The 229,758-nt window shown below is 45.9% G+C and overlaps 3 protein-coding genes and 1 long non-coding RNA gene across 5 annotated transcripts; 2 read left to right on the top strand and 2 right to left on the bottom strand.

Moving 5' to 3' along the window:
- Nucleotides 1-16,378: 16,378 nt before the first annotated feature.
- On the bottom strand, nucleotides 16,379-22,716 carry PDE12 (phosphodiesterase 12). Its single transcript, XM_090022246.1, has 3 exons — nucleotides 21,395-22,716; nucleotides 18,745-18,823; nucleotides 16,379-18,041 (listed from the first exon to the last, which is right to left on the bottom strand). The coding sequence occupies exons 1-3, from the start codon at nucleotides 22,604-22,606 to the stop codon at nucleotides 17,599-17,601; spliced, it is 1,734 nt and encodes a 577-aa protein (XP_089878372.1). The 5' UTR covers nucleotides 22,607-22,716; the 3' UTR covers nucleotides 16,379-17,598.
- A 462-nt stretch (nucleotides 22,717-23,178) lies between these two features.
- Nucleotides 23,179-186,006, top strand: DNAH12 (dynein axonemal heavy chain 12). Its single transcript, XM_090022245.1, has 74 exons — nucleotides 23,179-23,307; nucleotides 30,236-30,405; nucleotides 40,420-40,510; nucleotides 42,757-42,783; nucleotides 43,781-43,970; nucleotides 49,008-49,083; nucleotides 51,815-51,973; nucleotides 53,890-54,085; nucleotides 56,106-56,294; nucleotides 57,859-58,015; nucleotides 58,133-58,224; nucleotides 58,499-58,677; nucleotides 60,697-60,832; nucleotides 62,496-62,621; nucleotides 65,843-65,977; nucleotides 67,920-68,113; nucleotides 69,690-69,933; nucleotides 72,159-72,344; nucleotides 72,748-72,948; nucleotides 74,764-74,958; nucleotides 75,182-75,303; nucleotides 75,423-75,705; nucleotides 76,386-76,505; nucleotides 78,126-78,282; nucleotides 78,523-78,695; nucleotides 80,135-80,287; nucleotides 81,536-81,775; nucleotides 84,404-84,649; nucleotides 85,930-86,049; nucleotides 86,816-86,925; nucleotides 88,373-88,556; nucleotides 91,815-91,955; nucleotides 95,093-95,176; nucleotides 95,321-95,509; nucleotides 96,293-96,412; nucleotides 98,845-99,033; nucleotides 101,190-101,344; nucleotides 102,808-102,946; nucleotides 104,599-104,765; nucleotides 105,161-105,416; nucleotides 105,893-106,192; nucleotides 107,516-107,694; nucleotides 112,124-112,316; nucleotides 112,414-112,575; nucleotides 115,623-115,817; nucleotides 117,099-117,232; nucleotides 117,809-117,971; nucleotides 119,018-119,098; nucleotides 127,843-128,019; nucleotides 128,484-128,615; nucleotides 130,073-130,162; nucleotides 132,837-132,977; nucleotides 134,658-134,899; nucleotides 135,223-135,370; nucleotides 143,048-143,193; nucleotides 145,937-146,151; nucleotides 153,060-153,252; nucleotides 154,580-154,772; nucleotides 156,386-156,558; nucleotides 157,216-157,356; nucleotides 160,262-160,420; nucleotides 162,732-162,876; nucleotides 164,294-164,444; nucleotides 164,781-165,034; nucleotides 166,194-166,334; nucleotides 168,611-168,748; nucleotides 169,807-170,040; nucleotides 172,869-173,057; nucleotides 175,008-175,111; nucleotides 179,177-179,381; nucleotides 179,598-179,735; nucleotides 180,523-180,614; nucleotides 183,928-183,995; nucleotides 185,093-186,006. Exons 2-74 carry the CDS (start codon nucleotides 30,236-30,238, stop codon nucleotides 185,281-185,283), a joined length of 11,898 nt encoding a protein of 3,965 aa, XP_089878371.1. The 5' UTR covers nucleotides 23,179-23,307; the 3' UTR covers nucleotides 185,284-186,006.
- Nucleotides 91,958-120,700, bottom strand: LOC149855799 (uncharacterized). The gene is made up of 3 exons (XR_016438503.1): nucleotides 120,454-120,700; nucleotides 117,858-117,906; nucleotides 91,958-92,095 (listed from the first exon to the last, which is right to left on the bottom strand). It is a non-coding gene; the product is annotated as an uncharacterized LOC149855799 (long non-coding RNA).
- Nucleotides 186,007-188,913: 2,907 nt separating the features above from the next.
- On the top strand, nucleotides 188,914-200,880 carry ASB14 (ankyrin repeat and SOCS box containing 14). Of its 2 annotated transcripts, XM_090021733.1 has the most exons (11): nucleotides 188,914-190,398; nucleotides 190,552-190,611; nucleotides 191,503-191,759; nucleotides 192,425-192,478; nucleotides 193,178-193,311; nucleotides 193,397-193,555; nucleotides 194,756-195,001; nucleotides 196,885-197,056; nucleotides 197,623-198,166; nucleotides 198,983-199,136; nucleotides 200,665-200,880. In XM_090021733.1, exons 3-11 carry the CDS (start codon nucleotides 191,632-191,634, stop codon nucleotides 200,841-200,843), a joined length of 1,770 nt encoding a protein of 589 aa, XP_089877859.1. In that variant the 5' UTR covers nucleotides 188,914-190,398; nucleotides 190,552-190,611; nucleotides 191,503-191,631; the 3' UTR covers nucleotides 200,844-200,880. The 2 variants fall into 2 exon arrangements, with proteins under 2 accessions (XP_089877859.1, XP_089877858.1); XM_090021732.1 differs by lacking the exons at nucleotides 188,914-190,398; nucleotides 190,552-190,611; nucleotides 191,503-191,759 and having other exon boundaries at nucleotides 192,434-192,479; nucleotides 193,180-193,311.
- The last annotated feature ends 28,878 nt before the right edge of the window (nucleotides 200,881-229,758 follow it).

Below are 229,758 nucleotides of genomic sequence, written 5' to 3'. Positions count from 1 at the left end.
ACTTGGTTCATGGTTTTTACCTGCCTCTTGGCTTTTGGACTACAGCCCCAAAGTGGGCCAGACCACCTGTGCCTGAGTCTCCTTACAGAACCATGGTGAAATACTGCATCTGCATCCACAGTTGCTAGACATGATGCCTTACATTATAGCTGCCAGTTAAATGTTTTAAATGTTGCTTTACTCTGCTGCAGGCAGTCTTTCTGATAGATATTGCCGAAGTTCAGAGTCAATGGCTCTTAACTCCCATACATAGATTGCTATATGTATCCATCCTTAGGATGTATTAATGTTGCAATCACATGTTAGTCTATGCCAAAGTTCAGCCTTAAGACTGACTCAAGTGAAAATTTGAGACCATTAATTGGCCTGTTTTCAACTTCTCTGCCTTTTGGGAAGAGAAGTATGTACTTCAGAAGTACTATGTTATAAGATTGATAGGTCAATGAATGGCCTATTGATAGGCCATTACGGTTTTTTACTATTGTGTTTTGGCAGTAATGGGAGGTTCTGTGTTGCTGTAATTGGAGTTTAATACATAGGATGAGATGCAGCTCAGATGTCTCAGGACTTTTTACAGCCATTAATGTATTGTGTACAGCACTGTGTAAACCAGAGTGGCAATAGTGAAGTTAGTTTTGTACATTTAATGTCTCTGGCCCTTCTCCCTTTCTGGATTGTAAAAACTCTTTGGCATGACACTAAAGTCAGTATCGTTTTTCCCACTAGTTAAACTGGAAGAGTGCTACAGGAGCGCTGAAAATCTGTGTGACTATCCTCCTCTGAAAGTACTTGGGAATCATAGCAGCGGGTACCATGCAAGTATTTAAGTAAATAGGAAGGAACTGTTCCTTCTTGCCTTTTAAGTATGGAGTAAAATAGTTTGCTGCCTAAGGCTAAAACCACTCACAGTAGTAGTTCTTATCTGATGCATCCTCTCTGAGTCCTAACCATGCACTCCTGGCTTAAATAAAACTCTAACAAATCAAATGTAAAATTTGCATCAAAGGAGGAACAGATAGAAAAAGAATTATTGGATTACTCTTACTCAAGTCAGTTACCCAAACTGGGACATAGTTCAAAAACTGTTATGGCCTGTTCTCACTTAAATCTGCTGAAAATTTCTGTTCCTCATTTTCCTCGAATAAGAGGAAATCCTGAGTTCCTGCAACTGAAGTGACTCTCATGGTTGGACTTGGGACTCTGTGCTATACACTGAACAAATCTACTACAGAATGGGATTGACCTAATAAACAACCCATAATCTAAATGTATTCACAACTTGTTTGGTCAGCATCCATGAAAAGGTTCATGACAAGTCTGCAAACAGAAAATGTATTAAGATAATTTATTAACAGCAAATGCATTGAGCAGCTTTATTCCATATAGGCATATGCCTCTTATGCTTTAAGCCAGTCCTGTTCTTGCAAGTAGTTTTATTAACTAAATTGCAATTGCGTGTATGACTAAAAGATAATAGGATCAGATGCATAATATCTACAGATGCTAGAGCATCTGAGATGCTACCAGACTAGACTGCATTAAAATATTTATTGCCCAACTAACTCCATTTCTTCTTATTCCCTATTCTCTGGGACTGCCAAATTCTCCCCTTCACTCCTTGGTTTTGGACAGACCATTTACGCATTAATTTTATACTCTTACAAAAATAACTAGGTATATTCTCTAGAGAGCTTTAGAAAAGCTCCATGAAAGGACTTGATTCAAGTACTACTAAGATGGTTAAATGAGTCAGTTTCTCCCTTGTGAGCTGTGAGCTTGACTGATACTGTGCTTAGAAATATATCTGCACACATCTTAAGTTACTGCAGTGTAAAAGAAACCTGCTCACCAAGCTGAATTTCCACTAGTGAGTCCTGGTGTCGCCATCCTTTTATGTTAGAATAGTGCCTCCCAAACTTTGCCTTGGCATGACCCCATTTATGGCCCCATTTCCTCAGCATGACCCCTCACTCCCAGCCCACAGCTCCCCACCCCTGTGACCCCATCTGCTGATGTTGGACCCCATTTGTGGTTACAACCCACAGTTTGGGAGCTGCTGTGCTAGAGTGAAAATTCCACTTGCTTTATAGAATAAACACTAGCCTCAGACCAGAAAATCCCTCCACTAAGACTTTGCTTTTTTTTCTCTTGTAGATGTATTTAATTTTGACTCTGAATTTTAACCCATGCAGGGTTAAAATTGAAATAAACTTTCAGTGTGTCAAAAAAGCATTAAAGTGAGAAAGGGAGAGAAAAACAGGGCCTTGCCTCCTGGTAAGTATACATCAATTAGTCTCTGGGTTCAAGCAATTTATAACATGTTTTCAATTCAGTATAAACTAGGAACAGGCAATTATTTTGGGTAGAGTGCCACTTACTGAGTTTTGGCAAGCCTTTGAGGGCCGCATGACAGGCAGCCCAGGGCAGATAAATATTAATTTCTAAATGTTTTTAGAGGTCCTGCGGGCCGGATAGAATGGCTGCATCCAGCCCCCAGGCCGCATTTTGCCCACCCCGGTATAAGTCCATGGCACCTTTAATTTTTTGAATTACAGAATCAACTTAGCTGAGAATAACTTGGAGAGAGAGAGGCAGGGTTTAGCAGCAAATCTTCAAAATTTTCAGCATGGCACAAAGGCTTCTGCCTTATGTAAATTCACCCTGCTCCTTCCTGCACTCTGCATTTTCAGGCTCCCATTCAGAAATCAGTGTAGCAGATACTCTGTTTGGACACAGGTCTTCTTCCAACAGCCTGCTTTCACAGATCTGAAATAGAAATGCATCTTCCTTCCTACTAGCACGCCATCACCAACGAATATTTTAGACCTGGATCCTCTATTTGTAAAGAAAAAGAATGCTGGAATTGGAAGGCTCCATAGCAGTTAGGACTGGGCACTGGTGGTTGGCACCGCGCAGTTGGGAGGGGATCAGGGAATTGGTGGATGGGAATAGCAGTTGAAGATGTGAGAAAAGTGTGCTGACAATATTGGGGCCCCCTGTGAAGAGAACAGAGACAGGAAAAGTTACCAGGTAACAGGATATAGTGCATGAGAAGATCAAAGAAAACACTATGAAGAAAGGAACAGGGACTAGCAAAGGAGGCAAGCAAGAAAACAAAAAGCCAGTGAGAGCAGAGGAAGAAAAACAGCCTGGAGAATCAACCTCAAGGGTAAGTTTATCAGTAAGTAACAGATGAAGATTTTGAATTGTGGTGTGACTCTTGTCCGCCATTTAATTTTTTTTTTTTTTTAAACTTGGGGAATTCCTAGTTGTTGCTTTTACTGAGGAACACAGATGCCTTCATAAGATGTTCAGGAGTCATTGTGTATGGCAGGACATGGAAAGGGGTGTGGCTGTTGTACATTTCTAAATAAAAATAAAGGGCTGAGGTGATGTCCACCTCTAATGCACTAGCAGCAATGAGGCAGGAAGTATAGAAATATGGAAGCAAATGCTCAGTGGTCTGTACAGTGATTATCTAGCCCAAAATAAAATGAGCGAATCATTCAGTGAAGATGAAGTAATTCCTGGGGAGATCCAGGGAAAGCCACAGCATACAGTTTTCTGAACATTAGTTACTCGAGCAATAATTTGCTAGCCAAAAGATATTTTTTCAACTTCCGAGACTACATTCTCCTTTTTTGCCCTCAGGAAAGGTATTTTCTGCAGCTACAAACAAAAGCTAACTGGCACACAGCTCCAAAGGAAATTGTGCTTCCATGGGGGAAGTGGGGGCAGGAAGCACTTGTGAAAGATAGGTTACTGGTCCCAGGATCTTGGCAGCATCCTGTGCTCTGTCCATAGCCAGAAAAACCCTTCTCCTAGGGATAAGTATGCAAAAGACACTCGGAGGTAATACTGGAGTTTCCTGGGGCACCTTTCCTTGTGTGTTTCTATATAGCTCTGTACTTAGAGAATGGTGGATAGTTGAGTTGACCAAGGATTCTCCTCTTGCTTTCTCTTTTACAAAGATAACGGGATGAAAGAAGAAATTAAAACAATCAGAATTGGTAGTGGAATGATTAAGATTACAAGTCCAATTGTTCAGAAAATACAAAGGGGATCAAAACATATGGGTGACCTTAGTTTCTTAGCCTGGGAATTTCCCCCAGTTACTCCTTTCCATTCAATTCGTGGAATATGTTTGAGTGACCCCAGCTGACGTCCTGCCCTTTGGGCAGGGGGCTGTATCTGATGATCTTGCAAGGTCCCTTCCAGCTATAATGTCTAAGAAATCTATGAAGTGTAATTGGATAGAGGTCAATGGGTGCAGCATTTGGTTCTTTTTGTACGTGGCTTTGTGATTCAGTGTAAAAAAAAAAAAAAAAGCCTATTAATGCTAACAAGCAGAACAGGGTCTACATATCAAATGTGCATTTTGCAGTTACTCGTCATAGTAGGGAGAAGTCACATTTCATATACATAAGGTGTAAGGGTTTTTAATTGTGGCAGGCCAGTGCATGTCCGTGAAGAAAACAATATTTGGAAGGTCTAGCAAGATGTTTATATAGCTTACTGGGTCAGATTGAACTGTGCGTATTTAAAGGTTGATGAGCTTTAATCAAAATTAAAGGTCCTTCTAAGGAAGAAGAGAGGCGTACAAACAATGGAAGCTTGGAACAGGCCCCAAGGAGGACTATACAACAATGGCCTGCATTTATAGAGAAATTAGAAAGACTAAGGCAGCGACTGAACTTAAATTAACTATAGGAATCAAGGAAAACAAGAAGTCCTTCTTTAGGTATGTAGGGAACAGGAGGAAAACAAATGGGAGTGTGGGGCCATTGCTCAACAACTCAGGGCAGCTGGCTACCAGCACTCAGCAGAAAACTGAACTGAATGACTACTTTGCTTTGATGTTTCATTGGACCAAGGGGAAAATCATGCCAGATAGAATACAAAATGAGCAGGGCAGCAATGACTGCCTTCCTACTGTTGCTGTAGAACTGGTGTGTGATCAATTAAATTAGACATATAAGTCAGGAGGACCAAATTAACTCCATCCAAGAGTGCTGAAGGAGCGGGGCAAAGTCATCGCAGAACCCCTGGCAAAGCTCTTCCAAAACTCGTGGCACTCTGGAAGGGGGCCAATGTTGTGCTCATCTTCAAGAAGGGGAAGAGGGAAAACCTGGGTAACTATAGGCTAATTAGCCTAACTTCTATCTCGGGGAAAATCCTGAAAAAATTCATTAAGGAGTCTGCAACAGGCTTGCAGAAGGTGCTTAGAAGGATTCTGAATGACAGCCAGCATGGCTTCATTGCAGGCAGGTCTTGTCTTACCAACCTCATCATTTATTATCGGGTAACTTGCCACCCAGATAAGAGAGAAGAGGTCAACATTGTATACCTTGACTTCCAAAAAGCCTTTGATCTGGTATCTCACAATGTTCTTGTGATAAAAGTGGAGGATTGTGGGCTTAACTGCAAGACACGTGGGTAGGGAAGTTGACTGCAAGGTAGAACCCAGAGAGTCGCAATGAATCTCTGTCATCCTGGTGAAGTGGCCAGTGGTGTCCCTTGGGTCGGTGCTTGGTCCAGTACTTTTCAACATCTTTATCAGTGATTGGATGTAGGGATAAAGAGCTCACTGGCCAAGTATGCGGCTGACACCAAGTTATGGGGAAGCGTGGTCATGCTTAAAGATAGGCTACAGATACAGGCGGATTTAGGCAGGCTGGCAAGTTGGAACCAGATGAGGTTCAAAATTGAGAAATGTAAAGTGTTCCATTGGGGGACAAACAACCCCCTATGCACCTACAGGCTTCACGGTGATAAACTGACCAGCACTCTGAACGAAAGGAACCTGGGGGCAATAATAGACCTTGGTATGAATATGAGCAGCAGTGTGACGGTGTAGCCAGCAGGGCAAACAGTGCTCTGGCATGCATCAATGGATGCATCTCCAGCAAAACCAAGGAAATGATTCTCCTGCTGTACCCGGCATTGGTAAGCTGGAGTACTGCGTCCAGTTCTGGGCACCGCACTTTAACAAGGACATGGTAGAGCTTGAGAGAGTCCAGAGAAGGGCCACGTGTATGATCAGAGACATGAAAAAGACTCCAGGCTCCTGAGGCTGGGGGGGCACAATGACCGCCCACAGGAGGCAGTGGTGGCGTGGGAGCAGTGAGCAGGGACTGCCTGTAGGTGGCCGTGGTGGCAAGGGTAGACCAAGCTGTGGCCAATCTCGGTGGAGTGCCCCTGCGTTGCCTTTGATAAGAGAGTTGCACGGTAAGCCATATGAGGAAAGGTGGAGGGACCTGGGACTCTTCAGCCTGAAAAAGAGAAGGCTGAGAGAAGACTTGGTAGCAGCGTACCGCTACACTAGGGGAGTATATCAAAGGCTCAGCAAACAACTGTTCACCTTGGGGACCTCTTCCATGTTTCGGAGGTGTACTTGGTAGTACAGGGACTTTTTACCATCTTGTACCATCTACACTTTTCCCAGAGCCTGATGAAGGGACTTTGAACCCAAAAGCTTGCAGGAAAGGACAATTTTCTTTCCATTTTCTAGTTGGTTCCAAAATGATCCCTCTTAGACCAGCTGGAAAATGGCAAGAAAATTGTCCTTTTCTGCAAGCTTTTGGGATTAAAGTCCCTTCTTGAGGCTCTGGGAAAAATGTAGATGGTACAAGATGGTAAAAAGCACCCATAGGTAGGAAATAAACTTCATTTTTACACAGAGGAAGCTGAAGATGGAAGGCTGTCTCTCTGGGTCCATGAAAGGGACTTTGTGAGCCATGTTGAGTAGCTCTCTGATGTGTTGATCAGGTAGGATTCCTTCCCTGGAGGTGTCAGATGGCAGCCAGGGAGGTTTAAAAAAACAAAACAAAACTTCCTTGTTCTGCAATGAAGTTTAAAATCCAAAATCAGCTAAAATTTGGCATCTTCTATGTTTCAGGGGTGCACTTGGTAGCCATGTTGGTCTGAGACAAAAAGGCATACAAAAAAACTGAAACTTTTGGTCTAATAAAAGGGATCATTTTGGAACCAAGAGTTCTAGCTTTTTGTATATCTTTTTGTCTTGGACCAGCACAGATACCAAGTAAACCCAAGGAACATGAAAGAAGTTGTCATGTTCTCTTCAAATCCTTTCAGTCAAGGGAAAGGGCCTGGACAGGAACAGGTGCATCCTGCAGATCAACACCTGGCTGTGCAGATGGTGTTGCCGGCAGGGATTTGGCTTCTTGGACATGGAATGTTGTTTCAAGAAGGATTGCTGGGGAGAGATGGGATCCACCTGAGAGAGAAGAAAGAGCATTTTCACAGACAGGCTCATTAACTTAGTGAGGAGTTAATGAGCTTTAAACTAGGCTTGCCAGGGGATGGAGACCAAAGCCCTGAGGTAAGTGAGAAAGCAGGAGACGTGAAGGAAGAGCAAGCAGGACTGAACAACAGGGGAGGTATTCTTGTTTTTTCTGACAAATCAGGGCAACTGACTAGTTATCTCAGGTGCCTGTACATGAATGCACAGAGCCTGGGAAAGAAGCAGGAAGAATTGGAAGTCCTTGCATAGTCACAGAGCTATGACATGACTGGAATAACAGAGACTTGGTGGGATAGCTTGTATGCGTGGAGCACTGTCATGGATGGGTACAAGCAGGGGAGAAGAGGAGGAGTTCTTTCATTTTATGTAAAAGAGGTGTATGATTGCTCAGAGCTCCACTATGAAACTGGAGATTAGCCTGTTGAAAGACTCTCTGGATTAGGGTTAGAAGGGAGAGCAACAAGAGTGGTGTTGTAGTGGGAAGGTCTGGTATAGACCACCAGCCCAGGAAGACGTGGATGGGGTCAGTGGGAGATGAGTCGAAAGACAGACCACAAAGTCTTCTAAAAAGGCATGGTCATCTCATGGTCTGTGAACTTGCTGTTGGAGTAGGACCCTTAGTGCTATGTTTCACCTTGGCCTGTGGCACTGAATTGCCAGGCAAAGCTGGGTTTGCAGTTTTGAAGAGCAGGTTTCTGCAGCTGACTTTTTGCCCTGAGCATTTGAAGGACTCTCTGTCCCATGGGTGGAGATTAGGAGAAATAATATGTATGCAGGAAGAAAGAGAAGGAAAAGAAAATGAGAGAGCCCCTTGCTGGATATGGAGAGAGGAGAACATGGAGGTGAGATGTTGTGGGTCGAAAGCAGACTGTTCTCATCACTCCACCTGTTTGGTAACATCGTACAGCTAGAAAGGGGGTTTAAACTGAACTTTTAAACTGAAAATAGACAAATGAACACTCTCTTGGAAACACACATTTGTACTTCTGATTGGTGTGGTAGGGCCTGTACTGTGAATCCTGAACATGACTAGCATCAGGAGGAAAAATAATGTGAGGGTGCAAAGCTAAAATAGCTAAAATGTGAAAATATAGCCCAGATTGTCAGCCTGGCATTATCCCTATGGCAAGTGCTGAAATTCTGAGCTGTAGGAAGTGCAGCTGCTAGGGTTTAATTTAGAATTTGATTATACATATCCCTTTGCAAAGGCAGCCTGCACTCCTACCCTGTGACTCCAGCTATTCAACTTTACCTCCAATAAAACAATAACAGAGAAAGTAGGTACTCTCTCTGAAAGGTTTGTTTCAAAACAGGGGTAGCTGCGTTCTAACAAATAAACCGCTTAGCTGATGAAGAGCTGCACTTTCATAAATGCTATCTTGGTTTTTTTCCCCTCACCGTGAGTTCTCTGCTTACTCATTCTTCAAAGCTGGAACTGCCTTTCACACTGTTCAGGCTGGAAGGAATCTGGGAACTAAAAAAGAACATATCTACGAATATGGGGGTAGAAATCTCTCCTCACTTCAGCACCTGCAAAGGATTTAAACAACTATATATCTGTTGAGTTGCTTAACATCTGGTTTGCCAATTTAAGGCCTAGTTCTGCATTCTGTCTCTCCCACTGAAATCAATAAGCTAACATGCAAAGAACCAGGTTTTCTACTTTGTAGCCTAACAGCACAGAGGCCATTAGCTGTCATTTAGCTCACTTAACTTTCTTGCTAGATTATTCATATTATTATACAGAAAGATGATCACAGTGCAGTTAGCTTTCGGGCAGGCTAATAGGCTTTAAAGTCAACAGGAGGTTTTCTACTAACTCTCTTGTACCTTGGAACAGATCTTAGGTTAAGTAATTGACCCTGATACTATGGCAAGTCTGCAAAACCCAAATAGTTAACCCAGGTCCTTCACCATCATGTCACATATGAACAAGGTTAGTTGTTTTTCTTGTAGAATTTCCTACAAATACTTACACTGGTGGAAAAGTGAGGCTTATCCTTTTATGGCTGTAGCTTTCTGGGCCATAAAGAGTGGATCATCTCGTGTGTGATTATCTTGAGGGATCTATAGAAGTAGGCTGCTACACGCACACAATCTTTTTAGAAGATAACACTTTAACAAATTATAGATAAAAATCAATCTTATCCTAAAAATCAAAAATCTTCTATAACATACTTTAATTTTATTTTAAAAAATAATTTTTGTTCTGACTTAAGTGTTTTTGAGTTGTGTATATACTAGCTCAAAATAAAGTCTTACTCTTGTAAATTGTGTGTGTGGTAGGCCTGCCCACACCCTAGGTCTGGGTAGGGGGCACGTGCGGCAGAGCTTGCCCAGACAGTTCAGTGCAGATGCAGTCTGCCCATTCTCCGGCGCCCTATCTGGCCTGCACTACATCCACAGCACTCCACATGGGTCCAAGCTCTGCCTGGGACAGCCCATACCATGCTCCTGCTTTCACCCACTGGCAGCCCTAGTCCTGGCCAGCACGCACAGCTTCCTAGTGGGGCTGCTTCTGCTGTGGCTGCAGCTGCCTGGGTGCTGCTTGGTTCCTCCTCCTCGTCCTCCTGCCCCTGCTGCACTGCTCTGGGCAGCAGGTAGCGTATGGAAGGGTGGCAGCTGTGGGGACATGCGCCAGGCACCACATGTCCAGTCAGGCAAGGGGGAAGCCATAGCTAGGCAGCCCCTGCCCCAGCTTGCAAGGCTGAAGCTCCAGCTGCCTTTCACCTATTCCATGAGTCTGGTGCAACGAGCAGCCCCCTGGGGGCGGGGGTGGGCAAGCAGTACCCAGACAGCTGCAGCAGCCCCATGGGGAAACTGTGTGCACTGCCTGGAGGCAGGGCTGGGACTGGAGCCATTGGCAGGCTCAGGCAGGAGTGGGCAGGACTTGGTCCTATGGAGAGTGCCATGGGGGCAGCTGCAAGCCAGATACAATCAATAGACAGGTGCCCACCTGTGGTGGACCAGATCCAACCAGGTGGTGGACCAGATCTGGCCCATGGGCTGTATTTTGCTCACTATCACCATAGCCTCAGAGGTTAAAGAGGGAAACGGTGGTCTACTCAATTAAGCAACTGCTCATTCTCGGATGCTCCCTCCCTCCGGTGCCTGCTGAGAGAACCCCTTACCTGCTGCCACATGGGCTGTGTTGTCTGCTGGGGTTTGCCTCTGAATGCTCCCCCCCATCAAAGGCACTAGGGGGCAGCTCCAATTAGCAGTTGCTGTTTTCAGTTGACCCTTCAACTGATCTAGTTAGAGGTTAAATGGATAATTTTTTTAACTGCTTCTACATCCCTATATTGGAACAATTACAAAGTGAAATCTTGGTTAAAGTTATTGTTATCATTTTAAAAATATTGGTCAGGGATTGGGAAATGGAGCAAATAGTTTTAGATTCCCACCTCAAAGGGAAATAGTAGGAGTCTTTGTAAATCAAAAGACGGTCTCGAAATATATGAAGTAACTTGTATTGGACAGTTGACTTTCTAATAGAATCATAGAAAATTAGAGTTGGAAGGGATCTCAGAAAGTCATCTTGTCCAACAACCTGCTCAAAGCAAGACCATCCCCAACTAGATCATCCCAGCCAAAGCTTTGTCTAGCCGGGTCTTAAAAACCTCCAAGGATGGAGAGTCCAGCACCTCTCTGGGTAACCTGTTCCAATGTTTTACTACCCTCCTTGTGGGAGAGTGTTTCCTTATATCCAACCTAAACTTCCCTTGCTGCAACTTGAGTCCATTGCTCCTTGTTCTGTCATCTTCTAGCACTGAGAGCAGTCCAGCTCCATCCTCCTTGGACGCTCCCTTCAGGTAGTTGAAGGCTGCTATCAAGTCCCCTCTCAGTCTTCTCTTTTCCAGACTACATGAACCCAGTTCCCTCACCCTCTCCTCAGAAGTCTGCCCTCTAACCATTTTTTGTTGTCCTTTGCTGGATTATTTCCAATTTATCCACATCCTTGCTATAGCGGGGGGCCCAAAACTGGACACTACTCCAGATATGGCCTCACCAGTGCTGGTATAGATGGGTATAATCGCTTCCCTTGATCTGCTGGTAATACTCCTACTAATGCAGCCCACTACGCTGTTAGCCTTTGCAACAAGGGCACACTGCTGACTTGTACCCATCTTATTGTCCATTGTAACCCCCAGGTCCTGCCCAGCCAGTCAGTCCCCAGCCTGTAGCAGGGTATGGGATTGTTCCATTCTAAGTGCAAGACTTTGCACTTATCCTTATTGAACCTCATGACATTTCTTTTGATTCAATCCTCCAATTTGTCAAGGTCTCTGAATCCTAGCCTACCCTCCAGCATATCTAATACTCCCCACAGCTTGGTGTCATCAGCAAACTTTGCTGAGAGTGTACTCCATCCCACCTTCCAGATCATTGATGAAAATATTGAACCAAACTGGCCTCAGGACTGACCCTTGAGACACTCCACTTCATACCAGCTGCCAGCTAGACCAAGAGCTGCTGCTTATTACTCTCTGAGCCTTATTTTCTATCCACCGTACAGTCCATTCATCCAACCTATACTTCCTAAGCTTGTTTGCAAGAATGTTATGGGGAACTGTATCAAAAGCCTTGCTAAAGTCAAGGTATATCACGTCCACTGCTCTCCCTGCATCCATGAAGTTATCTCATCATAGAAGGCAATTAGATTGGTCAGGCATGATTTGCCCTTAGTAAATCCATGCTGACTGTTCCTAATCACCACCTTTTCCTCCAAGTGCTTAGAAATGGATTCCTTGAGGACCTGTTCCATGATTTTTTTCCAGGGGCTGAGGTAAAGCTGGCCAGTCTGTCATTTGCCGGATCCTCCACCTTTCCTTGCTTAAGGATGGGCACTATATATGCCCTTTTCCAATCATCTGGGACCTCTCCTGACTGCCCTGAGTTTTAAAGGAAAATGGCCAGTGGCTTTGCAATCACATTGGCCAACTCCCTCAGCACCCTTGGATACACCGTCAAGCCCCATGGACTTGTACACATCCTGCTTTTCTAAATAGTCCCCAACCTGCTCTTTCACCACTGTTGGCTGCTCATCTCCCCCCAAAACTGTGCTGCCAGGTGCAGTTGTCTGGGAGTTGACCTTGCCTGTGAAGACTGAGGCAAAAAAGACACTGAGTAATTCAGGCTTTTCCATATCATCTGTCACTAGGTTGCCTCCCCCATTTAGTAAGGGACCCACACTTTCCCTGATCTTCTTCCTATTGCTGACATATTTGTAGAAGCCCTTCTTATTACCTTCCTGTCCCTTGCTAGTTGCAACTCCAATTGTGCTTTGGCCTTCTTGACTTCATCTTGGCATGCGCAAGTAATACTCTTATACTACTCTCTAGTCATTTGTGCAAGTTTCCACTTCTTATAAGCTTTGTTTTTGTTTTTTAGCTCACTGAAAAATTCCCTGCTAAGCCAAGCTGATCTTCTGCTATACTTGCCAGTCTCCCTGTGCATTGGGATGGTTCATTCCTGTGCCTTCAGTAAGGTTTCTTTATGACCAACTCCTTCCCCCTCAGACTGGCGTCCCAGGGGATCCTGCCCATCAGTTCCCTGAGTTGAAGCCTGCTTTTCTGAAGTCCAGGGTCCTTACTCTGCTGCTCTTCTTTCTTCCTTCCTTCCTTCCTTCAGGATCCTGAACTCAAATCATCTTGTGATGACTGCTGCCCATATCACTATCCACTACTGCATTCCCTACCATTTGTTCCCTGTTTGTGAGCAGCAGGTCAAAAAGAGCACAGCCCCTAGTTGGCCACTCCAGCACTTACACCAGGAAGTAGTCTGCAGCATTCTCCAAAAACTTCCTGGGTTGCCTGTGCACTGCTATATTGCCCTCCCAGCAGATGTCAGGGTATCAGAGTGATAGAAGTTCCCCATGAGAACCATGCAGTAATAGTTGTAATACTTGTAATAGTATAAGTGTTAAATAGAAAAATGGAGGCAGTGCATTGATGTTATGGGACTTAACCATTTTAAGATGTAAAAATTATGCTGAAGATTTGAGACAAGAAAAAAATCAGATAAGGAATTTGAGGCGGGGGTGGGGTTCACGCATGCACGCAGAGATATAAAAGGATTTAGATGTTGATTTTTACCTCCCAGTTCTTACCTCCTAATTTCCCCAGGACAGAATTGTTTTATCTAAGTCCTCCAGATTCATTTTGCTGAGCTGGCCTTGCTGAGTGCCTCCCCCCTATTCTAGAAGCAATACAGTTATCTGAGAATATATTAATGGCCTCCCAAGTCGTCCATTAAAATATGTGTATAGAGAGTACTGTCATGTACTTCAGATCCAACAATTCGATGTCTAGAGCCAGTAAACTTACGAAGACTTCTGTAGCTCCAGTAAGTAGGTTTAAGATCCATAGACTTAGCACAATACTAGATGTCTTTGAAAATCCAAAGCCATTCAGTTTTAGAATAATCTTTCTTTGTATTACTGAGTATACGGACAAATTGCCATGAGGTAAAATGTGGGGTGGGGACATACCACAAGTGGGTGATACACAGCTGGTGCATGGTAACATGTGCTGCTTCTACTGTACAGTAAATGAAAGCGAAACCACATAATTAACTCCTGGGGGGGATGCACAATGAGCCCATACCCCATTTTAATTCAGTGTAATTTTTAATTTGTCCGGATTCTTACCCTCAACTGACTCCAATCTAGATTCTGATCCTTTGTATATACTGGGTGGCCAAATGCCAGCTCACAAACCGCATGTGGCTCGTAGAGAATGAGGCATAGTTAAATAAGCACGTTCTTTTACTCTGTTGTTTTCCACTTTAGATTTTCTTCCCTTTTGGCTCTTTACTTTTCCTAAGGAGGCATTGATCAACCAACTCTTATTTGGTCATCAGGTCACTTACTTTGGGGCCTGTATATCTTGGGAGCCTTGTGCTTGCAGCTCTCAGACATGACAAGACTTTGGTCTGGGGCTAGGATTCAGAATATACGTGTAGGCAGACTCCTGTGCCTAATGTGAAATCCCATGGACATCAGTTTAAGTTGAAACTCAAGATACAGTGTCAGGATATAAACCTTAGTACCACATAGTACTATTCAATCTCAGGGGAATCCACAAAAGTCTAGGAATGTCCTGGCAGTGAATTTTCAAGACTGGGATTTTATTTTGGTGATTCTAATAGTGCTGTCCAATCACAATCCACTTTTTAAAGATGTACATGAGGAACATCACGTAAAAAAAGTGTCTAGGCAAAAGCCTCTGCTAACCAAGAGTTAAGATTTTTCATTCAAATATCTTTTCTTAAAAATAATAAACTTTAAAAAACAGTAAAAAAAAAAAAAATCACTCCAGAGCATGGAAACATAAAAGTCAATTAAATATTAATAAAGTATAATTAAAGCAACTTCAATAGTACTCCCTTAATGACCTGAAAGCCACAATATGATGCCTTACATAAATGATTCTTTTGTTTGTTGCATCACTGACTTCAAAAACTACCTCACTTCTGTTAAGAAGCAGAATGCTTGCAACTGCTACAGTAAGCTTCTGCTTTTATGATGTCCTGCTGTAGTTGACAGAAACGAGTGCTGTTATTCTTTATCAGGATGTCTTGCCCAAGTGTAACCACATAGTATGGTTCTTCAGAATGGTGGCATGTTTCAGAAGAAAAAGTGTCTTGGTGACAGGTATAACTTTAGTATTATGTACATCAAAGGTTTACAGCACAATTTCCACTTGTTAGTCTATGCTCCAAGAAGGCAAAGGCCAGGAGCAGTACACTAGACATACAGAAACTTATATACACTAGATTTTCTTCCAGCTGTAGGCAAAACAACAAAACTGTTTTTTTAAGACTTTGTCACAAGTTCTATTTAATAAAAATATCTTCCACTTGAGAAGCACTGGATACAGAGTAGGTGGACTGTACATACATCACTTATTTTTCAGCAGGAAAAAGTCTCTCAAAAATGTTTTAAGAGCTTTGTCTACACAAAATACAAAAGAATAGCAGGAATTGAAAGAAAAGAAAAATTACTGTATTTCCACTCCCCACCCCGCCAGGTAATTCCTGTCAATTATATGTTCATCTTATTAGTTGCATGCTGCATTCATTGTCGCTGTATTAATCTGATGGGATTCCTTACATATGGATTTTCATTTAAAACCTGGTAAATGGTAAAAACCTTACCATTAACCCATAACTTCCCACCACCCTCCTTCTGTTGTCCAACCCATAGGTGTGAATGCCAGCTTGTCATCTTAAACCCTCTGACAAGAATCTGTTCCTTTCAGCTAAGGGGTTTTGTAAAGTCTCTTCTGACATCATTGGGCCCAAGAGGTGCAACATTAAAGCTGCCTGATCTAATAATATCTGCTTTTGTGCTTTACACACCCCAGACTAGCACCAGCCCTAAAAGGGAATGCCCTATGTTGGCAGTGTTCAGCGAAATGGAATTGTAGCTGTACTGGGGTCTTAGTCCTGGAAGGATTCTCCTCCCAGGCTCTCCTAGTCTGCTCTTTCTTTCTCCACCACCACGTAGATAATAGCTTCAGACTCTCCTCTCAGGACAGATCCCCTTACTCTAGAACTGGGGGTTGTCAGCCCCCTACCACATCTACCACCAATCCAAAAAGGATGAAAATCCCTGCTCTAGAAGGCAGTTTGGTGCCTAGGAGAAGGGCAGCAGCAGGATTCCTTTGACAGTTAACATTTATTCATATAATTAGCGGTTGATAGTTTAAGCTTCAATTCTGGCTGAATAGGAATGTAGCGTGTATTTATATTTGTGTTCCGAGACCCCTAAGTTCTATCAGTACAGTAGTTAGCTAAATTCAGTGTGAGAATATACAATTAGTTTCTAGTTTTCAGTTTTTCTTGAAGAAAATATAAGGGCAGAGTTGTTTTTATATCGCCTTGCCTGAGCATCATTGTGTTTTCTATTAATTGTTAACAGTTTAATTGTAGTAGCCTCAGAAAGTTTATCTTCATGCATTTATTGCACCATTAACAGCATAGGTGTTATTTTTGCTGCTTTAAAATAGGAGTGTGAGTGTGTGTGTGTGTGTGTGAGAGAGAGACAGACAAACTTGGGGCTTCTTTCCCCAGAGTACACCAATAACTGGAAAACAGTTAAGATGACACCAGTGTCAATCACAAGAATTAATAAGACATTTATTGACTAGAATAGAAAACTTCAGGAAAACTATTTAAAATCTGTCTTTGTAAGAGGAAGGAAGCCTTCGTAAGTGATTTAGCATCCACCTTTCCAATTCAAATATGACAATATACATTTTTCCCAACACCCCATATGTCCGCCGGTAAAAAAGAAAAAAGAAAAGCATGCAGAGGTAGGGAAAACTAGACTCTGTCCTAAATCGAATACATACGTAAAATACACAAAGAAGCAAAATGCAGAATTTTCTGAAGTTGAATTTGTTTCAAGGTCCCTGTTTCTCTTCAAAGCATGATACCTACAACTAGCTCTTCTCAATAACTGTTTTCTTCTCTCTCTACCCACTCCCTCCCCTGCTTGGAAGTATAGATTGTTATCTGAATTCAGATCTTCCCTACAGTTAAAAAAATGGCATATTAGATGGTTAGACTTATCCCTGCTGAAATTGTGTTCAAAGCTAACTGCTCAAACAAAAACCATTGTTTATTCATTATACTTGATTTTGGTTTGTTATAATGGGTGGGGGTTTACAAGTTACTAAGAACTGAGCAGAGGAAGTTAAAACATTTTTATTTTTAATTTTACTTTTATATTTAAGCTGGATGGCTCTATAACTGTACAACTCTGTTCAGATAATAACTAGCTTAAAAATGTCAGGTGCTAGTGGATATAAATGCACTGAACAGGCTACTTGCTTGAAAGATGCATCAGGAATGGCAAATGAATGAGGCTATTTGTATTTTAGATTTGTTAGAAAGTGCAGCTGTCTTGTGATGACAATGGGCATAACAAATTGGATTCAAGCCATTTGCTTATTCCCCCTCCTCCCCAACTAGTTCTGCATTGTCCAACATTTGCTTAATATGTATTTATAAGTCAGACTAGATTACATTTAAAAAAAATGAATGCACAAAAAATTATCTTATATAGCACCCCCTAATGTCTTGAATGTTTCCTCCCCGCACCTGTCTTAAATGTTTGCTCCTAGTTATAAAAAGTTGTCATGCAAATGTTACGACTAGTCAAACAAAACGCTCAACAAGGAGTTTATATTACAGCTGATAAAGCATGTGAACTTTCCAGTAGTCACTCCCGCTTTTCTTTTTGTTGCATTCAAGCATGGTACAAGTTCCACTAAAGTAAATGAATTTCTTGCTTAAAAGGTCAGAGGAAGAGCTGTGTCAGTACTATTTTACTTCCACTTTAAATCACATATTAGTGCTATATGATCAGAAGGATGTGAAACACTTGGTAAGGCCTGATGAGTAGTAACTTCTTCATGACTTGGCAATGGAATTACTTGTTCTACCTCTAGAGCATGTGCGTCAATGAATATGTAGTCCAGGCAGCCGTGAAACCCACCAACATAGTTTGTATATGCAGGTTCTCCACAAGCACTTTGTAGTTTGAAAGGGTGTGTTAAAGACATACTGCACTTTTCTTCTTCGCCACTAGAGACCCAATCTTCATGATGTTCATCAATACTGCCGCTGCTAACAAAATGATACAGTCCAGTTGATGGGGTACTGTTAAAATCCCCACAAAATATGATTGGTATACCAGGATACAGCTCACATGCTATGTGCCTAATGTGAGACAAGGCTACAGCAGCTTGGATGAGACGAATGTTTCCACCTAAGAACATAAAAACACATTACTTGTATACTTTGTTCAGTAGTCTCAAAGGATTTTTCTCTTAAGATGCTGATTTAAGGTTTGCCTATGCATGAAATCATTCAGGACAACCTTCAAATGTTATGACTAGGGCAAGATGTTTTAAGCCTGGTCCATGATTGAGGGGACTAGGAACATTTAAATACACCCTCTTCCTGTTTTCCTTTAAATAAGAATGAGCTTGATTGAAAAGAGGCTTCTTTCACATTTGTTCAATCAGTTCCCTGGCTCCAAGGGAACTCTATCACTCTGCTTCATAGCCATCCAAATGGCTCCTTTCTACCCCATGTCCTCTAGGAACACCTGGAGATCAGGGTACCTCTCCTGAGCCTGACACTTGACTCTTCTGCTTGGCTATCTACCCCACAATGCAACCTTACCAATTCCAATGAGGATGGGGATGCTATATTTTGTGACTCCAGCTATATTAACAAATCATGGTTTGACGGGCTTGCCTATAAGAGCTGTATGCTAAACATAACCAGGCAGATTCTCACTATGACACAATCCCCTGTATGCAGGCACATTAGTTGTACTTTCCTTCTGAGAAGAAACAAGCTAGGAAAGCCCTTGCTTCCAATAATGAGAGTTGGGGAGACAGGATCAGGACTAGAAAAGTTTAGCTGACCTGATTATATACTTATGGCTACAGTAGCAAAATTACCTTTTGGATGCCAGTACAAGTGAGTGTTGGCTACGCAAATCTTCCTGGATGGCTCATTTGTAGACTGAAGAACTGAAACCTACACAAGACAATGAATGCTCTCATACAAAATATTAAAGTCAGAATAGAACTAGCAGACCTCCAAAAGATTTATGTAAAAACACAAGCTAAAGCATTTTAATGCAGTTTAAAAAAAAAAAAACATCTGCAAGAGATCTTGTTCTAGTGTTTTCCCCAACTCTTCATTTGATTGTTCCTTTTCAGTCTTTTGTCCTGCCCCACCTTGCAAGAACAGTGGAGTCCTTTCTTTGCACTCTGAAAAAGCTAGTACTACACTAGTCTGTATTTGAGAAGTTGATCCAAGCACTTATTAAAAATGTTTAGTGTCACTCACAAGAGAAAGTTTACTAGTCACACTATCTCTAGATGAGTGGCTTTTTCATTACCACAGTTACTAGAACACCAAACTAAGGTTTTGCTTGTAGAAATACTTATATTTGCACTCACCTGGAAACAGGGGACACGAAAAATAAAATCAAAGTTAAGAAGTAGGATTGGTGCTTACAGTACTGCTAAACAGGCACAGGTAATTATTTCAGCCGCTTAAGGAGTTTTGGTGAGCTGTCAAGGGCTGCGTGGGTAGCCCTGCCCCTTGACAATTGCCTCACCCCTATCCTGTGACTAGAAATCCCACCCCCTAACCCTTGCCCCCTGGAAATACTCCTTTTGGGAGGAGGGGTTGCCATCTTAGAACCAGAAAAAAAGCCAAATCATACACTAAAAATCAAATACCTACTATAACATTGTAATTTTATTACAAAAAATATTTTTGTCATGATTTGGGTTTGTATACTGTATGCAAAGGTGCACATAACTCAAAAATAATTTCTTAGTCTTGTATACTGTGGGGGTGTGTATGGTAGGGTGGGGAGGTTTGGGGGTGTTTATGAGGGGATATGGCTGTGTGTGCTGGGGGCACAGGGTATGTTGGGTGATTGTGTATATGTCGGGGGTTGAGACAGGGTGTGGGTGTGTGATATTTGTGGAGTGTGAGGGAGGGTAGAGGGGTGCTTGGGGTGTTCTTGCCCAGCAGGGTGCAGCTTCAGCCAGCACTGCACATAGTGGCAAGGGGCGCAGCCTCCGCTGGGCAGTCTCTATCGATGCATGCGAAGCCCCTGCATTCACCCGGCATGGGAGGAAAGCCCCATGTGCAGGAGCCAGCTGCCTTCCCTGCTGGAGTTGCGCAGCACAGGAGGGAAGTTGCAGGGGGGCAGGGAAGGCAGCCAGCTTCAACACACAGGGCTCCCCTCCCATACCATGTAAGGGCTGTGCATGCGCGGTGGGAAGCCTAAGCGATAGACTGCCCAGCAGAGGCTATGCCTCTTTTCGTGACATGCATCACTGGCCAGAGATATGCCCCACCAGGCACCAGCAGCTGCTCCTGCATGCTGCTGCTGCTGCTTCTGCCAGCTCCTGCCAAAGGGAACATGGAGAGATGGGTCCCCACACCCCCAACCCTCCCTTATGCCCACCTGAGCTCCCCCCTGGGCTCAGGCTCTGTGCTCCCACCCAGCTGCAGCTCAGACGCTGTTCCTGCCACTTCCCTTTCTGCTGCCTGGAGCAACTGGGAGGCAGGGGAAGTAGAGCAGGTCTCCAGGAGCTGCAGCTGTGTGATGGCCAGGCACTTCCACCCACAAGGGTGAGAACAAGGTGCAACAGAATGTTTGGGGGTGTATGTACATGTGGGCACCTCGCTTCCACCTTCATGGGCAGAAGGGCTGGGTTGGGTACAATTCATTGGTGGGTGCTACAGGCCAAATGAAAGGGCCTGGCAGGTCAGATCTGGCCTATGAGCCATAATTTGCCCACCCCTGTGCTAAAAGGAGTGACAGACTGCCACCCGTCCCCTGTCCCAAACCATAATGTTTACTAGTTTGTCATTTTATTTTTAATTTAGGCTCATACCAGACATTTTAGAAAGTGTGACTATCAAATATCCAGTCTTAACCTAATTTAGATTACAAGTTCACTTTAAGATGGTTTGAAGTCACAGTAAAGCAATTAAATTGAGGTGGATTTTTGATATAGGAAAAATGTAACCCTGTCAATTGCAAGTCCTTATTCCAGAGCAGTAAGGGCCAAGCCAACCTTTTTGGCAGGTGTGCCACAAATTTGCCCCACACTCTCTCCAACTGCCACTGTGATCCCCTTCCTCTGCCTGATCTGCTGCTCTTTCTGTTCCTGTCCCCTCCATAATCTGCTGTGTGCTCACCACATACAGAGGCTGCCTGTGCCATCAGGTGCAGTCAGATGCAAGTAAATGGCAGAGACAGACTGTTAAACCCATCCCAGAACTTCAGCAAATGAAGTCAAAATGCATTTCATGCTTTAAGCAGCCAGCAGGCAGCCACATACACTGCACTATGCAAAGTGCTCCCTCTCAATCCACATCCTCACCAATCTCCTCCTGCATGTTCCTGTTCTGCACTTCTGTCTTGCCCAGGAGCCACCCATTGCCCTTAATGAGAATCCTGCCCTCTGTAGTGGCCATGTTCCCACCTCAGCTGAAGAGCCCTGCTTCCCAACACCCACAATGACACTGCTAGGCTTGCCACCCTGTTCCAGGGGCTGACCTGGCCACAAACACTACCTGCAGCACAGAGGACCTCTGCAGCACCTTCTCCTGCACCACGGGGTAAGTGGCCAGCTTGTCCTGCAGCTCCCGGTGCAGCGGGTCCTCCTGCAAGGCCTGGCTAAAGGTGAGGTCATGCTGGCTCAGCAGCTGGAGCTTGGCCTGGCGGTAGAAGGTGGCCAGGCCTTCACGTTGCTTCTCCTTGATCTTGAAGAGCCCCTTGAGGCCAAAGGCCTCTAGGGCTGGCCCTAAGCTGTCTGTGAAGACGGCTTGGTCCACCTCCTGCAGGCACATGAGGTCAGCATGATAGCCAGCCAGCTCCTTGTGCAGCAGGCTCTGGCGGTAGTCAAGCTCCAGGGCGTAGGGAGCGCAGTAGGGAAAAAGCACAGTACGCGAGAACTCAGTCTGTGCGTAGGTATCAGCCAGCACATTGTAAGACACAGCGCGGAGGGACCCGGCGGGGGCCAACTTCCGTGTGTACAGGTGTCGTGCATCAAAGGTGCAGGCACCAGGCCCCGCCTCCACGGGCCCCATGCTCTCGACCTCGCGGGGGACACCATAGCGCTGCAGCCCATCATGGGGCGTGCAGTGCAGCTTGAGGCGCTGCCCCACATGCACATTGCTGGGCACGAAGACCTGCTGGTCGCCACCCTCGACATCCACCCAGGTGGGCTGAGCCCCATCGGCGCCGGGTGGCCGCTCACAGAACCAGCGGAAGAGGCAGTGGTGAGGTGCAGTGAACTCAGTGGCCAGCTTGGGGCAGACAGGGAAGCCGGCCAGCAGCGAGCGTGGCAGGTGCAACTCTGTGAGCATAGGCGGGTTGCGCTCCACACGGTACGTGATGTCGCCGATCTGCAACACGGCACCGTCCTGCCACGCGTCGGTGTTGGGCACGTCGTCGGCCACGGCCTCACCATCGCGGGAAAAGAGGCGCACGGCAGGCAGCGGCAGCTCCTCCCTGCTGGCCGGGCCCTTGCGGCCCTTCTTGGCCGCTTTGGCCCAGCCCTTGGCGGCGTGGACGGCGATGCGGGCGAGCGCGCGGCCCAGCGGCTCCTCGCGGTCGCGCTGCAGGTTCCGGGCGCTGCCGTCGCTCACCACTAACGAGAGAATGAGCTTGGGCTCGGCGGGCACGCAGCGCACCACGGCCCGCTCCATGGCGCCAGCCAGCCCCGCTGCCGCACGGGAGTACAGCTGCAGCCGCAGGAACCGGAGCGCGCCGGCCGGCACCATGCGTCCCCTGCCGCCGCGCCGCGTAAACTGTTGGAAGGCCACGGAGCGGATGTGACGACGCAGAACCGCTTCCGGGCCAAACCGACGTGTTGACAGAAAAGAAGCCGGCAGCTTCACCCCCCGCCGGAAGTGCCGAGATCCTTTTGGGAGGGCGGGGCTTTTGCTGGAAGTAATACAAGTCAGTCGGGAGTATGGTTGTTAGGGGGAGGGGTGATGTAGCGCTGGGTCTTAGCACCGCGCTTTTCCATCTCAGCTAGGCGGCGGGACCGTTGGGCCGGCTGTGCACGACCTCTGCGGGCTCCCGGCTCGGAGCGAGGGCGGGAGCTCGTTTTGCGGCGGAGGGAGGCCTTGCGCTCGGACCTTGCTGGGCGTGAGGCGCTGGGGGTCGCGCGGCCGTCCGGAGCCCCTGATGGAGGGCTGCAGCGGCGGGGCCTCGTCGTGGGGCAGGCGGGGGCTGGGCCACGGCTGCTCCGCTCTCCCTGCGGCGCCGCGCAGGCGTCGGGCCGGGCCCCTTCCCCTGCCTCCCCGCGGGGGCGGCCCCGGCCCATGGCAACCGCGTCCTGGCAACCAGCGCAGCCCGCCCAGAGCCGGAGCGGAGCGGCTCGGCTGGGCGCTGGGGGGTGTCCGCCGGGGCCGGGTGTCGGGGCTGCCTCGCCCCGCAAGAGCCTGGGCTGCGCCGCTGTGCGGACGGGGCCGTTCAGGTGAGGAGCCCTGCGGGACCGGGGCCAGCTGCCGGGCAAGGGGCCGCAGACGAAGTCTTGGCTCCGGCCATCCGGACCCACGTCGACTCGCCGCTACCGCCCCGCACTGGGACTGAAGGGGCAGCTTCTCAGACGCAGCCTCCTCCTGGGAGAGCTGCGCCTCGGCCCCCGACCACGGGGCTGTCCTGGGTCTTGCGGTCCTAGTCTGGAGCCTCCTGCCGCTCCTGGGCAGGGGGAAAATCAAACCGAGTGAAAGCAGGTTTTGCCTCTAGCTGAACTCAACCAACTAGCCGTTTCTAGATCACAGAGCACCAGGAAGCCATTAGGGATGTGGGCATCTGCTGGGATATGTAGCGATCATGTTAGCTATTGATTCATAGTTGTCAGGGGTGGGAAGGGACCTCATGGATCATTGGGTCCAGCCCCCCTGCACTTGGGCAGGGAAGACTGGTGGGGTCAGATGTTTTTTGAATGTTTCCAGAGTAGGGAACATTTCCACCTCTGGGGGGAAGTCTGTTCCAGACCCTGGACACTCAAACCATAGAGAAATTTTTCCTTATGTCCAATCTAAAGCAATCTGCTAGCAATTCATGACCATTATTCCTTGTCTTCCCCTGGGGTGCCTTAGTGAACAGATGCTCCCCCAGGCCCTTCTGTACTTATAGGCTGCTACCACGTCCCCCCCAAGTCTTCTCTTCTTCAGGCTGAACAGTCCCATGTCTTTCGGCCTCTTATATGATCTGCTCTCCAGACCTCTAACCATATGTATAGTCCTCCTTTGGACTCGCTCAGCCTTTACCACATCCTTCCTGAAGTGAGACTCCCAGAACTGAATAGAGCAGGAGGACAACAGCCTTGAGACTTGTTTGAGATGCATCCGTAGATGCACACCACTGCCCAGGGGCAATGTGTAGGGGGTCCATGTGCACCCCGTGATCAGCCATGTTTTCTGCTTAGGTGATAGGCAGGAGGGGCAGGCTGGACCACCAATGTCCGTCTCCCTGTGAACACCAGCTGGGGAGCAGGAGCACCATATGTAGTGCTGCGGCCACTTCCCAGTCAATGAATGTTGCCACAGAGGACTCCTCCCCGCCCCCCCCGTCACAGGGGGGAGGGGGGCATGTGCCCCCCGCCAAGTAAGGTGTCACCATTTGCCCATGCCAGTATCTTATTTGCTTTGCTAGCTGCAGCATTGGGTTGGTGGCTTTTCTTCATTCTGTGGTCTAGCACGACACCCAGGTTTCTTTTGGTTGTGGTGCTAGCAAGTATAGCACTGCCAACCCTGTAAGTGTGTTGCAAAGTGCTCCATCTGGGGAGAAATAATCTGCATTTCTCAGTGTTAAACATCATCAGGTTTTGATCTGCCCACAAGTGACTGTGAGCCTGTCTCGGTCAGTCTGTATCCCCAGCCTGTTTTCCAGCATGACCATGGTTAATTGAAGCCCTTCAGCTCCTGTTATGCTCAGAAGGAGGCCTCTCATGTCACCACCTTCCTTTGAAGCAACCTTCAATTTTGGAGTGGTTTTGGACAAGTTTCTAGTGCCAGATTTTCATGCTTTCTTTCTTTTTTTTGTGTCTGTATAACCTTTGGTGAGCATGTGCAAAGTAGGCTCAATCCACTCGCATTTGGGAAATGAGAGGAGGAATAGGGGATCCTGGTTTTATGTGAATCCCTGGCAACTCTCTGACTTCATTTCTTTAAATCTGAATTAATTTCAGAAAAAGATCTTCCTTCTGTGTAGTCTGACTCCCCTTACTTCTTGAATTATCATGCACTGAAGTTATACTCCTATACTTAGTTGTGATGGCTGCTGCTTTTCCTTTCCATGGAGGCCTAATATTAATAGGATACTTGGATCTTGAGCTATGAGTCAAACTTGCCATTGACCCCAAAGAAAACGGGGCAGTGTCTTTTTGCCTCATTAAGAAAGATCCTGCTCTCCTCTGAAAAAAGAAATCAAAATTCCCTCATAAAGAGAACCAAAATCTTCAGTTTTCTGGAACACCACTGTGTGTGTGTGTGTGTGTGTGTGTGTGTGTGAGAGAGAGCTTGGGATATGTATGCCTGCAAGTGCGTATGTATGTGTGTCCTATTCTGCCTAGGAAGCCAGCTGCTGCAATTTGGGATGTGCAGTGTCTGTGTGTGTCTCTTGTTTTTTTTTTAAAGCTAGAAATTGAGGAAAATGGAAGTGGAAGGGACTTCAGAGGGCATGTTAGTGGGTGTGTGTGTGTGTGTATTAATTGAACACAGTGTTTTGATATATTTACAATTTTAAAGTAATGTGGGAGTTACTAGTGCCTTGATCATTATAATTAAATTCTAAATACCTATACATTTTGGTATTTGATTTTGGTTTTTATATCATGGAAAATCAGAGCTCTCCCACCTGCTTTGCTCACCAGAATGTGTGTCCAGCTGTGGCTGTCCCCCTCACTGCTTTGTGGTGCTGAGCAGTCCTGATACGCTGGTGCCCTGCCCATGCTGTTTCCCCTCACTCAACCCGTGGCCCTGGAGCCCTGCTGGTGCCCCTCACTCCCAACCCACTGCCCACAGTTCCCCAGCATGCAGGGAAGGGGTTGGGGGCAGGGGTTATGCAGGAATAGGCAATGCCCTAAGTAACATGTTGTGGGGCCATAGGGAGGGCACATGCCAGCTGTGCCTTCATGGCTGCCAAGGTGAGGCACTGCAAAGTTGTGCCTCCCTGCTGCTGATGGGTGGACAGACCATCATCTTAGTAGCCATGGTAGCGTGGAGTTCCTGGCAATGGTGGCAGCACCAAGCCTCCTTGCCCCGCTCTGCCCTCCCACATGAAGTTGCACCTGCCTGTTGTTAATCCAGCCAGGCTGCAGTCCTGTAACCTGCTGTACCCCCCTGATATGTGCCTCTCCAAACCTCCATGACGTGTCACCTGTGCTCCCTCATGTCATCTCTGCCCTCATGCATCATCTGTGTCCCCCCCAGTAGACATACCTGGAGAGAGCTGCTCTCCGCCATGTTTTTCGGCTGTATTGCTGGTCATAAGCATGTGTGCACGTGCACATGATGCATGTGCCAGCCTGTAAGGGAAAACCTGCTGTTTCCCACATTTTTCTCCTTTAAAGGGGAAAATCTGCATTTTTCTGCAGGAAAGAGAAATCCTGGATCCCTGCTCGTTAGCAGGCTCCTTGCAGAAATGAAGAACAGGATTGGCTGGGTTAACAGAGTGTGGCAACTGTCCTATTCTGCCTAGGAAGCCAGCTGCTGCAATTTGGGATGTGCAGTGTCTGTGTGTGTCTCTTGTTTTTTTTTAAAGCTAGAAATTAAGGAAAATGGAAGTGGAAGGGACTTCAGAAGATTGTTGGGACTGTGACAATCTTTGTTTTGTATTGCAAAGTAGGAAAATGTGTTTATCTAGGTGAGAACCAGGCCTGTGAACTACTTGCATGGAATCACAGAGAAGGAGGCCTAGAAGCAGGGCTTCATGGGTCATCTAATCCAACCCTTTGCCTGAGGCAGGATCAACCCTATCTAAACCATCCTATACAAACAGTAATCTAAACCTGCCTCCTGTCAATCCTGATACAGAATAAACCTAACACCCTAATTTGCTACAGGTAAAGCAGGAGAACCATGGCAGCCAATGTTTTGCTTTTATAAAATGTTGTCAGTATATGCTCAAGAGTTCCTGGATAGAGGGCCACACATCCCTGCTGTAAAGGAAGGCAAAACCCCCACTAGTCAATACCAATTTGACCATGGGGTAAAATTCCTTTCTGACCTCAGATATGGCAATTGGTCTTACCCTGACCAGCGGAGGTATGAAAGGGATGTTCCATTCACTATATTAGAACCTGCTAATTCAATATCTTTCAAAGATGAAATATAAACAGATGTAAACATAATATTTTTATTAAGTGTTAACAGTGGTACAGCACATGTAATATTCCAGAGAGGTGTAGGAATACTACCAATCGCTATATACCACAAGCAGTAAGCATAAAATATGATTAATTGTTGTGGTTGGTATATAAAAAATTTCATTGCAGGGCCAGGGAGCTTTTGGATTCTTCAAAAGAAAAACTGACATTAATGTAGTTATACCTTCGCTTTTAAAAGGGGGGGGAAGGGGGCTTGTCTAACTCTTGTACTTTTTACATACTCAGAGGAGTATTCAGATGTTCAGTTTCCACACAAATATAAGTGCATTCTGTTCCGTTAAAGGACTGGCTAGGGATCTTATTTTGCTCTTCGTAGCTATAATGAGGCACAAGCTAAATTAAAAATAAAACAGCATGTACAAAGACATATATTTGGAGATCAGACTGTCTCCATTAACCCATTGAAAAGCCTAAGATCAAATTTACATACTTACAAATTAAAAGAGAACACAATATTTTTCACTTTATACCTACATCTTCAGGAAGCAGATAGTAGTGTATTTGTCCCTTTCAGGCTTTTTGGTAGAAGTACTTCTCCATTACTCTTTCTTCCTTCCTGATCTAATTTTTTATCTCTTTACCAGGTCTCTACATCCTTATCATCTTTAATTTTCCCTCGAGTTCTTTGATACTGCCCTGTAGTTTTCCACTCACTGACTTCTTGTTTTCACAAGAGGAAGAATTTCACAAGGTCATGGTACAGATTCCATTCCTTGGTACTTGTGGATCAGTCCCACCCTTCCCTGGCTTGTGCACCCTGTCCCTTTGGTAAGGATATGGGGAAGGAGTTTGTGGGAGTTAATGCACCAATCTTTGGCTAATCAAAGTGCAGAGAGAGTGATCATCAGTTTCCTAGCCTACTGCCTGACTGGATGTTTAAGAAAAAAGGTTGATAATTCTAATATAATAAAGGGCTTAGTCATTCGGTCTGTCTGTCTATAACATTCTTGGAGCACTCTGATCAGTTACTGAAACAACCACAGAATGCTCCAAGAGCATCATGGACAAGTGGCATTGTGGCAGAGCACTGTTACGACTGCAGGGACAGAAGGGGTGGAGTGGCGGGGGAAGGCCAGCGCCTCTGGCCTCACCCTCCCTCCTGACCCTGATCCCTGGAGGTGGTGGAGTGCTGGCAAGGACAGAATCAGGGGGCAAGGCCAGCACTGCTGGCCTCACCCCCCTCCCCTGGTCCTACTCCCTGGAGGTGGTGGCAGAGTGTTGTCATGATGGAGGGGATGGAGTGGGGGAGGCGGGTGAGGCGCTGGCCTCACCCCCACCTATGGACCTGCTCCCCAGAGGCATCAGAGTGCCACCGTGACTGCAGGGATGAAGGGGAGGTGACTGCTCCTTGGAGGTGGTGGCAGCATGGGGTACTAGCAGAGGGGGATGGTGGGGCAACATTCCCCCTCCCCTCCCTTGCTCCTGGAAAGCTGTGGCGGCATGGGGGGGTGGGGGTTACGGTTACAGTTAAGGTTAGCAAGCTTCCCTCCATCCCCTCTCGCTCCGCATCTCCCCCCACCCCACTTCCTTCTTGATGGGCAATTTGCTAGTCCATTAAGTAAAGGCAGAGTTATAATTGAGAAGCTGGAATGCAAGACAATTGAATGAAAAGCCTTCACCTCCAGCAAAAGCCAGAAGATAGGCAGGTTGGTATAATCCTGAAGGGAAACTACCATATTTACCAGCAGTGCTGATCTGGAAACATGTCTACAACCCAGTTTTCATATAGGCTAGGGACAGACATTACACACAAACTGGTTTTAAGCTGTAACAGAACAAAGGTTCAGTGCACATAAATTAGTCTGAAAATGCCTGAAACTGTTTTGCAGTAAACCTGTTTGAATGTAGTATCAGACTTAACTGATTTGGGTCAAACCGGTTTATGCAATGTCTGTCCCAGACCCCTTGCTGGTTTAAGTTAATTCAGAGTCCTCCAGCATTCCAGATGCTTTGCAACCTTGGGCAGGGGTCTGCTCTGTACTCCAGCCTGGCAGCACTGGCCCCACCCTCTGCTCCCTGGCTGCAGCTCTGACAAAAACTGCAGGTACAGTGGGGTCTGCCTGGTTTCCTTCTGCTCCCGCCATCCCCCTCACCACTTCCTGCTCAAGCAGGGATTCCTCCTTTCCTCTCTGCCTTACACAGACACCTCTCAGCATTAGCTAGTATACCACATGCTGGCTACGGTACGTGCTGTGGGAGACAGGACAAAGGCAGACAGAACAGTGTCCACTTAGGCCTGTTTAAAGCTAATCAACAGGTAGCTGGTAATGCCCCTCCATTCCTTGCTTGGAAAAAGTTGTTTAATAAGAGGTTGAGCTAATGAGAGAAGCTTTGTTTTGTCTGATGGGCTGATAACTTCCTGTGTAACTCCCTGCTGTGTAGCTAAGTGCTCTGTTATCAACAGACAGTGGCAGGGAACCCTTCCCTATTCAGAGCATCCTGCTGGGGCCTGGCCATGCCCACCTCAGCACAGCATTGTGGAAGGGATGGGATGGCTGTTGTAGCACCCCCATTCCCTGCACCTTTGGCTTTTAGCCTGAGCCACTGCAGGCATGTGTCTGCGTTTCTAGAATGAAAAGGGAATGTCTCAAAATTGGCTCAAGCGTTGCAGGTTAGACTAACCTCCAAAGACTGAATTAATTTTGGCTCAGGCTTTTTGAATGTCTGTCCCTAGCCATGCAGATCTACCAAAACAAAAAGAACAACATAAGTAAAGTTCATCTTACAGCTTTCAGAGCCACACATACCAGATCTAGTTACTTGCTTTTGTATGTGCCAATGAAAGAAGAGAGCCCTAATTATCTCAGTTTACTTTGAAGTTTAAATATAGACTTTTCTTTTTTTTAGAAAATATAGACTTTTCTCTTACAGAAGTGTGAATGCTCTGGCGCTTGGATTATGGAAATTATTGCAAGTAACACATTCTGCTGCAAGTACAATTTAATCTGTGATTTATTCTATCTGTTTTTGGGAAGATGTATCTTAATATCTTGTTTTATTATGGTTTTAGATGGCGCTTTCAAATAGATCAACAGCACCTACTGAAAAAAAGAGTTGGAGCATGCGGTTGCCACCGATCGTCTTTCCTACAGCAATCACAGCTGATGTTTCACCAACACACAATAAGTTACTGAAACACCGAAGATTTAAGGAACAGCAAAAGATACTTCATCAGATAGTGTGAGTTAAATTCAGTTCAATAAATAAGTGGTATTCAAGCTTGAAATTAAAATATCAGTTTACTCTGATATAGCTGAGAGGTTTTAAGAGTTTCTGTCTAGAATTCTGCATTGCTATCCAGTGCAATACTCACTATAGTATTTAAGCATCATCTGTACAAAATTGTATAGCAAAGATGGTGAAATTTCTTGATCCTTTTTTTTTCTTTACAGGGTCAGAACTCTTCTGGGATAAGGTTAGGAATAAAGGAAATGTTTAGATTTAAGTAGCACTTATGATGGATGTTGGCTACAAAGGACCAACTCTCGGGATCATCATAAACTCTAGCTTATTGGACGGGATGTGATGTTACCTCAAAGTTTGCATTTATAATTTTATTGGTATGAGGGGCACTGGTCACCTTAACACATAAACACACTCATGCACTCACTCATTCAAACCCATGTCACTTAAACCCATGGGGCACATCCAGACGAGCGCGCACGTGCCTCTTGCCCTGTCTCAAACCCTTTTGAGGCAGGGCAAGAGGCATGTGTGGAAACAAAAAAATGTTCCCCACGCTGCATGTTTGCAGCACAGGGAGAAAATTAGACCGAAAAAAACCAAAACAAAAAAAATGGGGCAGAGCACAGTCCTGGAGTGTGCCCTGAGGCAACTGGAGGCTGGGTCCTCCAGGGAGACACCCTGGCTGCCAGAGCATCTCCATGGTTGGCCCCTCGCCCTGGTGCTGAAACGTACAGCCGGCCAGGCCGCGTGTTCAGCACCAGGGCTCCGGTGATGGTGAGTAAGGGGTCGGGGGGGGGCTGGAGGAGGGGGGAGGGGACCATGGAGGGGATCCCCGCCAGCTCCACCTGTTCCCCTGGCCCCTCCCCCCGCCAGCCCCCCAATCCCTGCCCAGCCAGGTTCTGCTGCCCTTGGGGCTCCTCTGCTGCCCAACTGGGCTGGGCCCAGGGCAGCAGAAGCAACCCCAGGGCTGGCAGGATCTGGCAGGCCTGGTGCATGGTCCCCGTGCACTGCACTAGGTCCTGGTGCCCTGGGCCCAGCCCAGCCTGGCCCAGCCAGGCAGCGGAGGGGCCCCAAGGGTGGCAGCACCTGGCTGGGCCCAGCCCAGCTGGGTGGCAGAGGGGCCCTGGGGGTGGCAGGATGTTTTTGGGCCCAGCACACAGTCCCTGCACACCGCGCTGAGTCCTGCCACCAATGGCCCAGCCCAGCTGGGCGGTAGAGGGGCCCCAAGTGTGGCAGGTCCTGCTACCAAGGGCCCAGCCCAGCAGCAGAGAGGCCCCCAAACCTGGCTGAGCCCAGCATGTGGTCCCCATGTGCCTCACTGGGTCCTGTCAGCAAGAGCCCAGCCTGGCAGTAGACAGTCCCCAGGGCCAGCAGGACCTGGCTGGGCCCGGTGCATGGTTTCTACGTGCCGTGCCAGATCTTCCTGCCATGACTCAGAGTGCCTCGCTCCTAGTTTCGTAGTTTCATAGTAGTTTCATAGTAGCTAGAGTCGGAAGGGACCTAGGTAGATCATCTACTCCGACCCCCTGCCCTGGCAGGAAAGAGCACCGGGGTCAGATGACCCCGGCAAGGTGCTCATCTAACTTCCTTTTAAAAATCCCCAGGCTAGGAGCCTGCACCACTTCCCCTGGAAGCTGGTTCCAGGCCCTAGCCGCCCTGACTGTGAAGTAGCACCTCCTAATATCTAATCTAAACTTACCCTCCGCCAGCTTGTGACCGTTATTCCTGGTCACTCCTGGCAGCGCATGGGGGAACAGGGACTCCCCCAGTACCTGCTGATCCCCCCTGACCAGTTTGTAGCAGGCCACAAGGTCCCCCCTTAACCTTCTCTTGTGGAGGCTAAACAGGTTCAGGTCCCATAGCCTCTCCTCATAAGGCCTGCCCTGCTGACCCCTGATCATACGAGTGGCCCTCCTCTGAACTCTTTCCATATCGTCCACGTCCCTCTTGAAGTGTGGTGCGCAGAACTGGACGCAGTACTCCAGCTGCGGCCTGACCAGTGCCGCATAGAGGGGGAGGATCACCTCCCTGGACCTGCTTGAGATGCATCTGTGGATGCATGACAGGGTACGGTTGGCCTTCTTGACTGCCTCCCCACGCTGCCGGCCCATGTTCATCGTGGAGTCAATGACGACTCCAAGATCCTTTTCCGTCTCCGTGCTGGCAAGAGGGGAGTTCCCCAACCTGTAAGTGTGGTGCCGGTTCTTCCTCCCCATGTGCAACACCTTGCACTTATCAGTGTTAAACCCCATCCTATTCTCATCCGCCCACCGTTGCAACCTGTCAAGGTCAGCTTGTAGCCTATTGCACCCTTCTAGTGCACCCACATCCCCCCACATCTTAGTGTCATCAGCAAACTTGAACAGGGTGCTTTCTACCCCGTCATCCAAGTCACTGATGAAGATGTTGAACAGTGCGGGCCCGAGGACTGAGCCCTGCGGAACCCCACTGCCCACGTCCTTCCAGGTCGAGAAGAACCCATCCACTACCACCCTCTGGGTGCGGCCCTCCAACCAGTTGGCGACCCATTTGACCGTGTGGGCATCGACACCACAGTCTCCCAGCTTTTTGATGAGGACAGGGTGAGAGACAGTGTCGAAAGCCTTCCGGAAGTCCAGAAAGACTACATCCACAGCAACCCCTGCGTCTAATGATTTGGTGACCTGATCGTAAAAGGCCACCAGGTTGGTCTGACAAGACCTGCCACTGATGAACCCATGTTGGTTGCCCCTGAGCATGCATTCCCCCGCACGGCCCTCCTGGATGTGTGCCAGGATAATTTTTTCAAAGAGCTTACCCGGGATTGAGGTAAGACTAACTGGCCTGTAATTTCCCGGGTCCTCTTTTTTTCCCTTTTTGAAGGTAGGGACCACATTGGCCCTCTTCCAGTCCTCCGGCACCTCACCAGAGCACCACGAGTGCTCATAGAGCCGCGCCAGGGGTCCCGCAATGACCTCGGCCAGTTCCTGTAGAACCCTAGGGTGAAGATCGTCCGGACCAGCGGACTTGAACACGTCCAGCCTCTCCAGAAGTATCCTAACTAACTCCTCGCTAACCCCTGGCCCAGGCGTGTCTCTCCCGGGGCCCGAGGGGGGCCCAGCAGGGAGGTGGCTGAACTGGTCCCTACTTAGGAAGACAGAGGCAAAGAAATCGTTAAATATGTTAGCTTTGTCATCTGGCGTGATGACTAAGTTGCCCATCGTGTCCTGCAGGGGCCCCACATTACCCGGGACCCTCTTTTTACCCCCTATGTATTTGAAGAAGGACTTCTTATTGTCCTTAATCCGGGAAGCTAGTCCTATCTCCATCTCTGCCTTGGCCCTCCTGACTGCCCCCCTACATCCTCGGGCGACTGTAACATAGTCCTTCTTGGTGATGACCCCATCTCTCCATTGGGTGTATGCCTCCCTTTTAGCAAGGAGACATTCGCGGATGCTCTTAGTGAGCCATGGGGGTTTATGTGCCCTCCTGCTCCCTTTGCCCCTTGTTGGGATTACCTCCCTTTGGGCATGGAGGATCGTCTCCTTAAGGAGCAACCACTCACCTTCGACATCTGATTCCCTTCCCCTCTGGGTCCTCAGCGCTTCCCCAACGATCCTCCTTAGCTTGTTGAAGTCAGCCCTCCTAAAGTCTAGGGCTGTTGCCTTGCTGCAGCCCTTTGCCACCTTACGCTGGATGGTGAATTCCAGCAAGCGATGATCACTGTCTCCCAGGTGGCCCATCACCCGCAGCCCCCTCACCAGGTCATCACCCGTGGCCAGCACCAGGTCCAACAAGGCATCTCCCCTGGTGGGACTGTGCACCTCCTGGGTTAGATGGAGGTCCTGCACTCTGGCTAAGAACCGACGTGAGCGATCAGACTTGGCTGACTGCTCCTCCCAGCAGATGTCTGGGAAATTCAGGTCCCCCATGATGACCACATCCTTAGCCCTCACTGCCTCTGCGAGCTGACCTAAGAATTCCTGGTCGAGCTCTTCTCCCTGGTTGGGAGGTCTATAGTAGACTCCCACCGTTAAGTCTCTCTCCCCTGGACTGCCTTTTACTCTAACCCAGAGCACCTCAGAGTGCCCCCCCTCTACCCCCTTGCTGATTAACGAGGAAGTATATTCCTCCTTGATGTAGAGTGCTACTCCTCCACCTTTCCTTCCTATCCTGTCCCTCCTGTATAGCCTATAGCCCTTGACACTCACCGCCCAGTCATGCGATGAGTCCCACCACGTTTCTGTGATCCCCACTATGTCAGGGCTGGTGACAGCTAGGAGGAGGGCGAGTTCCTCCCGCTTCTTCCCCATACTTCGAGCATTCGTGTAGAGGCATTTGAGGCCTCCAACGGTTGTGCCCACTGACCCCCTAGTCTCAGCAATGCCCCGTCCCCCATCACTTACCTGTTTCTCCCTTTTGACCATTGTTCTGGGCTCGCTGGCTGTTGCTGGGCCTGGTAGTTCATCGTCTCCTCCGCCCTCATCTTCCCCCTCCCCCGACGAGCCTAGTTTAAAGCCCGCCGAAGGAGGTTCACCAACCTGGAAGAGAACACACGCTTACCTTTAGGGGAAAGGTGGAGCCCATCCCATCCCAGCATGTCTCTCATCACGATGTGCCGGTCATGGCTGAGGAAGCCAAAGCCCGCCTCATAGCACCATTCCTGTAGCCTCCAGTTGGTCTCCGCTATGCACATCTCGTGGCGTCTGCCTCGACCACTCACTGGCAGGATGGAAGAGAAGACTGCCTGTGCGCCCATCTCCCTCAGCACGCCTCCCAGAGCATGGTAGTCCTCCATCAGGCGATCAGGGGCTCTCCTGGCCGCATCGTTAGTACCCACGTGCTGCTAAAGGCATGGGCCCTGGGCAGGGAGGCTGGGGCCCTGTGTGGGATAGGGGCTGTGGGCATTCATTGAGGAGCTGGGGCCCTGTGGTGGGGGGGGCCTGCACCCTGTGGGGGCCAGGGGACCCAGCCCTCCTGCGCACCTGCTCCACAAGGTCCCCTACACCCACAGTCCCCCCAATTGTGTTAATTGTAGAAAAATGTGGAGTTTGGGATATTACTAAAAATGGATTTGGGATGCTGTTGAAGCAGTCCAGCTGGCACAAGGGGTAGTGTCCCCAGGTACCAAGTGACCGAGCCCCAGAAGTTCTGGAGAGCGAATAGCCCTGAGCTGCTTGCCAGGGCAGCTTTTTGTTGTGGCGAAATGCCGGGCTAGTGGCTCCGGCACCGCTTAGGGGAGCCGCGGGCTTTGCGGAGTTGTGCAAGCGCGTGGCTTGTGGGGCGGAATTGAGGTAGCTTTTTAGCCGCCCTCGAGGTTTGCCGAGTTGGCACAAGTAGACGACTTAGAGTAAGTAGTTAGTGTCTCTTAACCTATAGGGTGTCCGTTGGTTCACGAGGTTCCAGAGCCAGCCCTTGCGTTCCAACAGTGGAGCTAGTCCAAAGCTAGGTGCGGCTGCTGGCTCCTTAAGTCCCAGAACTGGTCAACGGCTCATTGAGATGGAATGTTAGTAATAAAAGTTATTACAGAGTACATATAAAGTAGAATACAAAGATTTATTCACTCACCTGGCCTCACCCTCTTACGAGTAAGAGGGGAGGCCGGTTGGAACGAAGTTGCAGTAAGTACAAGTATAGCGAGCGTAGGTATGCTGTAAGCTATGATGAGAGGCAGTCGAGAAGTGGAGTCTCCGATGTTTCTTAAGTTACAGTATGCTGGATACTAAAGGGGTCTGTTGGTTCACGGGGTTCCAGAGCCAGCAGCTGCCGGCTCCGTAGTCCCAGAACTGGTCAACAGCTCATGAATGGGATATTCTATAGGGTGTCCGTTGGTTCACGAGGTTCCAGAGCCAGCCCTTGTGTTCCAACAGTGGAGCTAGTCCAAAGCTAGGTGCGGCTGCCGGCTCCTTAAGTCCCAGAACTGGTCAACGGCTCATGAATGGGAAATACAATGCAATACTGTAACACGGTGAATCGTTGTCAGTTGTTGGATTTCCGAGGCCTTTGTCTTCGCTAGGGTACGCCCAGGCAGGGAGGCTGAGAACCGGTCTGTGGGGTGATCGGGCCCACAGAGTTTTCCAGTTGTCGTCTCTGCTGCTTCCTGCTTTTTTGCCTCTTTTATAGATGTTTGTTGGACTGCCTCTATGACACTAACTATAATATATAGAGATAGGATAATTTTCTTTTACATAATTATTGCTAGGCAGATTTTCTACATAAGTTTCATTTCTGCAGAAACGACACTTCTAGATAAGAAATGAAATTTACAGAATGCGCATGTGTAGTTTAATGCCAGTGGAGAAAAGTACAAAGCGTTCATTTTGATTAACAGTCAAGACTTCAAGGTTACATAAATGTGAGAGTGCCGCGCAGCAGTTATACAGAAAAGGGAAAATAATATAAAGTTTTTGCTAAAAACTATAAGATAGTTACATTTGTATGGATGGAGCCAGGACAGGGCAGCTTTTTATACTGCTGGGGCAGCATATGTGCTGGCCCTGGGCTCTAGCTCCCCCTGGCTGCAGATCTGAGAGCAGCCAGGCAGGGTTATTTTGCCTCAAGTGGCGCAGTTTACTCCACATCAGAGTGCATGTCTCAGCATGTCCGCTGAGGCAAAAAGCCCTGGCTCAAATTTGCACCACTTCTATTTGAGCTGCTGCAAGTGCATGTGCTTGCATGTGTGGATGCACCCATGTAGTATAGCGTATAATGTAGTGATTGTGACAGCACTGGTGTCAGTATATCTGTCTATCCGAGGCCCTGGAGTCTGCAATCAATGGTCAGCTTCCTTCAAGGCAATGTCTTCTCCAGAAGGGGGTCACCTGCTTGTCCTTTTGTCTTGTTAGGTCAGGTGCTGGATGGGAGGGCGCCACTGAGGATCATGCTTCACTGACTTTTATCCCTTTTTGGCAGACTTGTGTGATCCCCCAGCATCATCTTGGCTGCCCAATCTGGAGGTCACTGTCCTATTTGGGTCTTGAGTAGTGCATGACAGCTTTCAGTCACGGGTTTCTGCCTGCCAGTGTGTGCAGTTTTGGGAGTCCACCCTTGACTTGATTGACTCAATGGCTGTATTTCCATGGGTTACAGAAATAGTCAATAGGGTAGGTGCTCAGTTCCGGGAACCAGCTCCTTGGCTTGATTAGCCTAAAATGGCTTGTAGAGTAGAGTTTTGTAATGGTAAGTTCCTCTAGCTAGGCTATTGTCAATTAACAGCCAGAGGTTCTTGCTTTGCCATTTAATTACCTGCTGATCATCATACATACTCGCATTCACTCAAGGGACCAGCCCAGTATAGCAGATTTTAGCACCTTACAATAACAATTTCAATGCAGTTTTTAACAATGGTCCAAGGTGTAACTTAATTCTACAGGGAGTACATTCTTTAATGGTTTAAAAATATTAACTATTAAATACAAAATGCCATGGTAGAGATGAGCCAGATGAAATATAAAAATGAACTGTGAGAAATATTTAAAAATGCAGTGTGAGGTACTGAGAATCAGAGACTACTGGGGGACAGTAAATGAGTTAGGTTAGCACCAGGATATATTTACAGTCTTTGAAGTAGATATTTTAGTTTTTTTGGGGTTTTTTTAGTGACTCTACTCTACTTAGCTCAGTCAATATGTAGATGTAGTTTGTAGGATTCTCCTACAGAAAGCCTTTTCAGCTTTCTGGCTTGCTCTGAGCCTTGCCACACCCTTGCAATGTGTGTGCTATATCTCTGACAATATTTAGAAGGAAAAAGAAATGCACAAAAGGAGGAGTGGGGGGATGGGGAGGAAAAAAAGGGGCTGCTTATTACAAGGAAAGGCACTTTCAGCCTTTCACATGGATGGGCCAAGTCTAGGTTCAGCTAATCTTTGGAAAAAATATTCCATAGTCAGAGAACAGTTTTTCTCTTGATCTCACCTGGTGGATCCTTGGCCTGGTAATTTGCATTGTTCTAGGGGAAATGTTCTAATGGTTTATATATCAAAGCACATGAATATTGTATATAGAAATATGTTGTATATGTGCGTAATTGTAGTGCAGTCCTCTTCATTTTAAGAGGTGTGCTGCATACTTCTAGGTCCATAGTATGAATCATTTTTCTTTTTACCCTATATTTATGAAATTCTAGTGTTACCCCTTCTGTTTTCCTGGGCAACCTTTCAATTTCTGAAAGGATAAATTAAAGCCTAGCTTTTATAGTTTTGGAGAATCCTTGCATTTGTTCACAGCCCACCTGTTTTTTGATAATTGGTGTGAGGTCAGATTGCAAAAGGGGTTTATCACAAAAAAGAACTTAATTAGTCGTGAGCAAGAGAGGGGGAGGTAATGGTATTTTTAATAGCAGTTGTAAAGTTAAGTTCTTCAAAGCCATATAGACAGACACTACACACAGAATAAGAGACATTTGTTGCCCTTCATATCTTAAAGTCCATGGTAATGCAGACTTTAAAAATTAATTACCATCTTTTTTCGTTCTTAATATTAGAAACCAAATCCTGATCTTCCAGTAATATTTCAAACGAGTACAGTGAGGCCATTTAGAATGCTTGATAAGCTGTCTCTGTCACGTTGTTAATTTGTTATAAAATAAAAGAACTTTCTGATAGGCTGAGACACCTCTCTTGGAATATTGTTTTAAGCAATTTGAGTACTAAATGAGCTTTTTTTAAAGTAGGGTAAGTTATAGTCCTTGATATAGTTAATAGACTAAGTAATATTGTTTGCAATTATGTTACGTGATATTTTTATTACACCGTATCAATACTGTCACTGGAGAATAGTGCCTAAATGTTGGTGCACAGTATGCAAACTGTGAATAGATTCAAAATTCTATTAATTTCATTCTTGTTAGATAGAAATTTTCATACCAAGACAAAGAAACTTTGATTTGGTTAAAGGGACCCTATCACCTTGAAATCTAGCTTTAGCGTTAAAGAACAAGATAAAAATAATTTAATATATCACATGTCTCTCTAAGCTCCTCTGCTAGTTTTTTTCCTAATTAGTTTCTTCCTTTGTGAAATGATTTGTTCGTCCTTTTCATTAGCATATGTCCTACAGAGAAGAAATGGTCAAAAGCTGTCACTTACATAAAAATGAAACTAAAAAGTAGAAAACAATTAGATTTTCCCTTAATCTCTGTCAGTTTTAAATCATTTGGGATTCTGCATGTGTTTGGAAATTTTGGTGGGTAAAGCTTGTATATGTCAAATTAAATATTTTAAAATTTAAAATATTGGATATAAGGCACCTGAAATGATCAGGTTCCCACTATGCCAAGTTCACCTCTATAGGTATAGCATGTACAATCTTTATTCTTCTGACTGGATAAATTAGATGAAGGAAGGATTCACTTCTTGGAAAGAAAAACAACTGTATTGGTGCCTCTATCTGTCAGAGGGTTTTCTGGTGGAGTCAATAGGAGCACATGTCTTGATGCACCTCCCTTTCACTGCCTCTGAGTCTTTTGAAGGATTGGGACTTGTGATTATGTATCCCCATTATGGGTGATGGCCTTACTGCCACTTGTGGACCTGTAGCCTGAATTGTACTGAGAGATGAGTCTGGAGCAGTCTAGGTACATTTTATTTGCCAGTGTACATGATATGTATATTAATTAGAATGGATGAGATGTTTTGATGCATAAGATGAACAGGATAAGTCAGTACCAGTCATGAAGAGTCTTTTACTGGACATTTAGCTATTTAAGTTATGTAACTTTTTTTCAATTTATGCATGGAGAAAAGGAGAACCTTTTCTTGATGTAGCTGCTGCTAATCGCATTTGAAAAATATAATTATGGACATAGATTAATTCAGGATCCAGTGAACATCATTCCAGTGAGTCTGATCTTGCCACATTTCCCTTTAAATAATATTTTAATTATGACTGAGACCTGGGTACCTCACTGTAGAAGAAGAAAGAGAGTAATGGGAAAAATCTTACTCTGTAGGGTTGAAATACTTAGTTTGTAGACATGAAAGAGAAATTTGCAGCTTTATAAAATAACTGCGTTTTTATAATATACTTCAGAATGGATCGAGCTTTAAAAGACTATCAAGCAACCATGGAAGAACTGTATCAGAGAGTTCCTACACCTCCAGAGCCAGAATTGCCTTCCACTGTGAGTTCTGAATTCCTTTCAGGTGTATTCTCACTTTGATTATGTAACAGCTTTAATTCCTTTAATTGTGCACTCTCAGTTTCAGCATTGCAAATGTAGATAATTAGAGCCCTGTCTTGTATAACTCTGCCCAGTTGAGCTGTCCCATTTAAGTCAATATATTTCACTTAAATGGGACAGCTATTATAATATATACCTCCTCTGCTTGGGCCTGTAGGGGGGCTGTCAGGAAAGCTAAGGCAGACATAGAGCTAGGACTTGCGTCCAAAATGGAAGATAATAAAAAGTCCTTTTCAAATATATAGGGAAGATGAAGAAAACACTGGGTAATGTGGGGCCCCTGCAAGATCCTCTGGGCAATCTGGTGGTTGCACCAGAGGAGAAAGCAGACCTCTTTAACCAATTCTTCACCTCCGTTTTCTTGTGCAGGGGCAGGGACTTTCCCACTGTGATGCAAGATGGACTCGAGGGGAACACTTCCAGTCCTCAGGTTGGGGCGGACCGGGTTAGAGAGCTTCTGGAGGGGCTGGACATGTTCAAATCAGAGGGTCCAGATGCTCTCCACCCCAGGGTGTTGAGGGAGCTAGCAGGGGTTATTGCAGGGCCCTTGGCATGGCTTTACAAGCGCTCGTGGTGCTCGGGCCAGGTGCCAGATGATTGGAAAACAGCCAACGTGGTCTCCATCTTTAAAAAAGGGAGGGGGGAGGACCCAGGCAACTATAGGCCTGTCAGTCTTACCTCAGTCCTAGGGAAACTCTTTGAGAAGATCATCATGCAGCACATCTGCAATGGGCCGGCTTCAGGGATGATGCTCAAGGGCAACCAGCACTGTTTCATTAGGGGCAGGTCATGTCAGACCAACCTGATTGCCTTTTATGATCAGGTCACAAAAGCACTGGATGCAGGTGTCACCATGGACGTAGTCTTTCTGGACTTCAGCAAGGCCTTTGACACCGTCTCCCACCCCATCCTCATTAAAAAATTGGGTGACTGTGGCATTGATGCCTACACAGTCAGATGGATTGCAGATTGGCTGAAGGGTCGTACTCAGAGGGTGGCGGTGGACGGGTCATATTCAACCTGGGGAGAAGTGGGCAGCGGAGTCCCCTAGGGCTTGGTCCTTGGGCCTGCGCTGTTCAATCTCTTTATCAGCGATTTGGATGAGGGGGTGAAGAGCACCCTGTTTAAATTCACTGATGATACCAAAATTTGGGGTGAGGTGAGCACGCTAGTAGGGAGGGAAAGACTGCAGCAAGACCTGGATAGGTTTCAGGGGTGGGCTAACAAAAACAGGATGCGTTTCAATACTGACAAGTGCAAGGTGCTGCACTTGGGCAGTAGTAACCAGCAGCACACTTACAAAATGGGAAACTCCCTTGAGAGCATGGAGGAAGAAAGGGATCTTGGAGTCATTATTGACGCCAAGATGAACATGGGCCGACAACACGAGGTCACGGTTGGCAAGGCTAACCGGACCTTATCATGCATCCACAGGTGCATCTCAAGCAGGGCCAAGGAGGTGATCCTCCCCCTCTATGTGACGCTGGTCAGGCCACAGCTGGAGTGCTGTGTCCAGTTCTGTGCGCCCCACTTCAGGAGGGATGTGGACAACATTGAGAGGGTCCAGAGGAGAGCCATCCACATGATCTGGGGACAACAGGGCAGACCTACAATGAGAGACTGTGGGGCCTGAACCTGTTCAAAGGACCTGAACCTGTTCAGCTTTCACAAGAGAAGGCTGAGGGGTGACCTGGTGACAGTCTATAAACTCACTAGGGGGGACCAGAAGGGTTTGGGAGAGGCCTTGTTTCCGCTAGCACCCCTTGGCATAACAAGGAATAACGGCCACAAGTTGTTGGAGAGTAGGTTTAGATTAGATTAGACATCCGTAAGAACTACTTCACTGTCAGGGCAGCTAGGATCTGGAACCAACTTCCAAGGGAAGTGGTACTGGCTCCTATCCTGGGGGGTGTTTAAGAAGACGCTTGATGCCTACCTGGCTGGAGTCATTTGAGCCCTGTTTTTGACCTGCCCAGGCAGGGGGTTGGACTTGAAGATCTACAAGGTCCCTTCTGACCCTACTTCTATGATTCTATGATTTATGCATATGTATTTTCAGGATACAGCTTTTACATAATAATATTTGCAAAGTTTCAAATAAAGAATTAAGTTTCTGATTTGACTTTTGTTCTTACAGTCTTAATTTAACATATTACCTGTTTTTTGTTGTCTTTCTCTTTTCGCAGATGAATAGTGAACAAAAAAAGCGAAGAGTGAGTTAAATCATTTGGTGTTTTACTTTTCTTAAGACAGCTACTGCATGTTTTTTATACAGAAATAAAACAGAAATTATGTATATGAGAAATTAGTAGCTAATAAATTAGGTCAACTTTTACCGTTTACCTTGTGGGATAGGTGAATCAAGAAGTGAAACAGGAGTTATCATTTCCATGTCTAGCAGAAGGAAAGTACTGCATGTCATATCTTTTGTATAAGATCTGATCCAAATTACACTTAAACTAATGGCAGGATTCCTATTATTGGTTTTTGGACTGAAGCTATGAATCACATTCTAGCTTCTTGGAGAGGTGCAGGGGGAAACGTTTAGGAAGCAGGGAGGGTTGTGCATCTGATTTTAAGAAGAAAACTGTATGTGTGCAGAAGTGCAAATCCAGGAAGATGGTATGCCTTGTCTCTGGAATACGAATTTATCTTGAAGAGTCGTTCTCCCCTAATGTCCAAATTGATGTCCCAACATATGCCCTAATTAGCCAAAGGGAGAAGGTCACACCCACTTCATCAAAGTGTTTATACCTTTTCCTGTTGGGTAGGCTAACTTAAAATGTTTCAGATTTGAAGGAAGTTTTTAATATTTAAGAATTTTAAAAAGTCAGCCCTTTCTCTGGGTTTTAATAAACCTGTTACCCAGAAGCAGTATCTTCTACTAGGATTCTGCAGCTTTAATATTAGTTTTAGAAGAGTTTGTCAGTTTGATCATCAGTCATAATAATGTGCTCCATAAGTGTTAGCAGAAATTGAGGGGGGGTAAAAAGAACACAGTACATGGATAGTACATGGATACACCATCTCTGAATAAGAAGAGGCATGAAAATGATTTTGCGTCTTAGAAAAGCCTTCATTATATTACTTTAAAAGATTGATAATACTATGATGGAATATAGGAGTGACACACAAAAGGAGTTTGTTATTCAGTTTAATGTAAACATTCAAAAACAAGTTATTAGATTGATAATAATATTGTCCTTTCAGATCAACTATCTCTTCATGAAGGAGTGTGTGGCCAGTAACCCAGTAGTTCCTATTCAACAGCAGTGGCTTATGTCCATGCTCAAATGGGTTCCTGAGTCCCTCAGAGAAGGCAAGGACAGAAAGTTACTGGTTGAAGAGCTTTTTGGTGAGGTAAAAAGGGATTTTGAAATGAGCATGAAGAGATGTGTAGGTAAGTGCTACAAATTACATAATCTTAATACTTGAAGTATGATTATATAAATGTTATCCTCTATTCAAAATTCTCTTGCCTAAAAAGATCATTTTCCTGGGTCATAGTTTCAGTCATATTACATGATCTTTGGGGAGATCCATTTGTTCCACACTTTTTCCTGTTCCCAAAAGCTTATAAAATAAATATATTGTAATAGACGATAAGGCAAATTATTAGAGAGAAAGGCACACCATCAGGCACAGACTCATAGCCTTACATTTGAAATCTGATCCTTAAGAATTTATTTTGTAATTATTACACAATCACCTCTACATACAGTATGCAAACAGAAATCATAACAAAAATACTTTTTGTAATAAAATTAAAATATGTTATAGCAGTGACTCCTAGTGTATGTTTTTGTTTTTTTCTGGTTCTAAGATGGCAATCCCTCCTCCCAAATACAGCATTTCCAGGGGCAAGGCGGGGGACTTCCAGTGCCAAAAGACAGGGGGTAGAGCGCAGGACTTCTAGTCCCAAGATGGTGACCAGGAGGCAGGGCTACCCATGCGGCCCTCAAAAGCTCACCAAACCTCGTTAAGTGGTCCTCCACCCAAAATAATTGCCCCCCTCCCCAGTATACACCTACCAAAAAGATAGTTTCTGTCCGAGAAAGCTTACAAACTAAGTATATTATAGCAGGCAACAGAGAGCAGAGAGAAAGGTAACAGTGAAACAGTTAGCATTGGTATAATGAGCAATGACAGTGTAATAGCTGCCTAATTATGATAAATGACTTTATATAGATAGCATAACACACGACAGCTTTATGAGAGATTTGTAGAATAGTAAAGTATTTTTGCTGATGCTTATTAGGAGCATTCTTACACGTAAGGGGAAAGATTAAAGCAGTTGCTGGTAATAAAACCTAATATCCCTGGAAAAGAGGTAAGAAATAATGATTCTATACCATTGGTAGTCAACTGCGGGTATGTGTACTCCTAGGAGTAATTAAAAGGGTCATAGTGGGTATGCAGAACTCTGTGTGTATGTGCCCAGCCTCACTGCAGCACACAGGCGGCCAGGAGTGCAACCTGGCCATGTAGAGAGCAGCTGTGTCCAGCTAGTAAGTTTGCTGTGGGGGAAGGGAGTAGGGCTGGGGCAGGAGTGGGACATGGGACTGAGCCACGTGGGGTGGGGGGTGGCAGCTCCTACCACTACACACACCCCAGGAAGGCATGGGGGGCATGTGCCCCTGGATTTGTGCGCGGGGGGAGCCCTGGGCTAAGCTGTGCTTGGGCCGGGCAGTGACGGTGGTGCTGGAGGGTGGGTTGGGGTTTTCTACGGTGAATTCTGGAGTGGCTGCAGCCCCTCCCCCCATAGACCTACTCTTGTAGTCCCCCACCATGAGGCAGGGACTTGGGCTGGAGCAGGTGCTGCCCAGCTGGGGCACAGCATGAGACAGAACCATGAGTGGCTTGTCCAGGGGTCATGGGCAGTGGCTGCTCCTGTAGATGCATGCAACCTGGGAGGGCTTGGGGTCGCGTGCCCCAGATCTGCTTGTGGGGCATGGAGGACTGCGGGTCACTGTGGGCTGGGGCAGAGCTGAGCTGGGTGGCACTGGGAGGCAGGTTGGGGAATTCTGAAGTGGCTGCAGCCACTCCCACAGCCCCCTCCCAGCACCACCATGACTTGCCCAAAGCGCAGCCCAGCCCCTCCCGGAAACAGCCCAGAGCAGCCAGAAATTCTATATCTTCTTAAACTGAGTTAAACTAGCTTGAGAAAAAGCTATAGCAAAGACACACTCCTTGCATGCTCTGACCACCCCTATATGTGTCCCATGCCTTGCAGATGTGGTTTGTACTTCTATGTTGGGGGTCTCAGCCCCCATGGACTTTTCTCCTCAATTTTTCTCTAGCTAGGCCTACCAGCCTAAACCCACCAGATAGGGCTCGACTCCGAGGCTCTAGCTCCTTAACACTATCCAGGCCCATGGCCCTCCTTTTGTACTCACTACAGTACCAGGTCTTCTGGCCCCCTTTCACACTGCGCCCCTGGGCACTGAGTTGTTGGGTCCTCTGTCTCCTCAGGCTTCCTATAGCTCGGGCTACTAGCCTAGATCCACCCACTAGGACCCGGCTTCAAAGTCCTATCTTCCTGGAGTCAGTTCTGGGCCCCTGACCCTGTACAGCTGCACCTGGTAGTGCACTGGGCTCTTTGGCCCTTTATGACTGCACCCTATGGTGCTCACCTCACCTCACCTCAACCAAAAACCACCAGAGTAGCAATTAAACGAAAACAGTAAGTGCTTGGGCTATAACCAAAATGAAGTCAAGGAAGGCAGTTGGCCAGGTCACATCTTCCACAGCTCTGTGCTTCTCCTTCCCACCACTTGCTGTGCTTCTTCTTGTGGGGCTGCCACAGCTTCTCTGGGAGTCATCAGGAGTCCATCCACTCTGCAGCTGAGCCTCCTCGGGCGACTGAGCCCAGAGTTTTTATAGTTCTGACTTGCCTCCTTCCGGTCACATGACCACAGCAGGGCTCAACTTTTAACCCCTACCCTGCTAGCAGGCTGTGCCCAGAAAGTTCTGGTCTTAAAGGGGCCAACCTACTATCTGGTAACAGGGTTAGGGTTCCCTATTACAGGGTCCTACTTTAATCTTGATCTGATAATTCACAAACACAGAGAAGTAGTTAGCTGTGTTAGTTTAAAATCAGGCAGAAGCAAGGTAGAGGTGCATCTTTACAGGATAACTGAAGCTGTTATTCTGTTATAACTGAGCTAACTGATGACAGAACAACTGAATCCAGCTAACTGATCATGCATTCAAAAACAACAAACTGCCTCGTCTTTGCTGGGACTTCACCTTGAGTTAGTCAACTCAAGCATGCCATTTTTTCCTGTCAAGATAAATGTAAAGAACCTTAAATATGTGCTCCCAAAGATCACTGGTGAGGCAGTTTAAAAAATTTAAGTCACTGCTTGGGCTGAAAACTAATATCAAATAAAATGGCTCATTCCCCATTTGTTTCTCCTTTATCCAAAATCAGGAAATGAATAAAACTCATACTTAAGTAATCAAACGTTTAAATACATTTATTAAAAGCATATTAATAGCAAGGATACTATGAATGTTGGCAACTTTTTCCATAAAAATATCACCCAACGTATTTTTCAATATTAGCCACTTGTTAAACACCTACCTTAAACATTTTGCAGTTTTCAGAATGTTAGTATGAAAAAAAATTAATATTAGTAAAACATTTAGGTGGAAGAATATAATTTTAAAATTCTATTTAAAAAACTTATTTAAAGTGTTAGACACATGTCTATGAAAAAATAGTTAAGTCTCAGTTTTGAGTTCCTCACTTTATAATTTGAAAAAGAAAAGGGAAAAAGGTATTTGTCAGCTAGAACATATCTATGTACTACAATGGGTTTTTATATGATTAATTAACAGAAGAAAGTAGAAGAAAATTATTCTTAAAATTTTTCTATTATTGTGGGACTAAGATAAGGGGTCAGATTCATTCATAGGAGGCACTGTATAAACCAGAGGCAGGCAAAATAGAGCCTGCAGACCAGATCCTGTCCTCCAGGCGCTTCTATCTGGCCTGCAGTGCCAACCAAGTAATTGTACCCTGCCCAGCCCTTCTACTTGCAGCAGTGGAAATGAGGTGCCCATGTGTACACACACTCCTTGCTAACATACCCTATTGTGCCTCGCTCCCACTCTTGTGGGTGGGAGGGCCAGGCCCAGCCAGCGCACAGCTTCCGGGCTAGGCTGCTGCCACTGCTGCAGCTGCAGTTGGACCTGTGCAGCTTCCCCAGAATCCCGCTTGCTCTGGGCAGCAGGTAGGGAAGCAGTGTGGGTGGGGGCTTTAGGGGAGGTGCAGCTGGGTAGGAGCACAGAGCATGCAGCTGGGGCTGGCAGCAGTCCTTAGTTTGCACCCAAGGGGTTGACGGCAGTGTGGAGCTCAGGTTGGCAGGGTGTGGGTGTGAGGGAATTTGGGGGGAGTTGTGGGGACACCCCTTCCCACAGTCTTCCATGGTGCACAGCCCTGGTAGGCAGCGGCAGCAGCAGTAAGATGGGGAACTCATGACACTTGTGCACAGTGCAGGGGCTGGTTCCCAGTGGTGCAGAGTTCTGGCCAGCGCTGCACATTGTGGCAAGGGGCACAGCCCCTGCTGAGTCACTTCCCCATGGAGTCCCGGGACCTGAGGTAGGGGGCAGGGAAGACATTCGGCTCCAACATGTGGGGCTTTCATAGATTCATAGATGCTGGGGTCAGAAGGGACCTCAGTAGATCATGGAGTCAGACCCCCTGCCCTGGGCAGGAAAGGGTGCTGGAGATGACCCCAGCCAGATGCCTATCCAGGCTTCTCTTAAAAACTCACAAGGCCTTCTCTTAACAACCCCCAAGATAGCAGAGAGCACCAACTCCCTTGCAAGCCCATTCCAAATTCTGGCCACCCTTACTTTCTTCCCATGGTGTGCGAGTGCAGGGGACTGCACATGTGTGGTAGGGAGTGCCACTGATAGAGGTGGCCTAGCAGGGGCTGCGCCTCTCACCGCAATGTGCAGTGCTGGGCACAGCTACGCATCACTGGGCACAAGTGCCTATGCCGGGCACAAGCACCCCGAGCATCCCCACCTGCTGCTGTTGCTGCTGGCCATGGGAGGAGTGTGTGTGTGGGGGTCCTCACACCCCCTCCACCCTCTCTCACACTGCACAAACCCACACCTTGCCCCCCCAACCTCTCACATATACACCTCCCCAACATACCCCATTTCTCTGACATACACACAACCACACCCTTTCATAACCCCTCTTACACACACATCCTCACACCCTCCATACATCATCCCCCCACACCCCACCATACACACACATCCACATTTAAAGATTTGATCAGTTTAGTTCAATCTCCACCATATTATTCTTGGTGTTTGATAAAGAATGACAGAGCAAAGACCAGCCATTTTTCTTTTCTTCAAATGGAAGGTGTTTTCATTTCCTTTTAATGTTTCTCTTCTTATTAATGCCTTCTAGTGCAAAGTGTTCTTATAAAACCTAATGTAAAAGGACTTGAAGATGAAAAGGAGGAACCTTTACCTGTATCGCCACTGTAAGTAAATTAAGTTTGTAAATAGTCTAGTGCTCAATCAAGGTACCAGTGCATGTATTCAACTCTAACTGAAATAGATGCGTGAGAGGAACAGGCTTCTAATATTCTTTCTGGGATTTAGCAATAACAGCTAGCTTGTTTTTATAGGTAGCTTATTATATTATTTAGTGCTTTACAGATTTTCACTATGGGTGCATCTACACATGCACTTAATGTGACGCAATAAACCCTGGCGTAGTTTGAGCAGGGGTGCAGCGTCTATATGTGCGCCCAGGACAGCAGCAATTTTGAGTCAGGATGGAGCAGGCCCCCAGCTGGCTAGGTTAACAAGGTGTAATGTACACCCCCAGTCATTGTCTACATGTGCACCTTGGCATAGTAAAGTACCCTACCATAAGATAGTACTGTCCCTGACAAGATGAACAATGCATGCCCCCAGAGGCTGGGGGGGCACGGTGATTGCCCGCAGGGGTATGGGGGCAGTGAGTATGGAGCTGCCACAGGCAGTCGTGGTGGTGTTGGTGGCAGGAGCAGGCTGAGCAGGGAGCTCCCACAGGCAACCACAGTGGTGTCACTGGTAGGGGGTGGCAAGCACCAACCAGCAGTCGGCAACCACCCTCAGATGCTGCTGGCAGCATCAGCAGTGGCCAGCAGCAATTGATGACTGCTCACAGACACTGTTGGTGGTCTCAGTGGTGAGAGGGGAGGTGAGTGGGGACCTCTCCCGGGGGGTGCACGTGCACCCCCTGTACGTCACCAATTCCTGACAATACTACCTTAAAGTGGAGTTAATTAGTTTACTGTACTGTAATAGAAGCACACATGTACACTGTGACACTTTAATGCTCAGCTAATTAATCTACTCAGCAATGAAGTGCACTTGTAGATGCACCCTGTGCCCAGATCCAGAAATCCAGGTATGTGCAGAAACTGCCCCTGTTGCATGTTAAACTGTGTGTAGCATTGCTAATTTAAAGCTCCAGAGCAAAATGTGTTACTTGGATTTCCTGGTAGCAAAAAACACCCAAGAAAAAAGCAGCATAAAGTATTTCAAAGTGGTGTGCGCTGGGATAAATGTGGAGATGGGGAAGCAGGCACCTCGGACTGCAAGCTCCCCATCTGTGCTCTGTGGAGTCCCTGCACTGAGGCACCTTGCACCCCAGCCAGCTGCTCCCTGGCTAGCTGGGGCACAGTGTGCCTCGAGACAGAGGAGCAGGCAGCCCTGGGTTGGCTACTCCCTTGACTCTCTCTGCCTCATCGTGGGCTCTCCACTGGAGCTCCTGCTCTGAGGCAGGTGGAGCCCGTATGTTGAGGTACACTGTGCCCCAGCCAGTCCGGAGCAGCTGGCTGGGGCTCAGCATGCCTCAAGACAGAGAAATAGTCAGCCCAAGGTTGCATGCTCCCGGGTCTCATGCCACACTGTGCCCCAGTCAGCTGGGAGGTAGCTGGCTGGGGCACAGGGTGCCTCAGTGCAGGAGCTCTACAGTGTGCGGAGATGGAGCAGGTAGCCCAGGGCTGCCTGCTCCCCTGTTTCCACATGCTGTTCCCTGGCTAGCAGGGCTGCGAGAAGCTTCAGTCCCTGATTTCATTTGTTAGAGATTCAGCCTGATTCGGTGGCCAAATCTCCGAATGCGAATCAAATCAGAAGACTCTTTAATGTCTCCAAATCAAATTGGAATCGTCTGAATTGATTTGGATAGATTTGGAAAGATTCGATGATTCAGATATAGACACAGCTTTAAATGTTTTTTCTCCATACCACAAAGTGCCAGGCAGACACCACGATGCTGGGGCAGATGGAGCATCCCACAGGAGCGCGGGGACTCCCCAGCATGCTCGGCAGCAGACCCGGAAGTGGACCACAAACCTTTCTGGTCCGCTTCCAGGTTTGCCGCCGAGCACGTGCCCCCCCCCTCCCCCCCCCCCCCCTTTGTGGGATGCTCCATCTACCCCAGCATCGCAGCATTCATGAGCCATGCCTGGTACCTCGACTTAAGTAGAAAAAACATTTAAAGCTGTGTCTGTGGCTGAATTGATGATTCTCTGGGGTTGTGGGGGCTTCCCAGGGCTGCAGCACCAGCAATTCTCCCGCACAGAGCCTGGCCAGCAGCTACAGCACAACTCTGGGTGGTCTGACTGCTTTTGAGCATTGTGCACTGCCCATGTGTGCACTGCTCTGCTTTTTTTTCCATGGGTTTTTTTGATCCCTGGATATCCATTGGTCAAAAAAACCCTCTGTGCTTCTCCCTTGAAGACGGTGGCAGTGTTTCCATGGATATCAGTTCAGGGTCAAGTTCTGTTTCAGAATGTGATGAATATCACTTCTGGTTGACATAATACCAAATTAGGGTATATAGTCTGAAGCAAGTGTGTCACTTGTGAATTAACCAGTAACTGTATATGCTCTCTAAATAGAAACTGATATTTCATAGTTGATAACATCTGATGAAGTTATAGTGGATAGTGGGAAACCTTCAGTAAAAGCAATTGATTTGAAATAGTTTCAAAGGTACTGGAGTGTGTTATCTGATGAAGACTCAGCAAATATATGCTTAACTTTCCGTTACGCTGTGCTAGGGAGATGTACGTAACACACCTGTCTGATTAAATATATGTTAAATAAGAGATCTGTTTTTTTATTCACACGTTTTAGAGTGGATATCTTACTGAGCTAAAATTAAATGAGATTGTATTTAATATTTGTTTTCTTTATTCTCCGCACTTTGTTTAGAGGCCTGGATTTTTCTAGACCATGGCATGAAAGTTTTATACAAGCAAAAAATCAAATAATTTCAAACTTACACATTCTTCACCCTACCCTGAAAATTTTACTGGATATTGGTTACACAACGTTTTCCAAAATACTTGTAGTGGATTTGTCAAGTTTCAGGTAAAATTTCCTGTTGAATTCACTTTCTAAATATTGTGTATATGATAGGGGTGCACTGATATATCAGTTGGCTACCAGATTGGCACCATTATCAGCTATTGGGTTTTTTTGGTCATTGTAGCTGATAATTATGGCCTCATGCCCGGAGCACCCTGGTGAGTGTAGTTCAGTCCCTGCACCCTGCCACTGGCCTGAGCCCACAGGAGACTACAGGTCCCAGCAAGAAGTGGGAGAGGGAGCAGGTGCCAGGGCGCCATGCTCAGCAACAAAGGGACCATTACCAGCTCCTGCTGCCTGTGCCATGGCAATGCTGTGCATGCAGCAGGGGCCTGAGCACTGGGGCTGTCACAGCGATGTGCCACAGCACTGAGCTGTGCATGAGTGAGGTAAGGAACCACGCAAGGGGCACCAGGCACCTTTGCAAAAGTAGTTTCTCCCCAGCAGCTGTGGGAGCTTGACTGTGTGGTGCCTGCTGGTGCTGAGGCAGCGGTGTACACTGGGGATCCAAATACTCCCAGCATTGCTGTCTACGCAAGGGTCTGCCCCACTCTTCCAGGACAGCAGCACAGGCTGTGTGGGGAACAGGGCTACAGGTAGGAGCCATGGGTGAAGGAACAACATGCATGGGAATGAGACAGTTACCACCTTCCTCATCAAGGGCCAGAGCAGGCAGGAAGTGGGTGTGTGTTATAAATGCAAAACAAACAAAGATGCTTTGCACTATTACTAAATATCGGTTATTGGATTGGCATTGGCTAATATGGTTGGTTAATCATCAGCTATCGGTATCAGCCAAGAAAATCATTATTGATGCACCCCTAATATATTCTTTTGTAGTCAATAAATAATGTATGCAGTATGAAATTGTTTTTTTTAACTTGTTATATAATGAGTGGTTTAATGTACACTGGGCATGTCTACACAAGACATTTACTGCACAGTTGACTAATCAACTGCACAGTAAACATCTCAGCATCTACTCATGTGCCCCTACTAGGGCGCACAAAACTAATAAACTCTGTAGCAGGTTAGGACTTGTAAATACAAAGTAACCTGCTGTAGAGTGTCTTTGTGTACAGTAGCACGCATGTAGATGCTGCCCCGGCTGACTGGAGCACAGGGTGCCGCAGTGCAGGTGTAGCTGTCAGGAAGCCCCTGTGCTGAAGCACCCGTATGCTTCAGCCAGCCACTTTGCAGCATGTGGAGCCGTGTTGAAATAGCCCTTGGCTGGCTGCTCCAATGGGGCTCTATATGCTACGGAGTGGCTGGCTGGGGAACAAAGGTTCAAACGGTGCAGCTGGGAGCAAAAAACTGCAGAGCAATAAACTATGGAGTTTATTCATGTGCGTTAATTGCACGTGTAGACATATCCACTGTTGCTTCTTTTAGTCCTGTAATCTGGAAACCTCATATTGAGGTTTCATATAATTTTCCTGCTTTGTGCTAGGGATATATAATTTATCTGCCATTACATTATTTCCCATTAATTTTCTTACAGCCAGTCAGGTAACTCAAAGGGAAAATTTTCATTAACTTTAGTGGGACCAAGATTTGGCAGGTTATGTCCTAGTTTTCTTACCCAAAGAAACTGCTATAGGATTTTCTTGCAAGACAAATAGTTTTGGGAAATCCCACGGTAATCCTGAGAATGTCCTCATTTTTCATTTTTACCTTTTCTTTCCATTTTGTTTTCCTCTCCAGGTGTTTTTATTTTTCCTCTCTTTGATGTTGACAAGTCCAGTTTTATTCTCTTTCACCTTTTTACTGGTCATGTCACTTCCAAATCTACTTGCCTGAAAAGAAAGTATAGAGTCTACAGTTTGAAAGCTACAATAAGATACTGGATCCACACCATTATTTATTTGGTTTTAGATCATAGAATTTCAGTTTTCAAATCAGTCCTTCCTTTTATCTAGGTTGAAAGGTCCAGTTGAATGTGAATCACTGAAGAATGATGTATCTTTAAGCTGCTCAAAAACAGAAGAGCAGTTACTGAGCACATGGTATCCAAGAGTTATCAATCTCTTCACCAGAAAGGAAGCACTAAAGGGTGTCAAGTCAGACAAAGCTGACTCTTTTTATAATTGTGTGGCTACACTTATGTCTAATCAGGTGAAAATATTTTCTAATAATACTACCTTTTGTTGATTTTTGAGCATTTAAATAAAAGACTAAGATATTTTTCAACCTTTTTTTTTTTTTAATATGAACAATAATTTTGGACAGTAAGCCTAAGTACAGACAGTCAAAAAGTCCAGGGCTGAATTGATCCAATCTTCGCAGGTCGATCCAAGCTGTGTAGATTGAATCAATAAGCAAGTGAACGGACATTCACTTTTGATTCTGGAAATGTAGCCATGTGCCTGCAGTGGCTCAGGCCAGAAACTGGGGGGTGCTAGAGCACACTTCCTTGCTTGGCTGGAGCAGACAGCTTGGACCCATGCTAGCCTGCCTACCCTGCAACGATTGGGGGAGATGCAGGGGAAGTGCAAAGCAACCTGGGGTATTGGGGTTAACTTGAATCTGAAGGAGATCTGGGACAGAAGTTCAGTAAACTGATTTAGCCTAAATCAGTTTTATCTGATACCTTATCCATATAGATTTATCTTAAACTGGTTTCAGCCACTTTGAAAGCAGTTTATATGCACTGAGCTTCTGTTGTGTTACAGATTTGAACCAATTTCTGAACACGTATACTGGTTTATGTGGCATTTCTGTCCCTAGCTTAAAAAATGTCATAGAGTGATCACCTTAACTTGAAATCTAACATGTTTAAAAACGTGAGCTCCAGTTTAGGTATAGGTACTACAATTACTTTTCTTAGTAATAAAAAAAGTCCTCTATTACCCTCCTGCTGTGTTTTTAAAACTCATACACAGATATAAGGAAGGGAAATTGACTATTGGCCCAATCTTACAAATATGAGGGGAAGGGGCTTGGAGGGGGGGCAGATCAAGGCCCCCACATTGAAGGAGGGAGTGGGGCAGAGACAGGGGCAAGGGCTGGGGTGAATGGGGCCCTCGCCAGGCTGGGAGATGGGATGCTCATAGCTCCGGTGCCTCATCCAGGGGTTCTCACTACTGCATGCAACCTGGGGGAGGCCCAGGAGGAACATGCCCCTGCCCCCCGGATCTGTGCGTGAGGCAGAGGTGGGTTGCCCCTGGGCTCTGTGCCCTGCTGTCACTGCCTCTGAAGCTGCACAGTGCCATATGCATCCCACAGCTGGGCGGGCAGGGGACATGGCGCAGCCCAGTGGTGGCAGGCACATGGCGTTGCATGGTTCCGGAGGCAGTGACAGCAAGACACAGAGCCCAGCATGCAGCAGCAGCCCACCTCCATCCCACACATCGATCCGGCAGCCCATCTCTATCCTGTGCACAGATCTGGGGGGGCAAGTGCCCCCCTGGGGTGCGCACAGCAGTGGGAGCTCCCCCATACTCCTGGACAAGCCACCCAGGCTCCAAGCCCCTTGGGCTCCAACCCTCCCGTGACCCACCCCGGCCCTCAGGCCCTTGCCCATACCTCTGCCTCACTTGCTCCCTCACAGTAGGGGCCTTAATCTGCCCCCCCGCTTACCTATCTCTTCCCCTATAGACTTGCCTGCTGCGGGGGGTACATGTGCACATGCACATACTTTCGCCCCCTCATATATTTTTCTCCCTCCATATATGGGGAGAGAGAAGAAAGGCAGCAGAGGCTGGGGATGAAGGACAGGGTGGGAAGCAGAGGCAGAGGAGGAAGGGGGAGCCCAAGGCTATGGGGGAACAGAAATGGCAGGGTGGCAGGCACAAGCAAGGGGCAAGCTGTTTACCTCCCTATACCACCTGCCACTCCACTGCCTGCCACCTTCTGCATAGGGGAAGGGGGATGAATTTAAGACAACCTTTCAATAATTATATTCTATACATGGAAAATTATAATGAATGTATACATTTTCCATGTATAAAATATCATTATTAGGGGGGTTAGCTTAAATTCAGGATCATCTTAGATTTGAGTAAATATGGTAATGTAGGCTCTGCATCAGGCTCAAATTTTTTAAATCAAATGGAAATTCTGATTAACTGTACAAAAGTGGAAGAGAAATGTGATTTTGTGTTCTGTAACAACATCAACATATGGTATTATCTAGCTGAAAGAGCTGTTGAGAAGAACTGTTGAAGCTTATGTGAAGCTCTTTGATCCTGAAGACAAAAGAGGCCTACTGCTATTTAAAATGGAATTGACTTTTGATGATGAGAAAATGGAGTTTTATCCAAGCTTTGGAGATCTGGAAGACACCATTCTGTTTGCAGTGACTCGGATAGGACAGACTCTTCAGGTGCTGTTTAACTGTTTACCTCTTAAATTTGCAAGTGCAATGTTATGTGAACATATTAATAATTTAGGATCAGATCCTTCCCTGGCCAGCCTGTTAATGGGAAGGAGAGATGTAGCCTAATGCATCAAGGATTTTCTGCTACAAGGATTCTGTGACCCAGACCATGATGCCTTTGGACAGCCAGATTGCTTAGCTCTGTTGTGTCTTTCCAAGCTCCTTTTTGCAGGAATATCTTGCTTATCTGCCATTCAATGCTTAGTATATGCTTTGGCAACTGCCAGTTCAAAGGAGGGAAATTGAACATTGCCTTGCCTTACAGCCTGCAACCCTCTGAGGAAAAGTGAACGACGCAGTAAATAAAGTTTGCACCAACACTCATTTGGCACAGGTGTTAGAGAGCAGTACAACCTCATTATAATGAACTCCTATGGGACCAGGGGAAAGTTAAAAGATTGTGTTTGCTTAATGGAGCTAGTCAGTTCGCTCCATTGTAATTTAAAAAAAAAAAAGTTTCTTGCTTTGGGATTATTAAAATGGGGGTTTGCTCTAAGCAGAATGTATTATAGTGAGGTTGTATTATATTTCAAGTTTGAACATGTATGTTTTGTACATGAAATTTTGCTCAAGTACAGGTAGAATCCAGACAGAAAACTTATCCCAAAAAGCAACTTGTAGGTCAAAGGTGATTGTTTATTATGTTCTTTCTTGACATATTTCGAAATTCGGAAAATGCTTTTGTATGTAGGTTGGTAAATATTCTGATTTTTATTTTTCTTAACATTGGAAATTCAGGTAGTGTGCACCAAAAAAAAAATTCTATTTATTGGGGACCTTAGTAATGGACAGGGCCCTGGATTTTAGACTGTTCAAAACTCTAATTTGTTTTGGTTTCTTTGGATTCCCTCAAATTAATTTGCAGGCTAATTAACATTCTGGTGGAAGAGATCTCTGTTAACAAGTCCCTTAAATTAAGGTGCAAGGACTTACAATACTCTTGTGCTGAAACTCATTGCAAGGTCTGCAGACAAAACCAGGGGCAACCAGAAGTGCTGTTTTTGCTAAGGTTAAAGCAAAGGAAAGAAATTCCTAAAACATGAAATCACAATCCTATCATAAAGTGTTATGGTTAAGGTACCAGACTTGTACTCCAGAAATTTGTTGCAGACTTCTGGGGTGACTCTGAACAAGTCCCCAGTGGCCATCCTTCTTATTTTTAAAAATACCTTATTTTGAGAATAGGCTTATGGATTTCAGTGTAGCTATTAAAAACAAAAGATAAAATTTAATACGCAAGAGGGCTAGAATATATCACTAAATTCTTTAGTTCTTCATCTGTAAACAATGATAATAGACAAAAAAAGTACCTTGCCTGTTTGAACCAGGGAGTCTGTGCATGTGTAATATTTTAGCCCTAATCTTGACTGAGGCTTTTAAGAGGTTTTCTAATACAAGAAAATAATGACTAGTTTTTTAAAACTTCATTGCAAGGATGTGCATCTAACTGTGCATATAGCTGTTCTATTGTTTGCTTTAATGAATTGATTTTGTCTTTTACTTGTATTAGCATGTTCAAACCATACATTCTTGGCTAGCAGGAGGGGCCACAGCTACAACCCTGGACACTGAACTTGCTGATCATGTAATAGCTTGGGCCTCATCTACACTGAAAAAAGCAATCCAGGACAATTTGGAAGGTCCAAAAGAATATTTTGAAAGTTATGGTAAGTGAGATGAGTGCATTTTGTGATGAAATGTATTACTTGAAATGAAGCTTATGGAAAGTTTAGCTTACTTTGTGTTAAGTTTAATGCACTTCTAATAAGATTATTGCATTATAGTTGAAAGGTATGGCTGGCTTGTAGACGGAACTGCACAAGTGCAAATAGATACCTTTGAAGCAGAGAAGCACAGTTTTGATGAATATACTATTGTAAGTTTCAATACTACATTTATACTTAGTCTTTATTTGCTATAGTTAAATAAAAAGGAAGGAAATTAGGCATACTGCCATTAGTACAAAAAACATTTTAAGTACCCAGAATCCACAACAACTTGATTCCTCCCATGCCTCCCAAATGCATGTGATAATCAGAATCCAGTATTTAATTATATTTAAAGCTTATTTTTATAATGTATTGATCTTACAGATCCAAATTTTTTAAATAATAAGTCTGCAAAGTAAAATGTGCAATGTTATTTTGAAGTTCATAGACAGATTCCTCAGTCTTGCTAAGGAAATTATGAGTTTACCCCAACTGGCTCATTTTCCTATGATGCGCTTGGACTGTGATGATTTGAAGCAGGGTTTGGCTGATAAAGCAAAAAGCTTTGCAAGCATGCTGCTGGAAAGGATAGTTGCTAATCACAGAGAGGAAAATGAAAAGTGAGTAGACCTTTTGCTTATAAAGGAAAACGATTCACATTATACTTATTTGCATACATGCATTATGTAAATATACAGCATGTCATTCCATTATTTAACCACAGTTTTGGTTAATTGAAAATCCCCAAGGGAACTGCACTGAATGGTGTCCTCCAGACCTAAAACCAGGAACAGCACAATTGTGCAACCAAACATAGCTAGTGCTGGGGAAATTGGATGGTAAGAGTTCCCTCTTGCTATATTCGTAGTTTCTGCAGTCTAAATTGCAGTAATGCTGCCAGAATTGGACTGAGAAGAGAACTGCTTGATTCTTTTAAACTCTGCATATATAATAGATAATATGAACTGCAGGAAAGAGTTAAATAAAATTTATGATAGCACAGTAAAATTCTAAGATTCCTGTCAAGGCTAATGATGCCAGAATGTTATTTTGCCAGAATAGCAAAATTTGATTTTAATAAGATTAAATAAGTATTATGACGATAAGTATTTTAAGGGCTAATGGACGACTAAAAATAAAAAGAGCAGCACCTAGAGTACATCCACATTCACTGTTTAATTGGAATCATAAAGTTATATCAGGGCCAATTGTACCTGTGGCAGGACACCTTTGGTGCCTGCCACTTTAAGAGCTTGCGCAAGCTGTGGAGCAGCTAGCAGGTGTGATGTGGCCTAACAAGGTGGTCGCGTGACCATGAGAGGGCTCCTGGATTGGAGGATGGGGCTGAGCAACCTCAGTATAAACCTAGGCCTGCAGAGCTGAGCAGGCAGTTGCTGCAGGGAGCCAGCGGGATTCCATCACCAGCCAGACCTACTGCTCCCAGAACATCTGGAGGTTCAGGGTAGGACTTATGGGAATGGAGGTTTCTGGTTTTGGAGAATGACCTAAAGCTACACCCGGCTGGGGGAGGATGGTTTGGTAGTCCTGCCTGTAGTGGGATAGTCCCCAGGAAAAGCCACACTGGTGTCTCCCTAGTGAAAGGTGAGTAGGGGGTTGAGGCTATATGGCACCCCAATGACCTGGTGCGTTACCCTGTAGAGGAGGCAGGCAAGGGGTCCAAGTATGTCATCAGACCTGAGACCCAAGGGGCGGAAGGCCTGAGAGCCCTGGTGATGGGGTGGTGTAGTAGGCCCAGTGAGGGGGCGGAGTACGGGCCCCAGTGAGAGGGTGTGTAACAGTGATTGATTGGACTGCATAGAGTCGGGTCCATATAGGGAGCCTAAAGGACTGTGTGTGGGCTGTGTAGAGTAAGGCCTGAAGGACTGTGCATAGTCTGGCCTAAGTAGAGAGTGAGATGTGTTAGGAGGGGCCCGAGAAGGTGGACCTGTATGGACGTGTAAGGACAAACGGCTCAGTACTACACTAAATAACCTAATTGCCCCATGCTGGGGCCAGGACCAGGCCAGTCGAAGGGCCAGAGTGCCCACCAGGAGGTATGGCTAGAGGCTAGGAGTCCTGACTGGCCTAGAGGTGAGGCAAGGGCCAGTGGGCCCAAATGTCCCAGAGGGGGCCACAGCCACAAGGGAAAAGAGTTTAGGGAGTTTTGCTGCCCAGAATGAGGGCAGAGTAGACTACCTGAGGAGGAGGGATCCAGGTGGGGTCTGAAAGCCAGGTGGGCATAGAATGAGGTCTATTGTGGGGCCAGAGCCACAAAATGATGCCATCTGCGAGGCCTGGAATATGGTATAAGAGGAGATTTGGAGCCGTGTATTATGCCCTTGGCATCAGGCAGTAAATGGGCGGTCTCTGAACTTAGGAACAACTACTAATTAAGTTGCATCAAAGATGTGGCAGGTGGGCAGACTGGCCTAGACAGGTGGGTGGGCCAAAGATTAGACTGGCTGCAAGATGGCCCCCTGTTATAGTCCCATTATTTTTAGAAAAGTAATTTGAACTGTAATTCCAAGAATCTTTAGCAGCTGACAGAATGTATATTACGGAGGTTATATCTGCACTAGAAAGCAAGCTAAACAACATTGTAAAACTTTGACATTTATTAAATAAGAATGTTTTTACAGGATATGCCAGGAATTTGAAACAATTAAAGATCATGCATTAAAAATTCCTGAGACAACAGAAGAAATGATGGAAACAATAACTTATGTAGAAAAAGCAAAAACCACAGGTATTCAAGAGCTGATTGTAAGGATCAAGGTAAATGACTGTATTCCCTTACACTTAAATCGTTCACCAAACATACAGTTCTGTAGTGTTTATTTAGGGCTGGAGTAAGAATTTTTCCTGATTAGGCCACAGGTATCAGTGGAACTGTTCTACATTGCTACTTCAGGACATTAATTAGCACAGCTCTCAGAGCATGTCTATAAAAGTGCCTGGAGCATCTGTCATGTATCAGCATCCCCATGCTGAAAATGGCGGTGGGGGCACTTTAACTAAAGATCGTCGTACCAGCTTTAGCTAAAGTGCCCCACCACCATTTTTCAGCATGGGGACACTGATGCATGTAACACTGGAGTCTGCTGGAGCGTGGTAATAACCACACTCTAGCAGACTCAATTAATCAAGCCTGCTCCAATGTGCTGTAATTACAGAGTATTGGAGCAGCCTCCCTGCATGTGTATAGGAGCTCCCAGACATGAGGCTGGCAGATCTGTTGCCAGTGACCTGTCTCTGGATCTCTGTTACATATTGGCACTTAAGCAAGCCTGTGTGCACCCTCTGTATGGACTCCTGTCCATTTTATTTTTCTACTTCCCTGTGTTCTGCAAGTCTGTGAGATGGTTTGGGCAGGATGTTCCCTTATTATAGCTCACCTTAGATGGACTAGAACTTAAGCTTTTATCACGAGCTTTTCACAAGTGGTCTTACAAGTTTTTGTAAGACCACTAAGTTTTAGAGGCTTTCCCTAACCTAGGTTACTTCAGTGACTTGGAAGGCCAAACTCAGGAAATAAATTTGAGTCTTTTTGCAAAAAAAAAAGCCTGACACCCAACCATTAAATGGTATTCACTAGCTTAATGAACACCCAAGGAAACAAATGGGTATTTCTTGATTCATGTAAATAATGCATTTTTTTTTGACAGTTGCAACTATCCCGTGACATTAGATTTTTTTTGTAAATGTCAGAGACCAGTCACTTATGCATAAGGGATTAACGAGAAGTTATTTTCATTTAGCACTAGGACTTTGACTCTGCATACATGAAAAACAGAGTAGCAAAATTACAGTCTAAATTATATGTGACATACCCAGCCATAAAATCTCAGAGGACCAAGAGATCTTTGTATCCATGTGATGCACAGAATTGTTCCAGGATAAATAGCTGTCATGAACAATTGGCAAGAAGAACTCCTCACACCAAGTTAAAGGTGATGGGAAAAGTAGATAAAAAAGTTTGCATATTCAGGGAGGCATAGACTTTGGTTTGCTTTTCTAATAGATTTCCAGTTTGTCTGAAAGACAACTGCACAGTGATATATGCAATGAAAATTTAGATATTTTTGGTCTCCTGAAGAAGTGGAGATCAAGAAGCCTAATCCCCAGCAGCTGATCATTGTGATATCTTTCCTCTGAAACTTCTAAGTGGGAATCTTCAGCATGTTCTAATTCCCTTTCAGAGCAAAGAGAGGACAATTTCATGACAATTTGTAGTCTTAAACCCAATAGTCAGTCGGAGTTTTGCTACTGTCTTCAGTGGGGCCAAGATTTTACACTTCTATCAACATGATGAAGAATGGATTTAAGTTCTGGAAAACTTCCGAGCAATTTATACTGTTCTTTTATTTTAAGTAATTTATTCTCTCCTATACCTTAGTAAATGTATGAAATATAACCTTCCATGGAATCTCTTTTACAGGAATGCCATCAGCGAATGAATTACCTTTTAGATGTTTTTATCTTTACTCCTCAAGATCTGATGCTGAATGCAACAGTCCTTCTGTGGCCTCAGACGATTAATCCAATTTTTGATGAAAATGATGATGTAAAGATATTTTCTTTGTATATTATGTATTGTAATTTGTTGTGTGTAATACAGCATTTCAACAGCTCCTTTTCATCATTGCTAACAATTGTCCAAGTCAGTCATATAAAATAACGGTAATTAAAAGGTGATCCATAGTACCAGATTTACATATCTGTATGCAAATCTATACCTACTGGTGTACTTGCAGAGAATATAATAATTATATATTTACTAAGTACTGGTAGTTTAAAAATATAGAAAATTGGCATTTGAATTTTAAACCTTTGGAAAGTCAGTTATGTTTGGTTTGTGTCCAGTACCTGATCATTCAGAGTAGTGTTAGATTATCTTAGCCATGCTGGAAATATCACAAAAAAACCCTTGCCTCTTGGATATCTCTTAATTCAGAGGAAGGTGGAATTTCACTACAGTGCACTTAGTCAATTGAATAGTACTGTACATATTAAGTAAGATTCCTTCCTTCAAGAAATCTGCCTTGAAGCATGAGAGTTGAGTAATGTCATTTTAATTTGCACAAATATAAATGTTTTTAGTGGTCAGAAGATGATCCAGATTCTAGAAGCGCATTCTTCATCCCCATGTCTGGGCAATTTATTCAGGCCCTTTTAGGAATTCAGTCATTAGTTAGCGAAAATGTATATGAAGAAGTTATTTTTGTTTCTAAATTTACTCCTAATTCTTTCACATGATGCTTTGTTCTCTAATTAAAATAATTAGGAATTCCAATTATTTGATAAAAGTTTGCTAATGAAACACATGCCAATGTTGAAATTTTCCATGTATTATTCTAGTCTATAGTAAATAGTTTACCTTATTATTTTTCTGCTTCCTCTTCACTGGGTGTTGTGTTAGTACTAAGAAGGAGGCCTAATGGTGGAAAGCAGGTCTCTGAAAATGAAAATTTACCCAGCCTGCAGGATGGTTAGGCATGCCAATGTTTATTTTATTAAACAACAAATATTTTTAGGGGAATTTCAGATCTCTAGCAAATATCATTTGAATTCTGTTTCTACAAATATGCAGAGAGCTTGTGATGTCTATTTAAAACTGTTGCAGAGCACTTAGGTGCCCTGCGCCTGAGAACAGGGATGGCTCAGGAGGGGCCCCTAGCGGTGAGAAGGGGGAGGCACAGCTGCCAGTCACCAGGGCAGCACAGGTGCTGGTTGCTGGGGCAACCGGCGAAACCCCCTGACAGGAAGGGCCAGGGCTTAGCCCTTCTTAAACCCAGGCTGGAGGGTAGGGTGGAAGTTCCTCCTTTGGCAGCCAAGGAGTGAGGAGCTCAGCCAGTGCGGAGAGAAGGCCAGGGTTTGGCTGCATGAGTATCCGGAGGTTCCTGCCATGAGCTGGAGTATTTTGTGTGGTAGGGGTTCTGACTGGACGGTTTTAGCTTTATGTTATAGTCTGGGGGCTTTGTGTTTTGTGTTTACTGCTTAACCGGAGGACCGGGTGAGGCTATTAGGGGTCGGAGGAGGCCTCACAGGGACTCCCCAGTGTCATGGGGGTTCCTGGCGCTGGAGAAGGTGCAGTGTTTTGCAAGGTACATTGGCCTAGCCCTGAGAGAGCGAGAGAGAGGGGACAGAGGAGGCCCGAGAGTGCAGAGGGGTGGTGAGGAGGCCCGAGAGTGCAGAGGGGCGACGAGGAGCCCCGAGGGCAAAAGGAGGGCCAAGACATAACAGGTCCAGAGTCAGATTACACCAGCACCATCTGCGAGGCTTGGGCTGTGGTGTAGGGGAGGAAAAGGAGCCTCAGATAGCGCCCCCTGTCATCGGGCGTGCATAAATGGGCAGCCTCCCACTAATTACAGCAATCTATTAAGTAGATAAGATCAAGGCATGGCAGACGAGTAAGCAGGCAGTTGTCCCATTACAGGAGGGCAGAGCCATACCCAGAGAGGCTCCAATAGTGGCACTCCTGTCAAAAAACTATCTTTGAAAGGTAAATGTAGTGTGTGCCTGGTTCCAAGATGCTCTCTTTTAGGTACCTGCTTCCATGTGATACACGAACAACCAGACTATCTTTTGCATTTCCAAACCTACTACATTTTGTCAGAGTTGAAATTTGACAGCATGGAACTAAGTTTGCACAGAAGCAGTTCAACAGCTGTACAAGAGGTTTTGATATGAAAAGAAATGCAGACATCAAGCTGAGTGAAGGTGTTTTGTCTATGCAGAGTCACATTCAGTCTTTGGACTCTTTCTGTTTCAATCATTGTTTGCCCCCTGTACCCACATCCCACAGTATCTAGGTTTCTTAGGGGCTTCACATATTTCCACTAGTTTAAAGAACCATTTTCTACCAGGGCTTTTCATGTTTACAGTTTTTTATGGCCCTTCCATTTGAAATCCATGTCACCTATATTTTTTTTATCATCTCTTTGTCAAAATAGCATTCTTCATAGCTATCACCTTGGCAGAGAGTGAGAGAGAAAGTAAGCTTCAAATCTTGATGGATGGCCCTTCATGTTTCATCTGGAAAGAATTATTCAGGCCACATCCAAAATGTTTAGTAAAAGTGGTTTGGGTCTTTTCTTGTAAACTAGTTTTGTACAATTAGCAGTGTATTTTTCTAATCTTGTGCTGCTGCTGAGAGAAAGTGCAGACAGTGGACATTTATTTTTCCAGCAAAGATGTCTTGATTTCTTAAATGTGAACAGCAGCTCAGTGAAATTTGCTTTATATCTGCTAATCACTACTCCATTGTCTCAGCCTCTGATTTAGATGCCCAGATGACAGCACTGTTCTGTATTTTTTTATATGACTTCTCTTAACCACTTCTTTGAGGCTTATATATATGAGTTACTCAGGGATAAAGAGGTCACTTGTCATATTGGAAGTGGAGTTCTTCAAGATGCTTTTGTACTCACAGATTCTTATCTGTTCCCCACTGATATATTAGTGATGAAACTGAGTAGCAGCTGGGTATTTTCCATCTTTTGTATTAGTGCTGTTGGGGGTACTTGGACAACCCTGACAGACACCACTGGCTAAAAGATTCTGGGCTCACATGCACAGGAAAAACATACTTATAGTGTGATCCTTGCAGACAACAGCATCTCAACTCCAATTACTTTAAGTTAAGTAACTGTTCACTACCATGTATCTTTCCTCTTTCTGGTCTTGTAGCACTAACTTATGAAGCATTGATGCTTAGTGTTGATCATTGAAATGCTTGTTGAGAATTTTTTTGTCTTTAAACACAAAAATGATCTGCTTTTGTAGCTTATTGAACAATCTAAACGTAAAGGTGAAAGTGAACTACTGGCCAAACGTGAGAGGCTTATGTTGGAAGTAGAAAAACAGACACGCATTATGGAAGAATTTGCAGAATATGCTGAATTGGATCGCATGCAACAGGTTTGATAAATAAAGTATAAAAGAAGTTCAGATAGATATGTTTAACAGAAGGATCATGGAGGCAATTAAAAATGTAGCAAATACTCTTGATAACAAACACAAAAGTTAATCTTTAAAGTTACATTTTTAAATCGCTTACTACCTGCCATATTTATATAACTCGTTAGTCAGTCAGGTACTCAGTAACTACCATAGTGACACTAATATTATGGTTGGATGGAAAGTTTACATTCATGACTTTGTTCCAGTGAGCCAATCAAGTAATCTCAGTGTAACAGGGCACTAAGGTGCCTGCTACTGGGAGAGCCGGAGGAATGGCTCAGGTGCTGGTTGCTAGGGGCAACTGGAGGGAGTTAAGGACACACACCTGTCTGGTCAGCTGAACGAAAGGGGCAGGGCCTGGCTCTGATATAAATTGCAGGCCAAAGGCCAGGGTTTGGGGGGCTGATGGCCAAGGAGGAAGGAGCTCAGCTCTGAATGTGTGAAAAGGAAAAGGGCTGGATGTGCGATAGATGGAACACCCGTGGTGTGGTTCGGAGGACATTTTAGCCATGAGACATAGATTTGTGTTATAGCCCAGGGGTTTGTGTTTGGTTGTTGTTAGCCTCAGGAGAGGCTATAAGGGGATGGAGGAGGCCTCATAGGGGAGCCACATCAGAGTGGGGACCCCAGCTTCAGAGAGGGGGGCAGCACTGCTGAGGAGCCCCAGAGAGTGGGCAGGAGAGACAGATGAACAGGAGGCGGGGGTGTACCTGAACAACCATACCAAACACCGGTCCAGCATACAGCAGGAACCGTAGCCAAGAGGATGAAGGGCAGCCTCCCTATGGTCAAGTTATAAGATCAAAGACGTGGTGGGCGAGATTCTGAGGGTGCTTGGAGCATGCTTGACACAGTACAGAGAGGGGACCTAGGGGCAGCATGGTGACCCTGGGACACCATCCTTCTACACTCAGAATGGTCTGGTATTAAAGATATGGAAAGTGAGGCTGCCTATACACGTGCTCATTGGCATTCTACTGAGAATGCATTGGAGCAGACTCAATTAATCTAGCCATTTTTAAACGTGGGGGCCTAATACATGTGACAGTGAAGTGTTTTAATTAGAATGGCTGCCCAGGAACTGCTCTAATTAAAATGCCTTCTCCCCTTCCCCCATCTCCAAGCACATATATAGGCAGCCTGAAACCTTTTGAGTTGGGTCCAAGCAAGACATGTTAGGTGAAATACCAAATCTAGTGAAGTCATTAGGAGGTTTTTCCAATGACTTTTGGAGCCAAAATTTAATTAGTTGGTTTGGTACAGCCAGTTCTGGGAAACAATCATCAAGTCTGGTTTGCTGAAGTTTTTAGTTTAATAATTTTAATAGGAATTTGAGATTTACATTAACCTCAAAGCTCCACTGTATGCTAACAGTGAGCTAAATGCTGAAACTGACTCCCCAAACCCATTTTCTTAACCAGTAAAACACACCCTTCTATGTGCTTTTGATTTAATAAGGTGCTTAAAATAGAAGGTGCCTAATTTCTTGATTGAGTGATTTTGTACATTAAAACAATTCACTCAAAAGCAAGAAGTGGTTACTTAAAATCAGAAATCCCAGTTGCCGAGACTGTGTATCAACTGGTAAAAAGTTATTGTCTTCTTTATGGTACAGCATGACTTTAAACATCAAATCATTTGGATTTTTTTCTGATGTTAGACTTGATTAAAATAAAATTTAATGTTAATGTTGTCAATTAACATTAAATTTTAATATTCTCAATATTAATCTATTTTTTTCAGTATAGGGAATCTCATAGTATATCTGTTTGAGGGGAAAATTATTACCTTTGTCAAAGAACAAGAAGCTAACTTTGTCTTGTACTTTAGTAGCATTTAAATATACCTATCAAAGCATGAACAGAATTTCTCAAAAGTTTTTACAATTATTTAATTTCAGTATGTGACTGACATGAGGGCATTACAGAAACGCATACAAGAAGCTGATGAAGCAGTTGCTTTTATTAATAAGGAAGAGAGACTTTTCAAGTGGGAGCTGACTGAGTATCCAGTCCTTGAGAACTTAAAAGTTAACACTGAGCCATATCAGAAACTGTTTGGTCTTATACTGAAATGGCAGCGAACAGAAAAACGGTAATTATACACTGGATAGTCCCAATGAGAGAGAGGCTGAAATAGGCTGCTTTTATTTGTCTGAGCAAGATGCATGAGCTCTTTTGAAGCTTGGGGTCTCCATATGAATATTTTTTTTTTTTGCCTGGGTATCCAAGTATAGGCAAGCATAGTTTATATTGTTATTATATTAGTTTATTATTTTGTAATCCAGTAAGAAAGCAACTCCTTTTGTATATGATGATTGTACACGTGTGTTGGCACTGGTCAAACATAAAAGGAGATGGAGGTCGTGCAAGTAGTTTCTGAAAACTGCAACAAGCAGGTTCACATTTAGAGGAGACCAAAGTTACTTTACATGTTAGAGGAAGAGTTTTCTAATTCCCAACCTTTTTAGACTCAAGGCACCCCTTGGAAAATACTGTCTCTTAGCTTTCACTCTGTTTTGACTATAGAAAAATAATAGAGCAACTCTTCCATTGCAAAGAACTCAAAGACCACAACTGGACAGAATGTTTTTGACACTATGGATTCCTGTTGGAAATCTCTGGGTTATTCTTGTGAAACATGTACGTGATTGCACACTTCATCATGCTTATACTGCACAGCACCCTGGTTGAGAATCACCATTGCAGTGATCACATCACCACCACCATCACCATTACCATTGCAGTGATCATATGCTGTGGAGGTTACAAGACCTGATTTTAGCTTAAGAATGTGAATGCTGTGCTAGCTACTTTTCAGTGGTTTTCACAGAATAACAGAACTGAGAGAGACATGAGCTCATGAGCTGCATACCCACTCCTTTTTTTTGTGCATGTTTTCTCTTTACAATGAAATAGTTATGTAAACGTCTAAAATGTCTTATAAATCCATACAGGATATGCTTTTCATCCTGCTTCATATATAAGGGAAGTGTTGGAGTCATGACTCACAATGCCTTATCACTCAGCCTTGTGGGTCTTGGACATGGCACACAGCATACAGCCCATTCTGGCCATGGCCTCACCTCTCTTCTTGTGGCATGTACAAAACCTGTTTGGCGTAGTCTGTGCAGGTGCAGGGACTGGAGCTGGCACTTGAAGCAAACAGTGCAGGGGGCCAGTCTGGGGTGTATGCTGAATATGTGTTGGATCTGGGGCTGGTCATGATCCTGACCTCATGTGCCCAAGCCAGCACAGAGGGCCGTTTTAGTGCAGGAAACCATGCAGCTTGCACCCTAAATGGGCACTCATACCAGGCTGGTCCTGCATGCTGGATCCAGGATCAGTCCAGAACGGAGTCATAAACTCGCCCCATGTGCCAGAACTCACATGCCAGGCTGGTCCCACCCATTGTGTGCCTCATAGGGCTGAGGACGGTGCTGGCATCTGCTATATGCAGAGCTGGAGGTGGGGTGGGTTCTGCAAGAAGTACATGGGGCTAGTCCAGGGACACCGCTACAACCTGCAGGCTGACTTCTGCCCATGGGCTGATCAGTGAGCTCAATCTGACCCACAGACCAGCCCCATGCCCCTCATCTGACCCACAGGGCTGGATGGCTTTGACACTCGTGATATATAAGATGCATTCAAGCTTTGTTCTTTTTCCTCAGATGGATGGATGGTGCTTTCTTAGATCTAAATGGAGAAATCATGGAGTCTGAGATAGATGAGGTTTTTCAGGAGCTTTACAAAATGTCCAGGGTCTTTCAACAAAAACAGAAGAAAGCAGAGCAAGAAAAGAGGAAGACAACGCAGCGCAGAACCTTAGTAGAAGAGAAGATAGAAGAAGAAAAAAAGGCAAATCCAACTATTACAATGTGTTCTGCTGTACTGGAGCAGATCAAAGACTTTAAGGTAAAAAGAGAGCAGATACAGTAATATTTAGCAGCTGGGGCAAATCATGAGCACAGCACTCAACTCCATGAGAAACTATAGTTTACAAAATATCTATTATTTGGTTACAGTAGGAACTTGTTCATTCATACAAATTACTGGGGAAACCCCTTGAAAATGACTGCGCTTTGTGGAATGTTGAGTGATATATAGGGGCCAGATTGGGTCAAACCATGAATTATTACATCGGGCAAGAGAGGAACAGAAGATCTCTTTCTTCCTCATTACCCTAATGGAACCAGGAAGGGTCAGGCCTAAAGTATAGGAAGTGACAAACTGCAACCCATTTGGATCCATTCATCAGAGTAATCTGCATTGCCTAGAAGGGCTTGCTGAACTTGCTGGTTTTTAAGGCTCAAACTCAAAATAATAACAGTGAACTGCTGCAACAGGATTTTTCCTAAGATCTTCTACGAAGTGCTCATGGCTGCCTTGGCTTGGCTTCTTGAAATAACAGATAAATATTTAGAGTAGGGCTGGCAAACAATTAAAAAAATTAATTGCAATTAATCGTGAGATTTAAAAAAAAGGTTGCAATTAATTGCAATTGTAATTTCCTGGTTAAGCAATAGTCAACACCCTCCCACACCCAACAGCTGGGAACCGGTGTGCCCTTCAGCTCCTCCCCGCCACTACCCATAGTGCGCAACACCAGCCCTGAACCCAGCCTTCCCCATGCCTGTTCCAGACTCACCCTGCCTGGAGCAGACCAGCCAGAACCTGTGTTAACAGCCCTGCCACATGCCTGCTCCAGACTCACCTGCCCACGCTGAGCAGTGGCAGTGGCCACCCAGCCACTCCCCCTCACTACTGCTGGGCCCTTCTTGCTGCAGCCATCTGGAGCCTGCACCTGTGCTGCCCTGCAGCTCCTCTGCACTGGCACTGCTGTCCTGCTGGATGGCCTAAAGGTAGTGGTGATGGCAGCAGAGAGGAGCCACAGGGAACTCGAGTGCCACCTCTGAGTGACCGCAGCAAGAAGGGCCCAGGAGTGGTGAGGGGAAGGGGTTGTTTTTTTCCCCCATGCTGAGTAGCAGCTTCTGCCCAGCCGCTGATGCTTCTGCTGCTGCTTGGTGTGGGTGGGTGCTGCTGGAGCAGGTGCAAGGCAGACCAGTGTTGGGTTCCATGTGCATGGGTTCTGGCTAGTCTGGAGCTGGTCCACTTTGCTGGTAAAAATGATGTGCATGATTAAAGAAAATAATGTGTTAATTTGTTTTGTGTTAATCACATAAGTCAGGGGATTCTTGGGAGGGCCCTAGGGGTACATGTGGGTGGGCGGGGACAGAGCACCTCCGCCTCCCAGGAGCAGGGCTGGGGGGCAGATGAGGGCAGCGGCTCCCCTCTGTGGATCACACAAGTGCTGCCCAGCTGGCTGGACATGGGGGGGCAGCGTAAGCTCGCACACGATGGCCACTGCCACTTCCCACTACTCCGTGCTGCCACTGCTCTGCATCCAGCTGTGTGCCACCCCCCTCTCCCCTCCCCACTCCACATCTGGCCACCAGGGGTACACTTACTAAAAAAGGTTGAAAACCTCTGGCATAAGTTAACTACAGTTGACAGCCCTAATTTAGAGTGTATTCTTTTTACTCTCCTGCCAAGGTCTACATTCATGATTTTGTAATTGTTCTGCAACAATCAATATATAATCTTGGCAATAATTGAAGGAGGGCAGTGAATGGAGCCATCTGCATTGTTTGGGTAACCAGTTGCCTTGTGTAACCAATTGTTGCAGGAAGGTATCTGAATTTGGGCATATAAAAAACCTCTCACTTTCTAGAGTGTTTATCAGCAACTTTCTCACCCCCAGTTCACCATCAGTACATGTTCATTGGTGGTAAAGCTTTATTAGACAAGGTTTAGACTGAAATGAAAAGTGTCTGAGAGATTTAACTTGGGTACCAGGAACAGCTGCATCTTCCAAGGGTATTGGAATGTGGACTTATGTACTGAAAATAATAGTAGACCTAGATATTATGGACAGTCACTTAATATTCAGTCTCTCTGGAAATAGTAGTAGAAATGTTGAGCACCAGCAAGTGTTGAAGGTGACTTCTTATGTAGATGCAAAAAGGGAGGATGAGCAAGTCATAATATAGGCAAGTCATAATTCACATCATTTGCAAAATGCTTGTTTACGTAGATGGAAGTCTGCTTTATAATCACCTTTTTTCCCCCCCCACAACTAGGAATATATCCCTACAGTGACTATCCTTTGTAACCCTGGCATAAGGACTCGCCACTGGCAGCGGATGTCAGGTATAATAGGATATGATTTAACTCCAGACTCTGGAACTACCCTGAGAAAAGTTTTAAAGCAGAACCTTGGCCCTTACCTGGAACAATTTGAAACCATAAGTATAGGTGCAAGTAAGGTGAGCAAAGTGATTTGGTTGTAAAACCTCTTAAGAAAGAAATGAAGAATAAAGTATGTTTCTATACTATTTTTATGGCTTACAAAAACTACCATTTCTGTTTTCTTGGTATTATGTGACTCTTGATTAGAACTACTTAATGTCAGTGTGAGCCACTGGATGGAGTATTGAACATAATTCTGAGCTTGTGCACATTTGTGGCTTGTTTGGCATCATTAATGGTACCTGGTTTTTACATCTCAGAAAATTTAAGAGTAAGAAAAATAGTAACATAAGGCAATGATTTGATGGTAGAACAAAATGAAAATTTACCTAATAATTATTTAAGTATGTATACTTATATATTGAATGCATCAAATGAGAAAACAGTGACTACAAGACCTTCCTTCCTTCTCCTTGCTAGGAATTTTCCTTAGAGAAGGCAATGCATACTATGATGGAAATCTGGGATTCAGTTTCCTTCAATACAAGTGTTTATCGGGAGACTGGAGTTCGTATTCTGTCTTCAGTAGATGAAATTCAGACTATTCTAGATGATCAGATTGTAAAAACGCAAACAATGAGAGGATCACCTTTTATTAAACCATTTGAAAAAGAAATCAAGGTATGATAAACCACCTTTTAAAACTGACATTTTTATTCAATGGACAACTATTATAAAGTACAAGACTGTATTGTCTCGTTGTGGTATTTTTCATTAGAAAAATCTAATATTTCAAAAATTACTCCTGAGGATAATTTTAAATATACCCAAAGTCTTTTAATTTTTTTTAATGTTGAAATGCTGAAATTTCGTTCTCTTCCTATGCCAAGTCTGAATTCAGTAGAGAGAACATGAAGCCATGCACGTTATAAACCATGTTATAAGAATCTCTACACCTATTTTAATGTATTGCTGTTATGTTTTCATTTTCTTCAGTATTGAGAGCAGATCCAAATAAACTTTGTAAGTATCTGAAACAGTCAGTGATTATATAAGGTAAAAAGCAAAAAAGGCCTTGATAGTCAGGGCTTGAACCCAGCCCCTCATCTGAGATGAGTGGTCACCTGCTGGACTACCGTGTCACTCTAGTTTGCTTGCTCTTCTTTTGGCCCCATCAGTGTCTTGTACTTTGACTTCACAGTAGCCCAGTGTCAATGGGAGGTTAGGAGGGAGATCACACCTATCTTTGCCTGTAGTCTGGTGATTAGGATAGCATTAAGTTCTCGCAAGATATAGGTTTGTGTTCCCTCAGGATGAGGAGGTCCTAGAAGCCTTGGGCATCATTTCAGCTCCATCCCCACTGGACAGGTTAACAGTGAATAAGGGATGCTTTTTGGAGCAAGATATTAAAGTTTTTGTGGTGCCTAAATGGAGAAATCTATATGGTCATATATATCGTATCGTATCCCCTTAAGGGCTGGAAAAAAAATCCGTAGGCTGCTGCAGAAAAACTGTAGTCACCCTGCAAATGCCATTCTGTGATCTAAAGGCTAGGATAGTCTTTGTGGTTACTGCATCTCCCCAACTTTAAATTCAGTCTTTCAGTGTAAACCTGCTGTGTCTGTCACTGCATCTGTATCTCATTAACTCATGAGTGAGTTCACTGAATGCAGCTGGTCTACACCTTTTACACAAATCCTTCAAATCTTGCCCCATCTCTAAAGTGAAACTGCTTTAGTGGTGTGAGCAACAGTATCTTTGGATAGCAGAGAGCATGATCTGTTTCTAATGGCACCTAAATAAGAGATTATTGAAAAATGCTATTACTAAAGTAAGGCCAGGCCCTATGGGGAGACTGAGGGACCTAGCTCTCTTCAGCCTTTGCAAGAGAAGACTGAGAGGTGATCTTGTGGCTGCCTATAAATTAATCGGCGGAGGGCAGCAGGGAATAGGAGGTGCTCTATTAACTAGGGCACCCCCTGGAGTAACTAGGAACAATGGCCACAAATTGATGGAGAGCAGATTTAGGTTAGACATTAAAACAAACTTCTTCACAGTAAGGGTTACCAGAATCTGGAATGGGCTCTCCCCTACCCTGGGGGTCTTCAAGAGGAAACAGGACAAGCACCTGGTTGAGGTAGTCTGGCCCCAGCACTCTCTTTCCTGTCCAGGACAGCAGGTCAGACTCAATAACCTACTGAGGTCCCTTCAGACCCAAACATCTATGAATCTATAATCTGATAGTGCCTTTAAGTGAGCAATCTGCCCTGCAATCTGCAAATTAGTCCCCTGGTAGATTAGAGTTTGTAAACTCGATCAGCATTATATATCCAGGGAAGAACTTTAATTTTCCTGTGGTCTTCTTGTCTGTTTCTGTTGTCATCTTGGAAGGGTGTTATGCTGTCTATAAAGTTTGTTTTCTTTATGTTCATATACTCTCTTTAAACATATGTAATATGACTGTAGTGCAGTAAAAATTTTAATACATTTGTAAAGGAATGGGAAGATCGTCTGATTCGAGTTCAGGAGATTATCGATGAATGGCTGAAAGTGCAAGCTCAATGGCTTTACTTGGAACCCATTTTTTCTTCAGAAGACATCATGCAACAGATGCCAGAGGAGGGACGTCTCTTCCAGACTGTAGACAGATATTGGAGAGACATTATGAAATACTGTACCAAAGACCCTAAAGTAAGGCATGGCATACTCCAGATAATTAAGAAGACATATTTTCCCCATTCATTTCTGTCAGTAATTTAGTAACCAAATATATTTAATGAACTTTCATCCCACTCACACCAAGTGTAAAAGCACTCATCATAAATTTATCAGTTTTATAGCCTTTACTATATGCTGTACCTTGACTGTGACTTTTGATGTGAATTCACAAGTAATTACATATCTTTTATTACAGGTTCTTTCTGCCACTTCATTGACAGGTTTATTAGAGAAGCTTCAGAACTGTAATGAGCTTCTGGACAAAATCATGAAAGGACTTAATGCTTACCTTGAGAAAAAGCGTCTCTTCTTTCCTCGGTATACTGCTTGTTCATTGTATACTGCTTGTTCATTGTTCAATGCTTGTTCTACTGTATAAAAAGCTTGAAATATATAATAACTTAATACTTCTGTTCTTTGTGTGAATCTTTTTTTAGATTTTTCTTCTTGTCCAATGATGAAATGTTGGAGATTTTGTCAGAAACTAAAGATCCTCTGAGAGTTCAGCCTCACTTGAAAAAATGTTTTGAGGGCATTGCTAAGCTGCATTTCCTTCCTAATCTGGATATTAAGGCAATGTTCAGCTCTGAAGGGGAGCGAGTTGAACTGATTTCAACCATTTCTACTTCTGAAGCTCGAGGTGCAGTGGAGAAGTGGCTGGTCCAAGTTGAAGATATTATGCTAAAGAGTATACATGATGTTATAACTAATGCAAGAGAGGTGTGTTTTCTAATACAGACTTGGGCTCCATCCTGCAAATGTTTGCTTCTACCCAGAGTCCCTCCTTTACTCTTAGGGCCCACTCCTGCAGGCTTTTTATACCAGAAATCCTCCTGACTTAAATTAAATTTAAGTATATGAAGGTTTCTTAGATCAAGTTCAATTTAGTAATCTGAGACTTGTAGTTATACAACTGTGAGGTCAGTGGGAGTTTTGTTTAAATAAGGACTGAATTATGTTGTGTTTTCTTTTGTGTAAAATAAGCCTGACAGCAATAGGAAACTTCTTAAGATTCCCTGTTTTAGTTTTTCACTCTTTTCTTAGCTAATTAAAAATTAAAAGTAATCAAAATGCTTGTTGCAAGTTTGACTTCACCTAAAAGAGAACTACAATTGTCAAATTAGCATGGTAGGCAGATTTTCATAATTAACATGAACATTTCAAACAATTTTTGCTCTTTAAACACAAAGAAGGAAGAAACCATAAAGAAGAAAGGCAATTTAAAATGCATATTTTGTGGTGGCTTTGAAACCCCCCCCCCAAATAGTGGGCATTCCAAAGCCTATTATTGCATTATATTATATGATTACCTTGATGACTGTAATGCAAAGGCATAGTTAACAAGACACATCCAGTTATTTACTTGTGACACTGTTAAGTAATGCATTTAACTTTTTTAGGCATATCCAGAGACTGAGAGGAAAAAATGGGTTCTGGAGTGGCCCGGACAAGTAGTTCTGTGTGTATCTCAAATGTTCTGGACAAGCGAGGTACATGAAGCCATTTGCAGTGGGCCAGAGGTAATAATAATCTCACTTGTTTTGCTTTTTGCTTATTTTGTATTTCACTTCTATTATTTTGTTCAACTAAGGCATTCATCTTCCTCTCCCAAGATAAGTTTGGATAAAACAACTGATAAGAAACATTAAAACATAAATGTGTAAATTACCTTTGGGTGTTTCAAATGTTAACTAATGATTAAAATCCAAAGATCGGAAAGTATCTGAGTCTTCATTTTCCTAGAGGATACTCAAACAAGTGATGCACAGAGAATGGGGATAGTGAATACTGCCTACAAATTTTACATTTTTTTCCCTACATTTAAAGTCCCATAGAAGTCAGTAGAAATTTCCTGGATCTAATACTGGGCTTTCAGTTTTTTTTAAACAATGTTGGCTCGCATGCAACTCTTTTGCTACCTTTGAGTTTTCTGTTAGAAAAGCCAAACTATTTGTGCAGTCCTCTTTCTAACTTAACCCCCTGCCCTCCCCCAAAAAACCCAAACAAACAAAAACAATGGTACTACCACTGAGGTGTGAAAGGATTAAAAAAATAAAAACACCATGCAGACTGGAACTTTTAAAAATGTGGCTGTGCTAAATTCACACACATGTACATATTTACAACCATTCATTTATATGAACAATTTATTATTACAGTTGAGCAAATTTTCCAAAAACTAATTAAACATTATTACCTATTGGTTTAAATTAATTCAGAAAGGTAATGAAATAAAGACCCCTGAATTAATTTTTGCATTAGGTAATCCGGGTTTTTTAAAGATGGATTCAGACTGCGTTTCCAATAAGAATAATGGATTATTGTCTTAATATAGGCCTATTTTTGACTAAGTGTTCTATCTATAACAGTTTTTTAAAGATTGCAACATATAAATGTTAGCAATACTTAAATTAAAAAAAAAAAAAGCAAACTGAAACTAACATTTGAAAAAAATATACACTGCGTCCGGTCCTATATTTCTTAATGCCAAGTTCCATTTTATGTGTGTGTAGTTTAGAGTTTTCCAAACTACAGTTTAAAAACCACTGATTGTCCATAGAGAGCTACTTACAGAGTAGACAGGTCACATGGTGGATAGGCCCTTCTATTTGTTTACAACAGTTACAATAAAAGAAAGCTATGTACCTTCTGCTTCAGTGTGCTTTGGATCAGTCCTTAAAAGAGCCCACAGGCATCTGCATGCTTTCCTTCATGTCACTATCTAATGTCTGCACAGAGACATTCAGGGAAGTTAAGATACATTAAATAAAGTAATGTGTATAAATTAAAAGATATCTAAATTTCTGTGTGGTCCTGAATGTGACTATATACATGATGGTTTATGTGCCTTAATCTGTGCCCAGTGACTTAATGTTTTCAGGTCATTTACCTTGGCTTTCTTGAATGTTCCTGTGTAGACAAGCCCTATGTTTTACTTTTTTTTTTTTTTTATGGAGTAATTACATAATTGTGAAAAAGAGGAGGTAATCCCTGGGGAAATTACAGCAAAGGAAAGTGGTCAATTAAACAATCTTTATTAAGATGCTAGTCTATCTTGTGAGAAAAAAAAGAGAACCAAAGACTGCAGGTTAAGGTTCAAAGATTTTAAAATCCAGTTCATTACACCTTTTTTCTTTCAGGGATTACTTGATTATTATGACACACTTCAACTTCAGCTTAATGATATTGTGGAGTTGGTAAGAGGAAAATTATCTAAGCAAACACGAACTACACTAGGTGCTTTGGTGACTATTGATGTGCATGCTAGAGATGTCGTCATGGAAATGATTAAAAGTGGTACATATCTTTTTTAAATGTTATTATTGTTGATGTGTTTTTAGCATAGATTTACCCCAAACAGAAATAGACTTCTATAATCTGATTTCCTTCCTTTTTTAATGTAAGCATCTTATGTAGGAAAACATTCATAATTACAAAACTACCAGTATTTCATATCTGTAAGTGTATCTTATACTTTACTGTATCCAATTTTATGAAACTTGTTTCAGCTGTAGTGCTAATTCCATTTTGTACTAGGTGTGGAAAATGAAGCAGACTTTCAGTGGCTCGCTCAACTGCGATATTATTGGGAATATGAGAATGTTCGTGTCTGCATCATTAATTGTAATGTAAAATATGCCTATGAATACCTTGGAAACTCACCTCGACTTGTCATTACTCCACTTACGGATAGGTGTTACCGCACATTGGTAAGCTTTTATATAAAAACACACAGTTCAGATAACTACAAAACTAATTTAATTGTAATATGGTTTTTCCTACTTCATACTTGTTAGGTTCACAGAAATAATTATGGGACTCTGCGTTTCTGTTTAAAACATCCAGTATTCAGGGGCTTGTGAGCATTTTTATATGTGCTCCTGATGCGGCACCTGGCACATTTAATTAGTGAATTGCGTTAATTAAAAGTGCCAGGCTCCACATAGGAAGCATGTGTATCAGCAGTGTAGTGCTCCATACTCAGAAAATGGCAGTGGTGTGCTTTGAACTAAAGCACACTGAATGTGTTTTAGTTAAAAGCGCAGCACTGCCATTTTCTCAGTGCAGAGGTGTCCTGTGCTGCTGTTGCATGCGACACATGAGGCTGCCAGAGCGCATCAGTTTACGTGCTCCGATGTGCTGGCTTTCCAGTGCATTGGAGCAGGCTCCTCACATGTGTGTAAGTGCCTTGTGATTCTTATTTAAAGTTTCAGACCTGACCTATCTTATGTTATCACACCTGCAACTATTATTAATTGTTCATGTTTTGTGCTAAAGTGTGCACGCTTATCAACATGGCTGAAATGTGACTGGATGATTTGGTTGTATATCTGGCATTAAGCAAACCTGTCAGCTGGCTGACAGTGAGGGGGTAAACCACTTGTGATGCTCTGTAGCTAGCAAATGAAATTGCCATTGACTTACCTATGATATTGTTCTTAAAACTGGGACAGAAAAGAAACCCAAAATGGACTTGAAAGAGTACTGGGAACTAGAGGGAGGAATAAGGGTTATGTTGGGGAGCTAGAAGGAAGGAAGAAATAATGATCAGGGATTGAGAGATCCAGAAAAATGGGGGAGAGAGAATGAGTGATGAAGGTGGGATGGTATGGGAAAGGAAAGCAGAGGGAAGAGACTGGCATCTGGGGGAGAATAGTAATGGGATCATAGTAAATAGACAATGGGTCAGGGCCAGAGTAAATGGAGACTGGGTAGAGAAGAACGCAGAGAATGAGAGGGAAGAGACAGATCTAAGGACAGAAAAGGAGAAATAGCAACAAAGAAGAGAAGCAGGCAAGATCAGGACCCATTCATTTTTTCCCATGAGTAAGAACTGCCAGACCCAGTCCAGAACAGAAAAAATCCAGGTATGATTAGTATTCTAAGGGAAAAAAGACTGCATCCCCCTTTCTAGGTACCTGTAATAAAAGACAGCTTCAAGCTGAACTCATTTACTTTATTTTGAAGTTGGAAATTTTAAGTAAACTTTAGGGTAGCCTTTTCTGTTTAGTATGAATCTGTTTCATAAGTACCTGTGTTCAATTTTCTTGTTACAATTGATTTTAAAATTATTTTCTATTATTAAAGTTGTCTTCAGGATTAAATTATTGGTTATCTTCATAAACTTTTTTTCTTTTTTTTTCTTTAGATTGGAGCTTTTTATCTAAACCTTGGTGGTGCCCCAGAGGGCCCAGCAGGAACAGGCAAAACTGAGACCACCAAAGACTTGGCTAAGGCTCTTGCTGTGCAATGTGTTGTCTTCAACTGTTCTGATGGCCTTGATTATCTGGCAATGGGGAAGGTAAACAGAATTGCATTGCAAACTCAGGACTTGTGTATGTCAGGAAAAAGGTGTTAATTTCCAATGCAAGTTAGGTGCCTACTTCACAAAGCATTTTTGAGCATCTGACCAATGATCCACTGCCCCAAACAACTGCCAATCCAAGGTCTCAATTCTGCAATGAGTTTTACATGTGCTTAACTTTATACACTGCAAATAATATCACTGAAGTCCCTCAGACTGCTAACAATGTGTAAAGTTAAATATGGGTGGAAGAGCTTGCAGGATCAAAGAGGCAGAGCCAGCTTCCATTGAAACCACTGAAAAAGTTCTGTTAACTTATTTTCCTAGGCTGACCTGTCTTTTCAGTTAGGCTAAAATTTTAGTCAATTATTTATTTTAAACCTTCTCATCTTATGTTAGGGATGTAATTACCAGGGATCCGGGTTTTCCATTTCCCACAGAAATGATCCACACATAATGGCTTGGAGCCAGTCTGGTCTGGTTTGGTCTGAAGATATGCACCAGTGGGCCGGGCTGGCTCCATGCCATCATGTTCAGGCCCTGGGACTCAGCCAGAGGTGTGCGCTGCCAGGTCCTCTGCCTGCCATGGCCATGAGCACACCGAGAGCTCACCACCTGCTGCTGCTAAGCTGCTGGCAGAGGTGGCTGTGCACCATGGGGGAGGTGGAATGTGTGGTGGGGGGGCCCACACCTACCTACAAATCCCCCCCCACACACCCACAAACCCCACATGTGCCCACAAACCCCAAATACTCACACACCCACCCACACCCCTCCTCATCTTCACAAACCACCCCCCACCTTACGGCCACCCCAACCATACAACGTACTTATATATATTTCTAAAGAAGATTGAAGTAGTGCTATATTTAGTTTACTTTATAATAAAAATACAAATAATTTTGCATAATTTTGAGTTTTTCTGCACATAATTCCCTGGGGTGTTCAGAGTGGTCTCAGAACGGGAATTTCCATGATGAAAAACCTAAAATCAAATGCCGAAATATATAGGTATTTAGAAATTATTTTATTATAGTGATTGAGGCACTGGTAGGTTTCCAAGTTGCTTTAAAACGATAAATATATCAATAAAAATTGTGTTCAGCTGATGCACATGCACATGCACACTGGCCTTTCATTTTGATAAGAGATTTTGGGGTTTTAATCAGAGAATTTGTGATTTCTTTTTTTATCAGAGAAAATAAGGGTCCATGGTAATTACATCCTTTCTTTCTTGTTTTACAGTTTTTTAAGGGTTTGGCTTCTTCAGGTGCTTGGGCTTGTTTTGATGAGTTCAATCGCATTGAGCTAGAAGTACTGTCTGTGGTGGCCCAGCAGATCCTTTGCATTCAGAGAGCCATACAGCTGAAGGTGGAAACATTTAATTTTGAAGGGACTGAACTGAAGCTCAATCCCAACTGTTTTGTAGCTATTACCATGAATCCAGGTTATGCAGGACGGTCTGAGCTGCCAGACAACCTCAAGGTAAAACCATAAAATTAACGAATTAGCTTAATAATACCTTTTGAAAACATAACCAAATGGGCATTGATGATTTTAAAACAGAATGTGGCACATAGAATATATACACTTCATAAAATTTACTTTTCTTATGCTATGTATTTATTTTTTAAGAGGGATGTCCTTGAAGGTTGTTTGTTAAAATTGTTTGCTAATTTTCTTTTTTGTGTGACTGGTCAAAGCTTGCAGTTCTAGGGAGATGTTTTACCCCTGAAACAAATTGTGTAGGAACTTCAGAATTTCATCCTTAGTTATTTTAAAGAAATGATGATGTTGGATCCAATTATTTTAAGGAAACATGCTCTTAAAAATGTTCCAAAAGTATTGCACAAAAACAGCGCTAATGAAATTTGACTAGTTCATGTGATGAATCTGCTATTAAAACACTTCCTATTATGTTTGCTTATGCCTGTTTCTGGAAAGCAGCATTGCAGAGCTGGTCTGTATTAGAGGCATGTTGCTTCAAAGGAAGGCTTTGTAGGAATGCCACCTCAGGAGGGCAAAATTCATTTAGGAACTTTCTGAACCAGGAGCATGCACACTCCTATGTTCTTTCTGGAGCTGCCCTCTCACTATTCTTGAGATATTTGGCTCTCAGGTGGCAAATAAAGCAGTCTGTGTACACTCGAGAGTAAGAACGTGGGGACAGAAAGTTGGAGGAGAACAGCGACAGGGGAGGCTACAGTCTGGAACTTAGTAAATGATATGGCATGAAAGGAGATGAAGCAACTTGCTTGTGTCTGGCTCCTAATGAGCCATGGTTCTTGTCTTCTAATGTTAATAATTCTGTAATGGTGTAACTTTATACATGTTTAATGATTTCTTTGCCTCTGTCTTCCTAAGCAGGGACCAGAACAGCCACCTCCCTGCTGGGCCCCCCTCGGGGCCCAGGGGAGGCACACCTGGGCCACGGGTTAGCGAGGATTTAGTTAGGGAGCTTCTGGAGGGGTTGGACGTATTCAAGTCAGCCAGCCCGGATGATCTCCACCCTAGAGTTCTAAAGGAACTGGCCGAGGTCATTGCAAGTCCCCTGGCACAACTTTATGAGCACTCATGGTGCTCCGGTGAGGTACCGGAGGACTGGAACAGGGCCAACGTGGTCCCCATCTTCAAAAAAGGCAGGAAGGAGGACCCGGGAAACTATAGGCCGGTTAGTCTCACCTCGATCCTAGGCAGGGTGTTCGAGGAAAATTATGCTGGCACACATCCAGGAGGGGCCAGCAGGAGACTGCATGCTTAGGGGCAACCAACATGGGTTCATCAGTGGCAGGTCCTGTCAGACCAACCTGGTGGCCTTTTACGATCAGATCACCAGATCATTAGACACAGGGGTAGCAGTGGATATAATCTTCCTGGACTTCTGGAAGGCTTTTGACACTGTCTCTCACCCTGTTCTCATTAAGAAACTGGGGGGCTGTGGTGTAGACACCCACACAGTCAAATGGGTTGCCAGCTGGCTGGAGGCCGCACCGAGAGGGTGGTAGTAGATGGGTCCTTCTCAACCTGGAAGGACGTGGGCAGTGGGGTCCCCCAGGGCTCGGTCCTCGGGCCCGCACTGTTCAACATCTTCATCAGCGATTTGGATGAGGGGGTAAAAAGCACCCTGTTCAAATTTGCTGATGACACTAAGATGTGGGGGTGCGTGGGTACATTGGAAGGATGCAACAGGCTACAATCAGACCTAGACAGGTTACAAGGGTGGGCGGACGAGAATAGGATGGGTTTCAACACAGACAAGTGCAAGGTGATGCACCTCGGGAGGAACAACCGGCACCATACCTACAGGTTGGGGAACTCCCCTCTTATCAGCACGGAGGCGGAAAGGGCTCTGGGGGTCATCACTGACTCCAAGATGAACATGGGCCGGCAGTGTGGGGAGGCGGTCAGGAAGGCCAACCGCACCTTGTCATGCATCCACAGATGCATCTCGAGCAGGTCCAAGGAGGTGATCCTCCCCCTCTATGCGGCACTGGTCAGGCCGCAGCTGGAGTATTGCGTCCAGTTCTGGGCGCCGCACTTCAAGAGGGATGTCGACAGCATGGAGAGGGTCCAGAGGAGGGCCACTTGTATGATCAGGGGACAACAGGGCAGGCCCTATGAGGACAGGCTGCGGGACCTGAACCTGTTCAGCCTCCAAAAGAGAAGGCTGAGGGGGGATCTTGTGGCCTGTTATAAACTGGTCAGGGGGGATCAGCAGGCATTGGGGAAGTCACTGTTTCCCCGAGCACCGCCAGGAGCGACCAGGAATAACGGTCACAAGCTGGCAGAGGGTAGGTTTAGGTTAGATATAAGGAGGTGCTACTTCACAGTCAGGGTGGCTAGGGTCTGGAACCAGCTTCCAAGAGAAGTGGTGCAGGCTCCTACCCTGGGGGTGTTTAAGAGGAGGTTAGATGAACATCTTGCTGGGGTCATTTGACCCCAGTATTCCTTCCTGCCATGGCAGGGGGTCGGACTAGATGATCTGCTCAGGTCCCTTCCGACCCTACAAACTATGAAACTATCCATACACTTTAAGGGCTGGTCAAAGATTTCTTATTTCTGTTCTCTTATTCTTAAGTGATCTAAGCATGTCTCCTGGGATATGTATTTCAGGTTCTTTTCCGAACAGTAGCCATGATGGTTCCTAACTATGCCCTGATAGCAGAAATCTCTCTCTACTCATATGGATTTCTGAATGCTAAGCCATTATCAGTGAAGATAGTCATGACCTACAGGCTTTGTTCAGAACAGCTTTCCTCTCAGTTTCATTATGACTATGGCATGCGAGCAGTTAAAGCTGTATTAGTGGCTGCTGGTAATCTAAAGCTGAAATTCCCAAAGGAGAATGAAGATATCCTGGTAAGCTTGTGAGAAAGTAAAATATAGTGAATTTCACTAGATTAACTGCTTTTTAGATATCTGTATCCAGTTCTGGCATTGCCTGTGTTCTGCCTTGTCACTGAACCACACTTGATCAGATTTTTAATCATAATGCTTAATCTGTAAAGATAAACTACATAACATTTTTATAGCACTTTGTAAACGTGAAATTCAACATAAATGTTTACTATATTTATTTATTTATTAAGATGTAAACAAAAATAGTTACATTTTTAAATGACAAGGAAAGAAAGATGGATATAAAATAGTTGTGGAATTGATTAACTACGTTTCCAAAGCACTGTAGCATCATTGTACAATGGATGATCCTATATACATTTAAAAAATAAAGCATGATATGTTTCTTAATATTTGGCAGGGCATTTCTGATTTCATTTTGAATTTCTTGTGCTGCTGAATCCTTCAAGAAATCTCTTGAGTCTTGTCACACTGCTGCATTCTTGTTGCTCTGCAGGCAGTCCCTCTGATTTGCTCCTTATTTGTGTCATCTCCCAGCTCTTCTATGAGTGTCATATCCAAAGTGCATGAAAACCAAGAATATAGGAAACAGTAAAGCAGGGGACATAGCTTGCTTGGCATGCTGCTAGGGTCGCCAACTCTGTTTGAATCTATTCCGGAACACAGACGTGCCCACGTGCTTGCACATATATGTTGCAGACTGCAATGCGTAGACTTTGTGGGGAAGGCAAATGCACATTACTATTACGTTTAAAAAAAAACCCACTGGACTGCTATAAATAGGATTTAACGTTTAATATTTATTTTAATGAATACCCTATCATTTATCTGCCGGGTGACTCTCAGCAGTTTCCTGGAGATTTATATGTAATTCCTGGAGACTCCAGGGTAATCCTAGAGGGATGGCAACCCTACATGCTCCAGATTTAGGTAAAAAATCTCCTTCATCGTCACGTTTATGGATGAAAGAGGAGTGGTTTCTAGATGTGCTAAAAACGGTGAGAAATTGCAGCAAGGCAGCAGTGCTATACTGATCCTGGGAGGTGATGAAGTGTGTTTAGATTCCTCCATCAAGCCCCCAGTACAGTTTCAGAAATGTTCTTACTCTTAAGGGGAACTGTGAGCTTTCCAGCCCAGTGTGGCAATGGCAGCTATGCCATCATATGTACAACACATGATGTAGACTGTTTTAGTTATTGAACAGCATAATAATTATTCTACTGTTGCCATGTACATTGGAACACCAGTTTTCTGTAAAACTGTGTATTTGTTTTCTTTAGCTTCTTCGATCAATCAAAGATGTAAATGAGCCAAAATTTTTGTCACATGATATACCTCTATTCATGGGAATAACTAGTGATTTATTCCCTGGTGTTAAGCTGCCTGAAGCAGATTACAATGTAAGTATCGTTGTGAAGTATTTTTTCTCAGTAATACTCCTGACATTGTATCAATTTTAACTAATTCCCTAATCTGTTTATAATTGCAAGCTGAGACAGAAAGTAAAATGTTGACAGTAGAACTTGTCTGAATGAAAATTCACTTGGTTTCATTGTGATCTCAAGACCTGGCTTGGGTCCCTCATATATGGAGATCTTAGATTTTTTTTGGAGTTCCAACCCAGTTTTGCCTGAGCAAAATATACCAGCCTTTTTTTTTTTTTTTTTTTTTTTTTAACCTTAACCATCCTTTTTAAATACATCTGACAGGTTCACACTCCTGTCTGAATTTAAGTGGCTTTTGTAAATGGCTTACTTTCCCCTACCCTGTAGTTTTTGGCATGATTTTAGCATGTTCCATTTTATTGCAGAGGAAGAGTCAGCCAGGCAGCTCTCCCTGCCTCCATGGACTTGCTGTAAGTTACTGTTCTATGAAGTACTTGGGTGATTTTTCGTGTGGCTATTTGCCAGATTTTCCTGAAAAATATTTCAGTAATTAATAAATATCTAATCCTTATCCACAAATGTTCTGATGCTAGATGATACACCAGACAAGCAGATGAATAATATGGAATGATGAATAAACCACTTACATGTTGCTCATGAAGAAAATAAAATTATATTAGGTTGATAAAATATTATTGTAAACTGTGTAATATGTCATACTAGGTAAGTATGACATTATTATTTTAAACCTTATCAAATAAAAAGAATTTTTTAATTTTAGGATTTTCTGGAATGTGCCAATGAATGCTGTATAAAGCATAATGTTCAGCCTGTTAAAGTTTTTATGGAGAAAATTATACAGACCTATGAAATGATGATTGTCAGACATGGGTAAGATTACAAAGTCCTGATTCCAAATGACCACATATTGTCTTTATGGTTTATATAATGGATAGTAGAAAATGTTTATGGAAATAGAATAGGAAAATATTTTAGCATTTTAAGAAGAATCCCAAGAGCCATTCATTTTAGTAAACTGTGGATTTCTTAATTTTAAAGCAAATTTGGTGACCAAAATACTAGTGGTTTTTTAATCTTAATATATTTGATCCTGTACTCCCAACACTCTGGCTTCATTGGTAGTTCTTTCTTTAATAGTGGTTGCAGATTAGGTTGTTATTGTGGAGAAGAGCTGGTACTATAGAAGTTTCATTCTATTAGAATATTAGTCCAACACATGTCTACCATTTTAGTCCTGTTTTTTGTTTTGGGTTTTTTTTGGTGGGGGGAACTTTTCTGAGCAGTAAATAGGTAGTTGTAATCTGTGTTGCAGTACACTGGGAAGAATAACAACTGAAAAAAATTTAGAAAAGAAATTAAGCGGGGAGGCGGGGAGATGATAGATTTCAAATATTCAAAAGACAGCCATAAAGAAGAAGGAGAACAACTGAGAAACTTTCTTCCTGTTCTAGCAGTAGGGTAGTGAAACAGTCTGCTCAGGAAAGTTCTGTAATCTCCTTCATTGGATGTTTTCAAGCGGATGCTGGATAAGCATTGGCAGGGACAATCTAAGAATAGCATTCCTGCATTTGTACACAGGGTTGGACCAGTTGACCTTTGAGGTCCCTTCTAGGTATATGATTCTGTTACTTCTACTCAGTTGTTATGTATCGGTTTACATAATTAAAGTCTTCTACAAGCATTAAGTAATAATTCCTTAAAATAGACTAATCTGGACACAAAACAGTTTGATTTTTACTTTAGGGCAGGGTCCTTATCTGCCTTTGTCTTCCAGCAGAATTTCATTTTAACCTTTCTCTAAATAGCAAACAAAAGGAGAAAATAAACTTAGAACTTATTCTGCAAATAGATTAGATTAACTAGTATGAACCCCTGGTTGGTATTTATTTGTGCATCTGTTTGCAGAATTGAGACATTAAATAATTGAGGCCAGTGTTTTTTAAGAGACTCACTTGCCTCTGACTGACTTGCTCAGTTGTACAGTCAATATGTACAATTACATGTGCAAATAAACATTTGCATATACAAATGACCATTTAGACTAACTTGTCATTTTGTATCTATGAAATACCTGATTTGCATGCAAATTCAACCCAGATTTTTGAACTGACTCCATAAAAAATTACCTCCTAACCACTGGTTCATTGATGCAATAACATGTATTCTGTAATTTTTGTTACATAGTGCGTCAGATCCAGGAAAAAAACGTAGGTTTGTGCACTTGAATAGTGTCATGTTGGCAACTGGCTGGATCAAGATCATGAAATCTATGTTTCAGGAAAGTATAAGAGTTTAATTTTTTTTTTTATTTCTGTAGTTTTATGCTTGTAGGAGAGTCTTTCTCTGGGAAGACCAAAGTTCTGCATGTGTTGGCAGATACACTCTCTCTTATGAATGAACATGGATTTGGCGAAGAAGAAAAAGTAATTTTTAGAACTGTGAATCCAAAATCTATCACTATGGGTCAACTTTTTGGACAGTTTGATCTAGTGTCTCATGAGGTAATGTGCTTATTTTTTAAAAATATCTTGTCATAATTGGCCTTGTCATGTTATATAATCCTGCTGTACAGTTTTTGGTCTGGCCTGCATACAGGGTTTGTCTGTCCTGAAGTTTGCTGATATGGTTATACCAGGGAGGGGTATAATTCATTAAGTATCTCTAACATACTTAGGTTAGCAAAATTTATGTGTGTGACAAAAATAACATGTTTAATGGAAAAGCTGTGCTAACAGAAGCCATGTTGTAGACTCGTTAGCACAAATTCTTGTTTCACATAGCTTATTCCATTCAAAGAACTGGTTTAAGCTATACCACCAAGAGTATTCTTTTGCAAGCTTAAATTGAATTACCACTCGTAAAGGGATTGCTGATACAGATGTATTGACAACAAAAACTTTCAAGTGTTGAAAAGACCAGAGTTCAAGTAGTGCTTTAGGTGTTGTGGTAGGGCATGATTTTTATACCAGCATACTTATAGATTCATAAATGCTACGGTTGGAAGGGACCTCAGTAGATCTTTGAGTCCAACCCCCTGCCCTGGGCAGGAAAGAGTGCTGGGGTTAGACAGCCCAAGCCAGGTGCCTGTCTAGCCTCCTCTTAAAGACCCCCAAGGTAGAGGAGGGCACCACCTCCCTTGGAAGCCCATTCCAGATTCTGGCAACCCTTACCATACAGAAGTTCTTTCTGATGCCTAACCTAAATCTGCTCTCCATCAGTTTGTGACCATTGTTCCTAGTGGGTCCAAGGGGTACACTGGCAAACAGAGCATCCCCTATTTCTTGCTGTGTCCCCCCCCCCAATGAATTTGAGGTGGCCACAAAATCCCCTCTCAACCTTCTCTTGCGGAGGCTAAAGAGATCCAGGGTCCTCAATGTCTCCTCATAGGGCTTTGCCCGCAGGCCCCCAAACATACAAGTGGCTCTCCTATGAACCCTCTTGAGGTTGTCCACATCTCTCTTGAAGTATGGTGCCCAAAACTGGACACAGTACTCCAACTGCAGCCTGACCAGTACTGCATAAAGGTGAAGTATCACTTCCTTAGACCTCCTTGTCATACACCTGCTAATGCATGATAAAGCGTGGTTGGCTTTACTGATCACTTCATCACATTGACGACTCATCTGCATCTTGGAGTCAACAATGACTCCAAGATCCCTTTCTGCTGTTGTACTGCTGAAAAGGTCCTCCCCCAGCCTATAAGCATGCTGATGATTTCTTCTTCCTAGGTGCAGCACCTTGCATTGTTCCTTATTAAACTGCATCCTGTTCTGGTCCACCCACTTTTTCAAACTGTTCTGATCTGCCTGGATTTGTTCCCTACCCTCTGGTGTGTTAACTTTACCCCATAATTTGGTGTCATCAGCGAATTTGGACAGAGTGCTTTCTACACCCTCATCCAAGTCACTGATGAAAACATTGAACAGCACCAGTCCAAGGAACAGGGCTTGTGGGACTCCATTGCCTTCATCTTTCCAGGTTGATACTGAGCCATCCACCACCACTCTATGGGTGTGACCCCTAAGCCAATTTGCCACCCACCTAACCATGTAGTCATCTACTTCACAGTTGCATAGTTTATTTATAAGAATATAATGAGGTACCATATCAAAGGCCTTCTTAAAATCCAGTCTGGTCATAAAAATAAACAAGGTTAGTCAGGCAGGATCTACCTGCTATGAATCCATGCTGGTTGCCCTTTAGGATTGCCCTTTCCCTGCTGGACTCTCACAAATGTGATCCTTAATAATTTTTTCAAGGATTTTCCCAAGGATAGAGGTGAGACTAACCAGTCTACACCAATTCTTCAGTGCCTCGCTAACTAATCTCCTAAGCACACTGAAGTTAGCCTTTCTGAAGTCAAGCATTTCTTCCCTCCTGGTTATCCTTCCCACCCTACACAGGATAGTGAATTTAATCAGGTGATGGTCACTGTCCCCTAGGTTACCTTGCATCAGTAAATCATCTACCAAATCATCCCCTGTAGCCAGGGCCAAGTCTAGCAAGGCATTTCCCTTACTGGGGCCATATACCTCCTGCATTAAGTGAAGGTCCTGTATTCCGGTTAAGAACCTATGTGAATGGTTGGATCTTGCTGACTGCTCCTCCCAGCAGATGTCTGGGTAGCTTAGGTCACCCATGACAACCATGTCCCTTGACCATATGGTCTCTGAGAGCTGTCTGGAGAATTCCAGGTCCAACTCCTCCTCCTGATGTGGTGGCCTGTAGTAGACCCCCACTATCAAGTCCCTTTCTCCCCGACCCCTTAAAGCTGTACAAATCCTAGCACAGATGCAATAATACCATTATCAAGGCTGGTATAGTTTATTTCTCTGAAGAAAATATGTAGTGAGAATCTGAGGACTTTTATACTGGTATAACTGGGTGCCTGTAGATATCTGGGGACACTGCTCTGAAGCAGTAATTACAGCATATCGGAGCAGACTCAATTAAATGAGTCTGCTGGAGCATGCTCATTAGCATGCTCCAGCCTCTGCATCTCATGTATTTAGTGTTCCCACACTTCAAAATGGTGGTGGAGGCATTTTAACTGAAGCTCGTCAAATAAGCCTCAGTTAAAGTGCCCCCTCTACTATTTTGAAGCACAGGATGCTGAATACACAAGACGCTGTGAGTGCTTTAATTAGAGCAACTCTTCGAGCCACTCTAAAGTGCCCTCTCCCCACCCCTAGAGCATGTCTAAAGACACCCACTGTGTCTGGACTATGCCACTTCAACTATATACATTTCCAAACCTCTGGCATTAAAACATTACAAAAGATGGGTAGATAAGTACTAAGACTAAGGGCGTCTCAAGTGTAAAACTCATTGGGTTATGGCAGGAAGAGGAAACTGAATCAATGTGATTGTGCGAGGCCTTGTGGGTGAAACAAATGCAAAACAGATTGCAAGATTTTTATCTCAAGTTTCTGCAGCATTCTCCAGGGTACTTGGTTTGAGGGAGAAAAAGACTTGATTACATTTTTTAAATTATGCTAAAAAACACCTGATCATTTTTCATCCATCTGCTCCAAATGGGAAACCAACCTGCTGGACTCTGAATTCTTCCACTGTTTGGTGAAGAGGAAACTATATATTTAAAAAAATTTATGTTCCTGATGGTTTTTAATAAGTTCTTCTCTTTGTTTGTTGGAGCCAAATAGAGACCTGATTCAACAAAGCATTTAGGCATGTGAGTAGTCCTATTGTTTTTAGGATTATAATTAAAAAATCTCTGTTATATTTTTTTCTCAACCCAGTGGACAGATGGAATTGTTGCTAACACTTTTCGGGAATTTGCTTTAGCTGAGACACTTGAACGCAAGTGGGTTATTTTTGATGGCCCTATTGATACTCTATGGATAGAGAGTATGAACACAGTGCTGGATGACAATAAAAAGGTAAAAATAAAAAATAAGCTACGTGGTAGGTAATTATGCTTGGGTTGTGGCTTCCATTAGGAGTGACAGGTGTGGTTGGGGTAAAGTAGTGCAGGTCACATCAGGCTCCCTCTGAATGACGTGTGCTGCTGGGATCCCATCTGTAAATGTTAAAATAGTAGTTACAGAGTTGAGGAGGTAGATAGAGATACAGAGCCCCAAGCCTCGCTGACATTGTCTCGCCTAGGCCTTGCTATAATTTGGCCCCCTTGTCCTCCCTGGCTCTCCACAGCCCTCTCTGCACACCTCACTGGCGCCAGGCTCTCTGTAGCCCTGTCTTTGCACCTCACTGGTGCCAGGGTCTAGTCTTCCCCCTTGTCACTGCGCCCTCTGGCGCCAGGGCCTGGTCACCCCCTTGTCACTGTGCCCTCTGGTGCTGGGGCCTAGTCACCCGGAATACTGCGCCCATGCTGGTGCTGGGGTCCCCACACTGTAGTGGGCCCCCAGTGAGGCCTCCTCCTTCCCCAATAGTCTCACCCAAGCCACCGGTGTTATAAAACAGCAAACAAAACATGAGTCCCTGGGCTATAACAGACCACCAAAGTTCAGGGTGTGATCTGCTCTTTTAAAAGAGTAAAACTTCTTCCCTGGTTCTAAGTGCCTCGTAGGCCAGGGTACCTTGTGAGCTCCTGGAGCCCCATTAGCTCTAAGGGCAGCATATCTGGTGGCTGCCACATCTCAGGGTCATTCCTTCCTGGAGGCTCCTTCCCCCCATCAGCTGTTGGCAGGGAACTGAACTCACTAGTCCCAGCCCTGGGGTTTATATGGGCCCAGGGCCCTGCCTCTTCCAGCCAGCTGACTAAGTGCAGATGCAGCCTAATTTCCTCATTAGCTGGTTGCCATGGTAACCTGCACCTGGGCACCTGTCTGGCTCTTTGGGCTCTCTCCCCAGGCAACCTCTGCTCTTAGAGGAGCAGGCACCTTAGTGCTCTGTGACACTCCACATGCTGCTGCTGCTTTACTTGTTATTCTGGGGACAAGGGACATTCCAGAGCTCCTGCTGCCTGCACCAACAGGGCCACAGGGTGGGCTCAACTGGGGATGGGCACAGTGTCAACAGTGCAATAGAAAAGTAATTTCCCCCTCCCTGCCTGGTTCCCCAAGAGCAGGCTTTGGGAGGTGGAACCCCCTGCACTATCCCGTCCCTGTCCCCGGTCCTTGATCTGCCCCGGTGTTAGGTAGGTTATCTGCAAACATGGCAGTAGCATAAAACACAGCCTGTAGTTCACTGCAAAGTATTCAAAGCTCAAGGGTCTTTTTTATACATTGGTCAAAATAACTTCCTGTTTGATCTCTGTTTTGGTGTCTTGTACCCATCTTATCCATTTTCTATCTATTGACCTTCTGAGGTGCCCAAATACTAATGCTTTTAACTTTCCCAGCATTTTGGCTTAGATCATGTACAGTTTGCTTTTCAGTCATCAAGGTCTATTGCTCATGCTGTTAACAGGCTTGATTTTTATATGCACTGATCAATGGTATTAACCCAGGCCCCAGTAAGGACTACGAGGAGTAATGGATGGAAAGGTCTTACATACTGAATATTTAAACAATGCCTAGAAAAAGTTTATTGGTCCTGAAAAAATTGTCACAGTGTTTCCTGTCTGAAGCATGAGATTCCAGAAGTTGAAACATGTTTTTATTAAATATTTTAATTGATATTTTTGGTGTTGAAAGATAAATACTTAAGACCTCAATAATTCTATAAAGTTCCATAAAAGATAGTGTGCCTTTGCACACCTGTGCAGATAAGAACTCCATTTAAGTCAACGGTTTAGGTAGTAGCCATGTTGATCTAAGACAGGCAGACAAGGTTCTTCCGGTAAATCTGATATCTTTTATTAGACCAACTCAAATAGCTGGGAAAAAAATCTTCTTTGCAAGCTTTTGGGCACAAACACCCTTCATCAGGCAGTAGAAACATTTGTGGTGCTCTTCCTAGATAGAATGAATAGTAAAGAAGCCAGAGGCTGGTATGCATGCAAAAAAGTCAGCCAGTGATGATATAAATTGAGGAGTCAATGGGTGAGAGACATGTCGAGGGGTAGGGGAAGGGGAATGAATATAGCTGGTAAATAGTGGAGAGGTACTTGGGGAGTCAAACGTTAGGCAGGTTGTAATGTGTCGTAAATCCAGTGTCTATGGTTAGTCCATGAATTTTTTGTATCCAGATGAAGTGAAGTTCATGGGCTTGTCTGTGTGTTTTGTAAATTCCCTTTTGTGGATTCAGCTGGGAGATTGGAGAGAGAATGGTTTTCTTGTGAGAAATGTGCCCCCACAGGTATTCTTGGCTCTCATAGATTTCTGGTGTGCGTTCATTCTGGTGTGCAGTTGTTGTTTGGTCTCCTACATTATTTTCCATCAGGGCATTTGGTGCATTGGATGCATTTTACATATTACATTTCTGGAGGTGCAGGTGTAAGGTCCAGGAATGCTGATGGTTCTATTGTGGGGTGTAGTAACTGGATTTATGACATTATGACAATTTACATTGTTACTGACCGGCTTTTTTGCATGTATACCAGCCTCTGGCTGCTTTACTATTCATTCCATCTAGGAAGAGCACAGAACAACTGCAGATGCTCCCTGGCAAAAAAGGTGTTTGTGCCCAAAAGCTTGCAAGAAAAAATATTTTCCAACCATTTGAGTTGATCTAATAAAAGATATCGGATTCACCCAAAGAACCTTGACTGCCATTTAAGTCACAACATTCATAAGAATAAATGTGGCACACACAGACAAGCCCCTTTTCTTGTTTTTTCTCTTTTAACAATGTCTGAGTGATCACTTGAATCCTCTGCTGCTGTTACTTTCATAGGTAGTTCCCATTTTCATATTTAAGGCCTGAAATGGACAAAAGAAATGAGAGGATTAAGTGCAGCATTTGAATCAAAGAGTAAAAAATGGCATGTATTGAGTAAATATTGTGACTTTCACACTTGTTGGCTATGCTTATTTTGAAAGGGACATCATCCAGATATAACATATTAATTTACAGTGTAATAGGTGGCTGAATTATATACAGTTTTCTTTAGTAGTTAAAAAAAAAAAAATGTAAACTTGCTTGTTAAAGAAATTCTTTTCTCTATTTTTTAAAGCTTTGTTTGATGAGTGGGGAAATTATCCAGATGTCTCCTCAGATGAGTCTCATCTTTGAAACAATGGACCTGTCTCAGGCTTCAGTAAGTCCATAAATGAAATTATGTATTAAATCCCATTAATCAACACAGGAGTGCACTGAGTTTCAAGTGCCTTTTTTGGGGGGAGTTAACATCTGCAAGTAGCCATAATGATTAAAGCATTGGATCTTTAAAATTCTCTTTTAGCCAGCTACAGTCAGTCGTTGTGGTATGATTTATTTGGAGTCTTCACAGCTAGGCTGGATGCCACTGGTAACTTCTTGGTTGAGCAAACTACCAGAACCCCTGAATGAAAAGGAATATCAAGATCTTTTGCTTGGGCTTTTTAACTGGTTAGTTCCAGCAGCTTTAAGAGTTCATCAAAAACAGTGCAAGGTAATTCTTGTCATTTTTCATTTTTACTTTTTAGTTATGTCAAGTGGTTGGTTTTTAGGCACTAAGGGAGGGAAAACTATTTTCTACTAAAAATTAAAGTAATGTATACTTTCCGTTCCACCTTTTGTTTACAGCCATATGCAACTTAATTACTGTATTTTTGCAGTTATATCCTGCACCCATGTATAACCCACAGAAAATTGTATTTTCGTAAAATAGTCCATGTATTCCCCACACCCAGGTATTCCCCGTACCCCAAGACATGGCCACAAGTGTGGGCTCTGCTAGGTTTGCAGGCTCTGCAGGGGAAGGGAGGGATGAGGAGCTGTGAGCCCCGCTCCCTGCTGTTGCTGCCAGTCGCACTCTGCTGGGCATGGCTGCCGGAGCCGGGGTTGGAGCTGGAGCCTGCAGCCAGGGCAGGCTTACAGGCCCTGCACGGGAGAGAAGGGATGAGGAGCTGCGAGCCCTGCTCCCTGCTGCCACCGCCAGCCACACTCTCACTGCCCACCTGCAGCCTCCCCCTGAGACATGGCCGCAAGCGTGGGCTCTGCCTGGGCATGGCTGCCAGAGCCGGAGCTGGAGCTGGAGCCTGCAGCCAGGGATGGGCTATGCTGTTCTAAAGACTTTGCATAGCCCGCACCCATCTGTCAAGTTTGTAAAAACATGTATAGCCCACAGGCTAAATGCATGAAAATACAGTACTTTTCCAATTAAAACCTCAGATGATAGACTAAGATATTTGCAATACCATACTTTGTACTCTCCATTCCTTGTGTCTTGTAGGAGTTGGTTCCCACAAGCAACAGCAACACTGTAGTGTCTTTAACTCGACTTTTTGAAATGTTGCTATGTAAAACTGTCCAAGAGGATCCTACAAACAAAAACATCCGCTCATGGATTATGGTTGGTCTTTTCCTGGGTTTATTTTTCAAAAGGAAAGAAATTAATTAACTGGTAACAGATCTCCTGTGAAATTCATCTCTTTGCCTTAGCTTTCCTCCAATGTTCCTTCACACATACACACTCATGTGTGTACATATATTCAAAATGAACGCCTGGCAGTGGGAGAGCAAGAGCTTGCTTTCTTATTTTTCTTTTGATTCGTACTCAGGGGCAGTAGCGATTAGGTTCTTATAGATACATAAATGGATGTAGTTTAACTGTTTTTCTGTTTGTTTTCCTTTAATTTGGATAATATTACAGTTAGATTTATATTTCAGTTAGAGCAAGCAATCAGTGTGTGTGTTTATGTTTTGGGGAAAGAATAATTTTCAGGTAACACTAATTCACTCATTTGGTTGTGCAGAAATTTCATGGTATTTGAAAGGCAGCTTCTGGTTGTATGTTAAGCTTAAAATGTTCTTAAAACGGTGACATTTCCAATAGAAAGGTCCAAAATTAATATTAAGCTAAAACAATGCTTGGGATTTGCAACTATTTACAAAATTATTGTACCTATTTGTTTGACAATTTTATAGAATCCATGCTTGAGATTAACTTCTTACACAGAAGGGCACCCCGAAGCCCTGATGACTTTGTCCTACATAAAGACTTCTGTGAGTCTGCTAGAAGAGTGGCCATACACAGAGACCTTTATGATGTTGGATTAGCCTCAGCACTGTTTAATGCAGGGCTAATTTAGAAGATCACATTGATCTGTAAATGCATTCAGGAAGTGATCATGGAGCCATGTTGTGCCCCATGCAGCTAATATGGAAGAACTATACCTGCCTTTTTAGCCCATAAGGGGAAGTGGGAACTGAAGAAAAGCATCTGGATCTGGTTTTGCTGGAGAGTGGTTGGGGGGGTGATATTTTTTCACCTTGTATTCCACTCATGTAGAGTCTGAATATAAGCTCTATGTGGGTGGAGTGAGTCGCATTCATTTTGGAGACATCTAGAATTTGATCCCATGTTTTATGTACGCTGTAAGGATGAATATATTTTCCTCTTATGAAGAGTTACTTTTTTAGCATTAGGATGCACAGTCTATGCAACACAGCAAAACATTAGAAATATTAGTCTTACAATTCTTGTTGCATAGATTGCTCTTGCAGTGGGTCTAATCCCAAAAAAGCACTGTGTCTGCAATTTTTTTCTCCTGACATTTCACTAATACTGAAAATGTCCTTACAAAAACTTTGAAACCAAAGGCAACTCTTTAGTGAAGACCATTAAAAGGAAATGCTTTTTTTTTTTTTTTTTGCTGGATCAGTCTTTGATGTTAGATAAATCATTTATTAGGATCTAAGTGAGCTCAGTTATTCCAGATAAGCACCTTCTGCTACTGTGACACAGTCCTCAGTAGGGAGATCTAGGAGGGATTTAGCTTCAGATAACAAAGTTTGCATCTTCCTTCATCTATGCCTTGCATGTTCAGAGGTTTTCACAGGAGCTTGAAAATTAGTTTGGTCACGTTACTGTTACTATTGTTTTCTCTTTTTTATATACAAAGAATATACACAGAGTTTTGTTAACCTGAATACAGTGGAAATAAGCAACAGCAGAGTTTCCTTGCTCAGAAATTCCCAAGTCTACCTGTCATAAGCTTTTGTATGCAAGAAGTTCCATTTCTGTGCTTCCTTTCAAATTCACATTGACAACAGTTTCTCTGGCTTTTATGTAGCACACATGCACAGAGTTTTCAAACCCTATTCTTAGCCCTTGCGTTTGAAGTTGGTTAACAACTTAGTCTAGCTCTGCTCAAGCCTTGCCAAGCTACATAGTGGACAAACACCCACCCACCTGATACTCTTACGATAGGTAATTATTAAGCTGCTATATTAATGAAAAATTTCATGGTGGAATATGAGTGAGAAGTATTTTGGGGTGACCGTAACTGGTCAGAGCAGTGAGTGTTCAGGGACTGGGAAGCCCAGTTGGCTCACATGCGCCTCCTGTTGTAATGCAACAGGAAAAACATTTAAATGATAAATTGGTATTTGATTCCCTCTACTGACATCTGCAGGGAATGACACACAGGGGCTTAACTTGCTCAAAAGCACCATTCGTGAACACTGTGTTGTACAAACCGAACTGCACCGCACCAAAAAAAAAAAAAAAGCCGCATTTAAATTCTTTGGTGGTCTACGTTAAGTCTCGTGTCATGTACACATGGCCTTTGGCAATAGCTTTAATTGTTTCTAGCTATCTTGCTAAATATGGGTGTTAATTGCTTCTTTCCCTGTCTTTAAGGAGGTCTGTGATTGCCTTTGGCTCAAAAGCTAATTTAATGACAGCCATTAGAACCGCTCAACATAAGACTATTCTGCTTTTTTTTTTTTTTATCAGACCGGTCAGTCACTTTGTCATTTCTTATCCTTTTACATTCTCAGGCTTGCTTTGCTTTCTCTTTGATTTGGTCCATTGGTGGAAGTTGTGACAGTGATAGTCGAGTTATTTTTGATGCTTTCCTGAGGGAAATTGTAGCAGGGAAGTCTGAATCCAGTCCAGTACCACCAGTTGTGGGTAAATGGGACTGTCCCTTTGATGATAAAGGTTTGGTCTATGACTACATGTATGAGGTATGATTTTATAGTACTCATTTTATAGTACTTCAAATATATCCTTTAAATGAGGGAAACAAAACTTAGCTAGCTGCTTAAAGCTTTTGCGGGGCACAGTTGCTAGAGTAAGAATATTCTGGGTTTGAGAAGAACTAAACTACTTTATTTAACAATTGCATTATCTTTTTTGGAATCATTAATGCACCGACTGAACAACTGTTTAGTAAATATCTGCCAATCTATATTGGGTATTTAGAGTGAGCTGTAGTTGAGGTCCAGGGAAGTGCCATTAGGTTTCTGGGTTTTAGACAGAAGGGCATTCTGACTTAAGTCCAGGAAGCACATGCTTAAACTTTAATCACATTTACAGATACATTTTCCTATGAGGACTGCTTGTATATTTGATATTATATACATGTTTAATAGGGATGTAAATAGTTAAAGGGTTAAGAGACGATTATATTTATACTGTTTACCACCTCCAGCAGAAGCAGCCGTGGCCCCAGCCCCTTATATCTTCACCATGTTCCTAGCACCACATGGGTCCCAGGCTGCTGGTGGAGAACCACAGGGGCAGGAGATGGTGGACACACCTGAATCACTGGGAGTACTGCCCAGCTGCAGAGTTGAAGCTTCCCCTTGCCCCCACAGTCCTGGGCTGGGGCTGGGGCTATGGACCTCTCCTGTGCCCACATTCTGCTGCCATAGGGAGGAGTTGGAGAAGGGTGCTGGGCCCCTCACAGGGGTCAGGCGGGACCTTCTTGCTGCAGCAGCGAGACTCTAGCCCCACGGTGGGTCTGCCCAGCCCCCTTGCAACAGCGAGGCCCTGGCAGGGCAATGGGTTCCCTGCACCTCCTGCTGTGCTTGTGCCCAGACGTGGAAGGCTCCTCTATACTGCTGGGCTGGGCCCTCCCCAGCTTGCCACGGGGGCAAGAAGGTCCAGGGGAGTGCACTGTGTCCTTTCCCCTGCCACCTGTAGCACTGGGGTCATGCAGGGCCTGGTCCAGGCCCAAAGCAGGGCTGATCATGGGATTGGCTCAGCTGGAGGAGGTGCTGCAGCAGCTGACAAAGGTGGTGCCAAGGGTGAGAGATCACCACTGGCCCCTCAAGTGTTGAATGTGGTCCCAGGGAGTTCCTGAAGGGTGCCAACAAGCCATGGTGGTGCATTAGGGGTGCTCAGAGGAGGATTGGTGCTATAACAGCAGCCTCCCAGGCTGGAGCTGCTGTGCTGCTGCCCCTCAGGAACACCCTGGGGCCATGCTCCACTGCATGAGGGGCCGGCAGCGACCTGGTGCTACCTGCTTCAGCTCCCACAGCGCCTCCTCCGGCCGAACCAACCATGTGCCCAACCCCATCTCAGGACTGACCCAGTGTACCCCCAGCACCACAGGTGGGAGCGGGAAGGATGTAGCACCACTGGGACTAGGCCCCCTTTCCCTGAGCCGAGTTGGGGAGGTCCTGTTCCAGCAGCACAGAGGAGCCTTCCATGTCTGGCCCACAGTAGCACAGGGGCAGCAGGAGGTGCAGGAAGCCTGTGGCCCTATCTGGCCCCAACACTGCAGGGGGACTGGGCAGACCTGTTGTGGGGTCAGGAGTCTTGCTGTTGCAGCGGGAAGGCCCCGCCTGGCCACTGTGGGGGTTTGGCACCTCCTTCCCCCCAAAACCTTCCCTGTGGCAGTGGGATCCAGGCTTAGGAGAGATCTCCAGCCCCAGTTCCATCCACAGCCCAGCCCCAGCCCTTGCTTGTGTGGGCAAAGGGAAGCCTTACGTAAGGGGCTGGGGCTGGAGCTGTTCCTGCCACAGGTCACTAAACTAGGTATGTGCTATCAGTTAACTGTTTAACAGATATAACTGGAGGATAATTAAACAGATAATTTTAAAAATTATATTTACATCCCTAATGTTTAAGTGTTTTGTTTATGCCTTTAAAGAACCTTGTATAAGGAGGGGTAAAACAGGGGTCTGAATTTTAAATATTCACTTTAATTGAGTGGTACAGCTTGTGAGGTTTGTTTATTACAAATACAGCGAGGAAAATGTTAAGTAACACAGAAGCATATTCACTTCCTTCACATGTAAAAGAATGAAGTGCTAGAGAAAACATTTTGAATGTACTGTATTATGTCTGTCAGTACTAACCTCTCACACTACTTAAAATCTATATTTCTTCTTAGTTGAAAGGTAGAGGACGGTGGGTACATTGGAATGAATCCATTAAAAGCATTAAATATGGTGATAAAAAAAGTGTTAAGATTCAAGACATCATTGTTCCAACAATAGACACAGTCAGATATACCTATTTGATGGACTTATGCATCACCTATGGAAAGTAAGAAAATCTATTTCATGTAAAACCGCGAATAACTTAATTGTTTGTTTATAAAGCCTTATCTAAAGAGTATTTCCATTCATATCAGTATTTTTCAGATCAGGACCCAAGTTTGTCAGTATTAGAATATTCTTGACCCATTTTGTGTACATGAAACAGCCTTCAATGCAACTAGTTACATCCTTTTAATACACTTTTAAAGTATTAGACTTCTTATGGCCCAGCATTATATTATTATTGCTCCATTATATTATTATTTCTAAAAAATATATTCATTCTACAGTGTTCTACAATGCTTTTAGAATTACTGCTGAGGTTTTAAACCATCTTACTGCCTTTTCTAATGAAATGGGATGATTATCTTTTCTTAAATTAGTCATGAGCTTAACAGTAGCTATGCCAACAATGAGCAGAGCAAGACAATGAAATACACAGGAATCGGGGGAAGGTTTCTAAAGCAAGAAACTGTAACATGATTAACTTTTAAAATTAAGGGAAATGTCCTTCCCCCTCAGTGTACCTAGAGGCCGAAGAATTATTTTTCCACTCTGTCCCTTCTCCTCTAGATATGACCTCCCTCAAGATATCAGGGATTGACATAATTCGTCCAGTATCAGACACCCTTTGTTGAGAAGGGCTATGCTTATGTGTCATTAGTGGCATTTTGATTATGGCAGGAGTTTTCATTGCAGTTTAAGAGAGTTAAGTGTCCATAGCCCATTAGCCTTCAAAGGGAGTTAAACAAGTCCTTTTGGAAATCCCAGATTGATATTTTTAAGTGTCTTCATTCCAGTGGGTAACATTTTTTGCAGTTTAGAAACATTCAGAAAAGGCTCTCTGATCTACTTTGTCATGGTGTTAAATTTAAAGGACGCTAAAATAGGATTACTTTGTAAATGTATTGAGATGCAGTTCCAACCATGTATATTTACTTTAGAGGGAATAAGCTGCGCAGTTCTATTCTCATTTACACACCAGTAACAAGGCTTATTTTAAATGCCTTTTCACTTTAGTGGAGTTGTTTGGGTGCATAATGAAGAAAAAAGTTAATCATCATTGGTCTTTTTAAAAATAACCTGTATTTACAAGCAGAACAAAATCATGCAGTTTTTAATTTCTAGTGTTCTAGATGCCTGTAGATGTGTGGGGACACTGTTCTGACACACTGTAATCAATGTGCTCCAACAGCCTCTGCATCTTGTGTATTCAGTGTCCCTGCACTTCAAAATAGCATGGGAGAGCGCTAACTAAAGCACAGGATACTGAATACATGAGACTCTGCAGGTGCTTTAATTAGAGTGGCTCTTGGAACTGCTTTAATTAAAGTGTTCCCTGTCCCTGGCACTTGTGTAAAGATGCCCCTAGTGTTTAATTTTTATGTGGTATATTTGATCTATAATTTTTTCTTTGCTGTCCATTTTGCTTTTGATAGACTAATATAATTGTATACTGTTTTTGCAAAGACCATTGCTTTTAGTAGGACCAACAGGTACTGGGAAATCTGTCTACGTAAAGGACAAGCTAATGAACAATTTGGAAAAGGAGTGCTACTTTCCATTCTTCATTAATTTTTCAGCACGGACCAGTGCCAATCAAACCCAGGTTGGTAAGAACAGATGATTTGCATTAGATTTTATATACATTTTTGAGCCAAATGTGAGTTTATGTGGGATTTGTTCAGCTGACAAACTTTAGCTCTTCGTTCTAAGATATTTTTATTGTGATGTCTTTTTATGTTAGTACAGTATTGGCTCTTGGCAGGTCAGTGCAATAATGAACCAGGTATCAGTATTTATACTCATTGTACTTAGCTCTGGAATTCACAGCTCCTTTTGTCAATCTTCATGATGTAATGCAGAGCCTATTTGGTTACCCAAGCTTTTGCCTGAGTGGATGAATGTGTGGCTTGATTTAATTTGGAAGTTTGAATCTATTAATGCTTGTTATTTATCATATGCATGTTTTTATTGTTATAAGAATTGCCAGAGGGATTTGGTTTTAGAAATCTAAAATTTAAAGAAATAAAAATTATTTGTTTTGGAAAAAATATAAAACTAAGAAAATCAAATAATAACTTATTGTTATTCAACACAAATAAACTGGCATTAAAGGGGAGGATGTAGCTACATGGCACACTAAGGTGGGAGGTTCATTTTATTTTTAAAACAAGCTGTTTTTTTTTTATTTGCCTTTGGATAATAATACATTGCTGAAATGTTGGAAATGTCCATATTTACAGCCACATCTTCAGACACTAATATTGTATGAATGATTTTTATATCTAAGTTTTTATGAGCAAAGTGTTTTATTTCTTTTATATCTAATCATTCTATCATTACAAAAACTCAGGTGTATGTGTGCGATCTGTTTGACTCGGCAAAATTAATGTCTACAGTAAGCTTCTAGCTAAGGTTCTTTATTTGCACATACACACGACAGCTTTTTGTTGTATAAAAGCTTTGGTCCTGATGCTGTAAAAGGATGTGCAGGTGTGACTTGTTTTGCCTGAGTAATACCGATGTGAGTGGATCCTTTTGTAGGATTAATGTTGTTTAGCTTTAAATTGCACGTGCAGCTGTAGATGCTAGTGAAAATTTGACCTAACTGTTTTCTCTGCCACTGGAGGTATTGTATATTTTCTGTAATTATAACATATTGAAGTACCACCTAAATCTGGAGTAATTACTTGTCAGCAGCCACTTCTATTTCCCCACAGCTGTTTCCCTGTGTGGTCATGCCCTAAGTTAGTACTGTAATGCATCTTTCAAGAGTGGTTTCCTTGACATGATTAAATTTAGGTCCTAAATCTGTAATTAACTACAAATGGATGTTCTAAGGGGAGCTTGTGTGGGTGCAGGCATATGCCCCAATTTCAAGGCATGAATTGTGAAATCAGGGTCTGGAAAAATTGAGGGCTTGTTCCAGTGAGATGCTGCCTGTTCTTCTGATCTAGCAGAGCCACCTAAGTGCATTATCAGGCTTTTTTAAATGATGGAAGTCAAAGTAAGCTGGCAGGCAAATATGAAATCAGGAATAAATTAAAACATTATATTATTTCAATAAGTTCAGCAAATAAATGTAGAATAACAGTGAAGAATATGAAAAAATATATTTACATATGTATTTACAAATTCAGCATCTTCTTAATGATAAATGTTTGTGAAAAATTTAAAATACAGTACACTATTTTTAATATAATATGGTTGGCCTACATATTAAATCCATGTTGTAAATGTTTCTGTTCTGCATTGTAGAATATTATAATGGCCAGGCTAGACAAAAGACGTAAAGGTGTATTTGGCCCTCCTATGGGAAAGAAGTGTGTCATCTTTGTGGATGATATGAATATGCCTGCTTTGGAGAAATATGGAGCTCAGCCTCCTATTGAACTTTTAAGACAGTTTTTTGACCATGGAATTTGGTAATTATTCAAGACAGCTAAAATTTTCAGTAAATTGTTATGTTATTCATTTATTTAAATGTAAACTCCAGAACTAAAGAAAAAAAAATTAAATTGTATAACTTTCCAAATGCCATCTTTTTAGCTTTCATGTATAAATTTAATCCCATGGTTTGTGTATCCAAAGTTAAAACTAATGATTGAAACCTTAGTTATACACAGAGAAATCATGCAGCTGAACTCATGAACCCAAAGGAAACTTTGCTTTGATTAACTGGAGTCCATAGACATGGTTGTCTTAATTTAAGCTAAAGTAGCATATCTCAAATAATATGTAATGTTAGGTATGTCTAACAATTAAAGCCATCTTCTGTGGTTTTAATTGTGTAAATATGGCGTTGCAATCTGTTTTGAAGGTATGATTTAAAGGATACATCTAAAATTACACTGGTTGATGTGCAGCTGATAGCTGCTATGGGACCTCCAGGTGGTGGAAGGAATCCTGTTACATCTCGGTTTCTGCGACACTTCAACATTTGCACCATTAATTCCTTTAGTGATGAAACTATGGTCCGTATCTTCTCTACCATAGTAGCCTTCTACCTCCGAAATAATGAATTCACCCCTGAATTCTTCACAATTGGAAACCAAATTGTCAGCGGTACTTTAGAGGTAAGAAGAATTTCATGAAAGTTCTTTTTTTTTCATTATTTGATCAAGGTGTAGGGATTTCATATAGATTTTCATAATTATGTTGGAGTTCTGGAGATTAAATAATCTGTTTCAAAATATAGATGATTCAGCATATAAAGATCTGAAACTGACATTTTCTATGATTCAGTCTTTCACAAGAGGAAAAAGGGTCTTGTGGGTAAAGTACAGAGCTGGGAACAAGAGGCATGGATTTTAATACTAGCTCTGCTACAGGTTTTCTATGTATAGTTTGTTTACACTTGTTGTGCCTTACATTTGTGGATTTAGATTTGTAATATGTCTACCATGCAGGCCTACTCTAAGAGCTGCTGAATATTTTCAAGGTGCTTTTTTAATTCCTTGTATAAAAGTCCATTGAAAAGTAAAGTATTGTTATTGTAAAAATATGATCCACAGAATGTTTCTTTTTTTGTTCATTGTTTTTCATATTTAAGGTATATAAGAAAGCCATGAAAAACCTGCTGCCCACACCAGCCAAATCCCATTATACATTCAACCTGCGTGACTTTTCACGTGTTATCCAAGGCTGCTTGCTCATTAAGAAAGAATCAGTTGAAAAAAAGCAAACAATGATTCGTCTCTTTGTTCATGAAGTATTTCGAGTATTTTATGACCGCCTTGTAGATGATGCTGATAGTGCCTGGTTGTTCAGGTTGGTGAAAGATATAGTGAAAGAACATTTCAAAGAAGGATTTGACCAAGTTTTTGCACATCTTAAACAAGGGAGTGCAGCTGTAAGTATTGCTTTTGGCATTGTAACATTCCTTTTTCCTTATTTTCTGTATCATAATTTAGGGCCAGGCAAATTATTGGCCAAAAAATGCAATTTCCTGTCAACAGAAACATTTGTGAATGTATATAAAACTTGCTATTTATTTTGTCCTGAAATTGAGAAGAAAATGTTTGAAAGGGTTTAACTGTTTCATTTGAATATTTTCCAAATGAAATGTTTCAGTTGTGAGTGTAGTATCTACAGGAGGAAATTTGATGACAAAGATTCTTAATGGACTGTCAAAATTTGGTTTAATAGATAAAGAAACCTTCCCTCTTTGGATTTGGCCTGTAAATTGCTTATTGTATAATAACTTGTTTTCTGTAATTGTTATTGCATTCTAACTTGTTTGGATGTTTTTCATTATGTAAGTTCCCTCCCTTTTTGTCTTTAACCAGTTAGTTCTTCTCCTACACATAAATTAACCTTATGGCTCTAGTTCAGATTTCCTAAAAGGAGGAAGGATACTACATCCATGCTGGTGTTAATTTATGATGCCCTTGAGGTCTTGGTTATTTTGGTGGATGAGAATATGAATCAATTTGAGTTAATTGTGTTACAAGAATTAATAAATATGTTTACTACATACTGGGTGCATTTACGTGTTAAGTAATGTACTGTAGTTACTGTGTATTAAGTTGGTACTTTCATAACCAAGTACTAAATCAATGAGCAGTAACTGGTGCTACTGTGCAATAGTGCTGATGCATGAGTTTTTACTGATGTTAACTGCGTAGTAGCTTAATACTACTGTGCAGTAGCGTATTAGCATGGGTTTTGCCCTGCGCACTACTGGGCACTGTTAATAGGCTACCACACAGTGTCTCATGTAGATGCACCCATAGTAGAGGAGCAATAGAAACTAGGAATAGATAATATTGTGAAGTGATTTTGGCTATTCCCTAATGTAATGCATTTCAGAGCTTCTGTTCATTTTCATGTACATTCAGTGGCAACGTGCCAGTGCACCCCTGTCAGGCTATGCTCCCTGTTTAGCTGGCAGGCAGGGGGGCAGGTGGGAGTGCCAGTACCCATGCTGCAAGCGCCAGCCAGGGAGCAGAGCTGCCAGCAAAAGCATTTTTTGGTGAGTGCGGTCAGCTGTGAGGGACCACCCCCATCAGTGGGGTCAGCTGCCATGGCCCCACCCCACCCCCAGTTGCTGACTGAAGAGGCACCAGTCACCTATGTGTACATTTATCTATTACCTAACTTGTTTTGGAAAGTTCTGACTTAAGAAACTGATCATTAAACTTCACTTTGTAATTTATTGAAATTTATACTATAGGTGACTGAGGAAGATACTAGGAGTTTAGTATTTGGTGACTATATGACCCCTGACCTTGAAGGAGATGAAAGACTTTATATTGAAATTCCAAGTATTCAACAGTTCAGTGATGTTGTGGAGCAGTGTTTAGATGAATATAATCAAACCCACAAGACAAGGATGAACCTTGTAATTTTCAGGTGTGTTATTTTGTATTGTATTATTGTATATAAGAAAAGTGCTTCAAGTACTTTGTCTATCTTCAAACTGCTGCTAAAAGCAGTATGTGATTAGTAATGAAAACTAATTATGATGTTGATTAAATGCAGCCAACACTGAGAATGACCATAAAATATATTGTCTATATTGGGCAAACATGCTGAGTATACCCATCTGAGTAAGATGTGTGGCAGTGCTCACTGAGTGCAGTCCCCCCTTTTTCAAGTTATGGTGATTTCTTTTGTAAAAATCTATCTATCTATCTATCTATCTAAGATACATAAGATTATATAGTATCACACCACAAAAAGAAAAAAACCTTCACCCATTACAAAACTGCACCCGCACACCTGTATAAAGGCCCTCTGGCCACCCGAACCTGTTACGATATCTGCATTGCATGCAACACACACAAAACAAATAAGCAAAACCTGGTCCCTCAGACCATGCAACACTTCCTTTCCATCCCCACCCCGCTTGTGGGGTCGCATACTCAGTTCAAGTATCCTCTCCATTGTTGTTGCTCCAGCTCCCACTGGAGGACCCACTGCTGCTGTCACTGTCACTATCCTCTGGTCCACTTGTCCCTTCCTCTTCTTTGCTGCCACTGCCCTTCTCTCCGCTTGGGGGACATTGGATGATCCTGTGCTACATGTCTCTGTGCCAGGTGACTTTGGCCATGCCCCCTCCATCCTCCACTACCAATTTCTGGTAATAGATCTGGAGTTCACTGAGAGCCAATTTCATGCAGCCTACTACCTCTGTGTCCATTTGCCTGTACAACAACAGATTCCTGGCCTTCCACAGGGAGCTCCTGGCATGGGACGCAAACTGGTCAAAACAGGGTGACAGGCTCCTCTAGTGTTTGGTGAGGTGCCCATACTGCTGCTTCTCTGGTTAGCCAGCTGACATAAGTCAACACTTTGCAGAGCTGCTTCACCCTTTTCCATACTTCCTTGATGCAGGTGCAGGTGCAGAGCCAGAGGAGGTGGTCAGTTGTCTCAGTGGCCCCATGGCAGTTGGGCCCCTGGCAGCTGGGTCTCCCCAACTGCCCCTCTCTGTCTTCGGGCCCTCACTGGTAGAGCTCAGTGAGCTATGAACCAGTTCAGGTCCTTGTGATCTTTGTGCAGATCCTTGTGGTGGATGCTCTCCCACACAGCCTGGCGCACATCGCCCAGGAGAAGGTCCACGGGATAGATAGTATCCTTTAGTCTCACCATCTTCTGGATCTTCCTGTGGTTCCTCATGGTCTCTGGGCCTGTGTTCTGCAGGCCATACACCAGGGGTGGGCAAAATGTGAACCGCGGGCCGATTATGGCCCACCAGGCCATTCTATCTGGCCCGTGGGGCCCCTCAAAAATTTAGAAAGTTAATATTTATCTGCCCCTGGCTGGCTGTCATGTGGCCCTCAATGCCTTGCCAAAACTCAGTAAGAGGCCCCCCACCCAAAACACTTGCCCTCCCCTGCCGTACATGTTGTGGCACTGGTTCAGGGTCTCGTAGAGCCACGGTGTACCCAAGATCCACGGTTTATGGTTGGGCAGGGTGAATACTCCCCAGTGTCTCAGGATGTACCCTGCGAAGTATCTCACGAGGCAAGTGATTTTTGGATTCTGCATCCATCACCAGCTTGCAGATCAGGCTCATATACTTGGCCTACAAGAACAGGAAAATGTCTGGCATGCCCCTGCCCCTGGCCCTCTTGTCCTTGTACAAGGTCTTCTGAGTGACTTTTCCCGTCTGGAGCCCAGAAGAAAATTCACATAGCCCTCTGGATCCTGTGGGCAACATGCTCGGAAGAAGGGTAGACCAGTGCGGTGTACAGAAGCACTGGTAAGTGTTGTAATTATTTTGCACTTGCTAAGTGCTATAGGTGGCCATGTTCGCATGTGTTTAGTGTTTATGTAACAAGTGCTGGGTGGATGGGAGACTCTGGGGCTGCAGCGTGGAAGCACCATGCAGCTGGAATTTTCCGCACGGGGTCTCTCAAGGGGAAGTCCAGGGCCTGTCAATAATGTGACAGTCGCCGCTTCGGGCCAATGAGAAAGCGCCACATGTAATTAGACCGCCCTGCATCACAGAGAGTATAAAAAACATCGCGCTGTGAACTTTGGGGTCTTTGCGCGTCCGACGGAACGTACGGACTGAATCGACTCGGAGTGACCTTCGGCCTGGCCAGCCGGAGGGGAGGACGCCAGACCCGCCTGATCCCGGCAACCCTTCCCAGAGATACAACACCAGTGTGAGTGGGTGCTCACTGGTGCACCCAGCATAGTTGATTTTGTTTTGTTTAACCCTTATTAATAAAATTAAGCCTGACCTTTAAAGCGAGCGTGATCTCTGTAAGCCCGACTATCAAAAGATCCTGTCCACAATAAGAACACCGCCTTCACAACCATGATGCAACACCCCCCCCCCCCGCCATGGAGAAAGAGCACATGTGCCACAGCAGAGTCTGACAGTGAGGAAGAGGGGAAGAGCCTGCAGGGGAAAGAAGCTCTGGGGAGCAGAGGGCAAAGGAGCTAACTATCCTCCCAGGTTTCTTTTCTTTGCTGTAGCAGTGGGAAGGGGGCAAATAAATTCAAGACAAACCTCCCATAATTAAATTCTATACCTGGAAAAATGTATCAAATTTATATATTTTCCATATATAGAATCTAATTATTGGGGAGTCATCTTATATTTGAGAAAATATGGTAGTTTGGGGTGCTAGATAATGTGACCGTATTATATTTTAGAAAGTATACCTTGCCTTTCTCTTCCCTTTCACATGTTTAGACCAATCTGTCTTATCTCTTTGCAGATACTTGGGCAATTGAAGTGATTTGATTGGGAAGCTTATGAAGCTTATTCCTTTAGCTATTTGATGACTGACGCAATGTTTTTATCATTAGGGCCCTTTACTGAGTTGCTTCTTGTGTAAGCATTCTGTAAACTTCTGCACCAATTCCAGTACTGCTGTACTGGTGCATTGCTGCCTCTTCAATTCATGGGGAGTCATACCACTTATTTTGCAGCCAGGGGCATGGTAATGATGCAAAATATTGCGGTTCGTTTCTTTTGGAGGCTCGCAAATAATTCTCAGGCACACACTATTAGCAGCACAAAAGGTGTATTTGCAAATAGGGTCAGAGCAGAGACAGAAAATCTCAGATTACTCCGCCCCCTGAGGAAATCTGCAGCAGGCACTATATGCTCTCCCTCCTGGGCACGTGTGCAGAAACAGGAACTCTTACAGCTCATTTCTGGTTCATACAAACATATATGTGATCACGTCACTTTATCCGTCGCATGTATATTATAATTAACTACTTAAGTATGCGGGGCGGATGCATCAGCTAATTACGCATGCTCAGAAAGCTCTCTAGGTCACCAAGAGTTGAAATCCCCCCCCCCTTTCAAGGACACAGTCAGTTGAATTCCAGCTTCTGTAATCTGCATGTGAAAGTCAGGGGGAGTGTGGGAGTAGAGAGTAATTTAGCATTAGAAAAGCTAGCAATGGCCAAGGGAGAGAAATGTCCTTGGCAGTGTTTCTTCTTATCAGGTACGAGATGCAAACTGTGCAGTTCTAATAATATTTCTAACAGTAATAGAGCACTTCAGGTGTCTTTCTACAGTTCTGGAAGCATGAGTTCTAGCCCTCCTCTGGGCTCATATACAGTTGATTTAGCTATAAATGGGTATTTGATCATGAAATCAAAGGTAACTAGACATGATGCTAGCCACTTCACTCTGGTATGTCTTAACAACTCTATCCCAGTGGACCATTAAGCTTGGATAGACCTTCTATCCTTGCTTGCAGTCTCCAGGCTTTCATTTTACCCTGAGTCTAAGGTGCAGCACAACTATGGCCCATTTTTGCTGCTGTAGCTTGTCTATAAGATTTTGGCTATGTAGCCTAATTCATTGATCTGGAAATGTAATGCACATACAAAAATCCTGACATAGCTTCTGATGTATTTTTTTGTCCAGGTAGGACAAGTCAAAATTTATTGTCTTTGAGATGATAATAGAAAAAAGTGATCTCAGAAGAATACTTCCCTAATAGATTCATATTGTTTTAACATTTCCAAAAATATATGAGTAATGAAACTACCATGCATTAGAACTGGGAAGTTCTCTTCTGTTATTTCCTTCTTTTTGATTGATGTTCCTCTTAATGCAGACCTGTTCTCTTTCCTTTCCCCAGTCTCTAGAGGGTGATATGTGTACAGTGGTTATAGTTTTAACAGATTTGAATGATCAGTTTGTTGCTGGTCATGTGTTTGTGTTTATGTTGGGAAGACACATTTTTCTTTACAAATTTCCTAACTTACTGACAGAACTTAAATGTATTGATTTAGAAAAATCTCATACATACATACATAAATTTTCTTTGTCATCATCATGTTTAATATATTTCAACATTAGGTATGTGTTGGAACATTTGTCTCGTATAAGCCGTATTTTGAAGCAGTCAGGTGGAAATGCCTTACTTGTTGGAATGGGAGGAAGTGGACGTCAGTCCTTGACTCGTCTGGCTACATTCATGGCAAAAATGTGTGTTTTTCAGCCAGAGATCTCTAAGAGTTATGGTATGAATGAGTGGAGGGATGATCTGAAGGTAAGTATTACCACATATGCGTGTATGTGTTTCTGAATTTTCCAGAGGAGTATTCTAGATACTACAATGTTTTGCATGACCTGATTTTGTCTTGTAGAACCTGTTGAAGAATGCAGGCGTGAAGGGCTTGAAAACTGTTTTTATAATCACAGACACGCAGATTAAAGAAGAAGCTTTTTTGGAAGATATTGATAGTGTGCTCAATACTGGGGAAGTACCCAACCTTTTTGCACCAGATGAAAAACAAGAGATTATGGAGGTATTCTTATGAATTGATTATATATTTCTGAAATGCAGTCTTCCTTAGTAAGCTTTAAAAAGGGGACTATACATCAACTAACCACTGCCACACAATTTTAAAACAAAATGGGTTTTAAACTGAGGGTTTTTTGCTTTGATCTATCATGAAGAATTTAGCATAGTACAAATTTAATAAAGAGAGTGGCTTTGGATAAGTGCTTCTCATTTAATGATTCCTACTGGACCTTGTTACAGTCCTTAAGGGTGTTTACAGAAGTTACATTTTTCACATGATGAGGCCCCTGAAAGCGCTATATGTTCATGGCTGCAGAGCACTTTAAAATGGCCAAGTGTGTGACAATTTAACCCGCATCTGATAAAATCTCTGTACAGGTTCCCTGCGAGTGTTAATTTCAGGCAATTCTGCCCACATCCCATGCAGGTCTGTAGGGCTGCCACAGAGAAGACAAGAGTCTCCTTACTATGCAAGGGAGACAGGGGGTGGGGAAAGGGAGCCCCCCCAGCTGCACGTGCGCCCCCCAAGCTACCCCTACTGGGGTCCTGGTGGCAGCTCTGCTGGGCCCTCAAGGCTGTGGGGGGGCTCCCTTTCCACCCCCATGTGAGCATCTTGGTGGTGTCAGAGGCTGTCTCACAGGGAGCTGAGAAAGGGGGACAGGACCCCCCCACCTCACTGGCCCAACCTGGCTACCCCTGCTGGGGTTTTGTGGGGAGCCTGGCCAGGTCTGCATGGTAGCGGACTCTGTTCCCCCTTCCCCACAGCTCTGGGCATGGCAGACTCTGCTGCTGTTAAGATGCTCGCATGGGGTGGGGGAGGATGGAGAAGGGAGCCCCCTTGCTGCACAGGATTGGCTTGGCTCCCCCCAAGATCCCAGCAGGAGGGGAATATGTGAGGGGGGCCTCCATCCCTTCTCCCCCAGCTGCTGCTGACAGTTGCCAGCTGGCAGGGGGAGGCAGGGCTGGGGAGACAGGTGGTCTGGCAGCCTCCTAGGAGGCTGCTGGTACACCCCTGCTTTCTGGCCAGGGCTGGTCCAGGCAGACTCCATGACCCCACTACCCAACTGGCAAATGCTGGTTGGATTCAGTGGCACTCTAACTCACAGCACTTTGTATAAAGTAACATGAGTTAGTGTGCCTTCCCAATAGGCTGACTTTACTTGTATACACGTCCTTAGTTAATATATTTGTAAAATGGAGTGGCTGATATCTACCTGCTTCTGATTTTGCCCTTGTGCTTTTGCCCACCGTAACACATCACATATTTAATCTGTGCATCTGGCCAACACTAAATAACTGCAAATGTTCTAAAGACTTAATTATGCTGCACAGGAGATGAATTGCCTGTGTTTCACTTGCTGGAAGCCCAGTAAGTTCCCTGGACAATGCAGTCCACTTCTGTCTTTTTGTTGGATGCTGTGTTAAGAGCAAAATTCTGCTCTCCATTACACTTGCAGCTCACAACGAAGTTCCTCCTTTGGTTTATCAGAGGGCAGAAATGATTCATAAATGTATTTATTTAGTCACATCTTCATAAAACAGGATTAGGTTTACATTTTCAAACAGTACTCACTAATTTCTGTCATTCAGCATTTTTGAACATCAGCCTTAAAAGTCTTAAGTTGGCCACCTAAAAATAATAAGCAATATATTGAAAATTTAGGTTTTAATCTTTTCAAATGTCCATGTTAAGCACACCATCCACTGTGTTTTGTTTCACTCATTCAAATTGTTTTTCAGTACCTACTCAGATATTTTGACTAATTAGCTATGTTGTTTGATATGTTTGTGTTTTTCTCCCCAATGTGGTGTGTTAATCAGTATGCTGAGTTCAGCACTCCATATATTTTGGTAAGAAGTTAGGTTATAAATTTAATTGATTCAGTGTTTATGGAGTTGTATTTTGAGTTAGCCAAGTATTTAGTAAAATATATTGGTTGAATTATAGGTCTGTCTTTAAATTTTATGGTTCCTTTGAACATATTCTTTAATTTAAAATAGTGATGTAACAGTTAAATGTAGTAATTGTTCTGTAATATGTCAACTAGAGTAAATTCATTATTCATGAAAATATGTTGCATCAAAATAATTTAACATTGAACCTTTAACTTCACTGGGTTTTTTATAAATTTATTTTAATTGCTAGATTATAACAAATAGCCATGATTTTGTGGAAAAGTAATTTGAATTATGGGGATTTGGATAGTCTTTTCAAAGTGCTTCTTGTGCCTTGCTACATAACGGAAGGTAATTTTTGTTTTGACAGCATGGTAGTAGATGGTAACGGGGACATGTTTTTTCTTTTAGTCAAAATCTCAGGGGGGTGGGTTTTTTGTCTTAGGAGGGGTTTTTCTGTATGTCTTAATGTGACATGTTTTGATGCCTGGAAGTTTAAATTCTCATTTACCTATAGGTAAAGGCAGCATATCTTTTTAATTAAAGGTTTTTGAATGTTGTCTCCAAAAAATGTTTTTAGTAAGTGGTTCGTTTTTTATGAATTTTTAGTTAGGAGACTGGTAGATCACTTAATGTAGATGTGATAAGGAAAAACATCCACTTTAATGACAGTGGCTTTTCTCATAATAAGGATAATAAGTTGTCCCATCTGTTTATAACTCTTAATGTTTTTTATGAGTGGTTGAAGATTGATTTTAATTGCACTTTATTCTTGTTAGTTCTAAAAGCATAAGATACTTTGTTCCTTGAGTTCATTTCAAACAGTAATTTTCAAAAGATGATTTATAATATCTCTTTCAGGAGCAAATTAGTCAGTTTAATATTTATCCTAATCTAAAATTCTCATGTGGTCAAAAGCAGAGTATGGGGGTGTCAAGGTCATAGACAAATACTAGTGTGCCACCCAACAATATTATTTAGCTTTTGCTCTTCCAAGTTTATCGTCTTTTTTTTTCTTATTATTTTACCTGTACTGCATTTTAGATCAGAGGGCTGCTGCTGTAAACAATCCATAAATAGGATCATTAAATCACTTTGAAATAATTAGTTAAATTTTTTGTAGTAAATTTCCTCCATCTCAAATGCTATTTCCAGGGTGTTCGTGTAGTAGCTCAAGCTGGCAGTAAACATGAAGAACTCAGTCCTTTGTCCTTGTTTGCTTTCTTTGTGAACCGCTGCAAAGAAAATCTCCATGTAGTAGTTGCATTCAGCCCAATTGGAGATGCCTTCCGCAATCGTTTAAGACAGTTCCCATCCCTCATCAACTGTTGTACTATTGACTGGTTCCAGGTTTGTAGATATATTTCTGTTCCTTTCTTTACAAATAACTTCAGTTTTCTAATAATCTCTATATTTTCATACCAAATTTTCCTTTACTACCCAGTTGGCAGAACTATCTTTCTTTGAAAATAGTTAAGACAGTTGTGCTTTAACCTTCTGGTCCTGCGGGTCAAATGAGAAGTACAGGGCCAGTCCACAGGCTGGATATGGCACATGCAGTTGGTCCACAGGTGCAATCTGGTGTGCTGGCCCAGCCGCATTCACTGGCCTGACACCTTGTGTGGTGCAAATCTCTGTGCCAGATCTGGCTACTAATCAACTCAACCCCACTTGCTGGATCTGCCTGCATGCCAGCCTGACCCTAAACACCAGATGCTGTCACACATTGACCCAACCCTTCACACCAACCCCACTGTAAACCATGATCTAGTCATGTCATCTGCCTGCAGGGCTCTAACAGGTCCAAAAATTTGGGAGCAGGGAAGTTGCAATTAATGCAAACACTATCCTGCTGCCAAATTTTTGGACTTGCGGGCCAGATGATGGTCTTATGGGTTGTATCTGAACCACAAGATATCTCAATAAGCCATCTTCACTCAATTGCAAGAGGTGACATGCAGTCCTGTGCAAGTTAAAAAGATTTTAAAATATTTTCAATACAGGATGTTTTATGATGGTTATGACAGTTTTTACTCCCATGAACAATTGTGCTATCTAATGGTCTTTGCTTACTTTTTTGGTGATTGTGGGGTTTTTTTTAAACCTTACCAGATAATATGATAGTCTCTATCTCAAGGCACTAGAAGTTATTTTAAAATACTTGCTCACATCTTAATATTGTTACTAGTTAGGGCAGTGAATAATTAGCCTGAGTCTTTTTATATTAAAATCAGTCAATTGAAAATCTAAAATTTTCACAACTACTGCTGCAAGCTTACAGGAGTCTGTTCTACTTTGGAGGCAAAGGGAAAATGACTGGCCATATTAGAGAGGTTTCACTCTGTGGTGTTGTTCAGTAGTGGTCTGTTCTACTAGGGAGGCTAAACACAGAGGTTCTGAAGAAGAATGAATGTCTGGAAAATTGCTTTTAATTTCTGTAAAAAAAACAATCCTTATACAACTGCACTTGAACTATAATTGGATCTACTATTCAGTTAACAACAAAACATTGCTTGAGACATACTGGAATGGACTTATGAAAGGGATTACTTATCAGGAATTGTAAATAGAAAACAAAAAAAAGACTTTTTTAATAATTCAATTTCATGTCTTCTCTCATTTTCTCCCTAGCCCTGGCCTGAAGAAGCCCTTGAACGTGTGGCTAATAAGTTCTTAGAAACACTTCAGCTCACAGACAATGAACGTCAAGAAGTTGTACCCGTCTGTAAACACTTCCATACTTCTGTTTTGTCACTCTCTTCAAAGTTAGTTATCAATATTTTTTCATGTAAATAAATGTAAAAAGACGGAAATGATTACTACTTATGTTATTGAACGTGGTAAAATGAAAAATAATAATCTAAAGCAAAAACCTGAAATTCAGGTTATAGGCAAGAAAGTATTAGTTGACTGATGAACTATATTGCTTAATGACATTCTTTTACTGATCAACTGTGTTGTAAAGATTTTGACAAGTTTAGAAAATCTTTAAAAGTAAAATAAAGGTTTTTGTGGGTGAGATCTTTTGTTGGACCAACTGTATGGTTGGGATAGTATTTTGCCCAGGCTTCTTTCCTAGAGCCGTGAGGAAAGGTACTTTAAAGATTCTCTAAGTTTATCCCATCCATGCAGATGGTCCTATAAAAGATATTACCCACAAAAAATCCTTTCTTGCATTTTTCTGGACCCTCATGTCTGCAACATCACAAAGCATTACTAGAAGTGGAGCAGTCATTCTTTAAACTAACTGATCCTCCCATTAGTTGTCAGACCTTTAATTTTAATCCTACCTTTTAAGTTCAATTTGCTATAATTAGAAAGATAATCTTTCTATTCCATAGATTCTTGCAAGACTTAGGACGACATAATTATATTACTCCTACATCTTACCTTGAACTTATTGCTGCCTTCCGACAACTTCTGACTCAGAAACGTGACACTGTGATGAAAGCAAAAAAAGGATATATAAATGGACTAGATAAACTAGCTTTTGCTGAATCGCAGGTAAGCAGATGCACTTCCTTAGCACCAAAATGCAAATCAGAGACATAACAGTTGCTAGAAAGACAAGCACAAAGCAGATCTTTGAATCAGAACTACAACATTTTTCAGGGTGAGGAACATAATTCAGATTCTTATATCTCAGACCCCCTTCTGAATTTAGTTCTAAGCCTAATGAAAACCAGTAAAAACATTTTTGACTCTGATATGGCCAAAATCTCAACAGAATTTGTGGCTTGAACAAAATGTACCAAAATGACAGAGTTCTAATGTACAAGGTGAAATATTTTTACAATCCAAGACATTGCATTTTGGACAGAATGCTCGAGGGGTGCTATTGTGAGACTGTTCCAGGGAATAATCCAAACATGAGCCTTAATTTAATTTGAAAAATCTCTTTAATATCTCACATGTATTTTGTTCCAAATACCATGTCTTTAGTTTATCAACATGTCTCTAATTTTCTATTTCAATTTCCAATCAGGGAAAGATTACTAGGTTTTATAGGCTTCAGTCTTAAATAATAGCACGATGATTTTTTTTTCCCTGCATGTATTCAGGAAATGTGCATTCCCTTATGGACCACACCCAGATCATCCAAGTAATCTTCCCTTCCAATTCAGTAACCTTCCGTTCATGCAAAGTGTTCCTCAGTGGTTCTTGCATTCACAACAATGTCTTAGAAACTAAAAACAAGATAAAGAGATTCTTTCCATTTTTCTGCAGTCGTTATGTATTTATTTTGTTGTGATAGAGGTTAGAGATCTTAGCTTTACACTGCCTAGCATAGGGTAAACATATAACAAAGAGATAAGCTTTTGCTGGATAAAATCCTGTCCTTATTGAAGTACATGACAGTTTTACTACTGATTTCAGTAGAATATAATTTCACATGCTATTTCATACTTTTTATTATTATAATATTGATGTTTCTCTGATCTGAATCTGGGTAATATGTTTGATTTAAGATCACAGTTACATTTTTCTTTTATTTGCACTATTTAAAATATTTGCTACTGTGATAATTTTATAAGGAAATGTCTGTCTAGGTTGGAGAAATGAAGCAAGAATTGGTTGATTTGAAGCCTAAACTGGAGCAAGCTAAACTGGATAATGCAAATATGATGAAGGTAGAACTATACAGATATTTTTTCATTGATAAAATACTTGATTTTCTGTTTCTGTCATGGCCTGAAAATTATTTTAATTAAGAATTATCATGTTGAAAAAAGGGGATTTCCAAATCTTTCAGTAAATATGGACAAAATGCATATCCTCCAAATAGAACCTGTTGCTGATGAAAGCTCCTATGAAAGCTGTACCCCATAGTGCAAACACTGACACATGATTCACAAAACAAACTATTAAGATTTCAAATAAGAATCCAGAGTGTCAAAACATTCTGTCCTGTTGTGGTCTTCCTGTGAGTTCTTTGCAACATGAAAGTTGCTCTGTTATCTTTACATAATTAAAAAAACAAAAGTGGAAGTGAAGAGCTGGCATTTTCTGGGGCAGAGCCTTGAGCCTAAAAAGGTTGAGAACCATACCCTGTGGCACTCTGATAAAGAACTATTCTTCAGGAATAAACCCCATTTGAGAGGAGTGTCAAACGTATTGTCTGTGGTCCAGATCTACCCCATACAGTTGCTCTGTCTACCTTGGCAGGCAACTGGAAATTGAGGGGAGTGGCTTGCCACGGAATCTGGGGCCCATGTGCTTGGATGGGCATAGTAATTGGTGGCAGGAGGGTGAATTATGGCTGATACAGCCTCAATCACCCTCCAGCCACTTTGCCTACTGCCACAGCCTACCTCCTTGACCACAAACCCCACTGCTGGCCCATGCTAGAGTCATCACCACATGCCCTATGCAGGAGCCAGAGCTGCCACTATGCTGTAGTGTATACAGAACAGGCATACAGCAGAAGCTGAAGCTGCCATTCTGCCTCTGCCTGCCCCCATGCTGGCCCTGGAGCTGTTGTCACCACTGCCACCTGCCTTGGGCTGGAGTCAGATTTGTCATAATTGCTGCCACATACCCCAGACTGAATCTGACCTACAAAGATCCATTCAACCTGGGGCAGAAGGTAAGATTGACACCTCCTTTGATTAGAAGTTCTTTTACATGTTGCAAATACTTTGTTAATGTTTTGCATGAATCCAAAATACTGATTGTGTGAGGCCTGTCCAAAAAAAAAACAAAAAACCCCACACTCAGGTAGGCTCTGGAGCGGTGAGAGACGCACGGGTGAAGCCCGCTGTGGCCCCACTCGCCTGAAGCCCCCCAGACACCCCCTCAGCAGCCGCCGAGCCCCCTGCCGACCCCCAGCACAGCCGGAGGTAAGCGGGCTCGTGGTGGGAAGGGGTTAACTCCTCGCTTGCTGGGAGGAGGCCGCTGCCTGGTGCCAGGCCAGGTCAAGCCCCCGCCCAGGCTCCTACTTGGCCCAGCCCCCCAGGGAGAGAGGAGTGAAAGAGGGGGTACTCACCAGTCCCTCTCCTGTAGGGCAGGGCCCCCCAAATCCCGCGCAGGGCCCCCCTGCCCTGAGAAGCCAGCGTTCCCCAACGGCAGGCCCACTGCGCATGCGTGTAGTTTAAAAGGGCCCGCCAAACAGGGGGATAAAAAAAACAAAACAAAAAAACCCACACTCAGGTAGGCTCTGGAGCGGTGAGAGACGCGCGGGTGAAGCCCGCTGCGCCCCCCACTCTCCCGAAGCCCCCCAGACACCCCCTCAGCAGCCGCCGAGCCCCCTGCCGACCCCCAGCACAGCCGGAGGTAAGCGGGCTCGTGGTGGGAAGGGGTTAACTCCTCGCTTGCTGGGAGGAGGCCGCTGCCTGGTGCCGGGCCGGGTCAAGCCCCCGCCCAGGCCCCTACTTGGCCCAGCCCCCCAGGGAGCCGCGCGAACAGGCTGCGTAAACAGGCGCTTGAGTTAGCGCGGAGTTCGCACAGGGGAGGGCGTGGGAGGGCACGAGACCCTGCCTGCGACCCCCCCAGAGTAGTCAGCCCCAGCCGTAGCCAGCCTACCAGAGGCATGACATGGATGGGTACGCGCCGCACCCCTCGGGTCCCCTCGGGCTCTGCGGCCCCCTCATCGGGCACCTCAGAGACGGCCGCCCAGACGGAGCCCATGGTTCCGGGCTCCACGCAGACGGAGCCCCTGGCTCTTGGCTGCGGCGGCTGTCTGTCCCTTTTTCAGGCTCTGGGGCCCGGGAGCATGGCCCCCTTGCGGGGTCTGCTCCCTACTGGGGTCTCTGGTGCGCCAGCTGGAGGAGCTCCAGGCCAGAGTCCAGAGACTGCGTGCCATCAGGGACTGCGAGCAGGAGATAGACTCCTACTGCCAGGCCCTTCTCCCCCGGGAGCCGCAGGGGAGAGCTCCATCTCCCTCCGTGACTAAGGAGGACTCTGGGACCTCCCACTCTGCCCAGTCAGGAGCATGGACCAAGGTGGTCAAGGGCCCCAAGGCCCACCGCACCAAGGCCCCTGCCCCGCCGGAGCTTAGCAACAGGTTCGCACCTCTTGCAGCCCCAGCAGAGCCCACGCAGTTGCCAGCTCCCGCAGGCAACCCAGGCTCGACCGCAGCTACTGGCCCCGCTCTCCTCAAGACAAAGCGTAAGGTGTTTGTTGTGGGAGACTCCATCCTGCGGGGCACTGAGGGGGCAATCTGCCGCCCCGACCCCTTAGCCCGGGAAGTCTGCTGCTTCCCGGGGGCCCACATCCGAGACATTGCGGAGAGGATCCCGCAGCTCCTCCGGCCCACAGACCACTACCCCATGCTCCTGATTCATGTGGGCACCAATGACACGGCTCGGAGCACCCCCAGCCAGGTCATGAGGCACTACAGGGAGTTGGGAGCGGGGCTTAGGGGTCTGGGAGCTCAGGTGGTGTTTTCCTCGATCCTCCCAGTCTCGGGCTATGGGCAGAGGAGGGAGAGGAGGATCCATGCGATGAACCAAAGACTGCGGGGCTGGTGTTATCGGGAAGGCTTTGGCTTCCATGACCACAGCCCGCTCTTTGGAGAGAGAGGCAGCGAGCTGCTGGGAAGAGATGGCCTCCACCTCTCTCCCCTGGGGAGGAGGCTCTTCTCAGCCAGGTTGGCTGACCTGCTCCACCGGGCTTTAAACTAAGCCCGCTGGGGGATGGGGGGGACTACTGCCCCTGCTGGCCTGCTGAACGGGCCTTGCAAAGCCAGCGGACCAAGGCACTTAAAGGGGCACTTAAGGGAGCCCACCCCTGCCCCAGCCCTGGCACAATCTGTGGGCAAGGCAAGAGCCCCCAAGGGCACACTTGCCTGCCTGTACACTAATGCCAGGAGCCTGGGCAACAAGCAGGACGAGCTCGTCCTCCTGCTCAGTGCAAAGAAATATGATGTCATTGGGATAACGGAGACCTGGTGGGACTCCACCCATGATTGGACCACGGGGATAGAGGGCTATACCCTGTACAGGAGGGATCGTGTTGAAAAAAGGGGCGGGTGTGTAGGTCTCTATGTGAAGGAAAGCTACATGTCCCTGCAAGCTGATGTTGGCGACCGGCATGGACAGCTAGAGACCCTCTGGGTAAAAATTTGTGGGGAATTCGGCACAGGGGACACAACAGTGGGAGTCTACTACAGACCTCCCACTCAAAGTCCCGAGCTTGACCAGGAGTTCGCCCAGGAACTGACTGAGGCCGCTTGCTCCAGGATCTTGGTTGTCATGGGTGACTTCAATTACCCGGACATCTCGTGGGAAGATCACTCAGCTAAATCTGAGCGGGCGCAAAGCTTTCTCTCGTGCGTGGATGACCTCTACCTGACTCAAGAAGTCTATGGGCCAACGAGAGGCAAAGCGCTGCTTGACCTGGTACTGGCTACGGGGGACGACCTAATTGGCGACCTAGTGATCGATGGGAAGTTGGGTGACAGCGACCACGAGCTGATCACCTTCACCATCCGCCGTAAAGCTGGCAAGTCAGTCAGCATCACAGAAGTCCTTGACTTCAGAAAAGCCAACTTTGACAAGCTCAAGAGGCTAGTCAGTCAGGCCCTCAGGGACCATGACCCCAGGGAGTTGGGAGTTCAAGAACAGTGATTGCTTCTCAAGGAAGCGATCCTCAGTGCACAAGCTAAATCTATTCCAACACGGAAGAAAGGCAGCAAGAAGGCACAGCAGCCCCCCTGGCTCTCCAGGGACCTAGCGGACCTACTGTGGCTAAAAAGGAAAGCCTACAAAGGATGGAGGATGGGATTCACCTCCAAGGAGGATTACTCCGCGCTGGTCCGGTCCTGCAGGGAGCAAACCAGGAAAGCCAAGGCTGCAACTGAACTCCAACTAGCTTCAGGCATCAAGGACAACAAAAAGTCCTTTTTCAGATATGTGGGGAGCCGGAGGAAAAGCAAGGGCATTGCTGGACCCCTGCTAAACCAGATGGGGCAACTGACAACTGACGCCCGAAGACTGGAAGAAGGCCAATGTGGTGCCGATCTTCAAGAAAGGGAGGAGAGTGGATCCAGCTAACTACAGGCCCATTAGCCTGACTTCTATCCTGGGGAAGATCTTAGAAAAGTTTATTAAGGAGGCCATCTTTGAGGGACTGGCCCAGGCTAACATCCTAAGGGACAGCCAGCACGGGTTTGTTGCGGATAGGTCTTGTTTGACCAATCTCATTTCCTTCTATGACCAGGTGACCTATCACCTGGACAAGGGAGAAGAGATTGATGTCATATATCTTGACTTCAAAAAAGCTTTTGATCTGGTATCCCATGATCACCTCTTGGCCAAACTGGCCGGTTGTGGCTTTGGCTCCACCACGATCCGCTGGCTGGGAAATTGGCTTCGTGGTCGGACCCAGAGGGTTGTGATTGATGGCAGTCACTCATCGTGGTGCCCTGTGACCAGTGGGGTCCCTCAAGGCTCTGTCCTGGGACCCATACTGTTCAACATCTTCATTAACGATGCGGACATTGGAGTCAGGAGTGGACTGGCCAAGTTCGCCGATGACACCAAACTTTGGGGCAAAGCATCCACGCCAGAAGATAGGCGGGTGATCCAGGCTGACCTGGACAAGCTCAGCAAATGGGCAGACGAGAACCTGATGGTGTTTAACACCGAAAAATGCAAGGTTCTCCACCTTGGGAGGAAAAACCTGCAGCACCCTTATAGGCTTGGCAGTGCTAAGAAAAAGACTTGGGGGTCATCATTGACCACAAGATGAACATGAGCCTGCAATGCGATGCTGCAGCTAGTAAAGCGACCAAAATGCTGGCGTGCATCCATAGATGCTTCTCGAGCAAATCCCGGGACGTCAGTCTCCCCTTGTACTCGGCCTTAGTGAGGCCGCAGGTGGAGTACTGCATCCAGTTTTGGGCTCCACAGTTCAAAAAGGATGTGGAGAAGCTTGAGAGAGTCCAGAGGAGAGCCACGTGCATGATCAGAGGTCAGGAAAACAGATCTTACGATGACAGGCTGAGAGCCATGGGACTCTTTAGCCTGGAAAAGTGCAGGCTCAGGGGTGATCTGATGGCCACCTACAAGTTTATCAGGGGTGACCAGCAGGATCTGGGGGAACATCTGTTCACCAGAGCGCCCCAAGGGATGACGAGGTCAAACGGTCACAAACTCCTGCAAGACTGTTTCAGGCTGGACATAAGGAAGAATTTCTTTACTGTCCGAGCCCCCAAGGTCTGGAACAGTCTGCCAGCGGAGGTGGTTCAAGCACCTACATTGAACACCTTCAAGAGTAAATTGGATGCTTATCTTGTTGGGATCCTATGACCCCAGCTGACTTGCTGCCCTTTTGGCAGGGGGCTGGACTCGATGATCTCCCGAGGTCCCTTCCAGCCCTAATGTCTATGAAATCTATGAAATCTATGAAATGGGAAGAGGCTAGAGTTATGAAAAAAGATTATCCAGTGTTAGTTTTTTTAATGCACAAATGTGGTTTACAGCATGAGTGTGACTAATATGGATACATCATCTGCATAATAATATGCTTACTGTACAGTAGGGCTGGGCAAAACAGCTGTATTTCAAGTTGGTTTTGGATTCAGCCATTTCAGAGTACAGTGATTTATTTTGGTGTTTTAGATCACTGTCTTGTTTCGTTTCCACTGAATTGCCTCTGAACCTGTTTCAAATGGGCTGCAAGCTTTGCACAGCCCTACTGCCCAGCCAGGTGGTACATGAGGCTGGGGACTGCAGGGCCCCATCAGGGAGCTCATCCAGGGGAGGGGGAGGGTCCATGCCCTCCATGCAGGCAAGGAGACCCCCACGCAGATCTCTGATCCCTGTTGTGTCAGGTCACAGGGTAGGGAAGCAGCGCAGAGTAGTGAGCAAGCCTTCTGGTCCCTGCTGTGCGACTTGGCTACACAGGGAGTAGATTGTCTGCCGCGCACTGCCCTGGATCTCTGCTCCCTGTGGACCCAGGTTATGCAGCAAGAACCAGCACTGCCCTGCCACACAACCTGGCTCTGCAGGGAGCAGAGATCTGTGTTGGGGTCTCCTTTGCCACTGCTGCCCTTCCCATGCAGCTCCGTGTCACCAGGGCAGCAGCAGCAAAGAGACCCCCAGTGTGGATCTCTGCTCCCTGTGGAGCCAAGTTGTGCAGCAGGGCAGCAGCATACAGCTGTTTCCCTGCAAGTCTGGCTCTGAAACGCTGAAATTTTCCAAAACATTACTGAAACATTTTGGATGCCTTGTTTCATTTCAGAGATGTTTTGGAGCCTTCCGTTTTGATTTAGATTCAGTGTTTTGGGCACCGAAACACCCTGAAACACCTCCAAAATGAAATGGCTGCTGAAATTTTGCACAGCCCTACTGTACATGATATTTTGTCCATACTTCAGAGCCTTAACTGTTCAGAGGTGGGCTTTCAAGTGAATGAGAGGGGTGGTTCTCTAGTATTCCTGTATGCTATTTCTAACAAGAGATACGAGTTCAGACTTTGGACTGTGTTCTTTTTCAGTAGGCCTGTAGTTGTGAGAATTGTGGATGTAACAGTTATAATGATCCCTCAAACCTCTTAATCTGAGGGGTGAAGAGCGGCTTTGCAGAGAAGGTCTTTTTTTGTGCTCTGGAAGGGAAATTCATAGCTACTATCTATTAGATCTGGTTCTTCCATGGGTATGAGCATTCATCAGTGTGTTAGGGAGTCTGAATAAGACTTCTAAGTACAAGACAAGACCCTGAATTTTGAAATGCCCATCATTACATGCACTGAAATTATAGTCTGGGATTTTGAGACTAGCTTCCTTAAATATTATAACCCAAGTAAATATATATGGTTGATCTTATGGGAAGTTATGATGGGGCCAGAGAAAGGCAAGTTAACTATAGATGTATTTGTGAAGCTGATTATACCTTTAAAATATTTTTTGCAAATGCATTTATATGTCTTCCTCCTCATAAAGTTGTACTCCAGGCCAGAATCTCCAACAGCTGCTGTACAGTGAGCTTTGAGGAAACTAGACGTCAGTGTTATGGAAACTGGGGAGAATTAGGGGCAGGAAAATCATTACACTGAATCATGTTGATTCCTCACTTGAAAATACAATAGATGTAGTCTGTTACAGACTATAACTATATTTTAAGTTGCTGCCTATGTACACAACAGTATCGAGTAAGTTTTCTACCTTGTATATTCTAAGCACACTTTTAAAAGTCTTGTCTGTATTTAGCATTGTTGTTAGATGTGGTGTGTTTTATGATGGGAATTTCAAAATTTTGGGGACTGAGGGAAGGGGTTGACAACATAGAGCTCACAAGCTGGATCTGGCCCATGGTGCTGTGTGGCTTTGGCAGTGGCCTTTAGCAGCATTCCACCAGCAGAAGACTTAGCTGTGCTGTTGCTGGTTAGTGAGGAGCTGTGCCCGTGCCATAGCTGAGGGGCAGGGAGAAACAGCTGCAGGCTGTGGCTCTGGAAAGTTGCCAACCACTGATCTAAGGTACAATCCAGTTTGGTTTCAGGGGTGCCTACTTTTCAAAGTTGGAATGTCCAACATCTAGGTGTCTTGACACAAGAGCATAGTACAGTTTGATTAGGTGTAGGTGCATATGTTCTCTCTACAGTGGTGAGTACCTTCAGAGAGCAAGCCAGGAAGCCTTGAAGTGCCAAAAACTAGGCAGTGGGAAATGCTGAGCACAGGGGAGATGGTGATCACCATTTGCCCAGTAGCTTGTTGAATAAAAATATTCACCCAGGAAGTGAGTTGAAGGCCTGGGTTATAGGCCCTTTTCAGCCTGAAAAGATTCAAACCCACGAGTCCCACTTCCCGTAATCACCAACAGATTTATTTGTATGGGGGACATCCTCCATCTCTCCTACCAATCTGTCACTCTGCATACAAAACTGTATGGAGCTAGAAGACAAGCAAGAGGGAGTTCTCTATTTTGGTGGTTGCAACAGCCCTCCACAGGGAAAGAGGCCTCAGTTCTGGTCCTTGCTGCTAGCATGATTTCTGCTTTTTTTTTTTTTAACCAATGGATGGACTAATGTAAAATACAGAAAGACTCCATGGTTTGGGTGCTTCTGAGGCCAGAATTGATATTGTACCCAGAGTGCCTTTACTTAGAACAGAGAACACCACTCTCAGTTCCAGGTCTAGTTTCAGATTGAAAGCTATTTATGATTCTTTCAGCTAACTAATTGTGTCTGTATACGTAACGATATGAATTCAGTGGTGTCATGTTACTCTTACAAAATTCTGTTTATGTGTTGATCTTTTCAATTTATGTTCAGGAGATAATTCTTAATGGACATCAGGTTTATATAAATTAAAAGGGATTTATATACTAACTTGAAATATACGATCAGCTAAAACAACCACTCTAATTTATACCTTCAGGTAGTTGATCAATTAATTGCTGTTTATGAGATACTTGATGATCTTTGTTTTCCTTAGATTATAGAGAAGGAGTCTGCAGAAGTGGAAGCAAAAAGGAAAACTGTGAAAATAGATGAAGAGATTGCAACAGAGAAAGCAGCAGAAGCCCAGGAACTGAAAAATGAATGTGAGAGTGACCTGGCAGAAGCAATTCCAGCCCTTGAAGCAGCACTTGCTGCACTTGACACTCTGAAGGCAAGCTAACAAAACTTTAAAGAGTTATTTAATGTTTCTGCACAATTGGAGTTATTTGCCCAAGAATCCATTAAGAAGGCAACAAAAGTTTTAAAATTTTTGTTGTTTCAGTTTTTGACACCAAGATACACGGTTGCAGTTCAGTAGATTTTCTCCTTGCATTATTTCTCAGAATGCAAGAACACTTTTTTAGAATCTTATTTTGCTTTTGGGACACAAAGAAAGGACTGCTCTGTTTGAACACTACTTTTTATACATTTTTGTCATCCGTTTAAACCACATGGGTCTTTATCATAGAAGGAAGCTGTTTTCCTCATACAAGGTGAACAAACATCCTCAGCTCTTACTGTCTCAGTGGGAATTAAAATTTCTCAGCACTTTGAAGGATTATACCTCACTTTGATATTTTTAATATAATACTTTAATCCGTGCATTTTATTTTTAAAATGTCACTTTCATTTTAGCCTTCTGACATAACAATTGTGAAATCAATGAAAAATCCTCCATCTGGTGTCAAACTAGTGATGGCTGCTGTCTGTGTCATGAAAGACATAAAACCTGAAAAAATTGCAGATCCTACAGGGACTGGAGGCAAGGTAAAATGGTGGATAGCAAGTTTCAAATAAAAAATTCATAATATGTTTAATTCTTCTCAACATATAGCCCTTTTTCTCAAATGAAAAAATATAAATACGTATTCTCAAGACCCCATAAAACTGACAGATGTTTACAAAGCCATATATAAAAGAACCGTGTATGCAGGTTGTCTACTGCCATAAGGAGAAAACAAAACTTCTAACCTGTATACTGTAGTATTATGGAACTGCTTGTGAGAGAACTCAAGTAATTTACTTGCCATTCTGTAAGGATGCATCTCCAAATAACCACCTCTTCCCCAGTATGATTTTAGGTTGGATTTGGGGAAATATTTGCCCTCACAGACTTCTCTGTTCCTGACTGCCTCCTTAGAGAGGTCACCTTTATGAAACATGAGCAGTTAAGAATTTTTTCCTCTTTTTCTTGACATTGTCATCTAGATAAGGAGCTTCTTTCTGATATTAGGACATTAGGGTAGATAAGGCCGTAAATTAGAAATATATCTGAGGAAATAAAGTGGCAGATTCTCTGGATTAGTAGTACTAATTTACTTGAATCTAAGATGAGGTGTTTTTCTCTAGTCAGCATTGGAGAAAAATCTCTTGTCTTAGGTTCACATACAAGGTGACCCAAAACAACCTCCTGTTTCTCCCCGACTCCACTTCCTGTCTGCAACTTCTGCTCCCTCCCCCTCCCTTACTGTCAGATGTAGCTTGGCTCTGGCTCAGGCTGGGTTCCCTCCCAGGCACAGAGTACGTGGACACTCTGTCCCCTGCCCAGCTAGTCAGCAGCTTTGACACTGCTGCATGGTCTGTCAGGGTCTGAGCATTCATGTGCTGTGTTTCAGGAGGGAACAGAACCCAAGCAGCATCTGACAGTAAGGGGTGGAGGGGAATGGGAAGAGGCAGAGATGGCAAGGACCGGGGGCAGGGAAGGGGCAAAGATTGTGGAGAGTTGGAGGGAGGGTCAGGGGCTGTGGGGAGGGGATAGCAGTGGGAGAGAGAGAGGCAGGTAGGCTGCAGGAGGAAGAAGTCGAGTAGGTTGAGGCTAAAGGGAGTTAACTGATTTCCCCACCACCACCATCTGACCCCCCCAGCCACAATTTTCCTGCTGTAGCAGTGAGGGGGGGACGAATGTATGATGGGTTTAAGACAACCCTCTGATAATTAGATTCTATATCTGAAAAATTATAACAAATTTACAATTTTTTTCCTGATATAGAATCTAATTATGGGGGGCGGTCATCTTAAATTTAGAGTTGACTATGATTTGAGTAAATACAGTATATTAAGTCTACAGAATACCACCCTTCTGGACTAAATCCTGAAATGTGCTGTGTTCCTGATTCTTAACAAATTTGTGTAATGAGTATACATGATTGTCTTAAGTAGAGACTATTTATGGATTCTTTTTAGTTTTTAAAATTTTAGATTTTAGTTTCCAATTCCCTTTTCAGGTCTTTGATTACTGGGGGCCTAGCAAGAAAGTTCTGGGTGACATGAATTTCTTGAAGGATCTGAAAGAATATGACAAAGATAATATTCCAGTAAGTGTTTATTCAGTGCTTTTTTGAATGCTTACTTTGCTTCCAAAATACAAACATATAGGTTAATATACCAGGCAGCAAATTCACCACTAGCTTCAGTGGAAATAATCTGAATAAAAAAAGAAGTTGAGTTGAAAGCTGGAAATCTCTGTTGACCTGAGAGCTTTTATAAGAACGTGTGAAGCTTCGGTCCCTGATTTGATTCAGTGGATATTTGTCCCGATTCTATCCACCTTACAGACTATTCATCCAGCCCATCCTTCCTTAGCTTGCCTGCAAGAATGTTGTGGGAGGCAAAAGCCTTGTTAAAGTCAAGGTATGCCACATCCACTGGTGTCCCCACATCCACAGAGCCAGTCATCTCATAGAACGCAATCAGGTTGGTCAGGTAACACTTGCCTTTAGTGAATCCATGCTCACTGTTCCTGATCACCACCTTCTCCAAGTGCTTAGAAACAGATTCCTTGAGGATTTGCTCCATGATTTATTCAGGGACTGGGGTGAGGCTGACTGGTCTGTAGTTCCCTGGATCCTCCTTTTTCCCTTTCTTAAATATGGGCACTATATTTGCCCTTTTCCAATCATCAGGGACTTCTCCTGGTTGCTATGAGTTTTCAAATGGCCAGTGGCTCTACAATCCCATTGGTTAACTCCCTCAGCACTCTCTGGTGTATCCTGTTTTGCACCATGGACTTGTATATGTCTAGCTTTTCTAAATACAGCAAAAGCTGCGTTAACTGGCACTTTATTAGCTGGAGAACTCTATTAACCAGCATCTGAGGGATGCGGCAAAAGTGAAAATACCACTTCTGGGGGACTTCCTGTTTTTCTTTGCCACTTCTTCAGCCCTTGGCCCAGGGCAAAGCAGCCTGTGCAGGGTAAAGCAGCCTGCATGGGGCTCCCCTCCCTGTCCCCCGGCACACTGACGCCAGGGCGTGCACCAGACAGTGCACATTTGATTAACCAGCATTCCCCGTTCCCAGGGGATGCCACATAACAGAGCTTTTACTGTAGTCCCTAACCTATTATTTCACCACAGTTGGCTGCTCACCTCCTCCCCAAACTGTGCTGCCAGGTGCAGTTGTCTGGGAGCTGACCTTACCTGTGAAGACTGAGGCAAACTAGGCATTGAGCACTTCAGCCATTTCTTCATCCTCTGTCATTAGGTTGCCTCCCCAATTTAGTAAGAGACCCACACTTTCCCTGATCCTCCTCTTATTATTGACATGTTTGTAGAAACCCTTCTCACTATCATTCATGTCTCTTGCTAGCTGCAACTCCAATTGCGCTTTGCCCTGCCTGATTTCATCCCTGCATGTCCAAGCAATAGCCTTATACTTTTCCTTAGTTGTTTGTCCAAGTTTCCACTTCTTATAAGCTTCCCTTTTGTGATTTAGCTTACTAAAGAGTTCCCTGCTCAGCCAAGCTGGTCTTCTGCCATATTTGCTAGTCTTCCTGCATACTGGGATGGTTTGTTCCTGTACTCTCAGTAAGGCGTCTTTAAAGTACAGCCAGCTCTCCTGGACTCCTCCCCCACTTAGGCTGGCTCCCCAATGGATCCTGCCCACAAATTCCCTGAGTGAGTCAGAGTCTGCTTTTCTGAAGTCCAGGATCCTGCTGCTCTCCTTCCTTTCTTTCCACAGGATCCTGAGCTCAATCATCTTGTAGCCACTGCTGCCCAACTTGCCATCCATTATACTACATTCCCTACCAATTCCTCCTTGTTCGTGAGCAACAGGTCAACAAGAGCATAGCCCCTAGTTGGCTGCTTCAGCACTTGTACTAAGAATTTGTCCCCAACATTCTCCAAAAACTTCCTGAGTTGCCTGCGCATTGGTATATCGCCCTCCCAGCAGATGTCAGGGTGATTGAAGTCCCCCATGAGAACCAGGGCCCATGATGGGGCAACTTCTGCTAGCTGTTTGAAGAAAGCCTCATCCACCAATTCCTCCCCGTGTGGTCGTCTATAGCAGACCCTCCCACCACAACGTCACCCTTGTTGCTCTCCCCTCTCACTCTAATCCAGAGACTTTCAGCAGGCCTATCTCCAGTTTCATACTGGAGCTCTGAGCAATCATACAGCTCTTTTACATAAAGTGCAACTCCTGCTCCTCTTCTCCCCTGCTTGTCCTTCTTGGATGATTTGTACCCATCCTTGACAGTCGTGTTAGCTATCCCACGAAGTCTCTGTTAATCCAATCTTGTCATAGCTCCATGATTGTGCAAGGACTTCCAGTTTTTTCCTGCTTCTTTCCCAGGCTCTGTGTATTCATGTGCATCCTGATTTCTCAGGAAGAATGGGAAAACCTCCCCCATTGTCCACTCCTGCTTGGTCTTCCTCTAGGTCACTCACTTCACCACTTACCCTCAGGGCTTTGGTCTCCATCCCCTGGCAAACCTAGTTTAAAGCCCTTTTCAATAAGTTAGTGAGCCTGTCTGCAAAGATGCTCTTTCCTCTCTTCGTCAGTAGTGGAAGAAGAATCTATGCTGTTGTCTGTCATCTATTTGAATAAAAAGTCTCTCTCTGCATGGGTTTAGCTATCCAGGAATGTATAAGCAATAGGTCTTTTAAGAAAGCTAGGTTTTCCTAAATCACACCAGTGAAGAAATGGTACAGAACCGGGCCCTTGATAAATAGCATTTTCATACAGCTGTCATGTTTTTTATCATCTAGGTGGCTGTCATGCAGAAGATTCGTTCTGAATATCTGACTAATCCTGAGTTTGATCCCCCTAAGGTGGCTAAAGCATCTTCAGCAGCTGAGGGTTTGTGTAAATGGATTATGGCAATGGAAGTCTATGATAGAGTTGCAAAGGTATGGTTTTGATCCCAGCCCTGCAGACTTGCAATGACCCCCCTTGGAAACCACATACATATGAGGGGTGCAAGTCTAGGTTTTGTATTACGATTTAAGTTAATCTGAAACTGAAAGGCTGTTTGTCAGAAACTGAATGAAGGATGATTAATTTAAAATGTAAGAAGCAAAGAGTAAATTAATTCTGTGCAGGTTTGTTTATGAGAGAGCAGATACCTGTCAGATTTGATAGGGACAAGGTACAAATAACATATACACTGACATGCAGAACTTCCACTTCTATCTAAAACTGTAGTAGCAGTTACATATATAAAAGAGGCCGTCTTAAGTTGCATGGTCCAGACAGTCCAGGCTTGTGGGTGGTCAAGCTTTTAGAGGGCAGATCAAGTGGAAAGCTGTGAGCGGCAATAGTTAATAAAATAGAACCTGCATCATGATCGATGTCCATTCTAATAGGAAGCTTAAAAGAGTATGATTTGTGTGCTTTTATTTCAAATGATGCAGCCTAAATTGCTATTTATAAATTGAAAATAATGTATAGTATACATGAAGCTTTTTTTTTGCTTAGTGGAAGATATGTAGAAACCATGTTCTTTGAGGTTTTTTATGTAGATTTTTTAACATAGAGAAAGAAATTTAAAAAAACACACACATTTCTGTTTACTGTAGTCATCATCTATTTCCCTGTGATATTTTTGGCATTAATAGTGCTATTGCTATTGTCATAATCAGATATTGGTTCCAAGTCTTTGGCAGGCATCACCCTATTATGTTCACTACATCTGTAGCAATTTTCTTTCCTAAGTGCATAAGTTTCAGAGCCCGGTTAATATTTATTTTATTTATTCACATGAGATAAACTGAATATATTTTAAGACTTACAGTGGATGTAAGATGTAGTCCATTTACAACGTCAGGACCCACTTCTCTATTTATCATCATGGTGTCTTCCCAGATATTAATATTACAAAAACTTTTCCTTTATCCCCTTGGTATACTGACCCAAAGTATTATGTTAAATTACTGGTGCACATACATGTGTATCAGCTAAAGTTTGAGAGCCAAGGATTTTGTGATGTCTATTATTGGACCAACTGCATAGTCAGAGGAGCTGCTGGACAAGCTTTCAGGCATCAAGGTCAGGCCATCTGATGAAGGACACTTGGGCTTCTTGAACACATGGAAACAAAAAACAAAACAGCACTTTACTTTAAACTTGGAGTACTCCTGCGCTGAGCCCAGCACATGCCCAGAAGAGGCATTTGTTGCACCCAGCTTTCCCAATGCCTGTATAGATTTGGTGGTTTAGTGAGGCTTTTTGGGTGCTTTTTGGGTGCTTTTAGTGAGGATGATTGAATCAGCTATTAGCTAAAAGTGCCAAAAAGCCATGTAATCACCTGATCTATACAGACGCTGTGGAGCTGAGCTGAAGTAATGTGCTGCTGCTTCCAGTAAAGTGTGGTTTGTTTATTTTCCCCCATGTCTGCCAGCACCCTTGATGCCTATGCTTGTCCAATAGTTCTCCCAAATATAGTTGGCCCATTGATAAATATCACAAAAAATTCTTGCCTCTTGGACATTTCCTGGGCCATCATGGCAACAACAGTACTCCAGCCTTACTACAACAGTAAAGTTGTAATATACAGGTTTAATACTGGTGCTTTAATTCTAATTGAATAGGTTGTTGCTCCTAAGAAAGCCCGTTTAGGAGAAGCGCAGCAATCTTTAGCAGAAACTTTGGCACTATTAAATCAGAAGAGAGATGAGCTTACATCAGTGGAAAATCGTTTGGCAGCTTTGCAACAAACCTTTGAGGAAAAAAATGAAGAAAAGGCTCGTCTAGAATTCCAGGTGGATCTGTGTGCTAAGAAACTAGAAAGAGCAGAAAAGTTGATTGGAGGCCTTGGTGGAGAAAAATCAAGGTTAGCCACATATACAAATCCAAGTTCTGTTTTCCTGAGCCTTTAATTTTCTGCCCCCTCATTTAAAGACTGTGATGTTTCAGGTCCTTTGAAAATTTCCAAAGGGTTTACCTTTGCCATTTGAAAGGGGCCCATCAAAACACTTGGAAAAAAATCAAGGAGTTTTTTTTTTTATAGCAACAGCTAACGGCATAAATGCAGTGTTTTAATCTTCCCTTTGAATTTCACTCTTAACAAACAGGGAGAATACAAGTTGACAATGTGTACTATTAATACTATGCATGCAGAGGTTTTAACCTTTTACTCTGTATTTTTGCTTTTAGATGGTGTAATGCTGCAAAAGATCTCCAAAATACTTATGATAATTTGACAGGAGATGTTCTGGTATCAGCTGGAGTAATAGCTTATCTGGGTGCTTTCACTGCTGGTTTCCGACAAGAGTGTACTAAAGATTGGAGCAAGTTGTGCAAGGTTAGAAAGGTTATCTTGAATTTAAATAGTACTTTCATACCAGGCGTTTTCAAAATGCTTTAAAATCTGAGAGCCAAATCCAGAAATTTTCCTTTGTATGTTTTTTCCATATGTGCTTTCCCTTGGAGTGTATATGTACCTCAACCACTTGCATTCTAAGATTTTTTTTTTCCCCAGCAGTACCCAAACCATGCATTTATATCCTACCTTTCTATGTGCTGGATGCCAAAGATCCAGAGATATGTGCTTCTAGCTCCTGAGCTCTTCTCTGCCATCTTGGCTTGAGACTGAGATTATGAATTCCTTTTTTTTATCTTCTGTCTTTGCATTTGTAAAACTTGAAAAAGCTTTTTCTTTCCTTTTCCATGTTTTTACTCTGGTCTTTGTCATTCTCTTGGTGAATCATAAGGCTCCCCTGTCCTATACCATGCTATTAATGTGATGCAATTACATTGCTATTAATGTGATGCAATTACATTGCTATTAATGTGATGCAGTTTGTTGCTCCTGTGCACATCACTTGAACCTATGCCCATGACCACAGCACATTGAACTGGGTCAGAGCAGCCCTAGCTGCAGGGGGTCCAGGGCATCAGCCTGTCAGCTCAGGGCTGCTCCAACCTGGTTCAACACGCTATGGAGGGGCTAGCCAGAGGAAGGGGGTGCTCCAGTGCAGGGCTAGCTAGCAGGCAGCCCCTGCACTGAAGCACCTTTATGCCCCAGCCAGCCCTGTCAGCATCTACATGTGCATTGCGGTGTAGTAAATAACGCTGCCATAGGATAGTACTTGTGTTTACTTGTACTAACCTACAGTGCCATTTATTAATTTGCTGCGGCCCAAATAGGGCTGCATGTGTAGATACTGAGATTTTAAGCAATTCCACTGTAAACATCTCACAGTAAACATCTAGCCAGGTTAAATTAACCTGCAAAGATTGAATCAATTCAGGCTCAGGCTTTTTGAATGTCTGTCTCTAGCCTTAGAGTGACAGAGAGTTCCAGTCTCTCTCTTACAACACACTAATACCTTTACTCTTTGGGGAAATTCCATATCCTAAGGAAGTTCCATCCACAAATGATTGACTTCTGAGGCTAGAAAGGGAAGTGAAGTTCAGCTATGATTTGATGCCTCCTTTTTTTGGCTGGGGTGTACATACTGATGACCTGTAAGGTTTTCAGGGAACTTAAAGCTACTTAACAATATCTGAAGCAAAGTCCTTTATGCAGAACCTGCCAGTTACTCTTAAACTGTGTCAAGAGATGTTGTGTTCCAACCAGGATGGACTTCTGATCCACTTCCAGGTCTACCAGGGAGCATGCTGGGGGCTCCCCCTGCATGCGCCTGGCTCAGTGACTGGTGCCTCCTGGGTCTGGGGCCACCCGGGGTTCCCCTACAGCCAGTCACTGAACCAGGGGAGGAGGGGAGCATGGAGGGCCCTCCCAACGCATTTCCTGGAGGATCCAGAAGTGGACTGGAAGTATTTCTGGTCTACTTCTGGGTTCACCACTGAGCACATAGGGGGTCCCCCTGCAGTCCTGTAGGTTGCTCCATCTGCCCCACCATTACAGCATTCACAAGCCATGCTGGTACCTTGAGGTATGTAGAAAAAGCATTTAAAACTGTCTCTATGTCCGAATCACTGATTCTCCAAATAAGCATCAAATCTTCAGATTTGGATTCAACCAAATCTAATCGGGGACAGTGATCCAAATCAGTGAATCGAGTCACTATCCCTGATTCAAGCCTAATCCAAATCTGAATCGAATACGGTCCATTTCACCAACCCCTATTATTTACACTGCTGAACCAGATATGAAAACAGAAGTTGGACCATTGACTTTCAGATATGAAAACAGAAGTTGGTTCAAGCCTTGAGTAAAATCTAAGTACAGTAAAAGCTCCGGTAACCGGCATCTTACAAGCCGGCGTGCTCAATTAGCCAGCATGCCGGCTTGTAAGATAAAGTGAAACCGGAAGTGCCCACCATGAGAATTCTGGTTTCTCTGAGGCTCCATGGCCTGGGGAAAAGCAGCCTGAGCTGCCAAGCCCCCATGGCCTGGGGGCATAACAGGTTGCGTGGGGCTATGCAGGGCCCACCTCCCTGTTCCACAGGGCCTGTGGGAGATGTGGAGGGATGCCCCAGACACGGTGGGAGAAGTGGCAGCCCATGCTGCTCAGTTAACCACCATATTTTGTTATCCAGCATCCCCCATTCCCGGGGGATGCTGGATTACAGAGCTTTTATTGTAAAAGCAAGAGAGCTTCAAGATTTGGTTTTAAATAAAGAAATCACTTCACAGACAAAGTAGGAACCAGTTTATGATGGAAGGCCTAGGACGCTAATCAGACTATAATCCTAAATGTGGATAAAATGAATTATAGAAAATTTCGCAATCTTGATAAAAGCCATGTCCCCAAATAAACTCTTATATTATACTAACGTATTCTCAACAGCACTATTATTGTTTCCACCGGATAAAAATTAAACATTTCTAAAGTATCTAGTATCAAAAGGGCTATAATGACACCCAGAGTGAAATACCAGAGGGGGAAAAAAAAACAAAAAAAACACTCAGGTAGGCTCTGGAGCGGTGAGAGATGCGCGGGTGAAGCCCGCTGTGCCCCCACTCCCCCGAAGCCCCCCAGACACCCCCTCAGCAGCCGCCGAGCCCCCTGCCGACCCCCAGCACAGCCGGAGGTAAGCGGGCTCGTGGTGGGAAGGGGTTAACTCCTCGCTTGCTGGGAGGAGGCCGCTGCCTGGTGCCGGGCGGGGTCAAGCCCCCGCCCAGGCCCCTACTTGGCCCAGCCCCCCAGGGAGCCCCGCGAACAGGCTGCGTAAACAGGTGCTTGAGTTAGCGTGGAGTTCGCGCAGGGGAGGGCATGGGAGGGCACGAAACCCTGCCTGCGACCCCCCCAACCATAGCCAGCCCCAGCCGTAGCCAGCCTACCAGAGGCATGACACGGATGGGCACGCGCCGCACCCCTCGGGTCCCCTCAGGCTCTGCGGCCCCTCCACTGGGCACCTCAGAGACGGCCACCCAGACGGAGCCCATGGTTCCGGGCTCCACGCAGACGGAGCCCCTGGCTCTTGGCTGCGGGGGCTGCCTGTCCCTTTTTCAGGCTCTGGGGCCCGGGAGCATGGCCCCCTCCCCTTGCGGGGTCTGCTCCCTACTGGGGTCTCTGGCGCGCCAGCTGGAGGAACTCCAGGCCACAGTCCAGAGACTGCATGCCATCAGGGACTGTGAGCAGGAGATAGACTCCTACTGCCAGGCCCTTCTTCCCCAGGAGCCGCAGGGGAGAGCTCCATCTCCCTCCGCGACTAAAGAGGACTCTGGGACCTCCCACTCTGCCCAGTCAGGAGCATGGACCAAGGTGGTCAAGGGCCCCAAGGCCCGCCGCACCAAGGCCACTGCCCCGCCGGAGCTTAGCAACAGGTTCGCACCTCTTGCAGCCCCAGCAGAGCCCACGCAGTTGCCAGCTCCCGCAGGCAACCCAGGCTCGACCGCAGCTACTGGCCCCACTCTCCCCAAGACAAAGCGTAAGGTGTTTGTTGTGGGAGACTCCATCCTGCAGGGCACTGAGGGGGCAATCTGCTGCCCCGACCCCTTAGCCCGGGAAGTCTGCTGCTTCCCGGGGGCCTGCATCTGAGACATTGCGGAGAGGATCCCGCAGCTCCTCCGGCCCACAGACCACTACCCCATGCTCCTGATTCATGTGGGCACCAATGACACGGCTCGGAGCATCCCCAGCCAGGTCATGAGGCGCTACAGGGAGTTGGGAGCGGGGCTTAGGGGTTTCGGAGCTCAGGTGGTGTTTTCCTCGATCCTCCCAGTCTCCGGCTATGAGCTGAGGAGGGAGAGGAGGATCCATGCGGTGAACCAAAGACTGCGGCGCTGGTGTTATCAGGAAGGCTTTGGCTTCCGTGACCACAGCCTGCTCTTTGGAGAGAGAGGCAGCGAGCTGCTGGGAAGAGATGGCCTCCACCTCTCTCCCCTGGGGAGGAGGCTCTTCTCAGCCAGGCTGGCTGACCTGCTCCACCGGGCTTTAAACTAAGCCCGCTGGGGGATGGGGGGACTACTGCCCCTGCTGGCCCCCTGAATGGCCCTTGCAAAGCCAGCGGACCAAGGCATTTAAGGGGGCACTTAAGGGAGCCCACCCCTGCCCCAGCCCTGGTACAATCTGTGGGCAAGGCAAGAGCCCCCAAGGGCACACTTGCCTGCCTGTACACTAATGCCAGGAGCCTGGGCAACAAGCAGGACGAGCTCGTCCTCCTGCTCAGTGCAAAGAAATATGATGTCATTGGGATAACGGAGACCTGGTGGGACTCCACCCATGACTGGACCACGGGTATAGAGGGCTATACCCTGTACAGGAGGGATCGTGTTGAAAAAAGGGGCGGGGGTGTAGGTCTCTATGTGAAGGAAAGCTACATGTCCCTGCAAACTGATGTTGGCGACCGGCATGGACAGCTAGAGACCCTCTGGGTAAAAATTTGTGGGGAATTCGGCACAGGGGACACAACGGTGGGAGTCTACTACAGACCTCCCACTCAAAGTCCCGAGCTTGACCAGGAGTTTGCCCGGGAACTGACTGAGGCCGCTTGCTCCAGGACCTTGGTTGTCATGGGCGACTTCAATTACCCGGACATCTCGTGGGAAGATCACTCAGCTAAATCTGAGCGGGCGCAAAGCTTTCTCTCGTGCGTGGATGACCTCTACCTGACTCAAGAAGTCTATGGGCCAACGAGAGGCAAAGCGCTGCTTGACCTGGTACTGGTTACGGGGGACGACCTAATTGGCGACCTAGTGATCGATGGGAAGTTGGGTGACAGCGACCACGAGCTGATCACCTTCACCATCCGCCGTAAAGCTGGCAAGTCAGTCAGCAACACAGAAGTCCTTGACTTCAGAAAAGCCAACTTTGACAAGCTCAAGAGGCTAGTCGGTCAGGCCCTCAGGGACCATGACCCCAGGGAGATGGGAGTTCAAGAAGAGTGGTTGCTTCTCAAGGAAGCTATCCTCAGTGCACAAGCTAAATCTATTCCAACACGGAGGAAAGGCAGCAAGAAGGCACAGCAGCCCCCCTGGCTCTCCAGGGACCTAGCGGACCTACTGTGGCTAAAAAGGAAAGCCTACAAAGGATGGAGGATGGGATTCACCTCCAAGGAGGATTACTCCGCGCTGGTCCGGTCCTGCAGGGAGCAAACCAGGAAAGCCAAGGCTGCAACTGAACTCCAACTAGCTTCAGGCATCAAGGACAACAAAAAGTCCTTTTTGAGGTATGTGGGGAGCCGGAGGAAAAGCAAGGACAATGTTGGACCCCTGCTAAACCAGATGGGGCAACTGACAACTGACGCCCAGGAAAAAGCCAACCTATTAAATAGGTACTTTGCGTCAGTCTTTCATCAGTCACACAGGATGCCCATGCCTGCTATGGGACAGGGAAATCTGGGTGAGGGGGATCCCCTACCCTCCATCAATGCTGACCTTGTGAAGGAACACCGTGAGAAGCTGGATACCTTCAAGTCAGCCGGCCCTGACAACCTGCACCCCAGGGTACTCAAGGAGCTGGCGAGCATCATAGCCCAGCCCCTGGCACGGATCTTTGAAAACTCCTGGCACTCTGGTGTAGTGCCCGAAGACTGGAAGAAGGCCAATGTGGTGCCGATCTTCAAGAAAGGGAGGAGAGTGGATCCGGCTAACTACAGGCCCATTAGCCTGACTTCTATCCTGGGGAAGATCTTAGAAAAGTTTATTAAGGAGGCCATCCTTGAGGGACTGGCCCAGGCTAACATTCTAAGGAATAGCCAGCACGGGTTTGTTGCGGGTAGGTCTTGTTTGACCAATCTCATTTCCTTCTATGACCAGGTGACCTATCACCTGGACAAGGGAGAAGAGATTGATGTCATATATCTTGACTTCAAAAAAGCTTTTGATCTGGTATCCCATGATCACCTCTTGGCCAAACTGGCCGGTTGTGGCCTTGGCTCCACCACGATCCGCTGGCTGGGAAATTGGCTTCGTGGTCGGACCCAGAGGGTTGTGATTGATGGCAGTCACTCATCGTGGTGCCCTGTAACCAGTGGGGTCCCTCAAGGCTCTGTCCTGGGACCCATACTGTTCAACATCTTCATTAACGATGCGGACATTGGAGTCAGGAGTGGACTGGCCAAGTTCGCCGATGACACCAAACTTTGGGGCAAAGCACCCACGCCAGAAGATAGGCGGGTGATCCAGGCTGACCTGGACAAGCTCAGCAAATGGGCAGACGAGAACCTGATGGTGTTTAACACCGAAAAATGCAAGGTTCTCCACCTTGGGAGGAAAAACCTGCAGCACCCTTATAGGCTCGGCAGTGCTACGTTGGTTAGCACTACAGAAGAAAAAGACTTGGGGGTCATCGTTGACCACAAGATGAACGTGAGCCTCCAATGCGATGCTGCGGCTAGTAAAGCGACCAAAATGCTGGCGTGCATCCATAGATGCTTCTCGAGCAAATCCCGGGACGTCATTCTCCCCTTGTACTCGGCTTTGGTGAGGCCGCAGGTGGAGTACTGCATCCAGTTTTGGGCTCCACAGTTCAAAAAGGATGTGGAGAAGCTTGAGAGAGTCCAGAGGAGAGCCACGTGCATGATCAGAGGTCAGGAAAACAGATCTTACGATGACAGGCTGAGAGCCATGGGACTCTTTAGCCTGGAAAAGCGCAGGCTCAGGGGTGATCTGATGGCCACCTATAAGTTTATCAGGGGTGACCAGCAGGATCTGGGGGAACGTCTGTTCACCAGAGCGCCCCAAGGGATGACGAGGTCGAACGGTCACAAACTCCTGCAAGACCGTTTCAGGCTGGACATAAGGAAGAATTTCTTTACTGTCCGAGCCCCCAAGGTCTGGAACAGTCTGCCAGCGGAGGTGGTTCAAGCACCTACATTGAACACCTTCAAGAGTAAATTGGATGCTTATCTTGCTGGGATCCTATGACCCCAGCTGACTTGCTGCCCTTTTGGCAGGGGGCTGGACTCGATGATCTCCCGAGGTCCCTTCCAGCCCTAATGTCTATGAAAATCTATGAAATACCAGTCAAACGTCATGATTTAGTTGATCTAATAAAAGATATCACATCTACCCAAACAGCCTTGCCTGCCTATGATTCTACAAAGAATTCACAAACTTCTACACCCCTCCAGCACCTCATTTAATTCCAGTGAGGGTCTTGCTGGCATCTCTTTGCAGTATTGGAGGCTTAAGTGTCGGGTACAGCAAGGCAGGAGATTAAAGTTTAAGCTATGATTCTGGAAAGGGACCAGTCGTTTTAAAGAAAAATGGTATTATGATTTCTGTCTGGTTCTGATTTTGCTAGTACTGCAGTGTTGTGTTACAACCACAGAATGTATTACAAAAGGATAAAAAAAAAAACCATACAATTTCTACAAAAACCAGGGAAAATTTCTACCAAAATCTCAGCAAAAGTTGGGGGGGGAAGTCCCCACCAAATATCTAACAAATTGGGGAAAATCTTCCAGTTTTTCTGCAAAAGTGAATTTATTTTCCATTCAATCTTTTTATCATCTTCCATGTTGTGACAAACTATTTAAAGCACATTTTAATAAGCTAATATTTCATGATGAAGCAGTATTTTAATAAAAGATAAATACAGAATAGATTTTTTTTTTCTTGTAGGAGAAAAACATCCCTTGTTCTGAGAATTTCTCTTTGAGTAAAACCCTTGGTGACCCAATAAAAATCCGAGCCTGGAATATTGCTGGATTGCCAACAGACATGTTTTCTATAGATAATGGTGTGATTGTTGACAACTCCAGGCGCTGGTATGTAACAAAGAAGCTAATAATTTGCTAAAAGAATAGATTTCAGATAAAACGTCATTCTGTTTGTTTATTAGAAACAAGGAAACTAATACCTCAAGCGTGTTGTGCATTCTCACCTCCCAGTCCTTTAAATGGAAATGGAGAGGGCTTTTAAAATCTTACAGTATTGGAACTAGTATTTGCAATTACTGACTTTTCCCCCTTATTGACTACACATAGTTCTTCATTTTGAATTGCCATTGGTAGATCTTATAATGTTCTTAAACTTTCTTTTGAAATAGCTACTGTTAATTTTTAAATGTCTCTACTGTATGCAGTGGCTTCTTAGAGTAAATCAGTTGACTAATGAAACAGCCAAGAAAAGAAAAGCTTCTCCTTTTAAACAGTTTTAGACATGTATAGAAGCAAAAACTTCAGCTTTACCATTTTGGCTACCAGGAAACCCATAAATCTTCTTTGACATTTTTTAGAGATATTTATTCTTGGGTGAAATCCACATCTGTACAGAAGGTCATGCCAAGGTCTTTGCCTTTTTACATCCAATTTAACCTTTTTTTGCTGAGTTAAATCCAACTTAAGCAGGGGGTGCACTGATGCACTTGCATCCTGCCTTGGTTCCTGATCCACCTGAAGTTTTTAAAACCAACTTGGTAGTGGCAGCAGGATTTATATTCAGGTAGCAGTGAATAATATATTAAATATTTATATATTTAATAATATATTAAATACATTCAACTGACTTCATAGCTCATTATAATCTACTTGATCCCTTCTACAATCTTCATTCTGCAGGTGTTAACAACCCTCTCTCCTTTTAAATGGTCTTGATGTTCAGCTGCATTGCTGCTGTCTGTTAGCTGCTCCTAGTAATGTGACTCCTATTTCACAGCCCTGCAGACAGTTTTTAACTCTAAAATATTAAATTCTAAACATATTATCTAAGATATGGAAATAACTTTCAGTGAAACATTGGATGCCCTATCAAGATACTCAAGAAGGCTAGATTTTGTTTTATGACTCTGCAAAAGAGATGTCCATTTAATTCTAATAATTGCAGGACTAATGAAATAATATATTTTGATTTTTTTTCCCCTAGTTTGTTTGGGGGGGCAGTTATACATAATATGTGATGTGACAGATTAATATACATTCCAATATACAGTAAAAGCTGTTTTATTCAGCACTTTACCATCCAGAATGCTCCATTAACCAGCATCTATCATAGACGCATCTGTTGTTTATGGCAGTGAATTGATGCAGCAAAAGCAAAACTGGAAGTCTTACCGTGGCACTTCCAGTTTCGCTAAGTCCCACTTCTTCCTTGAGGACCATGGCCCAGGGCAAAGGAGCCTGCATGGAGCCCCACTCCCTGTCCCCTGGCACACTGACACCAGGGAGTGAAAGCCCTGGTGCACCAGCAAAAACGCCTCCAACCCACTGGAAATAAGCTCTCAGATAACGAGCATATTTGATTAACTGGCACCCCCCTTTCCCCATGGATGCCGGATAATAGAGCTTTTACTGTATTTATGTTTGTTTTTGCTCCAATCTTAAGTTAAACAATATAACCCTAGGCCACTACTTTATTATTAACGCTTCTAGTATCTTTTTAACTTGATAAAAGTATGCATTGTGTTATATGTGGTGATGCACCACACCTTCTGCATTCCCCTTTTCAGAATCCTAGCTCTGCCTATTACCTTTTGCACAGCAAGTCATTAAATATGAATAACAAATTGCAATTTGCATTAATAATGTTCTGTTATTAATTCTGGTTTGGAAACTATTATCCACTGGAAGAAGACACTTAGCTTACTATTTGTGATTCCTTCTATTAGGGGGAAACTTAATATATCTGACAGTTTTTGTGGTTTTTTCCAAAAAAGTATGGCATGTAACCTCAGCTGGTGCAATGGGTAGAGATCCATTGAATAGGATCGCCCTCCCAGACCCTGTGAGATTGTAGTTCTGTTAATTTCAAATTACTGGCAATTCTTGCTTAAAATAGAGAGTCAAATATTGTGAAAATTAACATAAAACAATTTTAACTAATGAGAATTCTCGTGGGAAAATACAGAGAGGCCAGAATTGTCAGGTCTTAAATATGAAATTATCGTATTGGAAGCTCAAATTACCATATTTTCTGAAAAAATTATTGTATACTGGAAAAAAAAAACACTATGCAAGCAAGTATGCAAATAAGCCTTGTCCTTATTTACTTTATATTACTCACTCTAAATTAGTTTCCAGTGAGTCAGTGAGAACTGGATCATCAAAGTTGAAGCATTTTAGTTCAAGGCAAGCAGTCAGTCATATGAAAGTGCTGACAGTGAAGCTGTAAGTTGATTAAGGCTCCCTGAGACTGACTTGGGTTTTGCATATGCTGCGTCAATTAACTGCCTCAAAAATCATCATACATTTTGAGCACTTTTAATATCCTACAAGGGTTGAAATTGTCATACAAATACAATAATTATTGTACACCTACCTGGTAATGCTGAGAGACGCTGGAAAAAAGTTCTGGCTTCTAGTCTACGTTCAGAAAAGATTATGACCATACTTTCCTGGATTTAAAATTCTTTTGGATATGACCTTATAAACTGTGACTGTAATATTCACTGGACATTCATCCTTTTAATCGCGTGCTTTTAGAGCATGACTCATTTTTTTCTAGCTAGTTCAAGGTACAAATAATTGCAGACTTAAAAGGTACTGAACAGGATTTTTGTCCTGTACATTCTAGGCCATTAATGATTGATCCACAGAGTCAAGCAAATAAATGGATAAAGAACTTTGAGAGGGAAAACCAGCTGAGTGTTATTAAGCTCACAGATACAGACTACATGAGAACTTTGGAGAACTGCATTCAGTTTGGAACTCCTCTTCTGCTAGAAAATGTTGGAGAAGAACTAGATCCATCACTCGAACCCCTGCTGCTTAGACAAACTTTTAAACAAGGTACAAGAACTTTAGTTATGAGTCCCAATGTATGCATCTGTAATGCTCCTTTGTTGATGTATTGTAACAGCTAATATATATTTTTTACTTTCTTTACTATTGCTGCCTGTGAACAGAGGAAGGTAATTTGATAATAGACTTTTAAATTTTTATTTTTACTTTTTATTTTTAAAGCTCATTAATATCACTTTATAGATTTTTTTTCTGGCAATTTGCATCATACAGAAGTGGTAGATTTAAATACAGGATGCTTGACTCCATATAGGTAAGACTCCCATTGATACTGATTATCTTCTTTTCCCCAAAGTATAGAAGACTGGAAAACATCTTTAAAGCATGTTTTAACTTAATAATCACTAATATTTATTGCACTTAATTTTTGCAAAGCTTGGAAAAATTGCAGTTTTTTCAAGGGATGCAGTTTTTTATGTAAATGTTGTCCTCATAAAGTCAGAAGATGGCAATTATGAAGAATAGGGCCAGATTTGAGGCTGAATGTCACTTGCCTTTTTGCTCTGGAGAGGTTGGGAAAATGTGTAAATAAGGCAAAGAAACTGGGCAGTAATTCATTCTTGATCCCCCCTCATCATTCTACTTCCTTTCCTAATTGTTTTTTCCCTCTATCATTTCCAGTTAAAAAATAAAAAAAGTGAAAAGTCAATAAGATGGTGGAGATGGTTTAAAGAGAACATCCAGGTCACAGAGAACATGTTTTAAAAAAGAAATGTTTTCATAGTTAAATAACAATATCTGTTGTATATTGAAACATGTCATGAAGTATGAATTTTCAGCCATCTTTCCCAGGGTGCACCTGGAAAATCCCAAATACACTGTAGAGTTTTACAACTGCATGAAACACTCATGATTTTGAACAAGTATACATGGGCGGATAAAAACCTGATGGCATTCAATACCAAAAAATGCAAGGTACTCCACCTTGGAGGTTGGGGGTAGGAAACCCACATCATGCTTATAGGCTCAGCAGTGCTACACTTGCTAGCACCACAGCCGAAAGGGACTTGGGGGTCATGATTAACCACAAGAAGAACATGAGCCACCAATGCGATGTCACAGCCGCCAAAGCAGGGAAAACTCTGGCTCGCATCCATAGATGCTTCTCAGGCAAATCTCAGGATGTCATCCTCCTGCTGTACTCAGCCTTGGTGAGGCTGCAGCTGGAGTACTGCATCCAATTCTGGGCTCCACAATTTAAAAAGGATGTGGAAAAGCTTGAGAGAGTCCAGAGGAGAGCCACGTGCATGATCAGAGGGCAAGAGAACAAACCTTATGTTGGGAGGCTGAAAGTCATGGGACTCTTCAGCTTGGAAAAAACATAGACTCAGGGGTGGCTTAGTGGCTGTCTATAAGCATATGGGGAGTGTGAATCAGGATTTGGGGGAATACCTGTTCACCAGAGTGCCCCAAGGGATGACAAGGTCAAACAGTCACAAACTCCTCCAAGATGGTTTTAGGCTGGACATAAGGAAAAACTTCTTTACTGTCGAAGCCCCCAAGGCCTGAAATAGACTCCCTCCAGAGGTGGTGCAAGCACCTACTCTGGACTCTTAAGAAACATTTGGACACTTATCTTGCTGGGATCCTTTGACTGTAGCTGACTTCTTGCCCCTGAGGCAGGGGGCTGGACTCAATGGTCTTCCAAGGTCCCTTCCAGCCCTAATGTCTATGAAATCTATGAAATCTCCTAGGGTGCACCTGGAAAATCTCAAATACATTGTAGAGTTTTACAACTGCATAAAGCACTTATGATTTTGAACTGTATACACAAAATGGGCAGCAGTAGACTCCATACAGTCTGCTGCCATGACAGGTAGCTGTGACCTTGTTTCTCTAGTAAGATACCTGGTGTTGGAGATAAGGATGCAGAACCTTCCTCTGGAGAAGAGAACTATCAGAAATTTTCTTTAGGGAGGCTGTAGTCCAGTGCAGACCATACTTTTGGTAGGTGTGCCACAAATTGCTAGGGCTGTGCAAGGCTTCAGACAGAGCTTTGGATCCAGAGAAGCTTTGGAGGCTTCAGGGTCCGAAGCAGCACATCTGGGTCAATGCACTGCCTCATTCGGCTTCCCGAACCGGTTCGGAGCTGCCTCAGAGATCCAGCCATAGGTTATAATGGGGAAACAATAAAATATCTGTAACTTTGTTGTTTTTTGTCCAATTTGGATGACATTTTCAGGGGTGGTAGTCTCTGCATAAAGGATGAAGCCTGCCAAGTTTCAAGAATATTGGTGCAGGGGTCTGGGGGGAACAGCACCCCAAATTCTTGAAAGCAAAACTGGCGTGTCTACATGTTACAACACAGGGGGGTGAAAACCACTAGGGTGGTAGCTCTTACTGAGGCCACAAAGCTTGCCAGGTTTTAAGAAGATCAGTGCAGGGGTTTGGGGGGAACTGCACCTCAAGCTGTGGACAAGCAAAACTGGTGCCATGGGTGCTTGTGGGACTGACTGTGTCTGTCTTGGGGCGGGGAGGGGAGACACTGCTGCAGGCCTGGCTGCTAAGCTGCTGTGTTACCAGTTACCAATCAATCCATCATGATTCACTCAGGAACCAGGGACTCAGGGACAGGGACCAGCTCAGTGCACAGGACCTAGCTACTATATAATGACTTAACGAGCATCAAGTAGCACCTACAAAACCAGGCTAAGGAGAGGAAAGAATCAATACAGACAATTAACTGCCCCAAGACAGATACAGTCTTGGCACAAGTTTTGCCTGTCAGCAGCTAGGGGTGCAAGGCCCAGAACACCCTGCACCAATCTCCTCCACAGCTGGCAGGTGTCGTGGCTGCAGCAGGGGCCACTGTCTCTGCAGCTGTCACCCTGCTGTGCCTTAACACACACAGTGTCACCCATGGCACGAGTTTTGCTTGTCTGCAGCTTGAGGGGCAGTTCCCCCCAAACCCCTGCACCTATCTCCTTGAAACTTGGCAGGCTTTGTGACTTCAGTAAGAGCTACCACCCCTGAAGATTTCACCCCCCTGTGGTGTGACACACAGCCGTGACAGCCATGGCTTTCAAGAATGACTATTGGTCTCGTGCCGGTATTTAGCCTTAGATGGAGTTTACCACCCGCTTTGGGCTGCATTACCAAGCAACCCGACTCCAAGAAGACCCGGTCCAAGAAGACCCCAGGGAGATGGGAGTTCAAGAAGAGTGGTTGCTTCTCAAGGAAGCGTTCCTCAGTGCACAAGCTAAATCTATTCCAACACGGAGGAAAGGCAGCAAGAAGGCACAGCAGCCCCCCTGGCTCTCCAGAGACCTAGCGGACCTACTGTGGCTAAAAAGGAAAGCCTACAAAGGATGGAGGATGGGATTCACCTCCAAGGAGGATTACTCCGCGCTGGTCCGGTCCTGCAGGGAGCAAACCAGGAAAGCCAAGGCTGCAACTGAACTCCAACTAGCTTCAGGCATCAAGGACAACAAAAAGTCCTTTTTGAGGTATGTGGGGAGCCGGAGGAAAAGCAAGGACAATGTTGGACCCCTGCTAAACCAGATGGGGCAACTGACAACTGACGCCCAGGAAAAAGCCAACCTATTAAATAGGTACTTTGCGTCAGTCTTTCATCAGTCACACGGGATGCCCATGCCTGCTATGGGACAGGGAAATCTGGGTGAGGGGGATCCCCTACCCTCCATCAATGCTGACCTTGTGAAGGAACACCGTGAGAAGCTGGATACCTTCAAGTCAGCCGGCCCTGACAACCTGCACCCCAGGGTACTCAAGGAGCTGGCGAGCGTCATAGCCCAGCCCCTGGCACGGATCTTTGAAAACTCCTGGCACTCTGGTGTAGTGCCCGAAGACTGGAAGAAGGCCAATGTGGTGCCGATCTTCAAGAAAGGGAGGAGAGTGGATCCGGCTAACTACAGGCCCATTAGCCTGACTTCTATCCTGGGGAAGATCTTAGAAAAGTTTATTAAGGAGGCCATCCTTGAGGGACTGGCCCAGGCTAACATTCTAAGGGATAGCCAGCACGGGTTTGTTGCGGGTAGGTCTTGTTTGACCAATCTCATTTCCTTCTATGACCAGGTGACCTATCACCTGGACAAGGGAGAAGAGATTGATGTCATATATCTTGACTTCAAAAAAGCTTTTGATCTGGTATCCCATGATCACCTCTTGGCCAAACTGGCCGGTTGTGGCCTTGGCTCCACCATGATCCGCTGGCTGGGAAATTGGCTTCGTGGTCGGACCCAGAGGGTTGTGATTGATGGCAGTCACTCATCATGGTGCCCTGTAACCAGTGGGGTCCCTCAAGGCTCTGTCCTGGGACCCATACTGTTCAACATCTTCATTAACGATGCGGACATTGGAGTCAGGAGTGGACTGGCCAAGTTCGCCGATGACACCAAACTTTGGGGCAAAGCATCCATGCCAGAAGATAGGCGGGTGATCCAGGCTGACCTGGACAAGCTCAGCAAATGGGCAGACGAGAACCTGATGGTGTTTAACACCGAAAAATGCAAGGTTCTCCACCTTGGGAGGAAAAACCTGCAGCACCCTTATAGGCTCGGCAGTGCTACGTTGGTTAGCACTACAGAAGAAAAAGACTTGGGGGTCATCGTTGACCACAAGATGAACATGAGCCTCCAATGCGATGCTGCGGCTAGTAAAGCGACCAAAATGCTGGCGTGCATCCATAGATGCTTCTCGAGCAAATCCCGGGACGTCATTCTCCCCTTGTACTCGGCCTTGGTGAGGCCGCAGGTGGAGTACTGCATCCAGTTTTGGGCTCCACAGTTCAAAAAGGATGTGGAGAAGCTTGAGAGAGTCCAGAGGAGAGCCACGCGCATGATCAGAGGTCAGGAAAACAGATCTTACGATGACAGGCTGAGAGCTGTGGGACTCTTTAGCCTGGAAAAGCGCAGGCTCAGGGGTGATCTGATGGCCACCTATAAGTTTATCAGGGGTGACCAGCAGGATCTGGGGGAACGTCTGTTCACCAGAGCGCCCCAAGGGATGACGAGGTCGAACGGTCACAAACTCCTGCAAGACCGTTTCAGGCTGGACATAAGGAAGAATTTCTTTACTGTCCGAGCCCCCAAGGTCTGGAACAGTCTGCCAGCGGAGGTGGTTCAAGCACCTACATTGAACACCTTCAAGAGTAAATTGGATGCTTATCTTGTTGGGATCCTATGACCCCAGCTGACTTGCTGCCCTTTTGGCAGGGGGCTGGACTTGATGATCTCCCGAGGTCCCTTCCAGCCCTAATGTCTATGAAATTTATGAAATTTGGGGTACAGTTCCCCCCAAACCGCTGCACCAATATTCTTGAAACTTGGCAGGTTTCATAGTCTTAGCAGAGGCTACCATCCCTGCAAGTTTCATCCAAATCGGACAAGAAACAAAGTTGTAGATATTTAATTGATTTCCCCATTATACCCTATGGCTGGATCTCCAAGGCGGCTCTGAAGCTTCAGAGCCGCTTTGGCCAGATTGAGGCAGAAACCTGGTCTGGATCTCTGGATTGGATCATGGCCATCCGAACCAGCTGGATCTGAAGCTGGATCAGATCGCTGCCGACTTGCGCAGGCCTAGTGTTTATTCCCCCACTCCCACTGGGGGACTGTAGTTGAGGTCTGCCTTGCCCGGGTGTAGCAGCCCATCAGGCATTTGTCCCTCTCCCCACTCCAGCAGCAGGGGAGGGGACAAGGGGACATGGCCAGAACTGACTGCCATGGCACCAGCATTCACCTACCTTGCCACAGCTGCAGTGCTGGGGCTGTGGGCTGAGTTGGGCCAGTCTGCAGGTGCTGCTGAAGGTGGACACACAGGGGCCGGCCCAGGTTGTGGGGCTTGGGCAGCAAGCTGACTATGCAGTGGACTGCCCAGGCTGGCTCAGAGATGCCAGCAGACCCAAAGCCTAGCAGCCACCCACCACGGGGGCTTACAGCCCCTGCCGCACACCCTGTTCTGTGCAGTGCTTGCCTGCTGCAGCTACACCACAGGCTGTGCACTGCCCAGGGCCAGTGGGGCTCTTCTGCTTCCCTCACCTCCAGCTGCTGCCACTGATGCCACATGGCTCTGGGTGGGCAGGTGGAAGTTTAGCCCTGTGGCTTCTGCCTAGTGCACAGAGCTCTGGTTCCAGCTCCAGCTGCTTTCCACCTGCTCCCCACCCCCACTCCCACCACAGGGACTGCTTGTCTGGCCAAGTGGGCAGAAGACAGGTAGAGCTGGAGCCAGAGCTCCAGGCGCTGGGCAGAAACCACCAGTCTAAAGCTTTCATTTGAATAGTCAGAAGAGAATATGTCTGAAGCTGTGCCATGAACAACCTCCCCTCTCAGAGGACCTTCTTGCTGATGACTGGCAGTTCATTATAGATTATATGTTGTTACCCCATACTAAATGTTGTTATTTCCCCAGGTTGTCAGTATACACGATGCTTCACAGGCAAATAAGAGGACTTCTCGGAGAATTTAACAACCTAAGATTAAAAAAACCATAACAAATAGCATCAGGACACCTGGATTATAATAAAAATATGTTCTTCCTTAGGATGTCATTTATGCATTTTGATACCTTGCTTTATTTTATGATTTAGTGTAGTTGCAATGAAATAGGAATAGGAAATTTGAGAACAATCTAAAAACGGTATCTTTTCCAGTTTTTATACAGACACTAAAAGTAGAGTAGTGCAGCCATATGTGAAACACTATTAGCAATATATGAAACACTATTATTCTCACCTACAAGTAAATTCCTAACCTCATGGAAGTCTGTGTGGACTTCAGTATTGTCTTCAGTGGGGCTAGGATTGCTTACCACTTGAGCATGCTTGATTTGCTATTAGGAAGAATTTTGCTTTTACTTGATCACAGAAGTCATATTTTTGTGAAAAAAAGCTGAGATAAACACGTAACTCACATTAATATTTATTCTCTTAACTTTAGGGGGAATGGATTGCATCAGGCTTGGTGAGACAATTATTGAGTATTCCAGTGATTTCAGATTCTTTATTACTACAAAACTAAGAAATCCACATTATTTGCCTGAACTAGCTACAAAAGTTTCTCTACTCAACTTTATGATAACTCCAGAGGGACTTGAAGACCAGTTACTCGGTATTGTTGTTGCAAAGGAAAGGTGAGTGTTTGTTTATTGAAAACAACCAAATTAAATACTTTAAACTAGCAGCTTTAGAAACAAATAAAAGATACGTTTATATCAAAACCAAAATTGTTCTTTGTTCTAAGTGATCCTTACTAAGAGAATCTTGGGGCCCTGCTACATGTTCAAATTAAAGCTAGATAGAAACCAGATATAGAATTGTTACACATTTTTCAAGCTCTAACTTTTGTAGCTGGTTGTCTCTTTTTTATAGCTCTTTCCATTTTTATGGTATGTGCCTGGTCTAAATTGCACAATTAACTGGTTAATTGTGTGATAATTACTATGCACTTGTGGCTGGTCTTACTTTGCACGTGTGGTCAGTTTAAATTTAGTCAGTTTAATGCAGTTAACCGGTTAATTGCATTATATATGTAATGTGTAACCAGAGGCCTTGGTTTTTCAGTTGTCTTATCTGTTTGCAAGGGCCATCAGTATTTTTCAGATTCAGATGAGATTTGGAAAACTATACTGATATTTAACTTTACCACTGCATAACCATAATTATTGTTTTCGTATCTAGTCCATAACTTTGCACATGTAAACATGGATATTGGATTTTTAAATTATTTTGTTATTTTTAAATTATTGATGGTAACTCTGAAAATCTTTCCAGTTCTTATTTGTTGTCACATAGAAACAGATTTAATTGGATTTTCTGATGGTCCTGTCTTTTACAGATTGCCTGGTTAAACATGTTAGAGTCCACTTGTTAAAAATCTGACTACATTTAATGAACATTCCATATGATAAACACAGGCAGTACAATACTTGTGCAAATATTTACTCAGAAGCAAGAGTTATAGTACAAGAAAATCAATTTTAGCTGACATTTCCAGAAGTCTGAGTATAAAGTTTTAGACCATAAAACTAAAGCATAGGGTTTAAATTGTTACATGTTTAGGCATCCAAATAGATGATAAGCACTTAAAGCCGTAAAGGATTTAGAGGACAAATTCTGTTATGATTACATAACTTTACTGAAGTTAGTAGAAATATACTAAATATAAGAAACAATTTTACCCCAAATGTCTAGTTTTGGCCTTAATATCTTGCTAAAATAGAGTGAATAATGGGAATTAGCTGTAATAGAATTTAAGTGATTGTCTCTAAACGGAAAAAAGTGAATGGAATACTATACAAAATCTCCAGAAGTAATTGGTTTCCGTAGCACTAATATAACATGATTAATGAGCTCTAATCTTGGCAAATATTAATTTTACAAACATAGGTTAACTATATACAGGTATCAAAATGTGTAATACATAATGCATTAACTTGGGTATATGTTTTGTTTTATTAGACCAGAATTAGAAGAGGAAAGGAATGCTCTCATCCTTCAGTCTGCAGCCAATAATAAACAGCTAAAAGAAACTGAGAAAAAAATTTTAGAGACTTTACAAGTAGCAGAAGGGAATATACTAGAAGATGAGACTGCAATTATGGTCTTAGACTCTGCTAAAATAATGTCTAATGAAATCACTAAGAAGCAACAAGTAAGCGAAGTTAACCTTTGCTTTAAAATTAATAGAGTGATCCCAAAATTAATTGGATAATGTGCTGTGTAAAAAACTAAAGCTTTGCTTCCTAGCAGGAAGACTATGAATTAGAAGTGAAATAAAGAAAACACTGAATGTGAAATGGTAAGGTCAATTCGTAAGACAAAACTATGGATCAATCCTGAAGTTCTTTCTCATGGCTTAATCCGTCAAGGCAAATAACTTTAAAAGGAGTTCTGCCTGGATAAGGATGGAGTAAAAAGTAATGACTTCAGAATTGGGCTCTATATTAAGATAAAGTAAGAATCTAAGTGTTAAACTAATAGAAGACAACATTTTAAAGGAGACAGTAATTACCAAGGCATCTGGATATGAAACTTCAAGCCAGAAACTTCTAAGTTCTGATACTACAACTGCCTCAAACTCATCTCGTTGGTCACAGGTGAATCACACCTGTCTGTATGTTAATTTTCCAATAAGTAAAATGAAAATAATGATTCCACGGGATGTAGTAGAGGAGGCTGTGCACATTGAGAATAGCTATATATGCTAATTATAGCAGGTTATGTTGTTCCCCAGTTTTAGAGAAACCTTTTGGGAAGAAGAGACTCCTTGAGGTGCTATTTTTTAATTTTCTCTGAAATATCCTATTTGTGGAGAATTGTGCCCTGCAGTGAAAATAGCAGAGGGTTATCTCTAAACCTGAATATCGCTCAGCAAAGAAGGGGACAAGTCCATGCTTTCTCTCTTGCCTCTGCTTTTGGACATCACTTCACAGGGGTTCCACTGTGATGATAATCGGCACTACTTTATACAGGCATTTTGCCCTTCGGGAAAGGGGCCAAGGCATTTGCCACCTATAATAGTAATCTTTTCCCAGCCCCAGTCCTCCTAGCTCAACCCATTCCTTCTTCTCAACTATTGAGCTGAATTCCCGCACAAAATGCACACATCTAGGTTATGGATATAAAAATAACTGGGACAGGGGTGCACTGTTTTCTCCACACTCATCTTCACAGCCCTTGGTTTAGAGTATGTCAGCACAGGGATGTGGACTGGCAGAACTAACACCTGCTGTTATCTAGCACTTCATTTATTAGTACCTCGCTATTTTAAAGCTACAATATATACCTAATACTAAGAAACAAATAACTCTCAACTTTTACATTAAATGTATTCTTGTTTCTTTGTTTTCATATAATATTTTTATAAAAAGTGACTGTATTGTAGAATACTTACTGCTAGAATGATTGTTTTAAAATTTGAAATCCAGGCATATTTAAAGACATAATTGTTGTGTTTGATGTGTCTTAAGCCAAGTGACTTTGTGGAAGTATCTTGATGAGTTTTGTCTTGGCTTTTCTGTCTTTGGCTCCACTTCGCTCCATGTAGTCTGTTACTGAAGTCAAGTTGCCCTTGTATGACCCACCTAAGGCTCACTCCAGGACTGAGGCATTAGATGACGAGCATATCTGAGCATGGAAAATGTACTGTACAGTGCACAATAAGCGCATGTTAATAATGGGTGTGTAGTAATAACTATTTCTGTACAAAGGGAAATATTAAAAGTTTTTGTTTTTTTTTTTACTTATGTGTCATTTCTGTTTTAGGTTGCAGAGAAAACAGAAATTAAATTAGCAGAATCTCGAGAAGGCTATAGACCCATTGCAAAGCATTCATCGGTGCTCTTCTTCAGTATTGCAGACCTGGCTAACATTGATCCCATGTACCAGTACTCTCTCAGTTGGTTTGTTAACCTCTTTATCAACTCAATTCATGACAGGTAAATAAAATATTTCTGGGCAAAATCCCATATATTCCTTTCTGTTCTCACCAACAGGATTTAAATTGGGTTTTCTTCTTCTTCTTTGTATCGAAACATTTTCAGAAACATCCTCAAATTTTGGTGGTATGATTTTTTTTCTTCAAGTGGCTGCAGGTATATTTTTGTACAAGTAATTTAGTAAATGCAGGCTGCATTACAGGTGTGAAAAACAAAACAAAACAAAACAGTGCTTTACTTTCAGCTTGGCATGCCCCTACCCCTGGACCAAGCATCCCAAATGGTTCCCTTGGTAATCATGTTTTTCAGAAAATAACACTCCTTATAGATATCTGTTGCAGTGTGCCTTGGAAGAGTCCAAGTCTGGTGTTGAATTAAAACTATGATGGAGTGGTAAGAGTTCTGGTACCCAAGTATGATAGTGATTTCAGTAAATCATTTTGGCTGGGCTTTCAGAAAAGACTTAGGGAGCTGGATGTCTAACTCATTTTGAATGTAATTGAATTCAGTGAGAGCTAGGTGCATAGTTTCCTTAAGGACAATTTCAGCCCTAGTCTATATCCTACCAAACCTTTTCAAAATTATTTTATTTTATTTTATTTGCTTCATTGATTCAATATAAACAGTCATGTTCTCTTTCACTTTCTTTTCTTTTAGTAACAAATCTAAAATTTTGGAGAAGCGCCTTCGTTACCTGAACGATCACTTCACATACAACTTGTATTGTAATGTGTGTCGCTCTTTGTTTGAGAAGGACAAGCTGCTGTTTTCCTTTTTACTCTGCTGTAACCTTCTCATGTAAGATTTATACTTTTTGGAATTTTTTCATAATACAAAACAATCATTTCTCTTCTACTGAAATAATGTGCAAATGGTGGAATACTTGTGCATGTGTTTTGATGAGTATATCTTTAAAGCCTCATCATGAAGTGAATGCTTTTGCTTCCCCCAAATATTTTATTAACTTCCTCCTATTGGGTCTTTATTGCCCTTTGCAAAGAGGTGGGATGATGCTGTGTAATAGGGTTGCAGTTATTTTTTTAAATAACAATTGCCATTATTTAAAAAATATTTCAGGTTAAAATTCTCCAAGGCAGTGGTTTCTCTTTTCAACAGCTTTGCTTGGCATATATCACAACTCCTTTCTTGTAAAACTTTTCTCTTCACCTCCCCTTTCTTTTCACTTTTGTGTCTTTGCCCATTTCTCAGCGACAAAGATGATAAAGTGCTGCTGATCCTACCACACAATGTGGTGTATGTGTGTGTGTGTGTGTGTGGTGGCTGGCAGAGGAAAGAGAACCATAAATTATCTATTGCAGGGATTGTCAACCAGGGGTACATGTACCCCCAGGGGTACTTAGAAAAGTCGTAGGGGGTACGTGTGTGTGTGAGTGGGGACAGAGTGCAGGGATGGAGTGTGACCCAGGTGGAGTGCAGCAGCGGCGTCTCCCCTGGCACATTCTCGCACTTTGGCTCTTACCTGGGAGAGGGGAAGGGATCCACCAGATGCCGCTAGCCCCATGCTACACACCATGGCACCTCCCTGCCTCCCACCCCAGTTCACTCTTCTGATTGTCTGAGAGGCAGTCAGCCTGAGAACAGCAGTCTGCCCTCCTCCCCCCCCCAATCCATACAGCGAGCCCCAGCCCCCTGCACTGCGGGTGCAGAGCTGCCTTGTGAGGGGGGCAGTTAGGGAGAGGGGTTGGGCTGCAGTGCTGTGTGGGCCCAGGGCCAGCCGGGAGAGGGTGCAGCTTTGGGAGACAGCAGCTGCACTGGGCATTCTGCTGTTACACCCTCCCCTTACTAAAAAGAAGCATTTCACATGGGAGGTGGGGGTTGAGCCCAGCATGTCTGGCAGCTCCAAGCCCGGCAGGAAGCCAAGATGTGCATTAACCCATGAGGGGCTGTCCCCGCCAGTGCAGCTCTGTGCCAGCCGGGGCAGGCCCCATGGCATTGGCCCCAGGGGGTGGGCAGGCAGCAGCAAAGGCTCAGTTCCTCAGCAGGGCTCCAGCTCAGCCACAGCGGCCCTTTGGCGTGCCCTGGAGAAGCTCCAGCTGGAGCACAGCATTGGTGGCCAGCAGCAGCTGTGCTCACAGCCTGGCTGAGCTGCACCATGGGTGAGGAGCACAGCTTGGAGCAGGGAGGAGCTGCACTGTCCCACAGGGGCTGAGGCGCTCACTGACTTTCTTCCTCCTGCACTTGAGCGACTTCTTCCTTTGCCGCTGAGCCCTGCCTGTCCCTCATACCCGGGCTCACAATGCCTCTGCCAGAGGCCATAGGACTCTACCTAAGGCCTCCTGGTTGGGACTCTGTGAAGGCTTGAGACCTGCTTGTCAGGCTGCTGCTGCCACAGTCACATGTGAGCCCACCCGCATCCTGCTGAGTGGTGCCTATGCAGCTTGTAGAGGGGCGCTGCTGCCCTCGCCCCGCCCCCCCCCCCGCCCTGCTTCTGGGAGCAGTGTGATAGGTGGGCTCCTGGGACCCACTGTGGCAGGCAGGTTGGTGGTCACACAGCCCCTGTCAAACATGACACAGGGCACCATTCAGCCCTGTCTGACGTGTGCAGCCAGCCCTGCCTGGAGGCAACCAGGGGTGATGTAGTGTTATTACCCCAGCCCAGCCAGCAGTGGCTGCAGCTGGTTCCCCTTGAGCCATGAAAGCCCATGTGGCTGCCCCGTGCTGAGGGGGCTCTGTGTGCTCCCGCCAGTAACGTTAAAAATGGAAAAAATATAAAGGGGTATAGACAGAAAGGGTACAGTTGTTAAAAAAGGTTAAAAAACCCCTGCTCTATTGGAAATATTACAGTAGCATTTTTATGTATATGTTTCTGAAAAAAATTGGGAAGTTATTTAAGTTGCTTAACTGTAAACCATTTTAATATACAGCATTTGCCAACTTCTCAAACAAATGTGTCCATATCTCCTTCCACATTGTCACCTTACAGACTCAACAACCTTCTTGAACTGATTTATAAAGCTACTATCTTCTCCTCTTCAAGTGTCTTCTAAAAGACCTGCTTTTGCCATAAAACCCAAAAGAAACCAGTCTATTATTGATGGGCAGAGTTGATTTTATTTATTTATTATTTCTCAATCATTTAAAGTAGGGGTGCTCAACCCCTGACCCACATGTCATCCGGGCCTCAGGGCTCCCCCAGGTCCAGAAATTGGCGGTGGGGGAGTGTTGGCACCACTCCCCTGCTGCCAGATTTCCAGATCTGTGGGGAGCCCTAAGCCCTGCATATTGGATGGGCACCTGATACCAGTGTGCAGGGCTAGGTAGGGGTGGCACCAGGCCCCAGGAATCTACTACCAGTGTGGAAGATTGGGAAGGGGTGATACAAGGCCCCTGGGACCCAATCCCTGTGCATAGGGCATCGAGGGTTGGTGTTGGGACTCAGGGCCTGATCCTGCCTTGTAAGGCTCAATCAGGCCCACAGGCCAATTCCAGGTCACTTATCTGGTCTGTGGGGCCAAAAGGTTGGGCACCACTGATTTAAGCATAAAAGGGAACTTGTACATGTGATTGTATGTTTGATCTTCCACTCTTAAATTGATCTTGAGCCAGGGATCTCAGGTGCTATTGTAATATAAATATTATTAGATAATAACGGAGCATAATTCTTTTAAAACAACTTTTATGTTATGGTATATCCATTTTTTTCGTATAACTGAGCATTATCTGGAATTACTTGTGAATGCAGGGCTAAGAAAGAAATAGAACTTCAAGAATTTATGTTCTTATTAACTGGAGGAGTGGGTCTCAAGAACAAATACAAGAACCCAGATCCATCGTGGCTACCAGATAAGAGCTGGGATGAACTGTGTCGTGCAAGTGAAATTCCAGCTTTTAGAGGACTGAGGTACCAATAAACATCCAGTGTGAAATTCTCTATAACTCATTTTGGTAAAAACAAGAAATATTTCTAAGTAATTTTGGACCCTAGAATACTAAAGTTATATTTATAACTGAACCACACAAAGTATGCCTCACCTTCAGAAGTCTGCATGCTGCTTGGCCTGGCCTGGCCTGGCCTGCAGCAGAGCAGACCAGTGCAGGGCACAGCCCTCCTGCCTCAAGCTTTTGGCAGCGTCCAGCAAGCCAGATAGGTTCAAACTGGTAAGCTGGATATGGCCTGCAGACCATATTTTGCCCACCCCTGCCCTATGAATTTAGAGCCAGTGCACACAAATAGCATGACCTGCTTTGATTCTGGGGCATCTTTGAGGCTAGGGCCTGAAGCACTGTAGCTTACTTCATGGAGAAACGAACCCCATTTTCTGACAGAATGACCAAAAAGGTATTTCAGGAGGGATCGATCTTACATGCATTCTTTCTATTAAAGATAAAGATGAGCTTTAGTAGAAGGGTCAGGAAGGAGAGAGGGTTGTGATTTCAACTCATGATAGGCCCAGAATTTCTCCCTTTGCTTCCCCTGCAGAAAGGAAAATCTCTCTGAATTCTTTTGTTTGGGAGTGGGTTTTTCTGCCACATCTATCTGGAAGAATCAGGAGGTTCACTTTCCAAACCAAATTCATCTCCCAAGATCCAAGCAGACCTGGAGGAACTATTGGTGGTCAGAACCAAGCAGAATAGAGGCTTTGTTCCTGCACAGCAGTGGGGGGAATGGGAGGAGAGGCACCTATGTTTCAGCACAGGGAAGGTCTAGTACAGGGGTGGACAATTATTTTCAGAGAAGGGTCGCCTACCCAGTTTTGGCAGGCCCAGTTTTGGCCCCATAGGTGGCCCTGCCCCTTGACAGGTGCCCCGCCCCCTGGTCACCATATTGGGACCAATGTCTCAACGTCTTGGGACCAATGTCCCAGGGCCAGCACCAGTGGGGCCAAGAGCGGGGCGCAGGCTGGCAGGGGTCTGTGGAGCTGGGCTGGGCTGCACCAGCAGGGAGGTGGGAGCTGGCTTGGCTCCATAGAGCCCCTGACAGCTGGGACCCTGTGCTCCTGTCACCCTGCTCTGGGCCCCGCTGGTGCTGACCTTGGGACACCGGTGTGAGCCCTGGGCTCCCACTGGCTCCCCACCTGCTCAGACCCAGTGCCCCCCAGCCCTGCGGTACAGGTGGGGGGCAGCACACAGTCCCGACCCCCCTGCTTGCTGGAAGAGAAGAAGCTGGTGCTGAGCATGGGGAAGAGTGGCCCCTTGCACACCCCATGGCCGATGCCCCACACTGCAGGCACTCGCAGCCCGCATGGGGCTGTCTGGAGCAGGTGCAGGCAGGCTGCGAGTAGCTGCAGTGCAGGGCACTGGCCATGGGGTGGGCGAGGGGCTGCTTTTCCCTATGCTTAGCATCAGCTTGTAACCTGCCCCCACTGCCACTGAGTGCAGTGGAGTGGGGAAGGCAGCCCTTCCCCGCCCCATGCCCGGTGCCCCGCACTGCAGCCGCTCATAGCCTGCCTGGAGCTGCTGTGCCTGCTCCAGACAGGCCTGCACGGGCTGCAAATGCCTGCAGCATGGAGCGTCAGCCATGGGGTGGGTGAAGGGCCACTTTTCTCCATGCAGAGAAGGAGCCCAGGGGGGAAGCAGCCCCTCCTCCGCCCCACAGCTGGTGCCCCGCACTGCAGGCACTCGCAGCCTGTATGGGCTGTCCAGAGAGGGCACAGGCAGCCTCGCGCAGGCTGCAAGCAACTGCAACATGGGGCACCAGGCATGGGTGGGAGGGGCCGCTTCCCCCGCCTCGCGCTCCTTCCCTGCCTGGGGTCCCCCCCCAACTTACCTGAGCTTCCTGCGCTGGGGCAGCCACGTGCTCCCAGCCCAGAAGGGGCTGGGGCTTCTGGCTGGGGGGTGGGCCCAGGCAGCCCCACTGTTGTTGGAGCTTGCTGGGCTTTCCCTGGGACCTAATGCCCTTGGTTTCTGTCACTTTTGACAGGAACCAAGGGCAAAGAAATATTAATTTTCTACATTTTTTTTAGGAGCCTTGTGGGCCAGATAGAATGGCCTTGCAGGGTGCATCCTGCCCATGGCATATTTTGCCCACCCCTGGTCGAGTAAGTAGTAGAGTGAGTAACCATGGGATTCATTGCAGATTGCTGGAAGGAATGAGAATATAGAATGAATTTTATTAATTACATTGCACATGATCTTCCAATTTAATTATCTTCAATCAGCATGAAAAACTAAACTCCAACGTTTACAGTATTAGTCAGTACTTTTTCCTTTAGGAATCATGTTACTGAAAACATAAGTGAATGGCGAAAAATCTATGATGGCAAAGATCCACAAAACCTTCCTTTACCAAAACCAATGAACACGATGTTGAATGAGCTACAAAAGATGATCCTTATTCGGTGCCTCAGACCAGATAAGGTAAAAGGATATGCAAATGTGTTTGTAGATGATAACTTCACAACAATCAGTTTGTGCTGATTGTTATAACATCTAGTTTCTTTTTCAAGTGCTTGTCTGTACATAATGGCATTTCTCCAGTGCAAGTGTACTTTGTATATTTAAGATGGGTGAGAAGATTTTTGGCCCTCATAAGCGCTTTGATCCTGTACCACAGGCATTGTCTGCTTCATCATCTGCTTCACTGCTACAGCATCACTCTTATACATTGCTCTTATACATACTAAGGCATAAGGGGCTCAGCCATCCCGTTCTAATGATTTATAGCTTCAGAGCCATGGTAAGGCCCATATTCTTGGCGGACTCAGCAGATTGTATTGTTATATAGATTTAAGGCATCTGGTGTTAGCAGGGATTTAGTGCATCTAATATAGTCTTTAGACATTCAGAAACATTACTTTTTTAAAATTTGTGTTAGGAAAATAAATTCTGGTAACTGGCCAAGCCAAGACCTTAAATAAAGTCTCTGAGTTTTAAGAACTGCCTTTCCTATGAAGTGGCTGTCTATCATTAATGATGGCCACAAGGGGTTTTGTTTGCCTCAGAAGAGGGTACAGAGTAAAAAATATTCTGTCTGTTGATCTCTTTCAAAAAAGGACTTAGTAGGTTTGCTTCAAACCTTTCCTTTGGACCATTCACTGAGGCCATTCTCAGCTCCAGGCAGGCAAAATTGTCGACAAGAATCTTCTTATCTAGCCTCCAGCCTAGTTTGCCTATGCATTAATCCGGCCCTGTCCAGCATGCAATGGAGAAGAGACATTTTTCATCTTTCCTTTTCTGAGGATGCTGGCTGGCCAGTTTTAACTCTGTTAAACTTGAGTTGTTTATAAGAACCTAAGAAGTACCATGCTAAATCAGGACAATGGTCCATCTAATTCAGTATCCTGTCTCTGATGGTGACAAAAGTGGGTGCTTTAGAGGCAGAGCATATGAGTAGAGTCTTTCTAGAGTTATTTGTCCGTTTCATACCCTCCTTGGAATCCACTGTCATTGATTGAGATGTTCCAAATGGTTCTGTTAGTCTACTGAGTGACCCTTCAGCTAGTTGTGTAGCTGGAATGGCAGTGTAATAGACTGTTTTAATTCAATGCAGAATTGTTACTTTTTCTTGACTCTGTCCTTGCCTGCCCCTTGTTGTGCAAACATTCTCCAGTGGACTCTTTGTATTGTGTCAGCATCACAGCTTGGCACAAGATAGCTGCAAGAATACCAGGGATTAGGTCCCAAGGATGTAGAAGAGCTGTACAGAGTAACTGCGCTACTCAGTTGATGTATTATCCCTATCCAGCTCCTTGTTTTACATAATGATTTGAGAAACAACAAATAGGATGAAAGCAATTTTGCATACAACAAAAATTATATTTACTCTTTTAAACAGGTTAGTCTGGCCATAACAGTCTTTGTAACGGATAAACTGGGGAAGAAGTTTGTAGAGCCACCACCGTTTGATTTAACAAAAAGTTACTTGGATTCAAACTCAACAACCCCACTAATATTTGTGCTATCTCCAGGAGCGGATCCTATGTCCAGTAAGTATATGCTATGGAGTTTTTCATTTCCTAGCTCTACAAAACAGTGACAGAGAGGCAGACTATTAGAAATGTACAGCTTTTCAGATTAAAGGCCTGTTTCTCCCTTTTCTTGCACCTTGTGGGTTCATTTTTACCTTTGTAAATAGGTTTAGAATGTTGTTAGGTCAGGCTGGTTATATACTGTAACATTTGATGAATTATGAAAAAAACTTGCATCTAAATAATATACCATCATGTTGTACATAGTTTTCAACAAAACAGTTATTTAATTCCCTTCCCTGCCATCAAAGTTTAATTGACTCAATTGATAAAAGATTGCACCTTTCATTCAAGGTCTTCTGAAATTTGCAAATGATAAAAGCATGGTTGGAAATAAGTTTCAAGCCATCTCACTGGGACAAGGACAAGGACCTATTGCTGCAAAAATGATTAAAGAAGGAATGGAAGAAGGGACCTGGGTTTGCTTGCAGAATTGTCATCTGGCTGTTTCCTGGTTGCCAGTGCTAGAGAAAATCTGTGACGAATTTAACAGTGAAACCTGTCATCCTTTTTTCAGACTTTGGCTCACCAGTTACCCATCTCCTAAGGCACAGTATCTGTTTAATATTGTGTAATAAACACTTCCACCAAAAAAAAATCACCATGCAGTTCTGGCTCAAGGAAGGAGCACATTTTTTTAAAATATACCCATCCTACTACAAGATTATTATGAAAAATAATAATTTTTCAAATTATATATAATCAAAATAGAATCAACAAATATTAGAATAAAATATATGTAGATTCTTTATTACAAAACAGTGAATTTTCTGCTTAATATTTATGTTTTGCACTCAAAAATATGGTTTTAATTTTGAATGGTCAAGAAAGTAAAGGTACAAGGTACTTAAAAGTATATTTATGTTTTGCTTTATGTTCAGTTCCAGCATCTATATTTTGACTGTTTATTGCTTGGAACAAATCATGATGAAACAATGATATTTTATTTGCAGAAGAGTCATGTACATTACTTTATTTTAGTGAAAAAAATGTCACTATTTTCACATTTAATTTTAAATTACAAAAAAACCCCTAACATATTTTTTATTCAAATCAATTATAAACTGATAAAGTTTTATCTCAGTGCTTTGCAAACATTTTAAGGCACTTCCTCTGCTTTGAGGAATTTATAGTCTAGGAACCTAATCCTGAAAACACGTTCTTATTAGGAAGGAGGAGAAAATGTGGAAGCATTCTCAGCTTTTTTTATGTTGGCAAAAAGTGGTTTTGCTGTTAGGTCTACATCTACTGTAGCAGTCTTTATAGCCCTAGCTCATATAAGCAGAAGTTGTTTCAGCCAGAGAGTAGTCATGGTCTACAATACAAAAAAGAACAGTAAGGATGGCTTTTGGGTTTTTAATGTTTTAGGCAGTAATGTAAATCTGTTGAACATAAGTGACTGCATTGTCCCTTTGCATACAATCTGCACATTTTATTGCTCTCCATCAGTTTGCCACGTATTATCTAAGGCCTGAATTTGGCATTGTGCATTCAATTTTTAAGACTTTGAATATCAAGAACACGTTAAAAATACAAATACGTCCCAGGGACATCTCATCTTTTGCTGGTTTTAATATATACATTGTAATATATACATTTGACATAAGAGCTATATGCTGTAAGAGACACAACAGAGAAGCACTAATCCTTACAAAGTAACAGTTTTCCACATTTACCTAATGCAGTGTTACTATTTGTTTCATCTAGTTTCCAGCTACCATTCTGCAGAATGGAGTAAAGATGACAAATGAGCCTCCTACTGGCCTCCGGTTAAACCTACTACAGTCGTATCTTTCTGATCCTATTTCTGATCCCAGTTTCTTCTCTGGCTGCCCTGAAAAGGAGTTGGTAATTTGCTTGCCTTTTACAATTTTTTAAATATGTTTTTTTATCAGCAAATGTACTTTATCACCAAATTAAAATCTAAAACATTCCTTAAAATTATGAACTCTTGTTCTGAGTGACAATAAATATCGAAAGCGAATGAAGACTCTCATGCAGCTAGAGGTCAAATAGGTGTTATTAAATTATCAAAGCTGGAAATCCCCATGCCAATTACCCTGTAGTAAAACAAAAACAGTAGGAAGTCCCTCAATGGAGGAAGGAACTCTCTGGGGCTCTACCAGTGTGAGATGTCCATAAAACAAAGTCTTTAGTCTCAGCCTTATAGGCTAGGGCCAGACATTCAAAAAGCCTGAGCCTGAATTGATTCAGCCTTTGAATTGATTCAACCTATGGTACCAACCATACAGACAATCCCTCCGGACTGAGAAAATCCAGGCACATGCCTGCAGTGGCTCAGGCTAGAAGCCAGGGGGAGCTAGAGCAGAGGGGGGCATGGCCAGGCCCTGGCAGGACTTCCTCATTAGGAAGATCTGCCTATAGGTCCCAGGCTTTTCCCTGATGGCTGCACAAGGGGTGGGAGCGATGTCAGCCCCCAGACCCTTGCTAAAATTCTGAGGTAAGGTAGGGTATGCAGTGCATGCATCTGTTGGTACAGAGCTTTTCAATTTCCTTCCCTGCTTGTCAGACTGTCTGCAGCAAACTGACAGGGAAGCGAGGCAGCCCAGAGCTGATAAGAGTCTTTATTGCCCAATTAGCAAAACAATAGCCTCTCTCTCATTACTTCAAACTCTTCTTAAACAGTTTATGGGGGTATTAATTAGCTCCAAAAGCTCTGTTCTGTCTGCCTGCCTGTCCCTATGAAATTGGAGAGATGCACACACAGACACTTCTCAACATTAGCTAAGATAGGACATGCTTAGGGTCTGTGGGGCTGGGGTCCATGCTGTGGGAGATGGGAGGGGGGTGATTTCCTGCTTGAGCAGCAAGGAGGGTTAGGACAGGGGGGAGCCAGCAGACTCTTCCTACTGTTTTTTTACTCCACTCTGCTGGAACCTTATACAACACTAGCTAGCCTTCCACATGCTGGCTATGGTCCGTGCCGTGGGAGACGGGAGGAAGAGATCCCTGCTTAAGCAGCAAGTGGTGAGAGGGGAAGGGGAGGGGGGCATGGGGAAGCCAGCAGACCCTGCTGTGTCTGCAAGTCTGTGCAGAGGAGCTCTGCATAGGAAGCAGAGAGGAGGGATGAGCCCTGCTGTGGAGCAGAGAGCCCTGCCCAGCCCAGAGAGAATGCCAGGATGCTGGGGGTATCTGGTTTATTTTAAACCAGCAAGGGGTCTGGGACAGATATTGCATAAACTGGTTTGACCCAAATCAGTTAAACCTGGTCTAATGTAGTATCAGACTTATCTCAAACCGGTTTCAGTCATTTTCAAACTGATTTATGTGCATTGAACATTTGTTCTGTTACAGGTTTAAACCAGTTTCTGATCACTTAAACCAGTTTATGTGCAAAGTCTGTCCCTAGTCATAAGAATTATTGGTTATTGAACCACTCATTGCAGCACACTGTCCACTGCTCCCAGCTTGTTATTTGTTGGGAATAAGTGCATAGTTAGTGCAAAGGACTCGTTTCCATGTAAAGCTACAGTAATTAAATGAAACGGAAAAAAACTACTAAATCACTTCTTTCCAAGCAAAACCCAGATAGACAAACACCATTCTTGAGCCATACCTATTAAACATACAGAAGTGGAGATAGGGGGAGGAGGGACTATTGTGCTGTTCTAAGACAGGGGAACCCCTTCCTTAATCCCAGTTGGCAATCAGCTGAATTCAAGGGTAGGTTTGAGCTATCACATCACCAGTATCTTAACCTAATCTTGTTCCCATAAAAACACAGGATAATCATTGCTGAGTTAATGATCATTGGAAAGATGTTCTCATTAGCAGAGTGCAATGTTATCAACTGTTACTAGTTAATAAAGAAAGGTCCCATCCTGCAGACTCTTGCTTCTGAATATAGTACTATGGGACTCAGTGAAACCAACCGACACTGAAGGATTAGCCTCTAGCACATTAAATATTAAGTACATCTGTTATACAGTCTTATACTAAGGTTTCAAAAATATCAAGTGATATTCAAATTCCAGTGCTTTTATCTTACACTCACTATTTGGTAATTTACTGTGTTTGCTTACCAGCCATCTGCCTAAACTGAAGATCATGTGCAGCTTAGACCAATAATCATTTTTATTTTGTTTTCTTTTATTTTCTTAAAGATATGGGAAAAATTGCTATTCGGGGTTTGCTTTTTTCATGCTCTGGTTCAGGAAAGAAGGAAATTTGGGCCTCTTGGTTGGAATATCCCCTATGGATTTAATGAATCAGATTTGCGAATCAGTATCAGACAGCTGCAGGTAAAGTAATGTATAGCATAATAGAAGCTGTGTTATATGCTCATACAGTTGTAGGCAGATTTCCACAGCTATAATTCATGTTTCTGTGGGTGCTGAGACAGAGATAAATAATGAAGACTGTTGTTATATTTATGAAAATATTAAGTCATTCATGAGATTAAGAGAAATCTGAAAGTGTTCACAAAGCTAATTTGAATACATAACAATGGAATTAAATCTGTTTGCTAAAAGAGGAATCACTTTCTAGTGGGTAACATCACTCTAGGGAAAGCTGTTTGAGGGTTGGTCACTGGTCTTAACTATCAGAAGAAGTTTTGAGACACAGAAGATGGTCAAAGAATTCCTGTCCAAGTAAGTTCAGGGGTCATGTCAGTATGTGACCAACTAACCTACTAAGAGTTTAGGGAAGTAATTACAAATGTTGAAACTGAGTAATTGGAAAAGCTTTAAAAAGAGTGTCACCAGGACTTTTTTGTTCCAGTACAAACATAGACATACCTGGTCTTAGGATAAATGCAGAGTCTTCCTAGCCCAAGAAACATCACAAGGGAACTGGCAACAAAAAGACACATGGCTCGGTAGGAAAAGTAGGCTGAGGAAGTATTCTAATATTAGAAAAGCCTTAGTCTGTCTGTCCCTAATGCTTTATTCGCACTCTGATTGACTGTCTGAAACAATCAATCAGAGTGTGAGCATTCAGACATGACAGTGGTGGCAGAGCGGGGGGGGTGGGGGGGGGGGAATGCTGCCGTGCAGCCTGAGGTGACAGCAGCAACAGACTGGCGGGGAGGCAGCTCTGTCCCAAAGTGGTGGGCAGGGGGAGAGCGGGCGCAGCCCTGGTCCTGGCCTGGCCCGAAGTGGCAGAGGGGAGCGGACCTGAACCCAGACTCGGCCCCCCACCCAAAGTGACAGGTGGGAGAGAGCTGGGGAGCGGTTCCAGCCCTGGCCAGTGTGAGGTGGACACAGGCTTCTGTCCACGCCTGTCATTCTTGATGGGCAATTTGCTAGCTTTAGGGTGGTATGAAATCTCTTAGATTTGCCTGTATTTTCTGTTTCAGTTATTCATAAATGAGTATAACCAGGTGCCATTTGAAGCTATATCTTATCTAACGGGTGAATGTAACTATGGAGGTCGAGTGACAGACGATTGGGACAGACGTTTACTACTGACAATGCTAGATGATTTTTATAATCCAGATATAATTGAAAATCCACACTACAGCTTTTCTCCCAGCGGGAACTACCACGCGCCACCAAAAGGAACCTATGAGGACTATCTTGAATTTATTAAGGTATCGTATTTTCTTTGAAGACTGGAAGCTCAAGAAGTTTGGTCAATTTAGATTACTTACTGGTGGAAAAAACTTTCAGTGATGTATATTATCTTTCATTTGTTCAGATATTACACAAAAATTTCCTCTTTGTGAATGTAAGAAATCAATGCTATTTAGTACTTTTATACTATCTTTCCTCCAAGGATCTCAGACTGCCTTACTAAACAATGATTAATCTTCACAATATCTATACATGACTGAACTGCAGTAACTTCCAAGGTAGAGCACAAGAGATAAGCTACTGCTATTTTGTATAGCAAGTGAAGAATGCCACATCTAATTAGAGTGTCAAGGGAATTTAGACCAAACAAATTAGTTTAAGGGTTAACAGGCCTGCTCATACAAAAAAAATGCAAATGGATCTTCAGTGATATTGAACACCATATGCCATGACGGTAATGTCTCTAAGAAGTATTTGTGTAGCACTGCAGCATTAGATATTTTATAAGAGGTCATTCTTCCAAGTACTGACCCACTCAGTCTCTCACTGGCTTGTGAAATCTGACAGTACCAGAGCACAAAGGCATCAATGTGAAATATTAGGTGGTTTCATTCAGAACATCTGCTAAGAATGCAGCTGGTGTCTTGGGCTGGGGACAAGGATTCATTTTATGGGCATAGGAATTGTTCCTAGGATGGGTGACTTCAGAAACATGGGAAGAAAAACACTTTAAACAGATCCTAATGGTCATGGCTGTTGTAATTTTTTCTTGTTACTTTTATGTTGGATTTGGAATAGCAGAAGTAGAAGCAAAGTCTGCAAAAGCTGAAACCAATACATAAGTAAGCAGCCCTCAGGGGTCAGGCTTCTCAATAGCGTTTTTTTAACATTTTTTTCCTTAGCTGGGTGTCCTTTACCCCTAAATGCTGGGTTCCCTTGTAGGTTTTTTCATGATCTAAGACAGTGGTTCTTAACCAGTAGACTGCAGCTATGCCATAGCCATACTGCAAGGGGGATACTTGGAGAAGTCAGACCACCCCATTCCTCCAGCCCAAATTTTCCTGTGGCACAAGCCAATACTGGGCTGAGATGCTACACTGCACCATGTGCAATAACCCTCAAATGAGAAGCAGTATAGTTATCTTAGTGCAGCCCTGCATGCACGCTTATTAGCCCAAGTGCAGCTCTGCACTAATGCAGCTATATCGCTCCTAACTGGAAGAGCATGTGGAGAGCTAGCTTGGGTAACAGCAAGGCGTGGCCCTGCACTGATGTGTTACCACACTAAGCTGTCCACACTACGCTACTTCAGATTCTGCTCGCCTCCTTTCAGTTCTAGAGTTGCATAAATTTCTGTGGGGATGTTGAGGTGGCTCACAGGATCAGAAAGGGTGAGAACTGCTGATCTAAGGATCTGTAGGATTTGAAGCTCCACACTTGTTGCAGTCCAGTGTGCACAGTTCCTTGAGGTGGTCAGCAGTTAGCTAAGGATGGCAATGAGATGAGAATCTCTTGACAGTGGCTTTCTGCTGTAACCCAGGCGGTACTCCAAGAGGTACCCCCTCTCCAATTGAAGGGATCAAAGCAGGTGCACAAGTGCTATGGGAGGTGTAGGGACTCTCCTCCCTCTATAGAGCAGAGTCAGACCACCAATGGGGACTTAACCATATACCTTTTAATACTGGGAATATAACAGGCATAAATCAGAGGGTATAGTGGACACTACAATGCCCCAAGGGGGCAGGATTCAACAAAGGTTAGACACTTACAATCATTAAAAAACGCGGTTAACAAAATATAAAACACAAACAGCAGACCGAATAATACCAGTTGGTGAAATATAAAAAGGCACAAAATCGAAAATGTCAAATGACAAGGAAATATAGGGCCTTGGTACCTAGAGGGGGAGAAGAACAATGGCCCCTTTCCACTGCAAGAAGATCTGCTTTTTGTTATCTCACTCACCCCAAGTCATCTTAGCTAGGACTTGAACCCAGATCTCCCATGTGGTAGGCAGGAACAATGCCACACACCCACCACTGGAGGCACTGTTTCAGCCTGCTTGTGGTCTTGACCTCCCTGGAGCCCCAGCCTCATGTCAAGCTGCCTGGCCTCTGATTGGATGAACTGGAAGCAGAGCTGGGAACCCCTCAGGTCGCTGCTCAGATCCTGACTGGAGCAGGGGAGCCTCTCCTGCTGGCTGCAGCCTCTCATAGGGGATCCTGGAGCCCAGTGGGGAGCCTTTTCTGCTGGCTGCATGCCGCGCTGCTGAGGGTCCCACTGCTGCCTGCAGGTCCTGCTCTTTCAAGCTCTTCCGGGGCACTGCTCCTGCCCAGTTGGCTCAGCTCTTGCAAGATCTGTGATGCTCCTTCCTTGTTGTCCCTCACTGGTCTCTTCCCTGAGTCAGCCCATGGTGCCCCTTTTAGCCCTCTCCAGGTGACCCAAGGGGCCAGTCGGGTCACGGGGGGAGGGGGGGGAGTCTCTGGGGCCTGATTGGTGCAGAAAGGGAATCCCAAGTCCTCCAATCATCTTTTACCCCTTCAAAACCCCTGGGCCAAATCATTACCAGATTGGTGAGGAAAGGGAATCCCAAGTCCTCCAATCATCTTTTGCCCCTGGGCCAGGTCACTGCCAGCCAGCCCGTCACACTGCATTTGTAAGTGCTGTAAGAACTGCTGTTCTATAGCCAGTATTACTGTGTGAAGTTGTTCTGTAAAGGCCTGATTCAACTCATACTGGAGTTTGTGATAGCTTTTTCAGTAACATCAATAAGTTTTGGCTCAGACCTGTAATGAACTGTTTTATCTAATGAGGATGTGTACTTCTTTAATGTGTTTTGTTGTAGAATCTTCCATTTAATCAACAGCCAGAGGTGTTTGGATTGCATGAAAATGTGGATATTTCAAAGGACCTCCAGCAAACAAAACTCCTCTTTGAGTCTCTGATATTAACACAAGGAGGAAGCACACAGGGAGGCTCTACTGGCAGCAGCGACAGTACTTTGTATGAAATAGCTGACGATGTTCTCAGCAAGGTAGTGTAAAAAGCCATTAAAGTTTTCTGCTAATTCACCCCTACAGATATTCTCTCTGCGACCTGGCCAACTTCATGGCCCTCCCGAGGATTTTGATTTGCATGGTGGACAGGTGGTTGTGTTGCCTCAAATGCTGCCTTCACCTCTTGTGTAGATGGCAGAAGTCCAGTCTGTTTGTGCTTGAAAGCATCCATCCTAAGAAAACTGCAACTGCCCAACATGGAAAAGCTTCCTCAGTAACAACATAGATTGCTGAGAAAATCTATAGCCTCTCTCTGTTGACTTCACACAGTACATTTTTTAAGGTGCTGGTTATTAGTTTTGATGCCCAAGTGACACCTCTACACTTCAGGGTGGCATGTCTGAGCCTGGATTGCTACACTGACACCCCCCCCCCCAAACACACACACACACACCTATTTCATTCACATGTTCCAAACCCAGAAGCATGCATGTCCCGAAGATGCTCTGGGTATCTATCATGCTATTCTCAAGTATGCCATTGGTTGAGGTCTTGAGAGCAGCTGCAGATGAGTGTCCTGCAGGAGCAATGCGTAAGGGGTGCACGCAAGCGCATGTGCACTCCCTGAGAGTGGCGGTGCACCCCTTACAAAAAGGCATCTGCGAGCAGTTGCCACTCGCCACCCCATTGACCCCACTGACACTGCTGGCAGCATCTTCAGGCAGTCAGCGATCCCTGATGGCTGCTCTCAACACTGCTGGTGGCGTCTGTGTGTGTGGTCATCAACCCCTGGTTGGTGCTTGTCACCTCTGCCTTCACCACCACCAGCAGTTCTGGAGGTGTCTGCGGGAGCTCCCGCTTACTGCTGCTGCACTCCTGCCATAGCCGTGCCTCCAGCTGCCAGGGGCACGCATTATTTGTGGTGTCCTGTGATGTCTTCACCAGCATAGTTCTGGGTTTGTAGTGTGCTAGTATGACTGACTGGGGAGAGCTCAGAATGGTCCTTACTGGGAATACATGGTCATCACAGTGATGACATTTCCTAAAAGTTCTAGGCTCAAGGTACCTACAAGACTTTCTCACTAAGACTAGGAGCATCCCTTATGGCTCCTGAATAATGGAACGTCAACTCTAGGTGAAGCTCATAGGTACAGAGGATCTCTTTTGGGGTCTGGCTTCAGATTGTGGCACAATTTCTTTCTCTCTCTCACTCTTGCTCACCCCTCCCCACCCACCTTCCTTCCCCAATAAGAATTACCCCAATATGTGACATTTAACTTATTTGGGCTACAAGAACTCTCAAAGCTCTCACACCAGTTATGTAGGAGTGTAAAAGAGAGTAGTTACAATCAACTGATCATCTTGTTTGCTTTCATAATTCAGGAAAGGGTCAGATACCATAGTGCTGAGCCTGGTGTAATAATTCGGAAGAGACCAGTGTTTTTCTTAATAGAACATGTATTTATTGTAGTAAGATCCTCTCTTTTTCAACTCACCTCCTAGGTATCCCTCTTGTGCTAAATCTGTGATCCCTGTGTGTCATTTTGCTCTGGGAATAACACTGTGGAAAGTATTAGACCATTCAGTACAGAATAAAAGTGCAAAACATACCAGGCTGGGAAGAGGCTGCAAGTAGACTAGAAGAGGTGTCATTGAACAGCAGAAAACAGGAGGACTTGAAATCAGTGCAATTAACCTGGGAAGTCAGTTCAGTATTACGGAACCACTTTACAACCATTAAATACCTACTGATAATTGTACCTGATGCTAAAGATTTTAAAGGTCATTTTTAAAATGACATTTTTAATTGCAATATCAGAGATATGTATTGATCAGCTAGTCATTAAAGGGTGGTACAGAATATCTTTTCCTGTGGTGGTGATCTAGTTGTTATGAGCTTGTTTGCTTTGATTATGAGTTAAAAACAATTATAAGTCATAATTTATCTGCACTTGTCAAAGTATATTTAACTATGTTGAGATTTACAGCTTCCAAATGATTTTGACATTGAGGCTTCACTACTAAAGTATCCTGTGAGATATGAAGAAAGTATGAACACTGTGCTGGTGCAAGAAATGGAGAGATTTAACAAGTAAGGAATTGTGTTAGTTAATTCAAACACATCTCTAATCATTCCCATAAGAGGAAAGTCCCACAGTGTGTCCGGTGCGGACTTTCACCTCTTGATGTGAGAGCATGTTTTCTTTGTTCCAGTTATAATTCCCTGGTATCTACAATCCAAGTACTTTCCCCCCATTTGGAAAGGCAGACCATAGGGTGATTTATGGTTGAAGACCTAATGGGCAGATGAATTGATTGGGAAGGTGTGTCATGTAGATGACCGAAGGAGAGGATTTGGAAAGGGGAATTGGAGGATGTGCATATGTACATGTAAACTTATGCATCGTTTGCTTTTCTTCATTTCTATTTTTACCTTCCTATTTTCATTGCTTTCACCTGTTCTCTTCCATCTCTTTGATTCTGTGCTTGTTGTCTTCCCCTCTCCCACTTCTATTCTTTATTATTTTTTCACCTCCTCCCATCTGTTTTCAACACTTTCTTTTTCCCTTCCCTGGATGCCCCTTCTTCCTGCCTTTTTACTCTTTTTCATTCCTTCAAATCACTAGTCTAGACTCCTTCCTTTCCCCAACTCCTAATGTTCTCTCCCATTACTATTGTTCTCCCTTTACCACTGCCCCCAATGCATTTTTAGGATTATTGTTTTACTGTACTTCCAGAGTGTAGACAGTATGAACCAAGAAAATGTGTGAAACAGAATACCTCATTAGATTTTAGAAGTATTGTAGCAGAAATATTTTATTTCACATATAGAGAAACACATGAATGCAGGCCAGGCCCTACGAGGAGAGAGTAGGGCACCTGGACCTCTTCAGCCTCCACAAGAGAAGGTTGAGAGGCGACCTTGTGGCTGCCTATAAATTCATCAAGGGGGGGGCAGAAGGAAATTGGTGAGGCTCTACTCACCAAGGCGCCCTGGGGGGGTGTCACAAAAAATAATGGCCATAAGCTAGCAGAGAGCGGATTTACACTGGACATTAGGAGGAACTTCTTCACCGTTAGAGTGACCGAAATCTGGAATGGGCTTCCAAGGGAGGTGGTGCTCTCCCCTACCCTGGGGGTCTTCAAGAGGAAGTTGGATGAGCATCTGGCTGCGGTCATCTGAACCCAGCACTTTTTCCTGTCTGTGCAGGGGGTCGGACTCGATGATCTATGGAGGTCCCTTCCGACCCTAAAATCTATGAATCTATGACTCTGTCATTGAACCATTATCTCCTCATAAGCATCCACTGCATGGTACTACCATTTTTTGCAAAGGTCTGCATCTTCCTGGGGCATTGGGGCTGAACAAAAGCTTTCCCAAAGATTTGGGAATTTCAGGCACCTGCAAGCTTCAGCTCTGGACCATAATTTTCTTTTATGTCGGGGATTTTAAAACACAGGTTGTGTTTTGCTCTCTCAACTCTTTGTAATCAAAGATAAATTTTCATCTGACCTTTCTTCCAGACATTTCTTAACACGTTGCCAATTGTAATGCATTAAGTCTCTTGATGTTGGAAAGTCAGATGGAGAAACTTAGACATTACTGTAAATTAAAGTGATTTCTTCCTGGTGGCAGACCAAGACAATGCTAGGATCTGAAGTAGAGCTCAGGTCTCTTGATTGTCGTGTTCTTCAATTGATATGCATTAGGTGTCTCCTAATGTACATGGAAAAAAAGAAATGTAATAGGCAACAGTATGAACACAATCTCTACCTCTGCAAATTTTGCAGGTTGTTGATGAGCTGGGATCCTGGTTTTCTCTGATTTAAAAAAAACAAAAACCCCACAAATTCTCTGATAAAAATTGCAAATTCTGATAGAACCTCCGAAATCTGCGATTAAATTAATGGTACTATATATATATATAGGTATCAAATGAACACAATGTTTTATTGACAATTTAAAAACAATTAATTTACAATTTTAAAGCAGTTTGGAAGCCTACCAGTGCCTCAATCACTATAATAACATACATTCTAAACACCTATACATTTTGGTATTTGATTTTGGGTTTTTTAGCATAGAAAAATCAGTGCTTCCCCTGCCCCCTTACCTCACCAGGGCGCAGGTCCAGGTTTCCTACTCCCAAGCCACATCCCACCAGCCCTGCCAGTGCCCCTCGATCCCTACCCACAGCCCCCCACACCTTTGCTGGTGCCCCTCACTCCATGTCCACAGCCTCCCCCTGCTCCCCCCCAGCCCTGCCAGAGGGGGGCCCCAGCTGCCAGGGCTACAGGGCCAGGAATCTGGGTCTGCAGTCCCCTGATCCCCACAGCAGTGCTCAAGCCCCAGCTGCCAGCCACAGGAGGCAGTGGCTGTTGCACCAGATTTCATAGATTTCATCGACATTAGGGCTGGAAGGGACCTCGGAAGATCATCGAGTCCAGCCCCCTGCTTAAAGGACAGGAAGTCAGCTGGGGTCATAGGATCCCAGCAAGATAAGCATCCAATTTGCTCTTGAAGGTGTTCAGTGTGGGTGCTTGAACCACCTCCGATGGCAGGCTGTTCCAGACCTCGGGGCTTGGACAGTAAAGAAATCCTTCCTTATGTCCAGCCTGAAACGGTCTTGCAGTAGTTTATGACCGTTTGACCTCATCATCCCTTGTTCCCCCAGATACTGGTGGTCACTTCTGATAAACTCGTAGCCTGTGCTTTTCCAGGCTAAAGAGCCCTATGGCTCTCAGCTTGTTGTCGTAAGGTCTGTTTTCCTGACTTCTGATCATGCGTGTGGCTCTTCTCTGGACTCTCTCAAGCTGCTCCACATCCTTTTTGAATTGTGGAGCCCAAAACTGGACACAGTACTCCAGCTGCAGCCTCACCAAGGCCGAGTACAAGGGGAGAATAACGTCCCGGGATTTGCTTGAGAAGCATCAATGGATGCAAGCCAGCGTTTTGGTCGCTTTACTAGTCGCAGCATCGCATTGTAGGCTCATGTTCATCTTGTGGTCAGTGATGACCCCCCCCCCCCCAGTCTCTTTCTTCTGTAGTGCTAGCCAGCGTAGCACTGCCAAGCCTATAAGGATGCTGCAGCTTTTTCTTCCCAAGGTGGAGAACCTTGCATTTTTCGGTGTTCTCGAAACCCCTACAGGCAGCCTCCACTGCCGTCCCCCTGGGGCCACCATGGCCCAGCAGGCAGGATATGGCACTCCAAGGCAGAGCAGGGCTGGGCAGGGAAGATCGGTGCCATAGCTGGGAGCTCCGCGCCACCATGGCGAGGCGCCCCCTGTCTGCCTGACAGCAGCGAGGGGCATGATTCAGTGTTGCTGCCAGACAGACAGGTGATACCTCCCTATAGCAGTGCAGTGGCAGCATGGTGCTTCCCACCCAGCCCCACTATGCCCTGCCACATTGGTTCCCACCTGCTGGGCCACAGAGGCCCCAGGGGGAGGGCAGCAGGGTAGGGAGTATGAGCCTGCAGTGGGAAGCCTGCCCCTGTCCTCTGCACATATCTGGGGAGCACGTGCCCTTTGTGCTCCCCTGGAATGGGTGTAGCGGGAGGGAGCCAGCCCTTCCCCCCACCCTTGGACAAACTGCCTGTGGTTCTGGCCCACTCCCTGCCTGGGCCCTGTGGCTGCGCATTCTGGCCCCAGGCCCCATGCACTACCCAGGCTGGGCAGCAGCCCCAGCCCTGCCCAACTCATTTTTCTGGGGTCTTAATCCCCACCCCCACCCTACCAGACTCACCTGCAGGAGCTGCTCTCCAAACTACCTGGCAATCATGCACATAGCACCCCTCCGGCCTGACCGCCCTCGTCCCACTCCCCGCAGCCCCTTGCAGGCTGGTACTCTGCCAGCCTGCAGAGAGAGCTCTTTGCAAACATGCAAAAGACATGTGCTTCTTCATTAAAATGAGAAATCTGTTTTTTTCTCTGATAACAGGAAAACCAGCGTTTTTCTCTATTTTCCTGTGGGAGATGGAAAACCTTGATCCCTGCTGAGGAGAAACAGCTCATTATATACTTAATTCATAACCTCACAATAATGTAATGTTTCTTTAGCTGATGAACTGATGAGATGCCTTACCAAAGATGTGCCATGATGTCAAACCAGTTGTATTACATTTGTCACGTCTGCTGTTTTATTGTTTATTTCTAGTTTAATCCGGACTATACGTATTACTTTAATAAATCTGAAAAAGGCTATTAAAGGTTTGGTGGTTATGGATTCCGAGCTGGAGGCCCTGTGTGGTAGTCTGCTTATTGGAAAAGTTCCAGAAAACTGGGCTCAGCGTTCATATCCAAGTCTTAAACCGTTGGGGAGTTATATCCTGGATTTTCTAGCTAGGCTGAAATTCTTACAGGTAAAACAAGAGAATTACTAATGATCTTTTCTATTTGATTTAAAATGAGTGTGTATTTGGAGAATTATTAACCATTTACTGTTTTATATGCAACTTTTCGTAAGCTAGTTTTGTGGAATATGACTAAGAATTATGAGCCATGATACTTTTATGAAGAAAACTCCCTGGTTCTGAATAGCAAAGGTGTTTGAACTAGCTCCATTTTCCTTTTCACAGGATTGGTATGAATTAGGGAAGCCCACTGTTTTTTGGCTGTCAGGATTCTATTTTACTCAAGCCTTTTTAACTGGAGCAATGCAGAACTATGCCAGGAAGTACACCATCCCCATTGACCTCCTGGGATATGAATTTCAGGTATGGCTAAGTTGTAAACATGCTCTGATTTGGGCCCCAGTATTGCTGTGTGATACATTAAGTGGAGGAGTCCTGTCTGTTACTGGAGGCATTACTTGCACATAACCCATCAGGACCTTAATCAGTAGTGTAGTGGTAGAGTCTGCGAGCCCACTAGATTCGTATGTGATGTTTTCTCAACCTTGTACCTCTAAAGGAAACCCATTAAGAGGATTCTCATGGTTACACAGAACTATCTTATTACACAAGCAAATCACTTAAAAATGGAGTTTCTTAAGTACAAGGAAGGGTGCATCTACATGTGCTATTAATGTGCAGCAATAAGCTCTGGAGCTTATTGTGTGCTCTGGAGCTTATTGCTGCTAAGTACACATCTGCACATGCACCTGGGGCAGCAGCATATTGAGCCAAGTCAGAGTGGCCCTGGCCCTGGGAACAGCACCAAGGTTTCAACCTGCTAGTGCTGCTCCCTCCACCTCAACCTGCTACAGAGGGCGTGAGGCTGCTTCGGTGCAGGGCTACCCAGCAGGCAGTTCCCACGCTGATGTACCCTCATGCCTCAAGCATCTACATGTGTGCTGCGTTGGAGTTTTTAACTCCTCAGCAGGATAGTACTTGTATTTACGAGTACTGTAAATAAAGTTTCTCTGAAAGATATGCAATTCTCCTCCTGGCTTTGGATTGTTCTGAAAATTGGCAGTTGGGTATTGGTTTAATGGCTCTTAAATAACTTTAGAGGGTGTCTTAAGTGGCTTATTAACGTGTAACACAAGTTATTTCCTTTTAGGTTATTCCTACAGATACATCTAATACTGCACCAGAAGATGGTGTTTATATCCATGGATTATTCTTAGATGGAGCTCGCTGGGACAGGACCAAGTCAGTACTTAATATTTTACTACTGTTTTAAGGAAGGCATTCCTATGTGCATATATTAACTTGCTTAAATATTTTAGCAACATTTTAAATATTTTATTAATATAATTTAAAATACTTGCCTTCTTACCATGAGATGTGGATAGGAAAAAGCAATGAATCTGTTATTTTACAGTGAGGGGAATTTGGAATGTGCTTAAAACAAAATGCAGTTCTTTTCATTAAATTTCCCTGCTGTGCAAGTCACAAAAGATTCAGAAGACTTTGAAACTGACTGGGTACCACCACCCACCATTCTTACCCTGTTTCAGTGTATCCAGTTTGAGACACCTTAGAAGTTCATGGTTTTCAGAATACTTTCTCAGGAGCAATGCTTCTCCTGCCTGAATAGTCTCGTACAGGAGTAAGCGACCCCTGGCACAGGTGCCAGAACATGTCACACAAAGGCATTTTGCTTGGCACTCATGCCTTGGGGAAGGGGCTGGGGCTGCACTGCCACAACAAGGATCAGGACCCTCACAACTCCCCTGGCAGGCCAACATTTCACAAGTAGAGGTTGCAGGTGTTTTTGGCACTCTGCCCAAAAATCGCGGCTGACCGCTCGTCTAGTATTTCTTCTCTTTTTTACATAATGTCCCTGGTACTTGAATAGCTCTGTTGCTTCCAGCAACAAAACAGTGATGTGACCCATGCTTTCTTTTCTCTAGTCAACTTACCCATCCTTTAGGTTGGTGGTGGCTGGTCCACAGGCTGGCAACAGGTTTGGACCTGCATGCCTGAATTGGGGTCCATACCACCCCTATGCTGGCTCTGTCTGGCACCGCAATCCAGGATTGGGTTCTGTGGCCCTGCACCACCTCTGCCTAGCCCCACATGCTAGAATTAAGCCCTGTGCCACTTCCACTTAGCCCCACATACCAGGATCAAGCCCTGCACTGCCCCTGCCCAGCCCCAAGTTCCGAGAGTGGGCTGCGAGGCCCTATGCAGCCTCTGCCAGCTCCACATACAAAGTTTGGACCCTGGGGTCCTGCACTGGCCCAAGTTCTGGCATTGGGCTTTGGGACCCTGCATGCCAGGACTGGTCCCTGTGCACCCAGTCTAACGCACAAGGCCATGGCCCATAGGGATCCCCATTGGTCCCTGGGAAGCCCTGCAGGTCAGGTGACATGGCACTGTGGGGGCACTGGATCTAGCCCATGAGCCAGGGATTGAGCAGCTCTCCCGGTGGTGAATCACCTAGTACAGAACCAGTGTGGGTGACATTAAGTTCCATGCAAAGCATGTCATAACTTATCCCACTGGGTTTTGTTTGAACAGATATTTTTTGTTACTTTCTAAAGTTTCTGTCTCAATGGTGAGTGATATAGGCTCTAAGAAGGCTCATAGCGAACATCAAGGTGCACTGATTTGCCCTCCAAAAATCCAGCCGTTTGATTTATACAAATGAAATGACTGTATCCACTTGTATTTTCACAGTCATTGTCATGAATTCAAATGGCTGTTGCACAAAATTAGAATCTAGAGCAGCTTTTAAATTTTTATAATTGTGTTATAAAGTTTTTTTAAAGATAATGTAGCTGAGCAAGGAAAGTAGCATATTTTATTACAGAAGTTACAGACAGGGACTGGAAGGTCAGAGCAGAGAATAGATTGTTATTGCCCAGTCCTATTCTTGGGGCATGGACAGATGAACAAGTTAATGTGAGGTCAACAAGGGTAGAGGGCTTATTACTTTGTGGTAACTTCCTGTGTATGTGCTCTTATCCCATGATAAATGAAAGGTAACGAACTGAAAATGAATTTTCCAAATTTGGTTCAAATTCACGTACTAGTTTTGGCCTGTGAAAAGAATGGCAGAGCTAGAAAACAGGAGGAACTGGAATTATGCTGTAGGGCTGTGCGAAGCTCTGAGAGGAGATTCGGCTTGATTCAGCGGCCGAATCTCCAAATCTGAATCGAATCGGGAGACCCACTAAAAGGACTGAATCGAATCGGAAACCTCCGAATCAATTCAGAGAGATTCGACGCCGATTTGGCGATCTGACTGTAGACCATACAGGCAGCAGTCCTCGCTGATGCTGGACACAGCTGCCTCCAGCTGGTAAGTCTGTTGTGGTGGGCAGAAGGGGGAGGCGGGCTCCTGCCACTGCACACTGCTGTGCATCATCAGTCCTAGAGCTGCTCTTCTGGTGGCTCCCCTGAGGCTCTCACCGCTTGTCCAGGAGGGAATGGGAGCAGGCATGTGCCCCCCGGATCTGCGTGGTTTGGGGTGGGGTGGTCTGGGTTTCACCCTGGGAGGCTAGCCCTAGCCTCTTGTTGCCAGGCTGCACTCTGTGGGGCAGGTGGAGGCAGGTCTGAATTCCAGGCAGCAACCCCTGCTGCTGGGTTGTGCTCTGTGGGTCAGATGGAGCCAGAGCTGAGGGCGGTTGCCACCTGGAGCACAACACTGGCTCTGCCTCCCCCAGCCCCAGTCCCTCCCTCGTTCAGGGGGTGTTGATCTGCCCCCCCCACACTCCCCTTCCCTCCCCCCTCCACCTGCCTCAATAGACTTACCAGCTGGAGGCAGCTGCATCCAGCATCACTGAGACCTGCTGCCTGTATAGTCCATCAAACAGGCTATAGTTTGTATAGTGAAATTTCCGAATAAGCCAAATTGAATCAGGACAGTGATTTAAATCACTGAAACAAATCACTGTCCCTCTGAATTGGCCGAAACCAAAGCAAATACTTTCTGCTTCGCATAGGCCTATTATGCAGCAACTCAGGAGCTAGAGCAGTCGCCTACAGAATGGGAAACTCCTGCTGGAGGCTGGTTTAACTCTCATTTTCTTTATGCACAGTGAGTTTCCTAACTACCAGGTCGAGTAGCATTCAGTTTCTTTCTGGATGTTTACTTGTAATGATTACTTGAGCATTTTATAACAAGTTGAACACTTGCAACAGCCCCACCTGCATTGTACAGACTAGAACATTCCTCTGAGAAGTCTGATTTCAGTTGCTGCTTTCAAAGAATGTATTGCTCCTTCTCCAGTCAGTAGTTTTGTGTTATAGCCCTGTAGTTCCTCTGATTTTCCTACAACAACCTCAAATAAACATTCTGTTTCTGGACGGATGGGATGTTTTATGCAGAACAAAATGTAATTTTCATTTTGACAAAGAAAACAAACTAACAGTTTTAAAATACTTAATATCCAACCACATTATTTTCATTGTTTTCGTTTGATCCCCAAACGAAAAAGCAATTATTTGTACAGATTTGTATAGATGCCTATAATAATATTTTAATAATTGTTTCTTTGTTGCTGTCTTCTGCCAGAGGAATACTAGCTGAGCAGTATCCCAAATTGCTCTTTGACATGATGCCAATCATTTGGATAAAACCAAGTAAGTAAAGTTGGTCTGAAACAAATGTGTCCTTGGATTATAATGCAACATGAAAAGGCAGCAAAATGTGTTTCTTAATGCAATCAAAGACCAACGTTTGTCCCCCACCAGATAGCCCAAATACAAATAAAGATCTATGTATTTGACCTTGACTTCTTATTCTGCCTATTTGGTATTTATCTGGTTAGTGTGTCTCTTTCTCCTTTTCCCCACGAAGATTTATTTGATCTGATTTGGAACAAGATGGAGCTAGTGAAGCAAATATATTTATGTAAATCAGTTTCACTATCTACTAATTGGATCCTTAGGCAAAACAACTGACTTGCCAGGAGAGCATGTTTTTTTGAAATCTTGACTCTGATGAGGTCAGTGGGACCTTTTAGTTGACTTAAACAGAGCCAAGATTTCCCCCACGTTTGTTAGTGTCTGCAGTTGTCCAGTGTTGCCTAAACTTTTAAAACGTTGCTTCCTTCAGCTAGTTCCACCTTTCTTTGATCAGAGGCAGTACACTGTCAAAAAATGCACGTGTATTTTTTTTTAAACAACATTCTTCACCATAACCTAGTTTCAGCTGAGCTGTAACTAGCTACCAGGCAGCCCACCCTTTCTCCTAATCTGTGCCTCTTGTTGACATCAGAAGAAAGAAACCTCACTGAACTTAATTTCTGTTATTAAGTCTACCTGAGTTATGCATAAACGATCTGGACACACTGTAAATTCCCATGGAGTTATGGCCTTGGAATTCAGATGGCCGTGTTTAAGTTCTGTAGCTGCTGAATCAAAATTTCCTAGCTTTTACATATAGAACTAGTGCATCTACTGGCTTTTAAAACTATATCTCCAGTATTTGAATCAAATGCTTTGATTATGCTATGCCTATTTAGATTTGAATACCTCTTAAAGATTTCAACAGCAGCTAGGACCATAGAAAAACTTTGATTCCTGTTGTAAGGAAACAAAAACAAGGAAAACTGAAAACAAATAGCTAATTTTTATTTAGCTCTAAGAATAGTAAACCAAAGTAAAAATTTGATGATTTTCTACAATACACTACACCTGAAAGATTTAATTTATGGTTTTGTTTCTTCTTTTTGAAGATACAAAATCAGACATCAAGAAATCTAATGCCTACATTTGTCCACTGTACAAGACAAGTGAGCGTAAAGGAACCTTATCAACTACTGGACATTCCACTAACTTTGTCATTGCGCTGTTGCTAGACACTGATCAACCAGTCCAGCACTGGATCAAGCGAGGTGTTGCTCTGCTCTGCCAGCTGGATGACTAACTTCGAGGAAATCAGATTCAAACGTCACCATATGTGTCTTTCTCTTCCTCCAGGGTACTGGAAATACAGCATGCTGTGTCAAAGGGATAGCTTTATATTTTGGAGCTCCAGTAAATTTTTTCTTAATCCTTAATATTTTTGATTTCATGAATATGTGATGTTACCGACTACTGTCTTTGAACTGTATATTGATCTGGCATATTCATTTGATACATTTTCAGCATAGGATCCTGTGTAAATGTACAGGTGTTTTTTTGTTCCTTCTTTTAAGATTGCAAAATTATCTTGAGGAAAAAGTGAAAACTGATCTCCTGTATGGGAAGCTCTATAGTACAAGAGAACTTCGAGTGTCCAGATGCACTAGCATTCAAGCATCCAGATGTACCAGCAGACTCTCAGAAATACAGCTTTCTCCATCTCTGCCATTATGCCAGGTTCCAGCAGAGGGAGCAAGTGGAATGTGACTACATACCTGATTGAAATAGTTAAAAAAAAAAAAATACGGAGCTAACGTTTTGTACCCAATGCTAAAAATTACCTTTATATGAATATGTATACAAACTTGCAAAGCCCTTAGGCTTTTGGTACATGGCATTCATCTTAGCCTGGGTTCACCCTCACTCCACGTACACATGCGTTTTTATAATTATCATTTTTTTTAACAATTGCATTAACAGGTTGTGAACAATATCTATTGTAGTAGTTTTCTTTAAAAAACATAAAACATTCATTTTGTTGTATTATTTTTTTTTTATGTTGGTTTACTCTGATAAGCCTTGATGATTTATTCAAACTCTTGAGTTTGACCTTGTAACAGGGAGCAAAGGTTCCTTTACTTTAACACTAGGGACAAACATTCAAAAGCCTGACCCTGATCAGGCTAATCAAGCTAACCCTCCCTAATCAGTGTGCCCTGCCAGGGCCTGGCTACCCCTCCCCCTCAGCTAGGACATCCCCCAGCTATCTGTTGATTCTGCCTTTGTCCCATCTAGCACAGCATGGACTACACCCAGCATATGGTCTGCCAGCTAATGCTGAGAGATGTCTGTATAAGGCAGAGAGGACAGGGAGGGGAGTAGAGAAACAGTGGGAAGCCAAGCAGATGCCTGCACTCTCTGCCGGACTTCCAGCCAGGGAGCAGAGGCAAGGGGCCAGGTCTGCTGCAGAGCAGAGAGCTCCGCCCAGCCCAGACAGCATGCCGGGATGCTGCAGGAGTCTGGTTTAACTTAAACCAGCTAGGGGTCTGGGACAGATATTGCATAAACTGGTTTGACCCAAATCAGTTAATTCTAATGCTACCTTCAGCCAGGTTTATCTCAAACTGGTTTCAGCTATTTTCAAAGTGGTTTATTTGCACTGAATATCAGTTCTATTACAGGTTTAGACCAGTTTCTGATCACTTAAACATGTCCGTGTCCATCCCATCTCAGAGGAAGGGTAGCAAAAGGGCACAGCAACCCCCTTGGCTCAGTAGGGAACTCGTGGCCCTCCACCTAAAAAGAGAGGCTTATAAAGGATGGATGACTGGAATCACCACCAAGGAGAAGTGTTCTACACTGGTCCATACCTTAGGGAGCAAACCAAGAAAGCCAAGGCTGCAACCAAACTCCCTCTGGCTACGCATTAAGGACAATAAAAAGTCCTTTTTCAGATATGTGGGGAGTCGGAAGAAGTGCAAGGGTAACATTGGATCCCTGCTACACCAAATGGGACAACTGATAACTGACACCCAAGAAAAAGCCAACCTTTTTTATCAGCCCAAAGGGACTGCCCTGCCTAGCATGATGCCGAACAGCCAAGGTGAGGGTAAATTTATACCCACCAGTGGTGTAGAACTTGTAAAGGAACACCTTGAGAGGCTGGACACCTTCAAGTCAGCTGGTCCTGCGAGATTACACCTCAGAGTACTTAGGGACCTGGCAGGTGTCAAAGCCCAACCATTGGCAAAAATATTAAAAAATTGGTGCTCAGGTGAAGTGCCTGAAGATTGGGAGAAGGCCAATGTGGTGCTCATCTTTAAGAAAGGGAGGAAAGTAGATCCAGGGAACTACAGGCCAATCAGCTTGACCTTAATCCCCCGTAAGATTCTGGAAATAATTATCACAGAGACAATTCTTGATAAGCTGGTTGATGGCAACATCCTGAGGGACAGCCAGCATGGGTTTGTTGCAGGTAGGTTTTGCCTGACCAAGCTCACCTCCTTCTATGACCAGGTGACATATGACCTAGATGAGGGAAAAGAGATTGACTTTTTAAAAAGCCTTTCATCTGGTGTTGCATAATCTCCTCATAGAAAAATTGGCCTTCACAGTTTGAAGGCTGGGGAATTGGCTCTGAGGCTGGACCAAGAGAGTAGTAGTTGACGGAAACGAATCATTATGGTGCTCTGTGAACAGAGCTGCAACTGGTTCTCTTTAATGTCATTATTGATGATGTGGACACTGGTGTCAGAAGTGGACTGGCCAATTTCGCCGATGACACTAAACGTTGGGGTAGAGCATCCACACCTGAGGCTAGACTGGTGAGCCAGGCTGACTGGGATAGGCTTAGAAAGTGGGATGATGTGCAAAACTGAAAAATGCAAGGTACTTCACCTCAGGGGGGAAAACAAACCCATAGCATGCTTATATGCTCGCCAGCACGATGGCCAAAAGAGACTTGGGTGTTATGATTGACCAGAAGATGAACATGAACCACCAATGCAATGTCGCAGCAGGTAAAGCAAACAAAACCCTTGGCTTGTACATCCATAGATGCTTCTCAAGTAAATCTCAGGACATCATGTTCCTGCTGTACTCAGCCTTGGTGAACCTGCAGCTGGAGTACTGCATCCCATCCTGGGCTCCACAACTCCAGAAGGATGTGGAGAAGATTGAGAGAGTCCAGAGGAGAGCCATGCACATGATCAGAGGGCAAGAGAATAGGCCTTATGAAGAGAGGCTGAGAGCCATGGGACTCTTCAGCCTGGAACAGCACAGGCTCAGGGGTGACCTCTAAGGGCACATAAGGGGTGTGCATCTGGGGATCTGGGGGAACATCTGTTCACCAGCGCTCCCCAATGGACGACAAGGACCAACGGTCACAAAGTCCTCCAAGACTATTTTAGGCTGAACTGTCACAGGAGCACTGAGGTGCCCTGTTCCTAAGCAGTGGCAAAGGGTAGCTGCCAATCTCCAGGGCAGCTCAGGTGCTGGTTGCTGTGGCAACCAGGCGGGTCATGGGACCAGAAGAGGGCTGGGCCCAGCCCAGGCCGGGCCGGAGCCTAAAGGGCAGTTCCCTTCTGGCAGCCGCAGGAGCAGGAGCTCTGCGGGAGAGCTGAGCTGATGGTTGCAGCATGACCACCCGAGCGGCTACGGCATGGTTAGAGAGCCAAGGAAGCATAGACTGTATGTTATAAGCCAGAAGGTTTCTTGTTGTTATGTTGCAGCCGTTTGGCTCATGGTTTAGTTATCGTCACCGGAGGACCGGGTGAGGCTGTAGGGGCGTGAGGAGGCCTCACGGGATCTCCCCAGCTGCGTGGGGGTTCCCAGTGCCCTGTGTGGGCAACAGAGTGGTGCCTGGGGCGGCACAGCTATTCAGTGCTGAGGCGGCACAGCAGGTAGCCCTGGGTGAATGATAGAGGCCTGAGCAAGGCAGAGGACCCTGCTCAAGGGGCCGAGCACCAGAGTGAAGCCTGTAGGGACTCATGTTGGGCTCCAGGTGTGGGAGCCACATGAGTGGAAGCCTAGGGTGGGTGCTGTAAAGACGATTAGCCCGGTGAGGGCGACCCAGGGGCTAGTTAGGGCCTGGAGAAGGTGCCGAGAAGCCGTGGCATGTGCTGAAGCGAGGCCCCAGGCGGGGCATGTACAGTATAAAGCCACCCCAAGGGGGGGGCATGTATTATTGACAGTCACCTCCAAGACGGGTGCGGTCTAAAAGGTGTTCCAGTGGGCTTCTGCAGCAAAAGGAATCCCAAGGAACCAGAGGGGCCAGGTAAGGCTCAGGCCGCCTGAGCCCAATTGATACAGATAATGAATACAAATAACTAATACAGATTGTGTGACAAGCTCAGGGGCGCCAGAGAAGGGTGCTGGTTGTGGGCCGAGCCCAGGGGCGCCAGGTAGGGTGCAGAAGGTTAAGGACCGGATAATGTCCAGGAAGAGCTGCAAGGCTTGGGGCGTGCTAAAGGGGAGGTAGGAGGCATGCATTGCCCATAAGGCAGGGGTGTATTGAGGCACCCCACTCGGAATGGGGAATAGTATTAGTGCGGTGTCCAGGGCGATAAGAGGCAGCCTCCCATATTGAACCTTAAAACATCAAAGACGTGGCGGGCGAGTAGAGGGTGCTGGATTGCCTGATTGACACGGCAGGGGGCACTAGTAAGATCACGGCCGCTCCTAGGCCCCACCCGTGACATGGACATAAGGAAAAACTTCTTTATGGTCTGAGCCCCCAAGGCCTGGAATAGACACCCACCAAAGGTGGTGCAGGCACCTACTCTAGAGAGAAGGGAAGAGAGGCAGGGTTGGCTGGATGATCTGACCTCAGAACTATGCTAGAGCAACAGTCTCTGACCTTCCATCCAGGGGACTTACAGGCAACCTCCTGAGACATAATTCTATTGAGGCATGGCAGGCCAGTGAAAGGGAGAAAATCCCAGAGGATGTGGGTTCAGGCTGCTACACTAGGGGCTCCACTTGAGCCCCTATTATGTTTGGCCTGCTACCTGCGCTTTCCTTTCAGATAAACTTCCGGCACTCCTCTTTAAACAAACTGTCATATACAGCATGTAAAAAGGATTTTTCTTGAAATCAGATATAAAAAATGAACCTGTAACTTCTCTTAAAACTAATATTATTAACGCAATTACAGCTGGCGTCTTATAGCAAGGAATCTGGAGTTTGAATCTCTTCTTTTACTGGTGTAACTTGTAAAGTCATATCATGAGAGCTAATGTATGTGTAAGGAACATGGAGAAAGTCCCAGAGTATCTTATGATCAAGTATTTATAGTGGGCTATTAATGGACATGAACTCTGCTGAGATCACTTTTCAGTACATAAAAATATCACCTTCAACCTAAGATTCACTTGTTTGAAATGTGAAGTCTTTGGTGCTCTTTCAAAAGCAAAAAAAGGTGAGGCAAACAATACATTTTTTTGTGAATTGTTGTTAATTTTTTAAATGCACTGTTTACCAAAAATAGAATTATAGTTTTAAAATGTGTGTATATACTTGTGGGCTTTTGGTCAGTTTAATGAACTACTTATAAATGCTTCCTTTTTTGCAGGTTTTAGTCATTTATCTCTCTGCTACATATAGATATTAAGTCCAGAGACATCTTGGGATTGTAAGTATGTATACAGTGGAGGGAATATATTATCCAACCTTAATATGCATCCTTGCTGCTCAGCCTTAATATGTTTTAGGGTTGTTCCAACTAATACAAAAATCCTGTTAACATCTTTCATTTTGCCTAGCCCATAGGTAAATGAGAATAAGTCCTGAAGTTCTTACTTAGCTTGACTCCCACCTGGAAGGCAATATTGGGAGTTTTGTCCGTGTGAAAATAGGTGGTAGGATTTGACAGTAACAAATGCCAGCTCTGCATTGTCATCCAAACCATGCTGCGGGAGGATTAGTCATCACTGCAGTCACAGTATTTGTATTTATTTATCCACTCTACCTTGAAAGCTGCGCTAAAGCTAATTGCAATTATTTCTCCTTTTTGGCTTCCTTTTAAAATGTATATTGAGCTGTTTGATGATGATAATTAATGTCCATGAATCATTCACTCAAAACCAAATGCCACATTTAAAAAAGATAGTATTAGCAATTTCATTATTTTATGATTGTTGATAAAAGATTGAAAATAATTGTCTTTATGTAACTTAACCCTTTCCATTTGGCAAACTTTGATGTCAGTTAATAAGTGTCATTTCCTTATATCGCTAATGTAGGCTATATTAATATGATGCCTTTCTGTTTATTCCAATAAACATTTATTCCACCAATGTTGATGTCACTGTACTCCTGATGTACAGGAGTACTTGGAGCTTGAAAAATGTTTAGAGAAATACAGACACATACTGATGATAAAGACACACTTAGTGCTGTTCAGAGCAGCTTTAATCTTGTTCTCCACATGCACATTAGAAAATAACTGTTTGACTGTACAGTATTTAAATACTGGCCAGGGTATTGTTTCTGCCTTTTTATTTACGCTTATTATTTCTTTCAGCACCTAAGTCCTCTGCATCTGCTATTGTTGCCAGAGATCCAGAATTAATCTGATGATTTAAAAGCTGCCTTCTAATAGAAGAGACTTGCTTTCCTTCACTGTTTGTGGTCCAAGTTGTGCAGATTTGACATGTATAATTCTACATATATACATGATGACGACTCTGATGATGAGCTTGCTACTCAGTATGTTATCCAGCAAAGCTTGCAGGATATCCATAAAAGTGAGACAGTTACAGATCCAGCAGAGACTGATAGGTACTGATGTTAACGATATTCTGGCAAGCAGTATCTTTGTGTTGCAGTGTATGTAATAGTCTAGATGTGGGAGTTTTGTTACCAATAATGCTGCTCTCTAATGTTTACTAGTCTCATCTTCTGGTTTAACATTACTGAGAAGTACATTTTATTATTTTAGTAATATGTGGGTGGCAGTGGAGAGAGAGTTGTTGTTTTATGTAGACTGGATGGCAAAGGATGCTTTTTATGTCCTTTAAAAAATGTTAACCATGCTAAGACTTATTGCATGTATTTGTATAAATGCTAACAAAGCAAAATTCCTGTGTTGTGTGCAGCTGTAGCATATAGTACAAAATTTTCTTCTGTATTTAAACGAAGATCTAATAATAGTTTGGACTTATCCTTTTTATTGGCCCTCCTATGTATGAGAGAACCGTTTATGGGAGAATATGAAATAGAATGTGGAAAGTGAATGCGGTTCACTGATTAGTCACAATAGGTAACTAGTGCTAAATGGGAAGATAACAGAAAATAAGTAAAACAAACAAATAAATGTTTGGCTATCTACTTTAACAGACCGGAATGACTCTGAGCTGCTAATAAGTCGCAGGTAATTGCAGCGTTTACTTTTTTATCTTTGCTTAACTGATTTGAATGATAACTATTTTGTTTTGTTTATGCAGCTTTCGATACGTTACAAGCAAAGAACATGGGAAGATAATCACAGCTATTCAGACAGTTAAGTACAAACACAGAAATCATCCCTCCTCTATTTTCATTTGATTTGTGTGAGAAGTTGAGTTAGGGCTAGATCTGAAAAGAGACTTGGGTATTTCATCACCTAATTTGTTAGGTGCCAAACTGTCTGGTAAAATCCACAGCCCAAGTTAGGTGTCCACGCTCCCTGCACCATGTGTGGGGAGAGTTAAGTGCCTCAGAATGGAATCCGTAAGAGCCAGCATGCTGAGTGGGAAGCTAAGGTAGCCAAAGCAAAATGTGCTGGGACTCTAGGTGTTTAATTCGGGGTGGAAAGAGGCATTTTTCTGCCAGTCAGGATTCATAGCTCTGAACCATGTCCTAGATTTAGATGTCTCCTCACAGAAGAGGAGGAAGAGGAGAAAAAAGTGAAGGACCAATAGAATCTCTTTTTGGCCCAAAGAGTCTTGAATGCTTTGCTGCATGTTGCAACAACTTCCAGGGCAGGTGGAGAGTTCCCTTTCATCTTAGCCAATAGCTTGGTGGCTAGGGCACTCTTCTGGAAGGCAGAAAATGTGGGTGTGAAATCCTGAATTCCATCCTGCTGAAGATCCCATGTTCCTGGTGGGGGGACTAATGGGATTAATGGTCCACAAAATACTCAAATACTCCTTGGGGTCACTGGATCTTAGACTCCAATGCTTTCTGCTTAATAATATGGATCTGAATCAATACTTCATAGGCCAAGAAGAAGTCTTGCAGCAGTTAATGAGGCACCATTCTGCTTTTAAGGAAGCAGATCACCAAGGCTGCCTTCCTCTGCATGAAGCTGCAGCACAGTTAAACAAGAACATCCTAGAACTAACTCTGAAAGGTAAACAGCCATCTGTGTTCCCTGTGTGAAGAGTTTTGACAACTGGTTCTTTTTCAAACATGCAGTTCTCATGTCTGTCTTTCAGCCTCGCACCCTATTGTGTGGGAGCAAACCAATCTGAAAGGAGAAACTCCTCTCTTTGTGGCAGTAGAAAAATGCTTTGTAGACAATGTCAAGTTTTTCCTGGTCAATGGCTGCAATGCCAATGTTAAGAATGAAGAAGGAGACTCTTCTCTAGTTACAGGTAAATCTTAACTTTTCTTGTTGCATAAATTATAGTTGATGACTTAGTCAGTGATTTCTATTTAACATCTTTTAATGGTGGCTGAAAAAATATATTTAAAAATCCTGTGTAGTAAAGCTTAATCTATTTGCATTGGCTTTGAAAAAGACAAAGCAACACAGTCTGTTTTTTCATCTCAGTGTTTTAGCAGGGTCCTCAGTTCACCTTAAGTCTAATGCCCACAAGTTAAACTCCGAACTGTGTGGTTAAACAGGTTTAACCTCAAATAGATCTGACTGTAATGAATATAAGCCATATATAAAGCTAATTGGGGGTCGTGAATCTTCTCAAATAAGATAAGCAGTTCTGTGACTCTTTCCTTAAGAAGCCAGCCTTTTCTCCTAAGAGCAGATATTTTTTTCAGCATTTCTGCACTTTTGGAATTTGGCCAAGAGTAGCAGGCAAAATGTCACAATATTATTAGACAATCTGTTTTGGGGGGGACACCCATTAGAAGTCGAAATGGTTCTAAAAGTAACCAAGTACTTTCTTAGCCACAAAAAAATAATCCTATAGGTTTTGAGTTTAACCACCTGATTTCTTGGAATGATAAATGATAGCTATTTCCTTCCTGCCATTAAATGGAGACAGAAAGCACAGACGGAAGTGTCAGTTTTCACCCGATCTGGCCCCTGAAAGTGCTCTAGAACTGTGACCAAACACAAGTGCCCCCCCCCCCAGGTGCTGGGCTGCTCAAGCCTGCTGAGGGCTCCCTCTAGGGCCTACAGCCCCTGGCTCCTGTCAGCTTTGACAGGCTGGCAGGAGCAAACAAATATTCATATGCTAAAATTTTTTTAGGGGCCCCATGGGCAAGATACAATGGCTTGGTGGGCTGGATCTGGCTTAGCGGGTCAAATCCAGCCCGCGGGCCATATTTTGCCCACCCCGATCTAGTAGCAGGGAAGGACTTCACTACTGCAGAACATGGAGTGAGAAAATATGCAATGAACAATTTCTGCAAAATAAGTTGTTTTATGAATTACATAGGGACTAACATTTCTTATTCAGGAACTGAAAAACAGGCTGGGTGCTAATTTAAACCTCTCAGTGCTGCATGACATTTCTTGATATATAAATAACACTGCACAGAGAGTAAAGCAGACTAGAAGCAATAGTGTATAGTGTTGAATAATATTTAAATAGTTAATGCTTCACTTGCAGCAATTAAACATGACTCGTATGAAATCGCCTCCCTGCTGATCACGTTTGGAGCAAATGTAAATTTACAGTGCGTCAATAAGAGGACAGCATTACATGAGGCAGCCAGACTGGGCAGGAAGGACTTGGTTAACCTTCTGCTTTGTTCTGGAGCTGATCCTGATCCCTGCAGTGCTTATGGGCTCACTCCCCTCGCTCTGGCAGCACAGACTGGACATACAGAAATAATGGAAATCTTACTGAAAAAAGGTGAGAATTATTATAGGATCTTTACAGTTCAACGTTCTGCTTTAGGAACTTCTGGTTGCCAGAAATAACCTAAAATGTTCCGTTAGCTCAAGGACTGAAATTATGGTTAAGTGCACTGAAAGAGATCTTCCTGATTTTGAAATTTGAGAACGTTTATCTTCCTTCCAGTCACAGGAAATCAAAAGGGCATGACTTGCCTGCAGAGGCAAAGAACTGTTAGCTCACTTACCAATACAATAGTGCATTGCCAAGAGTAATGGTTTGACTGGCATATAATACTACCTACATAGCACAGATATCACTCTGTGTGTGTGTGTGTGTGTGTGTGTGTGTGTGTGTGTGTATATTAGTTTCCTGTGAACTGCTTTGACAGTGAATTATAATCTAACATTCATATTCAGTTTGAAGAGTTTACTTCATAGGCTATACAGTATCAACTTTATTTGTACTTGATACTGAAGATAATCTATTCAATTTCAATACCCATTACCCATGCTATAGAAATTAAACCCCCTCCCTGGCCAGTTCACTTTGACCTAGTGCCGGGGTTGGCCATGCCCCTGCTACTGGAGCAGCCAGTGGAGACATGCAGGTCCACACTGGTGGGACAGGGAAGGGAGGGAGCAGGGAATAAACTGCTTCCCTGCCCCCTTCCTGTGCCAGCATCTGGCCAGGCCTCCGCCCCTGCCAGTCCCTGCTCCAACTAGGGAGCAGAGGGGTGGGGCCACCCCTGCTGGGCTGAAGCTGTGAGCACAGCCCAGAGAGCATCCCGGGATGCTGAGGCAGCCAGGTGATGGGAGACAGGGGAGAGCCAGGGCTTTAGCCCCATGTGGCTCAGCCATCGGGGAGCAGAGTCATGGCTCTTCTTGCCTCCTGCCACCGTGTGGTGCACCAATCAGCTCTGCCAGCCCCATGGACCTCAGCCCATGGAAATGGTGAGCCACGGCCTCCTGCCACTGCACTAAGTTCCACAGGGCTGGGAGCCAAGCCTGGTGGCGGGAGGCACTTCTCCTCACTGGGCTCAGTTCCCAGCGGCTCGCAGCCCTGGGAACTGAGCCTGGCTGGGGGAAGCACATCCCACTGCCGGGCTCAGTTCCCAGTGGCTTGCAGCGCTGGGGAACTCAGCCCGGCTGGGGGAGGCCCCTGCCTACTACTTGTCAGCAGCTTGAGGCGCAGTTTCCTAAAAAAAACCCTGCATCGATCTCCTTGAAACTCAGCAGGCTTCATGGTCTCAGAAGGGCCATCCCTCCAAGTTTAATCAGAAGCAGGCAAGAAATGACAAACTTATAGGCTGTTTCGTGCTTCCCCGTTATAGCCTAGGGCAAACCCTCAGAACAGCAAAACCATTTCAACAAAACAGAATGGAACTGTGATTTTGAAATGAAACAAAACTCAAAATGAAACAGTGGTGTCAAAACATCAAAACAGACGTTGAAGAGGAACGCTGCTGTTTCGCACCGCCCCAGTTGTTACCCTCTGAGAGATGCTTGTGGAGTGAATTATTTTATAGCCTTGGCTCCGCAGTGCTGGAAGTGAAGGGGTTGCATGCAGTCCCCTAAAGTCTTAACTGTTTTGACATGGAATTGTCACCAGGGTGTGCGCATGCGCTCTCTCTCTCTCACCTGCAAAGGCAATGTCATTGGAAAATGACAGTGGCTTTTTAAATTAACCACTTTCCATTTGGAGTCTGCTTGTCTTTGCGTATGAAAAGTATTTTTTTTTAAATTTGTTCTGTTGCTTTGTACATTTTTTATTTTTCCTTTTATGCATGTGTTGTTTATAAGACAGGGTAGAAGTCATACCAATTTAGCCATTTGGGAGCTGGGAACAGAAGGTGGGTACTTGCAATGACCGCTGTGAAAATCCTTGCTCCCTCTTCCCAGGTGCTGATGTCCTTTCACAGGCCTTTGATTGTGCTTCAATATTATTTGAAGCTGCCGGAGGAGGAAATCCAGATTCAGTGACTCTCTTACTGGAGTATGGGGCTGATGCCAATGTACCAAAGCACTCAGGTCACTTGCCAATCCATAGAGCTGCATATAGAGGACACTATTTGTGAGTTGGCATGTACTTGAAAATTAAGAATTAGGAATGATGCAGGAGCTTTAAATGCATTATTTATTTATGCAGACACACCCATATGGTAGGGCATTGCCCCCACTTTACAGATCAAGAAAGAGGGAGACTAGCCAGTGTTGGCTTTTTCACGATAGATGAAAACAGGAAGAGAAATCCTAATTCTTAACCCCTAGTGAACCAAACAGGAACTGCTCTTGGATCTCCAGGTGAAATGAGACTATAGAGCCTTCAGCAGATTTCTTCAGACTGACATTTACTGAGAAGGGGACGTGCGCTCTTCCTGAAAGGACAGAGAGCTACGATGTTTGATCCTTTGCAATAGTTTTGAAATAAAGCGACTGGCTACCTTGTGACTTAGAGGTTAAAACCAGTGTAGATATGCTACCTGCCAGGATGCTGACTTGGTGGAAGATTAACTTAAGTGTAAGCAAAGTAATGTTTGTGCTAAACTCTATACTCCAACTCATTCAGACTTACATAACAAAGGTTCTAGCACAGAGCAGCTCAAAGATATACTTAAAATTCTCATTTTTTTGCTTCAGAGCTCTGAAGTGCTTAGTTCCAGTTACTGATTTTGATGCCATTGAGGAGAGTGGGATAAGTCCCGTTCACTCTGCAGCAGCAGGAGCACATCCTCAGTGCCTCGAATTTCTCCTCAAATCTGGGTTTGATGCCAATTTCATGTTGGGTCAGAGAATTCGCAAGGGCTATGATGACCAGCGGAAATCAGCTCTATATTTCGCCGTCTCAAATGCAGATATCTGTTCAGTGCAACTGCTCCTGAATGCTGGAGCCCTGCCAAATCAAGACCCCATTAACTGTCTTCAGTTAGCTTTGAGGATGGGCAACTATGAGTTAATGAGTCTTTTGCTTCGCCATGGGGCCAATGTAAATTACTTCTGCAGAGTGAATACAACACATTTCCCATCGGCTTTGCAGTATGCGCTGAAAGACGAAGTCATGTTAAGGATGTTGTTGAATTATGGGTATGATGTGTACCGCTGCTTTGATTGTCCTCATGGAGACAACTCCCATTCCCAATACGTGTTTGCAGGATGGACTTCTACTGTTATCAAAGACACAATGGTAAGCACTTCAAAAGCCATTGCATGTCATTGTTTTGCTGCCTGTACTTCTCAAAATTAAATGCTTGTTCATGCTTCGATTAATGTGTTACAATCTACCAATATAGAAAGATTTGGGAAAAGGTAGTGGTAGACAAAGTTCTGAAGACAATTTAGTGGGCACTGGTCAGGAAGCCGTGTTTATGAGAAATCATTAGAATAAATAAATAATGCATTTAACCCTTGAATGGACTCAAATATATCAAAGAATTCAAGTGAACACCAGTCTGGTTCTTATAAGAGACTGTTTGATCCATGAGTTAAGTCAGCAGCTGACAAGAATACAGTTGACATCTGAGGATCCAAGACAGGCATAGAAGGCCCTGCTCAGTTCTTTAAAAGACTGTGTTCAGGGATGTGTTCCCAGGGGGATGCATCTTGAGACGTGGAACTTCAGGAACATCCCTGCACTTCCCTATTGACTAGAATTATGTAGTGCCCTCTAGGGTATAAGGTTGCTTTGGGTCCCAATTCCAAGTGATTTCCCCTCTCTGTAGCGCATAGTGAGTGTACGCATGGAGTTACAGCTTTCTGCTCTAACAAGTGGAAAACTAAAGTTAAGTGATGCAGTGCCAAAAACATGGAGGCACCTAAGGCTTTCCATACTCTGATGTAATGTAAGTTCACTGACCACCAGAGGAGCCCCTAATTGTAGCGCACGCTTCCCTATCTTTTTTTTTTTTTTTTTTGCCAAAACTTATTTTCCATTGTTTTGACCTTCAGGGAATTAAATGAAATGATTCACAGAAATTTTGAATGTTCTTTTGATTTTTCTCAGTTTTGTGAGGTGATAACGCTGTCATGGCTGAGGCACTTGTCTGGGAAAGTAGTGCGAGTAATGCTAGATTACATTGATCGTGTTAACATTTGTGGTAAGCTGAAACCAGTTCTCAAAGAACAGGAGCTGTGGCCCGAAATTGAATCCATGATAAGTAAGTGTCAGGAACACCAAAATGTTTCTGTTTCTATAATGCACTGCTTTTTGTTATTTTGTCCTGCCAAAAGGCAAGTAAGCAGCTGCGAGAAGTAAAAATAGTTGTACAGGCAGTCCTCGTACTTACATTCCTGGAAAAGGCACTGTAAGTTGAAACAATGCAAGTCAAATCTGAATTTCCCATAGAAACAATGTCTGCCATGGGCCAGACACAATTGATTGAAAGAACTGGAAGGGAGGCACCGAGGCCAACTTACCGAAGGTAAGCTCCTCAGTCCTCATGCAGGGCAGGCAGCAGCTCCTCCCCAAGGTGAGGCAGGGGCAGGAATGCGGGCTGATGGCTGGCACAGGCATGGCGAGGCAGGGATGGGGGCTGGGAACAAGTCGGTGGGCTCTGCTGGCTCTGGGGAACTGCTCTGCTCCCGAGCCCTGACGCCATGTGCTTCCTTGCTCCCTGAGGTGATGCGGGGGTGTGGAGCAGTTCCCCTGGGCTGGCGGAGCCCACAGAGCAGTTCCCCGGAGCCGGCAGAGCCTGCACCAGCCCCCAGCCCCACCTCACCATGCCTCTGGGAGCGAGGAAGCATGTGGCGTCGGGGCTGTGAAAAGGAGCAGTTCCCCAGCCCCCGTCCCTGTCTCCTCTGGGAGCACATGGCCTTGTGGAGGAGCTGCTGCCTGAGCTTACCTTCGGTAAGTGTCCCACACTGGCCCCGGTGCCTCCGCCATTGCCTGCCATAAGTGCGAGGATCAGCACCATAAGGAATATGTAAAATGTGGAGCACCGCCAATGCGGATCGCCTCAAGTCAAGCCACCATAAGCTGAGGACTGCCTATAAAAACTGGAGGCTTTGGAGGTGTTTAAAGTAAGTGTTGCTCAGAAGAATCACGGCACTAGAACTATTCACGTTCAGTGGCTTGCAGGTTTCCTAATAACAAAGCAGACTACAGCCTACCTGCTGCCATTTCCTGTGTGTTCAAGCCTGTTATTTTCCTCCCCTCCATATAGCCACATGCCATGTCAATATGGACAGAAAGTCAATGAATTAGTTCTGCTTCTTTCAAGCAACATTTCAATGCAATTATATTGCATAATATTAACTCCTTTTACCCTGTTCATTTTTCCTAGTATTTTAACTGCAAAGAACAGTTCAGAAAAGGAGAAAGGATGACTGGGAGCATAATGGAGAAAGTCAAAATGCTCTCATATCTGTCCTGATGCCTATAGAATAGAATCTAATTATTGGGGGGGGGGGGTGTTTGAATAAATGGTAGGTTGTTTGATGACATTTTCAAGTGAAACTGGTAACAAGTTAGAGGACCACATGCTGCTACCCTTCCGTATGTTGGATTCTCCAGAAGAAGTACCATTAATTCTATGAAAGCCCCTAAACTCAATGTATTATTTAACACAAATAAATGAATCAGAATCTAGCCCCAATTCTTTAAAAGGTGGGTTGGAGCAATCATGAAAAATGGAATAAAGTGTTTATAGTTTGATTAGTAAGAGAAAATTATTCCTCTGTTTTTAGCAAATCCTCGCTCTCTGAAACATCTTTGTCGTTTGAAGATCCGGAAATGTATGGGGCGCTTGCATCTGCGCTGTCCTGTCTTCATGACATTCCTTCCTCTACCCAACGCTTTAAAAGAATATATACTATTCAAGGAATATGATCTTTATGGACAAGGGGACTTGAAAGGAACTTTCTGAAGACATCAACTGGTAGTCCTGTGTTTTAGAGAGAATGTGCAACTGGATAAAGACTGGGTAAAAACTGTGTTTCATGCAGTTTGTTTTTTTTCCCCCCCTGTTGGGATTTAAACTCCTACAGGCATCACAAAACCAGCCATTTATTTTGGATGCAAAGGAATTAAGCTACAGTAGAGTAAGTATTAGATATGCCAGCATCCATCCATAATAGCGGAGAGAGCTTCCAGCATATAACAGCTGTATGAAGGATATGGCAGTAACAATTTGAAACTACACTAGTACATTTTCAAATAATTCAAGGAACGGTGAAATAGCCCTCAAATGGCCCACAACCATGAGTTGAAGAGGTTATGCTACTACTTGTACTACCTGTCTTCTGGTTGGACAAACTCTCTGTCAAACCTTGTCTGTCAAAATATTTTGGCGGTCATGTCAATTGCATTATCACTTCACCCCACAAAGCATTGACTGATCAAATGGCATTGATATGCCATTCTGGAGCTTTCTTTGTCAGAGGTGCTACAAGAAAAAGGTATTTTCACTTTACCAATCAAGCCTAGGCATAAGTTGGGTATGTGGTGAGAATGGCTACTGCTGCAGCAGTTTAGCTTTGAATTAAAACTAGCAGTGGCAGAGGCTTTTTAATCATCTGCTTCCATTGTGCCTTCCTGTAAAAAAGAGAGAAGGAGTTGCAGTTTTTTGACACAGTTTTTAGTTTTAAACACTGATATTTACTGAAGTACTTATACTTGGTTATTTCATCTGGTTAGTCAGTGGTCACTGCTAAGCAGCTCAATAGGATTAATAGCTAATGACTCTACAGTTATAAACAGATAGTTTATTACTCACAAAGTAATGTGAGACACTGAAGCTTTTTTAGTCAGAAATCTGTTTTCCTGAGATTCAAGGTAGTGCTACTTTTCATTCTGAGATACTGAACACCTTGCTACTGTCCTAAATAGAGTATGATCTAGGGCAGTCTCTTAGTTTTTTAGTTTTTCTTCAGAACTGGTCTTTAAAAGGATCTCTGCAGATGTTTTGGAATACACCTTGGACCAGGCTATTGCACTTTCATGCAGCAGTCATGGTCATAGTCTACCTAGTGCTACATTTTTGGGAAAGAGGTGACGGCATGCATAATCTTTGCGAGAACAGCTGGGAAGAAGCTGAGAGGTGTAAAACCCAAATTATGACTAGGCTTTATCAGTGAAGTGACGCTACCTTTTTCTTGTAGCACCTCTGACAAAGAAAACTCCAGAATTACTAAAATACCTATAACTTTGTAGTTTTTTTTTTTTGCACATTCGGATGAAAACACCAGGGATGGTAGCCCCTTCTGAAGGGGCTCAAGGAAATGGGTTTAAACCGGTTTAAAGCAGTTTAGTAACCAGTTGAAACCGGTCTAAACAAGTTTTAGGCGGTTTCCTAATGAGTCTAAACCAGTTTAAACCGGTTTCCTAACTAGTTTAAACCGGTCTAAATCAGTTGCAACCAGTTTCCTAACAAGTTGGAACCCGTTTAAACCAGTCTAAACGAGTTTAAACCGGTTTCCTAACTACTTTTAAACCGGTTTCCTAACCAGTTTAAACCGGTTTAAACAGGTCTAAACCAGCTTAAAGCAGTTTACTAACCAGTTTAAACCGGTTTCCTAACTAGTTTACACCGGTCTAAACCAGTTTTAACCGGTTTCCTAACAACTTTGAACCAGTTTAAACCAGTCTAAACCAGCTGCAACCGGTTTCCTAACAAGTTGGAACCTGTTTAAACCAGTCTCAACCAGTTTAAACCGGTTTCCTAACTACTTTTAAACCGATTTCCTAACCAGTTTAAACTGGTTTAACCCGGTCTAAACCAGTTTAAACCAGTTTACTAACCAGTTGAAACCGGTCTAAACCAGTTCTGGCCCAATTCACTTGCCTAGGGTTGACCTGGTGGCTGCAGGGCCCCATAGGCTTGCCTGGGGTTGACCTGGTGGCTGCAAGGCCCCATTCGCTTTCCTGGGGTTGGTCTGGGCTCCAAAAGTCCACCTAGGCATGCCTGGGGTTGAACTGGTGGCTACATGGCCCCATAGGCTTGCAGGGGGTTGACCTGGTGGCTGCAAGGCCCCATTCGCTTGCCTGGGTTGACCTGGTGCCCGGACTTGCTGCCGCACAGGGCTTCACTCCGAAACAAGCACTGGGAATGCGGACGCAGGACCCGCGCGAGCGTCAGGTGCTTAAGCATCAAGTGCCTCCCCCACGCAGGCTTAAGCCTCCAAAGAGTGCCCCTGCGACCTGGGCCAGCCCCATTCGCTTGCCTGGGGTTGACCTGGTGGCTGCAAGGCCCCATTCACTTGCCTGGGGTTGACCTGGTGGCTGCAGGGCCCCATTCGCTTACCTGGGGTTGACCTGGTGGCTGCAAGAACCCATTTGCTTGCCTGGGGTTGGCCTGGGCTCCAAAAGTCCACCTAGGCATGCCTGGGTTTGACCTGGTTGCTGCAGGGCCCGTAGGCTTGCAGGGGGTTGACCAGGTGGCTGCAAGGCCCCATTCGCTTGCTTGGGGTTCACGTGGTGGCTGCAAGGCCCCATTCACTGACCTGGGGTTGACCTGGTGGCTGCAAGGCCCCATTCGCTTGCCTGGGGTTGAATTGGTGGCTGCAAGGCCCCATTCACTTAGCTCGGGTTGACCTGGTGGCTGCAAGGCCCCATTCGCTTGCCTGGGGTTGACCTGGTGGCTGCAAGGCCCCATTCGCTTACCTGGTGTTGACTTGGTGGCTGCAAGGCCCCATTCACTTGCCTGGGGATGACCCTGTGGCTGCAAGGCCCCATTTACCTTCCTGGGGATGACCTGGTGGCTGCAAGGCCCCATTCATTACCTGGGGTTGACCTCGTGGCTGCAAGGCCCCATTCGCTTGCCTGGGTTTGACCTGGTGGGTGCAGGGCCCCATAGGCTTGCAGGGGTTGATGTGGTGGCTGTAAGGCCGCATTCGCTTGTTTTGGGTTGATCTGGTGTCTGCAAGGCCCCATTCGCTTGCCTGGGGTTGGTCTGGGCTCCAAAAGTCCCCCTAGGCATGCCTGGGTTTGACCTGGTGCCTGGACTTGCTGCTGCCTGGGGCTTCACTTATAAAGAAGCACCGGGAGTGCGGACACAAGATCCACAGAACCACCAGGGGCTTAAGCCTCCATCAAGTGCCCCGCAACCGTGGCTTAAGTCTCCAAGGAGTGCCCCCGCGACCTGGGCCAGGCGCCATTCGCTTGCCTGGGGTTGACCTGGTAGCTGCAAGGCCCCATTCCCTTGCCACGGGTTGACCTGGTGGCTGCAAGGCCCCATTCACTCGCCTGGGTTTGACCTGGTTGGCTGCAGGTCCCCATAGCTTGCAGGGGTTTGACCTGGTGTCTGCAAGGCCCCATTCGCTTGCCTGGGGTTGACCTGGTGGCTGCAAGGCCCCATTCGCTTGCCTTGGGTGACTCTGAGCTCGGGTTGTCCTGGTGGCTGCAGGGCCCCATAGGCTTGCAGGGGGTAGACCTGGTGGCTGCAAGGCCCCATTCCCTTGCCTGGGGTAGACCTGGTGGCTGCAAGCCTCCTAGGCTTGCCTGGGGTTGACCTGGTGGCTGCAAGGCCCCATTCGCTATACCTGGGGTTGACGTGGTGGCTGCAAGGCCCCATTCGCTTACCTGGGGTTGACCTGGGCTCCAGATGTCCCCCTAGGCATGACTGGGGTTGACCTGGTGCTTGGACTTGCTGCTGCCCGGGGCTTCACTTCCAAACAAGCACCAGAAGTGCGGACAAACGACCCGCAGAACCGCCAGGGGCTGAAGCTTCCATCAAGTGCCCCGCAACCCAGGCTTAAGCCTCCAAGGAGTGCCCCCGTCACCTGGGCCAGGCCCCATTCGCTTGCCTGGGGTTGACCTGGTGGCTGCAAGGCCCGATAGGCTTCCAGGGGGTTGACCTGGTGGCTGCAAGGCCCCATTCCCTTGCCTGGGGTTGTCTTGGTTGGCTGCAGGGTCCCATAGGCTTCCAGGGGGTTGAGGTGGTGGCTGCAAGGCCCCTTTCGCTTACCTGTGGTTGAGCTGGTGGCTGCAAGGCCCTATTCGCTTACCTGGGGTAGACCTGGTGGCTGCAAGCCTCCTAGGCTTGCCTGGGGTTGACCTGGTGGCTGCAAGGCCCCATTCGCTTACCTGGGGTTGACCTGGTGGCTGCAAGGCCCCATTCGCTTACCTGGGGTTGACCTCATGGCTGCAAGCCCCATTCGATTACCTGGGCTTGACATGGTGGCTGCAAGGCCCCATAGGCTTCCAGGGGGTTGACCTGGTGGCTGCAAGGCCCCATTCGGTTACCTGGGGTTGACCTCATGGCTGAAAGGCCCCATTCGATTACCTGGGCTTGACATGGTGGCTGCAAGGCCCCATAGGCTTCCAGGGGGTTGACCTGGTGGCTGCAAGGCCCCATTCGGTTACCTGGTGTAGACTTGGTGGCTGGAAGGCACCATTTGCTTGCCTGGGGTTGACCTGGTGCCTGAAGGCCCCATTCGCTTTCCTGGGGTTGACCTGGTGGCTGCAGGGCCCCATAGGCTTGCAGGGGTTTGACCTCGTATCTATTAAGCACCATTCGCTTGCCTGGGGTTGACATGGTGGCTGGGAGGCCCCATTCGCTTGCCTTGGGTTAGTCTGAGGTCCGAAAGTACCCCAGGCATGCCTGGGGTTGACCTGGTGGCTCCAGGGCCCCATGGACTTGCAGGGGTTTGACCTGGTGGCTGCAAGGCCCTATTCGCTTACCTGGGGTAGACCTGGTGGCTGTAAGGCCCCATTCGCCTACCCGGGGTGACCTGGTGGCTGCAGGACCCCATAGGCTTGTAAGGGGTTGTCCTGGTGGCTGTAAGGCCCCATTCACTTACCTGGGGTTGAGGTGGAGGCTGCAATTCCCCAGTCGCTTGCCTGGCTTTGCCGTGGTGGCTGCAAGGCCCCATTCGCTTGCCTGGGGTAGACCTGGTGGCTGCAATCCTCCTAGGCATGCCTGGGCTTGACCTGGTCGGTGCAAGGCCCCATTCGCTTGCCTGGGGTTGACCTGGTGGCTGCAAGGCCCCATTCGCTTGCCCAGGGTTGACCTGGTGGCCGCATGGCCCCATTCGCTTGCGTGGGGTGGACATGGTGGCTTCAAGTCCCGATTCGATTGCATTGGGTTGACCTGGTGGCTCCACTGCCCCATAGGCTTGCCTGGGGTTGAGCTGGTGGCTGCAAGGCCCCATTCCCTTGCCTGGGGTTTACCTGGTGGCTGCAGGGCCCCATACGCTTGGAGTGGGTTGACGTGGTGGCTGCAAGGCCCCATTCACTTACCACAGGTTGACCTCGTGGCTGCAAGGCCCCATCACTTGCCTGGAGTTGAAATGGTGGCTGGAAGGCCCCATTCACTTGTATTACAACCACCTGGTGTCTGCAACGCCCCATTCGCTTCCCTGGGGTTGACCTGGTGGGTGCAGGGCCCCATTGACTTGCATTGGGTTGACCTGGTGTCTGCACGGCCCCATTCACTTGGCTGGGGTTGACCTGGTGGCTGCAAGGCCCCATTCGCTTACCTGGGGTTGACCTGGTGGCTGGAAGGCCCCATTCGCTTGCCTTGGGTTAGTCTGAGGTCCGAAAGTACCCCAGGCATGCCTGGGGTTGACCTGGTGGCTCCAGGGCCCCATGGGCTTGCAGGAGTTTTACCTGGTGGCTGCAAGGCCCTATTCGCTTACCTGGGGTTGACCTGGTGGGTGCAGGGCCCCATTGACTTGCATTGGGTTGACCTGGTGTCTGCACGGCCCCATTCACTTGCCTGGGGTTGACCTGGTGGCTGCAAGGCCCCATTCGCTTACCTGGGGTTGACCTGGTGGCTGGAAGGCCCCATTCGCTTGCCTTCGGTTAGTCTGAGGTCCGAAAGTACCCCAGGCATGCCTGGGGTTGACCTGGTGGCTCCAGGGCCCCATGGGCTTGCAGGAGTTTTACCTGGTGGCTGCAAGGCCCTATTCGCTTACCTGGGGTAGACCTGGTGGCTGTCAGGCCCCATTCGCTTACCCGGGGTGACCTGGTGGCTGCAGGACCCCATAGGCTTGTAGGGGGTTGTCCTGGTGGCTGTAAGGCCCCATTCACTTACCTGGGGTTGAGCTGGAGGCTGCAATTCCCCATTCGCTTGCCTGGGTTTGCTGTGGTGGCTGCAAGGCCCCATTCGCTTGCCTGGGGTCGACCTGGTGGCTGCAAGGCCCCATTCGCTTACCTGGGGTTGACCTAGTCGCTGCAAGGCCCCATTCGCTTACCTGGGGTTGAGCTGGAGGCTTCAAGACCCCATTCGCTTACCTGGGGTTGACCTGGTGGCTTCAAGGCCCCATTCGCTTGCCGGGGGTTGACCTGGGCTCCAGATGTCCCCCTAGGCATGACTGGGGTTGACCTGGTGCCTGGACTTGCTGCCGCCCGGGACTTCACTTCCAAACAAGCACCAGAAGTGCGGACAAATGACCCGCACAACCGCCAGGGGCTTAAGCCTCCATCAGGTGCCCCCCCAACCCAGGCTTAAGCCTCGAAGGAGTGCCCCCATCACCTGGGCGAGGCCACATTCATTTTCCTGCGGTTGACCTGGTGGCTGCAATGCCCCATAGGCTTCCAGGGGGTTGACCGGGTGGCTGCAAGGCCCCATTCGCTTACCTGGGGTTGACCTGGTGGCTGCAAGGCCCCATTCGCTTACCTGGGGTTGACCTGGTGGCTACAAGGCCCCATTCACTTGCCTGTGGTGGACCTGGTGTCTGCAGGGCCCTATAGGCTTGCAGGGGTTTGACGTGGTGGCTGCAAGACCCCATTCACTTAATTTGGGTTGACCTGGTGGCTGCAAGGCCACATTTGCTTACCTGCTGTTGACCTGGTGGCTGCAGAGCCCCATAGGCTTGCAGGGGGTTGACTTGGTGGCTGCAAGGCCCCATTCGCTTGCCTGGGTTTGACCTGGTGGGTGCAGGGCCCCATAGGCTTCCAGGGGTTGTTGTGGTGGCTGAAAGGCCCCATTCGCTTGTTTTGGGTTGATCTGGTGTCTGCAAGGCCCCATTCGCTTGCCTGGGGTTGGTCTGGGCTCCAAAAGTCCCCCTAGGCATGCCTGGGTTTGACCTGGTGCCCGGACTTGCTGCCGCCCGGGGCTTCACTTATAAAGAAGCACCAGGAGTGCGGACACAAGACCCGCAGAACCACCAGGGGCTTAAGCCTCCATCAAGTGCCCCGCAACCGTGGCTTAAGCCTGCAAGGAGTGCCCCCGCCACCTGGGACAGGCGCCATTCGCTTGCCTGGGGTAGACCTGGTAGCTGCAAGGCCACATTCCCTTGCCACGGGTTGACCTGGTGGCTGCAGGGCCCCATTCACTCGCCTGGGTTTGACCTGGTTGGCTGCAGGTCCCCATAGCTTGCAGGGGTTCGACCTGGTGTCTGCAAGGCCCCATTCGCTTGCCTGGGGTTGACCTGGTGGCTGCAAGGCCCCATTCGCTTGCATTGGGTGACTCTGAGCTTGGGTTGTCCTGGTGGCTGCAGGGCCCCATAGGCTTGCAGGGGGTAGACCTGGTGGCTGCAAGGCCCCATTCCCTTGCCTGGGGTTGACCTGGTGGCTGCAAGACCCCCTTCGCTTTCCTGGGGTTGACCTGGTGGCTGCAAAGGCCCGTTCGCTTACCTGGGGTTGACCTGGTGGCTGCAAGGCGCCATTCGCTTGCCTGCAGTAGACCTGCTGGCTGGAAGGACCCATTCGCTTGCCTGGGGTTGACCTATTAGCTGCAAGGCCCCATTCACTTGCCTGTGGTTGAGCTGGTGGCTGCAGGGCCCGTTAGACCTGCAGGGGTTTTACCTGGTGGCTGCAAGGACCCATTCTCTTGCCTGGGCTTGGCCTGGTGGGTTGAAGGCCCCACTCGCTTGGATTGGGGTGACCTGCTGTCTACAAGGACCCGTAGCCTTGCCTCGGGGTCACCTGGTGCCTGCAAGGCTCCATACGCTTGCCCGAAGTTGACTTGGTGGCTGCAAGGTCCCATTCACTTCCCTGGGGTTCACCTGGTGCTGCAAGACCTCATTCGCTTGTTTTGGGATGATCTGTTTTCTGCAAGGCCCCGTAGGCTTGTCTCGGGTTCACCTGGCGGCTGCAACGCCCCATTTGCTTGTATTTTGTTGACCTGGTATCTGCAAGTCCCCTTTCGCTTGCCTGGGGTTGACCTGGTGGCTGCAAGGACACATTCAAATGCCTGCGGTTGACCTGGTGGCTGCAGGGACTCATAGGCTTGAAGGCGGTTGCCGTGGTGGCTCCAAGGCCCCATTCACTTACCACACGTTGACCTGGTGGCTGCAAGGCCCCATTCCCTTGTATTGCAACGACCTTTAGTCTGCAAGGCCCCATTCGTTTGCCTGGGGTTGCCCTGGTGGCTGCAGGGACCCATCGGCTTGCCTGGGGTTCACCTGGTGGCTGCAAGGCCCCATTCGCTTGCCTGGGGTTGGCTTGGGGTCTGCAAGGCCGCGTAGGCTTATCTCGTGTTGACCTGGTGTCTGCAAGGCCCCATTCACTTCTTTTGCGTCGACCTGGTGTCTGCAAGGCCCCAGTCTCTTGCCTGGGGTTGAGCTGGGGGGAGCAAGGCGCCATTCATTTGCCTGGGGTTGCCCTGGAGGCTGCAGGGCCCCATAGGCTTGCCTGGGGTTTACGTGGTGGCTGCAAGGCCCCATTCGCTTGCCTGGGGTTGCCCTGGTGGCTGCAGGGCCCCAAACGCTTGCAGGGGGTTGACATAGTGTCTGCAAGGCCGCATTCGCTTGCCTGGGGTTTACCTGTTGGCTGCAAGCCCGCATTCGCTTGGATTGGGTTGATCTGGTGTCTGCAAGTCCCCATTCGCTTGCCTGGGGGTGACCTGGTTGCTGCAAGGCCGCATTCGCTTGCCTGGGGGTGACCTGGTGGCTGCAAGCCCCATTCACTTCCCTGGGGTTGACCTGCTGGATGCAGGGCCCCAAAGGCTTGCGGGGGGTTGACCTGGTGTCTGCAAGGCCGCATTCGCTTACTTGGGGTTTACCTGGGGGCTGGAATGTCCCGTTCGCTTGCCTGGGGTGGGCTGGTGGCTGCAAGACCCTATTCATTTGCCTGGGGTCGCCCTGGTGGCTGCAGGGCCCCAAAGGTTGCCTGGGGTTGACGTGGTGGCTGCAAGGCCCATTCAATTCTATTGCCTCGACCTGGTGTCTGCAAGGCCCCATTCGCTTGCCTTGGGTTGACCTGGGGACTGCAAGGCCCCATTCACTTGGCTGGGGTTGATCTGGTGGCTGCAGGGACCCATAGGCTTGAAGGCGGTTGACCTGTAGGCTGCAACACTGCATTCTCTTACCTGGGTTTGACTTGGTGGCTGCAAGCCCCATTCGCTTGCCCAAGGTTGACCTGGTGGCTGCACGCCCCATTTGCTTGGATTGGGTTGACGTGGTCCCTGGAAGGCCCTGTAGGCTGGCCTGGGGGAGACCTGGTGGCTGCAAAGCCCTATTCGCTTGCCCAGGTTTGACCTGGTGGCCGCAAGGCCCGGTTCGCTTGCCTGGGGTTGTCCTGGTGGCTGCAAGGCCCCATTCGCTTGCCCAGGGTTGACCTGGTGGCCGCATGGCCCCATTCGCTTGCGTGGGGTGGACATGGTGGCTTCAAGTCCCGATTCGATTGCATTGGGTTGACCTGGTGGCTCCACTGCCCCATAGGCTTGCCTGGGGTTGAGCTGGTGGCTGCAAGGCCCCATTCCCTTGCCTGGGGTTTACCTGGTGGCTGCAGGGCCCCATACGCTTGGAGTGGGTTGACGTGGTGGCTGCAAGGCCCCATTCACTTACCACAGGTTGACCTCGTGGCTGCAAGGCCCCATCACTTGTCTGGAGTTGAAATGGTGGCTGGAAGGCCCCATTCACTTGTATTGCAACCACCTGGTGTCTGCAACGCCCCATTCGCTTCCCTGGGGTTGACCTGGTGGGTGCAGGGCCCCATTGACTTGCATTGGGTTGACCTGGTGTCTGCACGGCCCCATTCACTTGGCTGGGGTTGAGCTGGTGGCTGCAAGGCCCCGTAGGCTTCCCTGGGGTTGACCTGATGGCTGCAAGGCCCCATTCGCTTGCATTGGGTTACCTTGGTATATGTATGAACCCATTCCCTTGCCTGGGGTTGACCTGGTGGCTGCAAGGCCCCATTCGCTTACCTGGGGTTGACGTGGTGGCTGCAAAGGCCCATTCGCTTGCTTTGGGTTGAGCTGGTGTCCGCAAAGCCCCGTAGGCTTGCCTGGCCTTGACCTGGTGTCTGCAAGGCCCCATTCGCTTGCCTGGGCTTGGCTGGATGGCTGCAAGGCCCGTTTCACTTGCCTGGGGTTGACCTGTAGGCTGCAGGGCCCCAAACGCTTGCAGGGGGTTGACCTGGTGTCTGCAAGGCCGCATTCGCTTGCCTGGGGTTGACCTGGTGGTTGCAAGGCCCGATTAACTTGCCTGGGGTTGATCTGGTGGCCGCAGGGCCCCATGGGCTTGCATTGGGTTGCCTTGGTATATGTATGAACCCATTCCCTTGCCTGGGGTTGACCTGGTGGCTGGAAGGCCCCTTTCACTTGTATTGCAACCACCTGGTGTCTGCAACGCCCCATTCGCTTCCCTGGGGTTGACCTGGTGGATGCAGGGCCCAAAACGCTTGCAGGGGGTTGACATGGTGTCTGCAAGGCCCCATTCGCTTACCTGGGCTTGAGCTGGAGGCTTCAAGACCCCATTCGCTTACCTGGGGTTGACCTGGTGTCTGCAAGTCCCCATTCGCTTGCCTGGGGGTGACCTGGTGTCTGCAAGGCCCCTTTCGCCTCCTGGGGTTGGCCTGGTGGCTGCAAGGCCCCATTCGCTTGCCTGGGGTTGTCCTGGTGGCTGCAAGGCCCCATTCAAATGCCTGGGGTTGACCTGTTGCCTGCAGGGACCCATAGGCTTGAAGCGGGTGACGTGGTGGCTCCAAGGCCCCATTCACTTACCACACGTTGACCTGGTGGCTGCAAGGCCGCATTCCCTTGTATTGCATGAACCTGGTGTCTGCAAGGCCCCATTCTCTTGCCTGGGGTTGACCTGATGGCTGCAAGGCCCCATTTATTTGCCTGGGGTTGACCTGGTGGCTGCAAGGCCCCATCCGCTTGCCTGGGGTTGTCCTGGTGGCTGCAAGGCTCCTTTCACTTGCCTGGTGTTGACCTGGTGTTGTCCAGGCCGCGTAGGCTTGCCTGGTGTTGACCTGGCGGCTGCAAGGCGCATTCAATTCTATTCCCTCGACCTGGTGTCTGCAAGGCGCCATTCGCTTGCCTGGGGTTGACCTGGGGACTGCAAGGCCCCATTCATTTGGCTGGGGTTGATCTGGTGGCTGCAGGGATCCATAGGCTTGAAGGCGGTTGACCTGTAGGCTGCAACGCTGCATTCTCTTACCTGGGTTTGACCTGGTGGCTGCACGCCCCATTTGCTTGCCCAAGGTTGACCTGGTGGCTGCACGCCCCTTTTGCTTGGATTGGGTTGACGTGGTCCCTGGAAGGCCCTGTAGGCTGGCCTGGGGGAGACCTGGTGGCTGCAAGCCCCATTCGCTTGCCCAAGGTTGACCTGGTGGCTGCACGCCCCATTTGCTTGGATTGGGTTGACGTGGTCCCTGGAAGGCCCTGTAGGCTGGCCTGGGGGAGACCTGGTGGCTGCAAAGCCCGATTCGCTTGCGTGGGGTTGACCTGTTTGCTGCAAGGCCGCATTCACTTACATGGGGTTGACCTGGTGGCTGCAAGGCCCCATTCACTTGCCCAGGGTTGACCTGGTGGCCGCATGGCCCCATTCGCTTGCCTGGGGTGGACATGGTGGCTTCAAGTCCCGATTCGATTGCATTGGGTTGACCTGGTGGCTCCACTGCCCCATAGGCTTGCCTGGGGTTGTCCTGGTGGCTGCAACGCCCCATTCGCTTACCTGGGGTTGACGTGGTGGCTGCAAGGCCCCATTCGCTTGCTTTGGGTTGACCTGGTGTCTGCAAGGCCCCGTAGGCTTGCCTGGCCTTGACATGGTGTCTGCAAGGCCCCATTCACTTTCCTGGGGTTGGCCTGGTGGCTGCAAGGCCCCATTCGCTTGCCTGGGCTTTGCCTGGTGTCTGCAAGGCCCCATTGACATGCCTGGGGTTGATCTGGAGGCTGCAGGGCCCGAAACGCTTGCAGGGGGTTGACCTGGTGTCTGCAAGGCCGCATTCGCTTGCCTGGGGTTGACCTGGTGGTTGCAAGGCCCCATTAACTTGCCTGGGGTTGATCTGGTGGCTGCAGGGCCCCATGGGCTTGCAGGCGGTTGACCTTTTGGATGCAAGGCTGCATTCACTTACCTGGGGTTCACCTGGTGGCTGCAAAGCCCCATTCGCTTGCCTGGGGTTCACCTGGTGGCTGCAAGGTGCTATTCGCTTACCTGGGGTTGACGTGGTGGACTCAAGGCCCCATTCGCTTGCCCAGGGTGAACGTTCTGGCTGCAAGGCCCCATTGGCTTACCTGGGATTGGCCTGGTGGCTGCAAGGCCACATTCGCTTGGATTGGGTTGACCTGGTGTCTCCAAGGCCCCTTAGGCTTGCCTGGGGTTGACCTAGTGGCTGATAGTCCCCATTCGCTTGCCTTGGGTTGACCTGGTGGCTGCAAGGCCCTATTCGCTTGCCTGGGGTTGACCTGGTGGCTGCAAGGCCCCGTGGGCTTGCCTGAGTTTAACCTTGTGTTTGCAAGGCCCCATTCACTTGCCTGGGGTTGACCTGGTGGATGCCTCACTTGGAGGCCAGGAGCAGTGGGGAGAGGAGTGACACAGGCGTACGTGTGCCCTTCCCACACGTGTGCCTCCTTTCTGGACCTGGAGCGGAGGAGAGCGGAGGAGAGTGCAGGAGGAGGAGCGGCGAGTGGAGCAGCTGAGGGGACAGCAGCAGCTGATCCCCCTAAGGTAAGTGGGGCTGAGGGACTGAGGGGCTGGCGTAGCTGAGCCGGATCTGGAGGGGAAGCCTCCCGGGTCCCTCTTAGCCGAGCCGGTAGGGAACCGCGCTCCCGAGCCGCGCGAACAGAGCGCGCAAACAGGTGAGGGCTAGGGGGGTTGTCCCCCATGCCAGGGAGTGCCCCCCGGGACTAACCTAGACGAGCAGTCTCCAGTCTCACCGGATCCCCCCAGTGGGTGTGCACAGGGGGCGGGATCATCGACAGGCACTTCCGGTGACACCGGAGCGCCTGATTGGTGGGTAAAGCAGCGGCGGGTAATTCAAACCGCCTTCTTTATAAACGGCGGTTTGACGTAGCTTCCGGCACTTGGAGGCCAGGAGCCGTGGGGAGAGGAGGGACACAGGCGCACGTGTGCCCTTGCCACATGTGTGCCTCCTTTCTGGACCCGGAGCGGAGGAGAGCGGAGGAGAGTGCAGCAGCAGCAGTGGCAAGCAGAGCAGCTGAGGGGGCAGCAGCAGCTGATCCCCCTAAGGTAAGTGGGGCTGAGGGACTGAGGGGCCGGCACAGCTGAGCCGGATCCGGAGGGGAAGCCCCCCGGGTCCCTCTTAGGTGAGCCAGTAGGGAGCCGCGCTCCCGAGCCGCGCGAACAGAGCGCGCAAAAAGGCGTGGTCTGTAAGAGCGCGCCGGCGTTTGCGGCGGTGTTCGCACCGGCGGGTGAGCAGGCGGGGCCCAGAGGCTGACCCCTGCTCTTCTAGTAAGGGCAGGAACTCCTGTGATGGTGTCGACACGGAGTTCTGCCAGGGCCCCTGCCCGGGGGGCGCAGCCTTCCCGGGGCTTGTCCGAGGCCTCTACAGAGCCCTCGGGGGGGCTGCTGTCCTCCAACCCCCTGGCCTGCAGGAACTGCCCGGCAAGGTCTGGGGGGGCAGGGACGGGGGACTCCTGCACCTGTCCTGTAGGTATCCACTTTAGGACACTGGAGGAATGGGTGCGGGGGCTCCTGGAGGAGGTTAGCAGGCTGAGGGGAATCCGTGAGGCAGAGGAGGAAATTGATAGGTATTTTCTTTCTCTGCAGGGTGGTACAACCGAGGAGAGGGCAGCCCGGGATGACCCCTCCACTGCTGAGTGGCAGACGGTCTCCCGCGCCAGGGCTATTAACCATGTTGCGGCACCAGTTCCTCCTGTCCATCTGGAGAACAGGTACGAGGCTCTGGCAGCCCTGGAGGAGGAGGGAGCAGTGGAAGATACCAGGGAGGAGACTCTGCGCACACAATGTCCTGTGCGGGTGGCGGGAGTCAAGAGGCCTAAGAGGAGGAAGCGTCGCGTCATCGTGATTGGTGACTCCATCCTGAGAGGTACGGAGGGCCCCATCTGTCGCCAGGATCCCTCAGCATGTGAGGTCTACTGCCTGCCCGGAGCGAAGATTCAGGATGTGAAGGGGATGCTCCAGTCCATCATCCAGCCCACCGATTATTACCCCATGGTCCTTGTCCATGTGGGTACTAACGATGCGGCCAGGAGAGCCCCTGATCGCCTGATGGAGGACTACCATGCTCTGGGAGGCGTGCTGAGGGAGATGGGCGCACAGGCGGTCTTCTCTTCCATCCTGCCAGTGAGTGGTCGAGGCAGACGCCACGAGATGTGCATAGCGGAGGCCAACTGGAGGCTACAGGAATGGTGCTATGAGGCGGGCTTTGGCTTCCTCAGCCATGACCGGCACATCGTGATGAGAGACATGCTGGGATGGGATGGGCTCCACCTTTCCCCTAAAGGTAAGCGTGTGTTCTCTTCCAGGTTGGTGAACCTCCTTCGGCGGGCTTTAAACTAGGCTCGTCGGGGGAGGGGGAAGATGAGGGCGGAGGAGACGATGAACTACCAGGCCCAGCAACAGCCAGCGAGCCCAGAACAATGGTCAAAAGGGAGAAACAGGTAAGTGATGGGGGACGGGGCATTGCTGAGACTAGGGGGTCAGTGGGCACAACCGTTGGAGGCCTCAAATGCCTCTACACGAATGCTCGAAGTATGGGGAAGAAGCGGGAGGAACTCGCCCTCCTCCTAGCTGTCACCAGCCCTGACATAGTGGGGATCACAGAAACGTGGTGGGACTCATCGCATGACTGGGCGGTGAGTGTCAAGGGCTATAGGCTATACAGGAGGGACAGGATAGGAAGGAAAGGTGGAGGAGTAGCACTCTACATCAAGGAGGAATATACTTCCTCGTTAATCAGCAAGGGGGTAGAGGGGGGGCACTCTGAGGTGCTCTGGGTTAGAGTAAAAGGCAGTCCAGGGGAGAGAGACTTAACGGTGGGAGTCTACTATAGACCTCCCAACCAGGGAGAAGAGCTCGACCAGGAATTCTTAGGTCAGCTCGCAGAGGCAGTGAGGGCTAAGGATGTGGTCATCATGGGGGACCTGAACTTCCCAGACATCTGCTGGGAGGAGCAGTCAGCCAAGTCTGACCGCTCACGTCGGTTCTTAGCCAGAGTGCAGGACCTCCATCTAACCCAGGAGGTGCACAGCCCCACCAGGGGAGACGCCTTGTTGGACCTGGTGCTGGCCACGGGTGACGACCGGTGAGGGGGCTGCGGGTGATGGGCCACCTGGGAGACAGTGATCATCGCTTGCTGGAATTCACCATCCAGCGTAAGGTGGCAAAGGGCTGCAGCAAGGCAACAGCCCTAGACTTTAGGAGGGCTGACTTCAACCAGCTAAGGAGGATCGTTGGGGAGGCGCTGAGGACCCAGAGGGGAAGGGAGCCAGATGTCGAAGGTGAGTGGTTGCTCCTTAAGGAGACGATCCTCCATGCCCAAAGGGAGGTAATCCCAACAAGGATCAAAGGGAGCAGGAGGGCACATAAACCCCCATGGCTCACTAGCAGCATCCAGGAATGTCTCCTTGCTAAAAGGGAGGCATACACCCAATGGAGGGATGGGGTCATCACCAAGAAGGACTATGTTACAGTCGCCCGAGGATGTAGGGGGGCAATCAGCGAGGCCAAGGCAGAGATGGAGATAGGACTAGCTTCCCGGATTAAGGACAATAAGAAGTCCTTCTTCAAATACATAGGGGGTAAAAAGAGGGTCCCGGGTAATGTGGGGCCCCTGCAGGACACGATGGGCAACTTAGTCGTCATGCCAGATGACAAAGCTAACATATTTAACGATTTCTTTGCCTCTGTCTTCCTAAGTAGGGACCAGTTCAGCCACCTCCCTGCTCGGCCCCCCTCGGGCCCCGGGAGAGACACGCCTGGGCCAGGGGTTAGCGAGGAGTTAGTTAGGGTACTTCTGGAGAGGCTGGATGTGTTCAAGTCCGCTGGTCCGGATGATCTTCACCCTAGGTTCTACAGGAACTGGCCGAGGTCATTGCGGGACCCCTGGCGCGGCTCTGTGAGAACTCGTGGTGCTCTGGTGAGGTGCCGGAGGACTGGAAGAGGGCCAATGTGGTCCCTATCTTCAAAAAGGGAAAAAAAGAGGACCCGGGAAATTACAGGCCAGTTAGTCTTACCTCAATCCCGGGTAAGCTCTTTGAAAAAATTATCCTGGCACACATCCAGGAGGGCCGTGCGGGGGAATGCATGCTCAGGGGCAACCAACATGGGTTCATCAGTGGCAGGTCTTGTCAGACCAACCTGGTGGCCTTTTACGATCAGGTCACCAAATCATTAGACGCAGGGGTTGCTGTGGATATAGTCTTTCTGGACTTCCGGAAGGCTTTCGACACTGTCTCTCACCCTGTCCTCACCAAAAAGTTGGGAGACTGTGGTGTCGATGCCCACACAGTCAAATGGGTCGCTAACTGGTTGGAGGGCCGCACCCAGAGGGTGGTAGTGGATGGGTTCTTCTCGACCTGGAAGGACGTGGGCAGTGGGGTTCCGCAGGGCTCGGTCCTCGGGCCCGCACTGTTCAACATCTTCATCAGTGACTTGGATGACGGGGTAGAAAGCACCCTGTTCAAGTTTGCTGATGACACTAAGATGTGGGGGGATGTGGGTGCACTAGAAGGGTGCAATAGGCTACAAGCTGACCTTGACAGGTTGCAACGGTGGGCGGATGAGAATAGGATGGGGTTTAACACTGATAAGTGCAAGGTGTTGCACATGGGGAGGAAGAACCGGCACCACACTTACAGGTTGGGGAACTCCCCTCTTGCCAGCACGGAGACGGAAAAGGATCTTGGAGTCGTCATTGACTCCACAATGAACATGGGCCCGCAGTGTGGGGAGGCAGTCAAGAAGGCCAACCGTACCCTGTCATGCATCCACAGATGCATCTCGAGCAGGTCCAGGGAGGTGATCCTCCCCCTCTATGCGGCACTGGTCAGGCCCCAGCTGGAGCACTGCGTCCAGTTCTGGGCGCCACACTTCTAAGAGGGACGTGGACGGTATGGAAAGAGTCCAGAGGAGGGCCACTCATACGATCAGGGGTCAGCAAGGGCAGGCCTTATGAGGAGAGGCTACGGGACCTGAACCTGTTTAGCCTCCACAAGAGAAGGTTAAGGGGGGACCTTGTGGCCTGCTACAAACTGGTCAGGGGGGATCAGCAGGTATTGGGGGAGTCCCTGTTCCCCCGTGGGCTGCCAGGAGTGAACCAGGAATAACGGTCACAAGCTGGCGGAGGGTAGGTTTAGATTAGATATTAGGAGGTGCTACTTCACAGTCAGGGCGGCTAGGGCCTGGAACCAGCTTCCAGGGGAAGTGGTGCAGGCTCCTACCCTGGGGATTTTTAAAAGGAAGTAGGATGAGCACCTTGCCGGGGTCATCTGACCCCGGTGCTCTTTCCTGCCAAGGCAGGGAGTCGGACTAGATGATCTACCCAGGTCCCTTCCGACTCTAGCTACTATGAAACTATGAAACTATGCAGGGCTCCAAAGGCTTGCAGGGGGTTGACCTGGTGTCTGCAAGGCCCCGTAGGCTTGCCTGGGGTTGACCTCATGGCTGCAAGGCCATATTTGCTTACCTGGGGTTGACCTGGTGGCTGTAAGCCCCATTCACTTCTATTGTATCGACCTGGTGTCTGCAAGGCCCCATTCGCTAGCCTGGGGTTGACCTGGTGGCTGGAAGGCCCCATTGACTTTCCTGGTGTTGATCTGGTGGCTGCAGGGCCCCAAAGGCTTGCAGGGTGTTTACCTGTTGGCTGCAAGGTCCCATTCGCTTACCCTGTGTTGACCTGGTGTCTGGAAGGCCCCATTCACTTGCCTGGGGTTGACCTGGTGGCTGCAAGGGCCCATTCGCTTGCCTGGGGTGGACCTGGTGTCGGCAAGGCCGCGTACACTTGCCTGGTGTTGACCTGGTGGCTGAAAGTCCCCATTCACTTCTATTGCATCGACCTGGGGTCTGCAAGGCCCCATTCACTTGCCTGGGGTTGACCTGGGGGTGCAAGGCCCCATTCACTTGGCTGGGGTTGATCTGGTGGCTGCAGGGACCCGTAGGCTTGCAGGCAGTTGACCTGTTGGCTGCAACGCTGCATTCGCTTACCTGGTGTTGACCTGGTGCCTGCAAGGCCCCTTTCGCTTGCCTGGGGTTGACCTGGTGGCTGCAGGCCCCATTCGCTTGCATTGGGTTGACGTGGTGTCTGCAAGGCCCTGTAGGCTGGCCTGGGGGAGACCTGGTGTCTGCAAAGCCCCATTCGCTTGCCCAGCGTTGAGCTGGTGGCTGCAAGGCCCCATTCGCTTGCCTGGGGTGGACATGGTGGCTTCAAGTCCCGATTCGCTTGCCTTGGGTTCACCTCGTGGTTGCCAGGCCCCATTAACTTGCCTGGGGTTGATCTCGTGGCTGCAGGGACCCATAGGTTTGCAGGGGGTTGACCTGTTGGCTGCAAGGCCGCATTCGCTTACCTGGGGTTCACCTGGTGGCTGCAAAGCCCCATTCGCTTGCCTGGGGTGGACCTGGTGTCTGCAAGGCCCCATTCACTTGCCTGGGGTTGAGGTGGTGGCCGCAAGGCCGCATTGCCTTGCCTGGGGTGGACCTCTTGGCTGCAAGGCCCCATTCGCTTATGTGGGGTTGACCTGGTGGGTGCAAGGCCCCATTCACTTGTATTGGGTTGACCTGGTGTCTGCAAGGCCGCATTCGCTTGCCTGGGGTTGAGCTGTTTGCTGCAAGGCCGCATTCGCTTGCCCGGGGTTGACCTGGTTGCTGCACGGCCCCATTCGCTTGCCCGGGGTAGACCTGGTGGCTGGAAGGCCCCATTCTCTTGCATTGGGTTGACCTGGTGTCTGCAAGGCCCCGTAGGCTTGCCTAGGTTTGACCTGGTGGCTGAAAGGCCCCATTCGCTTGCCTGGGGTTTACCTGTTGGCTTCAAGGCCCCATTTGGTTAACCTGGTATCTGCAAGGCCCCGTAGGCTTGTCTGGGGTTGACCTGGTGGCTGCAAGGCCCCATTCGCTTGGATTGTGTTGGCACTGTGTCTCCAAGTCCCCTTTCGCTTTACCTGGGGTTGACCTGGTGGCTGCAAGGCCCTATTCGCTTTCCTGGGGTTGGCCTGGTGTTTGCAAGGCCCCATTCACCTGCTTGGGGTTGACACGGTTTCCTCAATGCCCCATTTCCTTGGCTGGGGTTGACCTGGTTTCTGCAAGGCCCCATTCGCTTTCCTGGGGTTGATCTGGTGGCTGCAAGGCCCCATTCGCTTGGATTGAGTTGGCGTGGTGTCTGGAAGGCCCTGTAGGCTTGCCTGGGGTTGACCTGGTGGCTGCAAGGCCCCATTCGCTTGGATGGAGTCGACGTGGTGTATGGAAGGCCCTGTAGGCTTGCCTGGGGTTGACCTGGTGCCTGCAAGGCCCAATACGCTTGGATTGGGTTGACCTGGTGTCTGGAATTCCCCTTTCGCTTGCCTGGGGTTGGCCTGGTGGCTGCAAGGCCCCTTTCGCTTGCCTGGGGTTGGCCTGGTGGCTGCAAGGCCCCATTCGCTTGCCTGGGTTTGGCCTGGTGGCTGCAAGGCCCCATTCGCTTGCCTGGGGTTGACCTGGTGGCTGCAAGGCCCCATCCGCTCGCACTGGGTTCACCTGGTGGCTGCAACGCCACATTCACTTGCTTGGGGTTGACCTGGGGGCTGCAACGCCCCATTCGCTTGGATTGGGTTGACCTGGTGTCTGCAATTCCCCATTCGGTTCCCTGGGGTTGACCTGGTGGCTGCAGAGCCCCATTCAATTGCCTGGGGTTGCCCTGGTGGCTGCAGGACCCCAAAGGCTTGCAGGGGCTGACCTTGTGTCTGCAAAGCCCTATTTGCTTCGATTGGGTTGAATGGTGTCTCCAAGGCCCCGTAGGCTTACCTGGGGTTGACCTAGTGGCTGCAAGGCCCCATTCGCTTGCCTGGGGTTGACCTGGTGAAGGGAAGGCCCAGTAGGCTTGCCAGGAGTTGTCCTGGTGGCTTCAAGGCCCCATTCACTTCTATTGCGTTGACCTGGTGTCTTCAAGGCCCCATTAACTTGCCGGGGGTTGACCTGGTGTCTGAAAGGCCCCATTCACTTGCCTGGGGTTGATCTGGTGTCTGCAGGGACCCATAGGGTTTCAGGGGGTTGACCTGTTGGCTGCAACACAGCATTCGCTTACCTGGGGTTGACCTGGTGTCTGCAAGGCGCCATTCGCTTGCCTGGGGTTGAACCTGGTGGCTGCAGGGCCCCATTCGCTTGGATTGGGTTGACATGGTGGCTGCAAGGCCCTGTAGGCCTGCCTGGGGGAGACCTGGTGGTTGCAAGGCCGGATACAATGGCATTGGGTTGACCTGGTGGCTCCACGGCTCGATAGGCTTTCCTGGGGTTGATCTGGTGGCTGCAAGGCCCCATTCGCTTACCTGGGGTTGACGTGGTGGCTGCAAGGCCACGTTCGCTTGCATTGGGTTGACCTGGTGTCTGCAAGGCCCCGTAGGCTTGCCTGGTTTTGACCTGGCGTCTGTAATCCCCGATTCGCTTGCCTGGGGTTGACCTGGTGGCTGCAAGGCCCCATCCGCTTACACTGGGTTCACCTGGAGGTTGCAACGCCACATTCACTTGCTTGGGGTTGACCTGGTGGCTGCAACGCCCCATTCGCTTGGATTGGGTTGACCTGGTGTCTGCAATTCCCCATTCACTTCCCTGGGGTTGACCTGGTGGCTCCAAAGCCCCATTCGATTGCTTGGGGTTGCCCTGGTGGTTGCAGGGCCCCAAAGGCTTGCAGTGGGTTGACCTGGTGTCTGCAAGGCCCCATTCGAGTGCCTGGGGTTGACCTGGAGGCTGCAAGTCCCCATTCACTTGTATTGCATCGACCTGCTGTCTGCAAGGCCCAATTCGCTTCCCTGGGGTTGACCTGGTGGCTGCAAGGCCCCTTTCGCTTGCCTGGGGTTGGCCTGGTGGCTGCAAGTCCCCTTTCGCTTGCCTGGGGTTGGCCTGGTGGCTGCAAGGCCCCATTCGCTTGCCTGGGTTTGGCCTGGTGGTTGCAAGGCCCCATTCGCTTGCCTGGGGTTGGCCTGGTGGCTGCATGGACCCATTCGCTTGCCTGGGGTTGGCCTGGTGGTTGCACGGACGCATAGGCTTGAAGGGGGTTGACCCGGTGGCTCCAGGGCCCCATTCACTTACCACACGTTGACCTGGTGCCTGTAAGGCCAGATTCACTTGTATTGAATCGACCTGGTGTCTGCAAGGCCCCATTCACTTGCCTGGGGTTGACCTGGTTTCTGCAAGGCCCCATTCACAGATTCATAGATTCATAGATGCTAGGGTCGGAAGGGACCTCAATAGATCATCGAGTCCGACCCCCTGCATAAACAGGAAAGAGTGCTGGGCCTACATTACCCCAGCTAGATACACATCCAACCTTCTCTTGAATACCCCCAGGGTAGGGGAGAGCACCACCTCCCTTGGGAGCCCGTTCCAGACCTTGGCCACTCGAACTGTGAAGAAGTTCCTTCTAATATCCAATCTAAATCTGCTCTCTTCTAGCTTGTGGCCATTATTTATTGTAACCCCCGGGGGCACCTTGGTGAATAAATACTCACCAATTCCCTTCTGTGCCCCCCTGACGAACTTATAGGCAGCCACCAGGTCGCCTCTCAACCTTCTCTTGCGGAGGCTGAAAAGGTCCAGTTTCTCTAATCTCCTCTCGTAGGGCTTGGCCTGCAGGCCCTTAACCATACGAGTGGCCCTTCTCTGGACCCTCTCCAGGTTATCCGCATCCTTCTTGAAGTGCGGCGCCTAGAATTGCACACAGTACTCCAGCTGTGGTCTGACCAGTGCCCGATAGAGGGGAAGTATCACCTCCTTGGACCTATTTGTCATGCATCTGCTGATGCACGATAAAGTGCCATTGGCTTTTCTGATGGTTTCGTCACACTGCCGACTCATGTTCATCTTGGAGTCCACTAGGACTCCAAGATCCCTTTCCACTTCCGTGCCACCCAGCAGGTCATTTCCTAGGCTGTAGGTGTGCTGGACATTTTTCCTCCCTAGATGCAGCACTTTGCATTTCTCCTTGTTGAAGTGCATTCTGTTGTTTTCTGCCCACTTGTCTAACCTGTCCAGGTCTGCTTGCAGCTGTTCCCTGCCCTCTGGCGTGTCCACTTCGCCCCATAGCTTAGTGTCATCTGCAAACTTGGACAGAGTACATTTCACCCCCTCGTCCAAGTCACTGATGAAGACATTAAAGAGTATCGGTCCAAGCACCGAGCCCTGCGGGACCCCACTGCCCACACTCTTCCAGGTCGAAACCGACCCATCCACCACAACTCTCTGGGTGCGACCCTCCAGCCAATTCTCCACCCACCGGACTGTGCAGTCATCCAAGTCACAGCCCCTTAACTTGTTCACCAGTATGGGGTGGGATACCGTATCAAAGGCCTTCCTGAAGTCCAAGTATACGACATCCACCCCTCCTCCTGCGTCGAGGCGTTTTGTGACCTGGTCATAAAAAGAGACTAGATTGGTCAGGCACGATCTACCTGCCACGAACCCGTGCTGGTTTCCCCTCAGCATAATTTGTCCTGCCGGGCTCTCACAAATGTGAGCCTTGATGATTTTCTCAAAGATTTTGCCAAGAATGGAGGTGAGACTGACTGGCCTATAGTTACCCGGGTCCTCCTTCCTCCCCTTCTTGAAAATGGGAACCACATTGGCCCTTTTCCAGTCCTCCGGGACTTGACCCGTTCGCCACGAGCGTTCAAATATTCCCGCCAGTGGCTCTGCAATGATGTCGGCCAGTGCCTTCAGTACCCTCGGATGGAGCTCATCCGGGCCTGCAGACTTAAAGGCATCCAGTTCTTCCAAGTGACCCTGCACCACCTCAGGGTCCACACATGGAAGTCTGGTGCCTTGCTGCTGCCTCCCTACACTCCCAGTGAGAGACTTGTCATGCCTCTCGCTTAGGAACACTGAGGCGAAGAACTCGTTGAGGAGTTCAGCCTTGTCCCCTCTGTCCGTCACCAATTGTTTCTGCCCATTTAGCAGGGGTCCTATTCCTCCCTGGGCCTTCCTTTTACTCCCTATATATCTAAAAAACAATTTCTTATTGTCTTTTACTTGGGTTGCCATCCTCAGCTCCATGGTAGCTTTGGCCTGTCTAACTGCCTCCCTACAAGCACGAGCAGAAGAGGTATATTCCTCTTTGGTGATCTCTCCCTGTTTCCACTTTTTATGTGCTCCCCTTTTGGCCCTTAGTCTGCCCTGGATTTCTCTGGTCAGCCAGCGAAGCCTCCTGGCCCCTTTCCGTCTTTTACCTCGCACGGGGATCGTCTCGCTTTGTGCTCGAAGGATAGCTTCCTTAAGGCACAGCCACCCTTCTTGGGCTCCCATCATTTCAAAACTACTACTCTGCAGTGCATCCTTCACTAATCGCCTGAGTTCGCTGAAATCAGCTTTCCTAAAGTCCAGCACGTTCACCCTACTGGTTACCTTACCCACTCGACGCCTTATGTTGAATTGTACTTTTAGGTGATCACTGTCCCCCAGATGGCTACCGATCTGTAGGTCCCCTACTATGTCATCCCCCGTTGCCAATACCAGATCCAGTAACGCATTCCCCCTAGTGGGACCATGTACCTCCTGCGTCAGGTGGAGGTCCTGTACACAGGTTAGAAACCTGCGTGAGCGGTGGGACTTTGCTGTCTGTGTCTCCCAGCAGATGTCCGGGTAGTTTAGGTCCCCCATGACCACCGCCTCTTTAGCTTTTATGGTCTCTGAGAGTTGCCTCAGGAGCCCCAAATCTATTTCTTCCCCTTGATGTGGGGGTCTGTAGCAGACCCCTACCACCAAATCCTTTTCTCCTTGCTCCCCATGTAGCCTAACCCACAGTCCTTCTACTTCCTCATCCTTTGATTCTGTCTTGATGAGGGTTGATGTATATTGCTCCTTAACAAAGAGCGCAACCCCTCCCTCCCTTTTCCCCACTCTGTCCTCTCTGTACAATCTATAGCCCTCAATATGTACCGCCCAGTCATGGGATGGATCCCACCAGGTTTCCGTCAGCCCCACTAATTCATTTGCCTGGCATTGCCCTTTTGGCTGCAGGGCCGCATAGGCTTGCCTGGGGTTGACCTGGTGGCTGAAATTCCCTATTCACTTGAATTGGGTTGACCTGGTGTCTGCAAGGCCCCGTAGGCTTGCCTGGGGTTGACTTCATGGCTGCAAGGCCATATTCGCTTACCTGGGGTTGACCTGGTGTCGGCAAGGCCCCATTTGCTTCCCTGGTGTTGACCTGGGGGCTGCAAGGCCCCATTCACTTGGCTGGGTTTGATCTGGTGGCTGCAGGGACCCATAGGCTTGCAGGGGGTTGACCTGTTGCCTGCAATGCCGCATTCGCTTACCTGGGGTTGACCTGGTTTCTGCAAGGCCCCATTCATTTGCCTGGGGTTGACCTGGTGGCTGCAAGGCCCCATTCGCTTGCCTGGGGTTCACCTCGTGGCTGCAAGGCCCCATTCGCTTGACTGGGGTTCACCTGGTAGCAGCAAGGCCTCATTTGCTTCCAGTGGGTTGACCTGGTGTGTGCAAGGCCCCATAGGCTTGCCTGGGGTTGACCTGGTGGCTGCAAGGCCCCATTTAAATGCCTGGGGTTGACCTGGTGGCTACAGGGACCTATAGGTTTGAGAGGGGGTTGACCTGATGGCTCCAAGCCCCATTCACTTACCACAGGTAGACCTGGTGGCTGCAAGGCCCCATTCACTTGTATTGCATCGACCTGGTGTCTGCAAGGCCCCATTCGCTTGCCTGGGGTTGACCTGGTGGCTTTAAGGCCCCATTCTTTAGCCTGGGGGTGCCCTGGTGGCTGTAGGGCCCCATAGGCTTGCCTGGGTTTGAACTGGTGGCTGCAAGGTCCCATTCGCTTTGATTGGGTTGACCTGGTGTCTTTAAGGCCCCGTAGGCTTAACTGGGGTTGACCCGGTGGCTGCAAGGCCCCTTTCGCTTGTCTGGGGTTGACCTGGTGAAGGGAAGGCGCCGTAGGCTTGCCTGGAGGTGACCTGGTGGCTTCAAGGCCACATTCACTTCTATTGCATTGACCTGGTGTGAGCAAGGCCCCATTAACTTGCCTGGGGTTTACCTGGTGTCTGCAAGGCCCCATTCACTTGCCTGGGGTAGATATGGTGTCTGCAGGGACCCATAGGCTTGCCAGGGGTTGACCTGTTGGCTGCAACGCAGCATTCGCTTACCTGGGGTTGACCTGGTGTCTGCAAGGCCCCCTTCACTTGCCTGGGGTAGACCTGGTGGCTGCAGGGCCCCATTCGCTTGGATTGGGTTGACGTGGCGGCTGCAAGGCCCTGTAGGCCTGCCTGCAGGAGACCTGCTGGCTGCAAGGCCCGATTCGCTTGCATTGGGTTGACCTGGTGGCTCCACGGCTCGATAGGCTTTCCTGGGCTTGACCTGGTGGCTGCAAGGCCCCATTCGCTTCCCTGGGGTTGACCTGGTGTCTGGAAGGCCCCATTCACTTACCTGGGGTTCACTTGGTGGCTGCAAGTCCCCATCCACTTGCATTGGATTCAGCTGGTGGCTGCAAGGCCCCATTCGCTTGCCTGGGCTTCATCAGGTGGCTGCAAGGCCCCATTCACTTGTCTGGGGTTGACCTGGTGGCTGCAAGTCCCCATCCGCTTGCATTGGGTTCAGCTGGTGGCTGCAAGGCCCCATTCGCTTGCCTGGGGTTCATCTGGTGGCTGCAAGGCCCCATTCACGTGTCTGGGGTTGACCTGGTGGCTGCAGGGCCCCAAAGGCTTGCCTGGGGTTGACCTGGTGGCTGCAAGGCCCCATTCGCTTACCTGGGGTTGACCTGTTGGCTGCAAGGCCCCATTCGCTTGCCTGGGGTTCACGTGGGGGCTGCAAGGCCTCATTCGCTTCCATTGGGTTGACCTGTTGTCTGCAAGGCCCTGTAGGCTTGTATTGCGTTCACCTGGTATCTGTAAGTCCCCTTTCGCTTGCATGGGGTTGACCTGGTTTTTGCAAGGCCCCATTCACCTGCCTGGGGTTCACCTGGTTTCTGGAAGGCCTCATTCGCTTGCCTGGGGTTGACATGGTGGCTGCAAGGCCCCATTCAAATGCCTGCGGTTGACCTGGTGGCTGCAGGGACCCATAGGCTTGAAGGGGGTTGACGAGGTGGCTCCAAGTCCCCATTCGCTTACCACACATTGACCTGGTGGCTGCAAGGCCCCATTCCCTTGTATTGCATCGACCTGGTGTCTGCAAGGCCCCATTCGCTTTCCTGGGCTTGACCTGGTGTTTACAAGGCCCCATTCACCTGTCTGGGGTTGACCTGGTGTCAGCAAGGCCCCATTCGCTTGCCTGGGGGTGACCTGGTGGCTGCAAGGCTTCTTTCGCTTCCCTGGGGTTGACCTGGTGTCTGAGAGGCCCCATTCACTTGCCTGGGGTTGAGCTGCTGGCTGCAAAGCCCCATTCACTTGCCTGGGGTTGACCTGGTGTCTGCAAGGCCCCATTCGCTTCCCTGGGGTTGACCTGGTGTCTGCAAGGCCAAATTTACTTGCCTGGGGTTCATCTGGTGGATGCAGGGACCCATAGGCTTGCAGGGGCTTGACCTGGTGGCTTCAAGGCCCCATTCGCTTGCCTGCGGTTGACCTGGGCTCCATAACTCCCCCTAAACATGCCTGGGGTTGACCTGGTAGCTCCAAGGGCCCATTCACTGGGATTGGGTTGACGTGGTGGCTGCAAGGCCCTGTAGGCTTGCCTGGGGGAGACCTGGTGGCAGAAACGCCCGATTCGCTTGCATTAGGTTGACCTGGTGGCACCATGTCTTGATAGTCTTGCCTGGGGTTCACCTGGTGGCTGCAAGGCCCCAATCGCTTGACTGGGGTTCACCTGTTGGCTGCAAGGCCTCATTTGCTTGGATTGGGTTGACCTGGTGTATGCAAGGCACCATAGGCCTGGGGTTGACCTGGTGGCTGAAAGGCCCCATTCAAATGCCTGGGGTTTCCCTGGTGGCTGTAGGGCCGCATAGGCTGGCCTGGGGTTGAGCTGGTGGCTGCAAAGCCCCATTCACTTGCCTGGGGTTGACCTTGTGAAGGGAAGGCCCCATAGGCTTGCCTGGTGTTGACCTGGTGGCTTCAAGGCCCCACTCACTTCTATTGCATCGACCTGGTGTCTGCAAGGCCCCCTTCGCTTGCCTGGGGTTGACCTGGTGGCTGCAAGGCCCCATTCACGTGAATTCGGTTCACCTGGTGTCTGCAGGGCCCCATTCAATTGCCTGGGATTGACCTGGTGTCTGAAGGCCCCGTTCGCTTGCATAGGGTTAACCTGGTGGCTGCAGGGCCCTGTAGGCTTGCCTGGGCTTGACCTGGTGGCTGCAAAGCCCCATTCGCATGCCTGGGGTTGACCTGGTGGATGCAGGGCCCCAAAGGCTTGCAGGGGTTGGCCTGGAGGCTGGGAAGCGGATCTGGAGCCTGGTCTTCTGAAAACCCCGGAAACCGGATCCCGGGAAGCGGAGCCGGAGCCGAGTCTTCCGAAATTTTTGCATAACGAAGGCATTTCCGGCTTCCGGATCCCGGTCTTCCAGAAAACCCGGAAACCGGATTCAGGGAAGCGGATCTGGAGCCTGGTCTTCTGGAAAACACGGAAATTGGATCCCGGGAAGCGGATCCGGAGCCGAGTCTTCTGAAACTTTTGCATAACGAAGGCCTTTCCGGCGTCAGGATCCCGGTCTTCCGGAAAACCCGGAAACCGGATCCCGGGAAGCGGATCCGGAGCCGAGTCTTCTGAAACTTCTGCATAACGAAGGCCTTTGCGGGATCCGGATCTCGGTCTTCCAGAAAACCCGGAAACCGGATTCAGGGAAGCGGATCCGGAGCCTGGTCTTCTGGAAAACACGGAAACCGGACGCTGGGAAGCGGATCCGGAGCCGAGTCTTCCGAAACTTTTGCATAACGAAGGCATTTCCGGCGTCCGGATCCCGGTCTTCCGGACAACCCGGAAACCGGATCCCGGGAAGCGGATCCGGAGCCGAGTCTTCCGAAACTTTTGCATGACAAAGGCCTTTGCGGCATCCGGATCTCGGTCTTCCAGAAAACCCGGAAACCGGATACCGGGAAGCGGACCCGAAGCCTGGTCTTCTGGAAAAGACGGAAACCGGATGCCGGGAAGCGGATCCGGAGCCGAGTCTTCTGAAACTTTTGCATAACAAAAGCCTTTGCGGTATCCGGATCCCGGTCTTCCAGAAAACCCGGAAACCGGATACCGGGAAGCGGATCCGGAGCCTGGTCTTCTGGAAAACACGGAAACCGGATGCTGGGAAGCGGATCCGGAGCCGAGTCTTCCGAAACTTTTGCATAATGAAGGCCTTTCCGGCGTCCGGATCCCGGTCTTCCGGAAAACCCGGAAACCGGATCCCGGGAAGCGGATCCGGAGCCTGGTCTTCTGGAAAACCCGGAAACCGTATCCCGGGCAGCGGATCCGGAGCCGAGACTTCTGAAACTTTTGCATAACGAAGGCCTTTCCGGCGTCCGGATCCCGGTCTTCCGGAAAACCCGGAAACCGGATCCCGGGAAGCGGATCCGGAGCCGAGTCTTCCAAAACTTCTGCATAACCAAGGCCTTTCCGGTCTCCGGATCCCGGTCTTCCGGAAAACCCGGA

The sequence above is a fragment of the Crocodylus siamensis genome, chromosome 11 (assembly GCF_052110815.1).
Source record: "Crocodylus siamensis isolate JL-2025a chromosome 11, ASM5211081v1, whole genome shotgun sequence".
Lineage (NCBI taxonomy): Eukaryota > Metazoa > Chordata > Crocodylia > Crocodylidae > Crocodylus > Crocodylus siamensis.
This window is presented reverse-complemented; position numbering and strand designations above follow the sequence as displayed.

Bases quoted from the DNA above. Each gene is read 5' to 3' on its own strand.
- ASB14 (XM_090021733.1), top strand. From the start codon at position 191,632: ATGTATAATTCTACATATATACATGATGACGACTCTGATGATGAGCTT. The intron at 192,479-193,177 runs AGTTAAGTACAA...TCAATACTTCAT, and splicing joins ATAATCACAGCTATTCAGAC to AGGCCAAGAAGAAGTCTTGC. The intron at 195,002-196,884 runs GTGAGAATTATT...CCCTCTTCCCAG, and splicing joins GGAAATCTTACTGAAAAAAG to GTGCTGATGTCCTTTCACAG.
- PDE12 (XM_090022246.1), bottom strand. From the start codon at position 22,606: ATGGTGCCGGCCGGCGCGCTCCGGTTCCTGCGGCTGCAGCTGTACTCC. The intron at 18,824-21,394 runs GTAGTGTTTGTG...TGTCTTGTGTAG, and splicing joins AGAGGTCCTCTGTGCTGCAG to GTTTCAGTTCTTCAGTCTAC. The intron at 18,042-18,744 runs GTAATTTTGCTA...TTATGTTCTTAG, and splicing joins CTTGTACTGGCATCCAAAAG to GTGGAAACATTCGTCTCATC.
- DNAH12 (XM_090022245.1), top strand. From the start codon at position 30,236: ATGGCGCTTTCAAATAGATCAACAGCACCTACTGAAAAAAAGAGTTGG. The intron at 42,784-43,780 runs GTGAGTTAAATC...TTGTCCTTTCAG, and splicing joins GTGAACAAAAAAAGCGAAGA to ATCAACTATCTCTTCATGAA. The intron at 165,035-166,193 runs GCACAGTATCTG...TGTTTCATCTAG, and splicing joins CCAGTTACCCATCTCCTAAG to TTTCCAGCTACCATTCTGCA.